General features: G+C 39.2%; 1 protein-coding gene across 6 annotated transcripts; it reads left to right on the plus strand.

Annotated features, from left to right (window-relative positions):
* Positions 1 to 103,389: 103,389 nt before the first annotated feature.
* FGFR2 (fibroblast growth factor receptor 2) lies at positions 103,390 to 223,740 on the plus strand. 6 transcript variants are annotated; one of them, XM_043982642.1, is made up of 18 exons: positions 103,390 to 104,234; positions 109,648 to 109,908; positions 138,533 to 138,799; positions 140,370 to 140,444; positions 151,121 to 151,290; positions 162,565 to 162,688; positions 179,817 to 180,007; positions 183,035 to 183,179; positions 185,497 to 185,693; positions 200,359 to 200,510; positions 203,842 to 203,963; positions 207,377 to 207,487; positions 208,119 to 208,309; positions 213,437 to 213,559; positions 215,617 to 215,687; positions 217,342 to 217,479; positions 219,283 to 219,388; positions 222,037 to 223,740. In XM_043982642.1, exons 2-18 carry the CDS (start codon positions 109,743 to 109,745, stop codon positions 222,199 to 222,201), a joined length of 2,514 nt encoding a protein of 837 aa, XP_043838577.1. In that variant the 5' UTR covers positions 103,390 to 104,234; positions 109,648 to 109,742; the 3' UTR covers positions 222,202 to 223,740. The 6 variants fall into 6 exon arrangements, with proteins under 6 accessions (XP_043838577.1, XP_043838574.1, XP_043838579.1 ...); XM_043982639.1 differs by having other exon boundaries at positions 103,392 to 104,234; positions 185,497 to 185,699; XM_043982641.1 differs by lacking the exon at positions 103,390 to 104,234 and adding an exon at positions 105,903 to 106,000 and having other exon boundaries at positions 185,497 to 185,699.
* Positions 223,741 to 288,358: the final 64,618 nt, after the last annotated feature.

Genomic DNA, 288,358 nt, shown 5'->3' on the forward strand with positions numbered 1-288,358 from the left:
TTTCATTAGATTTTTAATTCTTTGGACAAATATATTCTTCATGACCTTTGTTAGATGCACTCTGTCCATAGCCAATATCCTTACATTCCTATATGGCATGGTTGATCAATCAAAACCTTCCTTTCAAAGACCAGCTCCTTACCTGGCTCTTCACTCCCCAAATATGCCTTCCTTTTTTGAAATCTTTACCTTCATTTGGCACAGCGATGCAAACATTACTTGTGTTCCTAATGATTTTTTTTTACCAGAGTAGAGAAGACCATCATTGTCTATCATTAGTGAAACATGGAAGAATCCTTGTTGAAGGTAGAGGAAAGAGAGCAATAATGAATTTCTAGACATATATTATTCCTTTCTGCATCTTTGGATGAGCACAGAGATACCAAGGCAATTTGATTGGGCTTCTTAAAAAATATTTATGGTTTATAGTGGGTTTGCCCTCCCAAGCTCTCTCTACCTTCCCTCCTTTCCAGACTGAATCTGCAGTAGCTATTATAGTTTTATTGGTCTGAAAGAACCCCTAAAGCAGGGCATCTTTACCATTTTTGTGTTATGGACCTCTTTGGCAATCTGGTGAAGCCTATGAATACCTCAGAATAATGTTATTTGCCTGTATTCATAATGAAAGAAAATGTTTAATATCAGAGATGAGAAAACATAATGATGTAATTCCCTCCCCCTCATTCAAGTTAATTGATCCCCCTCAAATCTATCTACAAGTACTAGACCCCATTGGGGTAGGTGGACACAGGATAAGAACCTCTCATCTAAAGTGATATGCTAAGATCAGATATTATATATCCTAAAAACCCTTTAAACTGTAAAAATCCTTCAGGCTACAGTTTGCCACAGTGGAATCTAGACCACCCATGTAATAAATAAGGCCAATTTAAGTTGGTGAAGTGCAAACATTAGAAGGTGAATTGGTTTAAAGAGACAGACAAGTCTTGAGTTTTCCTTAAAATGATAAGTGATAGCTATCAAAATCATTAACAAATATTATCTATAATAAGGATAAGTTTGAAGCCTTCCTAATAAGATCAGAGGTGAAATAAAGAGGCATATCACCACTATTATTCAATAGTAACTAGAGATACTAGCTATACCAATAAGAGAAGAAAAGAAACTGAAGGAATTAGAAAGGAAATGAGAAAACAAAACTTTCACTCTTTGCAAATGATATGACAGTATACTTAAAGAGTCAACTAAAAATGTTGAAATGACAATTTCAGTAAAGTGGTAGAATATAAAATAAGCCCACATAAATCATCAGCATTCCTATATTACCAACAAAGTCCAGCAGCAAGAGATAAAGAGAGAAATTCCACTTAAAATAATGGTAGACAATATAAAAGACTTGGGAGTATATCTGCCAAGACAAACCCAGGAACTATATAAACACAATTATAAAACACTTTTCGCACAAATCAAGTCATATCTAAATAAGTGGAGAAATTTTAATTGCTCATGGGTAAGCCAAGCCAATATGATAAAAATGACAATTCTATCTAAATTAATTTACTTATTCAGTGCCATACCAATCAAACTATCAAAAATTATTTTATAGAATCCAAAACAAAAGGAAAAGATATAAAGGGAATCAATGAAAAAAATTTGAAGGAAAGTGGCCTAGCAATACCAGATTTCAAGCTATATTACAAAGCAGTTATCATTGGGGGCAGTTGGGTGGCACAGTGGATAAAGTACCAGCCCTGGATTCAGGAGGATGTGAGATCAAATCTGGCCTCAGACACTTGACACTTACTAGCTGTGTGACCCTGGGCAAGTCACTCAACCTTCATTTCCCTGCAAAAAAAATCCCAAAAAACAAAATAAATCAGTTATAATAAAAATATCTAGTACTGGCTAAGAAATAAAGTAGTAGATCAGTGAACTAGATGAAGAGGTATATAACATATAATAATAACATATAGACCAGAGTAACCAGAGACCATAGTAATCTAGTGTTTGATAAACACAAAGATCCAAGCTTTCGAGACAAGAACTTACTTTGACAAAAATTGCTGGGAAAAAATGGAAAGCAGTTTGGCAGAAACTAGGTATAGACCAATATCTCACATCATATGACAAGATAAGGTCAGAATGGGTACATGATTTAAACAGAAAGAGTAATAGCATAAGCAAATTTAGGTAGTATGTAATGTTTTACCTGTCAGATCTATGGATAAGGGAAGAATTTATAACCAAACCAAAAGATAGAGAGCACTGTGGGAAATAAAATGGGTAATTTTGATTGCATTAAACTAGAAAGGTTTTGCACAAACAAAAGAAATGCAGCCAAGATTAGAAAGAAAGCAGAAAACTGGGGTTTTTTTTTTACAGTAAGTAGGACTGAGTCAAATTTATAAGAATATGAATTATTCCTCAATTGATAAATAGTCAAAGAATATGAACAGGTAGTTTTCAAAAGAAGAGATCAAAGGTCTCCATAGTCATATGAAAAAATGTTCTATATCACTATTGATTAGAGAAATGCAAATTAAAGCAACTCTGAGGTACAACCTCACACCTATCAGATTGGATAATATGATAGAAAAGGAAAATGAAAATTGTTGCAGGGGATGCGGAAAAATTGGTACAATAATGCATTGTTGGCGGAGTTGCAAACTGATCCAACCATTCTAGAGAGTAATTTAATACTATACCCAAAGGGCTATAAAACGTGCATATCCTTTGACCTACCAATACCACTACTAGGTCTGTATCCCTAAAGAAAAAAAAAAAGAAAAGAACCTATACGTACAAAAATATTTATAGCAACTCTTTTTGTGGTGGCAAAGAATTGGAAATTGATTGCCCATTGACTGGGGAATGGTTGAACAGGTTGTTGTATATGATTGTGATGGAATACTATTGTGTTATAAGCAATGACAAGCAGGATACTTTCAGAAAAACCTGAAAAGACACATGAACTGATGCAAAGTAAAGTGAGCAAAACCTGGAGAATATTGTACAGTTACAGTAGTATTATAGGATGATCAACTATGAATAACTTAGCTATTCCCAGCAATACAATGATCCAAGACAATTTCAAAGGATTTATGATGAAAAATGCTATTAGCCTCTAGAGAAAGAACTGATGGAGCCTGAATGTGGATCAAAGCATAATTATTTTTGCTTTCTTTGTTTTTCTTGTGTGTTTATTTTTGGTCTGTGTTTTCTTTCACAACAAGGCTAGTATGGAAATAGGTTTTGCATGACTGCACATGTGTGATCTATATCAAATAGCTTGCTGTCTCAGGGAGAGGGAGGAATGAGCAGTAGGGAGAAAATTTGGAACTAAATTTTTTTGAAAAATGAATGTTAAAATTTACTTTTACATATAATTGGAAAAAAATATAATTTTTTTAAAAAAGAGAAAAAGTCTTCACTTCCTTTTTGCTACTGTGTTTTCTTGTTTGGCCAGTACCAGTATGCTCACAGGAAGTGGAAGCTTTATTATTATCAGGTCTAAGGTGCTGGCTCCTCTGTGCCTTTTTACTTAATCTTAGGGTTTCACTATTTCAACAATACTGGATTGATACTGTGTAACTAAATGTAACTTTGGTTACATTAGGGAAAATGCAAGTTGTATTTTTAGTGACACCATTCCTATCCCATGCCCTCATCTAGAGCATAACTCCTTCCCCAGTGTTCACCCCCTAAAATAGGACAAAAAGAACAGAAATATTCGAAAAAGAAAAGCAACCTTGGCTTCACCTCACTTCTAAATGGAGTGATCTCTTACCAGGAGACCCAGCGATTGAGGAGGTAGGGGAGGTGCTGACTTTTGGGTTCAATTCAGGGCCCTTGACCTTCCCTCTGGGATGTGATGTTAATGATTTTAAAATGACATATAAATGCAAAGTGTTATTAATCCAGCTAAAGACTCTCAGAGAAGACTCTGAATAGCTGAGTACTATTTATGCTGTCATTTTCCCTCCCAAAGATGCCCCCTTTGGCATGGTATAATAGAAAGAGCACAGGATTTCTAATTAGAGGACAAGATTCCAATCCCATTTCTCTCAAAACTACCTGTGTAACCTTAGACAAGTTACTTCAACCATCTAAGTCTTTCTTTATTTGTAAAATGAAGGGGGTGTATGCTTTGACCCTCAGTGTAACTTTCAGTTCAACCCTTTCCAAGTGTTAAAAAAAAGTTCAAATTAAGAGCCTAAATCAGGTGTGAGTAACCTGTGATTTTTTTTTCAGGCTCTTCAGAGAGCCTCAGTATGCCCTTTCTAACATTCTCATTTCAACAAACACAAATTGGGATGTGGGTTTGTTATCTCTATCCATGTAGGTTTATGATTAAGTTATGAAATTATTCTGGTTATTGTGGGGTGTTATGTAATAACTTTTTATTCTCTTTTATTTTAATACCAAAGTGATGGTTGTATTATAGTTACAAAACTCAATAAACTGCCCTATTTTCTCGAGTATATCTCATGCAGTGGAAGAGTGCTATAAATCAGCATTTTCACAAATGACTTGAATCAAAAAAGAGTTTAAGTCATAGTTGACATATGCTTACTTGGAAGATGAACCAAAGTCAGAGGGGTCAATGGTGAAATCAAACATCAGGTGTTTTTGTTTAAAATAATTGGATGAAAGTCTTTACATATTTTTTGCTTCTACATAACATTTGAGCAAATATGCAGAAATGCAGTTTGTATGTTTGTGTATGCATGTGTGTCCCCTTTATAAAAATAGTTTATAAAGAGAATGCATTTTTTTTGTTCATAAATCATTTACATTATACATAAAAGCCCTTAGTTCCACTGTATTTAAAACCTTTAGCCTGAAGGGGATTCCAAAAGTCACTGTGAGGCCTTTTGTTAAAGAAAATATTCCTTTTATCTGGGCCAGACCGTGTTATTCTTACCTTTATTACTCTATAAATAAAATCATTAAACCTAAAGAATTTTCAGAATAAGTTCTGTATGGATCCCACTACTGAGCTGGAGGAGGCCAGTGACAGAAATAAAGGTGCCATACATAACATAATATTCATAGCTATACTCTCTGGTAGCAAAAACAAATTAAAAACAAACAAACTGGAAAAAGACAAAACAAGGTAGTTACCTATCAGTTGGGAAATGGTAGAAAAAAATGGACCTTTATGAATATAATGGAATATAATTGTACTTGAAGACAATGAATATGAAGAATTCAGAGAAACCCAGGAAGACTTTATGAACTGATACATTAAATACAATGATCATACTGACCTAAAACAAAACTGCAGAACTCAATGAATGTGTTTACTAACTTCCACTCTATTGTTGTTTGTCCTTTATTCTTTTTTTTTTTTTTTTGTGAGGCAATTGGGGTTAAGTGACTTGCCTAGGGTCACACAGCTAGTAAGTGTTAAGTGTCTGAGGCCGGATTTGAACTCAGGTACTCCTGACTCCAGGGCCGGTGCTCTATCCACTGTGCCATCTAGCTGCCCCTTGTCCTTTATTCTTGAAGGGGACCATGACATGGGGTGATGTCATGACTTGCAGTGAATTGGATTTAAGTGAGGAAGGGCTGTGCAAAGTCACCAGTCTCACTCTCTCCTCTGTAATCATCTGGGTCAGGCGGCAAGATATATATATATATATATATATATATATATATATATATATATATATATATATATATATATATATATATATATATCCAGGATGATTGGAGATGGCCTTGGATGTTTAAGGAAATTGGGGTTAAGTGACTTGTTTAAGGTCACACAGCTAGTAAGTATCTGAGATTAGATTTGAACTCAAATCCTCCCAACTTCAGGGGCAGTGCTCTATCCATTATACCACCCAGCGGCCCCAACCTCCACTCTAAGGGACTGAAGAAGAAACTTATCTTTCTCTTCTTTAAAGAGGGGAGAGACTCTGGGGTACAAAATGAGGTGTATACTGTCTGACATGACTCATGTGCCTGTTGGTTTTGTCCAATTGTCCTTTGTCATGAGGAAGAATTCTGTGGTAGGGTTGGCATGGAAAATGATGGCAATATTATGACAAAAGTATCAATAAAACCTTCTGAGAATAAGCTCTGCACGTGGACAGGGAATCTTTGATCCTAGGAACACCAAGAAATATATTTGTTCCCATTGCAGAAAGAGAAAACCTCTCTTCTTTCCCCAATGCTGTGAAATCAGGCAGTTCCTTATAATCTTCTATGCCTCAGTTTTACCATCTGGAAATAGGTCACTGTCCTGTTTAACAGCCACAGGATATTTAAAAGATTAGTTAGAAATGTTGAGAAAGCCTCTGTTCTCATGAAGGGATCACTTTATTTTTTTTTGAAGGGATCACTTTAAATGAGATGTCCATAAGGATTTATATAGCTCCATAGTGAAGAACATAATAAAACTCAAGATATGTAACTGCCAAGCACCTGTCTCCCATATACATTTTTTTAAAAAAATGTATTCACAAGCATTTACTGAGTGTCTCTTATGATCGACCCTACTATATTCAAGCACCTGGATAGACCATATCTCTATATCTTTCTGAATTGATGTGCCTTTTATCTTATATTATTAACTCCTTTTCTTCTTTTGCCAGTAGACAAGAACTTTAACTGGGTTGGGGAGAGGTGTGGTAGGGATATGAAGGGTTATGGAGGCAAAGTTGAGAGAGAGAGAGAGAGAGAGAGAGAGAGAGAGAGAGAGAGAGAGAGAGAGAGAGAAATGAGGATTAAGTTTAAGTGTCTCCTATTGTCCAAATCCTCATAACTGAAGCCCTCAGTGAGGTATTTAAACATTTACTTGCAATGAGTTTTGAGCTAGATGGACACACACACACACACACACACACACACAGACTGATTACAAGAGAGACAAGGAATGGGGAGGAGAAGGCAAGAGAAGGGAAGAGAGCAATGGAGAGACAGAGACAAAGACAATCAAGAGTTAAGTGACTTGCCCAGGGTCACACACTGAGTAAGCCGAGGCCATATTTGAACTCAGGTCTTTCTGATTCCAGGCAGGTCCAGAATTTAATCCTGGTATACCCCACTTCTGTTTATAAAATGAGGAGTTGGTATTATTGGCAGCACTTAGCAGAATAATTAGGGGGGAAATAAAAACTTTCTCAGTAACTACAATGTCAAAAATTGATGCTATAAAAACAAATATAGAATAGTTTGAAAGCCATTGTATGCTTCAGACTTAGAACCTCATTCATTCTATAATTGTCCACATTGAATTCTCATTAACCAAGTACTAAAACTTTTAATACTTTATCATAATTTCAGCACAGAAGTCACATCTAACCAGTGATTAATGAACTACACTGCTACTGCTCCAGTTTAAGGGGGACACCAACACTTTCTCTTCTCTCTCTCTCTCTCTCTCTCTCTCTCTCTCTCTCTCTCTCTCTCTCTCTCTCTCTCTCTCTCTCCCTCCCTCCCTCCCTTCTTCTGGTTTAAGTAACTATGATGACCAAGCTTGGCTTGAAAAGATGAGAAAATGTACCTCCCCCCTTTTTATTGAGTATGTTAGAGTGAAGCTTCCTTTCCCATATGGGATGTCTAGTGAGGTCTCTTCCAATTCTTACATTCTGTGTTTCTGTGATTATTTGGAGGATGATGGGTGCAAAACACCACATCTATTGTCAGCTTTGATTAGTGGGTTTATTTATTTATTTGTTCTGAATTGCTTCTTCCACTTTTCTTTCCTCTTTATTTTTTGTATGGGGGTTGACTTTCTGGGTAGGGGAGGGTCATGTTTGGAAATGAAGGGGATGAAAAAAGACACCAATAACTGTTATATTTCTTTTCTTTTTTTTCCGGCGCAATGAGGGTTAAGTGACTTGCCTATGGTCACAGCTAGTGACCACAGCTAGTAAGTGTCAAGTATTTGAGGTCTGATTTGAACTCAGGTACGGTGCTTTAATCCACTGTGCTACCCAGCTGCCCCCAATAACTGTTGTTGTTGTTGTTGTTTTTAAATAGGGTTTTGGCTATGTTGCTTTAAATAAAAGGGGTTGTCCTGTCCCTAAGAGAAATGTTAGTTTCCAAACTGTACCAGAGTTTGACCATCTACAGGACAGTCCCATGTAACACGCATTCACCCCTTGGCACCAATCCCTTTTTCCTCATACTTTTGGCACATCTCTCCTCCCTACCACACCAAATTCCTGTTCCTTTGCTTCCCAGCCCTGGAGCTATGGACTAAATTCTCAGGGATCAGAGGAGAGCTCTGCTCGTATTTTCACACACATTTTCAATACTCCCAACTCAGGGACTAACCACTCCTTTCTTCCCATAGTTAGTTTACTGCTCAGAGTGTTAGTCGCCAAGTCTAAGGCCCTCATATTCCCCCATTTTAGTCTAATAGCTAGAGTAATACTTTGGAAGCTGGCAGTCCTAATGTTGTCTGGCTTTCCCCACAACTGAGATGGCGTTCCTAAGCGAAGCTGGAAAAGGAAAAAACCTGAAGTCCTTGTCTGGGCTTCTTGAAGATGGATGCCTTCCTTCCTTTCCCTATCTTCCCTTTCTCCTCTCACCTGTCCCCACCCCACCATCCCCACCCCACCACACACAAACACTCCAATTTCTGCAGTGTTTTTGACCCTCATGGTTAAACCTTCTGGAAACAACAACAAGCTTGTGCCCAGTGCCCAGGCTCTGGGATGGTTGGTGGCTGTTCCTGCTTATTTCTGTTACCAGTGCCACCTGATTCATCCCTGTGCCATTTTGCTAATCAGCTTGGCTATATTATTGTGAGGTATGAAATGAGAGAGCTTTGGGACCCAGAGAGGAAAGGTCCCCATAGCTGGGCAAAATGCTCTGGCAGGAGTTCCTTTGTGGGGTGGGGGAAAACAGTCTGTCATCTTGCTTTTGTCTCCCAAGACTGCTAGAGAAAGAAGCCTGTCTTCTGCCAGGCTCTGGGGAATGCATTTAAGCTTGTAAATATATATTTTCTCTCTCTCCAGGCCGACTTTGGGAGCAGTATTTGCTATCTTAGACCAATATTCCTATGTACCACAAGAATCTGTATCTTAATCTATTTCTCTTCTCAAACACAACCAGTTGGATATTGTCCTCTTCAGAACCAGCTAAGCATGATTTAAAAAAAAAAATAATTAAATCCTTAAGCTTCTCTCCTGTGAGGCAGCTAGATGGGGGAAGCCCTGCATAGATTAGATTGGTCTAGAATGCCAGCAGCTTTCAGATTTTTGAACTGATTTGTCACAGTGGTTTCTGGGTTAAGCCCTGAAGATGCAAAGAAGGTAATTTCCTAGGAATTCCAAAGTTTGCTGTGGCCTGGGATTAGGGAGAGGCTTTTCCCACCCACTGGGCTATTCTTTCTTTCTATGTGACTGTGATGCCTCATCCACATCCTGGATTTTTTGCCACTCTGGGCCACAGACGTGACAGCTTGTTATTTCTCCAGTACAAACTAAAACATCTTCATTGGAACCATTTCTGAGAGGTGGCATTACGGTAACCCGCTGCTGAAGTTTTAGTAGGATTCTTCCCTTCCCCCCCCCCTTTATTTTTCTGCAAGCCACATCTTCTTAAGTCTTTTGTCTTTGGTTACATTCCTTTGATCAGTTGGTAATGAGAATTTTTCCCCCTTCCGCTTTTCATCATCTCCTTTGTGATTCCTTCCCACAGATGGTCAGAGTCAAGACAACTCCACATCAGGCTGTTTCTCTGAATTTGGGACTCATAACAGATATTAGAATACGCTTTTGATTTCCATATTGGGAAAGTGGGTTGGGATAATTGTTTCAGTCTTTTATCATCCTCTACCTAAGGTCTCATATTATAAACTCCCAGAGGACAGATACTTGATTGGTACAGACTCTGTTAGGTACTACATGAAACTTTGGGATTAACATTGACTGCTTAGAGACAAGATGTCATTCCGAATGTTTCGACTTGTGCTCTGTATGACACACTATCCTTGGACCAGTGGACAAAACCAGAGAGTTTCTGGGTTCTAAAAGGTTGTCAAGTGTCAGAAGCGCACAGGCGGCCAAGGAAAACACTTTCTGAATTAGTTGAAGTGCCGCCTAATTTTGGCTCTTGCAAGGTAGGAGAAAGCAGGACTTTTGACCAACAAATCATTTTCATCATCTCACCAACTTTCAGTTTTGTTGTCCCGAGATGGAAGGGAAACTGCCTGAGGCAATGCATGAATTTTGCTTCTATTTTAAGGTACCACAGGAAAAGGTGTCAGAGAAAGGAAGGTAGGGGGTGGGAACTTGATGGGTAATGACGCCTGCTGAGGGTCTGTAACTGTATGACTTCACCTGTTTCCCCTCAACGGATCATTGTTGTAGAGGTAGCATGGAGTGGAGTGATGAACGTTGGAGGCGTTGGGGGGAATTCATTTATTTGGAAGTAGACTGGTGAGAGCTGTGAACAAAAAAAAATCTGGGGTAGAGCAAACTACTTGACCAAAAGGCAGTTTGAATCAGCATTCTTCCAAATATGCCAGAGCTTTACCAATTTACAAGCTGGGTCAAGATGACAACAAACAGCAGAGGTAGGGTGGTGTTCTTGCTGCAGAATATGAATGAGATCATCTTTAGGTATACCTCTGTGTGGGACTTTGGGCAAATCATTTAACGACTCAAGGTCTCGGTTTCTTCATTTGCAAAGTGGCAGTGACAATAATCCCTGTCCTCTTCAAAGGGTTGTTGGGAAGATCAAATGAGATAATGTTTTTGAAAAGCACATCCAAGAAAATAAAGTGATCTATGCATGCCAAGTATGATTACCACTCCCCCTCTAACCTCCACCACCACAGCTGACCTCACCATGGGCTTCCCATTCTCTCCCCAGGCTTAATTAACATTTAAAAGAGAGTTCCTTGGCTAATCAACTCAGAATAGCTCAGTCTCTGGTTTTCCACTATCATTCTTAAAAATTACAGCTGATTCCACTTTAGAAAATCAAACCTCAGTTATTGACACAGGCCATCTGCCTAAGTCGGGGGCACTGACAAAATGGAGGCAGAATTCTCACAGAACGTATGCACTTATCAAGCCCTATTTATGTTTGTTTGTTTTTGCATGTGTCTCAGCTCTTCCACTAGGGCTTTGGCTCTTTGAGGACAGGAGGGGTATCATACTTATTTTTCTATCTCCCCCAACAGCTAACATAGGTCTTTGCAATTTATAAAGAGCTGTCCATTCATTGAATGAATGAACATAAAGAAGCAGTCACATGCTTTAATGTTTAGTAATTGTTAGTAGATGGTTAGGTTTATCATGGCCTTAAATGATTTGAAATGAGAAATTCTTGTTCCTTAAAAAAAAATGCCCTCGAAAGCCTTTCCTGAAGTGTACTCTCCTGAGCCAGACTATCTTTGCACACTTTAGTCATTGCTTGGGGACTAAAAGAACTATGGAATTGAGGAAATTTTCAGTTTACTTGGACCGCATGAAGTGAAGTATTCTCTGGGTATTACTATCTTGATGATTTTTTCTGTGTCTGATTTTTTGGGGGGGTGGGACAATGAGGGTTAAGTGACTTGCCCAGGGTCACACAGCTAGTAAGTGTCAAGTGTCTGAGGCTGGATTTGAACTCAGGTCCTCCTGAATCCAGCGCTGGTGCTTTATCCGCTGCACCACCTAGCTGCCCCTGTTTCTGAATTCTTATTGGACTTAGAGTCACTTTAGTTTTCTCTCCTTGATTGGACTGTACGCTTCTTGAGAGCAAGAAATCTGCCATATATTTCTTTATTTCTCCCACATCCCCATCAAAATGCCATCTACGTAGCAGTTGCTCAGCCCTCCCTTCTTCCTAATTTTTTCTGTTACTATGAAGGGCACTCTCATCTTCCTTGCAACCTAGGTATCACCCTCAACTGCTCACTTGTTCTCACCTGTTTCCCCCACACACACCTGTCATATTCAATCTATTGCCATGGTCTATAGATTTCACCTTTGCAACATCCCTTGAATATTCCCCCTTCTCTGATACCACCCTAGTAAGGCCCCAGTGCCCTCACACTTGGACTATTGCAATTATCTCCTTGTTGGTCTTTCTAACACAAGTCTGTCCCCACTCCAGTTTATTCTTCACTTAGTTGCCAAATCGATCTTTCTAAAGCATAGATCTGACCATGTCACATGTCTCCCGCTCTCCCTTCCAATCTTCACTCAATAGACTCCAGTGGTTTCCTATTACCCGAAGTCTTCTGTTTGGTGTTCCAAGTCCCTACCCTTCCCTCCCTTTGCAGTTTTCTAACACCTTACTCTGTGACCCAGTGACACAAGTTTCCTTGCTGTTCCTCCCACAAGACCCTCCATCTTTGGACTCCAGGCATTTTCACTGGCTGTGCCCCATGCCTGCAATGCTATCTTTCCTCATCTCTACCTCCTGGCCTCCTTCAAGTCCCAGCTAAAATCCTACTTTCTACAAGAAGCCTTTCCTAACAATAGTTCTTTCCCTCTGTTAATTAGCTCCAATTTGTCTTGTATATATCTTGTTTGTGCATAATTATTTGCATTGTTTCCCCATTAGCTCCTTGGTACCAGGGGCTTTATTTTGCATTTCTTTGTATTTCCATTGCTTAGTTCAGTGCCTGGTACATAGTAGATGCTTAATAAATGTTTGACTGACAGTGGTTCAGTTGGGCAGCTAGGTGGTACAGTGGTTAGAGCATAGGCCCTGGAGTTAGGAGGACTTGAATTCAAATCCTGCTTCAGACAATTACTAGCTGTGTGACCCTGAGCAAATCACTTAACTGTTTGCCTCAGATTCTTCATCTGTAAAATGAGCTGGAGAAGGAAATGACAAGCCACTCCAGTATCTTTGAAGAGATACCCCAAGTGAGGGCATGAAGAGTCAGACATGACTGAACAAATGATTCAATAACTGCCCATGGATTGATTCTGTTAGCATTGCACTGCCTAAGGTGGCATCTTATGAGCTCACCTTCCAAAGAGCAAAATCAAAACTTAAAAACTGAATGTGATCTGAATGTGGCCTATCTTTTGTATCACCCCTAATCCTATTGGATTTTATGAGGTTAGATTTCACTGCATAGAAATTATTCCCATAGGGCAGCTAGGTGGCCCACTGGATAGAGCACCGGCCTTGGAGTCAGGAGTACCTGAGTTCAAATCTGGCCTCAGACACTTAACATGTACTAGCTGTATGACCCTGGGCAAGTCACTTAACCCTAATTGCCTCACCAAAAAAAAAAAAAAGAAGAAGAAGAAGGAAAAAAGAAATGATTCCCAGAATTAATCCCAGAAAGGCAGTTATGGTGAAAATCCCATTGTGATGAGGTGACCTAGGAAGGCAGTGTAGAGAGATTATCCTTATATTCAAACCTTTCACTATAGATCAAGCCAGCTCCTACCCCAACAGATATTCCACAAAAAGCCTGTAGTTTCATCTAATCCAGGATTTTTAGCCTTTTTATATCATGGACCTGTTTGGCCATCTGGGAAAGCCTTGGATGCTTTAGAATTTAGAGCGTTGTCGTCGTTGTTGTTTGTTGTTGTTATTGTTGAAATTATAATTGAAGGAAATGCTAAATTTCAGTTAGAGGTTAGGAAAAATAAAGATGTTATTTTTTCCCCATCCAAATTCATGGACTGCCTAATATCTACCCACAGATCTCTTGAGGGTCTATGGACCCCCAATCAGTTAAAATGACCATAAACACATACTTGAATCATGCTTATGTGGCGGTGTGGTTCTGAGCTTTCTATCCTCAACTCTTAAAGGTTCAGTGTAATTCAACATTTTTTGGCCTAGCAGAAGTGGATTAAACCCATTTTTGAGTTGTCAGGCCTTCAGAAGGGAGAGGAGGAAGAGGGTATTAGTGGTCCTGCCCACCTCAAAAAAATTGTCATTTTGATGACATTTGGTGCATCGTGTTGGCTTTCTGGGGTGTGCGCTCCATGTGCAGCTGTGGTAGGCTTTAGGGGAATGGTTTCTGCAGACAGTAAGTTGTCCTGGGGGAAGGGGCTTGAAGATATGGAGGTGGGGGGGATTTAAGAAAGATGTGTGTGGGAGGAGGAGGAAGAAGAAGAGTGAGGAGCAGTTGGGTGGGTGCAGTAACAAAATGTGGCTTTCATTCTCGACTTGGGGCAGCAGCTGGAGATATGCAGATTTGCCCAGTGACACTTTGTTGTTATGACAACTGTTTTTCACAAGACAAAGTAACTCCAAACAGGGGTCCAAAGTGTGAGTGACAGATCAGAGCAGATCCTAAATAGGAGAAAGTCTCATGCTGTTGATGTTAAGCTTTGGTCTGCCTCCACTTTGACAGAGTTATAGCTCTTTCATCTCTAAATCCTGCCTATTTCAAGGGTCCTTCAGATTTTTAGAAACACTTGTGGGTTTTTCCCCCCTTTTGTTTTGTTTGTCAAATTGTGGCTGAAAGTCAGAGTTACACTGTTAATGTTGTGATGAAAATAAAGCAAGAAATCTGTGTACTGAAAAGGGGAGATACTGTTTTATGCACTGAAATGAACATAATGCAAAGAGTTACTAAGGAAGGTCAATTGTTTGTATTGTGATTAATACTCTTTCTAATAAAACAATGAATAAAGAATGCACTAATAACCATCTGCAGTATTTCCCTTCAGACTGAGCTTGACTTTCTTAAGCAAGCAGTATTACCGATCATGCTTTATTTTGATGTTTGTTAATAGGATTATGCCCAATTTATATACAGTCCAGAAAGCAGTATCTCATGTTTGGTAGTAAGCTCTCCTATCATTCCACTATCTAACCATTTGCATTCTGAATTTTCTCTTAAATAGCCTTAATTAAACCACTCACATTTGACTGGGTGAAAAAATTGATCCCAAAATGTATTGTCATCTTTTGTTTCTCCTTTTGGTATTTTGAAGTCACTCTTCTTCAGTTTTAACCTGTCTTGTCTTACTGTCTTCTGAGGGTCTTTCTCCCTCTCCCTCTACTACATTTTCCTTCTTTGCTGCCCTTTCTTTCCTTCACTTTTCTTTCCCCTTTCTGTTGTTTTCATTACCCTAATTCTCTACCATCTCAGTTCTTCCATTCCCTTAACTCTTCCCAGGAGGTAGTTTGTGTTTCTGTCTTTTAGAATAATACCAATCCAAACTTCGTTGCTGGGGACAGAATAGAAAGTGGGCACAGTACCCGGTATATAACCTCAAAGGAGTGTTGGTGGGCTCACAGGGGCTGGGGTATTGTGTCTACTATATCAAATCATCAAGCATGGGCCAGGATTCATTCTGAGGAGCCTGGCCTTATGGGACGTGTGTGAAGGGGTAGAGGTTTGGAGGGGGGATAATTTCTCTGTTCTCACATTCTTTAGCTCATTAAATACTCAACCATGTTATCCTGGGGGGGGGGGAATTGCTAAAGTCTAGACCTAGGGTTTCCCTAAAAGGGAGAGTAGAAAGGTAGTCATTGTGTGATATGACTCAAGTATGGAACAGGTAATTTATTCCTACACTCAAATGCTGAACAAAGGCCTCTCACCAAGTGTACATTTGACAAAAAAACAAAACAAAAACAAACTTAACATGGGATTTAGTAATTTAACTTATAAATGCTGTTACACTTTACTGGGAGGTTGACATAAATGTCATTGGAGTATAAATTAATATGTAGGAACAATAGATAATTTATATTTCATCTAAGGGGCAGCTAGGTGGCACAGTGGAGAGAGTGGAAGAATCATCTTCCTGAGTTCAAATTTGACCTCAAACACTTAGTAGCTGTGTGACCCTGGGCAAGTCACTTAACCCTGTTTGCCTCAATTTCCTCATCTGTCAAATGAGCTGGAGAAGGAAATCACAACCTACTTACTCCTGTATCTTTGCCAAGAAAACCCCAAACAAGGTCAAGAAGAGTCAGACATGACTGAAAACAACTGAACAACAACAAAATATTTCATCTGGATTTTGTGCTGTCTAAACAGGACTTGTCTGCTGGTAAAATCACTAGGTTTGAGCTGAAGATCTCGTTAGTGGGGGTCCTCTCTGACGATGAAACTTCTTCTGCCACCAGATGGGCCTGACCTGATGGAACCTAAGGTGTCTTGATTCAAAGTCCACCCTGAGAATGATGTCCAATCACCTATTGAAGAAAGGAAAAAAAAAAAAAGCAGAAGAGGCAGCCAGTGACGGGGGCACAAGCTCATTTCATTGAGTCCGTGCTCCATGTACCAACCCAATTCATCCTTTCTAGTATCTACATGGGGAATCGAGAAACAGAGCAAACTACCTGTCACACAGGAGAGTCAAAGCTATATTCATTTAACTAAAACAAAACCTAACTAATCCCCGGCCCCTGGTCATGGGATAGGGAGAGGACCAAAGAACCACTCAGGATTTGCCGCGTCATACTCCAAGTCCTCCCAGCACTGGGTCACCACATGGCTGAGAGTTGGCCCTAACGCACCCACACAGTTGGCTAGAACCAGGAAAAGCAATTCAAGTATGCTGGGGTTGGGGGGGGGAGGGTAAGAGGTGAAGGGCTGCAACATCTTCACTCCTCTAACTCTGGTGACCAGTGTTTCCATCTTTTTGACTAGAATACATCATCTAGTCTTTCTCATTCTGGTGCCTCACACTGACTTATGCCCAAGAACTCAACAACTATCTTTCTGGTTTCCCTTAAGAGGCAACAAGGTATAAAAGACAGAAAGAACGCTGGCTTGGGAGGCAAAAAACCTGAACTGAAATCCCAGCTCTGCCATGTGCTGAGATGTGAAGAAAAAGAAAGCTTTAAATGGGCAGAGATAGGAGGGAGTCCGATCTAGGGCTAGGAGCTGGCAGCTCAGAGATGATAAACAACAGGAATGGCCAATGTTTCTTGGCTGGAACAGAGAGTGCATGGAGGGGAGTAATGTGAAATGAGGATGAAAAGGTCACTTGGGACCAACTGTAGAGGACCTTACACATCAGACAAGCAGGGTTTTGTTTGTTTTTTTTTAATATGATGGGTAATATGGAGCCACTAAAGGTTTGTGGGCAGAGGCACAACATGGTCACACTTGAGTGTTAGGGATATGATATTGGCAGCTATGTGAGGGACAGACTAGAGAGTAGAAAGGAGATACACAGGCAGCCCAATTAGGAGGCTCTGCTAATGGTCCCAGTGAAAGGTGATGAGGGTCTGAATTAGAGAGGTAGCTGTTTGAATGGAGAGGAGACAGATGTGAGAGATGAGTAGAGGTAGCATCTACAAGATTGATTGGCTATCCAACAATCAATAAGCATTTAGTAAGCTGCTCCTGTATATTAACTAGGAACCGTGTTAGGTACTGAGGATACAAATTTTAAAAATGAAACAATCTCTACTTTCAAGAAGTTTACATTTTAAGGGTTGAGGAACAACAAGTAAATTGGGGGAGGAGTGAGGAAAGGGAGAGGGAAGCATCAAAGATAACTCTGAGAGGGTGGTGGTAGCCTCAGTAGGAAAAGGGTAATCTGGGAGAGACACAGATTTGTAGGAGAAGGTGAGAAATTTGGATTTGGATGTGTTGAATTTGAGAGCTAAAGGGACATCCATGTGGAGGTGGCCAACAGGCAGTTGGAGATAAGAGAATATACCTTCAGGGAGACCGGGGTTGGATATATAGCTATGGGAGTCATCTACATGGAGGTAACAATTGAACCAATGGGATAAGCTCTGAGAGAGATGGAGAAAGAAAGAGACAGAGACAGGGAGACAGAGACAGACAAATACAGAAACAGAAAGACAGAGAAAGATAATGACCAAGGAAGAAAAAACAAGGCCATAGGAGAAGACCTTAGGCAAAACCCACCCTTATGGGGTAGGAGTAAGATGAAAAAGCAGCAAAGATGACTGAGAAGGAGCAGGCAGACAGGTGGCAGAAGAACGAGAAGAGAATTGTTATGGGAACCAAGATAAAAAAGAGTAGCCAAGAGGAGGTTGTCAATTGTGTCAAATACTCCACAGAGGTCAGTGATGGCAAGGTCATAGAAAACACCACCAGATTTGGAAGTTAAGAAATCATTGGTGACCTTGGAGAAAGCAGTTGAAATAGAATGGTGGGGTAAGAAGGAAAATTACAAAGTGTTTGAGGAGTTAATTGAGTGCAGAGTATAAAAAGGCAGCTGGTGTAATCTTTCTAGGGGTTTATCAGCAAAGGGGATTATAATATAGGACAAGAGTGTGAGGGGGTGTCAGGGTCGGATGAAGATTTTCAAAGTATATATTTTTGCTTTATTTATTTTATACATTTTTTAACCCGAGTGTGTTTGAAGGCACTAGGGAAGGAGCCAATAGATAAGGAAACACTGAAGATAAGAGAGGGAGAAGGAATGACTGATGGAGTTTCTGGAGGTGATGGAAAGATAATAGGGTTAAGGATACAAATGAAAGGGTTAGTCTCCTCTTTGAAAAGGGCTGCCTACTAATGCTCAGATGTTCAAATAAATGAGGAGAGGACGAGTGAGGATGTAGAGGTGGTGATGTAAGGAGGAGAGGCGGGAATGCTTATCATAGAATAATCTCGATCTCTAAAAGGTAGGAAGTGAAGGCATTTGCTGAGAGAGAGGAGGGGTTAGGGAGGAAATTAGGAACGGAAGGAAAGAGATGATTTGTAATGGCTACTGTGGGGAGTGTGATAGAGAGTCAATCAGAGATAAATAAAAGAATTTCCATGCAGTAGATGCCACTTAATGTTAAATGACATCAATTTGTATTCAACTTGGTCAATATACTCTTATTTATTTATTTTTTTTGGTGAGGCAATCAGGGTTAAGTGACTTGCCTAGGGTCACACAGCTAGTAATTGTTAAGTGTCTGAGTTTGGATTTGAACTCAGGTCCTCCTGAATCCAGGGCTGGTGCTCTATCTACTGCGCCACCTAGCTGCCCTGGTCAATATACTCTTGTCTTTCCTTCTTCTAGTATCCAGCAACTGAAGACTGGGAATAGAAAAGGCAGAAGGGGGTGATCAGAATATGAGAAGGTCATAAAGAGTGAAAAAACAAGGAGGTGAAGGTTTTAAGGGAGGAAGATGCCTCGTTGAGCTGGCTAAGTCTAGGGTTCATACTGAACACCAGAATAGGGAGGGGAGGGGATCCAGGGACAGGGGATTGCAAGTTTAGCAGTGATGGAGAAGAACTGGCAAATTCCAGTGGGACAATGGGACATATAGAAGGGCAGGGGATTATGATCAGAGTTAGCCATTTCCAAGTCTGAGCCTTAAAGCAGAGCAATGGTGAGGACAGAGGCTTAAACATCCCTGGGGGGTCTGAGGTAGAGTGGACATGGAAGTCGGGGAGTGGATTTATGACCCGGGGGGCTTAGGCCATTAGAGGGACCTTTGAGGTAAATATTCCTCTCTTTGTAATTGCTAGTTTTCTGTAGATTGTGACAAGCATAACACTGCTGGATTCGAGGCATTTTGTTTCTTTTCCAAAGTCCAAAGAAGTATCAGGAATCTGTTTCAAGAAGCCTAATAAGAATGGGTGTTTCCTACCTCCAATCCAGGGCTCTCATTGCTTAGCCACCAAACAACAACAACAGTCTACAATTCCTTGTGCAGACTGCTAACATTAAACATTTGTTTGGGTTTCTAAAGTTCCATCTTCCTTCTGGGAGATCTTAAAGGCCCAGAGAAAGAGAGAACAAATAAGGGAAGGTCCAAGATGCAAAAGATTCTGGGTCATCTCTTTGATAAAGTCACCATTTTTGTTGCTGATGTCATCGAATTCCTTGTTGAGAGGGTGGGAGTGTATGTGTATATGTATGCATGTGTGTGTGTGTGTGTGTGTGTCTGTGTCTGTGTCTGTGTGTGGGGGTGGGGGTGGGGCTCTAACTGTCATTTCTAAGAACTTCTCTGAGACTACCCCCTAGTCTTTAACATGATCCAACTTGCTATTCTTTAATCATGAATGTGTTTTTGATAAATTAGATTTGGACTCAGATTAATCAGATATCTTTTTTTTTAGGTCTGTGTTCAGCCATATCACTCTTTCTATCAGAAGGGGGAGCAGAATCAGAGGATCATAGGTTAGGAAATAGAAACCATGGGGGTCAGCAAATTCGTGATGCAACTTGGAGAATTTTGCTTGCTTTTCAGAAAACTTATCCAGAAATTTTGCTTGCGTATTATCCAGAAAGGATAGCATAGTAGATTGGATCTTCTGATTTTCTGAAAACTACACTGAAATAGGGACTCAATAGAACACTTGGATCACAGGTGGAGTATGGTGGAAAGAGAACTGGATCAGGAATCAGAGGACCTGAATTCAAATTCTGACCCTGAGGTTTAGCACCTGTGTAAGCTTGGGTGAATCATTTACCTCCCTAGGCCTCAGTTTCCACATCTCTAAAATGAAGGGGTTGGGACAGATGGCCTGTGAGATCCCTTCAAGCTCTAGGTTTGTGATTCTATAAATATACTCTCTGAACCCTCTGCTAGGAGCCCGCCTGCGTAGCTATCCTTGGCAGTATCATAATTATCAACAGACAATGAGTTGGCTTCCAGCTATTTGGAATGGAGAAGTGTAATGATTTACTCCTTTCCCACTCAGCTTTAGCCAGAACAAGACTTCTAAAGAAAGGAGGCACAGCGGCATTTTCTTGATGATAGGGCAGGCTTTCCTAGATGTAAAACTAACTTGTACATTGGAAAGGGAGGGGGAAAGCACCTCTGCTGACCCACGGGTCTGGCACAGATCTTGGAATGAAGGTAACATGAGATTGTGCTTTATTCTCAGGAGGTGAGGAGCAGGCATAGAATCAAACAATACAGAATCTATCCAGGAACCAGCTGTGTGACCCAACTCAATGTAGCATGTGGGGCTCCCAGACCCAGAGGTCTCACAGAGCTCACATAGATGTAGAGTTGAAAGGGATCCCCAACAGCACAGGATTCAAATCCCCTCATTTTACAGATGAAGAAACAGGATCAGAAAGGTTAAGTAATTTGTCTAGGGTCCCTGCTGAGTATCTAAAATAGAATTTGAATTTAGGGCTTTCTGACAAGTCCGATGCTCAGCAGACTCTGTCACTTAGCTGCCTATCCTGAGATCCAGGATCTTCTCTTCTTCATTTTCTCCTCTTTTTTTTTTTTTTTAGGTGAGGCAATTGGGGTTAAGTGACTTGCCCAGGGTCACACAGCTAGTAAGTGTTAAGTGTCTGAGGCCGGATTTGAACTCAGGTCCTCCTGACTCCAGGGCCGGTGCTCTATCCACTGCGCCACCTAGCTGCCCCCCTCTCTTTTTTTTCTCCACCTCTTTATCTCCTTCTTTACCTCTCCCTCTCCCCTCCTTTCCCCTTTCCCTTCTTCTTACCTTATTCATTCATTCATTCATTCATTCATTCATTCATTCATTCATTTATCCATTTATTCATTCATTCATTCATTTTCATTTATTTATTTATTTATTTATTCATTCATTCATTTATTTATTTATTAATCGATTGATTGATTTTTGCAGGGCAATGAGGGTTAAATGACTTACCCTGGTCACACAGCTAGTAAGTGTCAAGTGTCGGGCCAGACTTAAACTCGGATCCTCCTGAATCCAGGGCTGGTGCTTTTATCCACTGTGCCACCTAGCTGCTCCCCTTCTTACCTTCTTTTTATCTTCCCTTGCCTTCCCTTGCCTTGCCATCCCTTTCCCCTTTCCTCTCTCCCTTCCTTTTTTTCCTCCCTCTCTTCCTCATCCCTCTTTCCTTTTCTTCCTCCTCCCTCCCTCCCTCCCTTCCTCCCTCTCTTCTTTCCTTCTTCCCTTCCCTTCTCTTCCCCTTCCCTCTCTGTCCCTTTCACCCCCTTTTTCTCTTTCTCCCCTTCTTTTCTTGGTGAGCTGCAATGCTTCTCCTGCCTCTGTTTCTTGGCTCCCTTCCTGGTGAGAAATAGCAATTGGCAGCAGATGTGACTTATACACAAATAACTATAAAGCACAATCAAATCAGATATGATGAGATCAAAGAGCCCTGCCAGGTCTGAGAGAGAATCGTTTCTGATTGATGGGGCCAAGCAAGGGTTTATGGGAGAGTTATCATTTGAGCTAGGATTTGCAAGAGGGAACATTCAATGGGAGGAGAAGAGAGGGGAAGAGAGCATTCTAGGAGAGTGCCTGGGGGCTTCACTGCGTATAAGGTGTTCAGAGGACAATATGGTGGCCAGTCTAGTTGGATGATAGTGTGTATATGTATGTATTGACGCGGGGGGCGGGCAGGGTAAGCAGTGTATTCAGGTTGTCTGCTTAGGGCCATCAGATACCTGCTCCTGGGTGACATAGAGTCAGAAAGGCCTAAGTTCAAATCCAGCCCCTAACACTTACTAGTTGTACATCCTTGGACAAACAATTTAACTTCTGCCTGCCTCAGTTTTCTTAACTGTTGAATGAGGATAATAATAGCACTTATATGCCAGGGTTGTTGTGAGGATGAAACGAGATCATATTTATAAAACTCTTAGTACAATGGCTGGCAATTATGAGGTGGTTACTAAAAGCGTGATCCCTTCCTTCCTGTTTCCCATCCCCTCCTCCTCTATTTCCATCTCTCGGCTCTTCCCCAACCCCAAAGTCAGGACTCTGGTGGAACAGAAGATGCCAGGTGAAGGGAAGTGGGTTCAAAAGGACACTGCTGTGTCATCAGCTGTGAGAGAATCTGAAGAGGCCTGTCCCTCATGGGAAAGGAGAAAGCAGGCTGGTTCAGCCAAGATGCTTCCAAGGATCCCTTGGGAAGAAGTCTAAGATAGAGCACAGTGATGGGGATGGGGGCAGCAGTGGAGAGAGTCAAGGAGGAGGCAGGAAGTCTGATTTAGGGTGTGCCAGAGGAAGCCCAGGGGACAGTTGGCATCCTGCTTCAGCAAAGGTGAGTCTGACTCTTCTTTCCTTTGAAGCGGCGGCAGTATCCTGCTGTTGGTCAAAGGTGGCTGGGGTTTAAGGACCTTTTAACAAGGGATCTATATGGAGTCAATGCCCTCCATTGGGGCTCCCTACCACACAACCAGAACCCCAGATGTTTTCTAGGTTCCTTCTCACCCTCCGTTTCTTCAGATCTCTGCTCTCTAAACTAGGTTTAAACTATTGCCTATACATTATAGGACATTTTGGGACTCAAAAATATGGATAGATCCCAGAAATGCATGTAAGGGATAGGAGAGGGAATCTAGGAGGAGAGGTGAGCCCTTGGGATAAACGGTCATTGAGGAAATTTTAGAGCAAAATGGGAGAAAATGTGAGTGCTTTTCATACAGAAAATTCACTGTACAGATTAAGTAATTTGATATGCAATTTTATATTTAATATTTTTGAAGGTGAATATCACTAGCATTGGAATTTTTCATGGAATGTTATTTAATTGTGTTGTTTTTTTGGGGGTGGGGCAATGAAGGTTAAGCTACTTGCCCAGGGTCATACAGCTAGTGTCAAGTGTTTGAGGCTGGATTTGAACTCAGGTTCTCCTGAATCCAAGGCCAGTGCTTTATCCACTGTGCCACCTAGCTGCCCCCTATTTGTTTTTGCAAGGAACACTAGATTCATGGAACAAAATATAGAAACCCTAAAATTTTCCCAGAAAACGATCCCTTCACACATGTATAATGCACATATCTCCCTAAATCAATCGAGAAATGACTTCAATAATAAGAAGAGTTCCAGGGGCAGCTAGGTGGTACAGTGAATAAAGCACTGGCCCTGGAGGTCAGGAGGACCTCAGTTCAAATCCAGCCTCAGATACTTGACACTTACTAGCTGTGTGACCCTGGGTAAGTCACTCAATCCTCATTGCCCTGCAAATAAACAAATACCCAAACAAAACAGAATAAGAAGAGTTCCAAGCACTATGGAGGTGGTTAGGAAGGAGAGAGAGAGTGAAAAAGATGTTGGGGAGAGGGGATTATGGGTGCTTGAAAGGGTGCTGATTGTGGTCATCCAGGTCTTTTGTGAACAGCTGCCTTATTGGCTGAGAACACACAGACCCTTTTCTCATCTATACCTGAGACACATGACTTTTGTTGGAGAGGGAACTCACTCCACTAAGTAGATTGTGACTCATTTGTAATTTAAAATCTCAGAGTGTTGCCTGAGGCTTGGAGGAGTTATGCGAATGGCCCCTGGTCACCCAGCAAGTAAGACTTAAAGACAGAATTTGAACCTGGGTCTTATTTCCTCCACAACAAGCACCCTATCCTGTCTCTCTCCTCCATAGTCTTCGTCACATCCCACCTCTCCCCACAATAAATGTTCTTGGAATGGAGCAATTTTTGTTTGTTTCGGGTGAGACTATGCTAGCCACAGATATTGAGGAAGCCAAGAAATACCTTCACTTATAGGTTTGGAGTTACCTCTGTAGCCTGGACTCAGTATATGGGCAAAAATCTTGGGCAGCTGGGAGTTGAGCTGCTCATAAAAGTTAAGGGTAATTATAACTTAAATACCCATAAAGGAGGCGGGTTTTTTTTTAAGCCTTTCAGGTGCGTTGGTGTTCATTCCAGAGCAGTGTATGAATTCATAACTTTTCAATGCGGGCATTCTTCTGAATAAAAGCTTACCTTTACTCCTCTTGGGAAGAATCCAACTTGCAGACAGCTCCAAGAGAAGGGGAAGGAAAAAAAACACACCTGATTTTGCCACCTGCTTTTGCATCCTCGATAAAGTAATTAGCCATGGCTTGGGAGACTTCAGCTCCACCCAAATTGCACTATTGTTCAGGATCCTCACAATCAGACTCATTTTGAGAAACTCCTTTGAGTAAGTGGCTGTTTCAGCTATGGACTGCTAGAAAACAGAGCATTTAGAAAGCCAGACTGTGGTGACAGGGGCTTGAAACTTGCTTCCTTGAAATCAGGCCTTCGACAAACTCTGTCTCCTTTTTTCCTCTTCTAAATCTATTTGCTCACCCACGATATCATTTCACAGAACCACCAGATGATAACATTGGAGGGGACCTCAGTGGTCATCCAACCCAATCCACACATGGGAAAAATCCCGCCTAAAAAGCCCCCCAAAAGCCCCAAACCCTTGTGAGCCTGCAACGAGAGACAATCCGTTACATCTCTGAGGCAGCATAGTCTAGTTTTGGACAACTTTAATTGCGTGAAAGTCTTTCTTTCCTAGATCAAACCTAAATTTGCTTCTTTGTGATTTCCATCTGTTGTTGCTGGTTCTGCCCCCAGGGACTGAACCTTAGAAGCTAATGCCTCCTTTACATGATGCTTAGTTCTCTTCTTCAGGCTAACATCTCCAGTTCCTTCAACCAAGCCTCATGTGGTATGAACTCTTTAACCATACTGGTTTCAGCTGTTGTTCTGTCATTTTAGTCATGTCAGACTCTCTATGACCCCATTTGGGATTTTCTTGGCAAAGATACTGTAATGGTTTGCCATTTCCTTCTCCAGCTCATTTTACAGATGAGGAAACTGAGGGAAATGGGGTTAAGTGACTTGCCCAGGGTCACACAGCTAGTAAGTGTCTGAGGCTGGATTTGAACTCAGGTCTTCTGACTCTGGGTCTGGCACTCTATTGAACCACCTAACTGCCCTTCCTGGCACATAGTAAGTACTTGATAAATGCTCTATCTGTCTGTCTGTCAATCTATCTATCATCTATCCATCCATCTGTCTGTCTGTCATTGATTTTAATTCATGCCCTCATTACATTTCATTCAGATTGTTGCAATAGCCCCCTACTTGAGTTTCCTGCTTCTAGTCTCTCCTCTTTCCATCCCTTAAGGCTGAAAAAAACCAAATCTTCCTAAAGCACAGCTCTGCCCATGCCATTCTGTTACTCAAAGTGCTTCCATGATTCCCTATTGCTGCAAGAACTACAAATATCTCAGCTTGACATTGATGGGCTATCAAAGGCTGGCTCCAGCCCCCCTTCCAAGGCTTCTTTCACAATACTCTATTCTAGATCATTTGGCTGACTTGCCCTTTCCCTAATACAGCATCCACTCTTCTGCTTTCATGCTTTTGCCTGTGTCCTTTATCCTGGGAATTCACTCCTTCCCCACCTCTGTCTCCCAGGAACCTTAGCTTCCTTCAGTGCTCCGTTTATTAGCCACCGTTGGAGGGATGCCCATCTTGATTCTTTTATATCATATGTAAATGTTGTATCCACTCAATGGAATGTAAGCTCTCTGAGGGGTGGGTGCTGTTGTTTTATCTCCAGCACCTACCACACAGTGCCTCAAATGGAGTAGGCATTTAATAAATTATTGTTGAATAGAATTACATTGAATTTGCAGCGGAAAGAGTGTCTATTTGAACCACTATCTTAGAAATTCTGGGGCTCTTGTAACCAGAGCCTTTGTTTCCTGCTGGATAAAAATAGAGGACCCTTGCCCAGGCTTTGTGACCCTGACTATTCTGTATGTAGGTATGTCCTACATTACCATAATTTCAGAGGCGTTTACTGCAGAGAGCATTAGCTCTCCCCGATGCATTAGCTGTGTTCCAATATATCTGTCACAGGCAAGCAATCAGTCTGCAGACCATAAAATTCAAAGCTGGCAAAATGTACCTCTGGTCTCAAAGTTGTCAGAAAATCTCTTTTTCCACCCTCTCCCTCCCCATGCACATGCACACATACGCATATGCGCACACACACACACACACACACACATATTTATTTTAATGGCAAGAAATCAGGTCCTGTAGAATATTCTCTTCTATTTCTCTCAAATATTCACTTCTGGGTAGATTTTATAGCTGATGAAATGAGTGGAATTTCCGTTCAGTGGCTAGATGAGGCATGATTAAGAGAGTGATCTTGTTGCTAAGACTGAGCAGAAAGCAGGGATTCAGGCTAAGCATAGTGTGGCAGGGGAGACAGAATGCTGGGCTTGGGGTTAGGAAGACCTGAGTTCAAAACGCACATGCAAGGGATGGTCTCTCCTAACCTCAGTTTCCTTTATCTTTAAAATAGCAATAATACCACGAACTTAAACCTATGTAACTTATACCTAGTATACCTCAGGTAGAGTTCTTACTCTACCTGAGAGGCAGAATGATGCAGTGCAGAGAGAGCCAACCTTGTGGTCAAGAAGACCTGGATTCAAATCCAGTCTTTGACATATACTGGCTGCATGACCCTGGGTGAGTTATTTTAATGTTTCAGTGTTCTAGATAACTCCCTGAGACTCAAAAGCTAGAGAAGTTGTGAGTTAGTTCCATATACCATGAAATCACAGGTTTGGTCGTTATCCCTATGCATGAGGCCCCAATTAAGAGATGGGGTTTGTGGGCTTTAAATTGCTACATACCATTGGCTATTGTTGTTTAGTTGCAAAATAATTATTCTGGAACCTACAAAGCTACAGCCCAATTCATTTTGCTTTGTTTGCAAAGCTTCAGGCTCAACACTCAACAATGTAAATGAAAGACTTAAGTTTTCTGCCAGTCAGCAGAAAGGCTTTTATCCACTAGCTGACCAGCCTGGTCTCTCATCTATAGGAGCTGCCAGCTTGGCTTTGGATTAAGTTGGTTTTTTGCTTTGGGCCTGTGTTTAGTGTTGGGAGGAAACCCCTCCTACCAATGCTGATGAGCCGGTGTTCTGAAAGGGAGCTTCCTTGAGGTGCCAAGAGTTAATGTTGTTGTTCAGTCATTTTTCAGTTACTTCTGACTCTTGAAGACCCCAAGTGGTGTCTTCTTCTTCTTTTTTTTTTTTTTAGTGAGGCAATTGGGGTTAAGTGACTTGCCCAGGGTCACACAGCTAGTAAGTGTCAAGTGTCTGAGGCCGGATTTGAACTCAGGGAGTCCTGACTCCAGGGCCGGTGCTCTATCCACTGCGCCACCTAGCTGCCCCAGTGGTGTCTTCTTAATAAAGATACTGGTCTATCCATTATGTTTGGAAATTTGTTATGGAGGGAATGGTGCTCCAGTCTCTGAACGATCAAAGCTCCTATTTGGGTGCTTCTGGGTTGTAAAAGATCTACAGTTAAGATTCATTTCATATACTATGAATGTTAACAAACATTGGCATTTCCTAAACTTGTCGACAATGGTGCTAGGTGCCACTTAAACAAATGTTTATGAAATACATTGAATGTTGCATCAGAAGGGCAATGGCCTAGTGGCTAGAGATCTGGAAGAGCCAAATTCAAATTCTGCCTCGGACACTCACTAGCTGTGTGACTCTAGACAAGTTATTTAATCTTGCGATTATCAAATTAGAAAACATATCAAATGCTTCGCAAACCTTTAAGTGCTACATAAATGCAGCAGCAGCAGTAGTGGCAGTAGTAGTAGTGGTAGTGGTGGTAGTGGTGGTGTTGGTGGTAGAGGTAAAGGTCGAGGTGGGGGTGGTAGTAGTGGTAATAGTAATAGTAGAAGAGTAGTGGTAATAGTAGTAATAGTGGTGGTGATAGTTGTAATAGTATCGTTAGTAGTAGCAGTAGTGGTGGTGGTGGTGGTGGTGGCAGTAACAGCAGCAGCGGTGTGGTGGTGCTGCTGGTGGTGGTAGTAGTAGCAGCTTGATAAATATTTATTGAATGAATGAATGAATGAATGAATGAATGAATGAATGAATGAATGAATAGAATCGGAAATTTCTTCTGACATCAAGTCAGGTTTCCCTGCCACCTCCTAAATATATTCCTTCCTCTCTAGCCATCATCCTTATCTTCCTTTCACTTGGGCCTTGGATACTTGGGTACTTAATTCTGATAATGAACTTTCACTTTATTTTATTAAGGCTTTCCATTCCCAGTCTTCTCACAAAGCTATCTAGTGCCTACCTTCAATCTCCTCCCCCATTCCAATTCTTCTTCTTTTTTAAAATATTTATTATTTTATTTTTAACATTCTTTTATTTTTAAATTTTGAGTTCTAACGTCTTTCCCTCCCTCACACCTCCTCCTTCCATTTCCTCTTTAAAAGTTTCTGCCCCCCTCATTAGAATGAAAGCCCCTTAAGGGTAGGGATTATGTTGTTACCCTTCCCCCCTCCACCCCCCCCCCAGTGCCTAGCACTCAGTGAGTGCTTAATAATTGGCAAAAATAATTGTTCTATTTGACCATAATTTCAGTCAAATCACCTCTCTTCCCAGGGTTTATGTTCAATTTGTAAAGGGAGAATAGGAATCCAACAACATTTACAAAATGTTTTGCAGAGACCAAAAAAAAAAAAAAAAGCATAGCATTTGCTCTGTTCTCCCAGACTCCAAGTCCTTTTCTTGAGGCTAGTGTGAGACAAATAAGGTCCTATCATCAAGAGTTGATTGGGGAATCCTTCAAGCTTGGGGAGAATCTAGCACCTTTTATTCAACTGTAGGCTATCACTAGAGTAAATCACATATAATTGAAATCCAGGGATAATCCCCAAACCTTCTTTCAGCTAATAGTTTCAATCTTTTGCCCCTAAGAAGTAGCTTAATGAGTGTATTAGAACCTAATTCCTTCAGTGTTCTGCTAACCATTCTGTGACAGAGGTGCTAAAGCATATGAAAGGCTGAAGCAAAAGGCAAGGGGGTAAACCCTAAGTGGGACAATCAACCCTTGGATTAATCAAGAGATGCTTCTCCTATTTAAGTACATGACATGATTAGCATTCCTCAGGGCTTAATTCTGCTCCACAGTGAAGCTGACTGCAAGCCGATTAAGGTCTCAATGGTAGAGTGAGTTAACATCTGAAGGAAGCTTTTGGCTTCCATCTGAGAAAAAACCAGGTGTTCCGAAAAGAATTCTGCCATTCTTTCTCCTTATGATGAATTCCTGTTTGGCAGAAAGCCAGCAGACCTGAAGCTACAGAAAGGAGTGACAATGACTGCCCATGATTCAAAATTAATAGAGAATTCTTCAAGTCTACTCAGTGGATACTAGCAGAAGGTTTTTGCTTTTGTCTTAGTTTTGTAAGTGGCGATCACAATATCTCCTGCTATTCAGGAGTGAGTTATTCTAACCAGTCTCAGGCTGGCTTCATTGAGATTCAGGTGGCACAGTTCACCCTGCCTCCTATACCCTTTTCCTTCGGCACAAAGGTGCAGCCACTGTTTACAGACCTATTTCTACCTTTTTTTTTTTTTTCAGAAGACATGTTACCAAATTGTTCCCAACAAGTTGAAACGTAGACCTTCTTGCCATTTCATGTCTTGGATTCTGTAAAAGTCACAGACGCGTCAAAGGTTTCAGGTGGTTATTTCATGTTTGTGATGAGATGTTGCTACATGTTAAAAATTAAGGATGCCCCAAGTGCAATCTGGGGTGGACAAATTGTTCACGTATAAAAATTGTAGCTTGAGAAGTGCTAAGAAGTCAAAGATGTGGGGCCGCTGGGGGCACACCAAGAAGGCTATTCTCAACCTGTCTTCTGGGACCCTGAAACTTCATCTAAAAGTACCAGGACCCACCTGCAAATACTATTTAATCTATCATGTTTTTTGGGGGGAGGGATGGGTGGGAGGGTGGGAATATTAAAGGGCTCCAAGAAAGTTGAGGCCAAGGCTTAAAAGAATTCTTTGGGGGGGGGGGGGCAATGAGGGTTAAATGACTTGCCCAGGGTCACACAGCTAGTAACTGTCAAGTGTCTGAGGCCGGATTTGAACTCAGGTTCTCTCAAATACAGGGCTGGTGCTTTTTCCACTGGGTCATCTAGTTACCCCCAATTCTTTTTTTTTTTCTTAATCTCTTCTCATGTATGTATCCTGAAGGAAGGTAATACAAAGGTATAGGAGTCACTGAATAACAGAGCTGGAGCTGAAAGGGATCTCTAGGGCCATCTAGTCCAACCTTCTCATTTTGTAGTTGAGGAATCAGGCAGGGAAATCACTTGCCCAAGGTCACACTATTAATAAGCATTAAAGGCAGAACGTGAACCCAGGTCTTCTGATTCCGATCCAGAACTAGGTTCAAGTGAAATCCTGCCTGAAATGGAACCTGTTTACACTGAATGATCTCAATATTCTTATCACCTTAACCAAATTTTATGAAAAAATCTGAGGACCAAAAAGGTTTATAATTGATACAAGTAGAAATCTATATTTATTGCATGAAGTACCATGATGGGCACTGAGTCCCCAAAGATGTAGAAGCACTGATTCCTGCCCCCAAGGGGCTTATAGTTTACTTGGGGAAACAAGATATACCTATAAAAAGACAGTTAAAGAGGGGGCAGCTAAGTGGCGCAGTGGATAAAGCACCGGTCTTGGATTCAGGAAGACCTGAGTTCAAATCTGACATCAAGCACTTGACACTTACTATCTAGCTGTGTGACACTGGGGAAGTCACTTAACCCTCATTGCCCCAGTCAAAAAAAGAAAAAAAAAATAAGGATACAAAGTAACATAAAGTAAGTGCCTTTTAAGCTATAAGAGAAGGATGGGGAAGGAAGGAGATTAGAAGACAAGTGGGGAGGAGAGGATGACAAGATTTCTAGCCTGGGAGAAGGATGTTACCATTGACAGAAATGTGAGCCAAGAAGAGAAGCAAGATGGGAAGGAGGGGAAATATGAGTTGTGTTTTAGACATGTTGAACTTTAAGTCATGACTGGACATCAGGATGGAGCTCATCACAGACATGGAAATGAAGCTCTCCATCTCGTGAGCTCCTCCCATGCAGGGCTCCTTGGTTTTCTCCCTTCTTTGGCATACCTGTGACTTTTTTTTACTTTCATGACCTAAGACTTGGAAATATTAGTAATGCCTAAACTAAGAGGATGTGTTTCATCCCGTATATTTGTCAAAAACTCTAAGTATAAAAAAGGTTATGAGGAATAGGTTTTTCAGGGAAGTCCCTCCTCCTCTACTGATCTCCCTGAGGTGCTTCTACCAGAAGGCAGGGCAAATTTGTGCTTTCTGACCACCTCAGTCTAGCTCACTCAAGAAGGTCTCTCAACTAGTGAAATGGAAGCCATTCATAGCTGCCTTCTGGGTGGTATCTACCCCTCTCCCAACTGTTTAGGCTGGAGGGAAAAGAGAGAGAGAGAGAGAGACAGACAGACAGATAGACACACAGAGAGACAGAGAGAGAAAGAGAAAGAGAGGCAGGGACAGAGAGAGAGAGGCAGGGACAGAGACAGTCACAAACAGAGAAAGAGATAGACAGACAGATTGATAAAGACATAGATGTATAGACAGAGTCAGAGACTCTCTTTGTTAAAGAGATTAGAATGTAGCACAACCTTTTCTGAACCCAGACAAACTTTGCTAAAAATTCTGTTGCAAGATAATTTTTTAACAGAGATATTTTGTAAAATTAATTCAGAATTGTCTGCATTAATGTGTAAGTTCCCAGGCATGAAATCCCATGAGGAATCTGATAAAACATCAGATCAAGATCATTTTGTTTTGAGGGGAAAGGAAAATAGCTGATACTGAGTGCTATTAGTTGACATTGACATGGAGGACACTTGAAAGTTTGTTGCTATGTCTTCCCATGCTTCTGTGAATTCTTCATGTTCACAATTTCTTTATAGTGTAGTCATATTACATTACATTCACACACCAGAATTTGTTAAGTGATCCTCTCTAATCGGTGGGTATCAACTTGGTTTCTAGTTCTATGCTTCCACAAAAAATTGTTGCTATGAATATTTTGGTGTAAATGGAACCTTTTTTTTCTGTCTCACCTTCTTGAGGTATATGCCTAATGGTGCTATTACTGGGACAGAGGCTATGGGCATCTCACTCACCTTTACAAACTGATTTCTAGAATAGTTGGTCTAATTCATAGTTCCACCAATTATGTACTAGTCCTTCCAAAGCCCTTCCAACATTCATTATTTCCATTTTTAAATGCCAATTTTACAATTTGCTATGTATGAAGTTAAACTTTCTGGGATCATAGGACCTTAGATTTGTTTTGATTTGCTTTTTTCTTACTATTAGTGATTTGGAATAATCTTGTATATGGTTTGAGAACTATCTGTTCCTATTTTTTGATCACTTAGCCATTGGGTAAATGGCTCTTACTGTTAGTTGCCTATTTATCTTGCATATAAGGACCCTGAGAGATACCATAGTGCAGTGGATAGATAGCTGACCCTTGGAAGTAGGAAAACTTGAAATCAAGGGTCACATCTTATATACACTACTTGTATGACATTAGTTACTTAACATATTGGTGCCACAGACCAGGGCTTCTTAAACTTTTTCCACTTGTGACCCCTTTTCACATGACCCTGAGTATACTAGTATAGATAGATAGGTATATGTAACCTTTTATCTTGCCAAATTTTTCATGACCCCCCACATTCAGTAACATGACCCCATATGCAGTGGCAATCCACAGTTTAAGAAGCTTTGCTGTAGACAACTTAAAAACTATATGTTAAGCTCATTGCAGAGAGACTTTCCTTATCTGGGGATCCTTATACCAATTAAATCATAGATATTAGACCTGTATCAGTGATGTATTTGATTCAATATTATTCAATTAAACAGCTTTGCTCATTATCCTAGTTACATTTTTTATTTGTGCAAATGTTTTCAACTTAATATAATTAAAATGACCTATTTTATCTTTTGTGGTTGCCTCCCTTCCTTGTTTGGCTAAAAACTTTCTCCCAACCATACCTGTAACTAATCTCATTCTCTTTTCATTTTTTTATGATGCAACTTTTATAACAATGCTATACTTCCATTTTGAGCTTGTTGTGAAATATGATTTTAACTGTGGCATTGACCTAATTTCTACCAACCTGCTTTCCAGTTTTCCCAGTAGTTCTTGTCACATCAGGCATTCTTCTCTTAGTAATTTATCTTCTCAGGTTTATTGAACACAAAGTACTTCAGTTTGATTGTTCCAATTCTTCCTTATCTAATCTTTTCTACTAATTTCTTAAACATTTTAAGATCACACCCAAATGGTTCTGATGATGAAGAGGATAGGGATAGGGGCTAGAGCTGTGATTTCACTGGCAGAGGGAATTACAGGATAAGGAAACTTCCTTTTCCAGGGAAGACCGCCATCTTGTCTGCAGCATAAAATCTTAGAGGATTGACTGAACCAATGGTGTCAAACTCAAATAGGAATGGGGTGGGACAAGGGGGCATTAATCCATAATAAGGATCCTTGCAGGACTTAGTTTTTAAATGTAATGTTATCTATGTTTTATTATATTTTTATGTATTTGGTTAAACATTTCCCAATTACATTTTAATCTGGTTCCAGCAGAATTCAGGAGTGTTGTAGCCACATGTGACCCAGGGCCACATATTTGACACCTCTGACCTAGAGCAAGGTTGAATGAATTGCTTAGGTCTACACTGCCAGTATGCTTCAGAGGCAGGATTTGAATTCAAGTCTTCCAGGTTTTACTGTAGCTCCCTATCCACTATATTGTGCTTCCTCTCAAGTTGTCTTTTACCATAACTTTTTTATAATAAAATTTGGTGCTTTGGCAGTATGATCATACTGTTTTAATGAAAAAAATTTAATTTAATATATGTAAGGAATTCAGAAGACCGACCAACCACACAGTTCTGAGGTTCTTCTCTTTACCTAATTGGGGAAGGTGCTCATGAGTTCTGGTCATCATCTCTCCCACTCCTCAGGTTAACTGAGATACTTGGCGGGTCAGATTGTGTACCGTCTGCATCATCTTTTTATTTCCTTTTTTTGGAGGGGGTGGAATTAAGATTATTGGATGAGGCATATAGAGTTGGAAGGGACCTTAAAGGTCAAACAGCCCATCCCCTTCATTAGTGCTAAAAAGATACAGCAAGAACAGAAACCCTTCCAGTGATAAGTCTAGATTCAGACACTCCTAGAATGATGCTGACAAGAATTATTTCTGGAGCACTCGCTAGTCCAGCAGTATGTATATCCCTCTGGAATTTATAAGAATTATAAGAAACTCCTGTCCTCATTAGGTTCAGAGGAGTGTAAATTAAAAACGAGAAGGTATCATAGAATTCATCTAGTCCAACTGCCTCATTATAAAGATCAATCAATCAATCAAGGAGAATTTATTAAGCACTTACTAAGTACTGTGGGGCAAGTAGATGGTGCAGTGGATAGAGCACTGGCCCTGGAGTCAGGAGGACCTGAGTTCAAATCTAACCTTAGACATTTACTAACTGTGTAACCCTGGGCAAATCATTTAAACCCACTTGTCTTAAACATCCTGGGCCATCTCCAGTCCTCCCAGATGACTCTAGATGAGTGAGGTTAGTGACTTTGCACAGTGCCCCCTCACTTAAATCCAATTCACTGCAAGTCATGGCATCACCCTGATGTTACGGTCTTCTTCTAAGAATGAAGAACAACAGTAACAACAAAGTATTGTATTAAAGGCTGATTGGTATGAGGAAACTGAGGCTCAGATGGGTTAAGCGGCTTGTCCAGTGTTACAAGTAGTAAGTGATAGAGATAGGATTTAAATGTAGTCTCTGACTCAGTCAGTGGGTGCTTCTTCAACTGCACTGTTTTTGTTTATTGTTGATCAGTCATTGTCTATTCTAAATGACTTCATTTGGGGTTTTCTTGGTAAAGATACTGGACTGGTTTGCCATTTCCTTCTCCAGCTCATTTTACAGATGAAGAAACTGAGGCAAACAGGATTAAGTGACTTGCCCAAGGTCATACAGCTGGTGTCTGAGGCCAGATTTGAAGTCAGGTCCTCCCGATTTCACTCCTTATATTCTATCTACTGAAACACTTAGCTGCCTCTCTATTGCATTATATAGCTTCTGAAATAGAGGTAGTTTATAATCACATGCTGCATTTGGGTAGTATGATTTAGAAATGTGACCAAAAAAGAGAAGCAAAGGTGATTTCTGCAAGGCATAATACAAAGATTGCCTTTCAGACTATCTCCCTATTTCCAGTCTTCTGACAAACACCCCATCTGGATCCCACATCCAAGACAAATTTCCTGCTCATCGTCAGCCTCCTGCCACCCAGATTTCCTGTTCCCAGCTGTGGACCTGCTTCAGCTTCCTGTCCCATTTGCTGCTTAGAGAACTGGCAGGCTGGTCTGAGATCGGCGAACAGGAGATCATTGTAGGATGGAGATTCATTCTCATTCTCTCTCTCTCTCTCTCTCTCTCTCTCTCTCTCTCTCTCTCTCTCTCTTTCTCTCTTTCTCTCCCTTTCCCTTCTCTCTTTCATTTCTCTCTTTCCCTTTCTCCCTCTTTTCTCTCTCCCCCACATCTCTCTTCTCTCCTCTTTCTCTCCTTTCCCTTCTCTCTCTTTCCCTCTTCTCTCTCTCTCTCTTTCTCTCTTTCTCTCCCTTTCCCTTCTCTCTTTCATTTCTCTCTTTCCCTTTCTCCCTCTTTTCTCTCTCCCCCACATCTCTCTTCTCTCCTCTTTCTCTCCTTTCCCTTCTCTCTCTTTCCCTCTTCTCTCTCTCTCTCTCTCTCTCTCTCTCTCTCTCTCTCTCTCTCTCTCTCTCTCTCTCTTTCTCTCTCTCTGTTGTTGTATGTGTCTCTCTCTGCCTCTATCTCTTTGTCTCTGTCTAACACTTTCTCTATCTCTTCATGTCCCTCTTCTCACTCCCTTTTGCTCAGCACACTAAGCTCACTCACTTGAACACTCCCTGACCTCTTGCCCTGGTGTCCCCTCCTTGGCCTTTAGGGAATCCCAGGAAACGGTCTCCAGGTGACAGGCGCCTGGCCATTAGCCAGCTTCCCCAGGGTCAGCCTCTGGTTGGGATATTTTGATGTTAATATGTGTGAAGCAGCCGTAGATGTGGCTGTTGTTAGGCTATCTCCCACTGGTCTGTCTGCTACCAGCCACATGACCCAGCTCTTTGATGCCCCAGCAGGATCCTCCATGTTTTTTTTTTCCCTCATTGGACTAATATGACATTTCTAAAAGTGCTTTGATGCAAGCACGTACTCTCTTTGCTCTTGGGATTATCACTTTTATTTCCAAAATAATTTATATTTTTAAAATGATGCATATGACCACTCCTCAGTATTTTCTGATATTTAGAATCTATGAAATGTGTTTGAAGATGTAGCAAACTGGCTTTTTTCTTGCACTCTCTTTTGCTGAAAGTGAGAAGGGTGGGACTCTAATAATAGGGCTGAATTTGGAAGGATTGCCCATCCTCCCTTAACTGTCCTCCTTAGCTGCTCCTAATTGATCCCTAATTTGAGGACATTTTTAGACTCCCTCCAAAGAGACTGTGGAGGCTGTCCTAGTCCAACCCCCTCCATTTAAAAGAAAACTGATGTTCAGAGAAGTTCTCGGGCTAGAATTTGGCAGAACTGAAACAGAAGAGGTCTGGGATCATAGGTTTACTGATGGAAAGGAGGGATTTGGAGGTCAAGCCTGACCCTTCCTTCACTTTTACAGATGAAGAAACTGAGACCCAGAGAGGTGAAGACTTGTCCAAGGTCACATGAGATTATAGATCAAGAGCAGAAAGATATCCCAGGCATCATGTAGTCCAACACCCCCCCCCTTATTTTATGGAAGAAGAAATGGAGGCCTGGTGGAGCCATACAACTTCTCCAGGTCATAGAGGTGGGAAGTACCAGAGCCAAAATTTAAGCCCAGATCTGCTACCTGAAAACCTACTGCTTTTCTCCCAACACCAAACCACCTCTCTTTGATGTCAATACCATTTTCCACTACATCTTCTGCTTCCTTAATTCAACTGATCAGCAAGTATTTGTTGAGAAGCTACTCTGGGAAAAGCACTGTATATGCGGGGAATTATGAGGTAATGCCAAGAAGAAGGAGGCAGAGTTCCTGCCCTCAAGGAGCTGACAGGCTAATTGGACATCTAAGATAAACAACTATTAAAAGAGAGTGAACAGGGTCAGCTAGGCAGCACAGTGGATAAAGCATCGGCCCTGGATTCAGGAGGACCCAAGTTCAAATCCGGCCTCAGACACTTGACACTTACTAGCTGTGTGACTCTGGTCAAGTCACTTAACCCTCATTGCCCCACCAAAAACAAAAAACAAATGAGAGTGAACAATACATTCAACATTCCTTGTTTCTATATGTACAACATCTCCCCAACTAGACTATCAGCTTCATGAGGGCAGGAATCATATCTATCTTCCTTTGTATCTTGCCAAGTATCCACTGTACAGAACCTTATATTTAATAGGTATTTAATAGATGTTTATTGAGTTGCATTTACCAAGATAATGTATACATCATCCAAGGGTGTGTTGGAACCAGCTCAAACCAGTTCATGAGAGCCAATTGTTAAATTTCTAGTGTGAGCATTCATACCTCAGCAATTGGCAAATTAGGGCTTCATATATTGTTTTGTTGATTGTCTAGACTTAGGAAAGTGAGGGAGAAAATGTTAATGATACAGTTTAAACTTAAAAGTGTGTTCTGTGCATATCTTTCCCCACCCCCATCCCCTGACTGAGAGCTGGTTGTTAAACACTTACTAGCACCAGCCTAACCTGATCTATAAAATGAGGGAGTTGAAATATGTCTCCTCAAGGCCGCTTCTAGCTCTAAATATTCCATGATTCTCCTCTTCCCAACTTCACTATTACACAACCATTTTTCTAATTAATTATTCAAGCTTGCAACTTCAGTGTCATCCTCAATACTTCTTTGCACATCTAGTCAGTTGCCAAGTCCTGTCATTTCTACCTCCATCTCTTCTGTTTTTCCTCTTCTCACCATGAACACAGCTGCTACCCTGATTCAGGGTCTCATCGCCTCATGCCTGGACTGCTACAACAGCCTTCTACTTGTTCTCCCTGCCCTACAGTCTCTCCCCTCTCCATCTGGCCTCTACTCAGTTAACAAAGTGATTTTCCTAAAACATAGGTCTTACCATGTCACTTCCCTACTCAATAACTCCCAGTGGCTTCCTATTACCTCCGAGAGCATTTATATAGTGCCCTGTTTGGCATTTAAAGGTCTTCCCAACTGGTCTGCTTTCAGCCTCTTCATATGTTGCCCTCCTCCCACATACTCTCAGCAATAATGACCTTTTGGCTTTGTCTCACACCATCTTTGTGCCTATCGATGACTGTTCACCATGCCTGGGATTCATTCCCTCCTTACCTCCTGGATTCTCTGGCTTTTCAAATTTTTCAATTTTTCAAAATTGAGCTCAAATCCCACATTCTACCATAGGAGGCTTTTGTCAGGTTTCTTCTCCATTCCCTTCCCCCCACTCTCCTTCATTTCCTTCCTTCAAGATCACTTCCCCATCTACACTGTGTGTATCTTTGTATGTAGTTGGTTATATGTTGTCTCCCTCATTAGAATGTGAGTTCCTTGAAAGCAGGGACCATGTTTTTTGCCTTTCATTCCTTATTAACTTCCAGAGTCATTCTTTTCTTTTCTTTTCTTTTTCTTTCTTTCTTTCTTTTTTTTTTTTTTGCAGGGCAATGAGGGTTAAGTGACTTGCCCGGGGTCACACAGCTAGTAAATGTTAAATGTCTGAGGCTGGACTTGAACTCAGGCACTCCTGAATCCAGGGCTGGTGCTTTATCCACTGTGCCACCTAGCTGCCCCAGAGTCATTCTTGATGCCTGTGAGCAGCAGAGACAAATGGACCCTACTGGAGTTTAGAGGAGGAATATCCCCCTGTAATCAGGAGGTAGTCAGTGAAGGTTTCATAGAGAAGGTGGAACTTGAAGGATGGAAGGTAGGTAGATAATAACTGACATTTGCATGGTTCTCTTAGGTTGTCAACATGTTCTCTCTAGATTCTCTTATGATCTGCACCCTCCTGGAAGTTAAGTACTGAAGGCATTATTTTCTCCATTTTAGAGTCCCAGAAAGGTTGTGACATGCTCAGTCACACAGCTAGTAAATATAAGAAGTAAGATTTGAATCCAAGTCTTTCCAACTCTAGATAAGCATCATTCTCTCTTCTCTACCATACCATTCTGCCTTGTAAGGGAGAGGCTATACCAAGGACTCAAATAGGAATTTTATTTTGTTATTTTATTTTATTTTTTGTGGGGCAATGAGGGTTAAGTGACTTGCCCAGGGTCACACAGCTAGTAAGTGTCAAGTCAGGTCCTCCTGACTACAGAGCTGATGCTTTATTCACTGTGCCACCTACCTGCCCTCTCAAATAGGAATTTAATGCAATGTGTATCAGTCTATATGATTTCTTTAGGTTTGAAGAAGCTAAAATCTTCTGAAGAAAGTTCATTTCTGAGGAGGTATCTAGGTTGTGCAGTGGATAAAGCACTGGCTCTGGATTCAGGAGGACTTGAGTTCAAATCTGGCCTCAGACACGTGACGCTTACTAGCTATGTGACTTTGGGCAAGTCACTTAACCCTCATTGCCCAACCAAAACCAAAAACAAACAAAAACTTCTTTTCTTTTATGAATCAGGAAAAGTAGGCTCTTTCCACCAAATGTGTTCCTCCTTCATTAAATTGTTGTGTGACCTATTTCTCATTTTCTTTCACCATAAAATGGGCTGAGAGCATACTCGTCTCTGGGTTTAGAAAATAATAACCAGGGTCTTCTCCTTCTACCACACAAGAAAGTTTGAAGGAGGTGAGATCCCCAGAAAGCTTCTTAAATCTCAAGTTTTATTGCCAAAATCTTGGTTTATAAGGACATTATACAGTTTAGTTTTGCAAGATTTCATGGGATGAAGATGCTATAAACAGCGACAAATCACCACTTCCTTCAAATGCATGGTGCCTTTGATCTCTACATCCTTATTATATATTTGAACTCACATTTGCACATCTGTAGCTCTGGGGAAACCTAGTTTTTGATGGTAAGAGACCCCAAGACAGACCTCAGTTCCAAGGAGGATGAGAGTCAGGGTAGATACCTTAGACCTTAGGACACAAAGTCTTTGGTGGAAGTGGGGGCACAAAGCAGTAGGAGACTGAACCCCTAGAACACTGGTCCTCCTGGGCAGTGACCACAATATACCAAGAGGCCACTGCTGGGGGGTGGCTTTCGACCAAGGAAAGAAGAGGGTGGGGATATTAGGGAACTTTTCTGATGTCTGACTACTGGTAGAGGTGTGGGAAGGAGTGGGGGGGGGAGCAATCGAGTTTCCTATTTTAACTAATTATTCTTACTAAGCGCTAAACTTAGTACTTTCTATCTGCTAGAATATCAGAGCGCGATCAGCACCCTCTAAATCTTGGCATCTTCTGACAAAGCTCTAGCTGCTTCACTCTAGTTGTGGCTTCATTCACTTACTCTTCAGATTAGACAATTGAGATGATGATGATTGTGAATTTACTGGTTGAATCTGATAAACAGTGATAGGACTTTTTACAATCCAGAGAAGTTCCCCACTTTTTCTTCCTTCCAGTAGAACAGACTAACAAGATTTTTATTGGTTTTCTCCGATAAATAGCCATGACTCTTCACACAGGATAAATATGGTATTATTCTAGAATCTAGACTCTAAGGAAACATGGTGTTGTCCCCTTTAAAAATGTTATTAGTTTGTTTCTGTTGATATGTGAATTTTTAAGTACTCTTTAATCCATTTCCCCTGGAGAATTCCCAAGACCCTTCCCATCAATTTCAGTGCTGATCTTTAGTCAGGAGCATTAGCTGAGCCGGGGGGAAGAGTGCTGGTTCCAATCATCCCGAGGTCACTTTGGAAGTGTTACACCTGGCACCATGATCCCTGGAGGACAGCAATTCTGTGGTTCTCCACAAGATGAGGAGAGAGGTTTTAGTGTCGCTCATACGCTTGGCTCTCTCCATGGAAATTCTGAGTCACTTGATACCACCAGGCAGCCAGGCCAGCCTCCCACCATCTTTCTCCCCACAGCCTCCTTACCTTATGCCAACTACTATTTTTGCATTACTTTCTCACCATTTCATGTGGATCTGAGCTGGTTGAGGCTGTCCGAAGGGAGGAGAGCTTGGTACTGTGGTTGGAATCTGACGGAATGTGCGTTCAGCCTTTTCTCGGGCGAGTCTCAAAAGTCATTCTTGAAAAGAGGAACCTCTGTCCAAATAAGTCCAAAAGTCCCTAAAGAATACCCCCCTCAAAAGTCCAAACTCCAAAGATCCTAAAAATACCTGTCTCATCCAGCCCTGCAGAAGCTTATTCTAAAAGAGCTGAAAAGTGGTTGCACGGACTTTGGATGTAGCCTTGGTGGGTTGTTTTTAACCTTTGCTGTCTGAGCCTGGCCCCAAGTCCAGGCTTCCCACTAGCCCCTCTCAAGAGCTTAATACTGCAGGCAGACTCCAGAAAGTCTGGTATGATCCCACTCTCCTCTAGAAACTTCAGTTCCTCTGTCCTCTTCTTGGCCTAGTTGAATCCTGCCTATGGTGAGAAGTCCAAGCACAAGCCCACCTTCACAAAGCCTTCCTTGAGCTTTTGAGTCCACAGTCACCAGACGCCTGTAGTACTGACTGTCCTTGTCACTCTTTCTGCTCTTATCTTGTACCATCTTGTATTGATGAACTTTAATGTGTCTTAATCTTTAAGACCAGGGATGCATCTTTATGTCCCCATTAGGATTATACAATTTATTGGTTGTTCAATAGTCACATTTGTCAATTGATCATTTGATTATGTGTGCAGTTTCCTCCTTGGCTCATGACCACAATTCTGGGCTCAAACATGTAGGGTTTAGTCTTAGGGACTTCCGAAGCATACTTTTCCTCAGGGCCGTACTCAGGGTTTCCCTTAGGGACATCTGAATTTGGCTTCTTTTGTCCCGACTCAGGATTGTCCTTGGGAATATCAGATTTTGGCTTGCCTGAAAAGGCATTTAGCTCCCATGGAAATACAAAGTTACCAAGACATAATATCAATCAACAAACATTTATTAAATACCTTTTATGTGCCAGACACATAGCACAAATTTATTGGCTATAACAAAGATACAGAAAAGGCTCATATCTGAGCCCACATAAAGTCAAGAATAGACAACACTCCTCTCTGTTGAAATCCACCTTCCCTGGGGACCTACATATTCATTCCATTTTCTAGATCAACACCCTCATCCCTCCCCGGCCCCCCTTCTATCACCATGAATGTTGGAAAAGACACCAGAGTCAAGTAATCCTTCTGGGGGTTGTTTTCTTAAGGAACCTATATACTCAATCACTCCAAATTTAGGGTACCATTCTGATAATGAGGTCCAAGTAGGAGAAGAACTCTGGGTATCCGGAGAGCCAAGCTCTCTTCCCTGGAGACCTGAACAACTCCCGTGACTGACTCATACATAGTGCCCACAAAAGGCAGGGTCTGGGTTTGCATCACCACATGTGGTTCATTGATTCTTGGGCTGGTCCAGAATCTCTATTATTTTAGAAATTCTACTATTGCTCTGCTATCGGTTTCTGTTCCTTCCTGGTTCTTTCTTAGAGTTCCCTACTAATGACCCAGAGAGACATTGTCTCTAGCTTCCAGGTTGTCCAGGACCCTCTTAATAGCCACCCTCCTCCAACTGTAGCTGCCTGTGTTAGTTACCATAGCAAACTGTTACAACTTGAGTGAGGCCACTGGACCAACAGGGCTGGGGGCTAGTCAACACATTTCCACCTCTGGTTGTTAGGCCTACAGCTCTCCTCTAGTTCCACTCTGGTCGTCACCCAAAAGGGTTCTTTAGGCAACTGTCAATGCCTCCTCTCTCATCCTCAGAAAAGAGGCCCATTTCTCTCACTCCTAGCTAAGCTGGTTCTATTGATCTCTTTCTCCTTTCATCCACAGGTACTGTGTCCTGTGCCCCCAACATGGTCAACACCTCCCAGTGAATCACTAAGAGGATGATGAAAAGCACCTACGCCCCCTTTCCATTTGCCTTTCAGACTCTTATCATCTCACCCCTACTTTTGAGTTTCCTCAGGATATGCAAATTCTACTGCCTCAAGACAACCTGGGGGAAGGGGCAGAGCTGGGGGGCATCTCCTGCAGGTACTAAAAGCAACAGTAAAGATCCCCATTCCTACCACACAAAGTGTTTTCAGGACTATCGATTCCCTCCTGGAGGGAACTGGAGGAAAGCAGAAATATTTACTTACTTTATTTAGCTCTATTGTAACTGTTCAGTCAAGAGAAGCATCAAATTAAAGGAGGAGGAACAGGATTAGGAGTCAGAGAACCTGTTGATTCTGATATTTACCAGCTGTGGGACCATGGATAGGTCACCTTTTTTTTTTGGTCTTCTTTTTGGGCCTTAGTTTCTTCAACACAGAAAATGAATCCTAAATCTAGGGCCCTTAACTTGGGGTCCATGAACTTAGTTTTTTTTAAAACATACATACAAACACATGTATACAAATGTGTGTGTGTGTGTGTATATATATATATATATATGTGTGTGTGTGTGTGTGTGTGTGTGTGTGTGTGTGTGTGTGTATGTATAGATAGATAGCAGCGAGGTAGTGCAGTGGATAAGAGTTCCAGAATGCTGGGCCTGGAGTCAGGAAGAAGTGGGTAAAAATCCAGCCTCAGACACTTACTAGCTGTCTGACCCTGGCCAAGTCACTTAACCCATGGCAAACTACTCCAGTATCTTTGCCAAGAAAACCCCAAATGGGCTTACAGAGAGTCAAATATGAATTAACAAACATGTATGTACATGTGTCTAAATATGTGTATGTATGTATGCATATGTGTATGCATGTATATATGTATAAATCAAATGGTATTTCAGTATACCATGGACAGCTAGGTGGCACAGTGGATAGAGAGAGCAATGAGATTGGAATCAGGAAAACCCATCTTTATGAGTTCAAATCTGGCCTCAGGCACTTACTAGTTGTAGGACCCTGGGCTAGTCAATTAATCCCGTTTGCCTCAGTTCCTCAGCTGCAAAACGAGCTGGAGAAAGACATGGCAAAGACCACTGCAGCATCTTTGCCAAGAAAACCCCAAATGGGGTCAAGAAGAGTCTAACACAACTAAAAAGACTGAACAACAACAAAGTTTCAATATAACGGGTTTGTGTTATAATCCTATGTATTATATTTTTAAATCTTATTTTGTGAAAAGGTACCTGTGCTTCACCACACTGGTAAAGGGATCCATGACTCAAGGAAATTAAGAAACCCAGAATAGACCATCCCTAGTACCATTACTTCTGGAAAGGGTTGGTCGATTGATTATATATCATCTCCCTCATGATTCCCTACATACCCTGGCCAACACTCTCCTAGATGCTTTGGTTCCTTTTATTAGAATGTGAATTCCTTGAGGGCAGAGACTGTCTCACTTTTTGTATTTGTGCTTTGTGGTAAAAAATATGAAAGGTTTTTAACAGTTGGTTAGGATAACTGAAAGACGCCAGTTTTTGAAGGACCACCCTTTTGGGGAGGAGACCAACAGTCCGCCTGCTGCGCACGTCAGACGGCCTGCGACGCACTCAACTTCTGGGTGGAGAGAACGGAAGTGGGGCTTTGGCTTTGGCCGGCTCGGCGGGGCTCCTGACTGCGCTGCACGGACGGTCTCGCTCTCTCCAAAGGTGGCCTTTAGGTTTGGGTGAGTTTTTATAAGGAATATAGACTAAGCTTAGACTTAAGACGATTTGTATTGTGTTTCTACTTTCCTATCCTTCTAATCAACATCACCTTGTGACTACCATAACAATAAAAGGTCTATCTAGAAAACCAAAAGCTTCTTCCATTTACTAGTCTGGGAGATAAATTAAGGGAAAGGTTAAGTAGGGGAGATTTATGATCTAATATCCAATTTTAAATCTCACAGCTTCTAGTGCTTAGTAGCAACTGGGACACAAAAAGCACTTAATAATTGCTTTTTCATTCATTCTACCTCTATATCTTGTGATCCTGATCATTCTCCCTCCATCTTGACAATACAGAGTATGGTCGTGTTGTTTCTCCTTGAGTCTGAGGAAGTTGGTTTTATGGTTCCTTTCCTTAGTGTGGAAAATCCTATAATCACTAGGTTATAGTAAAGATGAGGGGGGAAGAAGCAACATCTGGTAGTTCTCTTATTTAGTTAATTATTCCTGATAACTAGGCACTAGCCTCAGTTGTTTCTATGATGTTGAAGGACTACAAATGTCTTCTAAATGTCAACACCTTAGGACAAAGGACTCGGCATCTCATCCTAGTTGTGGCTCTTAAAGAGACAATTCATCTAGCTTTTTCTCCCTTGTAAAGGAGGTAGACAGAAATATCAGTGGTCATTTTATAGATGAAGGATAGGGTTGAGGAATGACGAATGGGGAGGGGGGTGATATAAGCCTAAGTGACCTGTCTAAAGGCAGAGAAATAGTACAAAGCAGAGAATGGAACCTGTGTCTATTCTGTGTTGAGTTTGAGCTGTCTCCTCCGTACACATTAATTCAAGGGCACAGAGCTGGAGCAGATAAGAAACGAGGCCAGGACTCAGAAGAAGTACCAATGTGAATTAAATTTCAATATGAATTTGAGTACAAAGTAAGTAGGCGTGGGTTTTTTTTTTCATGCTGCTACTGTTTGAATTATTAGAAAATGGGGGGAAAGGGATATGACAGCTCATTTGAGTGATCTAAAAGAGGTTCTTAATACCTAAACAAGGCAAAGCCAGCTATTTCCTAAAAATGGGGCCTGCCTGGTTAAGAAAAGTGCATTTTTATGCAAAGGGAAGAAATACAGGTAAGAATAATTAAATTAATTAAAGTTACAATAGCTACGATTTGGACTCAGCTGTTTTTCATTGTTCTTGTGTTTCTGTTCCATGTTTTCCTAACACAATTGGGGAATTATCCACACCTGTTTAATCTCTCCAACCACCACTGGGCTAAGGGTGGAGAAGCAGACTTGCTATGGATATGGAAAAGAGTTGGCAGCTGTAGGTGGTCCCTGGGCCACAGAAGGAATTAAAAAGTCTTCTGTTTTGTTTTTCTAGGCATGGCATTGAAGACCGGGCTTCTCGAGAAGACCTCATACCAGCTTGGTATAAATTGGTTTCCAAAATCAATAGGCTACGAAAATTCTATCCGGCCTGCAAAATTTGCTTCAGGTCCCCTCACATTCATCAATGCCATTCCTTCTTAGGGTCTCTCTCTCTCTCTCTCTCTCTCTCTCTCTCTCTCTCTGGCTTCCATAGCACTTGGCAAAGAGTCTGTGGGCATTTGATCCCAGCAGGCTGAATCAGAGATCCCCTGAAAATATAGGGGTCCCTCAGAGCCCCAAGAAAAGCGAATCATAAGGAAAGGCTGAGTCAATTGTTTCCTTTTGCATCTGGTCTTGTTTTCTTGAGGCCATGGCATGTAGGCCATGCTTATTTTCATGGTTTTGTTAAATGACTAAGACTCTCCCTATCACTCCTGTCAACTGTTCTGTGACTTAAAAGTCTTAGAGAACTTCTTTGGGAGTACTTAGAGGTTAAATAATGTGCCTAGGCTCACACAATCAATATGTGTCAGAGGCAAACTTTGAATTCAGGATTCCCTGACACCCAGAATAACCTCTTACTCATTATATTTACCACACCAAGTCAGTTTTCTTATCAGTAGACAAGTAGGTCACATGCACCATACTTAAAGCTTTACTAAGAGAGAAAGATTGCATCTGTTATTTCCCCAGGATCTGTAGGGTCTAAACAACTTCGTAGAAGAACAGTAGCCCTGTAAGAACCCCAGGAGTTGGAATCACTGGCTTCCTACCCAGCCATCATCTCCTACAGGACTGTAGCTAAAGAATGTTGCATGTATTTTCAGTCTCAGTTGATGACTTGATCAAATTTACTGGATTGTTCTTTTCCCCTTCTCTCTCCATTTTTAAAATTCTTTGTTACAAGGGAAGGATCTAGGGAGGAAAGAAGGGATACATATTTGTTCATCATGTGCAGCTCTTGTTCATGCCCTCCTAGAGTTCACTATGGGGGGGGCACCCAACATGATGGAGACTAGGCTTTTCTTGCTTTCTACCAAATTGTTAGTATACCACTGGAATATGCTGGATGTCTGCCTGTCATCTCTTGATCTTGCCTGTAGCCAGCTCATTTTCTCTTCCTATTCTTCAATTTCTTGACATCCTTTTCTCCAATTTTTCTTATTGGTTTATATGTTACAACCTGGTGATACCTAATCATATGCCTTGATGCAAGATGACAAGTTTAAAAAATTAAAGATGGAAACAATGAAGCAAAACAAACAACCTCCAAATCATCCCTCAACCTACAGTTGCTGGTCAGTCTGATGCTACATGGACGCTTCCATCTCCTACCAGCATTACTCAAACCTGTAGGTCCTTAGTGTCTCTGCTTGGCTACTGCTGACCCCATGTCTCCCTGGTACCATTCTTCAAGGTCCAGCAAGTTACCTTTTCCAAGAAAGCTCATCCTCTGCTTCCTGCCAGTGGAAATTACTTTTTTCTCCTCTGAATTCCTAGAGAATTTATGATCTATATCACTTTTATTATGTAATAAAAGAAATAATATTTATATTTTATTTATTTGTTCATATTTAATTTTTATTTATTTGATAATACTAAATATTGATAATGCACATTAAACTTAAAAACATGTTCTGTGTACATTCCCCCCACACACACCCCAGAGCTGATTGTTAAACATATGCAAACTTACCACCACTTTTCCTCTCCTTCTACAACTGGATTATAAAGTCCTGGAAAGCAAGAACTGTCCCATGTTTCTTGAGGATTCTCCCCTAGTGCTAGTACCATGCCTTTGTCTTACAGAGGTTCAAGAGCTTATTTGATGAATGGACAGAGAAGGGGGCAGGGAAGAGGAAGGGAGGGAGGGAGAGAGACAGAGAAAGAGACAGATAGAGACAGACACACAGAGACAGAGACACAGAGAGAGAGAGTCTACAAGTCTACTAAATTATAGCAATAATGATCTAGGACGGGGCAGCTAGGTGGCACAGTGGATAAAGCACTGGCTCTGGATTCAGGAAGACCTGAGTTCAAATCTGGCCTCAGACACTTGACATTTACTAGCTGTGTGACCTTGGGCAAGTCACTTAGCCCTCAATGCCCCACAAAAAAAGAAACAAACAAACAAGAATTATCTAGGTGGGGGACCTCTAAAGGTTTAGTAGTTATTGAGTGATGATGGCTTGGGGAGGGGCTGAAAGTGACATTGGGGATCAAGGGGTGTGCTAGCTCCTCCTCCTGGCTCTGTATACCAGGGCATGTGAGAGAAGGAACAGTCAGCCTTGGAGAAGGTGTCAAGAGATGAGGTGTCATCAGGAGAAAGCTAGTGTCTATGGAGTACGGGAGATGGAGGAGATGTGCAAGGAAGAGCTCGAGGATGAAGGGAAGGGGGTAGTTGAAAAATAGAGGAGTTTGGGGGGCATATTGGGACTTTTTTCACTGTGAGGAGGCTGAGAGAATAGGAATTAGGAAGGGCCGATTTGGAGCTTCTCAGGGACAAGAGCTGGGTCAGAGTAGCTTGGGAAAGGGCTTTTCATCTAAGCAATTCTGAATCATAAGGATCAATAAAGGAGAAAGAGGTGAGATTTTGCTAGCCATCATGCAGGGAGAGTGCCGAGTAGAGCCTCTTCAATTGATTACAGGACATGGGGATGTTGTTTGGCTCTTATCTTTATCCATAAACATTCGCTGAGGACTGACATTTGTATGACACCTTGTTCTGTGCTCAGGAACCCAAGAAAGAGGTGCAAGACAGAACCCCTGCCTTCCAAGACTTTACAGCAGGGGTGGGGAGGGGGCAGAAGTATTCGGCCCCTGTACTCCTCCTTTGCCTCTGATCCTCCTGTTGCTTTCACTCTGTTGCAGGACATCCTGGGTGGCATACTTTCCCTGGGCCAGGCAGTGGGAAGGGGGGCCTCTGACCTTGTGGGAAGACAGCCCTGTGAAAGAGATTTGAAAGTCCCAGGACTCTAAGGGAGTAGTAGCCCAGGGCTGGATCCATTGGGCTGCCCACCAGGGGAAAGGAAACACTCCGCTCCCCAATTCTTCTCCTTCCTGATGTCAGCAACTGTGGCAAAGGCCAATCTGAGAAGTTCTTCTTTGTGATGTGTTCACTCCAGTCATCTTCCTCATCTTCACCCCCCACTGCAACCTTGGACTCTGCACCTAGGTCCCCAGGCTTGCCCCTTTATCTTGCCTGAAGCCAGGCCTCCATGCCACTTCCTGGTCATGTCTCCAGAGCCCCTTAATGCGTCATTTTCCATTAGATTGGGTGACAGAGTTTGGGAAGAGAAGATGGGAAGGAAGTTGGGGGCCAGGTTGGTAAAGATAGGATTGAATCATCAGGTTCCAAGTCCAGTGATTTTGGTATAAGACGATGTTCCTTCTCTTGCCACATTTAACTTTTCCAGTATGGTCCATTGATTATTTAGGAAATTCTAATGGACTTATCAGTTCATCAATTTGTGTCATGAATAGAATGAAATGCAAAGCCTTCATAATTTAAAAAATCATTTTATTTATATCAGTTTCTGAACATACTCTTGAGAATATCAAGATCTCACAAATATGTTTAGACATCATAAAATACAGTTGATTAGTGTATTTTAGCTGCTTTTCATAATCAAAAGCAATTAAGGAAGGGCTTTCAAATCCAATTAATCTGATGTTAGATGAAGTTAAGCATAATCATAATTTAATTAACTACATCATCTGAAACCAGTCAATCACCAGACTAGTAGCTACTTGTGTTCAGGGCACTGTGGGATATATACCAAATTATAATATATGCCTGCCTTCAGACATATAATGCAGTTCCACTGTTGAAATGGGAAAATGAAAGGTTTTGATAGTTATTGATACATATCAAAGAAATGGCATCATTAATGGTTGACACAGGCTTTTAGAGGAAGGGGGAATCATTTCTATTTGGCACAGTTGGCAAAGACTTCATGAAGACGGTAGCTTTTGAGCCAAGCAGAGGGTAGAGGGTCATAGCAGAAGAGTGAGAAATGATAAAGAACCAGCGAAGCCCCAAAGAGGTTAAGAAATAATGAAGAGGGTTTTCTAGAGCGACAGAAGTCACTTCAGATTTCATTCAGTGCCCATTGTGGAAAGTGCTATGGGAGGTTCTGGGAATACAAAGGTGAAAGATGATATGATTCTGTCTCTCAATGAGCTTACATTCTATACTTACTTTAACCCAAAGACAGAGAAGCAACCAAAGCTGCAGTCACTCAGCTGAGATAATGTTTTAAAGTGCTTATTAGCACATAAAGTGTTATAACAAGGATCAGCTATCATCATCATTTTAGGCTCTGTGACATGTCCATGGATAAGTATAATACAAAGGTAAGGGGTGGAAGGGGCAATGGAAAGATGTAAAGAATGTGCTCTAAAAAAATGGGAACAGAAAGGAAATGCTTTCAGCTATGGTCAGGGCAAAAAATAGGGGTGTGGTAGAGTCAGTGAAGGTTTCATGGACGAAGCAACTCGTGAACTGGTGCTGTGGTGGTAGAATTAATTAGATGTGGGAAAGAAGGACAATAAGAGAGATAAGATGTGAGGGAAAAGGGGGAAAAATCTGATTCTTTGACCTTGGGTGATTTAGAGAATGGTGATGCCACCCATGGAAGAAATAGGGAGGTTGGGAAGAGAAGTAGGTTTAGAATGGAAGGTGAAGTCAGTTCTTTACATGTTGAGTCTGAGTTGTTGGTTGGGACAGTCAAATGGAGCTGTCCCAGAAGAAGGTGTAGGGGATTAGGAGCATTTCACTGGTAGAGCCAGGGAGGTAGATTTTGGCCAAATGATCAAACTCCTTAAATAAGTTCATAAATTTATCAAATGGGGAATAGGGAGCCATCAGGTTGCTTGATTAAGCCAAGTGCACATTTTTTGAAAGACTCCTAGCTTTATTTCCATGGGCTTTACTCTCAATGACTTGTAATTTGTTTGGGGTGCCTTTAATCTTGTCTTAAATTCAAAGCCATTTGAATGGAACTAAGTATTCTTTCATACCCAGAATTTCCATGAAAACTAGGAAATGTGGTGGTGGTGGAGAGACAGGACATTGCTTCTAAGACTTCCTCTCCCTGGTCATTCCTATGGTTTGGGGCACTGATTGTTCCTATACAAAGAGGCAGTGATAAGCTGTTTGTTTCTAGCCTTCTCTGTGAATGGCAGCCTCCTCAATGATGCTCCATGGGGTGAGGTACCAGATGACGTGATGTTGCTGGAGTAAACAAACCCTGACAATAGGAACTTAAGGCCAGGGCAGTACATTTGTACCAGGGCTGGATGTACCTGAAAAAACAAAAGGATAATTGATGGCATATTGTGGCATAGTCTAAGAATGATGGTTGGCAAAGATAAGCTGGACTTGGCTAGTGCCAGCCGGTACTCAGGAAGGGGGGGGAAGAACTGAGCAAGTTGGTAACTATAAAAACAAGTCTACTTTGCAATCATTTTTCTTTCTTTCATTATTTCTTTTCCCTTCCTCTTTAGCTCTCTTTCTTTCTCCCTCTCTCCCTCCCTCCTTTTTTCTTTTCTTGCTTCTTTCTTTCCTTCCTTTTTCTATCCTTCCTTTCTTCTTTCTTTCCATCTTTTCTTCCTTCTTTCCATTCTTCCTTTTCTCCCACTTTTCTTCCTTTCCCTTCCTCCTCCCCTCCCTTTTTCCTTTTCCTATGCTATGATTCTACAATTCGTTCTTCCTCCTCCTCCTAATTGCACATAACTCTTTGTAGTTATTAAGCACTTTCTCATACATTATAGTAGAATATTATCATTCAACCTTGCAGCTGAAGCTTGGAAAGGTTTAAGTGATTGCTCAAGGTCACAGAGCTACAGTAAGGGCCAGCGCTAAGAATTAAACTGAGGACTCAGGACCTTATGATTCCAGATGCTGAGCTTTCCCCACCACCCACTCCTCCTGTCCAGTTTGGTGCAATCTCCCTGAAACGTGGAATATGAGACTCAATGACTTCTTGAGGGGTTTTCCAGCTCTGTCATTCTCTAGTGCATTAGTGTTATCATTTGCAAGGTGACACAATGAATAAAGTACTGGACTTGAAATCAGGAAGACCTGAATTCAAATCCAGCCTGAGATTTACTAGCTGACCCTGGGCAAATCATTTAACCTCTATCTGCCTCAGTTTCCTCATTTGTAAAATGGGCATAATAATAACACCTACCTCCTAGGGTTATTTTAAGAACCAAATGAGATAATAATTATAAAGTGCTTAGCACAGTGCCTGGCACATGTTGTTGAGTTGTTTTAGACTCCTTGTGACCCTATTTGGGGTTTTCTTGACAAAGATACTGAAGTGGTTTACCATTTCCTTCTCCAGCTCATTTTATAGATGAGGAAACCAAGGCAAATAAGGTTGAGTGACTTACCCAGGGACACACAGCTAAGTGTCTGAGGTCTGATTTGAAGTCAAGTCTTCCTGACTCCAGGCCCAGTGCTCTATCCTAGCTGCCCCAAGTGTCTCACACATAATAAGTGCTATATAAATGGTAGCTGTTATTATTGTTAGCTACATCATTAGCCATTATTAACTATTTTAGCTATATTATTGTTAGTTATTATTATTTGTCCTACTGTGTGCTTTTTATTGTGGCTTTATGAGGACATATACCATGTCCCTACAACTCCCCTTTCAATTGCCCGTTCTTTTCCTAACTTGGGATCCAAATTCTTAATCCCGTCTTGTTTTTTTTTTTACCTGAAATTAATTGATGCATTGAAAATGTGCCTTTTCTACAAACAGAAGACTAGGATTCTTTGGTGACAGGTTGAGAGTCAATAATGTCTTTTATATTGTCACATATGCAGGAGTGGGCACAAAATCAATGTCCAATCATATTCATTGATTTTGTGTTTAGCCTGATAGGAAATACAAATAACTTCCTTTTCTACTTATAATTTTCCCATCTGTAAAATGAGGGTTTGGCTAGGCTGGCCTCTAAGTTGCTTGCATCTCTAACATTCTGTGATCTTATCAGCATGTTTTCCTAAAAGGTAAGTGGATTCTTTTATTTAATGACATTGTGGACACCTTCACATTATCTTCATAGTCATACTTCGGGGCTGAAAACAGGCAAAATGAAAAGTGTTACTTTCATTTCAACCTGTCGATCCCATCTGGCATTTTAAAGACCAGATGTCCCCCTACCATTAACTACAACCTAACTGGTGCAACACTCACTCATGTAAGAATGACAGAGGGAGACTTCTGTCTAACACCACCCTTGGGATTCAGTCTTGGTTTAGTTCTGGGAAAGGAAGCCACATATATCAGTGCAACCTAGACAATCGATTCTTATCCACATAAGAGGCAAGCCGGGATTGGATGGAGGCAGTTAAGGAATGTGTGGTTTTATACTGTGGTCAATGAAAGGGGCAGGACACTAAAGAAAATCTTGAGAAGTTCCTTTAAAACCTCACTGAGAAAGGAACTCAGAATGTTCACACAGGAAGGGATTTAAGAGTTCATCCCCTTCATTTTATAGATGAGAGAAATGAGATCTCGAAAGAACAAGTAATTTCCCCAAGGCCTCACAGCAAGAGGTCAAGTCACATCTTGAACTCCAGTGCTAAACCGACCATTACCCCCAAGAAATGAAGTGGACATTTTTTATTTGGAGAAGAGGAAATATCCTTGTTTGATTTAAGTTGACAGCATTTTATGACCATTTTGTGTCTCATTGAACATACGGAATAAAACAATGGGTACTATATTAGGGAAAAGACTTTACATGAGGTTACGTGGATACATTTTTACCCTTTAATGGACTTGGAAGATTATATTTGCGGAATATTCTTTTGAAACAGCTGCACTGGGAAGCAAGGGACAAAGATCCAAGGGTGTTTAGAATATGGGCCTGAATTTCTGTCCCTTTATCCTGCTTTTGAAAATCAGTAGCCACCTCAGTAAAGACTGAAGGATCCTGGAGGAGGAAATATAGGAATTAGATGGGGGGAAATGCATTCAAAATGAACTTACTATTAGAAATGAAAACCAAATATAATCTGCTCTTGGTTATTCAGTGATTTATTATACATTTTGGTATCTTCCACATTCCTCTCTTTACTATTTTTCATTTGTCTATCTGCTATATTTAGTATACATTTTAGAAAGCACAGTCATTTAAATACATATGCATATATATGGATATATACATATATATACACATACACATACATATACATTCCATAACCCTAGATCGAATCCTCCCTTGCAATAAGATCTATTAAGCAGAACAATCCAACAAAGTAATAAAAGTGATTGTACATACAACATTCTGCCCCGGTTGTTCCCCACCTCTCTACCAAAAGAAGGTAATGTATGTTTCTTTGCTCTCCAGAACTAAGACTAAATTTTGCAATCAGACTTCAGTGGCTTTTTAGTATTGTTTTCATTTACATGATTGTAGTCATTGTGTATTATATTCTCTTGGTTCTGTTTTCTTCTTTCTATATTATTTTATGAATCCTTCCATGTTTTTCTGAATTCCTCATATTCACTTCTTATGATACAATACTATTCTGTTACATTCATATCTTTTCCTTTGTTCAGTTCCTCTCTGATTGAGGGGCACCTACTAAGTTCCCAGTCTTTTGCTACCACCAAGAGTGCTGATGTGGGTATCTTGGTATATATTGGACCTTTATCTCTGCCACTGACCTCCTTGTGGTATATGCCCATTAGTGTGATGACTAGATCAAAGGGAATGGAGTGTTTGTTGACTTTTCTCATATAGTTCCAAATTAGGAATATTTTCATGACCCAATGTGGAGATATACCCCTTTAGTTACTGCTATTGAGACTGGGGGAGTGGGGGGTTGGGGAATTTCTTGAGCTCAAGAATTCTGAGGTGCAGAAGAGTTAAAGCTGATCAGGTGTCCACATTAAGAAGTGTGGCACCAACATGGTGAGTTCTTACAATGGGGAGGTGGGAAGCACCAGACCACCCAAGTAGAGGCAAACAAGTCTAGGTTGGAAACAGAGCTGGTCAAAGCTCCCTGTGGATCAGCAGTGGGAGAGGTCTAGGAGTGGCCACTGCAATTCTGGCCTGAGTGATATATATATATATATACACACACACACACACACACACACACACACACAGAAATAAAGGAAGGAAGGGCAAATAAAGGAAAGGAAGAAAGAAAGAGAAAGGAAAATAAAGGAAAGAAAGAAGAAAGGAAGAAGGGGATGAAAGAAAGAAAAAAAATAATTTTTTAAAGAGAAAAAGAGCTTTTTCATGGTGCTTTATGGGTTAGTAAAGGGAATTTGATCATATTCAAATGACTCAATGCTGGCACTTATTAGTAGCTATGTTGGCTTCTTAATAGAGTTCAGTTGGGGTGGAAGGTTAAAATGAGATTTGGGGATTTACTAGTGATTTCACAGTGATCTTCATAAGCAAAATGGGGATAATAATAGCACCTACCTATCTACCAGAGTTGTTGTGAGGATCAACTGAGATAACAATTGTAAATGTGCTTAGCACAGTGCCTGACCGTAGTAAGTGATATATAAACATTAACTATTATTGTTGTTGTTCTCAGCTATGTTGCTGCTGTTCCTCATTATACATCTGGCTGTGTAAAACAAACAAACAAACAACCAGTGTCCTCAACAATGATTTCTCTTATAGAAATTTTCTCCAGGTACCATATGGTACAAGATATGGGGACAGGAGAGTGGGCTGTGCCAGGCTGAATTTCCCTTCAGGTTTGATGGCATTTTTGCTTTAGGATCTTTATATATTATTGACTGTTGTTTTCCCTTTGTCATCCCTATCAATGACCAGCAGCTGGCATAAAGCACTGAACTTGGAATAAAGAAACTCCGGTTCTGGCCCTGGTCCTCCAGGCTTTGTGTGGCTTTGGCCAAGTCTCTTCATCTCTTGGGGTCTCATTTTACCCATCTACAAAGTGAAGAAGTTGGACTAATTATCTTTAAAATTCCTTCTAGTTTTAGCACTCTATGATTTCATTGCCAGCTAAATTCCACGTAAGTTTTTTACATGATGCATTGGAAAAACCAGCCAAGGTTTTACTCAAATGTTATTGTTTAGAGGTTAAACTTTTACTTGTTTCTTTCTTTGCCTTGATTGAATTTGAGATAAGAATTATGCTCACGTAATTGAAAAACCAATAATGGTCCAAGAGAATAGATAATGAAATATACCTCCTTCCTTTCAGAAATGGGAGCTTATGTAGGCAGGATGTTGCCTACTTTGCCAGGCAATGTCACTAGGTCAGTTGATTTTACTTACCTGTTTTGCCATCCTAACAAGAAGGTAGGGATAATATGAAAATGGCTGTGATTCAAAAACAAAATGCATTGATTGATGAGACTTCTCCCTCCCCCCAATAGTTATACTCATGCCGTATATGTAGTACACTACTAATTTCCATGAACCCAATCTTTTGTTCCTATCTTTAATTTCCTGGAAGGGATCATGATTGGCTCCTACGGATCTTCAAAAACCACCAAAGTATCAATAAGCAATCTTGCCCCACACCAGCTTGCAATCAGCATTTTATAGTGCTCATTTCAGAAATATTGTTTCCACTACTAAATTATACTTATTCCCTTATGATGCTGTTAATAACTGACTTTTTAAAAAAAGAGTTCAATGATCAATGAAAATGTCTTATTGATGTGGAAGGAAACCTGGAATCAGAGTTGGAAGAACTAGGTTTGAGTCCAAGCTCTATTACTCTCTGTGTGACCTTAGGCAAGTCATTTAGCCTTCTGGGTTTTACTTTCCTCATCTGTAAAAAGGGTATAAAGGTACTGTGAGGATTAAGATAAGATATATCTTTGTAACAATAAAAACATATAAATATCAAGGTTTTGTCTATTTATTTGGTTTTGGTCCAGATTTCATCAGGTTGGAGACTTCCCAGAGTGGAAGCTTCTTCTGCACCACAACTTATATTGAACTTAGAGCTTTAGAGAGTTGACTGGGAAAGTGAAAGATAATGAGACTTGCCTAGGGTCAGTATGTGTCAGAAGTCATACTTGAATCCCTGTCTTCCTGACTCCAATGCCAACCCTCTATTCACTATATCATACTACCTCTAGGTACAGTGGATAGAATACCAAGCCTGGAGTCAGGAAAACCTGAGCTCAAATCTGGCCTCAGACACTTACTATCTGTGTGACCCTGGGCAAGTCACTTAATCCTGTTTGCCTCAGTTTCCTCATCTATAAAATGAGCTGGAGAAGGAAATAGCAAATCAATCTAGTACCTTTGCCAAGAAAACCTCAAATAGGAACTGGGGAAGGAAATGGCAACCCAGTCCAGTATCTTTACCAAGAAAACCCCAAATGGAGTCACAGAGAGTCAGACACAATTGAACAACAACAACAAATCTACCTCTAGTCAGTAACTTTGGACAAGACAATCTATTCCCTCAGCTTGTTAGCAGCCAGCAAAACATTCCTCAACTCTGCCCAGGTTGAGTACATCTCATAGATGCCTCATTAGTAAATGCTGTGCTAATGGATTGGAATGGACTGATTTTTCCTCGGGGAGCTATTTAAGAACAAAACAACAGCTTCTCAGATACCTGTTTCAATGTAAAAGCAGTGCTTGGGGACTTTAGCAAGTAGAATGAAATCTATCTGGCTGTGATTATGATGTGATGGCAGGTAGAGGAGCATATACTTTGATATTTCCATGTTAATATCTAATTCTTTGGGAAGAGGCAGAGGGAAGAGGAAGATGCCTTCTAGAAAAAGCACGGTCCTCTGTGGCTCTTAAGTGCACAGAATCAAGAGGTGTGTCCTTGTTACTGAGGTAGTACAGCTGTGTCTGAAAAATGGAACTGAGCATCTTTCAGTGGAGAATGGGGAGAGCACACCGGTGCCCTTATTGTTAATAGGCTGTAAGAGTTTGTTTTGGAGACTCATAATGGCTTTGCATGTACTCTATTCCCCGTGTCTCAGAAATATGTAAACTATCATTGAGACCTCCTGTATTGGATTACCACAACACAAAGTCTTTGTGATTGGGGGAGGGGTGTGGGTCTGGGAAGGTGGTTCCTAATGGCCCGTCAATTTGGGAATGGGGCTGGGGTAGGGGAAGCTTTGGTTTGTTCTGTGCTGTCTACTGATGGGCTGGATCACATCGCAACAGACTGTGGAATGTGCTAAGGCATTTAGAATATTCTAAAAACAGAAGAGTATGCATACAATAATCCTAGCAGAATGCAGAGAATGAGAGAGAGAAGCTGCTTCCCCATTGGTTCATTGAAGAACTGTGGTTGCCCCAGTGACTGTCCTATGATATTGCCCCACACAGCACAGGGAGAGAGTTCAACTCGTCTCCTTTTCATGCCAAAAGATAGACGCTGAATTCTAAACTAAACATTTCCACATTTTACAAGGGCAACAGCTTCTCAATTAATAGCAGGTTGTGTGGAAGGTGTAACGAGATATATTTTGAAAAGAAAAATAGAATCCATTTCCTCACTGGGCTTCATAAATTCTGGTAGAATCACCTGGAATATATCTTGTTAATACTAACAGAGAATGTGATGAAGGCTCACTTTTTCTCAATTTACCATTTTGCGGGGAGGGGTTAGGGAAGTGGAACTTGATTGACATCTTTCAGTAGTTGGAGAAAATGATGAAGGATGCTGCTATTCTGGTTCTGACCAATAAGGAAGAACTGGTAATGGAAATAAGAAATATTGGAGGTAACCTTGGGAAACATTGACCATGTCATCTCAGAGTTTATGATAAATAAGGAGGAAAACATACAGTATATTCTGACAAAGACCTTAGATTTTAGGAAGTCAGATTTCAGAGTCCAGAGATAGCATGAGTAAGATCCCATGCTTGAAGTCTCCAAGGAGGAAATCAGCTTAAGACATCTGGGAAACTCTCAAGAACAAATTCCAGCAATTCAGTATCACAATTAATTTTACTTAGGAACAAAAAGGGAAATATTGAAAGAACTTGAGGAAATCACTAATTTGTGCTGACTGGGTTCATTACAGATTTATGCTATCTGATCTCCACTCTGTTCTCTTGGCAGCAAAACAAACATTCTATTGCTCCCTAATCGACTTGCCACCCCACTCTCCTGAGCTATTATGAACCTTCTGGTCTCCTCAAGCCTTCCATGGTACTGTCTCCCAACATCTGCCTAAATAACAACCTTTCCTCATAAACTTTACTTTAAAAAAATAGTCTTTTTTTTTTTTTGCTGAGAATTCTTCCTTTTCTCCTCTTCTTTATTGCACTTCACTTAGACATCTCTTTACATGATTTCCTCCTTTGTTTCATAGATGAAGAGGTAGCCCTTCTCCTTGCCAAGATAAACCCTTCTAAATGGGTTCTTTATCCTATCCCCTCCCTACTTCCCCAGCAAATTGCCTCTACTATCATCAACATTTCCCTCTTGTCCTTAAGCCTACACTACTGGCTCCTTCCTGGCTACTTAAAAACATATTTTTTCTTTCCCTGAAAAACATCCCCACTGTCTATGATCCCATATCTCTCTTTTCTTTTATGGTTATATTTCTTGAAGAAACAATCTACACAAGTCACTTACAGGTCCTCTCCTCTTACTCTCTTCTGAATTGCCTGCAATCTGTCTTCTGATCTCACCTTTCAATTGAAACTGTTCTCTCTAAAGTTATCAATGAATCTCTTAATCACAAAATCCAGTGGTCTTTTTTCAATCCTGATCCTCTTTGACCTCTCTGCAATGTTTGAGACTGTCTTTCTGGATGTTCCTTAGGTTTTTGTGACATTGTTCAATCCTCAATCTCTTCCTGACCAACTCCTCAGTTTCCTTGGCTGTTTCTTCATCTATTTCATACACATGAATTATGTGTGTGCACTACAATTTTGTCCTAGGTACCTTTCTCCTTTCACTCTATTCTATCTTACTTGATAGTCTCATCAGCTCCCATGGATTAATTTATCATCTCTATATAGAAATTCCTAGATTAATATATCTAGCCATGCTCTCTCTACCAAGCTACTATCTTTTATCTCTAAATATCTCTGGGACATTTTGAATTGAATGTACTGTAGGTATCTCAAACTCAATGTGTTCAGAATGGAACTTATCTTTCCTCCAAAATTTTACCCCCTTATGAACTTTCCTGTTATTTGCAAAGGTACTATCATCTTCCCAGTCCCCTAGGATCTTAGCCTTGGTGTCATCTCCAATTCAATTTCACTCTCTCTTTTTATCTTTTACTGTCCTTTCCATTACCTTCATGACATCTTTCACATGATCCTCCTCTTTGTACTCACACAGACATTTCCCTAGTTCAGGCCATTATCACCTCATCACATGATCACCTACAATCTCAAGTCTCTTTCCACTCCAATCCATCCTTCACTCAGCTACCAAGGTAATTTTCCTAAAGCACAGATCTGTTCACATAACCCCCTTACTCAGTAAGTTCCAACAGCACCCCCTGTCATCTTCAGGATCCAGTATAAACTCCTTTCTATGTTTGGTATTTAAAGCTCTTTTGTAGTCTGGCCCCTTCCTAACTTTTTTTTTTCCTTTCCTAACTTTTGAACCTTCTTATTTATACCTTCCTTTCCTCCCAGCATTCTTTGCTTCAGCTAAACTTAACTGCCTACTTTTCTTACACACTGACAGTCTATCTGCTGACTCTGTACCCTGATACTGTCTGTCCCCTGTGCTTAGCATCCTCTGCCTCCTCACCTCTGTCTCAGCTTCTCTGGCTTTCTTTAAGAGTGAACCCAAAGTCTACCTTCTTTTTTTTAATTTTAGTTTTTTAAATTTTTTGCTTTATGGAATAAAACAAACATTTTCATAACATAGTATAACATGTAATATAGCAGTAGGGCATATGCTTGGAATATGCCTTAAAGCCCCAGAGAATTGGGAGTTATTGTTGTTGTGGGGTTAGAATGAATAGAAAGGTGATTAATTCATGGCAGAGGGAAGAATGCTGGACCAAGAAAACAATGCACATAATGACAACAGCAATGTAAGCAGAAAGAACAAATACAGAGAAATTGAATGCTTTGGAGTTGGAATGATTGGCCCCGGGTGAAAAGATAAGGAAAGGAACCTTTATTCCTTCTTTGTGGAGGTTGGGGACTACCAGTGCGGAACATTGCTCATATGTTCAGATTCAGTGGATTTGTTCCTCAATCTTGCTAAGCTACACCACTGCTTCCTTTTTAAAAATGTATTAATTGTTGTAAAAGGTGACTTACTGGTTAGAGGAAAGGGAAAGCATATATTTGGAAATAAAGGTGATTTTGTTCAGTCATTTTTGCGATCTCATTTGGGGTTTTCTTGGCAAAGATCCTGGAATGGTTTTGGAATTTCCTTCTCCAGTTCTTTTTACAGATGAGGAACCGAGGCAAAGAGGGTTAAGTGACTTGCCCAAGGTCACACATCTAGTAAGTAACTGAGGCCAGATATAACTCAGAAAAATGAGTCTATCTGCTGGGCCACCTAGCTACCCCATAAAGATGATATAAAAAAATACAAACACACACACATCCACATGTACACACATATACACATATTAAAGTAACAAAGCCAATTAAAAAAACAACAACAACAAAAGAAAGATGACAATGACTAACCAGAGAAGGTAGAATAACTCAATTCCTATTTTACTTGTGTTTCTATCTCTCTTTTTTTTGGAGGGGGGGGGGTGAGGCAACTGGGGCTAAGTGACTTGCCCAGGGTCACATAGCTAGTAAATGTCAAGTGTCTGAGGTCGGATTTGAACTCAGGTCCTCCTGACTCCAGGGCCGGTGCTTTATCCACTGCGCCACCTAGCTGCCCCTCTTGTGTTTCTCTTTTAATGAGAATGATCTCAGACCAGAAAAAGAGAAAAGGAACTTTTTACAGGGGATCGGAACCCACAATAAGTTAAGGAGATAATAAGAAAGAACATAACTACTCTCAGTGGGTTCAATTCAACTGACCTGGATGAACTTCATCCTAGGTCACTCAAAGAGCTTGTGAATATGATTGCAGTAACACTGCTACTGATTTATTTATTTTTGTTTGTTTTTTTGGTGAGGCAATTGGGGATAAGTGACTTTCCCAGGGTCACATAGCTAGTAAGTGTCATGGGTCTGAGGCTGGATTTGAACTCAGATCCTCCTGAATCCAGGGCCAGTGCTCTATCCACTGCGCCACCTAGCTGCCCCTACTGCTACTGGTTTTTGAAGGAGTAGTACTAATGTGAACTAAAGAATGGGCAAATATCTATGCTTTTTTTCTTTTAAGGGAAAGAATGCAGATACTTCAAACTGTATGCTAACATACTTGATGTCCATTCCGGGCACATTTCATTTCACAACTCTAGAATAGATTATCAGAAGGGACAGTCTGTGGACGTTTAGAAAAGGGAGAGGTGATCAAATTGAGCCAACATTTGTTAGTGACAAGTCATGTCAGACTAAACTCATTTCCTTTTTTGACAGTTCCTGTCTCAGGGGAATATCATGGACATAATATGTCTGAATTTCAGCAAAGTGTTTGACAAAGTCCCTTTCAGTATCCTTGTGGATAAGATGAAGAGTTGTGTGCTGGTTGATAATACAGCTAAGTGGTTTCAGAGCTGATTGACTAAACCCAAAGAGTGTTGGTCACCATCTATTTCTTTCCTTTCTACTCCTACAACTCCTCAAGTTCAGGCCTCCATCTCTTCTTGCCCTGTTTTATATAACTTCCTAACTGGTCTTCCTGTTCCCACTAGATTCCTTCTCTAATCTATTCTTTTCACTGCTACCTTAGCAATTTTCCTATCTGATTACCTCACTCTTTAAAAAAAAAAATCTTCATATTTCCCCACTGCTCCCTGAATGAAAAATGAACTCTTCCTGCCATAAAAGGCTCTTTGTAATCTTAGTGCAGACTTCTTTTCTGCCTTATCTTATGTCAGTTACATCCAAGTATTCTATATTTCAGTAAAACAAGACAAATTCCTACTCCTTCATTCTTATCCTGTGCTCTTCCATTTCTATGCTCATGTCACCTTCCATATCAGTCACCTCCCCCAACCCCCATCTATTGAAGTCCCTTCTTTCCTTATACTCAGTTGCCACCTCTTCCATGAAGCCGACTCTGACTGACTCCTGCAGGGAAAGTTACCATTCCTTCCTTACATTTTTTCACAGGACTTTGGCTGAGTGTCTTTTTCATGGGATATCAATTCATGGGAAAATGACCCAGGGACTTCAGTAAACTGTGAAGTCTATATGAATCACCAGTGTGATAGTAACACCAACAGGGGGCAGCTAGATGGCACAGTGGATAAAGCACTGGCCCTGGATTCAGGAGTACCTGAGTTCAAATCTGACCTCAGACACTTGGCACTTACTAGCTGTGTGACCCTGGACAAGTCACTTAACCCCCATTGCCCTACAAAAAACCAAACCAAACAAAAAAACCAAATAGTAACACAAACAAATCTAAGGTGATTCTAGGTTCATAACTAGAAGCAGAGTGTCCAGAATGCAAGAGGTATTTGTTGTATTATATCTTGCCTTTTCCAGTCCACAATCTGCAGTCTTATGTCCAGTTGGTTAGAGTTTAGAAGGGACATAAATTAGCTGGAGTCAATCCACATGAAGACCACTAGAATGATGAGGGGACATGAAACCATAGCACTTGAGTATAGCAAGAAGGAACCAGGAATCCTTTGCCCAGAGAAGACTTAGGGTAGACATGATGGCATTCATCAAATGCTTAGGTTTTGTCATGTCAAAGAGGGATTATGAATCATGGGATCAAAGAGTTAGGATGAATTTTAGAGAGAATTTAGGCTAATCTCTCACTTTTTAAATGAGGGAAATGAAGCCTACAGGGATGAAATTACTGGTACAAGGTCTTCACAGGTTGTATGTTAACATGCATTAAGCCCCTACTATGTGCTAGCCCTGTGGATACAAGGAAAAGAAAAAAAAACCCTCCAATCTCTTCTCTCAAGGAGCTCACAATCTAATGGGAAAAACAACATGGAAACATCTATGTACAAACAAGATATCAACAACATAAATTAGAGATTTAGGAAGGCACTAAAATATATGACAAAACTAAAACCAATTAATAGATGCTATAGGAAGTCATATTTGGGCTCATCACAAGGAAAATCTTTATTATAACAATTTGAACTGTCTAAAAATTAAATAGGTTGCTTCTGAGGGAGGAGAAATGAGTGAGTTGTCACTGTGGGTCTTCAAACAGAGACTTGATCACTTGTCATTGATGGTGTAGAAAGGACTAATGATTTGGGTAGGAGCTGACCTAGATGACCTAGAAAGTTCCTTCCAATTCTTCAGTTCCTGATTCTTTGAAAATCTGCCATGGCTCAGGACCATGAATATTGCTGAGTCCTTTGCCCACTATAATGGGCCTTGCAGAAGAGATGGGAGCGGTCTTAAGGGTACCGCTAGTCCTTTTTCATCCAGCACTTTTTGGGGGCATAAATAGCTCTCGGCTGAAGAGCAGGGAGGGCAGTTTGGTTTTGAGACAATGCTTTACTTGTTACCTCACACTTTTGATTAGTGGGGTACATAGTACGCTGCAAAGAACAGGAAGCTGGGACAAGGGGCTGGCTGTGTGCCAAATGGGGCTGCCACTTCAGGGCTGTCAAGAAGGAGCCTCATGCTGCTGACTTCCACCTGATCTTGGGAATCTTTCATTAAACACCTGCAATCTTGTAAACCTCAAGTGTGTGCAGGCTACTTCCTGTACCTTGTAATTCACACTGAAGCATGAATCTGCTGGTCTGTCTGGCTAATAATACCAGTGATGAGATCTTGGGTGGAGAGACCAGGTATGAAAATGTTTTGTTAGTTCAGAAGAGAAGTCAAGAGGGCCTCAATGAGATCACGGTGGTGAGAAAGGGAAAGGAAGGGGGTAGATTGAGAGTGGAAGTGTTGTTAGAATAGATAAAACTGGAAAATTGACTGGATGTCCAGCTGACTGGGTCAAAGAGATGCTAAAACTACTGCTCATTAACAGAAATAGAAAAGTCAGGAAAAAAAAGAAGCATACTTCAGGGGGAAACAGTGAATTATTTCGTATTTATTGAGTTTAGTTACATAATCTCTAACATGCTTTCTTACTCTCCAATATTCTGTGACACAATATTGATTAACATGTGATATACAAACACGTGAACTTAAAAAAACAAATAAACCATAAATTAGAAATGTTTGTAAGCATGCTGCTGGGGAATACCAAGATGAAAAAGGAAATAATCCCTACTCTTGAGGTGTCAATATCTATCAAAAGAGACAAATGTCTATATCTATACCATATATTACATGTAGACAGAATACATACATACATACACATATGCATGCACATATACATATACACACATATACATATATTAGAATATGAATAAAAATAGTTAATCTGGGAGAGTCCTAACAGTTGGGAGGTGTTGTGGATAATTATAACTAACTGAGGAAACAATCTTAGCTATACAATTTATTAGCAAAACAGGCATAATAAATGACTTGATGGACTTCCTAGTCAGTCCAAGGATGCTGAATACAGAGTAAGACAGATTTTAATATATTAAATACAATTAATCAAATAAAAGCAATTAATTAAAAGAAAGCAATTAACCAGGATAGGTAATCGGATTTCTAATTGAAGGAAAGATTAGGGACTTTCTAAACTGGGAGGAGGAGAATGAACAGACGCAATTACCTGAAATCAGAAAAAGTATCCCACTCCTTCCAAGTATCTGTATTCAATCAAAGGAACATGGAAGCAATAACTGATTGACTAGTACAGGGCCTGCTTTCAGATAAGATAATGGAATGCTTGAGGTGTATCATTGTGAGAAAATTCTTTGCATCAATCTTTGGATTTGACTGGGTCTCTGGTCAGTATAATGTAGGTCCTTAGTTAAGGGTTTCTAAGCAACAGGTAGAAGTGGTGCAGCTTCCTAGCCACACAGGACTAGGTTCAAAGAGCTTAATAAAGGTTTCTCACCAAGACAGAAATGAGACTAGACTCATAACTGAACAGAAAGGGAACTGAGCTAGCTCCAGAATGGAGTCACAAGATGGAGTCAGTGTGGTTCACTCAATTCCCACAGGGGATCAGGAATGGTATGGAATAGATTAGGTGGTACCTGAAGGATGTGAGGAATTCTGTGACTGGGAGGCAAGGAGGAACCATTGTTAGGACTACAGCTTAAAGAAAAAAAGGACCTATTTATAAAACAAACAAAAATGATTCATGTGATAGAAATGATTATTAAATAATAAATTATTGGGTAAATCTTTGACCTCTCCCCAAAATTTACCCCACCCAACTAGAAAACATTACAAAGAATTTAATCTAAGGTGAATTCTTGCCCATTGTATTCCACTCAGGCAGGTTTGGGTAAGGGGTAGATCCTTTGTCTAGATTGCCCAAATCTGGGGGGTAATTTGGAAATAAATACATAATCAAAGTCACATTCCCTTCCCCCAGCCCTCCCAGCCCTGACTTTCCCAACATTCATTAGAATAGGCCCACCTCTCATTATAATATTCATTCTTCTCGTTAATTGTTAACCAGGAGCAGCTAGGTGGCAAAGTGGATAAAGCACTGGATTCAGGAAGACCTGACCCTTGATACTTACTAGCTATGTGACCCTGGGGAAGTCACTTAGCCCTTCTTGCCCTGAAAAAAAATTGTTAACCAATCAGAATTGATTGTCACCCTAAGGAACACCCACTCTTCCAAGGGCATATAAGCCATGAGTGGGTTCCATGAGGGGATTTTGGCATTCGAAAGTATCATTTACCCCTTTTATTAATTATTGCCATATCTCTTGAACTTTTTTTTTTTTTTTAGTGAGGCAATGGAGGTTAAGTGACTTTCCCAGGGTCATACAGCTAGTAAGTGTTAAGTGTCTGAGGCCGGATTTGAACTCAGGGCTGGTGCTCTATCCACTGCGCCACCTAGCTGCTCCTCTTGAACTTTTTTTTTTTTTTTTTTTTTAGTGAGGCAATTGGGGTTAAGTGACTTGCCCAGGGTCACACAGCTAGTAAGTGTTAAGTGTCTGAGGCCGGATTTGAACTCAGGTACTCCTGACTCCAGGGCCGGTGCTCCATCCTTTGCGCCACCTCGCTGACCCCTCTTGAACTTTTTATATGTCACACATAACTCTTTTTTCATTTTAATAAACATTTTTTACTTAAAGTTTTGAGTTCCGAATTCTATCCCTTCCTCCCTCTCTCCCTCCTCTCCTCCCTCCCTGAGGCAGTAAGCAATCCGATATAGTTACACATGTGCAATTAACATATAACTCCTTGGTGTATAATAATAGAAGCCTGGAAAACCTCTGTGTTTGATGATTGAAGAATGGTTGAAGAAATCCTGGCAATCAATCAGTAAATTAATTAATTAATTGGTGTAACAGAATGGTATTGAAATACAGCTGTGGAGTCATGTAGATCTGGGTTCAAGTTCTTCCTCCAACACATACTGGTTATGTGATCCTGAGCAGGTTGTTCAGCCTCTCAGTGTTAAAGATTAGTTAGTAAACTGTATTGGGAGGGGGAGTTTTCCCATGGGGAGTTCCTCATAGATCCAGACTGTTCCACTCCAAATCCCCCCATCAATAACAATAATGGAATGGAGTATAGTCATGCCTGAAAGAATAATGAATATCAAATATACAAGGAAATAGGTACAGACCTAAAGTGAGCACCAGCAGACAGGTAGGAAACTAACTGGGAGAAATGTGGCTAAACAGTCTCTCTGTTGGTCGTTATTGCTTAACTATTTTCCTTTTGTCCTAGGTAGAGTTCAGTTCTGGTGGGGATTGGATGGGAGATATGGGAAGAATGATATATCCACAAATGCCTGTGATAAAAGCAAAATGTACCCACAAAACTTATTTTAAAAAATAGTGAGTGACCTTAAGCTCATTTAAAAATTGGATTTGAGTTATTAAGATTTAATTTGCTTGCCTTGTTCAATAGTACATCTACTACATAAAACAAGGTGTGCAGTTTTATACTCACTTATTCAGAGCTACAAATGAAACAAAAGTTATATGGTTGTACCCTTTCATTTTAAAGATGAAGATTGCTTGCATTGATGCTTTTTCTAATCAATTTCCAGTTGGTAATTTCAGGTCATGGTATCAGGAGAGATGCTTGATTATCTTTCCCATGGTAGAAGAGTTTGGATTTTTACATTTTGAGGTTAAGAATCTTGGACTTGGATAATGACGCAGGGGGAAAAATTGAGGGGTTTGTAATGGGGAGGACTGGCTAGTTAGGCCTTAGTCCTAAAATGTGCTCAAATTTCCTTTCTGGGGGGGATTATACAGAGCATGCTCAATATTCACTACCAGGTTTCAATCCAGTACTTGTTGAGGCAGAGGGAGCCTACCTCTGGCCACAAATGACAGAGAATTGTAAGGTGATAAAGAGTCTTCTGGTTGTCTGAGGAATTGGAATGATTGATGATTCAGGTGGTGCTGAACTGGAACTGAGTTGGGATACAAAAAGAATGGCATGTCACTCCCTGAAACAAGAACTGCTATGAACTGCTGGGTAGGGCAGGGGCAGAGGCTCCTTATTTCCTATCTGGTTGCTGTGTGACTATGAGTATATGACACCTGTTTCTTTTGTATTTACTCTTTTCTAGATCTTAGGTGAACAAGTAAGTATTCAAAAATTAAGTACGACTAGGTTATGACCTTTGGCTCTTCAAAAGGTTGGAAGAGCCTTCAGAGGTCCGCCCCCTAACTCAAGACACTTTAGCAGAGTCCACCAAAGGTGACAACAGTGGCCATTGATGGACTGCAGGATGGAGGTAGCTTCAGGAATATGGTGGAGTGAAGGGTTGACAATGAATTCTAGAAAGTTGCCATTTCTCTGAACCCAACAACAAGCTACACCTAAGAAGAACTTCATAAGACTTAAAAAAAGAGAGAAATGGACTCTCTAGGCCAACAATTTAGAGGTACCTCTTGGCTACATGTGTTTTCTACACATATGCCCAACTACTTTTATACTATAAATATTGCTATTTTCTTGGTAAATGTCCTTTTGTAAAGGCTAATTGATATTGACTGGTTGATTGATACTGGGGACCACACTGGATGGGGTGAAACTTGTGAATGATAGTGTCAGAAGCTATAACCCTCAAGTTCTATCTCTAGAACCCTGTAGGGAGCAGTAGTATTCTCCTCTATGGGATCCAGTGCAATACCAGTTAGGTGAGTGGGCATGGTGGGGTAAGAAAGGGGCTATATCTGCTTCTTGTCTATATATTGATTTCTTTCTACATTGTCAAATGGTAAACATTTTAACTTGTGATATCATTCATATATATATATATGTATATTTGGTTATTTGATAATGACCTGCTTATGCATGACTGTGTAGAAAAAATGCTGCCATTCCTGTATCTGATTGTTCTTTAACTGTAAGATTTTTTTCTATGGATTGTATTTTGTATGTGATAAGGAAGCCTACCTCAAAATGTGGAGATCAACTCAGAAAGCATAACTTTTGTTCAGAAGAAATTCCAAATCCCTAAGGTAGACTAAGATTAGGAAAAAAAGCAGTGGTGACCACCAAGAAGATACTTATACCTCTACTCTGACCCTAGGGCTTTTGGGTGTCCTTTGAAACTTCGAAGGTGGCTGTTAAAAATTAAACCTGAAATATTTATCTTTCTGTTTTCATTGGCACTCACCTCTAAACACAAGATGCCACAATACATTCATAAACTAATCCAAAACAATGAGAATGGCTTGAATTGACTCATGGACTTAGATGACACTGGGATCTATGTTTCAAATGAGCCTCCTCCGATTCCCCAGTACCAAGGTCCTCCAACAGGGCTGCCTTGAAGAATAGACTGGTTGTGTAACTTTTGATTTATAGGGAAGAGGAAAACCAGGATTTGGATGCTTATATGCTGAAAGCCCAATGTGGTAAAGTGGGAAATTGATTGGCCATTAGACTGGAACAGCATGGTGGTTGTTGTTTTAAAAAATTTGTCTTTTCAGCATTTTGGCAAGTTACCATCTCCAAAAGTAATTTGTGTTTCAATGAAAAGCCGGATTTGAGTGAATCAAGCTTATTATTCAGTGTCTAGCCCAGTTTGTTTGATTTGAACAGCAGTCAGAGGGACGAGTGCGTACTTGACATTTCTTCTGAAGAAGTGTCTAAAGTTCTGCCAATCCAGGCCCCATTAGGGGAGTTAGTTTAAAAAATAAATCTGTTCTTTCTGTTCACCAGCAGCAATCACTAGTCACTTTGAACAAACTCACCAGGCAGGGGCACCCCTGTAGGTAACTAAAATTCTAGGTTCTGCTCTTTACTCTTTTGTTCCCCATGTTTTAGAAAGAGAAACTTGTATGAAATGTTACCCTTCATGATGTTTATAAGAAGAGCCCAGCAAAATCTGGATTTCCCACAAAATCTCCAAGTTTCCATTTATAAAGTCTCCTAAAGTACTGTACCTATTGGGTGGGCCAACTTAATTTCAAAGTACTTATCAAGGATTGTAGAGTCCTCATCTATTTCCAGGTCACTACTTAGTACGATGGTTTTCCAGATATGGTTCATAGAGGCAATGTGGTATAGTAGAAACACAACTCTGCCACTAACTCTGTGTGACTTCATCTCTTAGTCTCTCTGGGTTAGTTTTCTTACTTGTAAAATGAGGCAATTGAACTAGATGATCCCAAAGGTCCTTTCTAGCTTAATTATACCTATGATTCTGGGATCTTGGATAATCCATGTGTCTTCCCTCTTGTCAATAGGCTGGATTATTATAACAATGTTTATACTTTCTCTTTAGAGTTCTAGTGTCCTTTGACTCTCAAGGTCTTAGTTAACTCCCTTGTAAAATAAGGGGGTTGGACTAGGTGACCTCTCAGGTCTGTTCTATTCTATGTCTATGACGAAGAGTTGACTTCCTGAGTTCATATTAAATTAAATGACTTATCCAAGACCCCTGGGCCTTCCTTCCCTGCTTAAGTGGTCCATAGAATAAAGTTAAGAAGCACTCATAATGAGGGTTCCTGCGCACTGATCTATTTCCTTCTTCCAAACAAATCTTAATTTTGGAGTTGCTTGTTGGAGCAGTGGTTGGTTTAATCCTAATTTATGTCATGCTTTATTGCTAAACTACTTTTCTCACAGTGTTTTTACATGGGAGTCAATAAGTTCAGGAATTCAATTCAGTTCAGCAAGCATTTGTTAGACATGTGCCAGTCATTGTGGTAGGTACCAGGGATACAAGGACAAAAGCAAAAACTGGCCTTACCCTCAAGAAACCTATATTCCAGTAGAGGGAAGGTTAAATAACTTGTCCATATTCCCACAACTGGTAAATATCAGATTTGGGACTTCAACCCCAGTCTTCTGAGGCCATAATCAGTGATCTTGTCACTAAAATTCTGGGTCCCTTTGAAAGCAACTCTAAAAACCTAAAAAAAATCATAAAACTCAGAACAGACCTCAGCGCTCATTCTAAAGCATCATTATTTGATAGGTCAATCTCTTAAAGTGCTATGAGCAAACAGTTGCCTTTTATAGATGATTAAAAACACTGCTGCTAGATCATTAATTAAGTCTTGAAACCAACTATTCCACTGCAGTAATTGACTATTTTTAGCAATATTTTCCACAGGCTCTGTGTTTTGTTACCAAAGAAATGAGTTATGGATACATCAACTCCTAGTGGTCATTTTTATTGCTTTATGGGACTTCCATCTTCTCATGGAAATTCATGCAGGACCAAAACAAGCCATTTCTAAAGCACCAGAGTCATACAAGGCTTCTTAAGAGGTAAAATGTGATGGGTGGCTCTGATTTTTAAATCTTAAGTAAGGAAATGGGGATAGTAAAAGTATGGAAGAACCCCCAGAAATCCCAAACAGCCCTGCAAAGAAAATAGCCGGCGACATGGAAACAGACATAAATAAGATATGCTGTGAAGAAAATGAGCTTCCAAATCAGAGCAAGCTCTCTGAAAGTTACAATGTGGGCTGCAAAAATAGAGCTCATATTTCAGCCTCAGAGGTTTGACATGCCCTGTGACCGTCACTGCACACAGCCAGGCAGGCAGGCAGGCAGGCAGCCAGGCAAGCTGTAACTTCACTCTCTGTTAAGTCAGTCTCTCAAAAGGAGAGAGAGCTCTGTTCTCCAGCGAGGTAGCATTTGGTGCTGCTTTTTCTTGGCTGCCTCTCTTGGAAGTGGTGGGAGGCCTTTCCCTATCAGAGGTATCAGCAAAGACAGGATGGAGAGCAGCTGAAACTTTAGGTTGGTCTCCATGTACACCCTGAGCCAGATCCAAGTCATAGGCTATAAATGTACAGACTTGAAACTGTAATTTGGGACAATTTTTCACATGTAAAAGTAAATAATGGAAATATCTTAAATCAGGGGTTCTTAGGTAGGGTCCATGGGGCACAAAGATAGATTTCATGGGTCCCTGAACTTGGATGGGGAATAGAACAAGTACTTTAAAATTACTTTTATTTTTACTTCATTCAATCGGTTTCCTTTTAAATCCCTTGTATTTTATTTTAGGCATTTGGAAACATCATTCTGAGGAATCTATAGCTTTTTCAGACTACCAAACAGTTCCATGGCACAAAAAACCCAAACCCCTGAAGTATAGAGGTCCTCTAGCTCACCCTTCATTTTGCAGAGAGGAAAGTGCATGAAGTCACGGAAATAATATTGCAGAGTCTCACTTCAGAAGACATGGGTTCAAATCTTAGTTATGCCAGTCATTAGCCCTATGACCTTGGTCAAAGCATTTGACCTCTCTGAATTTCAGAGGGAATGTTGGCCTGTTAATTTAATAAAAAAATAAGAACCTCTTAGATAAAACACCTATAATTTCATTGTATTTTTATGTCCTAAAAATGTTAGCACTTGAGATACTTCCACAAAAAAAGGGAAAAAATAACAGAACTATGGAGGAAGGAGATGAAATAATCATTCTAAAGAAACCGTGGTCTCAACTGTGAGTAAAGTGAAACTAGCACAAGGAAGCAAACCCAGAGAATAGGGATAGTCTTGAATTGAATTACCAAAGAAACTACAATCTTGGATTGATGGAGAAACTGAAGCTAGCCTTAGGACATTTGCTTCACTTGGGGAATGTATTTGAAAAAGGCTCATCAATTTCTCTGAGAGGTTGATTAAGATCTAGTGAAATATAAAAACATAGAATGGTAGAGCTAGAAGAGATTTTAGAAATAATCTAGTATAGTCCAACAGTTTAAAAAGTAATAATAATAGATAACATTTATATAGTACCTACTATGGGCTAGGCACTGTGCTAAGCACTTTACAATGATCTCATTTGATCCTCAGAATGACTCTTCCAGGTAGGTGCTATTATTTTCTCATTTTACAAATGAGGAAACTGAGGCAAACAGATTAAGGAATTTGCCTAGGGTCACACAGCTAGTAAGTGTCTGAGGCTGAATTTGAACTCAAGTCTTCCTTGACCAAACCCAGGGTTCTAGCCCTTGTACCACATAGCTATATAGGTGATAAAACTAAAGGCTAGAGGGGGAAAGTAACTTATCCAAGGTCAATTCAATTTAATGTTTTTACAGATGGGGGCATGGAGGCAAACAGATGTTAAGTGACTTAACCATGATCATCTGAGGATAGATTTTGACTCAGGTCTTCCTGATGCTAGGACTAGCTTCCCTATTCACTTTACCAACTAGCTTCCTTTGATTTGAATACTGAGTAACCAGTAGAGTAGATTTCAGAAGCTGGGTAAACAAGGATTTCTTCTTTGCTTGGCCATTTGAGACTGTCATGGGGCGCAGAGCACCCCAGAAGTTCTCTGGGGCACACCAAGGAATCTTCTCCTTGAGAAACTAAACCAGAGGACAGATAACGCCTAAAGAGATAAGCTGAACCAAATTGGACTGAGCTAGCTTGGGATTCCTACCCTTCATTCTGGTCTCCCTTACCCTGGGGAGATAAGTTTGGGTGTGGCTTCGGCCTTTGTGTTCTGAAGAGGGATCTGTAGCCACCCCTCACCCAATTCCTTTAGTCACTACCAGTGGGGGATGGTCCTCCACTGCTCACCCAATTTCCCCAGCTACCACCAGTGGGGGGATGGTCCTCTCACTAAAGGAACTTTTCACCGGCAGATGGTCCACCCCCATCAGTCCTCTATAAAAGTACCTTCCGGTCTCCTGTTCGAGGAGATTTGGTACCTCTGAGCCATGTGCTTTATGCCAAATCTCCCCATGAAAAGTCTAAGGATTTCTTTCATGGTTTCCCTCCCCCCACCCTTCCCTTCCCTTGCTCCTAAATAAACTATCACCTTGTTCTAACTAAGTTTTGTGTGCAAGAGGGTGTAATTCTTTAAAGAGGAATTCCTAAGAACCCCAACCCGTACCCGATTTCCCCCATATCAAGACCATGTGACTTGATCAGGGTTGGGAGCTTGGACATACATCTTGAAGGGGATCTCCTGCAGATGTGACAGAGAGAATTTGATCATTCCAAAGGGCTGGTGGCTTAAGGAAAGAGCTGTCTAATGGGCAGATTATAAACAACATTCCCCTGTAGGTTGCTTGTTGTGATATTTTATAGCTTCTGAAGTGTGGTCTTAAGGAAGACAGACCACAAACCAGTGTGGGCTGTTATTGCTACTGCAACACCTCATGGGTTAGCTATGATACCCAATAAGTGCACAAGCATAATGGTCACATTAAAACAAACAAACCCAAACTATTAAGTGCCCAAATGTACAGATCATTGTGCTAAATGGTGAGGGAGATAGAAAGTTTAGGCAAGCCATGAACCCTACCCTCTTGAAGTTTACACTCTAGTAAGGGAATAGGACACAGATAAATACAAATTACAAAGTAATTTGGAATAATTACATTAAACAGATGCAAAATACTTTGTGAGGTATAGGGATGGATGGATGGCAAAGATGTTACCAACTGAAACAATCAGAAAAAAGACACCATAGAGGGGGTGACATTTGATTTGACCTTTACAGAACATATAAGTAGGAATTCAGTAAGGAAAGAAAGAGTAGGATGACTTCACAAGTATAACATGAGAAAAGGCGTGGAGATGGAAACACATAGAGAATGAGGGCTTCTCAAGGCTGAAACCCCTTCTCCACTCCCTTCCACTAAGAAAGACACACTGAAGCTGATTTTTATAAAGCACCTTAAGACTCACAAAGGGCTTTACATACAATATCTCATTTGTTTCTCGAAATGACCCTTTGAGGTAGGTAATATTTTACAGATCAGGAAATTGAGTCTCAGAGAGGTTAAGCGATTGCCTCCAGTAGCTGAGTTGGTAATTGTCAAAGATGAGATTTGATCCTAAGTCTTCCAGGTGCCCAGTCCAGGACACTTTGCAGCAAGCCCCACTGCCTACTCTTTATTTAAACCAATGAAGAATGAAATGAGCAGAACCAGAAGAACAGTTTATATGATGACAACACTGTACAAACAAACAACTTTGAAAGCTGTAAGAGCTTTGATCATGATTCCAAAGGACTGTGATGAAACATGCTACCCATTACAGATGTGACAGATTTAAGGTGCAGAATGACACACATATATTTTTGGGTGCAGCCATTAAGGGAATTTATGGTTGCTTGACTTTGTAAATTTTTTAACAAGAAATTTGTTTTCCCCCCAATGGATTGTGGGAGGTGGGGGAAGGGAGAGAATATAGCTTTCTGTTAATTTTCAAAAATAGAGAAGGGGAAGGTGCTACAGATGTAGAAAGTTGCCTATACTTTCAGATGAGGTGATTGTATTATTAGTTTTATTTAGCTATTTTAATTCATTAAGAGAACTCCCAAGAAGTGGGAATAATCTGTAAATTAATGTAAAAACAAAGCACATCAACAAAAATTTACAAAAAAGAAACGAAAGAAAAAAGGAAGGAAGGAAGGAAGGAAGGAAGGAAGGAAGGAAGGAAGGAAGGAAGGAAGGAAGGAAGGAAGGAAGGAAGGAAGAGAAACTGGGTTCAGGCCTTCTCACAAGAGGCACTTTGGTACCAAATAAGAACACTTTCTGAGAAAGGTACTTAAATGAGGGTCATTATTGGTAACATTACTAATCTATATTGAATAATAGCAAAGTAGTCAGTACCAAAAATAATGGAGAGAAACTGTTCTGAGAAACAAAACACAATCATCTGTATCACAGACATCAGAAACAAACAATTGGGGAGCACCTAGGTGGTGGAGTAGATAAAGCACTGGCCCTGGATTCAGGAAGACCTGAGTTCAGATCCAGCCTCAGACACTTGACACTTACTAGCTGTGTGACCCTGGGCAAGTCACTTAACCCTCATTGCTCCGCAAATGAAAAAAAGAAAAAGAAAAAGAAACAGATAACTGTTGAATTCTCAGACGACATAGATTCAAATATATCTTCTGATGCTTAGTACCTATCCTACTTTGGGTAAATGACAACATCCTTGGGTGTCAGTTCCCTCATCCGTAAGATGATAAAGTCAGACTAGTTAGTCTCTGGGGTCCATTCTAGCTCTAGATCTATGATCTATGACTCTATATCTATGTATGACTTTGGGGAATTTCTAAACAAAATTAATTATGCCAAAAGCATAATTAATTAGGCATATACCCATGCTACACATTAGAATATTCCATTGCCTATGAGTTGTAGGTGACATATGTGAGACTAGCTATCAAGAGATCCTCAGTTTATCCTCAGCCTGGAAACCATGCCCCTTCATCTCTGCTTTGGGAAGGATGAAATAAACAATTTAATTCCTGAAACTTTAACTTAGGATAATCACCCATTAAATAGGTGTGTTACAAGCAAAGGACATGTTTCAGCCTGATGAGTATTTTTCATCTTGTAGCTTGTAATTTCCCTGAGATGCTCAATGCTGGATAAGAAATAAAACTAAATGAACCGGGGCAGCTAGGTGGCGCAGTGGATAGAGCACCGGCCCTGGAGTCAGGAGTACCTGAGTTCAAATCCGGCCTCAGACACATAACACTTACTAGCTGTGTGACCCTGGGCAAGTCACTTAACCCCAATTGCCTCACTAAAAAAAAAACAAAAAACCCTAAATGAACCTTCTAAGCAGCTTAAAGCACAAAACCAGGAGATTTATCTGCCTAGGCTTTGATTTTGAGAAAGAGCACTGGATTTTGGGACCATGGAATTGATTCTAGGCCAGGTCATTAAATGGACATTAGTAGCTCTGCCACTAATAGGATGGGCAAGCTTGTATGGTCTGACACATACTAGGTACTTGTTTGGTTAAATTAAAGTCAGCTAGCTTCTCTAGGTATCTGTTACTTCATTTCTTCCAAATTTCCTTATTTCTGTATAGTTTGCCACTCTCCTTTCTGACACCTTGGAATGGATTCATAATTAAGGACTTAACTCTTTATTTTTGTTTCTCCCTCTTCCCATATATCTATTCAGTTACCAAATCTTTTTGCTTCTACTTATACATTTTCATCTGACTCTTACTATTTAGTCACCATTCCAAATCAAACTGTCATCATCTCTCACCTGGAAGATAGCAAGACATTCCTACATGAAATTTCCTGTCATTTCTCTTCCCTCTCCAAATCACCCATTACACAGTTTCCAAAGTGATTTTCCTGAAGTGTAGATCTGATCATGTCACCACCCCCCATGCAATAAACTCATTTATTACTCCCCCTTCCACACTCTACAATCCTACCAAATTGACCTTCTTTCTTACATATATATGGCTGTCCATCTCCTTAACAAATGAGTGCTCATTCATTTCCACTCCTTCCACTGATTCCATTCCATTCCATTTCCTTCTTTCCTTCCTTCCTTCCTTCCTGATTCAACTGAAGTACCTACATGAAACCTATCCTCCCTTCATCTACTAGTGCCCTCCCTGCTCAAACAACTTTGTATTTATTCTATATATTTCCTGTGTAGTGAAATATATACATGTTGTTTCTCTGTCTGGAATGTGAGCTCCCTGAGAGCAGGATTGCTTTCATTTTTTCATCCCCAGTACTTAACATTGTATATGATCCATGTAAACACTTTTTTTTTGACAGGGCAATGAGGGTTAAGTGACTTGCCTGGGGTCACATAGCTAGTGTCAAGTGTCAGAGGCCAGATTTGAACTCAGGTCCTCCTGAATTCAAGGACAGTGCTTTATCCACTGCACCACCTAGCTGCACCTAAGTAGACACTTAATAAGTGGTTATTGATGTATTTGTAAAAAATGATGAAAACCATTGAAAGATCAATGAGGAAATACAGTAAATGCCCATCAGTAGAAAGAATGGTTAAACAAATTGTCGTGCACGAGTGTAATAGAATATTACTGAGGGATAATTTAAAATGAATATGAAGAAGGAAAGACATAGACTAATGCAGAATGAAGTAAGTAGAACCAGGAAAACAACGTGTACATTGACCTCAATGACTTAAATGGAAAAAAAGAAACTGAATGCTTTATAATTACAATGAGTCAGTGTATCCCTGAAGAGAGGAGGAAATGTACCCCTACCCCTTCTTTGCAGAGGTGGAGGACTATAGGTATGCAGTATTGCATATATAATCAGAGTCAGTTGATGCATTGATTAGTTTTGTGGAACTATCTTTTTTTTCTTCACTCTTTCTTAGCTTTTTAAAAAAAATAAATGACAGCTCTGTGACTAGGGAATTGGAAAAGTATATTTAGGAAAAGAAGGTGATGGAAAACCAAAATATAGTAATAATTTTTTTTTATAAAAGCAAGTTCAGTGAGCAAAATTGAAATGTGTCTGGAGCTTTCCTTCTTGATGCCAAATTTTTAAGGCACTGGAAGCATTTCAAAATGTTAGGCAGTGTAGAAGAGAACTTAGCACCTACATAGCAAGAATAATTAATTAAAATGTTGTTGTTTGACTCTCGTTCTCAAAGAAGACCATGACATCTGGGTGATGTCATGACTTGCAGTGAATTGAATTTAAGTGAGGCAGGGCTGTGCAAAGTCACCAGCCTCATTCTCTCCTCCAGAACCGTCTTGGTCCAGGGTCAAGATATAAATCAGGATGACTGGAGATGGCCCCAGATGTTTGAGACAATTGGGGTTAAGTGACTTGCCCAGAGTCACACAGCTACCCCAATTAGTTAAAATAGGAAGCTTTTGGAAGGTAAGCTCTCTTCTTCTCCTTTCTTTGGTCCCTCCCCATTCTCTCATTCTTCCCTTTATAGCAGCCTCCTCTTCAGCATCCTTGTGTCAATGACTTGGGGCTTCTGTCTCCTTCCGCCCAATTGAAGCACACTTCATACCAATTGTACCGGGTGCCAGCTCATGGTACTTTGTCCCAAGTGCAAAAATTCTGACTTACTGTGTTATTAATGCTTTTTTCCTGCTTTTCACTGTTATGAATTTCTTCATGTCCCTTCCCCATTCAAGGGCTCATTGCTTCTTCCATTCTGGAATACCTACAACTACTTTTCCCTGCTCAACCCCAAAGTGATTTCTTTTCAAACTCCTCATGACATGCCTGTTATCATATCTTTAAGGCTTAAACTATTTTTACTTTATTCAAGTTTATACAGTAGTACGTACCATCTCCCTCCTCCCTGTTAAAATAGGATCTCCTTGAGAGCAAAGGCTGTTTTGCTTTTCAATTTGTGCTCATAGCACTTGTTCTTTTAAAATAGTAAGTGCTTAATAAATGCTTCATTCATTCATGGAGTACAGGAAGCAAAAGCTGACACATTACAAGATAAAATATAGTACAAGAAAAAGGGAGTCACAAAATATTCTTGAGGTGATCAGAGAAGGGAAGTGAGATCTCACTGTGACTCTGAACCACAAAGCACCCAGCCAAGTCAGTCAAAGATTCGATCATTTATCATACATGTTTTGTTGACCCTGTAATTAATGACAGGTTCTGACTGAGTTTTTCATTAGAATAACGTATTTGATTGACTAAGTTGACTCTTGCTTGGGATCATAGGATATTAGATTTGGGACTGGAATGCATCTCAGCAATCATGTTGTCTAATGCTTTCATTTTGTAGGTGATCAATCTAAGTTCTGAGAGGTCATGTGACTGCACAAGGTCATGCAGCTAGTAGTTAGCAATTTTGGTATCATTGTAGACATAGCCTCAGTGTTTATTTGTAGGGGTTGGGGTGTAGGGGATGGTGTTTTGAAGGTTCCTGGCTGATGGGGAGATGTAGTCCAGATACAGTGGTATGGGGAAATTCAGCCATGCCCAGGATTTCTAGCTAGCTGTTCAGGAAGAAAATTTCCTCCTGCTCTTCTCTGTAGGCTCTGGTTTATGGAAACTAAAACTTCTGCTTTCTTGCTGCCTTCCTTTCCCACCCCTTTTTCGGTACCAGATACACTCAGGTGTTTCTTTTAAATGTGTTTAGTTCATGAGATTCTTAGGAATAATTTTCTGGCCTTAGATGCTGTCTTATATATTGTGCCAAATCAGGTAGACAAGACAAACCAAGCATGTCTATAGGGCTTTGGTGTCAGCTGGCATATGTAGAGTAAATACTCTTTGGGGGGGGGCAGAAGACACCCAACCAAGTGGTCATTGGGCCTTTGCTTAGAGACTTCCAGTAAGGTGAAACCCATTCTTCCTCTTTGCAACAGCTCAAATTATTAGGAAGTTTTTCCTTACATCGAGTCTAAACCTGCCTCTTTACAATTTCTACTCACTGATCCTAGTTCTGCCCTCTGGGGACAAGCAGAGCATAGTTAAATTCTCTTCTATCCTTTCATATGAGATTATCATTTTTCTACCCTTTCTTTTCTATGCAAAATATCCTCACCAATTTCAGCCAATGCTCATGGGCATGAATTCAAGGTGCTTCAACATCCTGGTGAATCTCAAAAGCTTATCATTGCCATTTTGGAAATATGGTGCCCCAAATGGAATAGAATGTTCCAGATTTTGCTTGATTTTGCAGGATAGAATACAGTGGAACCATCACTTTTTTGCTTCTGGAAATTATACCTTTCTTAAAGCAGCCTAAGAATGCATTAGTTTTTTTGGGTACCATGTTATATTCATAAGCTTGGAATCCACTAAAATGCCCAGCTTTTTGTTTAAAAATTGAATTTCTGTCTTGTTACTCTCCCTCCATCTTGTAAGTGTGAAATTCATTTTTGAACCCAAATAAAAGACTCAATATTTGCCCCTATTAAGAATCTATTTCATTAGATCTACCCTAGTATTCTAGTTTAGGGCAGCTAGGTGGCTCAGTGGATAGAGTGCCAGGCCTGGAGTCAGGAAGACTCATTTCCCTGAGTTCAAATCTGACCTCAGACACTTACTACGTGACCCTGGGGAAGTCACTTAACCCTGTTTGCCTCAGTGACCTCACCTGTAAAATGAGCTGGAGGAGATGGAAAGCTATTCTAGTATCTTTGCCAAGAAAACCCCAAATGGGGTCATAAAGAGGTAGACATGAATGAAAAAAATAACTGACAACAAAAGTATTCTAGCTTAAATAATCTTTTTGAATCCCAGTTCTCCACTATTCATCCTTACTCTTTGTCACCTACAAATTATAGAAATACAGTATCTATGCCTTTACAAGTCATTGATATTAAGCCAAGCACAGATTCTTGGTGTACTCCATTGGAGACCTTCTCCAAGTTAATATCAAACTATTAGTTACTATTTTGGGGGTCCAGTTTTTTAACCAGTTCTGAATCATCTCATTATCCTATTGTCTTATGCACTTCTTTAGTTTTTCCGCAATGACAGGACAAGAGATTTTGTCAAATGTTTTGCTAAAGTCTAGGTAAACTCTCTCTATATCCTTCCCCTAATCTACTATTTTAGAACCACTGGTAGTATTAATTCTTTAAAAGAACTGATATTATCATGTCATGATGAAGTTATTCTGTCTCTTTCTATTCAGTGTTTCCTTTTCCAGCTGCTCACTAGCAGTCTCTTTAATAATACATTCTAGAATTTTGCCTGGAATTGAAGTCAAACTCATGGACTTTTAGTTGACAAACTCTTTTCTCCCTTTTTTGAAAATTCTCCAATCTTCCCTTTGCTATTTGTTCATCATGACTATTCAAACATCTGTGACTGTAGCTCAGTAATCACAGCTGTCAATTTTTTTCTTGCCCCATGATGCGTTCATCTGGACCAAGCAATTTGGAAGGAAGTAAAGAAGGGGCTCTCTTACAATTTATTAATTTTGGATATCAATGCCTAGTAGCCATTTTCCCTGTCCTTTTTAGTATGAAGATCATCATCCTTGTCAGGAAAAAGATGGAAGTCAAATAAGAATTAAGCAGCACTATTCTTTTTTTATCAGTTATCATCATCCCATCTTCCTGGAACATCAGTTCTATCCCTTTGGTACCTCTCCTTTAAGCACCGTAGCTTTGTGAAACCCATCTTTATTGTCTATGTCTTTCCTCATTAGCCTCAACTTCCTTGGAGCTTTTGTGCTTCTGTCACTGTTCTCAGAGAGCAGTGATGGTCTTTTGAATTTGTTCTTCATTACCTGTTCCTGCTACTATCTTCTATACTTGTCTCTTTAAAAAAAAAAAAACCCTCACCGTTTCCTGTGCATTCTACATTGGTCTCTTTAGATAAGTCCCCACTTTTCTTCCTCATCAGAATAATTTCTCTAATATGCTCAGAATTTCTTTCTTTCTTTCTCTCTCTCTTTCCTTCCTTCCTTCCTTCCTTCCTTCCTTCCTTCCTTCCTTCCTTCCTTCCTTCCTTCCTTCCTTCCTTCCTTCCTTCCTTCCTTCCTTCCTTTCTTTTGAGCCTCCCAACCCTCTGAGAGAGCACCGGCCCTGGATTCATGAAGACCTGAGTTTACATCCAGCTTCAGACATTTGATACTAGCTGTGTGATCCTGGGCAAGTCACTTAACCCTCATTGCCCTGAAGAAGAAGAAGAAGAAGAAGAAGAGGAGGAGGAGGAAGAAGAAATGGAGATATAATAGAACCTACTTCAGAGTTGTTTTGGGGACTGAATGATATAGAATTTAAAGCATTTTGCAAACCTTACATCATTACATAGCTACTATAATGATTTATTAACTTTTCAGATTAAAATGTTGTCTTTCAAGGTTTAAAAATCACTGACTTAAAGATAACCAAGCACCTCTGATTCTTTTATAAATTTTCACAGATTACATGCACCATTTTGATAACTGTAGAGGAAATTGTCTGGAGGAATTCATTTTTATGTTTCCATTACCTTACATACATCCCTTGCTGTATATTTCAGGTTTTTTTAAAATATAGTATGATTTGGTAATACTTAAAAAAAACTTAATTTGGAAAATATATTTTGAGTGAGAGATTCTCCTTATGCTATTACTCACAGTTGGGGTTACAATGGAAGAGATCTGTGCTGTGTCAAACATAACTGGGTTCCATGTGAATGACAGCTTTTGCTTTTGGGTGGTCTGGACTAGCCTGGTGGGTAAGAAATTGCTCTCTGGAAATTTGTCATGGTTTCTACATTTCCTAGATAGGAGAAGGATGAACAACAACAAAGTTGGAGAAGGGCAGGCAGAACATGGAAAGGCCTTGAGTGTGTGCCATATGAGAAATGATTGAAGGACCTGGGAGAGAAGATTGGGTAGGCGATGGCATGGAGCATGAAAGCTGTCTTTAAGTATTTGAAAGGATGTATGGGGGATGGATTAGATTTATTCTGTTTGGTTCCAGTGGGGTGAACCTGGTAACAAAAATGAGTAGAAATTCACAATGGGCCAATTTAGGCTGGATGTCAGGAAACAAGGAAACACTTCTTAACAACTAGACATGTTCCAAAGTAGAATGTGCTGCCCAACTAGGAGGGCTCTGAGCAGAAGCTGGACAGCCACTTGTCTGGTGTCTTCTAGTGGGGATTCCTTTCTTAGATGGCTGCTGAGGTCCTTTCCCACTCACCAATCCTACAGTTCTGTTAAATCGCACTCTCTCTGTCATTCTCTCCCTCTCCCTCTCCTTCTCCCTCTCCCTCTCCTTCTCCCTCCCTCTCTCCCTCTCCCTCTCCCTCTCCCTCCCTCCCTCCCTCCCCCCCCTCTGTTTCTCTCACACACACACTTTTGCCTTTTTCCCTTTCCCCTTTTCCTCCCTCCTCCCTGCTCCCCCTTCCCGACTGGTTGCTTGAACCGACCTCCGAAGCATAGAAACATAGAATATTTGGGCTAGAAGTCATCTGAGAGATCATAACATTTTCGAATTGGAAAATAACACTCAGTACTCTTGATTCAACTACCTCCTTTTACAGACAAGGAAACTGAGAACCAGAGGCTTGACCAAGGTCATATAAGTAGTAGGTGGCAGGAGCAGGATTTGAAATCAGGTCTTCTGCTTCTAAATCCTGTTCTTTTTATTCTGTAACATCTTATGATTTTCAGGTGCTCAACTTAGGAATATCCAGCCTGCAGAGACAAACACATAGACTCTCGGAGTGGCAGAGCTGGAAGGGAGTCTAAAAGACCATGTAGCCCCATCATTATAAAGTCTATACTGTATGAATTACATATTAAAAAAGGGCTATCACATGGAATGAAGGGAACAAGAAAACATAATATTTATCGACTGCCTTTTGTTGTTGTTCCATCATCTCAGTCATGTCTTACTTTTCATGATCCCATATGGGTTTTTTTTTGGCAAAGATACTGGAGTGGTTTGCCATTTCCTTCTCCAGTTAATAAGAAAACTGAGGCAAAGAGGGTATAGAGACTTGCTGAGGGTCACACACCTAGTAAGTGTCTAAGGCTGGATTTAAACAATGAGCAGAGCAATCTCTCAACTGAGTCACTTACCTGCCCCATATTAAGTGCCTACTATGTGCCAAGTTCTTTACAAATACCATCTCATTTGCTTCTACAACATCCTTGACAGATAGGTGCTATTATTATCCTCATTTTACAGATGAGGAAACTGAGACAAAGGGTAAGCAACTTGTTCAGGGTCATGCAGCTATTAAGTGTCTGAGGCAGGATTTAAACTCAGGTCTTCTTGACTCCAAGTACAGTACTCCATCCACTATACTGCCTAGGTATTTCTGCAAAACAAGGTGAGATTTACTATCTTCTGCTCTATAGGGCAGAGCTAGAATCAATTTGTAAAACTTATGGGGGTCGGGGCAGCTAGGTGGTGCAGTGGATAAAGCACTGGAGTTGGATTCAGGAGAACCTGAGTTCAAATCTAGCCTTGGACACTTGACACTTGCTAGCTGTGTGACCCTGGGCAAGTCACTTGACCTTCATTGCCCTACCAAAAAAAACTTATGGGGGTCAAATTTTGGTTAAATATAAGAAAGAGCCTTCTATAAGTTGGAGCTGAGCATAAATGAAATGAGCTGCTTTATGAAGTGGTGATTCTCTCTTCCCCTCTTCCCCCCTTCCCCTTAGGAAGTATCCAAGTGGAGTCTGATCTTCTTTTTTTGGTGGGGCAGTGAGAGTTAAGTGATTTGCCCAGGGTCACACAGCTAGTAAGTGCCAAGTGTCTGAGGTTATATTTGAACTCAGGTCCTCCTGAATGCAGGGCCGGTGCTTTATCTACTGAGCCACCTAGCTGCCCCCAAAGTGGAGTCTGATCAAGGATAATATAGACGGGATTCTGGCTTGGGGTAGGATGTTGTGTCACATGACCACTAAGGTCCTTTTAACTCTTGAGAGTCTATGATTCTATCATGAATGCTCCATTCAACCCATAAAAAAGAACATTGGCACTGGAGTCAGCGGACCTGGGTTCAAATATGACACTATCTGTGTGACCTTGGGCAAATCACTTAATCTTCCCAAGTCCAAGTTTCCTTATCTGTAAAGTGAGAGGATTGGGCTAGATTATCTCTAAGGTTCCTTCCAGCTCTAGATTTATTATCTTATGATGATAGCTCTTTTTTCCATTCTTTCTGATTCCTGGGGTCACACAGAGTGGTCCACAAGAGAGAAAAACAATTTCTAGAATGTTTGGGAGAGAGAGAGAGAGAGCACTATACATATTTGTGAGAAATTTATAGAAGGATGTATAAGGAAATCCATTAAATTCTTTAATATTGTCAAGGCATACAATAGGGGAGGAGAGAAGAGAGGAGAGGGGAGGGGACAGGAGGGTAAGGGAAGAGAGGATAGCAGAGGAGATGAGATTAAAGAAGAGGAGAAGAGATTAAAGGAGAGAGAAAGATAGAGAAGATTGGAGTAGAAGTGAGGAGAGGAGAGGAGAGGAGAGGAGAGGAGAGGGAACCTTTATCTATGAGATGGGGAGGAAGATGAATCAGTGAAGGGAAGCAAGAGAGAGTAATCAAAGAGTTCTGTCTTAAACTAGATCTTATTATTGTCTTCCTTATTTTTTGTCAATAGCATTGCCATCTTCTCCATCACCTCAAAATGATCTGTAACATGTGGCTCAAAGCCTTACCTCATTAGTGGAGACTGATTACTGAATGCTCCCTGCCTGAGTGAGGGGCTTAGTTGGCAAGAGCTTGGAAGAAGAGAGTTTCTGGTATTCTAATATCCAGAATCAAGAGAGAAAACATATGATTCCAGATTCTTTTCAGAGAGAGGAGTCTGCACTTTGATCATGCCCATATTCCCAGCTTGATACAATAGAGATATTGGGAAATTTTCCACTTGAGTGAGATCTGGGACTCTGTCTCTGTCTCTGTCTCTGTCTCTGTCTCTCTGTCTCTTGGTTGAGCTGAGATATTTTGCTCTCAGTAGGAGAGGTCATTTACTCTGTGTATTATCTGTTATATTCACATCTGTCTATCTTTTCTGATTTTTGTTTGTTATTGGCTTGGATAAATGGGCATGTTTGCTATTCTCTATGTGTGTTCTTTGTAGAAATGATATTTGATGGGAAGGGAGTAAATTCTTAGATATATAGCTTGGGACACCTCTTCTCCATTAAGGGATAGTATTCAGGAGTTCAACTTGAATCTAAAAATTACCTCCCTTAAACTAACATTATTTAAGGGAGCAGATAGATATACTTCTAGCTCAATACCTCTTCTCTCTATGGAAAGCAAAGTGGTCAGCCTTTGACCCTAACCTCCTACCTTCCCTCCTGGCAGGAATCAAAGTCTTCATTAGAGAGGGTAAATGGAGGAGACTAGATCATGCCTCCCTACAAGTCATGCCTCCTTAATGAAACATTTTTCTGATGTACATGTCCTCCTGAAAACTGCATGTGAATTTACCTTCTTCTCAATCTTAGTAGCACTTTGTACTTTTGGACACATCTCATATTCTCTGTGTTATATTATAGTTATTTATTTACTTCATTCCCTTACTAGATTATAAAATCTATAAGGGCAGAGAATATTTATTAGGCATTTTATTCTGCCCCAGTGCCTAGTAGAGTTCCTTGTGTTGAATTGAATGATGGTTTTAAATTATCCATTATACCTGTAAATATGATTTTAGAGTTACTATGAAATTAAAAACAGAAATCTGAGCCCATGTTTTCAATCCTGAGCTGGAACCAGCACTATAGTTATGATTTTCTTGGATTATTTAAGACTTCATTGCACTTTCCTGGTTTTTAATGTAGGCTAGTCATGAGTCAAGGTTGGAATTTATCTGTCTGTCTGTCTGTCTACACATCTATTGAAAAATTAATCTACTTGTTCCCTACTAGGTCCACAAATGGAGCAATTCATCATCCCAGGATTTTTGCATCAAGGCATGCTTGAAAGGAACAAAAAAAACCCCAAAACACCCTAGATTTATTAATTATTTGAAAGGTTAGAATCTTATGACCACAGTTTTATGTTATAGGAAAATTCAGTCGAACGCCCCCTGTGTTTATTTTTCAAAGTTTCTGAGTGAATGTATGTTTCTAGATGTTTGGAGATTGGCAGCACTGGAAAATTAAGTTTATTTATCCACAAGATATGTATCGGACAAACAGCTGCAAACTGCTTCCTCTCAGAGCAGAGCTGGTTCATTCAACTCTGACCTAGAAGGACCACCCTCCCTGAAACTGAAGGTAATTTAGTTTTCTGGCAAATTCTTTCCCAGGCTGGTTTTGAGAAGGCTCTGCTTGTGAGAAGTGCTGGGCAAATGGCCACTTACCAAGAACCATGTCATGGGTTGTGTGTGTATCCTTCATCATTCAAGGTAATAATGGGATCATTAGTAAAGGGAGAGCTTCCCTTGAGATGGACTCTCCTATGGCCTGGATCTATACAAAGATGGACCAGCAACCTTTCTGTCGGTAATGGGACCATCCATTCTTCTTCATTTAGAGGGAGCAGCTGGCTCCTCTCTCCTTGCTGTTCTGCTCCCATCTGCTAGGGCAGGCTACTTGATTACATTTCCGGAGATGGTTCCCCTTCATCCACTGATGCTAAAGAGAGGTCATCATGCTAAGTTGTTTGGAAATCATCCTAGAGGAATTATCTCTGAGGCTTTCACTCTTTCCACTGATAATTTACCGGGGCTGGGGGATTGCCTCTTGTTTCACACGTGTTGTTCTTTCTTGTTTGTAGAGGTACTTAAAACCCTAATGAAGAGCACTGGACCACTTAGTAGATTTATCAACCCCTTTATCCTTTGTGTTTTAAGGCTAGCCGAAAAGAATGCTAATAAATGCAAGATGATGTTAATCAGCTGATACCCGGAGCATTAGACAAAATGACTGAGAAATAAAACACAACAACTGAAAGCTAAACTTGGCGCAAGGCTTTGGCTATTATTATTTTTGTTTCTGGGGATAGGCCATCTTTATGAAGATGGATTATTATTAGACCAGGAGAGGCAGAATGTGTGCAGTTTTTCGTACATGAATTATTTCTCCTTTGAACCTTCTAAATGCTGCTGTAGCACCACATTTTATCTTCATTTCCTTCTGGCATAGTTCAGAGTTCTCTAAGTGAATTTCCTAACAGGAAAGTTCGTGTTCCAGAGTGTCAAGCAGTATTTGTCTTGTGTATTTTGGATAGAATGGCCACTCTGTTCACCAAATTTTAATTGACAGAGCCTGGCCTTGCATACTAAAAGAGTAGAAGCAGATGCAACTCAAGTTGTCAGAGAAGCTGAGCTTTAAGGATTGGTAGGATTTGGGCGACAGTATGTCAGGTTGGAAAGGACATTGGAGATGCTTTAGGCTGATACCTTCACTTGATAGCCAAGGAAACAGGCTCAGAGAGTAGAAAAGACTTGCTCAAGTCAAGTATGCTTATATGAGTCTACTAAAGAGAGAGGATTAGGGGTGTGGCATTGTGGACAGAGGGGTGAAATAACCTAAGCACTAAATAACCTAAGGACATAGGACAAAGGGAACAATAAATTGGCTGGACTAGAAGAAGGATATATGGGAGCAGTGAGGAAAACATTTGGATAAGTAAAATAAAGCCAGGTTAGGTGAAGACTTGAACACAGAATGGATACAACGAAGAGGTGATTTAATAAGGATATTTCATACTTGTTTTCATTGTCCACAAAAAGCTGAATAAAAGTCAACTAGAAGAGGGGGTGGTGGTGCTGGAGCATAGCACATCGAGAACCATCAGGGGCAGAAAGACCTGGGTTCAAATCCTAGTTCTGACCTATGTGACCCTGGACAAGTCACTTAACCCCTCTTGGGGTGTCCAAAGCTATTCTTTATTATGGACATGTATTATACATTATGAACAAACTGCTAATCTGTGGATTGAATTTTTGACTCACTGGATTGGAGTTCCTTATAACATTAAAATGAGAGGTTTATATACATGCACATACAAATACACACACAGATAATACTAATGGCATAAAACTAGTAGGAAAAATTTCAGTTACCCCTAAGGATGAGTACATTCTTTCCCATCAGAATGACCAATTGGGTTTTCAGGGTATGTTGGAAAGCCTCTATCCCTGAAGATTGTTCAGAAGAAAACAGAGATAGGAGTCTATCCATCAGTTTAAAAAAAAAAATCAGGGGCAGCTAGGTGACGCAGTGGATAGAGCACCGGCCCTGGAGTCAGGAGTACCTGAGTTCAAATCTGGCCTCAGACACTTAACACTTACTAGCTGTGTGACCCTGGCAAGTCACTTAACCCCAATTGCCTCACTAAAAAAAAAAAAATCATAAAATCACAGAATTTTAGAGGTAGAAGGAACTTTAGCAGTCACTTCATGAAATGCCCTGATTGTTATCTATCTATCTATCTATCTATCTATCTATCTATCTATCTATCTATCTATCTATCTATCTATCTATATTTTTTTGTGAGGCAATTGGGGTTAAGTGACTTGCCCAGGGTCACATAGCTAGTAAGTGTCAAGTGTCTCAGGCCGGATTTGAACTCAGGTCCTCCTGAATCCAGGGCTGGTACTCTATCCACTGTGCCACCTAGCTGCCCCTGATTTTATTTATTTATTTATTTTTTGGTGGCCCTGATCGTTTTAGACTCAATTTAAATATAAGGAACATAAAGTCCTTTCACCAAGGCTGGTATGGTAACTGATTTTTGAGAATTACCTGGGAACTGGCTTCTACTTTTTGGTAATAAAATGAATTATAGGTAGAAAGATATTTGCTGTTTTGAGCTGGTGAGACTCTCACCTAGAGAATACCACTATTATCAAACCAGAAATAGTCTCATTGTGGGGAATATAGTATGGCACATGGATTATATTCTTTCAATATGACTGCATTTGGGTAGAGTTTTATAATATCTCCAGGATTAGTGTGCCCGTTTATGGCTCTCAGTAAAAATAAAATTAAAGAGAATTTCCTGGGAAACTGAGAATTTAAGCAATTTGCCCAGAGACACAAAACTAGTTTGTATCAGAGGTGAAACTCGAACCCCCATCTATCTGACCCCAGGACTGTTTCTTTATCCACTATAACATTGTCTTTCTACTGTGATTTTATGGAAATTAGTGCCTAGAACAACCGTGTTTAGTGGACTTTATAGTGTCTCCCACCCAGTGCTGAAATTCTGTGATTCCATGATATCATACAAGCATAGATGTTAGAGCCAGGAGAGATTTTAGAGATCGTCTTGCACTTAGCACAGTTTCCTAGTACACAGTAAGTGCTTGTTGACATTGACTTTGTTGATGCTTGGTCCAAAGGAGAAGAGAGACACAGATCATAAGATCACTGATCTAGACCTAGAAGGGACTTCAGAGGCCATGTAGTCCATTTTACAGATGAAGAAACTGAGGCCCAGAGAAATGAAATAAATTTTTACAGGCCCTATAGGAAGCAGATGTGGAAAGTGGGATTTGAACCCAGGTCCCCTGACTTGAGAGCCCAAGCTCTTTTTTTCCCCCCCCCTTTACTTCCATTCCAATGTACTTTGCACAGGCTGCCTCTGTGTTCCCTGCTAAACCCTTGGCAAACTTCTTTGGACATAAGTACACATTCTACTTCTGACTGTGTCCTAATTCTAAAAGATAATCAAGTCTTAACTTTGGGAGGTGTGTAGAGGGCTTCCGAGTAGGTCATGTTTGATTGTAGGCATTACGAAATGAAAGGAAGTTTGGAAATAGGCTGACCTTCTTCTGTGGTAGACATGGAGAGGGCAATTCATTCAGCAAATATTTCCTAGATTCTCAGAATGTCAAAGCTAAGAGATCCTCAGGATGTAAGAAGTTAGAGCTGCAAAGGACAACCCTTTCATTTTGCAAACGGGTAAACTGAGGCCCAGTGAAAAGAAGTGACTTACCCAAGATTCCTTGACTAGTTAGTGGTAGAGACAAGAACAGAATTCACATTTTAGAATTATAGATCTGGAGCAGGAAGGAATATCTAGTTCAGGGCTTCTTAAACTTTTTCCACTCATGACCCCTTTTTCCCCAAGAAATTTTTATGCAACTCTGGCATAGGCATATAAAATAGGTATACATAACCTTCTACCATTGCCAAATTTTTCGTGACCCCCCCACATGAAGTATGTGACCCCTTATGGGGATGCGAACAACAGTTAGAGAAGCTTTGGTTCAATACCTTCACTTTTGCAGATGGAGAAACCGAGGCCCAGGGAGGTTAAGTGATTTGCCCAATGTCATGTGGGTGGTAAGTATCAGAAATGGGACTTTAACCCAGGACATATGATGCCAGAGCCAGTGCTCTTTCCACCATATTTCACTTTCAGGCCATATATCTGTGTGGATATATAAGACATAAGGTACATATATATGTGGGGCTGCTAGCATCGGGTTTGAAATCAGGAAGACTCACCTTCCTGAACTCCAATCTGGCCTCAGAGACTTACTGGCTGCATGAATCTGGACAAGTCACTTCACCCTGTTTACCTCAGTATTATCATCTGTAAAATAAGCTGGAGGGGGCAGCTAGGTGGTGCAGTGGATAAAGCACCAGCCCTGGATTCAGGAGGACCTGAGTTCAAATCCAGCCTAAGACACTTGACACTTACTAGCTATGTGGCCCTGGGCAAGTCACTTAACACTCATTGCCCCGCAAAATAATAATAAAATGGCAAACCACTCTACTACCTTTGTCAAGAAAACTCCAAATGGGGTCATGAAGAGTGGGAGACAACTGAAACAATATGACAAATGACAAATATATACATATATGTGTGTGTATTTTTATATGCATTTATAAAATATGTAAATATGCATCTAGAATTATACACACATGCACATGTCTCTATGTGTACATGCATATATGTGCATACACATATACAACCAATCTAAACATGTGCATACACGCATCTACATGCATTTGTTGATTCATCTATCCATTTGTTTATTTGTTCATCTATTTATTTATTTATTTGTTCACTTATTCATTCATTCATTTATTTATTCATTTGTTTGTTTATATAATACAGAAACACAAAAATCAGTACCAGGTTGTTTAGGGAGGGAAGTCACTAGTCATTAATTGGGAGAATATCTAGGAAATCTTCACAGAAAAGGTGGTGCAGGAGCTGAGAAGGGAAGGTATCCTAGAAGAAACAGCTGTTTGAAGGATAGCCAGGGGCTTTGGCAGGGTGTGTTTGTGGTGGTCAAGGGGAGAGGGATGGAAGCTCTCTGGGTGATGGAAATAGTATCAGCAAAATTATGGAGAAGGACAAAATGATAAGCTAAGTGGTTCAGTTTGGAAGGAAGATAGGTTATGTCTAGTAACAATCACTCTCATTGATATGACATTGTAAGGTTTGCAAAGCACTTGGCATAAATGATCTCACTTGATTTTACAACAGGTCTGTGAAATAGGTACTATCATTAGCCCGATTTTACAGATGAAACTGCAGTTCACAGAGGTGCTCCAACAGCTAATAAATGTTAGAAGCAGAAGTTTGATCATGTTCTTTCTGACTCCAAGGCTTGTGTGCTATCCACTATGACACAATGCTTCTCTAATGTAAAGAGAAATCCTACAGGAATAAGGTGGGAAGATAAATTGGAGCTGTAAAGTTAGGACAAGGTTTTTGTACTTTATTTGAAAGGAGGGAAGGGGAGGAAGACTGAATTTTTTAAACGAGGAAGTGATAAGATTAATAATAATTAATAATAATAGTAACGACTCACATTTATATAGTTCTTTAAGGTATACACAGCCCACCCCCAACAGCAGTCCTGAGGTAGCCTGGTCAGATTTGGATCCTTGGAAGGGATTGACAGTAGGTGGGTAGGAGGGTGGAGACTTTAGTTGACAGAAGCAGGCAGAATGATTGGTGAATCCAAAATATGTAACAATTTAGTTCCTTCCCCTGCCTCCCCACCAGGAAATCACATTCTAATCTGCCATAACTTTGGCCTATTGTATTCATATGGTCATGAAGTATAATCTTAGTCTGTACTGGTATACCCAGGACCCATTTGAGTAACTTGATTACTCTCAAGTACAAAAGAGTATCTCCTCTAGGACTAGGCTGTTAGTTTGCAATCCTGACTGAGTTGGCCAGCGCTCCTGGTTAGACTCATATGGCAAAGGTATCCTAGGAGCCAGGACCAAACGCTTATGTCACTGTTGTTTCAACAGTGGTAATTATAACTAGGTAAATTCTCCAAGCATAAGATGTGTCTCTTTCTTATGTTAAAAATGAATGGTTATAAGGCCTGTGATTTAAGTAGGATATTGTTATATTGTTATTAGCTATTAAGTATCCGGCTTGGGATCAGTCTCCAGGTCTCCTGATTCCAAGGCTAATGGATTTTCCCACCAGACTGCATCGCCTCTAAAATAGAGGTTCTTAAAAGAAGTTTCTCCTGTGAGAAGCAAAACCAAAGACGACCAGATACTAGGATAGACTTATCGAGGAATCAAGGGACTATCAAAGTTTAGATTGACCAACTAGATATTAGGACAGACATACCTAAGGAGTAAAGGGAGGGAGATAAAATTCTATGGCAGGAAAGTCAATTAGGCGTGGCTACTACCTGACCAGAGCTGGGGGATAGAAATAACCCCAAAGGTCAGGACCATCATTTCAAAAAAAAAAATCCCCCTCAACTCACAGGAATATGACAAACATTCAAGTTTTCCTCACTCCGCCCCAAAAGGGAACTTTCCAATTTTCAAGTGGATACCTATCTATCCTCTATAAAAGCTTTTGCCTCCCCTCTGTTGGAGGAGAATGTTTCTAAGCCCTCTTTCCTGAGGGGTGAAGTCTTTGACTTTCCACTCAGTTACTTTCCTAGTGCCAAATAAAAGACCACTTTAATTCTAATTGGACTGTGTGTGAGAGTGTAATTCTTTATCAAGGAATTCCTAAGGACCACCACAAATCCCCCATGACATTAACCTAGGGTCCACAGACTCCCAAAGGGATCTGAGGATAGATTTCAGGCATTCTGTAATCTTGGATGGGAAAATGAAAATTGCATCTTTATTTTCACACAACCTTAATTGTAGAATTTCCTTTCATTATAATCATAGGTAAGAAAGATTATTCTGAGAAGGGCACCATACTCTTTACCAGATTGCCAAAGGGGTCTTCGACACACAAAAAAGATTGAGAACTCTTGATCTAAAAGCTTTAGGAAAATTAATTGGCATGGGGGAGGAACTTAAGGCAGAGAGACCAATGAAAAAACTTAGAGGAGTCCAGAAATAAGTAATAACCATTTGTGTTAGGAAGGTAGCAATGGGAATAGAAAGGAATGGTCAGACGCAGGAAATATTTCAAAATCAGGCTTGGGACTGATTAGCTGGGAAGGGAAGGTGAATGGAAAAGCCATGGATAACTAGCACCGTTCATAGGAATAAGGAAATCCTGAAAAGAGTCTGGTTGTGGGGGAGAGAGTCGAGAAGATAAAGAAATCCGGATGGACACATTGGCAGGATATCCAGGTGCAGTGGTCCAGCGTGGAGCCAGAAATGGGAGTCTGAGTCTTTGAGAAGATCCAAAGCATGGACCCCTCAAAGCAAAACCAACAACCAAAGTCAGATCAGGTATCTTGCTGCAACTGGCCTTTTTCTACCTCTCTGCAGAATTTCTAATCTTCCTTGTGATCCTCTTTAGATTCAATATTCAAGACTGAAGCCCTTTCAAAAGCATTCCATTCGAGGTGTGCTTTTGAAAGCATCTTATTTCCTGTCAAAGACAAGCCCCAACATCGTTAGCTAATTGCCTCCGTGGCACTGGGGAGGACTCCTAACCTTTGACTAGAGAAACCTAGATTCACACCCAGGCAAGCCAGTTGTGGTACGGCCGCTCATGGGCTGGGTTCCTAGGGAAAAGAAGCACCCTCTTTGTGTGGGTCCACGAACGCTCCTGGTGTGTGCCAACCACTAGAGGGCATTGATAAACACGAGCACAGCCCCAAATACACTTCCTAACGAGCCTGAAGCAGAAGGAACAAAAGGGAACTCTTGGGAATGTAGTTTGCCTCCCTTACCTGTAGAAACATGTTTCTCCCTCTATGTTGTCCTCAGAGCACTCTGATATAGCATGTTCACTTTGGGGCAAGTTTGTTTTGCACAATTAGACATTGCTCTCAGCAACTGGTGCAAAAATAACTGATTTGGGGGTGGGGGGTGGGGCGGGGGAGAACCCACTGAAAACCACTGGGATCTGCCTATGTAATGTATCTTCAGCCAATGTGAAAGAAACAATCTCTATTTATTAAATCCAACTTTGTCATTTTTAGATGAAGTCATCTCATTTTCTGGACATTATGCTAGAATTCAAACAGCACCAGATTTGCGGTCAGAAAATCATAGGTCTTAATGTCAGAGAGGACCTCAAAGGCCTTCCAATCTAAATGGCTCCTTTTGCTGACAATAATAATGTTCATATATTCAATCATGTTTGAGGATTGTGACCTCATTTGGGGTTTTCTTGGCAAAGAAACTGGAGTGGTTTGCCATTTCCTTCTCCAGCTCATTTTACAGATGAGGAAACTGAGGCAAACAGGGTTAAGTGACTTGCCCAGGGTCACACAGCTAGTAAGTGTCTGAGGCCAGATTTGAACTCAGAAAGATGAGCCTTCCTGACTCCAGGCCCAACACTCTATCCACTAAGCCACCTAACTGCCCATATTGGGGACAACAACAATAATAGCTAGAGTTTATAGTGTTTTAATGTTTACAAAGTGTTTTACATAGATTATTTTCTTTGATTCTCCCAATAATGCTGTGAAATAGGTTCTATTATCTGTCCTCATTTTATAGACGAGGAAACTGAGGCATAGAGAAATGAAGTGACTTCCCGAGGATCATAGTACTGTTAGATTTTTGAGGCAGGATTAAAACCCAGTGCCTTCCTGACTTCAAGTCTCACACCCTGAATTCAGATAAGGCCCCTAGTCTAGCCTAAAGACGTTGTGACTTGCCCAGGACACATAAGTCATATTCAATCCCACACATCCTCTGAGTACAAACCTAGTACCATGCTTCCTTCCCTGGAAGTGAGTCCTGCCTCCCACCTCTACTCAGGCACCTTAACTCCCCTGAGTCTTGTATGGCAAATGGAGATGATGATATTCGTCCTACCATTCCCATGGGGTTGTTATGATTGAAAGTATATCTTTAGATATAGTGTGCTATATAAACCCGTGCTGGCATTATTAAAATATATGACCCCCCCCCATAGATTGGTGCACTTGCATAGATCCTGACTGTTAATTAGAAAATGGCTAAAGCAAGTTAAATTAAAAGCTATTATATACACACATATACATATATACATACACACACACTGGGCATTTAGCATAGTTACAGAATATTTTTATTCCATCATTTCAGCTGTGTCCATCTCTTTGTGACCCCATTGGGGTTTTCTTGGCAAAGACCCTGGAGCGGTTTGCCATTTCCTTCTCTAGCTCATTTTTTAGACGAGGAAACTGAGGCAAATGGTGTTAAGTTGCCCAGGGTCACACAAGCTAGTAAGTGTCTGAGGCCAGATTGGAACTCAGAAAGATGAGTCTTCCTTACTCCAGGGCCAGCATCTATCCACTACACCACCTGTACTCAAGCATTATGCTGGACATGTATACGAAGGGTGGAGAAGAGTGGGGTTGGAGAAGTATAAGACCCTGAGTTCACAGAGCTTGCAAACTATTTGGGAAGTAATAACATCCATATGAACAACTACAAATAGCACGTAGAATATACTCAGGGTATCCCAAAAGTCTTAGTGAAGTTTTAAGATTTAAGCTTAACAAGTAAGTTTTTTTTTGGTGAGGCAATTGGGGTTAAGTGACTTGCCCAAGGTCACACAGCTAGTAAGTATTAAGTGTCTGAGGCCAGATTTGAACTCAGGTCCTCCTGACTCCAGGGCTGGTGCTCTATCCACTGCACCATCTAGCTGCCCCCACAAGTAATTTTTAATAGCTTAAGACTACACCAAGACTTTTGGGATATACCGTATCATAAGTGTGTTATCATATACTTATATATTATATATAAGTAACATTCATGTGAACAATTTAAACAATAAGAATTATAGATGTTCAGGGGATAAAGAAACCACTTCCAGCTGGCTGGAGGGGTGGGGGAGGGCGGGTGATCAGGGAAGGCTTCATATGGAGATTGGTCCTGCTTTAGGCCTTAAAGGACATATAGATAACATTTAGGTAGGCAGCAAGGGGGAGCAAGGAGAGCATTCTCAGCTGGGGAAACAGCACATCATTAATCTCTTTTCAATTGTGTGCATGGTATTGGCTAAAATAACAGGAATTTTTTTTTCTCTGCAGTGTGCTGTGATAGCTACTGGTGCTACTGTAAATTGTACTTTGGATAGAAGTGGGCCAAGGGATAGAAAATCTTGCAAATAGCAAGAGCTATCAGGAGATAAGGAGTAACCAGTAGTAGAGTAATCTTCAGTCCCTTTAATTGGATGTTCTAAGAATACATTAAAATGAATAGCTAGGGGAAGAAATGATTTTTATACATATGAGACTTTATGGTGGAGGAAGCCAAAACATTTATAACCTGCTTATGTGGTGTTACGGAGAGTTATTAATTGTCCTGTAAATTTGGGCATTTTAGATATATCTATCTCATTTGGATAATTGGCAGCTAAAAATTGGATTTTTTTCTTGAAAACATTCAAACTTGTTGACTACCCTGCTTAATCCTAATGAAAAATGACCACTGAGTAGAATGTACAATATGTGGGACGCAGCATTTCCACAGAAGGCAGGAGACCTGGGTTCTAGTCTCAGTTGGATTGTTAACTAGTTTTGTGACCTTAGGCCTCTCACTCTAATGTTTTCAAACCTTAACAGGCCCCATGAATCATTATTCTCTTTTGAAGTTCAAGGTCATTAGTCTATCAGCTAAGACAACCTCTTTCATCTGCCTCTCCCCACCAATCATGCTTATTGGAATAATGCCATCTGTGGCTTTTATTCTCTCATTTTCTAGGAAAGTTACTCTTTGCCGTGGAGGTCACCATCACTAAAAGTGATCTAAGGCTTCCAGAAGGCCGCCAGTGTCTTGTAGGCCCACGCTGGGGCGGAGCTGGTGTGTAAGGCATCTGATAGTATCTACATCAGGGAACAACACCATTTAGAGGCGCTCAGTGTTTTCATTCAGCTGGGGAGGTAGATGGAAGGAGGATGCTTTTACCTCTGGCTAAAATGCCAACTGATCCCATATTAGTGTAGGGAGAAAGCTAGGTTTGGACTCAGAGAAGAAAGTTTGAATTCTGGCTCAGCCAATTAACTTCTGTGGAATCTTAGGGTGTTATTTAACCTTTGGAGGGCCCCATTTTCCTCCTCATGAAAATAAGGGGGTTCATCAAAAAACACTGGCTCCAGAGTCAGCTGATCTATATCCAAATTCTTTCTCTGCCTCTTGCTAGCTGTATGGCCTTAGGCAAGTCACAAAACTTACCTGGGGCTCAGTTTCTTCCTTTGTAAAAAGAGAAGATTGGACTAGATAGCTTCTAAGATACTGTCCAGTTCTTTCAGGGCAGCTAGATGGTGTAGCAGATAATGAGCTGATCCTGGAGTCAGGAAGACTCATTATTCTGAGTTCAAATCTAGCCTCAGATACTTAATGGATGTGGGACCCTGGGCAAGTCACTTAAAAACTGAAAAAAAATATCATCCCACTGTGACTCTACTTCAGTGGCTTCAGGGTCTTCATCTTTGAGCCTAAATGAAGATTTTATTTTTACACCCTAAAGAAGGAAATCTGAAAATCATCACACAACAATCAGTAAACATTTATTAAGTACCTACTATGTGCCAGGCACATAACCCCAAATTACAGAAAGTGGTAAAAGACAGTGTGCCTGCCCTCTGGGAGCTTACAATTAAATGGGCGAGACAATATGGAAACAAATATATACAAAACAAGCTATATAAAGTTTAAATAAGAAATGCAGTAAAAGATGGGATTTTAGTTGGGACTTAAAGGAATACAGGGAAATTAGTAGGCCAAATTGAGGAGAGAAAACTTCCAGGCATGGGGGATAGTGAGAGAAAATGCCTAGAGCTGGAAGATGATGAAACAGCCAAAAGGCCAGTGTCACTGCATCCCAGAGTAAAGGATCTTAACTTTTTTGTGTCAGGGACTTCTTTGGCAATCTGATGAAGCCTACCAACCCCTTCTCAGAACGTTTTTAAATATATAAAACAAAATAGTTAGGTTTACAAGGATGCCAATTACATTGAAGTACAAGTTATGCCATTAAAAAAAAAATCATGGTTACCAGGTTAAGAAAACTTGCTCTAGAAAACAGTTTTTGGGGTAAAAAAAATTGATCCAAAAATTCCATCTTTAATTCAATATTCATAAACATTAACAATGTTGGGTTATATTTATTAATAGCTTCACTTCAATGAAATATCATGCCCTTGTTTAAAACCCATTTAGCTTTTTATAAATATCTATCTTATGATTTTACACTTAGGTAACCAAACCTAGAGATTAAATATCACAATATTTCTTGACTTTTTATTTTGGTAGAGCTTTTACTTGAAGTTATAAAATATATCAATGGCATTAAATTTTATTTAGTGAACTTATTGAAAGGACAGTATTCAACATTCAAATGTCAGTAGTTTATAAGTATAAATAACATCAAATGGTATGAAGAACCCTATCTCCATTGAAAAGGGCTACAAAAAAAAAATTGAAAACATTTTTTTTAAAGTCTGACAGTTAAGGTCCCTCTTGATCTGCCTTTCCCTTATTTCTTTCTGTCTCCAGTACAGTAAAAGACAGAAGAATTTATTTCTTAAAACTTAGAGTACATTGAAATATTGGTGTCCTCATTTTCCTTCCCTTCTATTGAGGTATCATTACTAGAGTAAAAAAAAAAAAGCCGTCTCAAGAGCTTTTGAAAAAAAAATGGGTGACTACTCAAGACACTTTGTAAAAGGGTAAAAACTGCAAAGAAAAAAGGGCTCTGTAGGGGGTAGAAGGATTCTGAATGTGGGCCTTGTCTGTCTTTTCTTTCAGCTGAAACCTGGAGCTGTTGTTCCTATTTCAGCACAAACTGTCACCTTTAGTTCTTGATGGCTTCACTGCCCTTGCTCCTGAACCTCAACAGATTGGGACTGATTTACCTATTCACACTCCTCTGTAGAACCTCATTAATAGGCTTATTAGCAGCACCATTCACAGGAGGCAGATTGAAAAAAAAAAGTTCCAGCCACTTTAAGGAGAGGAAGGAAAAAAACCTGTGAAGAGATTATTCTCTCATTCAACAGCCTAACTGGTGTGAAAGGTTCTCTGGACCCTCTAAGGTCACTTGAAGCCTAAATATGATGACAGAATTGATTTTTTTCCCTTAAATTCCAAACATGCTTCTTCTCTTCCCTTTCCTCCCCCACCCCAACCTTCTTAAAAGCCGAAGAGTAGATATTGTGGGCTTGCCTGTTAGTTTAGAACACACACACACACACACACACACACACACACGCACAACTGGTCACTTTAAAATGAATGAGATGCTATTGATAGATGGGTGTCTTTTCTTCTGTAGAAAGAACAAATTCTGAGAATTGCTTTGAAATGTTAAAATAGGTGCCCTTATTTGTCATTTTTAGTGAGATGCTTCCTTTCCATTCAGAGCATATAAAGCTATTGATGAATGGGGAATAGGTACTGCAGTTTCCGGTGCCATTAATTTATGTGAGAATGTATTAAAAGTATTTTCAAAGGTTAGTAGCTATGCCTATGGATGGAAAAATATGTAAATAGAAATATAACCCAGAGACACTTGCAAGGCACCCCTATTAAACTGTGGAGAATATAAAGGTATAAGTGCCAAGCATTGTAGAATACAAATACAGCCACATTTCTTTAGAAATAAAAGTATGAGAATCTAGAAATCCATTGATAAAAAAAATGCCAGGCAGAAATACTAAGGTATCTTTTTGGAAGGAGGGGGAAGAAAAGAAGGAAAGGGAAAAAGGGGGAAAGAAGAGGAGGAGAAGCTTAAAGATTTCATAGGTGAAAGTACTTCAATTATTGTATTGTCCCATTCCCAAAGTGAGTATATAGACAAAAACACAATTTTATATTAGCATTTAAAATTACATGTAAGTAATGGCTATTTACAGAAGCAGTATATGATGCATCATGAAGAAAAGTAATTTTCTCCATGTATAATGTTTGCAGTCCTATAATGAATGATGTAGAATGTATAATATTTTTAAACTGATAAAATATTTTAAGCATTTCTGATGTGATGTTAATGGATAAAAATAACTACCAATTATTTGTTTTCTCTTCTTCACATATTCCATTGACCTCAAAAACATTCCTTTAAAAAAAAAGAGAGATTTTGAAGCAAAACACAGTAAATTAATTGGATGGGAATTAGTGAAGAAACAGAATCTTCCTCCACCCTTCAAAATTAGCAAAAGTACCACATTTGCACAGTCTGTTGATGAGCCACAGAAGAATAAAATGAACGAATCATAGAAAGTTAGAGCTGAGAGGGTGATTAGAGACCATTGTGGTCCAACCTTTTGGTCCAAGTCATTTGACTTGCCTAAGTTCACATAGCCAGTTAGTGACACGGGCTGAACAGGTAACTTAAGTAAAATTTTACTTTCTTAACTAATCTTGGGGATCAGAATGAGAGGAGGTGGAGGTGTTTGTGGGGGATACTTGTATTGTTAAAGGTTCTTTCTTTCTTTTAGTAAAGGCTATTTCTTTTAACCGATTCCAAGAGATTTCTTATTTCCTACAGGATTAAAAATGCAGTTCCCAGAGAAAAATTCTCCCTCTTTATAGCTTCTCACTTTTTCAATTGCATTGATCCCCTCCCACCCCCAATAATAACAAAGCAAACTAGTAAGGGCATTAAAAAAATCCATGTAGTGTTCCCGTCGGAATCACCATCATGTGCTGACTTTAAAAGCAAAACAAACTACTAAAGCTAACTGACAATCACTAGAATTCATTTGAGGAGCTACGGGTGGGGTATGGGAAGAGAAGGGACAGTAGCCAGTCATTAGGAATACAAGACATTGTTTTATTTTCTGTCCAGATTTTTATCAGGGCTCCTTTCTCTTGCCTGTGAGTGAATTCGTGCCACTTGGAGGCGTTGTCAAAGAGAATGCAGAGTCCAACCACGGCGCTCCGGCGTTCTTCGAGCATCCCCTCGGAGAACATACAGTTAAACATTTGCAGGCGAGGATTCTGATTGGAAGAGCGGGGTAGAGCTGTCCAGGAAATGGCTCAGGTTTCACCAGAGGGGGGGAGTGACCTGATGAGGAGAAGGGAGGAGAGGAGAGAGTGAGAGAAAGAGAGCGAGCGAGTGAGAGAAGGGAGTGTGTGTATGTGTGTGCGTGTGTATATGCAGCAGAAAAAGCGATCTTCGACTTGACAAAGCTTTCAAAATTCCAACGGGGAATTCTGCATGAAGTCTACCTGGATCAGAGACGTCTCCTTTTAGAGAGCGATGTTTTCGGCTAGAAGCTACTCTTTGCTTTTCCAAGGCTGGAAGTGTTGGACAAGCTTTAACTGTTCAGAAGTGGAAAAAAAGTTCTGTTGATGAAACTTAAGGGCTGATTTCTTTCTTTTTCTTTCTTTCTTTCTTTTTTTTTTTTCCCCTTCAATCTGAAGCCTGCCCGCGGATCACAGAAGTCATGTTTGCACTCTTCCCTAACCTGGGTTTTGCATCCAAGTTTTGAGTACCTCGAACCGGGAATAACCGAGGGACAATTGTTTTCTTCTGGTTGTTTTTTCTCCCTTGAGTTTTCCCCCAAAGGCACCGGGGGTTCGTCACTTTGATTCATCCTGTACATACGCGCCTGCTGTTGGGGTAAAAAGGCAGATCGCATTTTCTCCGAGCTTTGCCATTCAAGGTAATTGTACTAGGGCTGCACAAATCAGACCCGGACTGATAGACAAATAGGAAATGTAGAAGCCGGAGTGAGAGACGCCGCGGCGGCCGGGAGAAGAACTCTGGTTGTGGGGCTGGGGGTGGGGAGCCCTACGGGAGGCTGATTCCCTGCCCCCCCTTTTTTTTCTTCTGTGCTTTCTTACAAGGAGACGGGGCAGGCTGAGACGGTTCTGGCTCGGGGTTGGGTGACCAGATGTAGTTGTCCGGAGCTGAGTCGCTCATCGTCCGGCTCGCTCCTTTTTCAAGCTCCCCTTTTTCCCTCCTCCCCAAGCCTCCCCTGTCAAAGCTGCAGCCAGGCTTCTTCCCCAGTTCCCCCTTCCCGCTGGCGCCGCGCTTTAGACTCCAGACTTAGCGAGCGGCGCTGTACGAAAAGCAGCGAGGATGCACCCAGACACCTCTTCCTCCCCACTCCTCCCCCCCCGCCCCCCAAGGGTTTGCTGGCGGGAGCTCTGGTCCAGGGGAGAGGCGGCGCTTTCGCAACGCTGGATCCTTTTAGTTCAGTGGCTCCGGCACGTGAGATCTCCATCCAGGATCAATCCAGATGAACATCCCCCCCACCCCCCAGTGTTTGTGCCCCGGCCCAAGGGATCGCTTACTCCCTCCGCCCCTTCCTCGCCCCACATCCCCAGTTATTATGCAGCTAATTCTTTTCATCTGCATTAGTTCAGATGCCCGAGAATGTGTCTCTTGCTCGGGGTGGAGGGGATTCGTAGACTTTCCCATAGGGCCGCCCGGATTTCCCGGGAAACCTCAGCACCACTCCCTTGGACGACGTCTGCCCAGAGGGCGATGTGGAGGACCCGACGGGAGCTAGGCTTATTGGGATGGACTCTTCCCCTCCTCAGAGATGGGAAGGGACTGGACTGGAGGGCTCAACTCATTTATTCTTGCTTTCCCTCGCTTGCACAGCGCAAAGGAGAGGAGGAGTGTGTGTTGAAATGGCAAACATGTGAAAACTTGTGTGCTAATCCTCTTGCCCGTGAGGGACACGCTCACCCCGCACATGAAGCCTGAGCACACTCAAAAAGCCAGGGGTGCCAATGGGGAGCAGCAGCAGCAGCAGCAGCAGGTTTAAGAGGAGCTCTGGGAAAATTAGATACAAAAGTAACTTAGAGCCCCAGAACCCAAGGTGGGCGGGAGCCTTCCTCTATCCTCTCCTTGTTTTCCTACAAACTTTTCTTTTGGGGGGGGGACCCATAAATTTCCCTTTCTCAAATGAATAAAATGTATATTTAAAGCAAAAGCTATCTTTTCACACAGTGACCCATTATGTGTTTGGTGTGAAAAGCTATCAACATTTAAAACCCTATTGTCTGCTTTGTACCAAATCCCTGTAAATCTTCTACTAGCCTTTACTCATTTTCATCTGAAAAGCCTGTTTAGTTTGAATAGAAAGCAATCAGTAGCCCCTCCAGCTCTCCCTGGAATGTCAATTAAAATGCAGATTTTCCCCCCACCTCTTTAGTGGTGAAAGATTTGGAGAAAAACAGGATATTCCAGGCAAGCAAATGAAAGAAATCCAACAATGAAATTGGAAGAAAAAAAAAGACGGGGGCTGCCTACAAATTCTCATTACGCTTTCAAGAATTAACATGTAGGGATCGTTGTACCAAGTCTGGGACTTTTTTGTTTTGAGATTTAAATGTGTGGAGGAATTTTATTTTTACATTAGCTGCTGCACTTTGTTAGCGCCCGACTCCCTGGTAATCGCTTAGGAGAAGCTGATAGGTTTGTATCTTAAGGTTTTTCCTTAGGAGGTGAAGGAAGTTTTTTCTCGCTTTGGGTCTCCCGACTGGGTACATCACTACGTTAGTTTCTATTGACTTTCTTGACGTAGGATGTACAAAGGAGAAATCTCTCCCAGGAGAATGGAACATAATTAAATCAACAATTGCATGGGGGTGGGGGTAAAGAGCATTTAAAGCTAAACTTAATGAACACCAGTCCTTCACTAGTACTTGTTTATGTGTAGGGTAGGGTTTTGTTTTTGTTTTTGTTTTATTTTTTGTTTTTTTAGTTGTTTGTTTTTTAAAGTTCCTTTGTGGTTTGGATGAATTAGGGCCAGCTCTCCTGCATCCCAAGCTGCTTTCTCCTGCCTGTCTGTTTGGCAAAGTAATTTGGGCAGGTATGTGACGAGGTGAAAATTGACTTGATGAGGGGTGGCCAGGAGAACGATCAATCATTGGAAGCTGACAGCTCCTCCCCAAGTACAGGCTGAGTAGAGAGACAGAGTTCCCTTTCAAGGGGAAAAATAAACACTACGTGCGGCTTTCACTGGGTCTGAGACTCCAGGAGGGATTATGGTATTGTAGTCAGGAAGCTGGGATTGTGGAGGCCAGAAGCATGCTGGGGCTGTGTTCCAAACATTGAAATAGAGGTACATAATTATCCAGTCTAGGAGGTCTTTGCTATACATTGGAAACTGTCGGGGAACACTAGGAAAGAACTTGATTTCATTGAATGTTGTCATAGGCCCTGGCCACCCTAAAATGAGGGAATGCCTCTTTGGTGGGTGTTTAATCTGGATTTGTCTAGTATAAGATTGGTCACTGGTAGAGAAGCTGATAACATTCATAGACCTGAGCTTCAGGATTCTGTTTCTAGGATGCTCTTGGAAGGTTTTCTGTGGAGATGATTGCATGAAAGAAATCAGCTTTTGATTGGAGCTCTGAAGGAGTTTTGCCAGACTTCTGTTGTTTGTAGTGAAAGATGGTTAGAATGCTGGAAACAGCATATTCCTGAAGGATCAGGAAGTTGTTTGTTTTTTTTAAATCCATTTTGGGACTATTTGTGGTCATCAGTAAACAGGTTCATTTATCTTCCACTTTAGATGTCTGTGGATGTTTCAGAGTAGGTGCAGTTTGAGGGCTCTGAAAATCATACCACAGAAAACAGCAGGTCTGAATTGGAAAGTGTTTTGTATTCATATATCTGTACAGCTCTACATGTATATATCTGTTTATCTCAATATAAAACATCAATATATGCATGCATCAATACATGTATTTTATTTGTGTAAATGTATATATGGGCTTTTTGGGAGGGGAGTGGAGGTTATAATTAACATAGAAAGTATCATTCCCCCCCCCCCCCAGCCCGCCTTAGACCTGTGGTTCTTTTGATTTCCCTTCCTGAAAATAGTGTTGCATCTTTAAACTTGTTTCTGGCAATTATCTTTACAGTGGCAATGTTTTTAGATAAGGTCAAGAGGAGCAATTTGGGATATCATGTGAAAGCTCATGCAGTGTTGAAATATAATTTCATAACTGGACTATCAACTTGATGAGAAATTTGGGGAAAAGCTCTGGAGTTTTGAAACCTTATTTTGAGGATCATCATCCATAGAATGCAAGAAAAAGTGCATAGTGTATGTTTCAAGAGATTCAGAGTCTTTGAAGTCTGAAGTTGCGATTAGTTCTACCCACTCTCCTTTTGAAAATCAGATTCTCTAAGGCAGTAAACTTCTCCCTTTGTATAACAACAATAATGTTCCCTTATGTTTACATGACACTTTATAGTTTACAAAGCACTTTCTTGTACATTTGCTCTTTATGACAACCCTGAGAGGTAGGTAGGGCAGGCATAATTCTTCACATTTTACTCATGAGGAAAACTGAGGCTCACTGACCTTAATGACTTGCTGTAGCTCTTACAATGAACAAGAGATGGGGGAGTGGGGTAGAGGTTTATTGGAAATCAGCTCTCTTACTCATTACCCACCCTGTAAGGTCAATGCTGTTTTATCTTAGAATCATAGATTTAGAGGTGGAAGAGATTGTAGAGTCCACCGTGTACAACTGCTTAATTTTACAGATGAAGAAACTGAGGCACATATAGGCTAAGCAAGTTCAGTGCTATGTTCTGTCTCCTGTGTGAAATAGTTTGTCTCTCTGTTGAATATTTGAGAATATTGCTAAAATGAAAAGTAATTTGTTAATATTTTACTCTTCCATAAACATCCTACAGGAAAAGGGTTAATAGAGGACTGAGGAAATAACAAGTTGAGTTTGTCTTTACAACTGCCACTTTTGGAGTTTCAGTAAATGGTTGCTAAATTTAGGTTATTGGCCAAATCCTAGATTAGCATCAGTGTCTCATAGATATAGAAATGATTTAAGGTTTTCTGTTTGTTTACTCCCCTGGCTTGACTTCTCTGTTACTTATGTATTTAGATTATGTCAGCCTGTTAATCTCTTTCATCCAGGTCAAAGGTGGTTTCTCCTGGGTTAGGCTGTTCCCAGTGGGAAGCGGTTAGTGAATAGGGAACTAGTTTGGTCATCAGGAGACCTGAGCAAAGATTATCTCTGAGACACTATCTGAGTGACTTTGAACAACTTTATCTGATTGACCTTGGTCAAGTTGCTTAACCTCTATGTGCCTCAGTTTCTTCATCTGTAAGACAAAGCAGTTGGACTCAAAGTCCTCTTCCAGGTCTATGATTCTGTGATAATAATAGTACCTACCTCACAGGTTGGGTGATGAGGATCAAATGAAATAAAAAATGGAAGTACTTTGCAAACCTCAAAACATTAAATAAATGTGAGCTAATGGTATTTGTGGTGGTGGGCATTGATTGACTTGTGGTGGAAGAGTCAGGCTGGCTGGTTCCCTCATTCTTTTAACTGAGTGGCCAGTTTGAAGAAAGAGTAAATTAAGCATCTGCATTTCAAACTGATTTGTGACTAGTGGGAAACTGGTAGAAATTGTTTTCTCTGAGGCTTCCAAACATTTGTTTTTATTCTGACGTGTTACCTTTCCCTTTTCCTTGGTACAAAGTGAAGGGCATTCTGTTCTTCGAGGCTGGTTGCTTGCCCAGCAGAAATGTGTATCTGTAACCAGTGTTCTTCACATTTCCATTGTTACCAAGCACAAAGTTGAAGGAAGAGTAGTTAACAAGTCCCATTATGCCAACTGGAGTATTTTTAACTTTCTTTTGTAGCTGCTGCTTGAACTGCCCTTGAAACTAAGGTCATGATTGTTTCTCTTGCTCTAGGGAAGAGAGGTGTGATGGAGAGGGATCAAAATTTCCAAGTGATAAAAAGAATATACACTGAATAACTGAAATACCTCAGTAGTTGTTAATGCTAATCTAGGATACCCATGGATGCCCTTTTATTTCAGATGGGTTGGGGTTTTTTTTTGAGAAATAATCTAACCTTTTAATGATTGGCATAAATCCTAATATCTTTTTTGGAACTGGGTTCTAAAAATACTGTGGGACCTGAGGTAATGATGAAAATCATTCATACATAGTGAATGGTAACTCAGGTTTTTCATATTGGAGAAACCCTCCCACTCTAGGTTTAAGGTAAGATTCTCAGTTGGCATTCAGGATGATTTCACTGACACACCAAATCTCTTTCCTTCTGCAGCAGCAGCAGCAGCAGCAGTCACAATAGCAGCCACATTTCTGAGCCCTTTGCAGGCTGAAGGCATTGCTTGTGGTCCATGCTTGTTTAGAGGTGTTCAGATGGGATTAATGTCCACATGGAACTATGGAAGAGGACCCGGGATTGGCACAGTGAAGATGGTCAGCTGGGGTCGATTCATGTGCCTGGTCTTAGTCACCATGGCAACATTTTCCCTGGCCAGACCATCATTCAATTTAGTTGAGGACACCACCTTAGAACCTGAAGGTAAGTTATTTCCTTATACTTCTTGGATCCCAAGTTTGTTTCAATTTTCTCTCTGTGAAAATGTCATGGATCTTTGAAATTTTATTTTTGCAATAAACTACTGCCTGTATATCATAACTGAAAATCCATTGGAAATGTTGGAATGGTCTTCAGGTTTATCATCAGAGGGAGAAGCAGCTTTAGAGGAGGAGAGAGATTTACTGGGGAGACACAAGCAGGAAGATACATCTTCATGATTTCTGCTATTCTGCAGCTCTTTATTCTTAATGGGGGAAGCCAGCAAACAGTTTACCCTTAGTTATATCCTTCTCCCAGTTCCTTAGGAAAGCTGTGAAGAGTGGATGCTGTATTTATATATACATACACTGCTGCAGCAGTCCAGCTTGGGAGATATACCTGAATAAAGTACAAAGAACTGCTTCCTAACAAAGGGAACTGTCCAAGGAAATCGCCAAACCCCTGCATTATTGGCATTTAAAAAAATGATCTTTGGAGTAGCTTATCCTTCTGAAGTTCAGAATGGAGAAGTTAGGTAACTATCAGTCTTTCTGAATTTTAAGTCAATGTGATTTTCCTTAGTCTAGATCACAAAAGCTTGGCATTGTTGTTGTTTTTACTAGTTCTGAAGTAAAACTTAACCTATTCTCACACATGCATTTACTAGAAGTGTCTTGACTTTTAAAATTGCATTTTAAAACGTAGAATAATAAGCTTTAGTACTGAAGTTGAATATATTTAGATATGCTGAATCAAGTCTTATGGTAGTCTCTTTGGAAATAACATTAGCCAAGTCTTTAGTCAGAGTAAGACTGAAATCTGTCATCACGAAAGAATATCGGTAGCTGAGTTATTTTTCAAGTGGTAATCTGAGAATAAAAAAGGAAAAGCCAGACTCTCATCACCACTTAATGAACCTGTTTGTTGATTGCCCACCTGGTGCCCCATTGCCTTTTAGGAGCCCATTTCCATCATGAGTGATCCCCAGCTTCAGGTCAGCTGTTAAGGAGAAGCGTCAGTTATAGGGTTAAGTGATCAGGAATGTGATTACATGGAGGATAGACTGTAGAAATGGAGGCAGCACAAACGTTTTCAGCTTTTAGTTGGGGAAACAAATGGTGGTGGTTTGTGATGGGGATGGAGAGGAGGGGAAGGATTCGAATTCTTACATCAGACGATACAAGGATTTCCAAAGGAGTACCAGAAATGTGTGACAGTTATTGGAGGACAAGGTCAAATCTTTTCCTGCACTGAGACACACTGTTAACCTGAAGGGATTGTGTAAGTCAGAATGCTGAACTTTTGTTAAGGAAAGGGAATGAGGACTTTATAATGAATAGGTCTGCTGGCATTATAAAGGCTTTCAGAACTCTTCGAAGGGAGATTGGTGTGGGTTTGCGACTAAGATTGGAAAAGTTACGCATTTGCTTCTCAGTATTCTTGATACGTATGTAATACAATCTAAACTTCATGTTATAAAATGGAGCGTATCTTTAAAATATTTATTTGAAGCAATTTCCAGAAAGGTACCTGATTTCTGACAGATATACCTGTACTTTTAAAAGTTCATCTTACCATGAGTTAAAATGGATGTTTTATTAATTGCTCATTTTACTTTGAGTATATGTCACAGCACAATTTGGGAAAGTGGTACTGATATGAAAAAAACAACAACACCATAACCTCAGTAAATTGTGTAATTTTTTAAAAAAGAAAATGACCTTTTTCATTTAAATTTATGTTGCTTTTGTTGTAGAATGGTAGTGAATTTATTTCAACATTAAGGTGGTTATAGAGGATTTATTTTTAAATCCTTTTCATTATATGAGAAAGGTCATAGGATCTTAGGGTCATAGATTTAGAGTTGGAGGGGACCTTAGAGGTTATCTTGGTCATTTTACAGCTGAGGAAACTGAGGCCCAGAGAAGTTATTGTCATGCTTAGAGTTATCCAGGCAGTAAATGGTAGTGCTGGAATTTGAACCCAGGTCTTTGAACTCATAAAGAGAGGAAAAGTAGAGCAAGTTGCATGTGTATGGAGAGAAACAGTTTTTCAGGATGATTCTTTGGCTAAAATACCTAGTTATTCAATGTCTGGGAGATCAGGAGAGAGTTGAGTCTTCTTTCTGTTTTTTTTTTGGGGGGGGGAGTTAATGAGGGTTAAGTAACTTGCCCAGGGTCACACAGCTAGTAAGTGTCAAGTGTTTGAGATCGAATTTGAACTCAGGTCCTCCTGAATCCAGGACTGGTGCTTTATCTACCAGGCCACCTAGCTGCCCCTTCTTTCTGGTTTTACTACTAAGTATTTGCCTGTCGTTGGACAAATATCAGCCTCTCTGGGACTCCATTTCTTTATCTGCCAATAAGGTTGGGCTAAATGATCTATTAAAGTCCTACCCAGTTTTAAAAATTATGTGATGCTAGGTATTTCAGTCAAATATCTGTTCTTAATAAGTACATGATTTCCATTTCCAGTTTTGTAGGCTCTTGGTAGATGTATTGGAAGTACAGGCCAATGGTACCCTTTTGAAGAGTTTTGGATACTAGCCAAGCAGTGCTGTATTTTCCATTTAACCATGCTTTCTTGCTGCCCATAGTATCAACACGGACACTTCTATACTATCATATTCTACCAAGGTTTGATTTTCTCTTAAAAGAATGTTTTGGTCAGAGATTGTTTCTTAAAGAATCTAATTATATACAAGAAAATAGTTTAAAAAATGAATACTCCACAGTCTTAACTGGATTTACTACCTGGTTGGTTGCTTTTTTGTTATCTACTTTTAACATCCCTGCTGTATAAAATTGAGAAAAAGTGCTTGTTTTGGTGAACCATGTTTAGTTTTAGTAAATAGCAAGTTAAACCTGGACCTATCATAGCATTTATAGCTGGAAAGGACTTCACAGGCCCAATGTTATCATTTTGCAAGAGAGGAATACAAAGGCCCTGATAAGTTAATTACTCTGTACAAGGAAGCAGTGCCAGGATTTGAACCCAAGTCTTCTGACTACATTCAGTAGGCCTGCCAACACACTCTCTTGCTTCTTTCTCATAGGAAATTTTATCTTTGGGGAGTCTTGGTGGTTAATTAACTAGGAAGTTCAGTTTAATAATGTTTTATGGGATTAGATTGGAGGGAAAAAGTGTCCAGATGGAAAAATTTCTACAAGGGTTCTCCTATTTGTGAGAGGTCATTTTAATCCTACAGAAAGATGAATGACCCTTTACTCTATCATTTTGCTCTATAGTGTAATTCTACTCCAATGCCTTGACATTACCCCTACCACCACCACCCCTTTTTTTAAAAAATACAAAAACAAGCAGTATTTATGCCCAGATCTCTTAAAAATACTTTGTTAATGACAGGCCTCCAGAAGGCTTTAATTTTGTAAAAAAAAAAAATACAACTTACTTCTGAAATGGGAATTTATTGTCTTCAGGAACCAAGTGCAAAGTTACTGGCTCCAGTAGGTTTTTGATTAATACTCTGATTATTTAAAGTATAGGCAACTCTTGATATTACCCCTGGGAGGAGGCAAATCTTGCTTTCAAGTTGTTATTGACATTGTCACCTACTTTGCTTAATTAAGTCATTGTTGACATTAACAGGATCTTTGTTTATTCTAGCCCAGCTGGAGCTGGAATAAAATTCCCTTTTTAAACCAAAACACTTAATTACTTTCCCACCCAGGAGAAAGTATGAACCTGAAAAAAGACACCCCCTCAAGAGGGTAACTGCTTAACTTCAGTTGGGTTTGTACAATGGTGAGGCCTTCACCAGGCTGGAGTTTCAGCCAAATCAGGTCTCCAAAGTATGGCTTCCTTGTGTTATCTCAAATATTGTAGCAATAATAACTCACATTTCTGTCCCATCCCAAGAACTTTCCTTATAACAACCTAAAAGAGCAGTTAATGCAAACATTATTGTCCCCATGTTACAGATTTTAGGATGATAAGGTCATAGATTTAGAGACAAAAGGGATATTAGAGGTCATAATGTAACCTACCCCCTCCTACCCCATTTACAGAAGAGGAAATTGAGGCTCAGTCAGAGTAAATGATTTAGGGCTGGTCACACAGAGCAAGAGTCTGATGCAGCAATCAAAGGCAGAATTTTGCCTCTAGATCTCTCACTCCTTTGTCCTGTGCCAGGAGGCCTTGTAAAATCCTGAAGTATCAGATGCACTCATATTTTAATGTAGGTTTAAAAAATAACAATACACATACTCCAGATAGAAATCACTTTAAAATTATTTATTGTTTTATATGATCTGTATCTTTACCGTTCTCCATTAGTGTTGGTATGTAAGATTGACTGTAACTTGAGAGTCTACTAACAAAGACTTATTCTTGCCCAGTTAAACTAAATACAGGCTTATGTAGCTGAATACACAAAGAAGTACACATTCTTTATTAGTATGTAAAATATTTCACAATTCATAGACAGACCTATGTTTAATACTGCATCTTGAAAATAAGCCTGTCAGATCAGAATAATTTAATTTCTCTGGTTTTGGTAGAATTACCATTAGTTGCCACCACCCATGATTTTAGCCTAGCTCCTAGGTCCTCACTTTACAGGTGAGGAATCTGAGACTCAAGGAAATGAAGTGACTTGTCCAAGGTCATATCACTGACTAGTAAGGAATATTTGAGTCCAGATTTGAGCCCAAACCCAGAGACCTTTCACTACTCCATACTGATCACTTCTCAATCCTATTTTAACTTTAAAATCTTATAGCCCCATTACCCTAATCCCCTCAGACAATTAGAGGGAGTCCTTAATTTCTGTGTATCTGTAAAATGGAAGGGGTTGGATGGGATAATTTCTAGGCTGTCACCCCCTTGAACTTTCTGTGACTGATTCTGTCTTTATAACCTTGCTGGAAGTCAGAATGTAAGTGCCTTTGCAGCCTAGGGTAAAGAGATGCCAATGTCAGACTTAATGAGTAATTAAAAGGACATGAGAAAACTGGCAGTCCTCTTTCACCGGGAAAGATTTTGTTTGCAGTTCACGTTTCCAAAGAAAATGCAGGAAGTAGTTATTCAACTCAGAGATGATTTGTTTTCATGCTTACTTTGTAAAGATCATGGTGAAGAAGCCACTAGCCATCTTTAATACTTGGTAGGACATCACTGTAAGGTTCTCTCCAAGCTGTTTTATTAATCTTTACTTGAGGACTTGGGAAATTTACTTTGGGATGCCAGTTTGTTAACCTGTATATAAAATTAAGTCTGTGGTCTGTTTTCCTTGAGTTAGCTATTGCATGCAATAATTGTTTGCATCTGCATAGATGACTGCCTTTAGTAGGGTGTTCAAGAATGACTTCTCTCCCCACTCCCCTTTTTCAGATTTGTGTCTCTCCTCATCCAAGTGCTACTGACTCTGTAAGTTTCATGCTGTGATGTACAAGTATGCTGGGTCTTTGTTTCAAAGGATGAATTTTTGCCCTACATTTGGTGTTCTTTTTAGCCTCTTGAGATTTAGAGGGGGCCTTCCCCCCTCCTTATTTTTCATTGTCCCCCGATTTAAACTCATGACTTTGCCAAACACAGAGCCATAGGTTTTGTCTTCTGCAACCCTAACACCCTACTGCGCCTCTGATGTTTTGCTGAGCAAGAAGAGAGTGAGGTGCTGAATGATCTGTTTGAAAGGTGGAAGTGTTTTGTTTTGTTTTGTTTTGTTTTGTTTTGTTTTGTTTTGTTTTGTTTTGTTGTTCTTCAGAGTTATCATGAGGCATCTTTGCAAGGAGTGTGTACAAGACCTGGAAGCAAAATTCCCTATTTAAGGAATAGGACTTTTGGCACAGGATTACCTTGAGTTCCATTTTGGTTAGCAGAGTGATAATCACTATGGTATCTGGTAGCCTCCCTCTGACCTTTCTGTAGTGGTGATTTCCTCCTGTTGTTTGCTAGCAGATACTTTTGAAACAACTGGGTAGCGAGCCCACCTTTCTATAAGACCTGCCATGGCCTTGTTGCTCTTGATTTCAAGTCTTTTATGGAATCGGAGGCCAGTTTCTTCATTTTGCAGACGTGAAAGATAGGATCAGGATATGATAGCATCCTTTGATAGCAGGTGAGGAATGAAGAGAGGTGGTCCTATAGCCAGGCATTTCTAGGCCTTTAGCAAATAGCAGGATTCAGCAAGAGGCATCAAGTTACCGGTTTGATGGTATTATGGTGTTTGGGGGTGGGGTGGCCATTTCGATCTCTTATTCCAGGGACTATAGTGAGAATGCCTACATCTGAGTTTTATGAAAGTGCAAGTTTCAAAATATTGTCCCTTCCCACTCTTCTCAACTATAATTGTGTAAGGACTAAAATTCTAGCTATACTGTCTAAAATATCTAATGAGCAGTCTCCAATAAATTATAAGCTTTAGGAAGAGTTAGACTTTTAAGCATTTATTAAGGAGAATAAGAATTTGGTAAAGAGAGAGAGAAAGGCCTAGATTCATCTAGCTATTAAAGGGAGAGTGCATTTCTAGCTGCCTTCCCTACCAGAGTCCTCAGGAAAGAGCCTGCATCAGAGCGCCAACCCCCCCTTCTTCCTCCCAGCCAACATCACTTCCTGATGCCAAAGAAACCCACATGGACCTGCCCTCAGAGGTCCTCTCCTCATGTTGGAGCTTTCCTACAGTAAGTCTCCAGCAGGTGGCCTCATTCCAATCGTTACAGTTGTCGGTGCTTAGAAGAACATAGTTGATAATTATAGATTTTCATCTAAAAGGGACCTTGGAGCCCATCTAATCCATCTCCCTTCCCACTGCATTTTCTAGATAAGGAAACTGGGTCTCAGAAAAGTAACTTGCCCAACGTGAGAGAAATATTAAGTATTTTAATTGTTCTCATTTTTTCCCCCAAAGATTGTCCCACCACATAGAAAATGCAAAATGGCAGCCACCAACAAGAGTAGACTTAGAAACTGAATGGAGCAGCACATTATTATCCTCATGTGAGGTCCCAGTTCTTAAATTATTTTTTTATTAACTCATCAGGGTTTTGAGAAAGTAGATTAGTGCTGTCATTTTAGCCTCTGTGATCAAACTAAGTATTTTTGTTTAAAATGGAGAAAAAAAATGTATTTTGGGGTAGAGGGAAAAGCTTGTATCTTAGCAGATTTTAAAACTTAGTCATCAACAGTTGCCATTTATTCCACTTTGGAAAATGGTAAGCAATTGTTCCACAATCGAGATTAATTGACCCATCCTGTCCATATTAAAATAGCCTTTTCTTTTCTTTTCATTCTTTCTGAATCAGTGTCAGATTGTTGTAGCTCTATTTACCTCTTGCACAACTAGAGAGTAAATCCCAAGTTATTTCTGAACAGAGATCATATATATATATATATATATATATATATATATATATATATATATATATAATTTTAGCTTATGGTGACACTTTTGATGAGGAGATTGAAAAATAGCTTACAAAGAAAATGCTGATAGGTTTGGGAATGAAGTTATAGGGTATATTTATTTGTATGATTTATGTAGCACCTTTCCTTAAAAGAACTTATCTCAGACCCACAATATAACTGCAAAAACAAATACTGCATAAATATTCTTGAATATTTTCTGGACCTCACTCTCCATCTATATTACATGTAGATTAATTTTTTACATATAATAGTATACTATTGATTTTTTCCATACACAACCAATTGTTTTTAGAAATATCTGGAGATCCCAAGGGGAAAAAAAAAAACAAAACCAACTCTGTGTGTGTGTGTGTGTGTGTGTGTGTGTGTGTGTGTGTGTGTGTGTGTGTGTGTGTGAGAGAGAGAGAGAGAGAGAGAGAGAGAGAGAGAGAGAGAGAGAGAGAGAGAAAGAGAGGTGGGGGGGAGGGCGAGTGTTACAGAATGATTATACAGATCCTTAGAATTGGCCAGTTAAGAATTTAGATCCTTTGAAAGCTCTTCTGCTTTAAATTGGAAGCTGACAGTGGGATAGTCCCAAGGGAGTATTTCTGTCTTAGTAGTGGCATTCTTTCCATCCTTCTAAATCTTCCAGATTTTCAACAAAATGGATATTACATTCTTGGTTGACACATGGTAGTCGCACAATTGAATCTATACTAGATGTTATAAATATTTCAAGTTTCAAATCAGTAAAATCTGAAAAAGACATATAGCTCACAATCTTTACCTAGACTTCTACATCAATAACCCTTTCTCTTGGGTATAAGTAAAAACAAGTATGATCTTAAGTGACACTTGATCATCTTATGAATTTATATCCCCAAATAAGTCACAATTCTAAAAGAACCTTTTCTAGAATAACCTATTGCCCAACACGGCATAAAAGAAAATATCCCCTAATAGAACATATTCACATTTAGTTTTGAATACCAGAATTGTTTCAAAGCTTGGTTCCTTTCAATAAGTGGTTATTAAGTGTCTGCTATGTATAGGGTACTGTGTCTACAGGCTTTGACCTATACTTTCTGCCATCTTGGGTCCCTTTGCAAAGTTGGTGAGGGTTAGAAATGTGCACATCTTGCTGTTTTCAGTCTAAATGTTTCAATGTTTTTTCTGTTAAAAAAAAAAAAAGCCAGATTTTGCAGCCATGCAATAACAAACCAGGACACACACGTCATTAAGAAAAATATATTTTGGCAAGAAAAGGCTTTTCAGTTTCAGGCTTCCAAGGGACTGTCATTAGGGCCTGTGGAAAATTATGGGGGAAAAAGTTACAAAATTTGTGGGAAGTGTAACATGCTTTACTTGCTTTTGCCCTGAAGTTGGGTTTTGAACTTTTGGTAACATGTTGTGGTAATCAATCACATATTTGCTCACGGTTACTTCTGGGCAGCGACTGCCCTACACATTGCTGCAATTGTTCTAGCCAATGGAAGCAATGGGCTTGGGTGTTGCTGGATTATGGAGTTGGTGCTGATGGTGAATATTAGATATGGACAGCTTGTACATGGCAGCCTGAAAGAGTTAAATGGGCTGTCCACCTCCTTGGTTGGATAAACCAGTGAAAGACAGGGTTGATGATGTAATGCTTTTCTTTGCTCTAAGTGTGATGCTCTGTCCTGTCAAAAATAGTTTGTGCTGGAAAGATTTTCTGGAAAATTCTTGGTTTGGATCTGGAGCATCTCTTTTGAATTCTCAGGTCCTTGCCTAAATCATATCTAATATCTGTCATTTAGTCCTTGAACTAAAAAGATAAGGGCCTTCTCTGGGCTCATTCTATGAGGCACACACACTAATTTTATTCAGGAACAATTTCTGTTTAGACAAAATATATGTGTATTGTTTAGACAAAATATATTTGTGGGTTGTACAGCTCTCTTAGTTCAGAGCATTATATGTTTAGAGCAGTAAGAGACTTTTGAGGTCATTTAATTTAATCTTATTTTAAAGATGAGGCAACTGTGACCCTAAGATTTAAGTATCTCTCCCAGGGTCACTCAGAAGATAGTAAGTAGAGGGAAGGATTTGCATCCGAGTCTTCTGACTTCCAGTATAGAATCATTTCTGCTGTGCTATTCTGTCTTATGATAAATTTAGCATCATGCACAATTTCACATATATTTTTCTTTACTGTAGTATATTCCTTGTATTTATTAGTCTTTATATTGTAGTTTTACCACAAAATCTATTTAGCTGTTTCATAGCTGTAAGGTCTGTCTAGGTTTAAAGCCACTCAATTGTTATTTTTAAGTAAATGTTTTGTGGATTTTTTTGTTCATTTCTCAATGACTCCTCTCCCAACCCTGTCATTAAACCATCCTTTGTAACAAAGAAATAAACTTAAAGAAAACAAACCAGCATATTGGCCTTTCTGACCAGGCAGGTATCTTTCTGTACCCATAGCTCCTCATCTCTCTACCATAGCAAAGAGTTCAAGATTGGTCTCTGTGTTGATCAAGGCTCCGTTATCTTTCAATATTGTTTTTCTTTTTGCTACTTTTGGTGATTGGATATATTATTCTTTTGGTTCTGCTTATTTTGCTTAACATCAGTTCATACAAGTCTTCCCGTGTTTCTCTGAATTTGTTATATTCATTATTTCTTATGGTTCTATAATATGCCATTGCATGCACATACCGTAACTTATTCAGCCCTTTCCCAATTGATGAGCACCCATTTTCTTTTCAGTTTTTTTGTTACCACAAAAAGCACAGAGCCACTTAATTGCAATTAAAGTAGGGGTTTTCTCTTACATTTTCTTCAGAAGTATTTCTGATTTTTAAGGTTATAATGAATAGAACCTCCCATACCAAGGAGGCATAATGTAGGGAGGAGTAAGGAAGTACTTGCCTATTTATCACATCTTATAGACAACCAAATAACAATGAAACACATGGACACAAACAAATACATACTGATTCTAATTGTCAGTGAGAGAAGCAGGGAGCTAGAAAGAGAATGGGAAAAAAAAAATCTAAGAATGAGGGATAGAAAAATCGTCCAGACTAGGTCTTTGGTAAGTGAGTTAGAAAGTATGCTGTGAGGAAAAGGGAAAAGAGTAGGGAAGACAGAACCAATTCTAAGATGAAGTAATGGTAAATTTGTTATTTTTCAAATGTGATCAGTGGTTTTTTTTCCAGCTAGGTTTTGAGGTGAATTGAGTCCTTTTGGTTTGCTCAGCATATGCTGTGAATTTAAAATAACTATCATGCCTTTAGAGATGAGTGCTCGGGGTTTGAAGAAAATCCAAAAATTATAGGAGAGAAATGCTGATGTTCCAACTTTCCTGTATAGCCCTAGAATAAAACAAAGCCCAACATTTTTTACTAACATCTTTGAGAAAGGGAGTGTAGTGTAAATGAACCTAGGGCTGGCCTTGGGAAGAAGTGGATTCAAATCCTTCCTCTGAGTGACTGACATTCTGTATGAGCACTGAACCATAACCTCTCAGTGCCCCAGAAAACTCCCCAACACTGTAAGTCGCAGATAAGTTTCATGGGTGGTGAGTGTTTCCAAATCAAAAGTTTCATACACCAATGAAACCAAAAGTCTAGACCAAAAATCTTTTAAAAGAAGGTTCGAAAAGGGACTTTTTACATATAGCTACATACATGCTATAGAGTCACATATTAGTCACATATATGTATAAGTCCATATAAACATATGGGAGAAGGCAAGGTCATGACTTCTGCTTTTATCTCATAGGTAGTAAGCAATCTTTGGGAAAAAGGAGGACCGTGACAATATCTCTTAAAAGGATTCTTAGAGGCAAGGAACTTTTGAAGTGAAGTGACCACAACTGTTCCTTTCCTTTCAGTAAATTAGTTGCTCAGTGAGAACCATTCCTAGCCAGTTTGGAGATCTCTGAGTCTTTGCTGAAGAGGAGCATTTTCATTTTGTAGCGGATAGTTGTTTATTTTTTCTCTAGAAGGAAATAAGCATGTAAGTACTTTTAAAGCAGAAATATCGGTCTTGCTTCCTCCTCTATAAAAAACATATATGTTTTCTAAAACCAAAAGTATCCTACATGTACCTATATATTATCATTCCCAAGTAGGGCCAGAAACAGATTAAAATGTAATTGGGAAATGTTTGACAAAGTAAATACAAACACAATACTATATATATATATATATATATATATATATGTATGTATGTATATATATATGTATATATGTATATATGTATATGTATATGTATATGTATATGTTTATATATATGTGTGTGTATGTGTATATATGTGTGTGTGTGTATATATATGTGTGTGTGTATATATATATATATATATATATATACACATATATATGTGTTGATTTTCTAAGTCAATATGCAGCCCACAGTGATCCTTATGTACAGTTTAGTGGTTCCATTTCTATTTGAGTTTGACACCACTGTTCTAAACTATGAAATTAAAGGTAATTAGAAAGTCATATTAACTTTTTGGAGTACTATTGGGTTTGATGGTTGGTGGTAGAGAAGAGGCCAGAATGCCTAGTAAATAGTAGGATGATTGATTTGTTGGTTGAAAGGTGGTAGATACTTAAGAAAGAAACTTCTTCCTGTGAGAAGGAATTTGAATACTTAATAATCTGTGAAAGTAAGGGACAGGATAGTATGGAGGAATAAAATGTGTAGGTAATCTCAGTTTCCCATTGTAGTTTATAGTTAATTTCAGTTTTTCCCCTCACAAAATTCTTTCTTGTCACTGCCTATATTTGACAGATTTATGGAGGGTGTTAACTGTCAAAGAAATGGAAAACATAAGGATAAATCCGCGATTGAGGCAATAAGCTCCTGAATATTGAATTTATAACCCACATTTAGGTAGCCCCTTAAAATTCACAAAATGGGGGCAGCTAGGTGGTGCAGTGGATAGAGCACTGGCCCTGGAGTCGGGAGTACCTGCCACTTAACACTTACTAGCTGTGTGACCCTGGGCAAGTCACTTAACCCCAATTGCCTCACTAAAAAAAAATAAATAAAATAAAATTCACAAAATGACTTCCTTACAATAATTCAATGGAGTGGATAGTGTAAGGATTTTTTTTTCTCATTTTACCAAAGGGGAAATTGAGGCTCATAGAGGATGAGTGACTCAACCATGTTCCCCCAATTAGTGACAAAGACAACACGAACTCAGTGTTCTAACTCTGAAGTTTGTGCTTTGATTGTACCCCAGTACTGCAAAAGCAAAAACAAAAATTAACCCACCAAAACGTCAGATGTATGGGTAAGCCCAGTAATGGGAAGCAAAAGTAGAGGTAGGAGGTGATATTATGATACTAAGTTGCCTCTTCCCAGAAGTTGGTGAGGGTTTTGGGAAAAGGGACTCTAAATATAGTCATAGACTCATCAAAGGCCTTGTTTATTTGGTATTATCTTTCATCACCTCTGTAGTATTCAGAGAAGTGTCAGAGAAGAAAGGTTAAATGTCATAGTGGGTATCTTAATTTGGAATTTTCTGAATTGATTTGGGTTTAAATCCCCTACCAGAGGATTCCTATGTGGGGGGTGGGGAGAGAGGGGGAGTTTCCTTTTCTTTTTGTAAAAGATGGCACCAAACTACCTCTGTTACTCACCTACTAAAGTAGAAAAGTCAGCCTATCATCTCTCCCCCTTAAGTGACAGCTCCCCTTCTTCCCCATGACAATGGAAGGCTGCTTTAAGAAAGCATCAAATATAGGTCATTTAAACCCAACTGCTTACTGCGGAATCATGCAGTTTAGCGATCTGTGTCCTAGAGAAGCACCAGGCCTCAAACAAACCATTCAAGTGCTAACCAAGCCCAAACTTGCTTAGCTTTGAACACTAGACAAGATCAAACCTATTCAAATGAGTAAGGCCATCTGTTTTCAGGCATCCAGCTGCTCACCCTCCATTTGCAAATTGCTGAGATGTTGCTCCTAGGGACCCGTCCCAGGACACAAGGATGCATCTGTAACATCAAAATGAGTGTTGGAGCTGAGGTCATGCTGAGAGAAAGGCCCAAGCCCTTTATATAAACTTGCTGAATAAGACCCCCAAAAGATGTCTAGTGAGAGAAGCTTTTCATAGCTGTGGGATTCCTGTTCATCTTCAATACAGGAACATAGAGGTTATACTCATAAGTCACAAGTTACCTATGGACAAGTTTTCATAGGGTTTTTGTTTTTGGCCTAGATGTGGTTTCCTTGTTCTGAGGGGATTGGAATGGGGACATTTCCTCCACCCTTGCAGAGCAGCAATTGGTCATGTAGCTCCCAGGGACACTGGGAAGTTGAGAGACTTGCCAACGATCTTAAAGCTAGTATGCACCTTTCTGTAGTCCCAGCCAGTGATTTTAGTGGCCAAGGAATGCTCTGTGAGGAAACAAGTCTTAACATTCCCAATCTTCAGTCCTCTTAGCAAGTGGCCTGGGGGCACTGAGAGGATAAGTGACTGGTCTAGAGTCACCTCCAGTCCAGACTCGAACCCAAGTGGTCCTCACTCAGAGGCTGAGCTCTCTATCCAAGATGCTATGCTGCCTTTGGGAAACATAAGTTTAAGTCTGGCCCCTCATGCAGGATCCTGGGCAAATCACTTATCCTCTCGCTAGCCCCGGGCAACTATGCTAAGACAATTAAAGACCTCTTTTGGTTTTTTTCCTTCAGGGCATTTTTCTATACCAGTGAAATCACTAGGTCTGAACTAAAGAAAGACCCATGCAAAGAGCTTTATTACCATTGGCAAATCATTAACCTCTCAGTGCCCCAGGCATCCATCCATCCATCCACTTATCCATCTATCCATCTATCATCCATCTACTTATTGATTATCTATCTGTCCATACACATATATACACAAACCTAAATGTATATAGATAAATATGTATACACATATATGACACATATTGAAAAGCAAGTCATTTAACATGTCAGGGTTCCAGGCAACTCTAAGACCCTTAAATTTTTGTTAAATTGCTAATTTGTATCAGTAAAGGAAGTTCTTCCTTAAGAGAGGATGCTGATAAAATCATCGGTCTATTTAACGGTTTGTCTGCCTGTCTGTCTGTCTATGATATGTCTATATCCTCAGAGTTTTTATCTGTAAAAAAAAACACTTGCCAATTTACAAAATTCTATTCCTGTCGAGGATGATGAGGTAACCAGCAGTGCCATCAACATCCCCTGTGAAACATATCTAACAATAACTGTCAAAAGACTAGTCGAGTCATTCCAAAAGAAGTCTGTGATGCAGCTAGAGTCCCAGTGTCTAGGATTTTCTTTCTTTGATGGTTTTTCTTGCGGTGAATGTAGAGAGCCAGACTTAAGAGTCTGAAAGACCTCTGTTTGCTTTGTGCCTCGGATGCTAGTTGTGTGACTTCGGACCTCTCTCAACTTTAGTTTCCTCATCTGAACAATGGGGATAATAACAGTAGCTACTTCACAGGGTTGTTGTGAGGATTGGTTGAGATTCCTCAATATAGAAAGCACTTTGCACATCTTGTTTTGTTTTTTAGGGCAATGAGGGTTAAGTGACTTGCCCAAGGTCACACAGCTAGTATCAAGTGTTTAAGGCTGGATTTGAACTCAGGTCCTCCTGAATCCAGGGCCAGTGCTTTAACCACTGCACCACCTAGCTGCTCCCACACTTTGCGCATCTTAAAGCACAATATAAATGCTATCTCTTATCCAATGTTCAATATAGTGTCTGGAACCTAGTGAGAGTTTAATAATTGCTCGGTGACTGACTAATGTAACACTTTATGTCCTTCAGCTAAATTCAGAATGAGGCAGATCTACCTTAGACTCCATCCAACGGTATGTTTTCCAGATAGATCCGTGGTATAGTTGGATATAGACAGACACTGACAAGTGTCATTATAGTGAGGTCCTGGTGTAAATGAAGAGGGTAGATGGTGAAAAGAACGATGTGCCAGAAGTGTCTTCTCTGCTTCCCTGTTGTGATTTGGAAAAAGGTGACTACATTATTCTCAGCACAGTAGGGAAAAATTCTCTTTGGATGCATTGAAACATAGTCAAAGTGAAAGAACTGTACATTTCAGAAGGAGGTCACCAGAGAGTGTACTGTAATGGACAATAGTTTAACAAACAGGCTCTCTTTCTCAGCCATCCTTGTTCTCATGCAAGACAGAATGGCTATCCATGGTGTTACAGTTGAACAATAGGAATCCAAAGGTGGTAGAGTTGATGGGATTACTTGAGAATGCGGACAGGTGAGAAAAGATAGGTGAGAGAGACACCTTAATAGTTATGGACAGTAGAGAAGGAGGGAGGAAGCTTCAGTGAGTGGTGAGTTCCTTGAGATACTGAATTTAACTATTTATAGGGGTTCTTAACATTTTTTAGTCTTGGACCCATTTGGTAGGTTGGTGTACCCTATACCAAGACCCAGAGAGGAGAAGTCATTTTCCCAATATTACATGCACATTAAGTGACAGAGTTGAGATTTGAACTTAGTTTCTTTGTCTCCAAACTCAATATTCTCTCTGAGGTACCATGCTCAGGAAAGTACAAATCATAGTTCTCATTCCTGAGGAATTTGAAATCTAGTTGGGGACCTAGGACTTAACACCTATGAAACTATAGCAAACAATGTAAGACAGCCTATAATGAAGTTCTCAACTGTGTAAGAGTTTAGAGAAATATAAAGAAGATTCCCCTTAACTTTGTTATATACTCATGTCTCCTAACCTCAGGTACACACAGGAAATGGGTCTTTAATGGTTTTTTTTTTTAATAAAGAGTATATAATCTTCCCAGTAAGAGAAAGCGTTAGGAATTTCACCTTGAAAACCTTTTTTGTCCCTCTCCCCTTTCTGCCCATACCCATCTCCCTCCTCCTTTTTTATTTTTAAAATTATTCATAAGAAGAATGACAGCTTGGTTTGGTAGATAGAGCACTAGTTTTGTAGTCAGAAAGACCTGGATTCAAGTAACACCTCTGACACTTACTGATGTCTGGACCCTGGGAAAGACACATGCCCTCAGTGCCCAGGTAACTCTAAGACCCCAAGTAGCTGGGAAGATTCCAATCTACATTGTAGGAATTTTTTCACCTGCAGTTTCCATTGAACTCATAGGTCTGCTCCAAATTCTTCCTTCACCCCTAACAAACAATTAAACAAACGAACTAACAACAACAACAACAACAACAAAAAAAAAACACAAGCAAGGGAGACTGAGGAAATGAGGCTGTAGTCTTAACCATAAGGCTGCCATGGTGACCTGAAAATACACTTAAAAGGAGTTGAGGAGGGGCAGCTAGGTGGAGCAGTGTATAAAACACTGGCCCTGGATTCAGGAGGACCTGAGTTCAAATCCACCCTCAGACACTTAGCTGTGTGACCCTGGGCAAATCATTTAATCCTCATAGCCCTGCCCCCCCTCCCAAATTTATGGAACGAAGAAGGAAGGGGCCATGCTTTTGATTTCTCTTGTATTCCTCTCAAATATAGTAAGTTGTTTTTACTAGATGACATAAATTTTGGCAAATTATTAAAGAAAAAAGGACATAATATTGGGTCAGAAGATACATTTTAGTGTTTCTTTGATTACTATTATTATGATGCATCTGTTAGGAGAAAGAATTTGTGTAGCCCCATAAAACTAGCCTACATTTCTATAAAGCTATAAAGCATACAAAGCAGCTTCCTCATGACCATGTGAGCTAGGTAATGTATCATTACTCCCATCTAACAGATGAGAAAATCGAGGCTCATAGAGGATTATGAATTGCCCTTGGTCACAGAGCTAGTAAGTGTTCCAGGCAGGTTCTGAAACAGGTCTTCTAAGTTTTAAGTTTAGGACACTGTAGAAATAATGATGATAATTGCTTATAATTATATGCTTCTTTACAGTACTTAAGCACTTTACATATATTTTGCTATGTGATTCTTGCAACAACTCTGCAAGTTAGGCAGTATCAGTATTTCTCTCTCTGTGTTACAGATGAAATTCAGTTTTGGACTTGTTCATGAAGTTGGTAAGTTGTCAACAAGTACTTAATAAACGCTTACCATGTGCTAGGCACTGTGCTAAATGCTGGGAATACAAATATAAGCAGTAGGTAAGGCAGTTGCTGCTCTCAAGGAGCTTACTTTCTAAAGAGGGAAAAACAAATAAAAGGAGATTGAAAGGGGATGGGGTTAATCGAAGTAAATGATGAAACTAGGATTTACACCTAGATTGTCTCACTCTTCCATATGGCAAAAGGGCTCTTCTTTAAGACTGGTAGAGTGGGGGCAGCTAGGTGGCGCAGTGGATAAAGCACCGGCCCTGGATTCAGGAGGACCTGTGTTCAAATCCGGCCTCAGACGCTTGACACTTACTAGCTGTGTGACCCTGGGCAAGTCACTTAACCCCAATTGCCTCACAAAAAAAAAAAAAAAAAAAGACTGGTAGAGTGGATAAAGAGCTAACCTTGTAGTCTAGAAGACCCAGATTCAAGTGTCACTTGCAACTTGTTTTTTCATGTGACCGTAGCCAATTGGCTTAGCCCCCTCTCCAAACTCTCTCAGGTGTAGAATAGGTCTGGATCTGCATTAACAGATGGAGTTCTCTATGCCAATGAAATCACAGGTCTGATCCAAAAAAAGGGAAAAAAAATTTCTATTTATTCTTGCCGACACAGAATTTTGATGGATTGCTGAAGTCTGCAAAAAACTCCATGTCTAATTTGGATACTTGTCAAAATGTGTGGCCGTTGAGGATTTTCCTGATAGCTGCAGGAATATGGTTTTTTGTGATTTTGATACCATTGGAAAACCCTGGTGAATTTCTTTGTCCTGGTGAATTTCTATGTCCAGGTATTGTGATTAGGGCCATTCATTCAGAGACCCAACACCTCAATTCCAATTCAGGCTCTTCCACCTTTATAACCACAGGCAATGCCCTTGACCTTTCTGCCTCAACCTCAGTTTCTTCATTTGTAAAATAGAGATGTTAGTACCTCTCTTAGCTACTTCACAAAGTTGTTAGGATCAAAGGAGGCAGTTTATGTGGAAATGCTCTGTGCATTCTGTAAAGAGACATACAGAGGGCAAGTGTTTAATATGGCAACACCTTTACAAAGCAACCACTAGACGTACAGATTGTGTCGATAGAAGATTGGTACAAATTGTGTGAATTCATCCAATGAACATTTTATTATTGATTCCTGTCGTGTAATACACAGCCCCTGTCTTGGGTACTAAAGGTCATAGGATCATGGACTTGGAGCTAGAAGGAATCTCAGGGCTCATTCAACCTTATTTTATAGATGAAGAAACTGAGGCCCAGAAAGGTGTGTATATTTATCTATATATGTATGTGTGTGTATATGCATATATGTATATATATATGCAAATACACACATATATACACATATGAGGCCCAGAAAGATATATATACATACATGCATGCATATACAGAAACATACACATATGCATACACATGCATATAAATCCCCATGGTGAGTAGCAAAGGCAGGATGCAAACCCAGGCCTCTGAGACTTCAGAATGAGGCCTCTTTTCTCCTATAACAATATCAGGCAATTGGCATACCATTTCCCCTAAAAATGACCTCCCTTAAGGGCCCTGAAGTTTAGGAAAATGTCACCATGTCTTTAGTTGGTAAGAAATACTGACTTCCTCTGATATTACTGGCAAGTCTGTTTTCCTGAAGGAGGCTCTAGATGACTAGGTTTACAGTGTGACACACGGATCACATCGTGCTGTGTACACAAAACTCCTCATTGTACACTGGAGGAAGGTGAATAACTGCCTGATTTGACATAACTTGTTGTGCGAGTTTCTACTTCCTGCCTACTATAATCTAATGGTCTGTCTCTTGGGTTAATGTTTTTTGAACTGAATTCAATTTTGAACTTCTTACTCAAGCGAAGCTGCCAATACCTAGGGGTTTTGTATGAATATTGGCGTAACAATGCCTGCATCATATTGGTTGAGTGGAAATTTTGCTTGTGAGTACAGGCTAGACATGGACTTAAAATGCTGACATTTTAGGATTAATGTCCTGGTCTGTTGCAGTAGTCTTGGAACGTAGGGAGGTTTTCACAAGAGTGAGGCAGGTCAGTAAATATTGAAAGCAACAAGCTGCTATTAGGCGTGTGTTAACATAAGGGAGGAGGTTCTAGACTTGACATGAGGCACTCAGGGGTAGGGGCATAGAGCAACAGGGGAAAAGGAGGAGGAGTTTAGGGCAAAGGATATGTCTAGGTTTCAGCTGAGGGGAGCCCCAAGTCTCAAAGGTATTGGCTTTTATGCCATAGGAGAAATGAGGGAAGGGATCCTGAGAAAGACCAGGACCATTGATGGTTCTGACAGAGACACTTGGCACCCTCAGGTTCTCACAGGCTTTGATCCCTTCTTTTAGGTGAAGTGATGAGTGAGATACTTAGATCATTGGCTACCTCAGTTATGTGAGAACTGTGGATTTTATAGGGAAGGGGAATAGGGTTCACTCTTTTGTATGTGACTTGCTCCCTATTTCTGGTGTCACAGGCAGAGATGTCAAGTATTGGCCAGAGTGTTGGCATGGGACTTGGAACTTTCTGGTATAGAATATTCCAGAAAAGGGCAGAGGGGAGGTATGAATGTCTTTATATGTTTGCAGAGGGAGCCTGGTGCAAATCAACTGAAGCACATATAATCCAAGAGTTTTTCTGGACCACCACAACTTTGGATAAATCTTTTCCTATTTGCTATGTCCCCTTTAATGAATATCACTAGTGAATTATTCCAGTTTTCCAGATTAAAAGATGAAAAGGAAGTTGAGGCCAAAGTGTGAGGGACAGCTTCTGAGACCATTTTAATTATTTAATCCATTTTTTAGGCATAAGGACATCTTTATAAATTATAATTTCCAATAAATGAATTTTGCATTTCTCTTGGGCAACAGAATATTTCTATCCATTCATCTATTCATGCATATATGCATACATGCATTAATAATACAAATACAAACATACACATAATGGTTCCACATATATATATATATATATATAGATATAGATATAGATATAGATATAGATATAGATATCATCAGCTAGGGAATGTTGTTTACTCTTGTGTTATTCACAATAAAAATAACATTTACAAAGCACTTTGAATTTTGTGAAGTACTTCAACATATTTTAACTCATTTGATCCTCAAAACCCTGTGAGGTAGTTGCTATTGTTATTCCCATTAAACAGATGCGGAAACTGAGGTAGACAATTGGCAAATGACCTGCCCAGAGTTGGCTCTAGAGAATGTCTGAGGCAGGATATGAACTCAGATCTTCCTGACCCAAATTTCCTATGCTCTATCCACTGTGCCAACCAGGTGCTGTCAGTAGACAGTAATGCAAATGACATGATGAATATGTCTAAAATGGCCTTTAAAAAAAAGTCATGTTGCTTTGCTAAAATAAAAGATGCCATCACCCCATGAACATGGCTTGGCAAATATAATTATTGGCGATTATTGCTGCCACTTGAATTCTGCCTTAATAATTTCAACTTGATGTGAAGAAAAACTTCACAAAGGATGGAGCTGTCCCAAAGTGAAACAGGCTGCCTTATGAGGAAGAGAGCTCCCTATGACTAGAGGCCTTCAAGCAAAGGCTGAAAGACCACTTTTCAGAGATGCAATAGGGATTCCTATTTGGAAGCATTTTGGACTGTGTGGCCTCTAAAATTCTTTCCAACACAGATATTATGATACTGGGGTCCTTTAAAGTCTCAGATTGTGTTTATAAGATGCCACAAACAGCAAACTAAAAAGGAACCTCTCTGCCTGTTAGATTTCTTACCTCTTTCGACTGATTTGATTTCTCTTTGGAACATCGATCAGTTGACTGTAACTGTTGAGTTGAACATTTTTTCACCCCCATGTTTTTGTGTATCTGTGTCAGTGTTGTTTGAACACAGTGTGTAGTTATAATAACAGCTCATGTTTATGAGAACCCTGGTAAGGTAATTAGTACAAATATTTTTATACCTTTAAAAAAAAAAAAACAACATAAGGAGACAGAGGCTTAGAAATGTGGTGACCTGCCAAAAGTAACACAGCTGGGAAAAATAGTGGAGCTGGGATTTGAACCTAGGTCCAAGCCTAGTAGTTATACTATAATAGGTTGCTTCTTGAAAGGATTTTGGATTTTTCTGTTGGATTCTAAAGCAACCAGGAGCAATTAATGGACATTACAGAGACAAATTTAAGATTGATGGGGAAAAAATAAATAAAAAATTTCTGAAATTTAGAGCTGGCCTAAAGTATCATGGATGGCTGAAAGTGGTTGTGGGTCACCTTTTCCTCTCCGCCTTAAAGATCTTCATGTAGTTTGGACAGTCATTTTTCATCAGATACATTATATTGGGGTTAGACCTGATGGTCCCTGAGGGCCCTTCGGAGTTTCCAATTCTGAGACTGATGTTTGTATTTCTATTGGATGACAAGTCACATATTGTCAAGGGGGAACATTTATAGGCTTTTGAGGATTTTTGAGTAGAAATTGTACAAATGCAAATGGAATAGCTTTTCATCCTTTTCTACTTTGTATGGTGTAAGGCAGCAGGATGTTTCCTTTTAATGCTATTCGTTAGGAATGATATATCCATCAGTCAATCAACCATTTGTTAAATGCCTACTGTGGGTCAGACACTGGGTGCTGGGGAGACAGATAAAAAGTGGCTCTTTGAATTGCCATGTTCTTATTCCAAGACCAAGAGTCTGTTGTACCAGTTGGAGGCTGTCAGTGTGCTTTGCATTTCTAAATGACCCAATACTGCCAAAAACCTGCTTTGTTCCACTCCAGGTGACTATCTCTATTTATGGCGTATCAGTAGAAGTGTGGAAATTATTTCAGGAATTTTGGCATAGGAAACATTGTGAAAATGCATCATCCTCTATGGTTTCCGTTTATACTAAAAACTAAAAATTGGTCAGTGAAAAATTCTCCTCTGCCACCCAACTATTGAAATGAGCCAGAGGATATCATACTAGGGATACAATGGGGAAGATTAAGATTGTAGTCAGACAGAAATAAGCAAAGTGAGCTACCCCTTGCTATATTTTTGAAGGTCATACATTTAGCTTGACATCTAACATATAAAATCCCTGGTTCTTTCATTAAGACACTGGGCATTTCCAGATATTCATTCCCCTTGCCCAAAGTGTGCATGTTTTATGTAACTCATCCATCCAAGGAGCCAGGAATACATGGAGAAAAGTCCCAGGAACTTGTGCTGATCTTGTCCAGAATGCTTAAAAGCTACCGTGGGAACCTGAAAACTGTTGTCAGAAGGTAGACATCTCATCTCATAGCCAACCCAGGGTTTTATAGTGGCAGAACACACAGGGCCTGCCTTGTTGGGGGGGGGGGCAGTGGCATTTTCTCTTCTTATCTGAACAGGGTATTCCTGCTTTTTTTTTTTTTTTTGATGGGAGAGCAGGCGGATTGCAGAGGGTCAAGTTTGGTGCATGACTACACGGTTATGTAATGGATTCCAGTGGGACATACCTACCTCCACCTGAAGAGGTGATGCATTTTTTACTGTAACTTTTAGGAGTTTAAAACATGCCTTCTTGGGGGAAATACTGGAATGGACTTCATTTTGGAATGCAATGTAGTTTTCACGTTGGCAGAAACTTTTTTTTTTAAACAGTTTAAATCTGTAGTCCGTTCTCCGTGAAACGATTGGACAGGACAATACTTTGGTTTCCCATCTGTTCTCTGTTTGATTTTGGGCACTATTTCAAAAACCACATTGGAAAAGTTTATGGGCAAACATTATAAAAAGTGACAGTCTGAAGTGCTGTTATAGTCTAGTCTGGCAACACAGTGTTACCTGAAATAGCTTACTGTTTCCAAATGCTCTTTAGCTGTTTCAATTGTCTCAAGACGTTCTTCTGATAATATTAGTGAAGAATTCCCTGGCTATGTATGCAAACCATAGCTTTTCTCTCCCAGACTTAGAAGTGAGACTACTATCATATTGGAAGGTGATATGTCAGCTTGTTTGCTTATTCAGGGTTTTAGGGCAAATATATTATTCTTATTAGTGGCGTGAAAGCACAGTGGGGTGGAAATGGGGTAAGGAAAAGGGCCCCCCGTTGGAATCATGACACCTGCATCTTGACTTTATCACTGTGTGACCTTAGTGAACTTATGGATCATTAATTGAGACTTACTTCCCTCATCTGTTAAAAGAGATAACTGGACTCAGTGCTTTCTAACTTTTCTTCCATTGCTGGATGTTGTTACTTGCCTCAAAAGTCAGAATCTTGCCTCTCTTTTTATTGGTCAGCAAATATGATCTTAACAGAAATGTTAACCCACATTACTAACACTTTGATTTTATTAAAAAAAGATATCTGGAGGTTTTAGCTGAGTCAATGCTGTTATAAATCCACATAATAAAATTTTACTGCGTTAAGACAGAATTATTGAATCTCTTAGAAAATAATCTGTCACCTGTCCCCATAAAGTCAAATTTGTCACTTTATTTATTCAGCAATTTCAGGTAACATTGAAAAAGAATGTCAAATACTGAAATGTTTGTTCTAGCTCTCTTGGTTTTTGAATTTTTATTTCTATTTTGTGTAGACATATTTTCCATCTGTGGGAGGCTTCTGAAATAACATTTGGTACATAATATAACACCTGTCTCATGTATCAATCCACCCATTATGTGTTGGCATGAATAAATGAGGGAAGCATTGTTAGACTGTAGACTCCTTGTAGACTTTTTTCTACTTTTGAAAGGTTAAAAGTATACTATAGCAGCAGAAAAAATAAATCCAGGAAATGTTAATATTACTATAAAAGGGCTTGTTTAAGTTTCACAGGGAACACTTTGCCCCATGTAAGCTGTCATATTTTACAAAGGGAGGCCTGGTGGACTTAGAAGCAATAGTCTGGTCTAGTTTATGTTAGAGAAATGTGTTCTGAGGCAGGGAAGAAACTTCCAGGTATCACAGAGGTCATGTTAATATTCTCAGGGATGTAGGAACTATGTTGGTCTCTAAAGGAAATGATGAAAGGTAGCCATAGCGATGATAAAAGACAAGACTCAAGGGTCCAAATTGTTGCAGGGAATATGGACTGAGATCCCTGAAGACATTTAAATGTTTAAGAGAAATAGAGGAATGATGAACCCCAGGACATAAAACGACTGTCTCAAGGGTAGGAATGGTGCTAAGAAAGCCTCATCCAAAAAGCCAGATGATTAGATTCCATCTCAGTCTCTCCTGGTGCAGCCTTGGCAGCCTTACCACAGAGGTTCTTTGATGTGCTTTCTCTGTGGGGAAGCAGCTTGTGGTGATGAGCCACTGAGTGGCATCTGGGACAGTTGTCATTGGCACTCTGACCGGTCCCTAAAATAAGCATCTCTTTTCCCTTTTTCTTCTCTTTATATCTCATTTCCATTTTTCTTTCCTTTCATCCTTGTCTACCCTACTCCCCCTGACCCCTACCACCATCCACTTCCCTTTCTTTTTTATTTCCTTCTCCACCTGTGCTATAAACCGTGATGTTGACTCTGAATGTCATTGATAGCATTATTAGGGATACCAAGGGCCACAGAGGTTGCTGACCTGAAGTGAACACATTTCTTAGAATTCTTCGTATGCGGTGGTAACAGGCTTTAAATATTTATATAATAGAGTTTTCATTTCATAGACTTAGAAGTCATGAGGTATTGATTTTGGGGTAGTTGTTTTATTATCTTGGAGATACTTTATAGTTTAATATTATGTACAGAAGGAGAATTATAGCTTTGACCTTTGGATTGTATCAATTTTACTTATATATTATATTAAGTAAACATTAATTTCAAGGATAAGGTAATCTTAATCATCTGTCCATTATAGGCTTATATACAAACTAAACTTTTCTGACCGAAAAATCAGAAAGTCACCCAGGTAGTTCTAATCAATAAGCATTTATTAAGCACCTACTTAATATTTACACAATCAGGCTATTGACTCAGGTAGTTCTAATCAATCAATAAGCATTTATTAAACATCTACTTTACACTGTCTATTCTTTATAGAATATTGAGGGCAGACACACTTTCAGTTTTGTCTTTGTATTACCTGTACCCAGCCAACCCAGTGCTTGGTACTTAGTAATTGCTTGTTGATTGATTGATTGATGATTCTAATTGTCCTGTAAAAGAAACAGAGCTCAATTTCAGGGATGAGGATTTTGATTCCTGTACCCTCCAGAAGGGACAGTTTTTTCTATAAGTGATTTTATTTATTTATTTTTTTTTGCATTTGTTGTTACTCAGATGCCTCTGATTTGACTGTTGTTGCTCCCTCCAGCAAAGATATCTCAACTCCTCTAGGGCTTACTAGAAAGTCTTCAAGAATTTCTGTGACTTTAAATGGCACTGTGCTCTCTGAACTTGACTCAACTCTGTGGGTCCTCAGATGACAGACATACAGATCATTGTTGGTACCTAATTCACGGCCTTTCTGGTTTAGCAGGACCTGTCAGAACTTGTACGCGTTTGCCCCATATCACAGTGAAGCATCGGAGCAGGGCTTGAGTGGAGGTGTCTCTATACTCATTATATTATCTGGAATGATTTCTGCTTTCATTGCAATGAGTTTCGCAGTGCTCATTGATGGTCCTGGGGCTCTGTGGTTGTCACAGTCTACAGTTGTGTCCATTAAAACGTGGCTTCCAAAAAAACAAAAACAAAACCAAAACGTGGCTTCCAAAGCCATGGGACCAAACTTCATTGTTTACCGTTGTGTTGGTCCTCAGACTTTATTTCCTAACACTTGGCAAATTGCTTTTCTTCTAGTAGAACTTTTCTGAGTCTGCCTTGCTTTACTGGTTTTCATTGTAGCATGGCCTGTTTTTAGGCCTACTTTAAGATTCCCTCCCTACCTAGAGGAAAGAAATAGAAATTTCTAGTGTTTCTGAGCTCTAATCTAGTCAAGGGCCTTGGAAAATGCTTTCATTTCCATCACAGCTTGCTAAGACTTGTCTGCTGAACATGCCCATTGAACCTCATAGTCATAAGTCCCATATTGTAGATTCTACTTTTTTCCAACTTCTAGGTCAGTAGGAGAAAGATTAGGGAATTGACAGTGTACAGCATAGAAACTGGATCTGGGAAGGTTTGAAATGTATTAGGAAGGCAACAGATAACAAAGAAACTGTGGCTTAGGTGGTGGAGAAATAAGTATAAAGAAACCTTTAAAAGTCAGGACTACTAATGTTTAGCACATACTAAGCTCTTCATAAGTGTTCGTGGAATTGAATCTAATTAAAATAAGGGAATTAATATCCTGTACAATCTGATCTTAAGGGATGCTGGGGTGAGAAGTTCTAGTAGGGCAGGAGGAGGCCAAAGAAAGACTTCAGTTATTTCAGGGCCCAGAAAAGGGGAAAGACACGATTCTTTTTTTCTCATAGCTGTACCCTCGAGTACCATGCTCTCAGGAAGCACTTAGAGTTAGGCTGCTACTATTACCATTCCACTTCAGATTTATCATGGGTTAAATGAATTTCTTTGAGTGAGCCCTGAGAAAAAATAACCCCAATATTTTATTTATAAACAACCTTCTGTGGTACACTTTCCCCTCCCCAAGTTTAAGACAGTCTAGATGAATGGATAATCCCAAAACTCAAGTTTCATTTGACATAAGGGATGGAATCCTATATTGCTTTTTTAACCTATATTTTCTGTCTTCCCAGTTTGGTTGTAAACCCTTTTGAAGACATAGGCACTCATAGGATCAAGAGTTCGAAGGGAATCTTCAGTGCCATCTGGTCCAACCATTTTATTTAACAGATGAGGAAACTATGATCCTGAGAGTTCACTATGTGCCCAATGTGCCCCCCCCCCTGCCAGGAAGTAACCTAGCCAAGAGCAAACTGAGCCAGACTTGGCCAAGGGCTAGACTTGAGTTCCTCTGACTTCAAGTCTAGAGGTCTCCTCACTCAACCTCGTATACATTATGCATCTCCATAACCTAACACAGTGTACACACATGTGGCAAGAGTTCAGTTAGTAGATGGTGATGGTGGTGATTTATAAAGAGAAACGCATGAGCCAGCTGTGTTCCTTTAGGGATGAAACTGACTCCATGATGAGACTGTATTTGAATCTTTTGAAATAGTGTTGTGCTTTCCTTGAGGATCTGGAGACAGCAATCGCCTTGTGATGCCTGCACAAATTTGCATCCATTCTCCAAGCTGTGATTGTTTGTTTGCTTGTGTTTTTTCTTCCTGTCATGGGATTTGTGGCACAATTCACAGTATTCATACTGGGCACTTATCAAAGCTCATTGCATAAAATCTGCTTTCCCATTGCTTTTTCCCAGGTTAGGCTCATCTCTGATGATAAGTTAATGTATTGAAAGCTAGAAGGGAGATGTGTTTGTCCAACCCCTTAAATTTACAAATGAGAAAACTGAGGTCCAGGGAAATGAAATGACTTTCTCAGGGTTGCACAGGGTAGTCGTGGTAATAATAGCTGGCATTATCGTGCTTTACCGTTTGCAAAGCTCTACGTAGATATCTTCTCATTTTATCATCACAGCATCCCTGGGAGCTAGTATTATGCCTGTTTTACAAATGAGAAAACCAATACAAACAGAAGTTTAGTGGTTTGCTCAGAGTCCTGATGCTCATAAGTGTCTGAGGCCACTTTTGAACTCAAATCTTCTTGAGTCTGGGTTCAGCATTCTAGCCGCTTGTCACCTATCTGTCAGAGTCACAATCCGAATCCAGATTTTCTGATTTCAAATCCAACCCTCCCATGGCTATCCTCTTCTCAGTGAACATGTGCAAGAATTTCAGTTTGTGGAATGGAAAGTTCTTAGTAATAATTTCCAATAACCTTTTTCCCAGGTACCACATTATGTATGAGTGACCTTTGAATTACATACCAACTGCAGTGTTCATCCAGTGTCTCCTTATTAACTTTATTTTTTTAGAAGGCTATCACCATGCCATGAGAGAACTTTAGCCAGAGCTGCTTCTGCTGGGTTCTTGCTTTGGGTTCATACTTTAAATTTTAAATCTACTATGTGATGGACTTTTTTCTAACTCTGACTCCTTTGGGATGCTGGGAGATGCAGGCTGATTGACAGCTGGCGGGAATTTGCAAGACAATAATCACAACTCTTGGGATGAAATGGGCCTCCACTGACCTTTGTTGGAAATTCTCTCCTTTCCCTCCTTCTTCTTTCTATCTCCTCTCTCCCACTTTTGCAGAGCCACCAACCAAATACCAAATCTCTCAGCCAGATGTATATGCTGTTCTGCCAGGAGAGCCCCTTGAATTGCGCTGCCCGTTGAAAGACGCCATCATGATCAGTTGGAATAAGGATGGGGTACAATTGGGGCCCAACAATAGGACAGTTCTTTTTGGGGAATACTTGCAAATTAAAGGCGCCATTCCTAGAGATTCCGGCCTCTATGCTTGCACTGCTGCTAGGACTGTAGACAGTGAAACCTTGTACTTCATGGTCAATGTTACAGGTGAGTGAGTTGACCCTAGATGATGCTTAAAACACACACACACATACACACACACACACACACACACACACACACAAGCAACTTTGCTGTCAAATTTCATTGTAGAAGGAACAAAGTCAGATCTCAGTGAGATCTTTGGTAATTGGAAGCCATGTACACAGCTTGACAGATTTTTGTTAATCCTGCTTTGTAGTACTTTAGTATGATAAGCATAGTGTCTTCAACATAGTAGGCACCCGATCAGTGTTGAGTGAATTGAATAGAATTGGAGGGGTCAACATTAAAAAAAAATTAATTAAGAATTTTTATTATGAAAATCACTAGCAGCACAAACATTTCCATACACAAAGAAGGTTATTAGATAATGGGGATTATGTATGAAACTGCTAAGCCTTTTTTGTGCAGCTTTTTCCAAAGAGGAAATTCTTTAAAAACTATAAGATTTACACACACTAAATCATTTCCTCAAGACCATCCATTTTCACATGAATGACATTATGTGTATATGTATATAGTATATATATGTCTATGCATATAGTCATATGTATACTACATACACATATACCTATATATACTTATATATGACTACATATATATTTATATGTGTCTATATAAATATATACCTATATACACATCTATGCACGCACACATATGATGGCATGGTCTTAAGGAAATATGTGTGTATCTATATCTAGATATACACATATGTTTATATCTATATTTATAGCCACACATATGGGTTTTTAATTATTGCTATTCCTGGTTTTTAAGGTATAGTTTAGAAACATGATCTGGTTTCTAGCTGATTTTCTTTCTGCAAAATATAGTTCAATTCAACTCAACAAACATTCAAAAGCATCTACTATGGATAAAGAATTTTGCTGGACTATGAGAGAAATAGAAAGATGAAAAAGACCCTGTCCTCAAAGATTGTATAATTTAGTATGGGAGATTAGATGTTATAAACAACAATACAGAATAGAATAGAAATACACAAGAGAAGCACAAAAGTCTCTGAACACTGAAAGTTTGAATTTTCAAATAAACTCACCATAAATTTTGTGTTCTTATTGTTAAGTGGTTTGAGGGTTACACGTGGGACATTATTTTATTATGGTCTATTCCCTTAATACTTTCCTAAGAAGGCAACCCTCTAAAAGTTGTGTTAGAAAAAATGTTTCAAGTTTATATTTTTCATAAATTCGCCAACATATTTTAATAGTATTTGATCCTTAAAACTCTGTTTTATTAATCCATTAAGATAATAATTCACACATATAGAATTTTAATGTCTGCAAAGTTCTTTCCTCCAAACAAACCTGTAAGATAGTGTAAATATTAATATCTTCATTTTATAGACAAGGAAAGTTTTTTAACTGAATGAAATTAGAAGAAAATGAAGGTCATAATATGGACTAAATGATATTACAAAAAAATTTAAACCCCTCATCACCACTCATTAGATTTTGGGGGGTTATATTTCTTTTGATCCTCAAGGATCTAAAATGTAGAGAATCATGACATATTACTCTATAAAAATGTATAGGTAAACATGTTCTTTTGACTACAGATGCTATTGCCTCAGGAGATGATGAAGATGACAATGAAGGCCCTGAGGATTTTGTCAATGATAACAATAATATGAGTAAGTAACAACAGACCTCTGGAGGAGGCTGCAGAGTCACGTTGGAAAAGCATGAGTCTAAACTTTCTTGATGCCAACTGTTAACATCCACAGTGTCCTTTCCCTCCTGTATGTCTGTTTTCTTGATTTTCAAACTTGAAAATAAACTAAATGTACTGTCTACCTTTCTCTTTCATTTGTCCTTTCTTTCGGTGTGAGTAGCTGCTTTCCTTCTAATGGAAACCCCTCATCTTCCTGCTATTTGATTCCTTCTTTTCTATGACTTTGTGAATTTGAAACCTCACTAAGAAAGAAAGAAAGCAAAAGAAGACACAAAAATACTGAGCTGTAATTGACTTTTGTTGTTATTGGGTTTGCTTTTTTCCTTTTCTTTGACTTGTACATCCTTGGTATAGGGAACGAATGGTGAGTCTACTCCCTCTCCCTCTCCCAATGAGTGTATCAGCTCCTGCTTTATAACTTTAAAGTTTCAGACAGTCGCCTGGGGCACTGAAGCTTAAATTATTCACCCAGGGTACATAGCTAGTACATTTCAGAGGTAGTAGTACTTAAGCCTAGGTCTAGTACACCACCCTCTTTAATTGGTCTTATTGGAATTCAGAACTATGGTCATGTATGGAACGGCGTTATAGGCAAGTTTTTTTGAAAACTAAAAAAAACCCCACTAAAATGAATAGATAGGATTACTAGAAGGTTTCTGTTAAGAAGAAACTGTTTGGGGCAGTTAGGTGGCGCAGTGGATAAAGCACTGGCCCTGGATTCAGGAGGACCTGAGTTCAAATCCGGCCTCAGACACTTGACACTTCCTAGCTGTGTGACTCTGGGCAAGTCACTTAACCCTCATTGCCCCGGAAAAAAAAAAAAAAAAGAAAAGAAAAAAAAAGAAGAAGAAGAAACTGTTTAAAAGTGGTTATAAATAGATCAACTTCTGGGGGGGATAAATAGGTAAAATTTGACTTTTTTATGGCAATATGAAAATATTTAAGAAACTTGGCTGATTGCTAGGCTTTTCTTTGCTTATTTTAGACATAACATTTTAGAAATATTAGTAGTATAATAAAATTTGGGGTTTATTTTTTAGTAGTTTTACTCCATTTTCTTACAAGGTAGTTTAAAGTTAAACACAATACAAAAGGAGATGGTCAAGGATAAAAACAGAACAGAGATTGAGACCATCTAAAGAAATCAGAGAGAGTAGATATTACCAGGCATTCAAGATAAGCTGATTTTCAAAATTAGACCAAGTTTGGATCTAAGCTTTTGTATAATTAAGACAAAAATGAATGTGTGTGTGTTTTTTTTTTAATTTGGCAAAACAAAGCTTTATTTTTCTGCAAATACAAACTTTTCTCTAGAATTGATCTCAAACAGGAGTTTTTCATGTGGCTCCTTATGTAAGAGACATGGAATAATATAACTTATGGTATATTAAAGAGTACCTTCGACTATAGTTTTACAAAAGATACAGAAAATCACAAAAAATAATTGTTCTCTCTGCTTTTTTATAAAGGCAAAAAGCATAACATTAAATCAAAACTCTGAAGCCTCTGCACTTGTTAACATGCTAGATTCTTAAATCAAAATCAAAGACAATAAACTCTTTGTTATTTAGGGGATAGGGAGTTCTGATTAATCCTATTTAGTGTGATAGGACATTTTCACATATACTACTCAGGACCACAAGTTTTTTTTTTTTTAAGCAATAAGAATATAACTAAGGGCAATTAACATTAATACTATGCCTTTGATCAATTTATGAAACATGTCAGTATTTTTTAGTTCCTTGAGGTCATCATATGACCATCAATTATCATTATATACTTGATGCTAAAAGACGTAGTTAAAGAGAATTCTGTTAAATAGAATAGCCTACATCACACTATTTATTGAACTGGTTTTTTCCCCCCCTGTAAACAGGATGTTATTGAAAGTCACTATTGGACTTGTATGTGAAATGGACTTTCTTGGTGTTACATAGTTGTAAGTTAGATGTTGTTGTATGTAACTGCTCATGTTTTGTGCCTGAAGTGCTATTTAAGATGATATAAGTTTTTAGCTGACTATTTGGCCCCTGCCATCTGCTAGTGTGATTAACTCAGCCTGATTCACAGGTGCAGCCTGAAGTGTTTGAGATTGAGCAGCTGTAGGCTACGCTGACAAAGGAATGTGATAGCAAGGATAATTGACAAGACTGGGAAAAGGATGTTGCTATTAAAACAGACTTTCAGCACCTTAAGTGGCTATTGCATCGCCTGACGAATCATGAAAACCACAGAAAAGGCATAATTCCTTGTCCTTTGGGTCACCAGGATACACCCATGCATCCAAATTGACTTCTTGAAAATTTTTGGATTGTTTGAAAATACACCCGGTTTTGTTTTCACCTCTTTCCTGTATAGTTGAAATGAACAAGTGAAACTGTTGTTCCTGGTGAAGATTTGGGATTGATTTAGGAGTCATATGCCTTTCTTTTTGGTTAATGAATTGAAACTCAGAGTGGTTTACCTTTAGGCTTGACTACTGTGTAGTATTTTCCCCTCTCATTATTATATTAGAGCTATTTAAAGTCATTTTAATTTTTAATTATTAGAGAAGGCCATCTAGTATCATCTAGTTTAATTATTAGAGAAGGAAATTGAATATAAGGAATGCCTGCCTAATAGAATTATTTCAAAGTCTGAGTTTCTCTTAGAGAGAATAATATATCTTTTAAAAGCACCCATGCTACATCAAGGATAATGATGTCAGAGTCCAAATGTGTTGATAGCAATGTAATTATTGAAGAAAAGATTTTGTTATTAAAAGAACCTTTATAGATATCTTCAACAATTAAAAAAGCACACCAGATATTAATCAGCATTTATTAAGCACTTAACTGGTCACTGGAGAGACAAAGGAAAAAAATGAAATAGTTCCTGATGTAAAGAAGTTTTTGACTTGTGAAGATTGATTTCAATGTGTGGGTGCTCTCTCCACAAGTGCAAATCTTTACTAAGTTGTAGGGGGGTTAGTAGGCTGTCTATGACCTTTCTGAGGTCCGGTGGTCAAAAAATTCCTCTCTCCCTAAAGAACTTGGTGATGAGCTTTGTAACTAGCCTGATTCTTGGATGATAGTCCATTTTCAGGCTTATACTTTTGAGGTTTACTGCTTTCATAGGATCTTCCAGAGCTTGAGTTAAGCCAATATAGCCTTTAAGGATCCTAGTTATTTCCATCCCATGATGAGACGTTTGCACAATCAGTTTCACAACTAATTATTTTTATTACAATTATGTTTGCTGATTAAGACAATTCCTTGATAAAGTGTCTTGGTCATTGAATTAGACTCCATTGTCATGTTCATCTCTTCAAGGATCTTTGATTTTGTTGATGTGGATTTAGAGAATTAGGGAACTTCTCTGAGAACTATCATGGCCAAAAAATCCATCACTAAGCCAAGGTGGTGAGAGACCTCTATGTAAATTTAGTCTGAACCTACCATCTACTACTGGCCCTACATGTGATGCCCTCTTGTTTCAGAGGACTTGTTAGAACTTGTATTCCTTTGGCAAAGTCCTCAAGAACCACAGCATCTGGGTGCCATGATGAAACACTGGAGACGTGCTTTAATGGAAACTCCTCTGTCACATAACAAAGGTCAAATTCTTGAAGGGGTTTTGATTATGTATATAAGTTCAATAATCTTGAATGATTTAAAGAAATCTTACTGAAAATTATAATGGAACAGAGGAGATATTTATGATTGATGGCACACAGATAGCAAGTCTGTCCTCTTTGCATTAATAACAATGTTCAGATGTGTGTTCATGATATGGAGCAGGTTGTATTGATTGCCCAATTTATTTTTAAATCAGTGTTGTAGCTGCAAATAGTAAGGGCATTCTTGGTTTTTTTTTTTTTCCTAGCTGCTCAATAGTTTATGACTTCATATCTTTTATTTATTTATTTATTTTGGTGAGGCAATTGGGGTCAAGTGACTTGCCCAGGGTCACACAGCTAGTAAGTGTCAAGTGTCTGAGGACAGATTTGAACTCTGGTCCTCCTGAATCCAGGGCTGGTGCTCCATCCACTGTGCCACTTAGCTGCCCCATGACTTCATATCTTAACTAGTTCTCTCTCCCATACTGAATAATCCTGTGATGTCATTAGCATCTTTCCTGCCAGAAAATCATGGTCACTGTATATGCTTTTCATTGGGACAGATTCTTTTGGACTCAAACTTGCAATTTCGTTTATTGAATTTCATTTCTGAAATATATATAGTTAAAGAGATTGGAAAGTTCAGTGTTCATTTTGTAGTTTTTAAAAAGGATGACTCCTAAAAAAACCATGTTCCACTTTTATCATGATGTAGGTGTCTTAATAGGTTACCCATCAGTAAACAAGGAAACATTCTTCCTCGTTTGTTTCACATGATTATCTGAAAGTGATTTTTTTATTACTTCAGATTTTTGTTTAAGTGATTAGTATTTCCAAAGGGTTCCATACTTAGTTTTTAAGGAAGGACACAATGATAGAAACTAAAGTTGGCTGCCTAACCACCAAGGAGTGATACAACAAGTATTGAAATGCCAATCCTTTGAGCTTTTTTAGAGTACCACTGAGGGCAAGACAACACATCAGTTTTTCATTTTTAGTTTATTGCTAGGTCACTGTAGCTACCACCAGTCAACAAAGACCAGGGAAATGGTTTGTTTTTGTTTTTGTGCATGATTAAGATAGATCCAAAATCTATACTGAGATCCCAGTTGTATTTCATTGGTTAATCAATTGATTATTCAGACAATTTTGCCAATTAGGATATTAATTTGGTAGGAAATTATACCCAGATTTATATCTGTGAATTTCTTGGTGATGTCTACAGGACTTCTTCTTTTAAAAATATTTCAAATTTGTTGTGTAATTAAAATTTTGCTTTTCTATTTCATGAGAAAGCCCACTGATGTAGTTAAAGTAAACAAATAGGGGTTGATTTCCTTTTTGTTGTCTTTCCTACTAATCACACAGCAGAGATAATTTGTATATTTTCCCCCATGGAGACAGACATTGATAAGTCCCTTGGGGCAATTTCTGGGCAAGTTGGTTTATTATACTTCACAGGGACAAAACTTGGCTGATTAGTTTTAATGTATCTTTGGTGACATGCCTCCCTGCCAGCAAGATATTTTAAAACTAGTATTCTAAAACAAGCTGTAGGTCACTATTGCATGTATTATGTGCTTGCTTCTTCCTGCTCTTATTTTGTGGTGACCTGTAACTATATGAAGATAACTGGTATATCTTGAAAGTGCATGACTAACTCATGGAGAATGAGTTTTCCTTAAGTACCAAAGGGTTCATGTACTGATTGGTGTAATTTTAAAATGGCTTAATTATGGACTTAGCCAAACACAGAAGCAGTGGGGATGTTGCTGGGAGTTTGAGAACTGGATCAAGTTCTCAAGTTTTGTTTTTGTTTTTTTGCATCAATTTAAGAAAAGGAGTTGGCAGGCACCGACGTATAGAAGGCATAAATCTGTAAGTTTTGACTTAATTACCCTGGGAGAGTTCAAGGGGGCAGTGTAGATTGGTGGAAAAGCATTGGGCAGAGTCAGAAGAGCATAGAATTTCAAGCTGGAAGAGACATTAAGCATCATTTATTCTGACCTCCTCGTTTTATAGTAGAAACCAATCAATCAACAGGGTTTTAGTAAGCCACTTTGTGCGAGAACTTTTGAGGTTCAACGACCTGTGCAAGGACCCCGAGTTAGTAGAGGTGGGGTACATGCCCACATCCAATGGACTGTCCATTCCATCCTGCTGCCTCTATTAGTTATTTTCCTAGTCCCAATTCTATAACTAACAAGTCCTGTGGGATCTCACTTTAGCCCTTCTAGAGTTCATCTCTACAATGTGGGTGTTGGAATTGAAATCCCCTTTGGCTCTTCCCAGTCTTAACATTCTCTGATACTGCATTTTGGCTATAAACTACTAGGCCTCCCCCCTCCCTGCCACTCCCCTTTCTGTTGAGTCTAGTAGACAAGCTGAATGTCCTTAGGGTAGTATATAAATACTAAAATGCAGGATTGCTCAAGAAGGAGTAAGGGTATACTGTAGAGGTAATCACAACGGCCTATACACTTATTATGTGTAAGTGCATGTTTTACTTTATAGGTCAGGAAAAAAAAAAATATATATATATAATACTGGCACTGGATGACTGAACCAGCACTTGCATCATAGGCCAACCATGTAATGTCAGGTTTTTATTATATATAATTGTTACATTTCAAGGGCTGTTTTGGCCTGTGGTATATCCAAAAATGTGTATTTAAGAAGCTGAATTTTAGGAGGATTTTTACTATGGAATCTAAAAACAAATACTTAATGTCACACATTGTTGTTGATGCAAAAGGTATCAATGAAGTGACTTACCATTATGGCATTAATTACTTTTACATGTACTATTTCTTTAACCTGTTCATTATTATTTTAATGGTTAACAGGACATGATTTTATCTATGATGCCTTATTATCATTCATTTTTACTTTTATATTATATGAGAGGCAGCATGGCTTAATGGACAAGAAAATGGCCTTGTCTTTAGGACGACCTGAACTCAAAAGTTTCACCTCTGACAACATTGGCTGTGTGACCTTGGGCAAGTCCATTGCTATCTCAATGTTTTGGGCCACTCTCTCAGGCAATGTCACAGAGGATATTCCTACCTGCCTTGTCTTTGATTTCCCTATATTAATGAAATCACAAGTCCAGATTATATTCCTGTTTTGTTTTGTTTTGTTTTTGTGGGGCAATGAGGGTTAAGTGACTTGCCCAGGGTCACACAGCTAGTAAGTGTAAAGTGTCTGAGGTCGGATTTGAACTCAAGTCCTCCTGAATCCAGGGCCGGTGCTTTATCCACTGCGCCATCTAGCTGCCCCTATATTCCTGTTAAATGTATGGGGAGGTGATGTGTTATAGTGGAGAGAATGTCAGACTTGGAGTCAGTTCTTTGATAATGGGCAAGATGTTTAACCTCTTGGAAGAACCTTAAAAAATGACTTAATAAGTTACCTTATAGACTGTTTGTAATCTGTGCTGGTGGAGGGGATTTCTACACTGATGAAATCATAGATCGTTGATGTAAATTTTGACTACGTTTTTTTTTTTTTCATTAGATGAATTCAGAATACCTTTTCCTCACTAAAGTACTGCTAACCTGGGGAAAGAAATGTAAAAGATGCTTGTAAGATTCATTCCAAACCAACTGCCATTTTCTTGGTCTAATTCCATTTTAAACAGGGTTATCCATCAATGAGTATCTGGAGCCTTCTATGTGTAAGGGTTTTTTGTTTGTTTGTTTGTTTGTTTTACCTACCATTGGAAATACAGGATCAGGCTTTTATATTTCATTGACTTTTAAACCAAGTTGCTTTTTCATAAAGCAAAAAAGTCACTTAAATACCCCATGCCCATGACTTAGCAGTGAACCATTTTCTATAGTTAGAAGAAGGAGCTAGTTAACGGATCTGTTCTGTTTCTTCCCAGCTGTACTTTAATTCGATGGGGGCCCCCAGGATTTTTGTGTGCACTGACTACAAGAATTGCTATAAATATTTGAAGAATGAAAGAGTTTATAGTGGAGCATTAGGCTGCTAATGAAGGAAAGGAAACCAGGGCTAAGCTTAAAGTACAATTATTTTTCTGGACGCTTTGAGTACTAAAAATTCCACATTAATCTGATTTATTTCAGGAAGAAGGCATTGCAAAGTAATCAAATGCTTCCTCTCTCATGATATCTTACTTCTAAAAAGCCAGTGAGCTTTGACATCTGAGGGAAAACCTCATCAGAAAAACATACAGTTTCTGTAGATTTGCATGTTCCTTGTGGGAGGATCACGTGTAGGGTAATCTCTGTGCAGTGGGTCAGAATCTCACTGCGGTGGGCCTATATCTGTGTGAATGAATGAACACAGGTCCTGTGGTTCTGCCACTGTGAATTGGTGAGGCACTTGCATCACCAAAAATTCAGAGTTTAAGTTTCCCTGTTTCCATGGTACCTTGGAGTCATGTGTGGAAGGAAATATGTAGGGCTTGGATTTGGCAAGCAAAAGGAGGAGTTTGTAGTTATGTCCTTCATGTTGTGGTCCTGGGCTATAGGGTTCTGCTCTTTTGACTAAAAAGTATTTCCTGGGCCTGCTTTTTAACCTGTGTGAGTTTGGCAGAAGTCTTTTGACCTCCATGAGCCTCAGTTTTACTCTGTAAAATAAGGGTTTTGGACAAGCTTATCCTGAAAGGTCCCTTCCTATGCTAAATCTATCATCCTAGGGAAACTTGAGAGGTTTGGCTTGCTATCACTTTAAATTGAGTCATCAATTTCAAGTTGTGGGGAAAGTTAACATTTTGATGACTGTTTCCACTTCCTTGATCATATTTTGTTTTGTTCTCCCCCCTCCATCCTGAGAAATATTATTGTCTCTAAGGTTGTAAGTGGAGTATGTTACACGTATGCAATGGATATATACATACATATATATATATATGTATATATATATAAATGTCTGTTTTGCATGAACAGATTTTATGGGTACATTTTAGATGGTATTTGAAATTTTACTCTAGGGTAATGGCTTCCTGCCAGAAGTTCCAAAGGAATTCTTTCAACCTGGTCCTTAAATCATCCCTTGGGTGCCAACACAAAGGTATGCATTGCTAGCGTCTATATAGCCATCACCTAACTGTATGGTATGGGCACAATTTATGTTGATCATGCCCAACTGATTTACACAAGAAGGTACTTCGCATAATGAGGAGGAAATAAATTATCACTCTTGGTCCCATTGGCTAAATTCTACCTTTAGCCGTTTTTACTGAAGATTTCAGGACATTTTGTGCTGGATACTACTTAAGCATGTGCTTAAATAAACCTTCTGGAGAGGCAGCTCCATAGTAACTGAAGTCAGGTGAGAGAACTACCATGTAGATTTCACTGATTCATGAGAATGGGATTCTGTACATACTGAAACAAATGACAGCACTGAGAATGTTCATTCTTCTACTCTGGCGGATTTGTAAAAATTATTCATGTCATACTTGCGATGGCTTCTCCTCCAAATATTGGTACCTTTATTGACTAGAGATGAAGAAGGGTTTGTAACTAGAAAATAAATGAGGTTCCTAAAACGATGCATCAATGGAATTGCTTCATTGTACTCTTGAGGCCCCTGGGCCCTTGTGATAAATAGTAATTAAGTACCCTTTGATCAGCCCTAGAGATATGCAGTACCAAGATGACGATTGAAGACCCAGTCAGAGAGTTCTCAATGACAGTTCAATTGTCCTTTGCTTTTGTGTATATAAAGCCATACAAACAACTGTTGAGACACATAGAATGTTCACAAATGTATATGTATCTATGGATAAGAAGAAAATATAGAATTAAGCTATATAAAAACTTTAGGTTTATACCATGTTTCGAGAGCAGTGGTGAAGTAGGGGCATTTTGGATGTGGAAGATTGCAGTTTCCTAATCTTGAAGCAGAGAAATAGCCTGAATGTTCAGGTAATCATTGCATAACCTTCAATATAGAACAAGACATAATTTAGAGAGGAGCTCTTTCCCTGCCTCCATCATTGCTCTTGTGCAAAAGCCCTGTGTATTTAACATCGGACTTTAGCTGACTACTATCTACTAATTGGGGTTATATGCATTGTGTATCATTCTCAGTAGCAATAACAAATATTTATTGATTCTCTAATATGAATGTGGGAGGAAGGGTACAAAGGAAAATAGCAATAAGGAAAGGGTCTGTGGGGTACACTTCTTAGCCCCTACCTTCAAGGAAGGTCTACATCTGTGAGACAAGATATCCACACATGAAAAGTTAAGTAATGGGGCAGCTAGGTGGCACAGTGGATAGAGCACCGGCCCTGGATTCAGGAGGACCTGAGTTCAAATCCGGCCTCAGACACTTGACACTAGCTGTGTGACCCTGGGCAAGTCATTTAACCCCAATTGCCTCACCAAAAAAAAAAAAAAAGTTAAGTAACAATACAAAAGTTAAAGAACAGGACAAGATAATATATGCTCATGCCTCTTAGAATCCCTGGCTTCCTCCAAATCTTTGCTCCAATGCTATTTTCTGCAAGAAACCTTTCCTAGCTCCCCTAGCTACTGTTGCCTTCTCCCATGAAGTATCTCTTTCCTTGTTCCTACCTATTTACTAGGACCTTTTCCCCTTGTTTCTATTCTCTGTATATCTTAGAAATAGTTACTTATGTACATGTTATCTTCTCCATTAGAATAGAAGTTCCTTGAGAGCAGGGACTATTTTTGTTTTTCCTTTGTGGCCACTGTACTTCACACAGTATCTGGCACATAATGCTTGTTTGATTGATTCTTGAACTCAAAATGTCTTTTTGGCAATAAAAGCAAAAATAAAGCTTGGAAAGAAGTTTTTTTTTTTAATAAGCTTAAACCAATAAATATTATACCTAGAAATGATTCTCTTTCTTTGTGTATGTGTGTGTTGAGTAGACTTGAAAATCCTTTCCTAAGGTAAATACCATGCAATTGTTTTTCATTATAAAAAGTTTCATGAATATTAAGCAAGGTATAGGTGAGTTACATTTTTTTCCTTAGAGTTTTCAGTATAGTTCATGAAGGATTTTTTTTTATGATTATTTTTGGAATCAGGAGCACCATATTGGACCCATACAGAGAAGATGGAAAAACGGTTACATGCTGTTCCAGCAGCTAATACAGTGAAATTTCGTTGTCCTGCCGGAGGAAATCCAGTACCAACTATGAGATGGTTAAAGAATGGAAAAGAATTCAAGCAAGAGCATCGCATCGGTGGATATAAGGTAACCTTTATTTGAACTTGAGCTTTTGCACAGGTCACAAGTAAAGTATATATCTATGAGTATGACCCCTAACATTTTTTTTTGGCTTTTTTTTCCCCAGGGCAATGATGGTTAAGTGACTTGCCCAGGGTCACACAGCTAGTAAGTGTCTCAGGTCAGATTTGAACTCAGGTCCTCCTGAATCCTGGGCCAGTACTATATTCACTGTGCCATCTAGCTGCCCCTAACATTTTTCATTATTATTGAAATGATGGTTGTGGTTTTATTGTTTTGATTCAAATATCAGACAAAGTTCAGGAACCTTTTGGGGTACATAAGCATTGAAGTGAATTACAACAGGGAGGTTCAGTGATTCAAGAAAGGTGTTAGATTATTATCCTTCATGAGGATAATGGCAATCAATAACATATGTTGCTGTAAAGTTGCAAAGTTTACTGTGTATCTCATTTGCTGTACACAGCAGTCAGATGATGAAGGAACTGCAAATATTGTTATCTACATTTTGCAAATGGGGAAAATAAGTAGTTAAGTGACTTGACCAAGGTCATACTCTTATTAATTATTAAGATCACAGGTAGGATTTGAATGGAGCTCTTTCTGGCTCCAAGTCCAGCATGCTTTCTTCTTTACCACATTGCCTTCACAAAGTAGTAGCTCTGACTTTAAAAGAAATAATAACAAAAAGCACCAGTTCTTACAAGAGCTCTCTAGATGTTAAACCCTAGTTAGAATGTCAAAAATTTTAAATTATTTATTCAGCTTTCAGAAATGAGCTAGAAGTAGGTGATTTTAAAAATGGAGATTTTAGTTGTTTATAGCCTGAACTACACAGTCACCATTTACATTGTTCCTTATGAGGTGTTTAGTAAAAGAAAGGTCAAAAGTTGAGAGCCTGTTTTCTATGCAGTTTATGGTCTATAAAACCTGAAACATGGAGCGGAATTTGAGAACTATAAGAACAGTCCCTGTACTATGAATAGTAGATGAGCTAGGAGAAAAGATTTGAGTTTGAAATATTTCTAATTTATTAGGAAGTATCAGAGAAGCCAGTCTTAATACACTTGTCTTCCATCTTCAGAAATTCTTATGAAATCTAAGAGTGAGCTGAAGTTTGATCTCCTGACTGTGCTGGGGCAATTAAAATTTGGCGATCCTCTCATTTGAGGTGTTTTGAGATGGTTGTGGTGGGCAAATTGGAAATGTTAATGGTGTATTTGAACAATAATTGTGTTAATTAGGGTCTATTGTGCCTAGCTGCCAGTTAGTAGTGGTTGATTTGGTCCAAAAGGCCTTGCAGAAAAGAAGTTTGTTTAGATATTGACACTGATAGGATGGAGAAGGATGTCACAGATATGGTTCCAACAAAGTGTTTTTGATTTCAGGATCACAATGGTGATTTCAGCTGCCTGCAGGTTTCTTTTTAACTCTTTCTGTAATGGTTTTGTTTGAGAGTTTCTTTTGCTTAAAGGCAGTGGGTAAGCTAAATTTGAGGGCATAGAGGCAAGAGTGGACATCCATGTATCTAGCTGCTGTTATTAGAGGGCCAATATATTTGTTCTAGGAGAGTCAAAAGGGAATTAAGCAGCATTGGGGAATTTTGATTCAGTGGTTATTTTCTTTTTCTAATTTATGGAATAAAACCAGTATTTCCAAGCATTTCCATAACATAGAACCAGATCCTATTATGGATATTTATTGAAAGTCCACCATAAGCCAGCATAGTATAGTAGAAAGAGAGCCGGTCTTGAAATCAGGAAGGCTTGAGTTCAAGTCTCTCTTCTAACACAAAGGGTTGTGTGACCCTTTAAGACTAAAAGTTGCAAAGAAGATGCCAATCTGTATTAGGCAAATGAGTTTCCTCACTTAGGAGTTCCCTATACCAAAGAGATCACAGATCCAGTCCCTATCCCTGCTATGTGCAAAATTTTGTGCCAGGTCCAAGGGGGATCCCAAAAAGAATAAAAACATGGTTCCTGTTTCTGAAGAGGGAATAAAAGAGTCACAAAATAGAGTGTAGAGGGGTAAGAGAAATGGAGATCACTTCTAATTAGAGGGAACCAGAGGACATTTTGTACAGGGGGTGGTATTTGTCTAGGTCTTGTAGACTGAGTGGAATTATGCTGGGATGTCTGACATTAGAAGCTTCTGGACTATAGGTAAAGTGACAGGGAAAGAATGTTCCTCCTTCTGAGAAAACTGTATTATTTAAAGTATAATCCTTCCTAATAGTTTATTTAACTAAGTAACAAACCTAGTTGAAGCAACAGAGGCAGCTGTAGAGTTAATACTTGAGTTGCTTGATGGGCAATGGCGGTTGGGATGGTTCTTTCTCATTCGCCGAGAACTTTATAGAAAACATCTACGTTATACACATTCTTCTTGCTTCTATTCCCTCAGCTGTCCTTTTCCTGGTGGAGCTCCCAGTGGCTGGTGTTATCACCACCCAGGGCCAGGACAAGGCATTGATAGAGCCCAGGCAAAGTTTGTTTACTATCCATAGGGAGCCTTGGACCTTCACTGTATCACATGTGATTTGACTTACCTAGAGCAAAATACTTATGCACCATGGAGAGCAGAATTCAAAATAGATTTTTTGACAAAAGGTTAAAATGAAAAGAAACTTGTTCTGACTTTTTGTGAATTGTGCCCTGGGTAACTGCCTACCTCTAGACCTAGCTCTGTTCTTGCTTGGCAATTGGTGTCTTTTTGTTATTCTTTTTCCCCATAATCCAAATGGATAGAGCACTGGCCCTTGACTCAGGAGGACCTGAGTTCAAATCCAGTCTCAGACACTTGACACTTACTAGCTGTGTGACCCTGGGCAAGTCACTTAACCCCAATGGCCTCACCAAAAAACAAACAAAAAACAAAAACAAAAACAAAAATAAATAAATGTTCTTCCAAAAATGTCACCTGTGGGAGAATGTATTAGAATCTGAACTGAACAAGGTCTTACAGGGCATTAGGACAATCTCTTCATTTTACAGACAGGGAAACTGAGGTTTATAGAGGTTAAATGACTTACCCAAGGTCACACTCATAAAAACCTTCGTATTTTTCAATCTTAAAGGCTCTTTCAAATCAGCAGGCTGAGTGTAAGCACAGAACATTAAAAAAAATAATAAATCACATCATATATAAACTGCTCAATTCCAAGTCTCCTCACACAATTGCTCTTTCTTTTCCATTTTCTCTTCATGGGGAAGGAAAGTGTCAAGTTTTCCAAAATGTAAATTTGCAGAAAGCAACTTCTAGAAAGTTTCCATGAGAAACGTTGGTTGTTCCTGTGAGTGTTTCTTTATAAATTTGCTTACTTCATAAACTGTGGTTGAGCTGTGGAACAGCACAGCTGCCTAGCACCTTCCACCTTTTTATGAGTGGGGTAACTTGGCCACCGGCCATCGATTTACAACTTCTTTTGAGATGTTAGAAAAATGAGGCCAACCAAGGGAAAAAAACACCAAAAACCCAAACAAAACCTAGTTCAGAAATATGGTAGGAACCTCATTTTACTGAAAATATCTGGTGGGTACATATATAGGTACTTTTTCATTTAAGTTGTGTTGACTAAGGAAATAGACCTACCCATGATTAAGAGACAAATTGTTTAAATCTTTATGTTCTGCCAACAAAGATGTGACTGTAGATGCAACTAGGGCGTGGTTTGCAATGGTGTGGTTGATTTGAGGAATTGCCATCCCTAGATATTTTAGTCAATCCTAGATAACACTGTGTAACAGGAAATTTCACCTCTCAGGGTCTCAGTGTCCTGACTAGATCAGGTGTTTTAGACTGGTAGGTCCTTGAATTTGTATATGAAAAAATTCCATCCTTATTCACTAACCTTTCATTGAAACTTAGCATTTTCTTGAATTATGAATTTTTTAAAAAAAATCATTATTCTGAGGAATCCATTGCTTTTGCCAGATAAAAGGGTCCATGAGATAAAAATGGTTAAGAAGTCCTGGACTTCTCTCCACTCTCTAACTTTCTCAGTTCTAACACAACAATTCAATCACATAAATAATTGCATTCAAAGCTCGGCAAATAGAAAGCCTTATTTTTGGAGATAATTCTAGTGCTTAGATGAGCAGAGGCTGAATGACCACTTTTCTGAGCTATTTTAGGGTAGATTCTTATTCAGGTATAGTTTGGACTAGACAACCTCTGATGTCTCTTTCAGCTCTTACATTCTTTGATTCTAGGTTTCTGAAAAAAAAGAAAAAAGAATGAATGATTTATTTTAATGTAACAGCAGAAAAATCAAGAAATTGACAGTTGGGAAATCTCCTTATTTCCTAGTATCTTGCTAGGTAATGCCTAAAACATTAAAGGATTCTCATGAACACCCAAGCATACCACTTTTCATTATGTTTAAACACACACACACACACACACACACACACACACACAGAGTTACAACCTATGAGGCTTATAATACAGATAACCTAAAAAGCTTATATATGAGGCATATCTATCTATCCATCCATCCACCTATCCAGTTATTCATCTATCCATCCATTCATCCATCCAAAAATCAGGGTTGAAAAATGCTTTGTTAAAATACTTGAAGTGTTCCTTAATAACATAAAACAGCCGGAAACAATTTTCCTGATCCAGTCATTATACCATCTTTTCCTATTAATCACAGTTAAGCACTATTTATTGCCTTGTGGGCAGATTAATCTGAACTGCATTTTTGAGGTTATTGAAATGCTATTCTAAAACCTTTCTAATGCAAATTTCATTCTGAATTCAAAAGTACATAATAAATCTAGTTATAAGGGAAAAAACTACTAGGACTCATATTAACATGCTACACTCTCTTTAGCTTTTTCTGTCTTTCAGTTATCAACAAACATCTAACTGTTTGTGATCATGGAACAAGAGGTCTATTAGCAAGATGTCTTTGCTTTTCTCTTTCTGATTTTGCCCTTTCAGACAATAACATCATTAACACTAGTGATAGGCCTTGACAAACTTTGTGCTTTCCCCTGCTAGTGATTTCAGATCCTAATTAATCCTAGGATTAACTGAAAATTAAAATTTTTGAAAATTTTAGGGTAGTTTCTCAACCTTAAATAAAAATCAAGGTGTGAACCAATTAATAGAAAAATAAATTCCATTCATTTGTTTAACATGGCGTGGTTCTATATAGGTGTAAGGTTATGCCTATTTTCAGAAGTTAATGCCCCATATTCTTTCTGCAGACAGAGTGGCCTTTGAGAAAGGAAGGCGTTCGAGCCTAAGAAAGGTAGCTCTCCATAGAAAGGGCCAGTGTATCGTATGATTTTGTGACCCCTAGTTCCTTACCTAGCCCCTCCTGAAACAACATGAGGGTTGTTTTCCAAATGGAATTAGGAGTTGTGATCAGTCATGAGCATCTGGGATTCCCAGAGCCAAGCTCTCTGCCTCCTTCAAAGCCAGTCTTGCTGTTTAAGCATTAACCCACATTTGTTTCCACATCTACATTTTGATAAGCTGCCTTGTCCCAGCCCTCTTTACACACCATAAGTTCAGGTCCTTTAAACACATTGAAAATGGGAGTAATTTCTATTCTATAGGATTTGTAAGGGTTTTAACTTTAACCTTCCACAAAATGGATTATTTATGAATGAAGTATTATGGATCAGCATCAGTTCAATAATGCTCTATTTGTTTTCGTGCTGATGGGGATTGGATTATATCTTGCTTTCTGCCATTCTGACAGTTAAATAGAAAAGTGAAAGTTATAGAATCCTTGAGTTTTATGCTAAGAGCACATTAGCCTCTGACTCAAAACAGAATGAGAGGGGCAAGTATGCAGCACTAAGACACAGTAAGTTACTACTAACATAATAAGAAAACTTTCAGATCAAAAGTGATTGTCATATGAATATTTCTGTCCATATATTGCCAAACATCTGGTTATTTGGAAGCATGAAAATATTTCACATTGTGTAGACCAAGTAAGACTGACTAAATCATGGGCTTTTTATCCATGTGTTTTTATGTCACAGGACTATTATATGGAGGAAATTCAACCTGAGATACCATCCAGCCCAACAACCCCCTCATGGGATCATATGTAGAATCAGAGATTTAAAGTTGAAAGGGACTTTGAATCCAAACTCCTCATTTTAAAGATGAAAAATCTGAGGCCCAGGGAGGTGAACTGATTTATCAGAGAGTTTTAACTCTCTTAACAGAGCTAGTTAAGTGACTGTTAGGATTTGAAGTCGGGTCCTTTCATACCAACTCAGCTCAAGCTTATACCTTAATTTTTCTCACCTGTGACCCATTGGTGTGACCAAGAGAAGCAGACCTAGGAAAGTAAGCAGAGGAATTTAGAAAAACCTACTTCCACCTCACGTTTTGTGTTTTAGTTGAAAGGGTGTTGTTTGTTTGTTGAATTTTGTATTTGTGTTTGGTTAAGAAGACCCAAATCATTTTTTTCTTTCAATTTCAGTATGAAGCTGTTGCAGACATGCTTCTTGAGAGCACTATTTAAATTCCTGTGCTTCTCAGTCCAGTTCCTTTGGCTGATGAAGAATAAAGATAACATGCCCTAAGGCTTGGAGGGGGGGGTAGGGAGGACCAAATGGGGACTTCTGTAGATTCTGGGCCTGCAAGAGTCTGCCTGCCTGCAGTGAAGGCCTGTAGCAAAGAAGTTACTGCCAGGAGCCTTCCCCAAAGGCAGCCCCTCCCTGTAGAATGCTTTAAAATGCAGAGGTGTTTTAAAATGTATCTTACTTATCTTTCATAAGGAATTTAGACCTAAAAAAGGAAGAAGAAGAATTTAGAAAAACCTGCTCAGGCCACATATTTTGTCAAGTTGAAAGAGTTCACACAACTGGGGCAGCGCAGTTTTAGTTCTTGTTGTTTTTAATGCCTTTCCCCCCTATTTTCAGGACTTAATAAGAGCTCCTATTCTCTAGGGGCCCTTAAGGAACCACCAGTTAATATAGTGTTATACTTGCTTAACAGAAATAATAATCATTGTTTGGGATTTACAAGGGGATCTATTTGGTAAATACCTCAGCTTACTAAAATCTATACTGGTGATAAGTCAAGGAATCACAAACTGGGTCACTGAAAGGAGAAAATTAGTGTAACTCTATGGGGGTAGTATTGATTACCTATAACATAGAGAAATATCCAGTTTTTGTAAATGTGCCCATCATCTTAAAAGGCATTCATGAATGTTAACTTATTAATTGTCACAGTGCTGTTCTAGGAAATAAACTGTGCGTGTGTGTTCTAGGAGGGAGGGACTCATGTGGAATGTAATCACACCCAAGGAGAGCTTGATGTAATAATGGATAGCAGGCTACATGCAAGCTTACCATATGCTCTGATGTTAAAAAAAGGCAATGATCTACTAAGCTGTATATGCCAAGGTTCAGTGTCTTGGGCTGAGGAAAATAATATTCCCTCCCTTAGCAGTTTGGGTTCAACTGCATTTGGAATATACTATGCCAAATTTGGATCTAAGCAAAAGAAAGACATTGACAGTTTGGATGGAGTCCAGGGAAGGGCACTAGGGATGATTAAAGGCTTAGGGGAGTGACATTTGAGTGAGGGCTCAAAGAACTGAATATTTACAGCATGGCTCAATGATGGATTACATGACTTGGTGACGTAGCACCTGTGGCTTCATCACTGAACTATGTCCTGTGCAATTGACTCTGGAGGCTACGGGGAACCCCGTTTCAGGGAGGAGAATTCTGACTCTAGTCTCTGAAACCCTTTAGAGCTATATTTCTCCTGCTCCCCTTTCCCAGAGAGCTATCTTTTATAGCAAATAATTGTTTAAAAAAGAAGAAATTTTTTTTTAAAAAAGCAAAATCTGTTAATATGTCAGTAAAATTTGACTTTATATGCAGTATTCAACAGCTCCCTTGACCCCTCCCTCAACCTCTGTAGTGGAAAGAGATAGCTTCTTTTATCTCTTTTCTGAGGCCAAGCTTGTTCTTTCTCTTTTAAGATTCATTTTTGATCATTTTTATAGTGGTTGTTCTTTCTATTTATGTTGTTGCAGTCATTCTTGGCTTTGCATATTTTACTTTGCATCAGTTCATAGAAGTTTTTCCATACTTCTCAGTGTTTTGTTGTTATTGTTGAGTTATTTTAGTTGTGTCTGACTCTTTGTGACCCCATTTGAGGTTTTCTTTGCAAAGATACTGGATTGGTTTGCTGTTTCCTTCTCTAGTTCATTTTACAGATGAGGGCCTGAGGCAAACTTAAACAAGTTAAGTGACTTGTCCAGGGTCACACAGATAGTGAATGTGTGAGGCCATATTTGAACTCAGGAAAATGAGTCTTCTTGACTCCAGGCCCAGCATTCCACCATTGTACCACCTAGAAGCTCACTCAGTGTTCATTAGTTCTTTTAGCACAGCAATATTCCATTATGTTTGCTTAGCACAATTTGTTTAGACATTTCCCATTCAATAGATATCTACTTTGTTTCCAGGTCTTGGCTACCACAAAAAAGTGCTGACATTAGTACTTTAGTCTTTATGGAGCTTTTCATTTTATAAGTCACCTCCTGGGGGTGTATATGCTTAGCATTGTGGGTCAAAGGTTATGAATGGTTTCACCACTTAATTTGCACAATTCCAAATTGATTTCTAGAATTGTACTAATTCACAATTCTACCAACAATGCATTAGTGTGCCTATATTTCCAATTTGCTAGCAAATTGGACTCAAGGTGAAAACTCAGCTGTTTTGATTTATATTTCTCTTATTATTAATGACTTGAAGCATTCTTATGGTTGTTGGCAATATGAAATTCATTTCTTGAGAACTGTTTGTTCATTACTTTTGACCTCTTGTCTATTGAGGAATAGCTTTTTTATCATAATTTCTGTTCCTTGTACACATATCTTGAATACTGTACTTTTTTTTTTTTTTGGTGAGACAATTGGGGTTAAGTGACTTGCCCAGGGTCAAGCCAGTCAGTGTCAAGTATCTGAGGCCGGATTTGAACTCAGGTCCTCCTGACTCCAGGGCCGGTGTTTTATCCACTGCAACATCTAGCTGCCCCTGTACTATATTCTTACTAAAGATATTTGCTACAAATATTTTTTCTAGTTAACTACTTACCTTTTTATCCTAGATGCATTTTTTTGTGCAAAAGCTTTAAATTTTATTTAATGAAAATTATCTATTTTTATCTTTAAATATGAACTATGCTTTGTTTGGTTAAGAATTTATCTTTTAAGGCTGTAAAAGGAATAATACTCTTTAAATGTTTTTATGGTATAATCTTTGATATTCAGGTAAAGTCTATAATTTAAATTTTTATTTCCCAGTTCTTATCAATAGGGAGTTTTTACCTAAGTAATATATATTTTCAATTTTTTGAATTCTATTGTTTCTGATTCTCCTTTGTCTTCTCTGTTCCATTGATTCACTTTCCCATTTTTTAAACCAGTACCAAATGCCTTTGATGACTGCTGCTTTGTAAGGTAGTTTGAGGTCTGGACATGTTATCCCCACTTCATTCCTACCTTTCTTCAAAATTTTCTTTGATATTCTAAGGTTTTTGTTATTCCAATGCATTTTATTATTATTTTACCTAGCTTTATGAAGCATACCTTTACTAATTGATTGGTATAAAATTAAATTCACAAATTAACTTTGAGAAAATTGTTATTATATTGGCATAGCCCAGCTATGGACACTGAATATTCCTCCAGGCGTTTCACCTTAAATTTTGAATAGAAATGCTCATAACTTACTTTAACTTAAACTTCTTGTCTGTTTAATGTCTTACAGAGCATATAAGCAGATGTTTTCTAACCTTAAAGTGCCTGAGGACTTAGTTTTCCCATATTTGGAGTTCTCTTGCACATAATAGACATCTAATAAATATCTGGTGAATTTAATTCAATATATTCTGTTAGCAGGCAGGGTAAAACTCACTCCCCAAATCTTTTTTTTTTTTTTTTTAGTGAGGCAATTGGGGTTAAGTAACTTGCCTGGAGTCACACAGCTAGTAAGTGTTAAGTGTCTGAGGCCGGATTTGAACTCAGGTACTCCTGACTCCAGGGCCGGTGCTCTATCCACTGCACCATCTAGCTGCTCCACTCCCCAACTCTTAAAGAAACTAGTTAGAAGTTAGAGATGGTTAGTAGGAAGGTCAACAATGATTTGTTAAAGTTTAATTGTTGGTAATCTGGTTGAGTCACCTCAGGGCCTATAAAGACAATTCCCTGAAAAGATCCTGTAGTAAAACTAAGAACGATTTAGCATAATCTGGGTCCTAAATCCAAGGTATCTAGACCAGAAGGGAGCAGTCATTTAGATCCCAATGACATAATAAGGGTAATAGAGCCAGAGTGTTTAGTTATTATTATTTATATATATTTTATGTAGGATAATTTATTATAGTTATTATTATTATTTTATTCAGCAAATATTTATTAAGTACCTACTATGCGCAAAGCTCCATGCTAGGTTCTTTCCTTCTCTCTGGATCTTGCAGTCCCAAACCTCATGGCATTTACAGGTATTCACACAGATAAATATAATGTGAGAACTGTGATGGGAAAGTCCAATAAGAAGGGACCTGAGCGCTAAAGGAAATTTAGAAAAGAAGCAGATTCCTTTAGGCTTAGGAGATACAGAGAAATCATCATGGAAAAAATGGCATTTGAGCTGGGGCTGGAAAGAAATGCAAAAGTCTAGAGATGAGCATTCTTAACAGAGGGAATGCATGAGCAAAAACCTCTCCCAGGATAGAAAGTGCAAATGAATAAAAATTGGGTGTGAAATACATGAAAGGGACTGATAATGATAACAACAGTAGTAGCCCATATTTATTGATCATGTTAATGAGAGATTAGGCTAGAGAATTTGGTCCATGTCTGTTACGGTCAGGCTCTATCAAACCATAGTACTATTTATCTGGTATATAACCTATGAGTCCATTTTACCATTCTGCATTGTAAATCTGCCAAGTATCTGTTCTTGGCACCCTAGACACATGCCCTTTGGCTCAATCATGAAGCATTTACATGAGTTAAAATGCCTACCCCTTTTGTGCCTCTGAGTCATTGAAGGATAGAATGATTCTAAAGTCATGTCAGTTTCCAGTGAACACTTGTTAATCATGCTAATGATTATCCTTAGCTGCCACATTTCTGCACACTTGATTCCTAAGTAAACATAGCATTTAAGTCCTCCATATCTCCCTTCCTCTTTTCCTTCCTTCCTTCCTTCCTTCCTTCCTTCCTTCCTTCTATACAATGTGCAATACTAAGAATTATTATTGTCATTGTTTTAGGTACGAAACCAACACTGGAGTCTTATCATGGAGAGTGTGGTTCCATCTGACAAAGGGAATTATACGTGTGTAGTTGAAAATGAATATGGATCCATCAATCACACATACCATCTTGATGTTGTTGGTAAGTACAATACTTGAATGGATAACTCTACACTATTCTTTGATCTCTTCTTTGAGACCAAGCTCTTTATTATCTTCTGAGATTCATTTTCGATTGTTTTTATGATTGTTGTCCTTTTCCATTTACATAGTTGTAGTCTTTCTTGGCTCTGAATATTTTACTTTGTGTCCATTCATAGAAGTCTTTCCATGCTTCTCATTGTTAATCAAGTTCATTATTTCTTTCAGCACAGCAATATTCCATTGCATTCACTTAGCACAATTTGTTTAGATATCTCCCAATCAATAGACATCTACTTTGTTTCCAGGTCTTGGCTACCACACAAAAATAAGTGCTGATCTAGGTTGAGTAACTTAAAAGTATAAAGGATGCCTTGTGTTATATATGGCTTAAAGAAAGATGGTTAATTTTTACTATTTCCAAATACAGCCTCTTTTTTGAGAAGAATACTTTGATTTTTTTTAGACAATTCCCTAATCCCTGATTAGTCAGGTTTTTATGGGCCACATGGACTATTCTTAGTTCCCATATGTCATCTGGTGCAAGGTGAGTGTAGAGTAAAAGGTACTGACAGTTTAGAAACTGATATTAGCTAGATAAATGTTACTGGATGTCAGGAATAATACAGAAATAAAGGGTATACAGTACACTGTAATAGAATAAAAATACAACAGAAGGAAATATCACCTGTGTTTGAGTAAAGGGAAGATACTGTGGTAACAGGTGATGGATGAGGTTGCCACTGAAATTCCCTTCACTAGTTCAAGGACTAAAGTTATTTTAAACATGGCTGGTAATCTTACCTACCATCAGAAGAAAGCAGCCAGGAATTACTCATTCAGAACTACAAGGAACCTAAGACAGAATCCTGTTCAACTTCTTCTTTCTACTGATGAATGACTCTTCATTCTACTATTGCCCCAGAAGGTGAGTGACTTGGCCAAGAAGTGTCAGAGCTGCAACTTACCCATAGATCTCTTGATTTCCGGTATGCTGCCCATGTCACTGTATAGGCTATTCTGATGATTAACATTGTTTTCTATGATTGGAAGTGATTGCCTCATCTTGTAGGAAGACTCCAAACTTGTTAGAAATAGCCTGGAAGACAGAGGAATGGAATTCTAGACCATGTTAGTATGCAGATGATCTGAGACTTTGTAAAGGATTCAATGCTATTCAATCCTTCAGTTGCTTTACTAAATATTCACATTCTTCTTCCCCAGCTACTTACACTAGTAATTGACTTGAAGTGAAGAATGACATTTTATATGTTGGTACCACAGCCCATAGTATGGTCCACAAAAACTTTGATAATAATAATAATAACTGATGTTTATATTACATTTTAAAGTTTGCAAAGCCCTTCATCTACATCATCCCCAGTGAACTTGACAACCACTCTGTGAAGTAGGGACTATGGGCATTCTTATTCCCAGGTTATGCATAAGAAAACTGAGACTTAGAGAGTTTGAATAACTTTTCTATAGTTAGTTGCATAGCTATTAAGTGTCAGAGGTGAGGTACAAATGTAGAAACTTGTGACTTCCAATCCTTCTACCTCTCATTAACTAAAATCCTTGTGGAATAATTCAGATGAAGAGACTTTGTAGGTTAAATGATGATTAAGCAGAAATTACTTTGTTTTGGGGGGCAGCTAGGTGGTGCAGTGGATAAAGCATTGGACCTGGATTCAGGAGGACCTGAGTTCAAATCTGGCATCAAACATTTGACACAAGCTGTGTGACCCTGGGCAAGTCACTTAAACTTCATTGCTTTGCAAAAACCAAAAAAGAAGAAGAAGGAAGAAGGAAGAAGAAGGAAGAAGAAGGAAGAAGAAGAAGAAGAAGAAGAAGAAGAAGAAGAAGAAGAAGAAGAAGAAGAAGAAGAAGAAGAAGAAGAAGAAGAAGAAGAAGAAGAAGAAGAAGAAATTACTTTGTTTTGGGATAGCTAGGTGGTGCAGTGGATAAACCACCAGCCCTGGATTCAGGAGAACCTGAGTTCAATTGTGACCTCAGACACTTGATGCTTGCTAGCTGTGTGACCATGGGCAAGTCACTTAACCCTCATTGCTCTGCAAAAAAAAAATAGGTTTTGTTAAAAATAGTGAAAATCAAATTGACTCTAAAATGTGACTATGAGTTTCTATCTTGAGAAGTACAGTCTAATGATTGGTTTCATCTTGAGTAACCCAGAACAGTCCTTCTAATTATCAGAAGATATGTTAGCATGAAGATAGAAGGTATAGGAAATTGTGCTTCCATCAATAACAAGGAAACTCTTTAGGATTTGGTGGTTGTTTTACAATTAAAATCAAGATAGTAGCTTGTCTTCTGTTTGCTCCAGAGAAAGAAAAAAGTCTGGCTATTTTTGGGTTCTGGCTAGTTGGTTACACTTGACTGAGGATTTTTTTAAACCATGCTCAGCAGTACGCAAGTGATAAATATTTGCTAAACTTAACTATCCATGGGGTGATCCCATAGTAAATAATCCAAAGTGCACCCCCTGCTATTTGGAAAGCCCACCTCATAGAACACTCGGACCTTTTGATCAGAGACTAATTGGAGTACTAAACTAAAAGAATGGTTAGGCCTCACTGGCATGGCTTTGGCCACATCAGAAAATCCCTTCCAATGGCCAAGGTCTAGGAGCCGACTGTTACGATTTGCTTGGTGAATTGACGTAAACTTTTAGGGCACAGTATTGGTTTCTGTGGTCAGACAGATGTAGCCCATGTTTACAGAGTGGGTAACTCATCAATACAAAATGTTCTCCATGTGTATTCTGACCTCTGACCCCTACTCCAACATATACCAACACATACACATACTTGAGTTTCATCATTTGGAAGTCTTACCTGTGGTTTGTATCAGCTTAAAAAAGGGTGTGGGGTGGGGACTTAGCCCTGGTTAATTACAATTAGTTCAAAAGTTTTTTTTTTTCTTTTTGGCTACTCTGAGACTTAATGTGAAATGTCACCTTTTTTTCACATGATTTTGAAAATTTAGGTGTTGATAAGGAAGCAAGTTTTTGAAACACAGTCCCCCCCCCCCCATCTGTGTAGCACTTGACTTAGTGATGTTTAATTTTGACTAACTGAAAGAGGAGCAACCGGCTTTTAATTGGGCTACCCGAGGGCAAATGACTTAGAGCTTATTTTGGCATGAAGAATGAAGGAAAATAAATAAATAAATAGAAAATTGGGGAATTATGTTACTTTGTATTCTAATAATATACTCTAGATGGGAAAATCAAGTGTTTATTTCTCATGTAAATTAAGTTCATAGGTGGTATGTGATAAGCAACCATTTAAAAAAAATGAACTCTATCACAGGAGCCAAATTCTCATAGGACACCAACTCTTCAAAATCGTACTTTCTCATGAACCTGCTGGTCCTTCATTAATTGAAATCAGGGCTATTCATGGGAGTTACCAGTTAACACTATCCTGTGCGCTTTGGCCATTGTGTGAACTTCATAGCCAATTTTGAGGTCGAGTTACTTTGTAAAATGTTAAAAAGGGTCCCCCCACTTTCTTTATAAAATTCTGGCAGCTTGTTTCATGAGATACTGAGAAATTTCTTCTTGTTTTAGGATTTGTATTTGATTTGGGCTGCTGAAAAATGGGGTTGTTCATTTCAGAGTTAATCTGCAGCAATCTGTCTTGTTGAAAAAAGCATGTGATTCTGTGGCATAATTCTGTGGTGTAATGTAGAGGGAGTTGTGAGTCTATGGAGTAAAGTCAAGAAAGGTCTGATGATGTCACAAACTTGGGAGACGTCCCAGCTAAATATGGGCCAATAATGACACAATGCTGGTTGGGAATATCCATTAAAGCTCAACTCAAATAATTTTCCAAACCTTGAACCTTCTTTACATGTAGAAGCCAAATGTCACTGGAGTATAAGACGTTTTCAGTAAAGATGGAGGTGTGAAATACTCTCATCTTTGCTCAAAATCCTAGTAATTGCTTTGAGAGGCACTAATAAAATAAGGATTGAGTCAGCTAAATATTCTCATCTAGACTTTCAAAATTGGCAGGCAGTCATCTGAGTATCTCAGCAAGCGGGGGCAAAAAGGATTCAAGTTCAAATGGCTAATTACCAGTGGTCCCCTCTGCCCATGTGGACAGAGCCCAAATTTAATACATCCCCATGTTGGGATGGCTTTTTCAGCTACCTCCCTGTTTCATGGAGGGTCAAGGCCCTTCCCCAGTGAAAATGACAGCCCATTTTCAGCCATGGTCCTTAAGTTTTGTTTTTGTTGCTATGATACTCCAATTTGCTGTTCAGTTATCATGCGCCATCAGAATGGGTGAGATCTTTTTATTGAAATTCTTCCTTGGAAAAGCATTTACATCAGCACTATACTGTAAAAGCTGTGTAATTTAAGTGACATTCTCCTATCCTGGAATTCAACAGCCTGCTTGCTGTTGTTAAGAACAGAACAAGGGTTCAGTCTGTAGGAATCATTTTTTAAGAGACTCACTTGAGCCTAATTAAAATGGACACCATCACTATATGCAGCCACTTACTTTTAAGAGGAAATTATCATGAGACTCCAGGTTTCAGAAATTATGATAATTTAGAAGTTCTAAGAAATAATTATATCAAAAAAAGAAAAGAAATAATTATATCCCAATGTGGCAGTCCATTCATTTAACCAAATACCCAATGTATTATACAGTCTAGTAAAATGCTGTACTGAGAGTCAGGAAGCCTGGGTTCTAGGTTGCTGGGTGTTGCCACTAACTTAGAGGTATAATAATAATAATAATTATTATTATTAATAAATATTCTAGCTAACATACAGTCCTTTACTATGTGCCACTCTCTTTACAATTATTATCTCATTTGATACTCACAAAACCCCTGGGAGCTAGGTGCTGCTGTTATTCCTATTTTACAAATGAGGAAACAGAGGCAAACAGGGCTTTGTTGGTGGCTGGCCCTGAACTCAGGTCTTCCTGAGTCCAGAGCCAGCACTCTCTCCATTGTACCACACTTTGACCAAATCATTTAATTTTTTTTCTTTTAAAAATCTCATTCCTTTCTTTTTTAAAATATCATTTTCCTCATCTTAAAAAAAATGATTGAGATGGACTAGGTGATGATGGGATCCCTTTGCACTCTAAAATTCTGCGCTCGTGAGCTTTGCAAGACATTTTATAGCAATTGTTAGATTCAATCAAAGGAGCCACCATAAAATGGACCAGATTTCATATTCATGGATTGTATAATAGTTATTTATGAACATCTTTATTTCCTCCCTTACTGGACTATAATCTTTTTGAGGCTATAGACCAAGACTTTTGTCACTCTGTATCCCTAGTGCATAAATTGCAGTTGGTTCTCAGTGAATTCAGTGCAGATTCTTTATTGCTCTTAGGCTTTGTCCTATCACATCACCTAGATAGCTGAATTTTCTTAGTGAAAAATGTGTGCTCATCCTTGAAAGTCCATGCTGCTGCTGGTGATTTCCAACTTCAATTTATATTATATTATTATTACTAATTCAAGATGGATTTGACTTCTTAAGACAGACAGTGGTATCATTTTGGGGAATTCAGGGATTTAGAAGATCCAATCCAACTTTCTTATGCTATAGCTAAGGAAACAAATCACACAAACTACCTAATAGCAGAGCAGGATCAGCACACAGGATTCTAGAGTCTTGATCCAATGTGCTTTCTACTCTACCACAATGTTTTATTTTATTCCATTGCATTTTGATTTTTGTGTTAAGCCAGATGAGGTTGCTTCACAAGCATGAGAAAAAGGTGCTCCTGTCTACTTTGATATCAACATAGATTATTGCAAGAAGCACTTGGTGAATTGTTCCAAAGACTTGTTGCAACTAGCAGGTTCTTTTGACTTGGAGTTGAGGGGTTCTCCTTCCCTTCCTTTCCCTTGTCTTCTTTTCCCTTCCCTTCCCTTCCCTTCCATTCCCTTCCCTTCCCTTGTCTTCTTTTGTTTTCCCTTGCCTTCCCTTACCACACTTTGCTAAAGGTAATCTGACTTTTCAAGGAATCTTTGAGATCCATATAAGCCTGGGAAGAAAAAGGAGGGAAGCCCAAACTTCCTTTGTCCAATCAGTGGATTTGTCAAGGCCAGTCATTTTTTGTGACCTGTATTGGTTTAATTTTCTAGAAATTAATTTTCATCTGGGGAGAGATTTATTAAGTGACAGACATTGTCTTAATAGATACCTTAGGCTGTGCCTCATTTATGGCTGGGTGGAGGTTCACTGAGGCGTTACTGCCAGCCTCAACTTGCAGGCTGGCAGACCAGTATGTGGCTGTTGACTAGCCCCTGACATAAATATGCTAGAACTTGACATATTTACCTGAGTGCTGAGGGCCCTGGACATGATAGGACAAAGCCTGAGAGCATGAAGGAATCTGCACTGATGCTTGCCCTCAGGTATTTGTTAGGTTAAGAATGAAGAGCTTTTTATTCTGAGCACTGATAAGCCTGACTGTGGATTTTACATCTGGCACTGGACTTTTGGCAACACCCTCAGAGGGAGAAGAAATTACGCAAATTGTTTAGTGCTTGGGGCATTGTGCTGGTGCCGCCTCATCTAGGAAAACAAAGACACTAGTGTGGTCCTTCTGCAGGGGGGAAGTGGAGGGGAGTTACTAAAGTCAGGATATCCCCAAATCATAACTTTTGAATGGGAACTTTGGATGTCTTTTTGGACTGGGGTCAAAATTATGTTTGTTTCAATAAGTGAAGGAATCCCGGCACTATTAGCTAATCAATGGGTTGGGTGAATATAGAATTTGTCAGAAGTAGGATCCTTCCTGCTTGATCACTTGGGTTGAAGGAGTGGGTTCTTGTCCTGCTATCCATCACGGCACTGCCCTTGGGCATAGCTTTTTGTTTTCTTTTGACTAATGAAGAACATGATAATGTGGTTTTAGCTGTTGGACAGAATAACTTTGTAATTATGCATTTCAAATACATTTGGAAAAAAAAAAGAAAACTAAGTAGAAAGCCATAGCTTACAGACTGGTAAAAAAAAAAGGAATTGATTTGTTGGGGACACCTGTCTCACAGTGTAGAAAATTTACCATAAAGAAAAGAGGGATAGTCAGAACTAGGAAATCTGGAATAAGTTCTTCATCAAGACGCTAAAATCATGGCAGCAATGGTTAATAGTAAGAGCTAGCTTTTATATAATGCTTTATGTTTTGCAAAGTGCTTTACAAATAGCATCTTATTTGATCCTCAGGACAAGCCTGGGAGGTAGATGATATTATTAAGACCATTTTATGGATGGAGAAACTGAGGCTGATAAAAGTTAAGTGAAATTACTTAGGGTTACACAGCTAATTAAGTATCTGAGAATGGATATGAACTCGGGTCTTCCTGGCTCCTGGTCCATTGCTTTATCTACCGTGGGACATAGATGCCTCATAGATTGGCTCGTGTATTTATTTTGTATATGGCCCTAGAGTTTTCAAGTAAAAGAGGGTGGTGGTGGACTTCATCAATGCTTGTCAGATTTGTTGAACAGCTAGATATTTCTATTCCAGGCTTCTAGTTAAAAAAATTTTTTTTTAAGTCTCTTTCCGGTGTAAGATCTATAGTCTGCCATGAGTTCTATAGACATCTGTACTCCATGTTTTACTTTTTTAATCAAAAGAATCTATGAACTCTCCTATTGAACTGACCAACTCCCTTTAGGTCACAGGGAACATTAGAAACATCTTTCGGTTTACAGTTTCTTTTGATATTAATTGTTGTTTTTCTTTTTAGGACCATTGTAAAATATGAAGTAGATATTTCACAGAGAAGTCAATTTAACTTTTGTCATGACAAAATGTCATCTAATTCATTAGATGATGACACAGAAGAGATGGTAGGGGTACAGGATGGAGTTTTGTAGTAGCTTCAGCAATCAAGATCTTATATGGAGGCTGAGGGAAACAATGAATTGAGGTAGAGACTGAAAAATAAATGGGCTCCAATTTGCCATTTTGATGCTCCTTATATGTAACACTTTCAAAATGCTTTCCTTTCAATATTCCCATGAAATAAGAATCGCAAATATTATCCCCCCCCCATTTTATAAGTCAAGCAAGTGAGAATCAAAAATATCCTTTAACTTGTTCATGGTCATACAGTTAGGAAGTGCTACAGCTATGCCTTGACTCCAGGTTCTTCTCCCATGAGAAGCTCAAGGCCCTGCCCACTGTGTTTCTCAGTGCAGAGAGAATGGTGAAGATTTTGGTGAATCATGGTTCACTCTTGGACTCGTAATTTTCTTCCTTCTGCAGACACTTACCTATGAAATTACCATTGAAGTCTACAGGAATTCTTTGTATCCAAGAGATGTGCCTGAATCAATAAATCAGACTTTGCCCCCACCACCATGGCCCCCAAACTCCCACCAAAGCCCAGAGCCTCCTGAAGGAATGTATTGATCTTTGGAGGATGATAATTGATAGCTTTTATTCAGGCACACATGTTCTCTCAGAATTGGTTTCCCACCACCTCCTTTAAAAAAAATTTTTTTTAAAGTTCAGTACCATCTTATATGATTTGAGGAGACTCATTCAGATTTTACATGGTGAGGATAATTGTTTTATTTTCTGAAAAAAGAACAAAAATGAACAACGTTAACAATAACAACATCAGTAAAACTCCAGCTATGGGTATCATTAAATACAGTGGATAGAAGAGTGATGACTAATTGGTCCAGTACAATCCAGTCAGGTCCAGAAAGTTCAGCAAAGAAGGTCCAACCTAGTCATTCCCTTTAGGTTTCCTCATGAATATTTTGAAGCTTGAATTTCATTTCAGTTACCTAAACATCTGTTAAGGATGGAAGTTGTAGAAAGCTGAGGTGTTGAGGGCTAGAGAAGATTGAAAATTCTGATCAAATGTGATGCTGTTGCTCATGGAGTTTATCATTGAGCAAGGGAGGGATTGTGAGTGGAAATAGGAAAACTTATAACTTATAGGCTACTACAATATTACAAGTGAGTAGTAAAGAGGGGCTGTATCTTTTAGGCTGAGAATTTTGGAGGTAAAATGAGCAGACTGGAATTTCCCCAGTCTGATTTGATCTCCTAACAATTCCTGAAGATGGAAGGCAGGATTATTAACTCTGGTGTCCCTGAAGCTTTTTATTTAATAAGTTAGAAATAGTTCAGGCTCAGAATTCTCCTCCTAATCCTAGAGAGGACTGAGTTACTGACTGAATATTAGAAATGAAGAAGAGAAAGACACAAAGAGAGCACCAAGGTTTCAAACTCTAAATTCTTACTTGGAGATTTCATAGGGAGTAAGGTGACTAAAACAAAAAGCCGGGTTTATTTGCAGGGTTCAAGTTTTGTCTTCAGGAAAAAAAAAAAAAAAGATGGAGATGGGGAGGGGCTTGTGGGTTCTTACCCTCCTTTTTATTTCAATCATTTTCTTAAAAAAGCTTTCCATTGTTCATTCTACTTCCTCCTCCCCCCAAAGGGAGGCATTTCTTGTTTGCTCAGATGTGCTTAAAGCTTTTACCTATGCATATGCCATATCAGGGATAAAACAAGTTATCTGAGAGATTAGTGTGACAGACATTCCAGTCTTCCTTAAGCAAAGTAGCTTTTACAGTGGGGAAAGTGATGAAATGCACAAGGTGGCAGTTAATAATAGGCTGTGCTGAGAATATTAGTCATTCCCCTGTATTGAAAGCAGAGAATTGAATACAAAAAAACATTCATGTTGTATGATGCTGGGCATGATTGGTGGCGCCTCTTTGGTTTGGTTTTAAGCCTCTTCTTTACAAATTGTTTTAAAGGAAAAAAAACCATACTTTTCATCTTGTAACTTGGGGTGTGTTTAGTTTCAAGTAAATGTTGGTTTTTCAATCCTCTCCCTCCCTTGAATGGAATAACTTTGCAAACCCCAGTCCATAATCCCACCTTCCTCAAAAATGTTTCATTTCAGAAGCAGGTGGCATGGTGAATTGTACTTTCGTGAAGTTAACAGGACGTCATTGCTCTCAGCTGTGTTTACCAGTGTCTCCCTCCTGACCAGCAAGGATGGTCAGAATGACATCTGGCTTGTACATCAGAGTCAAACCTGAAGGATGTCACAGGAGGAAAATGTGTGCAAAGTCTTTGCATCAGAGAGGAGGAAAGTCCTTGTTTAGTAAACGAAGCTGGAGGGAAGCATTTGGCTGTGGGGAAGGCTGGTTTTTGAAGGTTCAAGGTATTCTTTGTTTCCTGTTTTTGATGAATGAAGCTTCAAGTGGTCTTTGCATTGATTTTTTTTTAATGAAAAAAAGAAAAGAGAGGTGACTTTCAACATAAACCAGGCAATACTCTGTGGTCATCAAGATTTCTACAAGCACTCATTACATCTAATTTTTAAAATATATATATATATATATATATATCAAAACAAAATATGGGAAAAGATGATAGCTTTGGGGCATCTTCACCCTTTGTGGTATAAATAACATGTACTTTTTCTATGGTTCACACAAGAAAAACCAAAATGACATACAACTGGTAGAAGCTACTTAATCCCCCGCCAAAGAGTATTGTCTATGACGATAATTTGGAGAGGCACTTTGCCTACACCTGTTTAGTTCTTTCCAGTCTCCTGGAGACACCATCACCACGTCACTTTGCTTTTGCACATCACTGAACAAGCACAAAAGGATTAGTGGTGTTTTCCTTCTAGCATTTCATGTGGTGCGGCCCCTCGAAGTCATTTGGTTACTTTGGGGCTGGAGGCTTTAGTTTTCACGAAAAAAAAAAATTCATGTCCATGTCCCTTCTGCTCCCCCTACCCCAAACTTGCATCTTTAACTTGGGCCCCTTAGACTTTGCTGTCTCTGTTAAGAATGTCTGTTTTGGAGTATGTAGGAAAGCATCAAGCTTTTAGGAATGAGGTGGCAATATTTGAGCAAAGGATTAGAAAAAAGGGGGGAGCCAAGAAATTAAAACCCGTAACTGTTGGGTCCCAAGGTTCTCCACAAAAACAGTTTTCTTCTAGTTGTATCTGGGTGGCCTACTCTTTTGGGCAGAAATTCACAGTTCAGATGGAGAACCAAAAGGCAGTGGATAGAGTCAGGAGGACCTGAGTTCAAATCCAGCCTCAGACACGTATTAGCTTTGTGACCGCCCACAAATCACTTAACCCTGATTGCCCCCCGCAATGTAGATCTAGTCCAAAATAAATGTATAGCTGATGGCTGCTTAGTAGCCCATCGCCCTTCCATTGAAAAAAAAAATTACTATTTTTTTTTTTTTGCATTATGAATATCTCTCTTCTTCCTTAACTCATTGAGGCATTCCTTGAAAAAGAGAATTAAAGAGAAGGTTGGGGGTGGGGGAGCAGTTCAGCAAAAATAACTTGGACATCTATTTACTCTGATGGTATGTGCAATGTTTTACACCCATGGTCCCTCACCTCTGCAAGGAAGGAAAGGGAAACAGGTACATTTTCTCATTATTATAATGACATAGTATACCTTGAACCTTTTGGAAACTTTGGTATTCCTTTCCTTTCTGTTCCTATTTCATCTTCTTCCTCCCCCTGCCCCCCTCCACCCCACATGCTCCTAAAACTCTTGTCCAGAATCCACTATATCACATAGGTAGAAAGCCTAGAAAGACTGAACTGACTGTATTGAGCTTGTCCATTTTAAGCACATGAGGCGGGACCTTGAAAAGGCAATGAACTCATTCTACTAATTGTAATTAGCGTGAAGTATTTAGCAGGTTATTGGCCTCCTTAAAACTTCAAAGTGCTTTGTTAGCCCTTCTCTTAATGGCCATGCTTAATTCTAACTGGGTTAGTGCCCTTTTCTCTGCAACAAAAACAAGCACCACCTACTCTTTAGAGAAAACTAGGTGGAGTCTTAAAAAAAAAAAAGAATCCAGGTTGTTTTCACTCATCCTCTGATCTAGAAATATTCTTTTCTCTCCATCATCTTTTAGTTGCTAAGAAACTGTTTTTTCGAGAGAACTGTAATTAAATTTTGATTTTAATTTCAGGATTAAGCAGGAAATGTAACACATGCTCACTGAAATGAATGGATGATTGATAGCATTAAGCTTGTCTGTTTCCAAATCAATGTAGGGAACTCAATGTGATTAGTGGCCCTAAGTATTTCTCAGTCACAGGGACTCAGCTTTAGAAATGTTCTTTTCCAACAAACGCAGCTTAACTTTTTAGAAATACTAAGGCGCCCTGTGTATTCTGGGAAGCTAGTTACCCTGAGCTGGATTAATTTATAGGTGTAATTTAAGAACCCCTTTATTCTTCTGGTCCCAGGGATGCAGGGTAGTGTTTACTGACCTTGAAGACATTAAGTAACTTTGCTGTGGTGTACGTTGGGTGACCTTTTATCATGTTATGCCAAAAGTCGGGGGGACTGTTATAAGCAAACGTGTTATTATGTACAGAGTAGGAATGGAATGTTAGACAATTCCAGTGGTCAGTTTGTAAAGATGTCTTCTTTGTCACTCAGGTATTTTCTCAATAATTACTCCTTGGCATGAAACAGACAATGTTGGTTTTCCCTCTCTACACTGTTTAAGTTTGAATATGGCATTCAACACTTAACTTTTCTCTTCAAACACTCTCCGCTCACTTAAATGAAATTTTCTGACAGCTAAAACAAAATATCCAGAGAACCCCATTCTCAGTAATGAGCCTTTAACATCTTCAATCTGTATCTATTACAGATTGATTTGAGTTTCATTCTAGTAGTGAAGCCAACCTTCCAATTAGTGATAGATGCCTATTACTTTTGGACTTCTTGACTTCACTTGGAATTCCTACCAGTGATTCAGGAGACATTTTTTTTAAAGGTATACACACTCACTGTTTTCATGCTAAGTTGCAGTTCATTTGCAACTGATCTTTGAACATAATTTTTTTTTAAATTGCAAGTCATAGGTGAGCCAATTGTTAGCACTTCTGATTTTTAAAAATGTTTCTTCCAGGCCTCTCTTTAAAAAAATTACGGTTTAATAATAAATTATTTTTGTAGCTAGTTGGAACTAAATTTTTTTTAAATGTAGAAAAGCAATTTTGTTATTAAGTAGAAACATAGTGTTGAAGTAGCAATCACCCTTGACAATCTTTTGTCAGGGAACAATTAAGGGTAGGCAGTGTTTCACTTTTTTTCTTTATATCTTCAGTTCCTGGAACTCAATAAATGTTGAGTGATTTATTCATTTGAATCTCTCTCTCTCTTGCACTTTCTCTCTTGCTCTCTCTCTCTTTTTCTCTCTCTCTCCCCCCCACTATTATAGTACCTTTCATCCAAGATGTTATTAACACAAGTGATGACATCATCATTATTACATATATTAGGTACCATGAATTCAAAGAACTGTGCTAGGTGCTGGAATTAGCCATGGAAATTCTCATTAAGGTCTCTTCCCGTGGCTCATGTAAACAAGCAACCCAACTTAATTGCTCAGTAGAATTATTAAGCAGTAGGAGAGTAAAGAAAATTTCCATTTGTCTTCCCAACTCTTCAAAATCTAGAACAGGGAATTAAAAAAAAAAACCATGGTTATCTAAATCATGAACCTGTTTCTTAGAGGGGGAAGAGTTTGACAGACATTACTGGAAGGTAGATTGAGAGAAACGAAACGCATTTCTTTGCTGAAGTTGGCATACTAGGCCCAATTCCAAGATGTTTCAGACCTCATTCTCTGACTTGTTTAAGGGCAGAGAATAAGGTTGCAAAGGAAATCAAAGCCTGATGTGGAGAAATGAAACATGAGGCCTACTGACTTTTAAAAAACATTTTAAATAACATTCTCTAAGGTTTCATTTTATACTGAAGGCAGCTGTAATAAGTTTTGGGAGATGGTGTAAGGTTTCTATTAAAGAGAGATCATGCTTGCAGTTTTTGTACCCAAAGTGAGAAAGGGTGTGTGTGTTGTGCTGGGGTGGGGGGGGGGGAGGTGGAGAGAAGTTGGAGGGGAGGATTAGATATTATTTTGTATAAGGTGAGAATGTTTGAAAAGTGAATTAAAGCCTTTAAGGGATAATATATTTGGTATGCTGTAATTCACATATGAAATAATATTGAACCATTCCTAAGTTTTTAAAAATAGCCTGTGTAGCAGTGGAATAACTTAATAGCTACAACCCAAGCACGTTTACGCTAAGTAAAATAATACTGTTGCTTTGTAGTGACCTGTCGGTGCTGCTTTAGTGACTAAATTCCCAGTAGATGTTTGGAGCATGCCAGATATATTGGACTGCATGAAAGATCCCATTGTTCATTTAGCATCATTATTTGCTCTTACACTCACAATGTTTGCTTGTGAAATAATTTATTGGAAACAAGCATGTTGAAGAAAGGGCACTTGATTTGAAATTCAGTTGATTTGGCTCAGAATATTTGAGCTTTTCTAGCGCCTTTGCTCCCAAGAATAAATATTTAGGTTCACTGTACTTAAAACACTTAGCTTAAAAAAGAGAGAGAAAAATGAAACAAACCATCCCACCTGTCCCAAGACTTTCCAGAGCATGGAGTAAATGGCCTGATAGGCAGGTATCCCTCATCTCTGGATCACTGGTTCACATGTGAATGGAGCCAATAGGGACAGAAATGATTTAATGTTTGATAGGCATGAAAGAGCGTACTCTGTGAAAGAAGGAGTATGGGTATCCAGTCAGGGGGCATTTTTTTTGTCTTGCAGAGGACATCTTCATAATTCATGTCAACTGAAACTCTTGGTCATGGGGACAGGTGGGGGAACCTCAGAAGGAGCAATGAACAGGGAAGATTAACTCTATCATTACCACCTAGGCAGGATGGCTGGCCAAGGATTCTACAAGACTTCACATCTGAGTGATGAAAGGGCTTAATTCTCCACAGATGCCCAGGTTTTAAGATGCACAAATCATTGTCCTACTTGCCAGGCATTTACTGAATGATTATTTGCATGTGACTATGCTGAGTGCTGTGTGGGACAAGTAATATCAGGATGGTTTCTTTGAGAGCTTACAATCTAAGACAAGTGCATTTTTGATGAATTTTCAAAGGGATTAAAAACTTTGCTGTGTACATTTTCTGAAATACTCCAAATTTGAGAATCAGAACTTTCAACCTCTTTACTCACCTGCCATGTGTGATATTGGGCAAACTCAATACCTTTTTGGTGCTTCGAGATCTCTATAATTACATTTCACATCAGCAAAGTGGTTTGAGATCCTTAAATAAAAAGTGGCTAAATGTAATCACCAGTTCCTGATTTTTAGTTCTTAGAGGTCAACAGCAGACATGTAATAAAACTCATTTGCACATGGTTTGGCTCTTTTACAAAAAAAGTCCTGTTCAGTGATGACTTATTATTAATGTCCCTACCATGAAAAACTCAGCAGATTAAGGATTTAACTAACTAATTCTAAAGTAGTGCATAGGGATAGTCTTGGTATATTGTAACATCTTTGGTTTCCTCATTTTCCATTGCCAATTTTTTATCAGGCAGGTGGAAAGTAGAGGTATTGGTACCTATGGTGGAGAGAAAAATAGAGTGTGATGTTCTGTGTTTCCGTGACTATAATTTTACATATAAATAATATGGTTGGTGGCACAATGATTAGAATGCCAGGCCTGGTGTCAGGAAGACTCATCTTCCCTAGTTCAAATCTGGCTTCAGATACTTACTAACTGTGTGACCTTGGCAAGTCACTTCACCCTGTTTGCCTCAATACCCTCATCTGTAAAGTGAGTTGAAAAAGGAAATTGCAAACCACTCCAATATCTTTGCCAAGAAAACCCCAAATGGGGTCACAAAGAGTCGGGCGTGACTGAAACAACTGAACAACAAAATTTGCTTGGGATAGGGGATGTAAATGGATAGATCTCCAGGCCAGTCAATGGCAGGACATGGGGATGTGAGACATTTGTAGTGGTGGTTTCCAGTACTTTTCCTATTAAATATAGAATAGTATAGTGTGAACATCTCTATGTTCAATTTTTTAGTACCTTGGGCTAAGCAGCTGAAGAAAAATATTTTGGGGGCAGCTAGATGGCGCAGTGGTTAAAGCACCGGCCCTGGATTCAGGAGTACCTGAGTTCAAATCCGGCCTCAGACACTTAACACTTACTAGCTGTGTGACCCTGGGCAAGTCACTTAACCCCCATTGCCCCGCAAAAAAAAAAAAAGAAAAAAAAAAGAAAAATATTTTGGACCATTGAGGTCTATGGAGGAAATTCTCAAATTTGAGGGAATTTTCCCAAACTGGGCTTCTGGGAGATCCTTTTCCTTGGAACAAGAGGCAAGAGTGAGGAATGTAAGGTCAGTGATATGCCCCATCACTCAGGCAGGCATCCTTCAAGAAAAACAAGATGCTGGCAGTACTTTTGGCTCCAGTGTCACTTAGAAGACACTGGAGGATTTCTCCCTGTCTTTTGAATTATAACCTTGCCAGGATAACCTTGAAGTCAGAAGTAAATTCCATGGTGAGTAGGGATTGTAGTGAATTTAGCAAGGAAGGGAATATGTTGGATGGACTTGGGAGGATTTGGGATTTTGACTAATGTGGTTGTCATACTTCTCAGAAATTTATTTTCTACTTTATAAATATATAATGTAACACTGTCTTTGGAAGTACCATTCGTGGTATTCATTTTGTCTCAACTGATTTCCAGGGTGTTAGGTTTAAATTCAGGGTGTGTTATTTGATGAGCTGCCCCCATGCATATTCATGGCTTCTGGCCCTGGACTAAACAGACCGAAAGAAAAGAAATCACATTTTCTCTGTCAAAATGTCAAAAGAAAACCCTTTCCCAGGCTCATTAGGTGGCGTGTACCTCATCCTATGATCTTGCAAACTCAAGTTTTAACAGAGGTTTTTTTTTTTTCCACCCATTTTCTGAATGAGTGTTCTTTACACAAGTGCAGGGCTCCAGTGGGCCCCTTTGAAGTGTCGTTTTGTGTGTGTGTTTTTTTGTTATACGTTTGTAGTGTTATTTCTGAGGAGTCAGCTGACAGGCTTAGAGGCCTCTGGCACAAGTTCACTAATAGTTTTTTTGGCAATGTACCTTATTTATGCATCTTTTCTCCCTCTCTTTTTTTTTCTTCTCTTTCCTTCCCCTAAACCTACTTCCCACAACCTACCCCCTCCTTTTTCTCTTCTTCCTTTAGAACGATCTCCCCATCGGCCCATCCTCCAAGCGGGGCTGCCCGCAAATGCTTCCACAGTGGTTGGGGGTGACGTGGAGTTTGTCTGCAAAGTCTACAGTGATGCCCAGCCCCACATTCAATGGATCAAACATGTAGAAAAGAACGGCAGTAAATATGGGCCAGATGGATTACCCTACCTTAAGGTTCTGAAGGTGAGAACGTTCTGAATCTGCCAATCTCTACCACACTTACCTGAAAATGTTATAGCCCTAGGAGTCTTGCAGATAGATACTTAGTCTAATTTACTGTTCATCCTAAGAGACAGTTAGATCTTTGACCAGTTGGAATTAAACGAAATTGAGACATTGATGACTGCTCATGTTTATGGATAGATTTTTAAATATAGAATTAAATTCCTGTTAATTATATATCATATTTTAGGAAACCATTCTAGGTTTTTTCTTATTCTTTAATCTTCTTTCTTTTAACCCCTGAAATTCATTCCCAGGGTATTCCTAATTTTGGTCTAGAAATGCTATTCATATTAATGTGCTGGTGAAGTATTAGATAAGATCTTTGTGAATAATCTATTTCTTATGTATAATCACTACAAAGACCCCATTTTAGAAGCCACATCATCATATATAGATAGCATAAGGAGGAAACATGGCTGACACTATAGGTCATTTGGATAAATGTAGGTCATTTAATCATCTCATAAAGGGCATCTCCCATATCCAGTACCTATCATAGGATCTTGCACATAGTAGGCTTTTTGTAAACGTTTGTTGACTTGTCGAATAACAGGTTGTACCTCATGACCATTATTCTAAAGGATAATCTTTTAAGAGAACTTTAAGCAGATTATTTAAAAAAAAATTTAATGACAGCTTTTGTTTGACCGCACATTTGCTTTCCAAATATATCCCTTCACCCTTTCCTGCCCACTGAGGCATCATGTTTGAAAAAGAATGGGGAAAAAAAGGTAATTCAGTAAAACTAACCAATATAGCAAAGGAGTCTGTCAGTATATGTCATGTTCAACACCCATATGCCCCCATCTCTGCGAAGAAGGGAATGAACTGCTTTTAAAAAAAAATCTCTTCTTTGGACAGGCAGATTCTTTTAAGTAAAAGTTTCTAGAGAATTTCAGAGAGTTGTTCAGCCAGCAGCACCAAGAGTGAGAGCAAAACTGGCAGAATATTACACAGCCACTAGGATCTGAAAGCCATTCAGTTAGAGAACATGGTTAGATATTTCTCTCTCCTTGCCCTTTCCCTTTTTAACAATGATCTTATTATGTTCTTTCTTAAAACCACAGCCTTTTGGACATCGGTGTTTAGGCTTAATGGACGAAGTTTGATAATGGACTGTTGGTGGTGGGACCATAGAGAGAGTTAAGTCCTTTCTGGACTGTAGTTACAATGTTCTCCTATGTTATTGGTCTATTCTAGCATTCGGGGATTAATAGTTCCAATGCAGAAGTGCTGACTCTGTACAATGTGACTGAGGCGGACGCTGGAGAATATATTTGTAAGGTCTCCAATTATATAGGGGAGGCCAACCAGTCTGCCTGGCTCACTGTTCTGCCAAATAAACAAGGTAACACTGTTTTTTAAAGAAAGCTGGATGTAGAAGAGAATTGGTGCTTTGGGAGACTGCAGGCAGCTTATAGGATAACTCTTGTGGCCTTGGTACATTTATAATAATCCTCCTTTGGTGATGCAACTGGGACCATGCCAGCAGCCATGGAAAAATACCCACAATGTTCAGTTTGTTCGAAGTAATTTATTCAAAAGATAATGCTCTCCACTCTCACTCCCCAGTTGGAAGATGTTCTTTCTGGTCTATGAGATTGATGCTGCATTTCCCCCCCATCATGGATACCATATACATATTGAGATTTAAAAATACATCCAAGTAGCTCTTGATTCCAAGGATGACTTCTCTTCCATCTCAACCCTAGAGAGACATTTTTATAATCACATGACATAGTTTGTCAAATACATACAGAATTCTTGCTGAGATGCTTGATATTCATGATTTACTCCTTTGGGATTTGTTTTTGTATGTCTAATTAATCTCAGGACATTTTCAAGTGTTGAAGTAAGTCACTATCTGTTGCTATCAGTCACAGAGCATTGAGTTTTTTTCCACCTTTGATCAATCACTCTAAATTTTCCAGTGTGTGCTTTGTTGCATTGAGGAAGATGATAGCAGAAGTTTATCCAGACCTTAAAGGTTCTTGGAAGACTTCACGTCCATTGTATTATTTTTTCCATGACTATGACAACTTTTCTTTGCACTCATAGGATCACAGATGGAAAGCTGTAAGGTACTTAAGAAACGTTCTAGTTCACCCCCTCATTTTATAGCTGAGCAAACTGAAGCCCGGACAAGTGATGAAAGGGTTTGTCCCAAGTCTCACACAGGTAGTAGGTGTCAGAGATGGGATCTAAACACAGGTCTAGGCTTTGACACTTAATCCTGTATGTGACCTTGGGCAAGTCACTTCACCTTTGTGGGTCTTTGTCTCATTTCACTCCATAGCCATGTTATTTTTATTATTAATAATAATAATAACTGGCATTTATAGAGATTAAAAGGTTGGCAAAGCACTTCACATACATCATATCATTTGATCCTCATAATTGCCATGTGAGTTAAGTGACATATATAGTGTTATTCCTTATTTTACAGATGAGGAAAGAGGAACTGAGAAAGTTAAGTGACTTGCATAGGGTCACATAGCTCATAAATACCTGAGGCAGAATTCGAACTCAGGTCTTCCTGACTCCAAAACCATTCCTTTATCCCACTTCTCTTTTCACAATGGGGAACTGCAGTCAAGAGGACCACAAGTAAACCTGGCTTTGGGGACTTATATTGCTCTAAAACTACCCTAGTCCAAAATGAGAAAAAGAAAAAAAAAAGCGAGAAAAAAAAAGAACGTTTGTGGGTTGATTTTTCCATGTCATTTGATTGCATGCATGTTTAGGTGGTGAGGTTAGGTTTGGTGATGGTTGTTTGGTGATTACTCTTGGAGGTGAGCTGGGATCTCTTGGTAAACATCTTCACCTTTTGGTTGTGGGCTTTGTGGATGGGGTCGAGTCGGAATCTCCTGGTGACCGAGCACCCGCTGAAGACAGAGGGCCAGCCAGTGCCTTGTGGTTCCATAACCCCTTCTACAATCATTCCTATATTGTCTAGCCTTTTTTCTTGCTTCCCTTGTTTTCTAGGCCGCCGGTGTTAACACCACGGACAAAGAGATTGAGGTTCTCTATATTCGGAATGTAACTTTTGAGGATGCTGGGGAGTATACGTGCTTGGCGGGTAATTCTATTGGGATATCCTTTCACTCTGCATGGTTGACAGTTCTGCCAGGTATATACTGCTCTCTCTCTCTTTCAGTGGTTTTTCCTCTTTTCTTGGTTGATTGCTATGAAATTAACACAGCTTCTGTCTCAGAAATGGCCCTTTTAATTCCTTCACAGTGATGAATACCTTAGGAAAAAATATGTGTATATGCATGTGTGTGTGTGTGTGTGTGTGTGTGTGTGTGTATATATATATGTATATATATATATACACACACACATGCACACATATATATGTACATATATTTTTTGATTGGAGAGAAGAAAGTTGTCTCAATAATTCTCTTGCAAACATACCATCACAGTTATGATCAAGTAAATTTCACTCCTGAAATCTAAAGGAAATTATTTTCTGTGCATCTAGTGAACTATCAAATCAGTGTTTAAATTCACACACACACTCACACACACACACACACACACACACACACACACACCTCTTTCCCTTAAGGAGGAATTAGAAATGACTTTGAAAAATTTTAAATCATTTTTCTCATTTTCAGGGAAATTTCCCCACAACCTCTAATCTCTTTAAGTTGCTTTGAATTGGATTTTTTACCTCTTCAAACCAGATCTGTGTATTCTGAGGTGCCCTGTGGAAAAGGGCCTCTTTGTGGAGGGCGTACAGAAGCAGTGTGTTACCTACCTTTGGGAATCGGCTCAGTGCATGTTTTAATAAAATGAATCCTTAATTTGCTTTTACTGCAAAGCATGCTCTTGCCATCTTGGGATTGATGTTATTTCTACCCTGCAGAGAAATCAACATCAATTATGCTTTATTGCCTAAAAATTGTTGCCTGTCTGAATATTTAATCTGAGTACCTCTCTATCCTAGTCAAACTTTCTTGATAATCACTGTTTGCTCAAATGCACCTGCCTTGGTATTTCTTTCTTTTTTTTTTTATACTGAACAGTCTATGGTTTGCTAGCTCTTGACATACTACTCTAGTTATTAATTTCTTATTATTAGATAAAGGTTACCTAGCTGCATGTTTACTTTACATACAGCAAATGAATTGATGGTTAAGTTATGTGCTGGCTGTTGAGAGTTCTGTCTTATCTTGTAGGCTTTTATTTTTTCCTGATTAAAATTTATTAAATAATTCCATTGCATCTTATTTTCTCTTTTATTTTATCGTGAATCTACAATGTAAACATTTGCCTCTAAACAGTGAGACACTGCTAATTTGGGCTTGCTTTTTCATGCAGTGCTTGTGTTCTGCAATGCATTAAATGTCCTTTCTTAACTGATCTGCTTGACTATATGATGTAATATTAACTAAGAAGGAGGTAGGGGACAAACACTACTTGGGAATACTCTGCTTGCAGTTTGATGAGTGACTTCCCTGGAATGCCCAATTTTGAAGGGAGGGAGGAAATATCATATCAGACTTATTGGGAAAAGCACCCTACTTAGTAAAAAAAAAACATATGCCTATGCATATAAAAATCAACTTTGAATGTCCTGTCTTTAAAGAGGAAGGCTGTGTTGATGCTATCTTCCCTCATTCTACCCCCATCAAATGGAATTTATCCAAGCCAGCCACTGATAAAATATTTCAAAATTTTATGTTTTCATGGATTTTTACAGAAAGTGTGTTGCAGAAGATTCAGTCTTTATATTGACTCTATTTGTTTATTCAGTTAGGTAATACTCTGAATTATATTTAGGAATTCAGAACTTTTTAGGCCAGTTTAACTAGATGAATATTTATTCACTTCTTCATACATACTTGTATTCATCTGGAATAAATTATCTGTCAGTTTTTCCTTTTGAGAGAGCCTATCCAAATACATACAAGACCAAAGCCTTCTTTCTACCTCCTAAACAAAAAAATGAGCATAGTTCAAATTTTAGAATTTCTATTTTTAACAGTTCATTAGACACTCTCATGCCAGAAGAATCTTTGTGTATGTGTGTGCAGTGTGGTGCTTTGATACTGCTGTAAATGTAAGAAGCAGTAATTTCTCAGAAAATATGGCCCAGTAACCCCTCCTGGGTAACTCAGAGGCAGTTGTACATTGAATTTAAGAAGAGCTGCTGACTGTAGTTACATGGGAAGATGACCTGGGTCTCCCTTGATGAAATGGGATACTCATGAGGGTTCATCTTCATCATGAATAAACAATAGAAGGGGGAAACATTTCAAGAGTTCTCAGATGGCCTGGGATGTTTGTAAATTGGAATAAAGTTTTGCTAAGTCTGTGTCTTTTAGGGAGCACAGACCTTTTTTGGGTATGATTCCTTTAACTAAATTTTTCATGTCAGTACCATGTTCTAACTGTGTGGCCTGCTTATTCCTCCTCTGTAATTTGCAATCTAGCACCTGTAAGAGAAAAGGAGATTACAGCTTCCCCAGAGTACCTGGAGATAGCCATTTACTGCATAGGGGTCTTCTTAATTGCCTGTATGGTGGTGACGGTGGTGTTATGCCGCATGAAGACGACCACCAAGAAGCCGGACTTCAGTAGCCAACCAGCTGTGCACAAGTTGACCAAGCGCATCCCTTTGAGGAGACAGGTAACAGAAAGTAGATAAAGAGTTTAAAGAAATTTACTCATTCCCAAACTACTCAGCCAGCATTTGCGTTTTTTCTTCTCTTTTTCTCTGGTCTATGCTTCTGAGATTCAGAGAGAGAGAGTGGGAGGGAAGTGCCCAGAAATAATGCCTGGAGCAGATGAAGTTATGTTATGGGGCTTAAAGCCATGCTTTCTCCCTTGATAAAGGCTATTCTAGGTCTTTTCTAAGGCAGCTAGGTGGCTTAGTGTCTGGAGCACCTGGTCTAGAGTCAGCAAGACAAGAGCTCAAATCTAGACTTAGAATACATACTAGCTGTGTTATCCTGAGCAAATCACTTAACCCTCTTTGCCTCAGTTTCCTCGTCTCTTAAATGAGCTGGAGTAAGAAACAGCAAACCACTGTAGTATCTTTACCAAGAAAACCCCAAATGGGGTCACAAATAGTGGTACACAACTGAATGACAGGTCTTTTCTTCAAAGACCAAAAGCTTATGGGAGAGGGATTTTAATAGAGAATTTAAAAGCTGGACTAGATATGATGGGAAAAAAATGATATTGGGAAGAAATTCCTGAAGTGTGTGTGTGTGTGTGTGTGTGAATAAGGGGATGCAGCTTAAATAAAATCCCTTTAGCATCTCAGAACATATATTCCATTTTATTCTTAAAGTAAAACTCTGCAATGGCTAGGCATAGGGATTAGGCTAGGAAATGTTCCTTTAGGTGGCATATAGGGGAGGGGAATGTGGACCCAATTGAGATATTTGTTTCCAACTAGAAAGATCCAAGAACTGTATCCAGACTGTTCCTTAATTTCTGTCAACCCATAGCTAATATTTCTTCTTTTGTTTCTTTTTCTTTTTTCTCTTTCTTTTAATTTTTAAACATAATTCTTTACTTATTTTAAAAGTTAATTACAGGGGGGCAGCTAGATGGCACAGTGGATAAAGTACCAGCCCTGGATTCAGGAGGACCTGAGTTCAAATCCAGCCTCAGACACTTAACCTAGCTATGTGACCCTGGGCAAGTCACATAACCCTCATTGTCCCCCCCCCAAAAAAAAAGTTAATTAAAAAAAATTTGAGTACCTAATTCCTTCCCTCCCCCACCCACTGAGAAACACATTAATTCACTTTTATTTTGTTAACTGTATATGCCTGGATAGGTTGTGATCTTTGTGTTGGAGGGAATACTTAACCCATCTGGATTGATGAGATTATAGATTCCTTTGAGAATTTGGGGGTTCTGACATGAAAGTTCCTCATTTAAATGTGTCTATGGATTGAGTGCTATGATGTGGCAACTCACAACTAATTTGGGAATTTTGTCTATAAGGTAGCATGGTAGAGAGAACCAACTACTGGACTTGGGGTCAGGAAGACTTGGATTCAAATCCTACCCAACTGACTGTGGCCAAGTCACTTAACCTCAGTTAGTCTCAAGTTCCTCAACTGTGAAATGAGGATAATAATGGCTCTAATATCTACCCCCCATGGTTGTATCAAGGCTGAAATGAGATAATGAATGTAAAGTGTTTTTTCAGTTTCAGGGAACCACATAAATGCTCGGTTGTTGTCTTTCTTCTGGCTCTTCAATTCCTGCTTATGGTTGATCCAAACATGAGAATATTTCTATTCATATTTTAAATCATTAAAGTCCTTCACAGGTAGATGGAAGTAAGGACTTATTTAATGCTTATTTCTTATCCATAAAGAACTTTTTTAGACTCTGTAATAGAGTTTAAATAAATTCTGAGAAATAATTTGACCAAATTACACAACTATTTAGAATTTTACAAGGAATGGAATATATTTTTTCCAAATAGTTACAGAGATAGTTAAATATATAGTGATCTTTGACTTCTCCTAAGCCTTTGTTGGTGATGATGAAGCTGGGGATATAGGATTTGGATCAGTCAGGACATTTTTTTTTCTTTTATGCTATCTTATTCATTTTATTCTTGAATTTCTCCTTGTATATATGTGTATTTATAGGTTGGTGAGGTATTAATGTTAGGCCTAGAGAAACCATCCTACTTGGTCCCATTCTCCCTCCCCCCCTCTTTTTTTTCCTGTGGCTGCCTTTTCATTTCTCTGTGGCACACCCCACTCAGATTTTGGCTATTTTGCTTATTTGGGGCTATTCTCTTCCTTCACAATGCTCCTACTTGTTTTATTTGGAATGTAATTGCCCTGTCTTTAAATATGGTTGAATAGTTTATGCAGGCCAAAGGACACTCTGGTGTGAGGATCCTAGCAATACCAATCCCCCCTCTGCAAATTAAAACCTCTGGGAGATTGTTAATTTATTAGAGGCAATGGTGACACATCTCTGCTCACCATATATATTAAAATATAATACATCAATTGTTCTTCACAAAGAGGGCTTTTCAGGCAAAGCCACTTAGCCTGAGAAGGAGATGTGTATCAGGTACCCAGATAAAAGAAGTTTATTGGACTGTGGCCTGAATGAAAAAACCTGGAATGGCCTGCAGATATGCCGATGACAGAGAAAATACCATAGGCATGCCTAGCATGCCTTGCTCCCGTCTCCAGGTTAGTTCTTAATCAGGTGACATTAAGCTTTACTCTCTCCAAGGGATAGGTCACTTGTAAGGTGTTTCCTTTTAATGTGTCTAACCATAGCAGCCATTCCCCTAAAGTGGCTTTATGGGATCCTTAATTCAGTATGACATAGATGAAAGCTTAATGCGGGATGATCATTCTGTGTTTCATCATTAAGAACCTCTTCTCCCATCCTTCCCTCCTGAAGCATAGTACGTGGATTTTCTGTGTTAAGAACAACGGAATGGATTATCTTCTCTTCAATTTTGGTCTCTTATAATTTATTTACATGCATTGGATTTATTGAACTAAGGCAACCATTTCAGTTTCTGGCATTTTTGAAAGGGTGAGAGAGAGAGAGAGTGTGTGTGTGTGTGTGTGTGTGTGTGTGTGTGTGAGAGAGAGAGAGAGAGAGAGACAGAGACAGAGACAGAGAGAGAGACAGAGACAGAGACAGAGACAGAGACAGGTGAAAAGGTGGAGACGAGAGAGAGCTCCTCATTTTGGGGTATCAAGTGCTGCTTCTCCTTTCATCTTACCCTCTTCTGGTATTTTTGGCACATATTGTGTTAAATGAGAATAACAAGATGGTGGTCAGTCCGGTAATTTTAATAAGCTCAGTTGCTGGTTCTCTTAGATGCAGGACCGAGGGAGCCAAGTCGCCTGGTTGCTCCTGTCACTGACAGCAGCCAGTAGTCATTGTTGGGTAGTCTCTGTACATCTATGTGTTAAAGAAAAAAAAGGCTTGGGTTTCTAAGCACTTTCCACAAATCATTTGGAAGAAGAAAACAGAGGATGTTTGTTAGGAGGCATGTGGTGCTGGTGGATTAGTTGAACAGGCTTTTTTCAGTAAGGACATCAGGTTCACTTTTGGCTGCCAAGACCTTTTATGGAAATGTGATGGAGCTTTTAAACACCTCACTCTTTGCATCTCTACATTATAAATTTCCTTTATGACACATACGCAATGCTCTCAAAGGAGTCTAGATTATTTTTCTGTTTCTCTGTTTGTCTCTGTCTCTGTCTCTCTGTCTGTCTGTCTGTCTGTCTGTCTCTCTCTGTGTCTCTCGGTTTTTCCAACCAAAAAGGTGCTATATGTATGAATAGGTTAAAATGTGGAGGGGGGGGTCAAGTTATCAGAGAATTTCAAGCTGAGGTGCTCTCTGAAGCATGGGACAAAGTTTTCCTGAAATACACATGAAGGATCCAAGTGAGGGGAGGTCATGAAGTATGAGGGAAATTTTAAGTGATAGGGGTATGGGGCCCAGGGATTGTTTCATTCATTATATTTATGTCTTCAGTTCCCAACACAGTGCCTGGCACATAAGTGCTTTTAATAAATGCTTGTTGGTTAATTGATTGATGGTTGATTAATAATCAAATGTGCTACGTTAAAAATGAAACTTCTTTAAGAAAATTAATTTCTGAAACATGCTGGGCACCACATGATCTTGAGGCTTTCTTTTATTTGGGCGAGCCAAACAGTTTTAAAAAAATCTAACTTGAGCTGAGAAGAATCTCATTGGTTCTAGAAAATATTTTGGTAGTTAAGAGTTTTCATGGGTCATTTAACTGGAATCTGTCCTTCAGTGTGAGTCCCTTGCCTACTCCCCATCCCCCAGCCTCCATGAACTTTCCCCTCCCCAACCCTGCAAAAAGCCCTTGATGACTTGGCCTTCCAGCTTGATTTTGGACTGGTTAGAAATTACAAGTCAGCACAGCAAGGACTGGGTAGCTATTTCCGCAGATTAGCAGTTTTCCCAACAAAAAAGGATCAGGGGAAGGAAGCCCTGGTGATGAGAACCTGTTGGTTTGCTAGGTTTTTGTTGCTTAAGTTTTGTTTTGGAACCAAAAGAAACCCCTGAACTTTTATCTCTGACCTTTATCTTAGCCACCTGCCCAGAGGGAGTAAAAACATTCGTTTGGGGGGTTTGGTGCCAGATCAAAAGAAGCTCTACTGTTTTGTTTGCTGTTTAGGAATGGGGGGAAAGCTCCCATTTCATGTAAGTTGGGGGGATGTTTTTAGGCAAGCCTTCGGAAAAAAAATTCTTGAACAAATGGTGAAAATTTTATTCTCTTCTCCCTTTGCTTCCATCATCTTATCTTGACTAATCTCTCTCTCTCTCTCTCTCTCTCTCTCTCTCTCTCTCTCTCTCTCTCTCTCTCTCTCTCTCTCTCAGTGTTCTTCATCTGGTTGTCAAATAATTAATACTATCACTTGCTCTGACCCCTTAAAACAAAAACACAAAACCTTGCTTAATCTCACACAAATATTGTCAAGAAGTATACAAGAGAATAGGATTCTGTGAAGAACTTGATTTATGACACGTGGTAAAGAGATTCAGGAAAGTGAGGAAACTGTATTTGAAACAATAAAAATAAATACTAAAATATGCCTAACCAAACTGGGGAATAGGAAAACAATTTATAAGACCTATATCTTTGGTTGTTTATAAATTGCTTAATTAACACTATCACAGAAATATTCTATGGTAGAATATGTTCAGATTGAAAACAAATTGCAGATAAAGTTAAGAGGAAAATCTAATATGGCATGATCATGATCTTTCTGGAAAAATAGAGGAAATCTCATTGGGTAAGAGAAATTACAGGATTTACTAAAATAGAGTAGCAGAATAACTCCCTAGGAATTAGGAAACTGGGATGGAAGTTGAAATTCCATGGTATCAACTGTAAATGAAAATAATTTCTGAAGCCCTGTAAACCTCAAAGTAAAAATGGGTGAATAGAAAGGTACTCATTTCTCTGCATGTATGAAGAAAAAGAAGTTAAAATCAGAGCACATTATATGGGAAATTAGAAACCACCTAGTATAGTCCTTTCATTAGGTGCTTCACAAACCTTAGAGCACTATATAAATGTGAGGTATTATTATTGTTATTATTTTACAAGTAAGTAAACTGAGGCCTGGAGAGGAGAGGTAGCTTGACAATAACCCAGCAAGTTAGTGAGAGAGCAGGAGTCTAGATTCCTGGTGTCCTCATTCCTTGTTCAGTGTTTTGAATCAGCATGGTTCAGAAACAAGTAGGAGGGATTCAAAATATACTTTTGTGGGATGACTGCTAGAACTCAGCATCTTTTCCAACCTAGAATCAAATAAAAGCAACACAAAATATTAAGCACCTACTGTGTGTCGAATACCTACTATGTGTCGAACTACTGTGCTTAGCATTGAGACTACAAAGGCAAACCAAACAACCAAACCAAAAAACCCCCCAATCTCTGCTGTCAGGGAATTAACAGCTTAATAAGAGAAACAGCACACAAAGGATTATGTTCAAAGATAAACAGAGGATAAATTGGAAGCACCTGGATTCAAATCCCTCCTTTGAAACTTACTGGCTGTGTGACCTTGGTTGGGCAGCTCTCTTAAGATGTAAGTTTCAGAGAAGATACCAAATTGTATTAGAAGAGGGTATTTTCCTCATCTAGGACTTGTATCTACCAGTGAAATCATAATTCTAGTCCCTATCTCCCTCTATATCATATTTTGTTTTGTTGTTGGATGGTTGATTAGTTGTATCTGACTCTTTGTGACCCCATTTGGAGTTTTCTTGGCAGAGATACTGGAGTGGTTTGCCATTGCCTACTCCAGCTCATTTTATAGATGAGAAAACTGAGATAAATGGGGCTGTGACTTGCCCAAGGTAACAGAGTTAGTAAGTGTTTGAGGATGGATTTGAACTTTGGTTCTCCTGATTTCCTGCCTTATGTTCTATCCACTGAGCCACTTAGCAACCCACATTTTGTTTTAGTCCTGTGATTGAATTGGTGTGAAGAATGTCCAATCTGGAAGCTACCTATACTGGCACAGATCAACATCTATCTGTAACTTCTACTCTTGGAGATTCATCTGATGTCACTGAGTGGTTCAGTTATTGTTTATGGGTACTTTGTGTCAGAGAGAGGAACTAAAAATAGGTCTTCCTGATTTCAATGATGGTATTCTGTCTGCTTTCATATAGCCACTACATAATGCCTTTTACATATGTGTATATATGTAAGATAATGAGATGAATAGAAGTTTTAATACACGGTGAAGTCCATTTAAGTTAATAGTCTGATATAACAGCCCCCCAAAAGGTATTATGATCTTGGGTTAGATGGAGGCAGAATGTCCAGACTGAGAAATGTTTTAATGGGAAAAACAATAATACCTGATGTTTACATAGAGCTTTTAAAAATTTGGGGGGCAGGACAATGAGGGTTAAGTGACTTGCCCAGGGTCACACAGCTACTAAGTGTCAAGTGTCTGAGGCTGGATTCAGGTACTCCTGAATCCAGGGCCGGTGCTTTATCCACTGTGCCACCCATCTAGCCCGCCCCCCAAAGAGCTTTAAGAAGGCTCTCAGTTTTACTGTACTTGACCTTTAGTCAAAGTCCATAAGTAATACTGTGTTCAATTTTGGGTTACACATTTAGGAAGAGCATGAATAAGTGGAAGTATGTCCAAAGGAGGGCTGGCAAGAAGGTGAAGGCTCTCTGAACTATGACGCATAAAGACTGGTTGAAGAAACAGGGGGTGTTTGTCCTGGAGAAGAGAAAACATGGCCTGGACATGATAGATGTCATGTGGAGGACTGATCTGCCTTTTTTTGACTGTAGAGAAGCAGATTCCATTGATATATAAGGAAAAATTCTTTAACAGAATAGGCTGCCTCAGGGGGAATGAGTTTCCTAGCCCAGGAAGATTTCTAGTGCAGATTGAGGTACCATGTTTTGGGTGGTAAAGAGGGGATTCGCTTCTAAGGGAAGGGTTGGTCTAGATGACCATAAATATCCCTTTTTACCTTACCCTTCTATTTTTGTCTTGTGTGACTTGTGGGAGTAGTGGCAATTAACTAATGATATTGTTAACCGTGTGCAAAGATACATGCTTACTTTAACATTGGAAAAATCTGTAATTTCTTTAGTGTGGGTACTTCCTGCAACAATGTAGGCCATATAAACTGAAACTTCCTTTGTATGTGGTATTCATGAGTTATGGCCAAGAAAATATAACATCTGATGGTCAACTTTCTTTTGGTAATAATAATGATGTTCCTAATAATAATTATAACATTAACAGTAAGTATACTAATAACAATAATCATACCAGCCAACCTGTATATAGTGCCTTAACTTTTACATATACATACATGCATATAGAATACTTTATATGCATTATTGTAATTTGACTAGTTTCTCCAATGGTAGCTAGTTTGGTCCTTAGAAAAAATCATTACTAGGACAATTATCCAAAATTTAAAAAATATATATTAGAGCATGACTTTTGTGGGTGATATTATATAAACATAGGTATATGCATATATTTATGTATACATACATATATAATACATACATATTTGTGTTGTACACATGCATATCTTTAATCATGTATAGATAAAGACATGTATATAGGTATAGCTAGATAACTAAATATAGGTATATATATAGATATATAGATATAGCTATATATTATTCAACATATATATGTGCCCAAAATATGAACATATATTTATATAGTTGTGCACACATTTCAGTTTATATGTATATATAACAGGTATTTATCACTATAGGGAATATGTAATATCTTAGTAAATAAATAATCAATTTAAAATGAAATTTGTATACTGAAAATGTAGAGAAATCATAAACAGTGCACATCAGTTAAATCAGAGAGAATGATTTTTGTTATGACTCTATGCTGGAATTTTCTGGCATATAAAGGAGACCAACTATATGACTGTTTTTTAGAATTTTTTTTTTTTAGGGGCAATGTGGGTTAAGTGACTTGCCCCAGGGTGATACAGCTAGTAAGTGTCAAGTGTCTGAGGTTGGATTTGAACTCAGGTCCTCCTGAATCCAGGGCCAGTGCTTTATCCACTGCACTACCTAGCTGCCCCCTATATGACTGTTTTAATCCAAGTTCTGGATCATGGGGCCAAATTAATTCAGTCTTTAGGAAAAACCCAATGTTTCCAATGAATTGTTGCTCTCAAGATGCAATTTGCCCTAGTAAGATAATAACAGGAAGAATGATGGCCAAAACATTCAGATCAATAAATGGATAGAAAGTAGAAGGATGAGGAAGAGAAGTGGAAAGGAAAGAAGTAATTTTTTAAAAAATGAATGTTATACTATCATTAATCTGGTAACATTAGTGTCTGAATTCATAAATTGGAACTAGGAAAATTGAACATATCACCCCAAAGTAAATCATTATGTAATAATACTATTTAATGAACACACTTCAGTGTTTATTGAATTGAAGAATGGACTTTTCTGATTCCCCCTCCCTCAAATCCCTTGTATTATTCTGCATAACCTTTCTATCTTAGTCCAATTTTTCTTACTTGTGCGTGTATCTCCCACACCCATTATTTATGGCAAGGGGTTGTCTTTTTTTTTCTTTCATCTTTGTCCATAGTGCTTAGCATATTGCCTTGCCTTTAACAGGATTTTTAATAAATATTTGTTGTTTGTTGACTTGCATTCTTGTTAATAAATTCTAGCAGACTGCACAATCCTTTTTTAGCCAAATCTCCCAACTGCAGGATATCAAAATATAATTACTGCAAAAATTCTTAATGGGAAATCCTAACAGACTACATGATGTATATGTTTTGTTTTGTTTTGTTTTGAATAACCACAACACAATATCAAATAGGAATAGCCAGTAAAAGATAAAAAACAATGCAAAAAGGCTTAAAGATTGAGGTATTCCATAGCAAAGCTAAAGATTTCAATCTCTAGTATTTGGAAATAGGGACCTAGGTCTCATTATTTGGAAGGACTTGGGGGAGGATCATAATGTTGATATTCTACAGTCTTGAACAAAAGAATTACAACATGACTCAGGTAGCAGTATATGACATGGAAGCAACAAACATGATCTTGGAAAGACCTTGAGAGATAGTGGAGGGGAGAAAGGCCTGTCGTGCTATGTTACATGGGGTCATGAAGAATCAGACATGATTCAGTGACTGAACAACAACAACAACAAAGTGGTAGATGAATTTCTTAGTCTCTTTGGCTGCTTAAATACCCAAAGCTCTTCCCCATGAAGTGAGTGCCAGGTAGGGTAGTACTTCTTAGGAAATTCCTTCTTGATCTACGCTCCTGTGTCTGTGTCTATTATACTTCCCAAGGACTGGAAAAGCACAATACCCTCTCTCATCTTTTCTCCATTCACACAATCACCACCCTCAAATAGGTCCCCATCACCTCTCATGGGAACTATTAGAATAGTCTTTCCACTGTTCTCCCTACCTCAAGTCTCTCTCCTCTCTAATCTATCTTCCTTTCAGCTGCCTAAGTGGTTTTTCATAAAGCGCATGTCTGCTATATTACCCCCGCTCAATGAACTCCAAAGGCCTCCCTATTAAAGCCTTGTACCTTCTTTCCTTTTTAGTCTTATACTTCACTCTTTCCCTGTAATCTATGAGCCAGGTACACTGATACTCCTATTCCCCAATTCAGTGTGGTATCTCTGCTCCCTCCTTACTTCTTCTTATCTTCCATTTCTTCCTTTGAGACTCAGCTCCAATCCCACCTTCTACAAGAGGCCTGGTTTTTTGGTTTTCCTCTTTGCTTATGCCTCCCTTGGGACGTCTTTCCTTATGTCTTTTAGGTAAATATCTTGTGGGTACCTACTTACTTATGTGTTATGTCCTCCATTAGAATGTGGGTCACTTGAAGACAGGGACAGTGTTTTCTTCTTCTTCTCTTCTTGTTGTTTTGCATTTCTTTGTATCCCCCTAGTCCTACTGCATCTCATCCCCTCTGATGTGCCCTCATTTTTTTGTTACGGTCTCATTATGGTCACACATCGCTATCTTTGGTTGGAGGTGCTGATGGCAATGAGTCCTGGTGGGTGTGGCAGAATCGTGGCTCAGACACTCTTCAGACAATGAAGACTGTCCTGCATTTCATTGTGTTTATTCAACCAACAACTCTGCAGCCTGTCTCCTGGAAGAGAAATTAGCTTACCCCTTTGCCATGGCCCTACCTCTTACCATCTCTTCAGCCTGAGCTAGACAGGGCTTCTTAAACTTTTTCCACTCATGACCCCTTTTTGCCTGAGAATTTTTTTTTTACATGACTGTGGGTGTATAGGTATATAAAATGGTTATACATAACCTTTTATTGTTGCCAAATTTTTCACAACCCCCACATTCAGTTATGTGATTCTCCCCATAGGGTCATGACCCACAGTAAAAGAACTTTGATCTAAGAGAGTGATTGGCTTAAATTTGTTGGTTTCATGCTACCATGTGAAAATAATACTATTAATTATTAATGGATAATATGACTTGAAACGGGCTTGAGGAATGATGCTTATTTTGCCCCACATATTCTTGACTGGCATTTTTGGATTTCTGTGGACAGACAGACCATGAAAAGAGTCATATTGAGTGGGAATAACCCAGGTCATTATAATCCCATATAACACATGCATTTTCTGGCTGAACAAGTCAGAATACGATTGAAATAAAGGCTATTTCACTGAATCTAAGCAAATAGGATATGATCATATAATTTTAATTTCTTTGATTTAAGAATTATTTTTTGTATTTTGTATTTTGTATTTTGAGTTTTGTAGATAAGTAATTTGAGTTTTATAAATACAGCTAATACAGAAGGCCACGAATACAGGGAGGACAAGGCTTTAAAGGGAGCCATGAGAAATGAAAATGGCAGCATGGTCTAATGGAAAGAGCATTGGCCTTGGGTGTCTTTGAAGCCCTGTCTGGATTCTGATCTTGGCTTTTCCATTTTCTAGCTATTTGACTGTGAGATAAGGATAATAATAATTGCATTACCTGTCTTAGGGTAGTTTTGAGGAGAGGGCCTTTCCAATAGCAAAGTACCAAGTTTGTTGAATAAACAAATAAACATAAATATAAGCAAGCTATCTTGATAAATGTTTCTTATTGAATGCTACAATAATCTTCTAATCTATTGCCTCATGATGACACAGAGGTGGTACTAGTTTCTCATGCTGGTGGAGAACATATTCTTGACAGATTATACCAACATGAAAGGGCAGGTCACCCAAAGACAGACTTGTATATTTATTGTATAAGGTCTAGTTTAGCTAAATTAGTAGAAGCTGGCTCCTCACTAGGTTGTCCGAGGGCTTATGAATATTTCCCCATGGCAGCTTTCCTCTTCCAAACTGGGGATAAAATCTGTGTCAGTGGAGGGAGTACACATACCAATAAAATCACAGATCCTTAAAGTATTATTTTTGTGAGTCTCACAGCCATGCTATAATTATACTTGAGACACTTGAGTTTGGAGTAAATGTTTTGAGCAGTTTGTCAAAAAGGATCTGTTTGTCTACATGATAAAGCAAATCAGTTGCCTACTTTCAGTTGTTATTTCCCCAAACATTTTAACTAGGATGCTAAAATTTATCTTTAAAATGGGAAGCCCCTTTGAATAAGCCATGCAGAGCAAAGAACACGAATTTAACTGCCTTTGTGATTTGGGCAAGTCTCAACTTTTCTGAGCCTCGATTTCCCCATCTGTAAAATGACAGGCTTGGATGAGATGGGCTATGTGTTTCTTTCACATCTATATCTATGATGCTAGTAACTTGAAAACCTCAACTAATCTCCCTAAAGAGAAGTGAGGTAGCCTGTTTAGAATTAAAAAATTTTGTAGCATTTTAGCTCTTCTTTGCAAAACCATTTTTTCTCTCATGTTTCAATAATTTTTTTGTTATTGTTGAATCATTTAAGCTGTGTCTGACTCTTTGCGACCCCATTTAAGGTGTTCTTGGCAAAGATACTAGAGGGGTTTGCCATTTCCTTTTCCAGCTCATTTTTACAGATGAGAAAACTGAGGCAAACAGAGTTAAGTAACTTGCCCAGGGTCACACAGGTAGTAAATGTTTCAGGCCAGATTTGACCTCAGGAAGATGAGTCTTCCTGACTCCAGGCCCACAATTCTCTATCCACTGTGTCACCTAGCTGCTCTCTTTCAATAATACTTTATGTGTATTAGCAATCTCAAAGCAATTAAGAAAATCATTGAAGAAGCATCATTGATTGCCCCCTTCCAAAAAAAGATGCAACAAAGAAAAATTCCCAACATTGACCTAAAAGCTAGGAAATCAAAGTTTTGGCCCTACTCTGTCATCAATCAGTATCCTTGACCTCACTACTTCAAATCTCAGTTTCTCCATCTATAAATTAAAGAGGTTGGACTCCAAGGTCCCTTCTAGCTCTAAAATTCTGTGTTCTAAGGCAAGGACTCTTCTAATTTCAAAAGTAAACATGGAAAGTGATTCATAACTAAAAATGTCCTTTATAAATATAATCTAGTTATTCTCATAATCTACAATAATCTAATAATCTATAATCTAATTATTCTAGTTTTTTTTACAATTTTCTTTCTTTCAACTATGCATCTAGAAGTGAAAGTATATTGCTTGTGTATGTTTGTATTGAAACATACTACTTGTATGTTTTTTCTATTATAAAACCTAAAAAGTTATGGATGATTCTCCCTGCTAAATATTAAAGTAGAAATGTATGAGGTTTACCATTTTACATTTGAAACAACAGAAAACCACCACTGTTTAAAAAATGTCCATCATTTGAATTGAATGTTTTAACTGCTGTCTTTTCCTTCAAACTAGGTTCTTTTCTGATCTCATACTAATATCTCAAGTTCTTATGAGCAACTAAGGATCATTTAATTTTACCAAGAGTCGAGTCAAAGTTTAGCGAGTAGGAAGTGGTAGGGGATAGATAAAAACATTCAATCCTCTTGTGGGAACAGTACATGTTCCAGATTTGAAAAATGTCTCCTAGCCAAATCTGGATAGGTAGGTTAGTCTTTGATGTATTTTTTCTCTTGTAAGCATAGCCCTAAATAATTAAAAAGCTGGAAAATGCTAATGTGAGATATACCTGAGATGAATTTGTGTGAAGCTCTGTTGTAAATGTTTAATCTCTTCTTCTAGCCCTTGAGTATCTGTTATATAGCTGGTGGCTTACAGTCATCCAACATCCCATAAGCTGGCTGAAGTCATGCACTGTCCTAAGCAGAACATTTGTGTTTACAAGTGACCACCCAGCAAGTCCTTGACACTATATTCCTAGCAACCAAATGAAGGGAAAACATTAATTATATTGCATGAAAAACCAACAACACTCATTTGACAGGCATCTAGAAAGTGGCATGATAAATATAAAATTCACCCTATCAGGATCAGGATTAGTTTCTCCTGTGTGACTGAAATAAAGCTGAATTTCTGTGGCCATACCTTCCCCGTGTAAAGTCTGCTGGTTTCTGAAACAGAAGTTGACAAGTGGCAACCCATTTCATTGAATGGCACCTATGTCATCAAGTTCCAAGGAGGAATGGTAGGATGAAGCAAGAAAGGTTGCATTTCATGGTTGGAAGCATTTGGTATGATTAATCTGAGAATATCTCACAACACGTGGTTCTCAGATTACCTTGAATAAAAGGAGTTAGAGAAAACTGATCAGCCATCTATCTTTCACATTTCAAATCCTAAGGCTGTGTCCCTGAGATGTTTTGGTTTGTGCTTCAAAAAAAAAAAAACCAAAAACCAAAAAACCAAACAGAAAGAGCTCTAAGATAAATGGGCTTTTTCCAAGAGTTTGAATCTAATTTCTCACACAAATGCATTGATTAATGATTTGACTATATCAAAAGCAGTCCATGGAAATTATAAAGTGCCCATTTTGTGGTCAGGTTAAGAATGCTTTAATGATGACGGTAAGGGAGGGATTGCAAATACACCTAGGAACATTAGTAGATGGAAGGCAAATCTTTTTAGTAAAGCGTGAATAGGTTTTCTATAAAAATGTTTGCTTGAAGATCCATCCCATATGTATTACTAATATGATTTTAGTGAAACACAATTTTCACTTAGGAGGGAAACAAAAGGCCTGTATTCTTAAAAAAAAATCATGACTGCCTTAAATTTAGGGCTTTGACTATCTTTCAGTTTCTTTATAACAATTTAGAATCTGGCTGGGCTAGTGTATCCTGTAGTACCATATTTCAACGATTGGGCCAGAATTACATCTGTTTCTTTTGCATCTTGTATTCCAATAACAGGTGTCTGCTGACTCCAGCTCTTCCATGAACTCCAATACACCCTTAGTGAGAATAACAACTCGGCTGTCCTCCACAGCTGATGCCCCAATGTTGGCAGGGGTCTCTGAATACGAATTGCCCGAGGACCCAAAATGGGAATTTCCAAGAGACAAGTTAGTATTTCTACTGAGAAGATACAAATGAAACAAACTTGTTCTTTCTACAACTGTCTTTTAGCACAAAGATTTTCTATTATACACACACACACAGATGCACACATATGTGGGCCTATACATATAACACATTCATTAAGTACCTAGTTGTGAAGACTTTGTGCTAGTTATACCCAACAGCATAAACAAATTCAGGTTTCCAGATACCATAGTTTGACACTCTTCAGAATGGATCATGGGCCTGCTATTTTAGGGTCTTGCAGACATACTATAGCCAAGATTATAAATCAAGTACAGACCGAGATAGTTTAACAAATCTCCCTTTTGAGTCTTTCATGGGTGTTAGAGATTGACTGATGTTAGAAATATAAGAAGCTAAGATACTGACTCTGTTTCTGGGCTGAATAAACTATTTCCTTTAATGAAATTCCTGGTTTTGGGAGGTGAACAAATTCTTCCAAAACAACATGTCGTATGCACGTACTGACTCTTACCTAGAAATTCTTGAAGAATTATCTCCCAGGGGCAGCTAGATGGCACAGTGGGTAAAGCACCAGCCCTGGATTCAGGAGTACCTGAGTTCAAATCCGACCTCAGACACTTAACAGGTACTAGCTGTGTGACCCTGGGCAAGTCACTTAACCCCAATTGCCTCACCAAAAAAAAAAAAAAAGAATTATCTCCCAGCAGTAATATGGTTATACATATACAGTCAATCTTCAACATTCACAGTTTAACTGTCACCATGTGATTTGATTAGTAACCTCATTTCCACTTTTGTGATGGTAGCTGCACACATTCTTGGCTATACGTAGCAGAGAGAAAAATGAGAGGCACAATGGGCAGGTTTATATTCACAAAAAGGAGGGAAATATTTATAAAAGTGTTCACGAATGTGCTCCAAAAAATGCTAAAGTAACCTCTCAAGTGGACCATGAGGGAATTGAAAAAAAAATGGAAAAGAGGCTAAGTTTGTGGGTAGATGGGACGATGGTCATCCCTGGCCTCTGACTGGTTGAGAATCCCACCCCCCTACAGCCCATGCTGCTGAGCTCCCAGAACCCAAGCAGCTGGATGTAAGTTCTGAGCTGGGAGACCTGACCTGAGGCATGTGTTTTTCATGGGGAACTGCTCAACCATAGAGTTAAATGGGAGATGGCAGGTGTCACCCCTTTCCCTTTTTTCTTTTTTTTTTACCTTAAGGGTTCTTCTGACATCACTGCCCCTGAACCTCCTCCCGTCCCGGGTTGCTTCTCCTCTCCCCTGTATTTTCTGGGTTATTTCATGGCTACTATGTTAGGAAAAGTGCATATTATCAGAGTCAGAGTTTTATTATAAAGAATAACATGCAGAAAAGTTTATTTTCAGCAATCTTTTGCAAAAGATTATAGTTTTTGATGGGTGTGAGAACCTCACCCTCTGTTTCCCATAGGTTCAATATATCAACATTTGCACTATTGACTTTCTCATCATTTTATAGGAATGTTACCCAGACAAAAGGTTTGACTATACACATACATATGCATATACAACCATATATGTGTACATATGCATATAATGTTATTTTTATTGAGAGAAACCTTGAGATACCATTTGTCATTTAGCAATTATAACATTAGAAATATAGTTTAAGGGGGCAGCTAGGTGGCGCAGTGGATAAAGCACTGGCCCTGGATTCAGGAGGACCTGAGTTCAAATCCGACCTCAGACACTTGACACTTACTAGCTGTGTGACCCTGTGCAAGTCACTTAACCCCCATTACCCTGCAAAAAAAAAAAAAAAGAAATATAGTTTAAAATAGGCAGTTATGTTATTCATTCAAAAAATGAAGGAAATCATTGTTAGTTTTCTATCATGGACTATAATTCCTTTAAATATGCCTAGGTCTTGTGATATAATGAAGAGAGTTCTGTAGGACTCAGACAAATCTTGATCCTAGTCCTAAGCATGGTGCTTACTGCCTGTGTGACCTTGATGCAGGCATTAAACCTCTCTTTGTCTGTTTCTCTTCAGTCTCTGAGGTCCCTCCCATCTTAAAAGTTCCATGTATGATATGATATACCCGACTCAGTTAAACACTGGTTCACCAGACTGTCATTGAAACTGTCACCTATAGTAGAGTCAATAGTAGCAGTTCAAACCCATGACTTGGTTGGCCCTGATGAAAGGGTTACACCAAATGTGGAAAATCTGAGAGCTGGAGGTTTAAGAACAGAATTCAGTGAAAATGTAGGTGGAGCTGATTTCTAATGAAAGATGGCTACTTAGAGACCGTTTATTAGATTGGGGGCCCACACTTGCACAATGAGGGGATTGTTTTGCTTACAGCCGGAGTGCAATAGGGCATAAATTAGCCATTTTTCCAATGCAAATGTTTATTTTCTGCCAAGATGTTAAATTCAATTTTAATTCTGGAGAGAAAGCAGAATGACCTCAACATAGCATACACTGCTCACCCTTTTCAAACCAGTGTACACTTAAATACTATTTACTGTTGGTAGCTAGATTCTTTTCTACGCTATGCCAGCTTCCAGAACCATATTCCTAGGTATTCTGAAGGCTTCTCCATGAGGGAATATCTATTTCTGTTGTTTTTTTCCAATCTGGTAAGGCCTAAAAACAATATAAAACTATCTGCATGGAGTGCAGAAAACTTCCAGACCTGGAAACTTAAGATGTTTGTTGGTCCCAATTTGGAGTATCTTATATTATTCCATAGTCTAGGACTTTTCTGAATTGTTGTGTCAAAACAAAATTACCTCCCCCACCCTTGTTTTTATTTTTCTCCACAGCTGGAGAGTTACAGACAGACACAGTAGAAATTTGTTTAAGATCTGCATTTTAAACAAGCTGAAAAGTGGAATTTGAGACGCACATACCCACGAAGCTTCTAGTCTCTCTGCATTTGAATCATCATAATTTAAAGCAATCTTGATTTGCTGGGGGTGGGAGGGAAGGGAAGGGGGTCAAAACTGAAAAACGTCTCTAGTTTTTTTTTTTCCTAGGACATTCTCAAAATGCTAAAACTGAGCTGGATCAGGATGTGAGACTCCTTAATCAGACCTGACCAGCTCACTAACAAGGATACCCTCTGTAATAGAGAGCTTGAATCCTGAATTTAATAGCCTTGCTCACAGTAATTGACATTTACTTAAAACGTCACTAAGAAAATACTAAACCTAGTGTGTACCCTATGTCTCATTAGTTCCATATGATAAATGCTCCATGCTCTAGCAAGCTGTTGAAAGATTTTTATATTTAGTTCTGGAATTTCACTAGCTCCATCCCTTCACCAGATGCTGTGTGCTAATCCTTTATTTACACATTTAGGCTGACTCTGGGCAAGCCCCTTGGGGAAGGTTGCTTTGGGCAAGTTGTGATGGCAGAAGCAGTGGGAATTGACAAAGACAAGCCTAAGGAAGCAGTTACCGTGGCAGTGAAGATGTTGAAAGGTAAGTTGAGGGAAGGGGTTAGCCTTGGAAAAGGGGTGGAGTGGAGAGGAGAGAGGGGCAAGGCTAGTTCTATCAAGAATGTTTCTTTTGTAGCATCTGAACTCTATCATAGTAGGAGGTCAGAGAGCACATAGCTGACCCAGAGGTTGAGAAGTTTTCAGTATAAATCAGTGTCTCTGACAGCCTATTTATCTTGAGAAGCATAAATTTACAAGTAAGGCACAGCTTTGTTAGAATTTGGTGGCTCTTTACCTCAGCCGTTGCAGAATATCCGGGCGATAGTAATTCTTTATTTCCCTTCATCTATTTTATGAACTTAGTACTAAATTGAAAGATTGTCTGAGGGGGTTCATAAATTTAGGATATTCAAAAGACTTTTAAGCCTCACCTTAAATAGGACTTTAGGATGCAGAACTGGGAAAGGTACACATTGAACCAACTAGCTATAGGTTTTGTTTTGCTTTAGAAACAAATAGAAATGAAACTGGCTGGGGAAATCACTTAAAAAGGGAGAAATGAACTTAAATGAACACCAGTGTTAGTAGTGTATATCCTTCTGGGACATTTAAACAATTACCCAAAAATGTAAACGCTGAGCTGCTTAATGGGAGTTTGAACATTTATGCATTAACCTTCCAACCCTACTTTATGCTTTCATCTGCGGCACTCCACTGTCACCCATTAAGTTAACTCCTGGCTCCCCTTGTACTTTGTTGGCACAGAAATTAGAGGAAAGTGCCCTGGATTATTCTAACCATCCACCTCCTTTGCATCTACTCATATGCTGCTGAGTAGAGCAGGAGGAAATTAGGAAACCATGCTGAATGAGCCCACTCCTCATTTGTGTAATCCAATCTCAACTGGGCCTTGCTGCAGCAAGGCCATCCTTCTAGACCAGGGCTTCTTAAAACTTTTCCCACTTGTGACCCCTTTTCATCTGAAAAATTTTTACATGACCCTGGCATATGGGTATATAAAATAGGTATACATAACTTTTTAATGTTGCCAATTTTTTTGTGACCCCATATGAGATTGTAACCCACTGTTTAAGAAGTTAGGTTCTAGACCTCTCTAATATATTCTCTATCCTGTTCCCCACCATGGTTGTCCCAAACCTTCTCTTCTCTTCTCTTCTCAAGCCTGCTGTGGCACCCTCTCCTTTGTCCTCTAAGTGGGGGCCTTTCTGGCCTCATATTTCCCTTTTTTAAAAAATGGAGGCCCGGGGGCAGCTAGGTGGTACAGTGGATAGAGCACCGGCCCTGGAGTCAGGAGTACCTGAGTTCAAATCCGGACTCAGACACTTAACACTTACTAGCTGTGTGACCCTGGGCAAGTCACTTAACCCCCATTGCCTCACTAAAAAAAAAAAAAATGGAGGCCATTCTCAGAGAACTCCTTCTTCCCATCTCACATGCTTCTGACATTCTCCCCTATTCTGTCCTCCTACATATTGCCCCTAGAAACACCCACATTCTTTTCCTAATCATTTTCTTCTTATCTACTACCTTCCCTGTTGCCTACAACACATCCATGTCTCCTCCAGCATGGAAAAAAAAATCCCAAATTCCTTTTGCTATCCACAGTAGCTGTTTCCTTATATCTCTCTTCCCCTTCACAACTAAACTCCTTGAAAAAAATTATCTGTACTATATACATCTACTTCCTTTCATCTTTCTCTTCTAAACCTTCTTCATTCTGGCTTCTAATCTCATCATATAACTGAAACTATGTTTTCTATAGTTACTAATGATGTCTTAATTTCTTTTCTTATCTTTATCTTTCATAGCTTCTCAGCAGTATTTGACACCTTTGATCACCTCTTCTTAGATACTCTCTTCGTCTCTGCATTTTCATGAAGCTCTTCTTTCTTGGTTTTCTTCCCACCTCTTTATCTCTTTCTCCAGCAGCTCCTTTGTTGGATCTTCATTCATGTCAAGTCCACTAACCATAGGTGTTTCCCAAGGCTTCTGGGTCCTCTTCTCTTTTCTTTATAGTCTCATTTGGTCATCTCACCAGCTCCCATGGATTCAATTAACATCTCTATATAGACAACTCCCAGTGTTCTTATCTCTCCTTTGAGCTCCAGTTACCAAATCCCTATTTGACATTTCAAAGTGGACTGCCAAAGAAAGACTACAGCACTGTAAGGCTGTGACTCTGGTTGAAATAAGGAATGATCAGTTTCCTGTCTATAAATGTGCCTTACTTTACATGTAAGAAAGTAAAAAGTGAAAATTAGCCCCCTCTCTGAAGCTTGTAGTCTTAGAAAGTTTCCTGGAAGATTGAAAAGTTATGTTGCAGAGTCACTGAACCTGGTCTTGCTGCACTCTATTCATTATGTAATGCTGTTTCTCATTACACATATGTGTGTATTTGTGTACATATGTATAGCTATGTGTGCATTTCTGTCTACATACACACACATATGTTTATATTTGTATATATAAAATTAGACTGATGGATGACCAACCTGTGAGTTACTAAAGGATATGTTTTTGTGGTATATTTATCTTTGAAATTGATGCAAGGGAGAAAAAAAAAATCTCCCTCTCCTAAATGTTCTTTGGTTCCACTAGAATGCTCAGTTGGTTAGATGAAGGGCAATATCAGTATGATGCTTCTCCCAAGCACATGCATAGTCTTTTAAATAGTGGTGTTGTGTCCCACTCATTCCTAAACTACCCAGCCCAAAAAGCAGGATTACTAGGGATCGACCTGACTGCTATCACCTGACAACAATCTTTGGCAGTGTTGCAGTCCAGTAGCCATTTGTGCTAATGCATCTGCAGAGACCAAATGTTATGCCTGGTTTTTGCTTTACTTTTCATCCCTCTGTGACTGCTATGGAAGAGATTGGAAGGAACCAGGCCCTTTTCTCCCCCTCTCAGGAGCTGGAAAGATACCAGTCCAAGAGCCCACTTGGCTTGCCTTGCCCTAGACACTGATTGAAGAAAGGAATCCTCAGTTTCCTGTCAATAGACCAGACATACTTCACTTTACATGATAGAAAGTAAAAAGTTTTATGTAAATTAAGTTATATTTCAAGCATATTAGGAAATCTCACTATTTAAAGGAATCCTTTACATGAAGTCTTTCATGAAGTTAGTTACTATCTTTGCAAAACCCAGGTTTTATACATTGGATTGGCTTAAAAACAATGTTTGCCTGTAATGCTTTCATCACTTAATAATGTCTTATACTTGCTAGGAACTGACTATGAAGCCTTTTATTATTTAAGACAAACCTTTCCAATTTAGAGTTCTAAGAAGGTTTATTTTGTTTTGAAAATAGTCTGGTCCTACTTAGATTCTTTCTATCCTGGATATAAAGTATTTTAAAAATAGATTTTTTATTAATACTTTTTTGTTTTTAAATCACCTTTTTCCCTGTATCCTTTCCCTTGTCCCTTCCAGATGATGCTACAGAGAAAGATCTTTCTGACCTAGTATCAGAGATGGAGATGATGAAGATGATTGGAAAACATAAAAATATCATTAATCTTCTTGGAGCCTGTACCCAGGATGGTGAGTTATTAAAAAAAAAAAAACTTTGACTAAGCCATGTTTTAGTTTTGACACTTTTGTGCTTCTCATCAGATTTGTTTTTTAAACAAATGGTTATGCTATATTATGATTTTAAATGAACTCAATATTTGTAATATGGTTCTTAAGATTGATTTAATATCATAAGAAAATTGTTTCACAGCCTTAATAGAACTCTGTAACATTTGAAATTCTTTGACACCCTATAAAAAGAATGGGTTGTGATATAGTTTTATTTTAGTCAGTAAGATTACATGATTATATATATTATATATTATATATGATACTGCTGTTATGCAGGAGTCTACATTTTAAAGACAGTTTCCATATTTGAATGTGTAATTTCCAAATAATAAGAGATAGACTTCAACGTATGGTTACTATATTTTGGTTAAGAAACTTTTTGCTGACCATGTGGAAATTGGAATTGATGTCTTTGCTAATCATATAGTTCCCTGAATTAGATCAGGGAGGGAAAAGAACTATAAAAGAATACATAATGTCCTTTCCTGAGTGAAATTTGGAACTCTCTTCTCCATTGGAAAGCCTTTTGGGATACCATGACTAAAAACTATTTGCTTAACATTAGCCATGGATTTCTCTTGTATTACAGGTCCACTGTATGTGATCGTTGAATATGCTTCTAAAGGAAATCTACGAGAATACCTCCGTGCCCGGAGACCCCCTGGGATGGAATATTCATTTGACATTAACCGGGTACCAGAAGAACAGATGACTTTCAAAGACTTGGTATCCTGCACGTACCAACTAGCAAGAGGCATGGAATACTTAGCATCACAAAAAGTAGGTTATTTGCCTTTAGAGTACTTGTTGAAACCAAGCTAAAATGTCTTTGAAGAAAACAGACTAATTGAAACACCATATTTTCTGTATCAAATTCTTCTTTGTCTTTTACTACTTGGAAGATTTTTCAATGCATTACTCATATTAGGGTATACTAATGAAAGTGTTAAGAACAAAATCTGCCTTGCAAATGTAAAGCCCCACTATAGTATCATCATCTGGAATAACTAAAGCTTGTTGGAAATAAATTTAACTTTATTAAAGAGACAGAATTCTGATCGAACCTTCACTGTGCTATTTTATAAAAGTTGGGAAGATTGATATTGCTCGGAATGTATTTTCCTTCCTGATGATTATTTTGCTTCTGTGTATCTTGTTGTTAGAGGTAATCTGGCATGATGGATAGCTCACCCAAAGAAAAGATGTAGGTTCAGATACTGCCTTTGACACAAGTAGCTGTGTGGGCCTGGCCAGATCATTTAACCTCCCTGTTTCAGACAACTCCCTAGGACTTATCTCCAAAGTCTGCAATCTGTTTTTTTTTTCTTTTTTTTTTTCTTTTTCTTTTTCTTGCAGGGCAATGAGGGTTAAGTGACTTGCCTAGGGTCACACAGCTAGTAAGTGAGGCTGGATTTGAACTCAGGTCTTCCTGAATTCAGGCTTGGTGCTTTATCCACTCTGCCACCTAGCTGCCCCCAAAAATCTGTGGGATACAAAGTCTGCAATCTGATCTTTGGTGGAGGGAGTCCTTTCTTTTGAAGAAACCTCAGCTGCTTTGAGTATTTAAGAAATGTTTTGTTAAATATTTTTTTCAAAACAGACTTTGAGTGTTAGGTTCAGGGTTTTAGGGACCTTGGGGGACAGCTGAGAATTTTAGGTGTATTCAATATTCTAGAAAACTCACTTCTGTCTCTGAGTGTAACTCCAATTCAAGAAAAAAAAATTGAATCTTAAGTATCATTGTTAGTAATACCTTTCATGATACTGAACTGATGGTGCCAGAGTCTTACCTATGCTAATTATAATCATGCCTGGTGCTGTGGAATTATGAACATTTTAAGTCATTCCCAATTCAGTTGGAGAAGCAGTTTTGCAGATATTCTATCGGGCTTGGCACAGTTGTCTATAAAAACCTATGTACCTTTCTGGGTCACTTTAGTTTCCCCAGTGCAGGGGGAGGGAAAGTGGTGAATTAGCTGCTTGTGCATTGTGAACAACATTCTCTAGCAGTGTTTGGGCTTTGTAGAACTTTGTAAAAAATTCTCCATTTTCCTTGACTGGCTCATTCAAAGGTACAGTTGTAAGATGGATATCTCTGTTCACTGACTAGCATTCTAGGTTTGCATATAGCAAGTACTTGTCAGATGCTTGTTTAAATGTGCTGCTCAAAATCATGGCTGGATGACATGTTTCCTTGGTGCTCAGCAGAGGGAAGAAATGGGGGAGTTGGGCCATGCTGGAGACTTTGTCGTGAGTTGTCATCAGCATCTCTCTTGCATCAGAGTGAGAGAAGAGAAACTTGCATTTACTTTGGGGCTAATTATGCTTCAAGCATGAGATCCCTGGCTCCAGCCAAGTTCGTGCTTTGCATATGACTCCCTAGCTTCCAAATGCTTCCTTGTTTTTCTCTCCATCTTGTAAAGTATGTATATTCTTGGGGATGAGCACAATTATCCCAGTTTTACAAATGAAGAGACTGAAAAAGAAGGTACAAATGAATGTTTTACTAGAACATAGCTTAAAATCATTTAGGGACTGTGGCTCTAAAGATAAGATATCCAGGGACAGGATTGGAAATAAGTGACAGACAGAGATTGCAATGATTACTTCAGGTGATAACTATCATGTTGGAATGGAGAGGAAGAATTCTAGGTTCGTTGGAGAGAGGGGTGTGCAGGTAGTTCAAGGGGATGATGATTTCAGGGAACTGTTATGGAGCAAATTGGGCCTCTGCTTCTCTCCTGACCAAAGATTAAACTGAGAATGAACTGGGATTTTTGTCAGCAACAGTATGGATCATTTTAAAGTTCTAGAAAGGAAATAAAAGTATACAAAAGAGTTGTGCTGTGTGATTGTTGGCCGATTTTTAACAAAAAATAAATATCTGAGCCTTAGATCTATTTGCCAAAGCCATGCTGTTTTTAGGACGGTTTCACAAAGTGGTTGGGTTTCTTTTTGATGAAACCCTAAGCATCCTTAGTATATAGCTTCCCAGTTGACCCTTGAAGGTTTATAGCATGCTCTTTGCCCTTTGCACCCCATCAGTACAGAAGGGAAAATAAAAACCACCGAACACCCCCAGTTAACTATTTGTGGTTGACAACTTTGACTTCCATAAGGGAATAACAGAAATCTCCAGGAAGGGAAGGGGTTTGGGTTTAGATTCTTAGTATCAAGATTATATTCTGTTAGCCTAAGGAGATGTTACTCCACGTGTATATTGGAGAAAACTGGTATATCAAATGGGCAAAGCCTGGAAAGACGTCTGCAGAACTCCAGTCTGTTGTGTTAAGTAAGTAACCAGGATCTTCTGCATCATCTTCTTTCCAGATGCAAACAAATGTCCCATCTGTAGGGAGAAATACAGTAGGGAAAAGTCTGGCCCAAGGGATAGAAATTCAATTTACAGAAGCATCAAAAGCCAGTAATACTTATCTAATTTCTAATCCATGTCTACAGCATAATAATTGAGTTCTCAAGAGTGTCTCAGAATTTTTAAAAAAAGAAAGAAAGAAAGAAAGAAAAGAAAAGGGGAAGCTAGGTGGCACAGTGGATAAAGCACTGGCCCTGGATTCAGGGGGTCCTGAGTTCAAATCCAGCCTCAGACACTTGACACTTACTAGCTGTGTGACCTTGGGCAAGTTACTTAACCCTCATTGCCCCACAAGAAAAAAGAAAAAGAAAGAAAAGAGTGTCTCAGAATTCTTGCTCCCAGTCTAGGCAGAAATGGATTCCATTAGGTTTTTTTTTCTGTTTTCCTACTTTATGGTCTAAGCCTACATCAAGAATGATAGAGGTATGTAAAGATGAAGAATAATTAGGAAAGCAGAAATAATAAAATTGGATGGTTTAGTGGAATGGTCCATGGAAAAGTAGCCTTATTTAACTTGCATAGAGTGAATTAGGGTTTCTTTGAGATGGCTATCCTATATCCTATGGCATGTAATAGCTTTATTTAATTAGTTAATCAATCAGCCAACAAGCATTTATTAAGTGCCTACTATGTTTCAGGCACTCTGCTAGGAGCTTAGAAGGAATCAATTACTCATCTCAAGAAGATTATTTTCTAAAGGGGAAGACAAGTATACACACACACACACACACACACACACATATATTTGCATATGTACACATATACGTATGTGTAGATATTTATACACATAATATAATATTATATGTGTGTATATAAGTAAACACAGAATAAAAATAAAGATAATATATTTATATAAATTCAAAGCAGTTAAAAGATAGTTTGGTGAGGGCATTGGCAGTTGTGGCAATCAGAAAAGACTTCATAGAAACGGTGGTACCCATTTGTAATAGTGTTTTAACATTACTAGGTTATATTTTTATGTAACAATCTTTATTTCTAGTTATTAATAGTATAATGTGTTGGTTTGGGGTATCAATAATGCACCAAGACATTTATAAAACCATGAATGGCTATTATGCCCACTTTGAAGAAGAAAAAATAATAACAACTTTGATAAAACTATAAAATCATTCCCCTGAATGGTGAAAGGGAGAGGGATTTATTGGAAAATGAAAGTGCTATAAAAACCAAAGATATTAATAATTTTTAAAAAGGAAAAAAAAGCCACCACATCAGTCTTAGAAAACTAAGAAGATAAGATAATGAGAGAAATTCAAAATAACCATAGAATACATAAAATAGCTGGGAATTGATCTTTTAAGAAACATAAAATGTATATATGAAACTACAAGCTACTCTTCATAGAAATAAAGGAAGACTTCAATAATTGGAAAGATATTCACTACCCATGGTTAGGCTGTGCCAAAGTAATGAAAATGGCAATAACATGTAAATTAATTTGTAGATTTAGTATTATTAGCTCAACTTTTTAAGGGAATGATTTTTAGAATTAGACAAAATGATAGATATATATTTGGAAAAATACTTTAGAATCTCAAGGGAAATAATGACAAAAAACATGAATGAAGGGGCAGGGAGAGCATCACCAGATTTCAAACTATCATATAAAATGATAGAAATCAAAGATATTTTGTACCGGTTGCAAAATAGTAAAGTAGACCAGGAAAGCAAGTTTGATAAGTAATAGAAGCAATTGAAAATAGCAGTTTAATACTAAATAAATATAGAAATGTATTTTATTATAGGAAGAACTTTTTGATAAGAACTGCTGAGAAAACTGGAAAGTAGGTTGACATAAATTAGGTAATAATATTAATAGTAGCTAGCATTTATATAGCACTTTAAGGTTTGCAAATAATTTTACACGTTAGCTCGTTTGATCGTTATGACAGTGAGGTAAGTGCTATTATTACCCCCATTTTACAGATGAGGAGATGGAAGCCAAGAGAGGTTAAGTAACTTCTCAAGATCATGCAGCTAGTAACTATCTGAGTGAGAATTTGAACTCAGGTCATCCTGATTTCCAGTTCAATACTCTATCCACTACACCAGCTAGCTTCCTATTTAGACAAACATCTAATATAATATACTTCAATAAGATCAAAATGGATACATTATTTTTTAAATTGAGACTAAGGGGAGGGACCTTTCACAACTATTGCTAAGGAGAAAGATTCTTAACCAAATAAAGGATAAAGAATATTCAGAAAAGACAAATTGATTTTTTAAAAAAGAAGTTGAGACAACCATGGCATAATTGTTCACTGTATCTGATATATGTGCTTAAGTGTATTTCTTTTTGGTTAGAGAGTTTCTCTCTATTCTTCCTCCTACCCCTACAATTGTGATAGAATGAAAGAAAGCATCAATAAAACATTAAAAAATCAGGTAGTGATAACTTACCTTTGACTGGAAGAAAAGTATCTTCTCATTCTCTGTGATATAATACGTGACTTACTTTTTCACTGGTATGAAGTAGATTGCTTTAAATGATTTCTTTCTATATTTTTCAGTGCATTCACCGAGACTTAGCAGCCAGAAATGTTTTGGTAACAGAAAACAATGTGATGAAAATAGCAGATTTTGGCCTGGCCAGAGATATCAACAACATAGATTACTACAAAAAGACCACAAATGTAAGTAGATGGCAACTATGTTCCAAGGGATACTATTTTTTAGATAATAGATTATAGAATTTCAAAACTGGAACGGACCTCGGTGATCTCTTTCCTCAAGGGGTGTACATTGACTGTAAAGTCACAGGACCTCCATCCTACTGCCTGTGCTATTTTAGGCAAGTCCCTGGGCCTCAGGGTCCTCATGCACAAAACAACAAAGTTAGACCAAAATTTTGGACCCTTCCAACTCTAGTGCTGTGTTAATTTTCTTATCATGGTTCCACTTTCTTCAGATCTGTCCCATTGCTGGACACCCTTCACCAGGGACAGGAAATCAAGAAGAAATTCAGCTGTTGTATGTGTTTTGAAGATAAATTCAGCATCCTCTTGTTACTTAATTCTTCCATTCCAGAGCCCATTGTTGGTAGATACTGGAGCGGAAGTAGTTATAACACCCGACCAACACAGATACCCATGAATACCACACATCATGATGACAATGGGAAGGAAAAGATTTAGAGTCCAAGAACCACTTTTTTTTTATCCTCAACCAATCTCCCGGGTGCTCATCTCACTGACTCTTACCATATGTCTTCTCATCACCAACTATAGACTTATTTGATCAAAGCTACCCATCATTCCCATTACTCAGTTGCCTTAAATTCCCCAAGGCAAATGGTGGTAGTCAGCTGCTACTTGGGCCAATGGTTTCCCATGGCACTAGTACTTTCCAAAGGGACTCTCCAGCTGGGTACTCTCTCCTGTTCTTCCTTTCATCTTTACTTATCCCCCCTCCACATTGTCTCTTATTTTCCTTCCTACATTTTTTTTAAAAAAAGGAAGACTGGTTGAAGATTGAGATTGGTGATACTTCATATTAGATCCCTGCTGAAGAGGCACCCATGGAATCAGAGATATCACACCATGGTCCCCCAAACTCCACAGTGCTGCTCAACCAGATTAAATGTAATTGGGGAATGTTGAACAATGTTTATTTGTGGTTTCCAAAGTCAATATGTGGCCAAAGAGATCTGTTTCTGTTTGGGTTTGACACCACTGACATAATGAAGAGGAAACTGGTCTTGAAACCAGGAAGACCTGGGTTCAAATCCTACTTCTGACACATATTAGTGACCTTGGGCAAGTTGCTTAGTAGCTATGTAATATTGGTTGGGGAGACAGTGCTGCCTTATATTGGTAGAAGGAGCTTCCTCGTCTGGAATTTTAATATTTTAATGAAATATCAGAACCAGTCCCAATACCTAAATAAATGACAAGCATTTTATTCTAGTACATATTTCTATATGAGCTCTTTTATAGAGTATGGTACATTGGGGGCAGCTAGGGGATGCAGTGGATAGGTTCTGGAGTCAGGAAGACTTGAGTTCAAATCCAGCCTCAGACACTTATAAGCTATGTGACCTTGAGCAAATAACTTCACCCTGTTTGACTCAGTTTCTTCATGTCTAAAAATGAGCTGGAGATGGAAATGGCAAACAATTCTAGTGTCTTTGCCAAGAAAACCCCAAATGGAGTCAAAAAGGAGTCAGACACAATTGAATTGATTCAACAACAACAACAACAACAATGATACATTGGAAAGAAGGAGCTGGGTTAAAATCTAGCCTCTGATGCTTACAACTTGTGTGATGTTGGGCAAGTCACTTAACCCCCCTCTTAAAAAAGAGGATTGTTGGAGGTGGCCTCTGAGGCATTTCTAGCTCCAGATCTACCATCTTGATTCCTCATCCCTTAAGAGGGAGGCAGGTTAGAGGAAAGGTTAAGGACATGAAATTTTCTGTGTTCATTTTTGCTTCTCAGTTATGATAATAAAAGAAAGTGAGCTTTGAACACAATCACTCCCTTTGTTTGAGCTGAGAGGTCTTTTTAGGAGGGTTACCTCTCTGTGACTCTACAAAGTGCTTCAACATTTAAGGAGGCTAGGTCCGTCTCGTAACCCTAACTGGTGGTGATTTTTTAAAAATCCAATAGGCTGTGTCTAGATCGAAACGGCTTAAGGTAAACTCCCTCTTATTATGTGACTAAGTATTTTTGTTTCCCTCCAATATCTGTAGGGACGACTCCCTGTCAAATGGATGGCTCCCGAGGCCCTTTTTGATCGGGTGTACACTCATCAAAGTGACGTGTAAGTAAGGCTGTTTCTTCTTCGGGTTGAGGTTTGAGGATATTGACCATTCTTCAGCTTTCCTCCTCTTTAAGTGTTTGCTGCATTTCACACATCAATAGAAGGTGCAGGAGGAGTCAGCCTTAGAAAGTAAGGATTTTATGGTAGACTGGTAACCAATGCTCTGTTACTAATCTGCCTGGCTTCAAAGCACATGAAAAGTGGAAAATGCTAACCTCCTTCTGTCAGTACGGAAGTTTTCCCCCCTTGAACTTATTTACGGATGTGCAGCGACAAAGCACCTATCTAATTTGCTAGACTCTTGGCATATCCTTAACTTCCTTAAAAAAAAAATAATCCTGAAACTTTTCCCATTCCACTTCAGTTTTCTTTAATTAATCTTTTTCTGCCTTGTTAAAAACAAGGCAGATTTATGTGAAATGGAGTTAGCTTATATGGTTTCCAAAAGCCCTGCCTGCTATATTTATTCAGTGAAAGGTTTCCTGGTATATAATCTTAGCGTCTCTGGTAAAATGCCATGGAAGACGGCGGTATAGATTCTATGGCAAAGCATTCTGCTAAGAGGAGTGTGTGTGTGTGTGTGTGTGTGTGTGTGTGTGTGTGTGTGTGTGTGTGTGTGTGTGTGGTGTGTTTAAAGAGTCGGCGTTCACATAATTTACAGAATTCTGATTTGGAAATTTGGAAAATATTCCTGGCTTTCTGTGAAAATCAACTCTGCCACTTCTTCTTCTGAAATGTAATCAGCCAGGTTTATTTCTCCATACTAAAAGGCCAGCATAAATGACCAGGATTTCACAGCTGTAATTAGTTGGGTCATTTCAATCACAAATCTTGTTTTGTTTTGTTTTTTCCTCTGAATCATCTTGGAAATTTAGGTCTTTCTGCTTGATTTCCCCTAGTAGTGCTGGCTGTGCCGATCTAGGCCTAAAAAGCCTGAATGGTAACCATAGAAACTCCCAATATGAATATGAGCACTTTCCCTTATGATAACTTTAAAACTTTATTTTTCTTTTGTGAAACTCCCCTGACACATGGAGTAGGCCTCTGAGTAAGCGGACTGGAGGCACTGAATTCTTAACTTCTAATCCAGGCTCTATGCTAACTCCCTCTGTGACCTTTGCAAGTCACGTAACCTCTGTGCCTCAGATTCTTCACCTGTCAAATGGGGATAATATTAACTCACAGGGCTCTCTGCAAGAATTAGTTAGCTGGCTCCATTCTGTCATCTGCCTATACTGGTACAGAACTACCCTTGCAGTTAGTCATGTGGGGAGATTGAAGAATTAGGCTGAACATCGAAAAGGGGCTTTGAAGATAAAGAGGGTTTAACCCCTCAAACTGGTAACTCTATCCATAAAAAAAGAAATGGTGTTTCATTTGTTTAAATTGTTCTGACTACTCAGAGGAAAATTCTATCAGAAAACCCGTGTGTCATCAATTTGTATTTGTACAAATATTGGGCCATGCCCATGGTAAAAGTAAAAGAGTGTGTGAAGATTAATTGCCAGGACAGTCTATTCACTTGTTTTTCAAAAGCAAGAAAGAGCTCGGTGTTTATTTGTTATTGTTGTTGTTGCTTTTTAAATGGGCCGTGTTTAAGTTTCTTTGGCTTTATACCAATCTGTTTAGACTTTACTTTCTCCTTTTTCTGCAGCTGGTCCTTTGGGGTGTTAATGTGGGAGATCTTCACTTTAGGGGGATCACCCTATCCAGGAATCCCAGTGGAGGAACTCTTTAAGCTGCTTAAGGAAGGCCACAGGATGGACAAACCAGCTAATTGCACCAATGAGCTGTAAGGACCCTTGTATACTCTGTGTGTGTGTGTGTGGGGGGGTGCTGCAATTTCACCACACTCAAACTGCACCTCCTGATTTATTTAAGTTCTGTAAGCCACTTGATTATCTAAACATGCTATAAGAAAGAGTAATCGCTGAAGCTTTCTGGGCTCAGTCCCAGAACGAAGATTGATGGTTATACTGACAACCATTACTTGCTCACAAAAGAAAGAGACATCATCCTTAGGTATATGGAGTAAGACTTGGACCTGTGTCTTTAAATCATGCTACAAGCTTTGTTAGGACTCCCTTTTTCTAGTATTCTATCTTCTCACTGAGTTGCCCCCAATACATTTTTTCTGTCATGTTCATCTTTCATCAGAGATGGAATCAGAATAATATTTCTAAAACTCCCTTGTGTGTTAAACAGAAAGTCATGGTTCCTGCCCCCTTGTATCCCCAAGGTGGACCCCATCGCTCCAGGGTTGTGTATGGGCTTGCCCAACTAATGGAGGATAGATCCTTCATAAGCCCATCGAAGACATGTAGATGTTGATATCACTACATATATCCTTTCCTAAAAGCAGAATGAATCAATATCTGATTAATAATAGCTTGACTCAGAGATAAAAATGAGTTACAGATTCCATCTTTAAAGTACCAAACATAATTACAAGGCCATTAGAGCTGGTTTCAATGTATACTTAAATATAAACTAAGTGAATCATTAGTGCTATGCATGCCTTCTGTACAATGTGATCACTCATTGGAAAGAATGAGTCTCCTAAACATAGAGGCATAAAATAACCAAGGCATAGGATTAACTAAGAATAAGCATGATGTTATAATACCTGAGTGACTGCACAAGAGACTATAGTCTCTGTTGTATGCTGTTTCATCAGGATTTCATACAATTACTCTTATGAGTCCTTTTCAGTATATGGCAGACTTTTAATGAATGACTATATTATATAAAGACATTTATTGTCTTCTTGTCATTCTTACTATTTCTTTTAGTATAATAGATCTGACCAAAGCCATAATCAAGATAAGGTCCAAGAGCCTAGGCCTCAAAGAGTTAATTAATAGGTAAATGATAAGATTAATAGAAATGACTCTAATTAACAGGAGTTTTATACAAGGTGGATTCTTAGATGTCAATGTAGAATGTAGACTATCTTCACAACATGTTGAGGTTAAATCAATTATTCTTAACAGCAGTGCTCCTATGGAAGCATCTATCTCTTGTGACATTATTTCACCTAAAATTTGACTATGAAGGAAGAGGTTAATAATTTCTACTTGTGGGGGCAGCTAGGTGTTGCAGTGGATAAAGCACTGGCCCTAGAGTCAGGAGGACCTGAGTTCAAATGTGGCCTCAGACACTTGACACTTACTAGCTGTGTGACCCTGGTCAAGTCACTTAACCCTCATTGCTCCTCCCCCCCCAAATAAATTTCTACTTGTATCCTTAGTGGTTTGCACAGGGCTTGCAGTCAGATAAGGAGCATTTTTTTAAGTGCTTACTTAATTTATCAAGCACTGGCACATAGTAAATGCTTGACAAATGCATTTTCATTTACTCAAATAAATAATGTTTTAAAACATAGGTATACATTCTTTGATGCAATAAATGGTCTTCTAAAAAATTGTATAAAAAATATATATTTTTAAGATCACTTTTCAGAATAACCCAAGAGCAAGTTATTTTGTTAAACAGGCAGCTATGAATTTAGCTGTCTGGAAAATACTGATTGAGTTTTCTATGTCGTACATGCTAGCAAGAAGTTAATTTACTAAGGAAATTGAATATTTTTCAGTTATATGATGATGCGGGATTGTTGGCATGCAGTACCTTCTCAAAGACCAACATTTAAGCAGTTGGTAGAGGACTTGGACCGAATTCTCACTCTCACAACTAATGAGGTAAGTTGCCTCTAAACAGAAGGTCGTCATTTAGGAATCAAGGATGAATATCATTCTTTAAAATACAAAACTCTACTGTCTGGTTTTGTGGTAGAGTTTATCATTTTTCCTGCTGGGGTCAGACAGAGTTAAACTATGTGTTCTAATCAAATCATGATTTTTCTTGGAACTGCCTTACTTGGGTTGTGATTTATTAAACCCAAAAGAAATTCACACAATAAGGGTGGACTTCATTATGCTTTTAGTCTCACGATATTCACAAATTATGTTTGTTTGTGTATATTTTTGTGCTCTTCTCTGTGGGAGATGGGGAGGGGAACTGGTGTATGATTTTTTGCACTAATTTCACATGTGGAAGGAGCTGGAGTTAATGTACAAATTGGATTCTGCTTTATAAAGGAAGTGCATACAACAAATTTCAAGCTAACTTGAATGTTTTTGATGAAGTAATTATTGTTTTCTGCTGATTGTCATCATTAGAGTAAAAGACGCATAAATTCATTCCTCTTTGGGGATAGGAATGAGTAGCTTCTGTAAAAACAAAACAAAACAATAAATAATGCCATTTACTAAAATAAAGATTTTTTTAGACCAATAAAATAAGCATTTTAATATCCCTCCATGCCTAAATTCACCCCCAGCAAATCCCAGCAGTTGTAGCCACAGCATGGTAGTCATGAAAATGGGGAATGGGAAAGATGACATAGGTGGTGGTGGTTATCTAAAGTGTGAAACCTCATGGACAAAGAAAAACCATGGCCCAGTCAAAAAAGTTTATAAAACTCTCAACCTCATCCTTGTCCCGTAGAGAACACTGTGAGTTGAGTTTGAGATGTTTAATAAGAGAATCGTCCATAAACTCTTCCAGATCTAAAGTGCTTAATTTAATTAAGGATACAGTTATAAAACTCCTAAATAGAGCGACTCAAACCCAGCCATTTAAAAATCATTTTTAAAGTTGGATACCTGATCATTTAAGAAGGAAAAGGAGCTTTTCTAATGTCTGAATTAGGAAACCGTTTGAGAATGGTTTAAAAAAATAATTAAATGTGGCAGTATTAAATCTCAGAGCAGCTGGTTTATCTTGTGGGCCCGATCATGCCTTGTGGTTGGATAAAGGGAGCAACTACATTTAAATAAGTACAGCTGACCATCACAAGTTGAAAGGGAAGAAATATCTCAAGAAAAAAAAAAGAACTTTATTCTGCTGCCAAGATTCTTGATTCTAGTATAAGTTCCTTATCCCTAGACTTGGGATCTACAGATAGACTTCCCTTTAATATCAGATCTAAAAAGTTATGGCTGTTTTAGGAAAACAAGTGCTAAAGAGATGCTTGAATGAACCAACCACTCTTCTTACTCTCAGGTTATTTATTTATTTGCATTATGAGTAGTTCCATTCATTTAAAAAGTAAAATTTAATATTCCAAAATAAAAAGCAGATAGTCATATTGACCAAAGGAATATTAAAAAAATGAAGTATCTTTCCTTCTGGAAATCATTACCATATGCTAGAGAAAAATGGTTCCATTTAGGACGAAATTTCATTTTTATCATTGTAAGCGAAAAGTTTCCTTTTGATGTGGTGGGTGTGTTTGTTTCCAGTTGTGCGGTTAATGCTGATGTTGTTGGAACTGACACATCCACCATCTCAGATGGGGATTTTTCTTCTTGCCATCCGTTCTGATGAATTATTGTTAGTTTTTTTTTTTAAATGCATAGTCGCTAACCCTCTGTGCCTAGTTTCCTAATAAAACTGAAGTCCTTTGTACCCAGGTTATTTGCACAATGCTTCTCCTCCAGCAGAGTCAAATGGTACACAAACGTGCATGAGAAAACCCCCATGACTTACATGGGTGTGGGTCATGCCACCGAAGGCATAGTTTGTGGGCATAACAACTCAGGTTTTGGCTCATTGGGAACACTGGTGGTTGTTTTTCACTGAACCAGAGAAGCTACTTGCTCTGTTTTTTGTTTGTTTGTTTGTTTGTTTGGTTTTTTTACTTTTTGGTGAGGCAGTTGGGGTTAAGTGACTTGCCCAGGGTCACACATCTAGTAAGTGTCAAGGGTCTGAGGCTGGATTTGAACTCAGGTACTCCTGAATCCAGGGCCGTTGCTCCATCTACTGCGCCACCTAGCTGCCCCTACTTGCTCTGTTTTAACAAAAGAATTGCCACACAGGCCCAAACCAATGGTCTCTTTCCTCTCCTTACTCTTGTATTCTTTCTAATAGTGACACAAAGGAATATTTTGTGAGCGAACACTGATCCCTCAAAGTTTAGGAATATAACCTATACAATACCATATTCTCTTTAAGAATTCATTATGCATCCATCATCTGTGAATTTATCTTGATACTTATTTTTATTTTCTTTAAGTGCCATGACTGAATGTAATGAATTTCATCTTGTCTCTACTATAGAATAAGTAAATTCTTAAATATATACTAAATATCCTAGCAATATACTATATAGCAATATATTATTTTAATGTAAATATAATATTTATTTATCATGTAATATAATAGTTTATACTAAAAATATCTCCATGTTTCATGGTGGTATCCCTTGATTTTGGCCCAGATGTCATTCTCCATCAGAACTTGAACTCACTAGTCCAACATTAAATGGTTCCTTGCTCTTTTTTAGGAATACTTGGACCTGAGTGGACCTCTGGAACAGTATTCACCCAGTTATCCTGACACTAGAAGCTCATGTTCTTCAGGAGATGACTCTGTGTTTTCTCCAGATCCAATGCCTTATGAACCATGCCTTCCCAAGTATCAGCACATAAATGGTACTGTTAAAACATGAAAAAAAAAAGTGAGTTCTCACTTCTTCAAAGAGAAGGACACCTGGGAACTTAGAACACCAACCTACCTACAATGAGCAGGGAGATGTTTTCTCCAAGAATGTGTTGTATCGGCTTGTATATATGAATAATAAGGAATAAATAACACTTGGAGAAAAAAAATGGTCGGGACACGTGTAAGGATTTATACATTTTTGAAGCTCTTAACCTTCACCAGGAAAAGATGAATGTTTATGGGGAGTGGACAGCACCGCCTAGCACACCACATCAACTTTCTGGCCTGCTGGAAGCAGCAACTGGAAATTTACTGGCAATGGACTATTTGGACTTAAGGCAAACATAAGTTCTGCCTTCCTTGTTTATTTTGTAATATTTGGAGAAAATATATGTCAGCACACACTTACAGAGCACAAATGCAGTATATAGTGCTGGATGTATGTAAATATATTCAAAGTATGTATAAATATATATATATTATATATTTACAATGAATTATTTTTTGTATTGATTTAAAAATGGATGTCCCAATGCACCTAGAAAATTAGTCTCTTTTTTTAACAGCTATTTGATAAATGCTGTTCTACACAGAATTTCTTAATTTTCACCCAGTAGAGGTGGAAAAAAGACTTTGCTTTCAGGGAAAATGGTATAACATTAATTTATTAACTAATTGGTAATGTACAAAACAATTAATCTTTTATTTTTTTGTAATTTAAATGGCATTTCTATACAGGCAGCACAGAGAACTAGTTGGCATATTGTTCAGACTTTACTAGCTATCAGATCCTTTGAAAAAAAGAAATATTTACATTATATAACTAATTTGGGGGAATTAAGCTTTGATTTATTTGTGTTTAAACTATAGTGTCAGATGATTATTCTTATCCAACCCAAAATGTCCATATTAAGAGAACCCTTTAATAAGAAGGTATTATATTTTTTTGTATCCTTGGTATCTATCATTGATTGGAACCTATGTAACATTTAATTGTCCTTCCCAGGATAAAGAGTACCATCACCCTCTTAAGAAGATGCCTTAACCTATTCCTAGAGGCTCCTAGAGGATGGAGCTGACTTGTAATGATAGCAGAATGTACTTCTCTCCCGGCAGCTGGGCTTCTGCCCTCAAGTTGCACATTAATCAGATTAGCTAGTATTCTCTTCAGTGAGTTCTGATAATAGGTTCCAGATTCTTTGGCCTTAAAAGAAGCCTTTTAGGATCTTCAAATATTACAAATGAAAATCAAAATGCAAAGTTATTCTGCTGATGATTGAAGAATACTACCATCTTTTTAAGGGATTGCTTCAGCCTATCTCCAACAGGACCTCACCCAAAGATCAGGCCTAGTACTGATATCAGAGGAAAGATCACTGTATTAATCATTTTGTATTAAAGTATTGTGTTTTGCTTTCAAAACACCCACTCACTTTGTTATAGCCATGCGGTATGAATGCAGATTACACTGATTTTACGTATTAAGAAATTGGAGAAAGTATTAAAAAAAATGGTTAACTTTTGTACTGACAATAAAATGTTTCTACAGATATTAATGTTAACATGACAAAATAAATGTCACGCAGCATATTTTTTTAATTCTTGTGTCTTACCAAATGGTTTACTCTCTTTGGCGCTATTGGCTCCAGTGTTGATGATAATGGCTCTCCTGGGAGAGGCAGAAGGGTAGAGGAGGCTACTAGGAGGTAATCTGTTACTATAAGAAAATCACTGTTAGAGGTACCCTCCTGGGGAACCAGAGGTCATAGAAGATGAAGATATCCACTTCACAGTCTGTGAGCTACCAGGCTACTCAGAGTAAAGTTTGATGAATATCTCCTAGACTGGATTTTAAATTGTAATTCACGGGTAAAAATTTAAAAGATGCCCAGAGGATGCTACAATTTCCATCAAAAGCTACTTCATAAAATGAAAAGATGTGGGTATGGGCTTTTTTTTTTTTTTTGGTCCATCAACAATCATGTGACTCTTAAAACCTTTTCTTATATTCCTGTTCAAGTCTTCCCAGCACCAGAGAGTAAGAAACAAAAGTATCTTTTGGTTTTTCTTAACTTCTGTCTCTGATTTTTTTATACAATACAACCTTGCAATCAATCAAATATTCATTAAATGTCTACTAAATGCCAAACACTGTCCTGGATCCTGGAAATAAAAGTTCAAAGAAGATGACCCCCTACTCTCAAAATGAGCTTATGTAATAGTAACAATAATGATAATAGTTAGTATTTATTTAGTGTTTTAAGGTTTGCAAAGCACTTTGCAACAAACATCCCATTTCATTCTTGCAACAACCATGGAAGGAAGGTTATAATCATTCCTATTTTACAGATGAGGAAATTGAAGCAAACAGAGGTTAAGTGACTTCATGAGGATCATACAGCTTTTAAGTGTGTCTGAGATCAAATTTGAGCTCAGGTCTTCCTGACTTCAGATCTAACTACCCTGTCTAACTAACTCTATGGGTCTACTAACATTGCCCCCAGGTCTAGAATTTTCATAATTTTTTTTAGCAAATTTATTTTCAGAAATACAGTGATCCAAGACAACTCTGAAGGACTTATGAAAAATGCAATCCATCTACAGAGACAGAACTGATGGTATCTGAATACAGATTGAAGCATAATTTCTTTGTTAGTTCCTTTTTCTGAAATTTTTTGTCTGTTTTCTTTCACAACCTGACTAATGTGGAAATGTTTTGCATGACTACACATGTATAACTTATATTGAATTGCTTGGATTCTTAAGGGGGGGTGGGGAGGGAGGAAGGAAGAGAATTTGGAACGCAAAGTTTTAAAAAATGAAGAATTTTCAAAGGAACTAGAAACTTCTGTGATCCAATTTTTTATCTGAAGGAGGGAGGAGGCAACAAAGAAAGTGAGAGTTTATTATTTTCTATTTTCTCTTTTATAACTTGCTTTGTTTCAGAATTTCTTGAAAAAGACTTATGACCATGGGAAAGAAGGGAACAGGGTGTGCCAAAATGTAGTTTATGAAACTATGTCTGAGTAATCTTCCCTTTAGAAATGCTGAATTGTGGTTTAGTAGGAAGAGGACTAGATTCAAGGGTCAGGATATGGTTTCTCTAGTAGTAAGGACTCCCCTCTGCCCCTTGCGTCCTCAGCTCTATAATAAGGGGTTTGTACAAGATGGTCTCTGAGGTCCTATTCAGTTCTCAAACTATGAACACTATGATGAATTGTACAGTTTTTCTTAGTAGGCCCAAGAAAAATAAGTTGAATTAGTCTAACCATGATGTCATAACTGTCATAGGACATAGAGTCTCATAGGTCTTCCCCATTAGAATCCAAGTTCTTTGAAGCCAGGGACTGTTTTTAGGACTTACAACCTTGTTTGGCATATAGAAAGTGTTTATATGCATGTTGGTTGATTGAGATGAAGACTTCTTTGGGGTCTAATAGAAGGTACAAGATCACACAACCAATCAGTGGTGAAGTAAGGAGGACTAATGACTGTCCTGAAATCAGCTGATTGAAGAAGTTGATTTTAACTTTCCTATAGATAGTGCCATGTTTAAATGTGCAGACCCAAAATCTGAAGCCTGATTAGTGACTACCTGAGCTAATAGAACATAGTATAGCAGCTGACCTGGTTCTTTTCATTGAACATTTTTCTTAGGGAAAAGAGAGCATCCATGGGAAAATAGCAAAATGGAAGCTAGAACTGGGTTCTGTAGTTGCCATGCCTTCAAAATGCACCATATGAGCACTGATTCCATTAAAGGTCTGATCCCATTGAGTTCTGCACAGCAACTGTTGCAGTCTTTAGTACTGCTCTTTATCCCCCATGTTTGAAGATATGCTACTGGTTGTCCCATTTTGTACTTCCTGCCCCCATTGCTAAAACTATTGTTTATTGTGTAGTTGCTCTAAGACTTTTTGTTGACATTTAACAACTGTGGATGTGGGACCCTCAAACTGGGTCGTCAACAAAAATTATTTGGAGAATATGATTTAGAATTTTCCTCAAAACACTGATAGATATGGAAATTATTGGTTATAGCAGGGCAATAGTAACACTTTTATGGGGATAGAACACTGGGCCCAGAGTCAGGTACATGAGTTCAGACCCGGCCTCAGACACTTACTAGTTGTGTGACCCTGTGCAAGTCACTTAACTTCCATTTACCTCAGTTTCTAGCTTGTAAGATGGGAACACAGTGGAGAAGGAAATGGCAAACCCCTCCAGAATCTTTGCCAAGAAAAACCCATAGAGAAGTCCATGGGGTCATGAAGAGTCAGACATGACTGAACAACTGAACAACAAAGACACTTATAAGCAGGGCTGTCAGAAAATGCCAGGAGATTGTCAAGGTAGCAGGACCTCAAGGATTGGGGTAAATAGCTGCTGAGGGTCATTGTTTGATTAATGGCCAAGTAGCATCAACTGAGTCTTAGAGAAGCGGGGTAGGGTAAGCTTATAGTTGCTTAATTGTCTGCTATTGAAGAAAGCCCAGAACATCAAAATAGAGAAGAAAAAAAAGCCCCAAGCCAGGGTCAAATCCGGGGGTCATGGAGAAGAGGCCTAGAACATTCTGTCAGAAGAACATGAAAAAAAAATTATTCCACAAATTAAAAAAAATATATATATATATATAATGGGAAATATTTAACAAAATAAGTATAATAAAACATAGATTTTAAAAAGAGAGACACTTAGAAACTAACTGACTTTTGGGGAAGAATTCTATGTATGACTTCCTCCAGCAGCATTCAGTAGGTTCTGATGCCTGCTCCCCCAAATTTTGCCAAGCCACCAATCCTAATGTTCATTTAGAGTGACTGACCTTGACATTTTTGGTGTCACAGACCCCATGGACTTTCTGCTGAAGTCTATGGACCCTTTCTCAAAATGTTTTAAATACCTAAAATAAAATATTTGGGATAACAAAGGAAACAAATTATCTATCCATGAAACAAAATATGTATTACAGTAATAAAAAAAATTTTTTTTTAAGTTTTTATTCCCCAACTCCCCAGGGGAAGAACTCCTGGTTTACGGAATGTTTAACTCTGTTTCTCTGAGACATTTGCTTCCAAATACTAGGAATTTAAGTTTTCTAAATGGTACAAATGTGGATTGTTTTACTGTGGATCTTCATAATTAGAAGGAGAGTTATTCTTTATTCTTTTTCTTTCCAGAAGAGAGGAAGCAAGAGTTAGAAAACAGGCAAGAACAAAGGTACTTAGGTTTCTTACCCATAAAGTGGATAAAACACTGAAGAGACCTCAGTGGAATACCTGCCAAGTAAAAAATAGTAAGAGTTTCTTTAGCCCAACTGCCTTATTTTACCAGTGACCCAAATTGAGGGCCAGAGAAGTAATTACTTGCACAAAGTCCCACAGCTAGTGAGTGTCAGAACCTAAAGGTCTTTTGATACACCCTATTTTTACTCACTAGACATAGCTGCCTTCTGGGAAGATTTCAGAAACTGATAAATCAAGTTCCACCCATCCTGATGTATGTGAGCTAAATTGTACATAATGTAAACAGAGCACCAGAAGAGGGATTTTCTGGTTATAATCCTTGAGTAAATCTCTGTCTCTCTTCCCAGTTTTAACTCAATAAAATCAGAATGTATAAGCAATTCTTTCCAACTGTTGGATGTATTATTATTTCTGTATGTATATTGGAGTCCTCATTATACAGACTGTGTTTTGATGTTATTTGGTTTTTGATGTGAATAGAGATGAAAGAGAAGTTTATCTTCTCACATTTCATTCCCAAGAAGCCTTGAAATGACTTGACTGTCCACTACAGGCAGGAACAGTGGATGCTTTCCATGTCTTAAGAGGCACTTGGGGAATGAGTCCCTATTACCTATTTTTTCCCTCTGGGTTTCCTGGTGGTATTGATGAGCTTCTTAAAAGTCACCTCTTAGTTCTGTTCCAGCTACCCAATTCAGTTCCTATAGAGCAACTTAGAGTAAGAGAACTCAGCATGCTTCCCTTTTAATGTCTCAGGATTTCAGAAATTTTGAGATTTAAACAAACAAAAACCAAATAGGTCTTGGAAATATTACAGAAAGTAGGTTTCTTCCAATTTGCAAAGATTCCTCTTTGATGTATTGATGTTAACAAAATGAACTTTAATGTCTTCTAACAGTTTGAGATTATTGAAAGAATATTATATTATCTAATTTTATCCTTACAACAATCTTGAGAGGTAGGCTCTATTATTATTTTTATTTTTCAGATGAGGAAACTGAGGTAGAGAGCAGTTAAAAGTGATTTGCCCAGGGTCACATAGGTAGAAAGTGTCTGAGATTGGATTTGAATTTAGGTTTTCCTGACCCCAAGTCCACTGCTCTAACCATTGTGCTACCTTGCAGCTTAACAATCGTTTACAAAGAATTAAAAAGAAATATCAATCAGAGGATGTTGGAAAGGCACATGGTATGTGTGTAAACAGACTGAAGCATATGACCCATGAAGAATTTCTAAGAATAGGAGGAAAGGATTTCATTAAGGAAATGTATTCTAGGAAAAGAAAATGGGCTGGTCATATGGTGAAGGTGAGGATTGACAGGTGGATGACCAGAATGCTCCACTGGTACCCTTGAAATGTTAAGAGAAAACAAGGAAGGACTCTAGCAGTTTTAGGGTGCCCCTTTCCCTTCAGGGAACTTAGAGGAGGACACGGAGAAGAGATGTATAGGATGAGGAGACCTAGATGGATTGTTGATCATGGCTATGGGGAGCCAGCTAAGGCTTATTTGGCAGTTGTTAAATTTTCAGTAGGAGCATTTACACTTTGGAAATCTTCAGATGCTATCAATTAAGGCTTGATTTATTGTTTTGCTGATTGTATGGACTGAAGAAAGTGATGGAAAAAATTACTGTTTAATCCGTGTTAAATTTAAAAGTGTTTTGTGTGCATATTTTCCCTCAGAGAACTAATTGTTAAACACTTAACAGCACATCCCTGATTGTGATATGCATTGTTTTTTATTAGAGTTTTTAGAAATTTATTTTTTATATTGTATTTTATTTACTTTCTTCTCAAATTTTGAGTTTCAAATTCTCTTCCTCCCTCTTACACCTCTACTAATAGGCAAACAATATGTCAATAATATACATGAAATCATGCAAAACATATTTCCATATTGGCCATATCACCAAAAACTATAGTTTCCTTGATTATCTCTTTCAATTAGTTCTAATTTTGCCACTCCTATCCTCTTTACTTCAGCCAAAGCATAATAGATTTTGTTCCAATCCGTCTCGATGTCTCTTGTATACAACACATTTTTGGATTCTGCTTTCCCACCCATTCTGCTATCAGCTTCTGTTCTATGGATTAGCTCATCCCATTCATACTCATGCTTCTTTGCCTTTTTATTGTGTTTCCCCTCAAAAGTCTTTCTTGCTGCCACTCATGTCTCCCCAAACTGCCCTCCCCCTTATCATTCCCCACTCCTTATTTCTTTTCCTCCTATGTCTCTGTTGGGTAAGATTGATTTCTATATCCAACTGAGTGTGTGTGTGTGTGTATACATATACATACTCATACATATACACACACACACACACACACACACACACATATGCATATATACACACACACACACACACACACATTCTTACCTCTCTGAACCAATTCAAATGAGAGGTTCAAGTATTGCTCACTCCCTTATATTTCCCTTTTGCTATAAAAGCTTTTCCATGTATGGTGGGTTTTTTGTTTGTTTTGTTTTGTTTTTGGTGAGGCAATTGGGGTTAAGTGACTTGCCTAAGGTCACACAGCTAGTAAGTGTCAAGTGTCTGAAGTCAGATTTGAACTCAGGTCCTCTTGACTCCAGAGCCGGTGCTCTATCCACTGCGCCACCTAGCAGTCCTGTTGTATGCTTCTTTTATATGAGAAAATTTGACCCATTCTACCTCTCCTTTCCCCCTTCTCCCAGTGCAATCCTCTTTCTCATCTTCATGATATTTTGGGGGAGACCATCCAAATATAATCAACTCACACCCATGCCCTTTGTCTATGTAGGCTTCTTTTAATTGCATTAATAATGATAAAGTTCTTAGAAGTTACATATAGGAATATAAACAATTTAACCTTATTAAGTCCCTTATGATTTTTCTTTCACGTTTACCTTTTTATGCTTCTCTTGAGTATGGTATTTGAATGTCACATTTTCTATTCAGCTCTAGTTTACTTATCAGGAATACTTGGAAGTCCTCTATTTCATTAAATGTCAATCCACACCCCCCAACCTTACCCCCAAAAGGATTGTACTCAATTTTTCTGGGTAGATTATTCTTGGTTGTAATCCTAGCTCCTTTGCTCCTTGAAATATCATGTTCCAAGCCCTCCACTCCTGTAACATGGAAGCTGCTATATCTTGTGTGATCCTGACTGTGGCTCCATGATATTTGAGTTATTTCTATATGACTGCCTGCAATATTTTGTCCTTGATGTGGGAACTCTGTAATTTGGCTATACTATTCCTTAGGAGTTTTCATTTGGGGATCTCTTTCAGTAGGTAATCAGGGGATTTTTTCAATATCTATTTTACTCTCTGCATCTAAAATACTGGGGCAATTTCCCTTTATAATTTCTTGAACTATGATGTCTAGGCTCTTTTTAAAAAAATTATGGCTTTCAGATAGCCCAATAATTCTTAAATTATTTCTCCTTGATATATTTTCCAGGTCAGTGATTTTTCTGATAAGATATTTCACATTTTCTTCTATTTTTCTTCATTCTTTTGACATTGTTTTATTTTTTCTTAATATTTTGTGGAGTCATTAGTTTCTACTTTCCCAATTCTAATTTATAAGGAATTATTTTCTTCAGCAAGCTTTTGTACCTATTTCTTTTACATTTGGCCAATTCCACTTTTTAAGGAGTTCTTTTCTTTAGTGAATTTTTGTGTCTCTTTTACCATTAGACCAATTCTGTTTTTCAAGATGATATTTTTTTCAGTATTGTTTTGTGTGTATTTTCCCAAGTCATTATTTTCTTTTCATAATTTTCTTGCATCATTATCATTTCTTTTCCCCAGTTTTTTCTCTACTACTTTTATCTCTTTCTTTAACTCTTCTGGGAATTCTTGCTGGCCTTGGATTTGTATAGCATTTTTCTGTGAGGCTTTGCTTATATCTGTATTCGCATTGTTGTTGTCTTCTAATTTTATGTCTTGGTCTTCCCTGCCCCTGTTTTAGCTTTTTAGGGCTAAGTTCTTTGTCGTTGTTGTTATTTGCTCATTTTTCTAGCCTATTTCTTAACTTTGAAATTGGGCTCTGTACCAAGCTTTAGGCTTTTGTTGTGCTGCTGTTTTCAGAGCTAGTTCTGGGTATCTGCAAGTTTTCAGTGATTCCAAAATGTTTTACCCTGGGGGAGATATGCTCACTGCTCTTCTGGTCTTTACCAAGGAAGAGCCCTTGCTTCCCTACTGCTGCAAGTATTAGAGCTCTTTTTGTCCCTGGAACTGTGACCTAGAACTGCTTATGAGCAACATCAACACCAGCTTCATCTAGTGCCAGCAAAGTAACCCCTATGATCTTCTCCTGACCAGTTGTCCAATTCCCTTACTGTGTCTGAGATGAGAGCCTTTCTGGTCCTCTTGCCATGCCCTCTGGCCTATGCCCACCCAGTGTTATAGACCTATCCTGCAGCCCTCCAACCTTTTGTTGACTCTACAACTCCAAAATTTGATTGGAAGTGTTATTTTAAAGTTGTTTGGAGGGGAATATTGGGAGAGTTCAGCTGGGTCCTGCCCTGTACTCTACCATCTTGGCTCCAGCCCCATTTATTTGTATGATCATCATTATTAGAGGAAAATTTTATATCAAAGAAATCCCAGATCCAGTATATGTATATATGTATATATTGTTTTCCCAAAGAAAATATAAACTCAAGAATAAGGGACTCTTTCATTTTGTCTTTGTATCCCCTGGGGCTAGAAATGTGCCTTTCTCCTTCTACACACCTAATAAATGTCAGTTGATTCAGTAAGCAGTAGAGTAGGGATTCAAATCCAGGTCTTTGAACCACAGAAACACTGCTTTTTTCAATGCACTAAGCTTAGTCAGTCAGTCAACAAATATTTATTAAAGCCCCAGGCACTGTGCTAAGAGCTAAGGATACAAATTAAGGCAAAAAACTCCCCACAACCCCCCCCCCCACACACACACACAATTCTTACACTTAGGAGCTCTCCATTTAAAGGGAGAGAACATACAAACAATTTGTAAAAGATAAAGTCAGCATAAATTGAAGATAAGTTGGGTGAGAAAGTCAGCAATAGAAGGAAGGCACTAACATTAAGAGGGCTTGGGAAAGACTTCCTATAGAAGGCAGGATTTTAGTGGAATTTGGATAAAAACAGGGAAGCCAAAAGGCAGAGATAAGAAGGGAGAGCATTTCTAGCATGGGAACTGCCTCCTAATGTGAATCAAGCTAATTTCCTTCTCCCTCTCCTCCTACATACTTCTGGGCTTAGCTCACTGTTTATAAATACAGTCTGTCTGATAGATGTGTATGTGTATATATATATATATATATAAATACATATTATATATACACACATACAAATGTATACATACATGTATGTACATGTGCATACCTGTCCGGGTATATCTCCTAACCTGTAGCCAGGCTACAATGCTTATCACAGTGTGTGTGTGTGTGTGTGTGTGTGTATACATATACATATATATAATATATATACACATATCATATTATACCATATCATATAATTTCATATATCATGTCATCATATCATATATCATATATCACATCACATCATATTTGTGAAATGACATAAAAAGCAGCAGAGGCAGAGTTTAAACTCCTGTCCTCTAACTCCCAGTCCAACGCTCTACCACGCCATGCTGCCAACTCAACTTAACAGGCTTCTTATTAGACATCTCCTATGTGCCAAACATTATGCTTTACAGATCCTTGGACACCTGTTGACATGACTAATGCAAGAAACATAAAAGTTTTCATATGAAAGGTCACTGAGAAGGTTTGTAAAGCGTTTGGACGACCCCTTTAAATTATTCACTGCCTTGACACACTATGCTTTTTTTGTTTTTGTTTTCCCACAGAGTGGCTCTTCGTTTACTTCCATCTAATTATCACAGCAGGAAGAAAAATTAGAAAGAGCTAGTTTCTTTTCTGGAACTCATCTTTAGATTGTTTCTCGTGGGGGTTGTGTTACAGTTGTTTCAGATTAAGCTTTGGATTAAATAAACCTACGCACGGTCCTAATTAGTCACTGGCTATTACCCAGTGGCAGCTAGAGGCATAAGGTAAAGGAGAAGTCAACAGGCATTAGGCTGTGCAATTGGCTGGGGGAGATTGTTAGGGCTGGGATGGGTGGGTGGGTGTGGGATTGAGTAAAGGAGCTCAGCTTGACATGCCATTGAGAGGATGCGGTGCCCTGAAGTTGTCAGGGTGACACAGTTGGTTTTCTCTGAGAGGTCCTGATATTTTGTGATTCCTCCAGTAATGTTGTTGACCTGAAAGAGTGGGATGGGGACGGTTGGGTGGAGGTACTGGGTAAAAGCCAAGAGTTGTGTCTTCAGGCTTCTGGGGAAGGTAGGCAAGGTAATCTGTCTAGACATGTGTCTTCCTTGGCACAACTGCCCTTTTGGAACTCTCTGCTGTCACATGCTAGAAATTCTTTTCCAAAACAACTTCTTGCCACAAAGATCCATAAACTCAAAGCTACATAATATTCTTCCTTCAGAACAAGAGCAAGTGAGAAATTAATTGTTCAATGTTTATGGTTTAATAATGTGAAAATTCAGTTGATTCCAACCTATGTAATGCTTGGAGAATTGAATGTTGCATTAAAAAAAAATGACTGCAGGAAGTGGTAGTGGTGGTTGATGTTCTTGACATTGCCTGGGGTCCTAGACAAATACAACATACAAACTGTGATCTTCACGAAGGCAGAGGAAATGAGAAGACTTCAGTTCTTACATTTGCAGTGTTCATTTTCCAATTTTCTAGAGCTTTGTTCTCTATTTGAACTGTAACTGGATTTTCAAAAGCTAAATGGTGCTTAAAAGAATCAGAAAGATAATGCAAAACCACCTTGTGTGAGTATTCCTGGGATGTTCCAATGCAGTCACCAGAGAGATTAGTGTTGGTTCAGACCTTTTTGGCTTGAAGAGTTTAGCTATAGAGTCAAGACTCCTAAAATCGTAGAAATGGTCTTGGAAGTCATCTAACCTATAATAATCCTCACTAAAACACATTTGCCTTTGCCCGAACACTGACAGTGATGGAGAGCGCCCTGTCTCATCAGGCAGCTCTCTCAGTTTTGGGAATGCTCTAATTACTGGAAAGGTCTTCCTTATATTGAAAATTAGATATAATATGATACATGATATATGACATGCTAATATTATGACACGACATGACACAATATAACATATAATAGAATAGGATATATATGATACAATGCAATGCAATACAGTATAGTACATATAGTATAGTATAGTATAATATAATATTCCTGTAACTTTTAAACATGTCTCCTGGTTCTGCCCTTTGGAGCCAAACATAAAAAGCCTAATCCCCAGGATCACAGTTCTGGAAGAGACATCTGAAGTGCTCTAGTCTAACTCTCACCTTACAGTTAAGGAAACTGAGGCATAAAGTGACCCACTCAAGGTCACACAGATAGTAGGAAACCCAGTCGAAGCTTTTTCTATTGTATTATACTGCAAATAGTGATCAAGTCCTTCATATATTTTCTTCTCTATTCTAAATATTGCTAAAAACTATTCCTCACATTACATAAACACAAAATCACAGAATATTTTACCTAGAAGAAATTTCAGATTTTTTTTTATCCCAGCCTACTTATTTTGCAGACGAAGAAACAGAAGCCGTGAAAGATGTTATGGTTTAGGCTCTAGGTTATGGCAGAGCCAGGACCAGAATCCAAGTCCTTATCTACAAGACCTTCCATCAGCATATTAGTTACCCTGATTTGGACATGCTCCCATTTTTCAATATCTCTCTTAATATGTATGTTAATTAATAATTAATTAAGAAATGTGAATAGCTCTGAAAACAATACTCAAGATGTGGTCTAACCAGCACAAAGCACAGTGGGACTATTTCGCCCAGGATCTCATTAGATTTTTGGGAAGCCATATCACACCACTGACTCACATCATCTTTACAGCTTGCTTTCCCAAGTCTTTTTTTCCAACTACTTTCCAACTACTACAGTTCTCCCCCTATGACTCCCCCCATTCATTTTCTTGTGCAATAGATTTTTTTATTTTTATTTTTATTTTTTTTAGTGAGGCAATTGGGGTTAAGTGACTTGCCCAGGGTCACACAGCTAGTAAGTGTTAAGTGTCTGAGGTCAGATTTGAACTCAGGTCAGGTACTCCTGACTCCAGGGCCGGTGCTCTATCCAGTGCGCCACCTAGCTGCCCCTTGTGCAATAGATTTTAAAAACCTAGTTTGTCTAGAATTATCCCTATTGTTTTTTGTTGGTTTGAAAAGAATGCTTTGAATGTCTTTTATTTTTGCTTTACCTTTCCAAATATAATCCTCCATCCCCCCTTACTTAGTGAGCCATCCTTTGTACAAAGAATGAAAAGATAGAGAAGTAAAGCAGTTTGGCAAAACTAAACCAACACATCAGCTGGATTTGGTAGTATAAGTAATGTTCTACACTCACAGTCCACCACTTCTGCTAAAAAACAGAGTGAGGTGTATTTTTTCATATAAAAATAAGTAAAGCGAGTATAATTGTACAGCATTCAATTTCACTTTTTTTGTTCTTTCCATTTTTATTATGGTATATATTGCTTTCCTGGTCCTGCTTATTTCACTCTTTATCAGTTCACATAGGTTTTCCCATGTTTTTCTGAATTCTTCATTTTCATCATTTCTTAGGGTACAGTAATACTCCATTCCTCAGCTAAGGGGCACACACTTTCCTCTCAGGTTTTGCTACTATAAAAATGTTGCTTTGAATGTGTTGGATTTGTGGGGGTTTTTTTTAAGTGAGGCAATTGGGGTTAAGTGACTTGCCCAGGGTCACACAGCTAGTAAGTGTTAAGTGTCTGAGGCCGGATTTGAACTCAGGTCCTCCTGAATCCAGGGCCGGTGCTTTATCCACTGTGCCACCTAGCCGCCCCCCACCCCCCTTTTTTTTTTTTGGTGAGGCAATTGGGGTTAAGTGACTTGCCCAGGGTCACACAGCTAGTAAGTGTTAAATGTCTGAGGCCAGATTTGAACTCAGGTCCTCCTGAATCCAGGGCCAGTGCCCTATCCACTGCGCCACCTAGCTGCCCATGGGGTTTTTTATTAAGTTAATGTTGGCCCATTGTTTCAGTCTGTTGAAGGCCTTTCTAATGTTGTCCAGTGTACTGGTTATCCCAACTCTCATATACAGAAATTTGATAGCTATTTTGATAGCCAAATTTTTATACATAAATTTGATAGCTATTCCTCTATATCTTCACCCAAATCATTGCCTAAAGTGTTAAATAGGGCAGAGGCAAGGATGGAGTTCTGCAGCATGCCTGAAAATTGATCATTAATAAATATCCATTATATATTTTATTGTTGTTTAATTGTATCTTACTCTTCATGACCACATTTGAATTTTCTTGGCAAAGATACTGGAGTAGTTTGCCATTTTCTTGTCCAGGTCATTTTACAGATGATGAAACTGAGGTAAAGGGGTTAAGTGACTTGCCCACAGTTACACAGCTAGTGTCTGAGACTGGATTTGAACTCAAGTCTTCCTGACTCTAGTTGCTCTATCCAAGGTTCCACCTAGCTGCCTTTTTATTTAATATAGAACATATTATACTATGTTAATATATTATATATGTTATATCTATAATATATGTATTCAGCAACACCCTTTGATTTTGTTCATTCAAAGAACTATAAATATACCTGACTGTATTAAGATCCATATTTTTCCATCTTACAAAAAATCATGACTTTATTAAATTCTTTGTTGAAATCCAATTATATACATGCCTATGCCAGTTCCCTGATATACCAATCTGGTTATCTAACTGAAAACGAAAACAAGATTGGTATGGCAAGCCTTGTTATTAGTGAACTCATACAGGCTCCCGTATGATTTCTTCTTTCCTTTTAAAAATTATTTGTTTATAAATGGATTAGATAATCTTTCTGGAGATTGATACCATTCTCATTGCTTCTTTAGTATTTAGAATCCATCATTTTCCTTCTGGAATCTGGGATGACATCTGCACACCTCCCATCTCCTAGATTCTCTCCCATTCTCTGTTGTTCCCCCAAGTTGACTGGCATTGGCTCTATGATCATACCTGCACATTTTTTCAGAACCTGGTGGTGAAATTTGGTTTAGGCCTAGTGGGCTTTGAATATTTAATAATATTCTTTGAATAGAATTTATTCTTCTTTTCAAAAGCAAGATCTAAAACACAAAACAACCCTTAACTCCACACTAGAGCCTTTCAAGTAGCACTGCTGATTTGAAACTGCAGAAAAAACCCTCTAATCCAGGAATCAATAGCCCTCCACGCTATGGGATATGGTAGACTCTACAAGAATTAATAGCATGAATGGGAGATGGTTGGAAACAGGATATAAAACATGGTTGAATATTTCCGTCCAATTCGTTATTTCTCAGGGATGAAAGCAAATGAGTTTAGGTAAGGGGAGGAGGAATGAGATAATGGAGGAAACTGACAAAACAGCCACTAACTGGAGCCTAGCTACTTATAGGAAGCTGAGAAGTTGGCCACTACCCAGGCTGGGTGGGGGCAGAGAGAGGAACAGTAAGGTGGTTGGGAGTGGGGATTGAGGAGGCTATAGCAAATCTAGATTTTCTTTTACACCAGGCTACATGAGATGAGGGAAGTCCTGACATAGGTGGTGCCCCACTGAAAACTACACCTTAGAAGACCGATCTGATTTACATGGCACCTGCAGCCCTAAAAGGAACATGAAAAGAGATTCCTAATTCCTATTCTAGTACACGTGTGCTGGGTTTGGGTGGGGGTGTGTGTGTGCTATCTGAGACAAGGCTTTCACAACCTTTAAGGACAATGAAGACATTCTCTAGAGAAGCTGCCAAATGGTCCCTATCGTGTGAGTCCTAGCTGATTAGGCTCTTTGGCCTTACCACAGTGGATTTGGGGAGCAGAGGGAAATTTAGGACTCTGGTGACACAGCCTGCCTAAATTGACCGGATCGTCCAGGGGAAATTTCAGAGCTTCCTGACAACATTTGGGAAAGAAGAAACAAAAGAATTTGCGTGATAAAACAGTTTGATTTTGTTCAAAGCACCCTTCTCATTCAACCCACCATCTTCTGAGAGTCCTTTTAAAGACAGGAAATCAAATGATATATCAAGATACTTCTCCCTTCCCTTTAATTCAGCATCTCTTATTTATTAGGTTGTTTGATATAGCTTCTGGTAATAAACAGTGAACACCATCTGTTTTGCATGGTCTATAACTATTTAACAATTTATTTAATGGGCTATATTCCTAGAAAACTCATTTAAGATGAGTTTTAATTTAATACAAGGAGGCAGATGGGCCAGAGTTTTGGCAAATCAAGGGTCAGATCTCATTCTGACAATTTGGAGAGGACACACTTTGTTTCTGGAATTCGACATTGACCATTTAATTCACCCAATGCTGAATTTAGTAAGATGGGCGATTGGAGTCAGGTTCAGTATTAGGAGAGGATGAAAGAAAAAAGTCCCCCCCCCCCCAGGACTTTTTATACTGTCATTTGCAAGGCAGTGAGTTTGAGAAATGTCTATCAGGGAAGGCAACTGAGAGAAGTGTAACATAGACTTCTCACCAATATATCATCCAAATAATTGATCTGTCACATGTATTTATTGACTACCTACTATGTGTTCAACATTATAAACAGGTGCCATAAGGGTTAATAACCACTAGGTGTCTATCCCCAGACAAAAGTCCAAGACATCTTTTTTATTCTTAAGGATTGTTACAGTCTAGTTAGTGAGATAAGATTAATGTGAAAAAACCTACAAGAAAATGATGAGATGCAAAGTACAGTGGAAAAAACAGCAAACTTTGTGTCAGGAGAGACCTGAGTTCAAATTCAAACTCTGATAATTGTGAGCTGTACAACCAGGACCAAACCTTTAACTATCATTTCATCAGATACAAAATGGCAATAAGAATACTTTCTCTCCCTGTGTCATAAGGTTGTTATGAAGAAAGCACTTCATAAACTTTTTTTTTTTTGGCGGGGCCATGAGGGTTAAGTGACTTGCCCAGGGTCACACAGCTAGTAAGTGTTAAGTGTCTGAGGCCGGATTTGAACTCAGGTCCTCCTGAATCCAAGGGCCAGTGCTTTATCCACTGCGCCACCCACTTCATAGACTTTTGAGAACTACAGAAGTGTTAACTTTTATCACTAATAATAATTACTTTAGGAGTTTGGAGAAGAAAGCAGAGTCAGGTGAAAGGAAGGAAGACTTCTTGGTGGCAACATTGAGCCTTGAAGTATGGGTAAGATGTGGGTAGGAAGGGGGAGACACAGCTATGGGCAGCTAGTTGGCACAATGGATAGTGTACTAGGCCTGGAATCAGGAAGACTTGGGTTCTAATCCAGTCTTAGACACTTGCTAGCTGTGTGACCCTAGGCAAGTCAATTAACCTCTGTTTGCTCATTTTCTTTATCTGTTAAATGAGAGCAATAAACCACTCCAGTATCAAATAAGATAATTGAAAATGCTTCACATAATGTCCAATACATAGTAAGCGTATATAAATATAAGTTACTTTTCTTCTTATTATAGGCTGAGGAACATTTCAGGCTGGGAGGAGAATGGGAGCCAAGACACAGGTGCAAGAGTAAGTATGTCTCTTGCAGGAGGCATTGAGGAGATCTATCTACTTGGAGCCAAGAAAGTAGATTGGAAAGAAAAAGTAGATGGGAACAAATTATGGAGGACCCTGAAAACAAGGCTTGGGAATTAGGACTTGATAGAGTATGGTAAACAATAGGGAGTCTCACAATAGGTTATGAGGAAAGGATTAGATTGTGAGCTCCTTGAGGGCAGGTACTGTGCTTTGTTTCTTTTTGCATCCTTAGTACCTCAGTACCTGGCATATAGTAGACACTTAATAAATGCTCATTGACTGATTGATTAACAGACAGGGATTAACAAATGAAAGTGGAATGGGTGTGGTAGTGGTATACAGAATGGATTGAAAGGAGTCAGAGCCTAAGAAAAGCAAACCCAGCTAGGAGAGCATCCAGTAAGTCAATTCAATTAAAAAAAAATATTATTCGGTGCCAAATATTTAGTAATACCTATTATGTGGCTACTAAGATGAAAAAAAAAAACATGTTGCCCAACCAATATGTTTCAACCAATCATAAAAATCCCACAAAATTTCAGGGAAGGGAACTTAGTGGCCATTCAGAAAAGGGCAAACAAAGCCTGGAAAAAAAAAAAAACACCATACGTGACAACATTGTGACCCTAGACAACATATGTGACAAATTGTCATCCAATCTCTGCTTAAAGATTTCTAATGAAGGATCCTCCCTCTCTACCTAGGAAGGCCATTTCACTTTTGGATAGTTCTAATTGTTAGAAAGATTTTCCTTACAAAGAACCTACCTCTTTGTATCTACCTATTGCCTAAATAGAACAAATCTAATACCTCTTGAACATGGATGCACAAATAAAGATTTTATGAAGTGCTTACTATGGGCAAAACTATGTGTTCCCTCCAGCCTTGATCCAGTGGAAAAGGAAATGGCAAATGCTCCAGTATCTTTGCCAAGAAAACTCCATGGACAATATTGGTGTGCAATGGTCCACAGGGTCATGAAGAGTTGGACATGATTAAACACTGTTCTTTGTAGACAGGCCCTGCCCCCAAGGATCTTACTTTCTAATGGGGGAGACAATACATATGGAAGGTTTCAGCTGCAAGTCAGATGGAAAGAGTCCATGGTTCTTAGGGTATAGTTGCAAAGGAGATGGTGACACCCCTTCTTTCATGTCATTTGTATTGATAAAATCATATCTGTTTCTGATGTTGAACCAAGGAGTAAGTGGTAAGAACTTTCTTTCTTTCTTTTTTTCTTTTTTTTGGTGAGGCAATTGGGGTTAAGTGCCTTGCCCAGGGTCACACAGCTGGTAAGTGTTAAGTGTCTGAGGTCAGATTTGAACTCAGGTCCTCCTGAATCCAGGGCTGGTGCTCTATCTACTCCTTCCCTCCTTTGCCGCCCCCCCCCCCAATTTTGTTTGATTGTTTGTTTGCTTCAGTGGTGGAAGGAGGATAGTGGGAAGGCTTAGTTGAAGGACAAAGTGGGAAAAAGAGCAATAATAAAAGGCTGGAAAAGTAGGTTAGAACAGATTGCAGAGGACCTTAAATTAAGGAGTTTACATTTTATAATAACACATTTTAGATTTAAAGCATTTTATAGTCTACAAAGTACTTTCCTCACAAATAGCCCTAGGAGGGGGCAGCTAGGTGGTGCAGTGGATAAAGCACAGGCCCTGGATTCAGGAGGATCTGAGTTCAAATTTGGCCTCAGACCCTTGACACTTACTAGATGTGTGACCCTGGGCAAGTCACTTAACCCTCATTGCCTGGCAAAACAAACAAACAAAAAACAATAACAAATAGCCCTAGGAGATGGATAGTTGTCACTCCCATTTTACAGATGAAGAAATTTAGAAATTTAGGTAAATGATTTCCTTGAGCCCAGGTCTTCTGACTTCAAGAACAGTATTGATTGTGTCTTTGTGGAGATAATAGGGAGGCACTGAGCATTCAGCAGCTGTGAGGCCAGGGATGGAAAGGAAAGACAGAAGTTGGAGAGATTAGAAAGTAGGAAATGAAGGCTTGATCAAGAGTGTTAGCTGTGAGTGGGAAAGAAGGGATAAAAGAGATAGTTACAGATTAGACTTTATAGCTCTTGCCACCTTATTGGAATGGAAAGGTGATGGGCAGGGCCAAAACCAAAGATGACTCAATAGTGGTATTATCAGTACAACCTGGAATGTTGGAAGAGCAGGCCTTTGGTGAAAGATATTGAGTTAAATCTCGGAGATGTTAAGGTTGAGGTGCCTATAGGAAATTGAGGTAGAAATGTCAAGCAGACAATTAGAAAATTTAAAAAGTAGGACTGTAGTGCAGGGCAGGAATTCTAGGTCATAGATTTGGGAGCCATCATCATCATAATTCACACATATTGCAGGTCAAAGCTTTCCTATGGATTAGTTTAAAACTTACAGCTACACTAGGAAGTAGGTAGTACAAATATTATCTATATTGTATAGATGATCAAACTGAAGTTTAGAGAGGTTCCGTGAATTATTCAGGCTTCAGGCTTGTCAGAGGTGCCCAATTGTACTTCCACTGATGGTGCACCAGGGTTAAATATATTGCTCACCTGGCCTCTCTGTACTCCCTAGTGGGAAATTATAGAAAGAATGAACAGCATATGAAGCAAATGTTCTACATTCAGGCTAATATCTGGGGCTTCAAATCCAATGGTCAATGCCTTAGCAATTTTCTCCTTACATAGATACAGGAACATGACCATTTGGGCTTTGACTGCTGAAAAGGGGCCTTTGAGGTCACCTAGTTCAACCTCATCATTTTAGAGATGAGGAAACTGAAGACTAGAGAAGTAAAATTACTGGCTCAAAGTTACACAGAAAATTAATAGGAAAAATGAGACTGTGTCCTAGGTCTCTTGAGTATTCTTACCACTGGACTAAACTTATAAGATGGAAAGACTTAGAACTGATGGTAGCATAGAGAACATGAACTTCAACCAAAGGACTTCAGAAGTCATCCCACCCAACCTATTCATTTTTCAGATAAGGAAACTGAGGCCCAGAGAGGTAAATGGCTTTCTCAAGATTGCCCACGTAGTCAGTAAGCATCAGAGTTGGGATTTAAACCTAGACTCTCTGATTTTAGTAAGTGTACTCTGTCTATATACCACTATGCCCACTAATTTTACAGAAAAGGAAACCGAGGCCCAATGAAACATGTGCAGGGCCATGGAGCAAGTTAGTGTTAGAACTGGGACTTGACCCAGGTTTTCTTACTCCCAGGGCAGGCCTCTTTCAATGTCTAATTTTCCTTCCCCATTCCCAACTTTCCTACCATCATTTTGTCTTCTTTCCCTTTTGTCAACATATGAGTCTATAAAAGTAAAGTATTATTTAAAAGGTGGTGCTTGATCTTATAGTATTCTGCTTTCTCACCTGTTAGTCAGAGTTTATATTAAATATCTAATAACATGGAAGTGTCTGGTTAATTATTACTGTTTCCCTTGTATTCCCATACACTCAGTGAGAACTCATAATTCACAACTAAGTTATTTTCTTTTGTGCCAATTTCCTTTGTGTCCAGAGCCTTCAATATAAGGCACGCTCTCTCTCTCTCTCTCTCTCTCTCTCTCTCTCTCTCTCTCTCTCTCTTTTTCCCAAACCATGTAGACCTCGACTCCAAAGACAACCTTGTTTTCTCAAGGAGTCACTTTATTATTGAAATCAGGAAGTATTCTAGAGGATAATCAGCAGTTTCCTTAAGAACACTTTCCTTGGGTTTATAAGCCAGCCAGAAAGATTGGCTCTCAATGAAAATTGGTCTTCCAAGCACTAATTCTGGGAAATTTCCTTCTCCCAAGTGGCTCTCCTAAACCACCATTTCATTCTTGAAGTGCAAAATATGTGTGGTTTGTGGAGGGCTGGCATTTGTTTGAAGTTTGGGAGTTTTCTTACTAACCTTTTTCTAGCCTTTAGCTTCAAAGCTGCCATCAACTACATCTCTCTCTCTCTCTCTCTCTCTCTCTCTCTCTCTCTCTCTCTCTCTCTCTCTTTCTCTCTCTCTCTCTCTCTCTCTCTATATATATATATTTTTGTTCATATTCAAAATAGTTTTTCTGCTAAAGTCCTACAGTAGTGTCCCATTCTGGGGGTGATGAGGAGATGATCTTGGATTCTTAAAGGCTACAGCCATGGAGCATGAGTTCTGGTGGATCCGATCCAAACTTCAGAGACTTCAAAGAGAAGTCTGTGGACAAACCATGGCCATTAGCCAAGGGCCAGTTTAGTCTGTTGTCCATTGGCTGGCCACCAGGTAATATATTTTTTTTTCAGCTGCAGAAACTAAAGAAGACAATCTATGAAGACACAGGATAGTGAGGGTCTCTGATGGTAGAGGAAATGCCCATACTGTGAAAATCGTAGGTACTTGAGATATTGAAATAGAAATTAAAATAGGTTTATTCTTATCCTTTACTTAAGCAGGAATTCACAAAGTCCATTAATGGCTATATTGCAGAATAGCTTGTCATCTGACACTTCACTAAATGGGATTTCTCTTAACTCTCTCAATAGGTAGAAAACTATTTTGGTTTCTGAATTGAGTAGGTCTTTTACTTTATGGTTAACATTTGAATGGTGTTTCATTTGTTATCTTGGCTTGACCCTTTCCCTGGCTTTATTCTAGTAGCTTTTTCTAATGGGCTTAGTTATCAGGAAGCAGAGATGATAGAGGATGACAAGTGAAAGATTTTCAAAAATCACCTTGAATGACTTATTCACATTCCGTTTTTAGAATGACACTTATTTCCACTGCAAATAGGATAATACTTACCAGACTAAGTGTCAATTACAGGCAGCAAGAAACAGAAAGAAGCCTAGAACCTCCAGTTCCTATTGGACAATATGTGGCTTTTGACACAGGCAAGAAATGGAATTTTTGCTTCCAAGTCTCCCACCTATGAAATTGGGATGATAAGCTCTTCTTAACATGTGTAAGCATGGAGCTAACATGAATTAGTGGATAGAGACTTAAAGCTTCGCTCAAATGCTCCCTCCTACAGGAAGCCTCATGATCTCCTTAGCAAAGAATGAGCTTTCTCTTTCCTCCTCTGATCATCATGCATATGCCTAACCCTCTACATGTAGGACCTTCAAATTGACTATGAAATCCTTGAACATGGGGTTTGTCTTGTTTTATCTTTCTGTCTTTTGTAACCTCAGTGTCTTGCAATGGAGGAGGTGCTCAATAAATTTGTGTCAAATTGGGTTGGATTAGATTAGTCTCCTCCCCTGGTCAGTCACTTAACATCTGCTCCATTTCTTCATCTTTAATCAATCAACTAACATGTATTAAGCACCTACTGTTTACCAGGCACCATGCTAGGTGCTAGGGATAAAACAACAAAGCAGAAAAAATCTCTCCCCTTCTGAAGCTTACAATCTAGCCAGGAGAGATAACAGGTGTATATATAGATACATACAGAACAGATACCAATAACGTGGGTGTGGTGAGAAGGCACTGGTAGTTAGGCCTAATGCAGAAGGCTGGCCTAAACCAACAAACTAGGGATTCTAAGATAAGAAGGGAGGGCATCATTGGCAAAGAGGGAGGAGATGGAGTGCCCTGTATGTAAAATGCCAAGAACACATGCTTATATTCTTCAGAGCCTAGATCTCCTAATTCACAGTATTAAGATTGAGGGAAGCAGGATATAGTGGCAAGAACACTGGCTCTAGAATGAAAGGAGCTGGGTTCAAATTCTGCCTTGGATGCTTACTACCTGTGTGACTTCAGGAAGTCATTTAACATGTTGGTCCTCAGTTTCCTTGTCTGGAAAATGAGGTGGGGTCCAAGGTCCTTTTGGTCTATGATCTTATGATTTCTCATCCCACTACCTCTCATTTTGACTCACAGAAACTCACTTCTACAGTTTAAGAGAAATTTTAATTTGTTTTCATTGAGTTACCGGATAACATTAGCAACAGAAGGCTTCCCACCTTTTGAAGTTCTTCTTTCCCCACCCTTACTCTACTCTTGGGTTGAAAACAAATTTAATATTCTAGGAGGTTACACAGGGTGAAACTTCTGTCTGACTCACATGTTTATTTTCATGTTTGGGTGCCATTTCACAAGCTTAAAGTCCACTGCTTGTAAAAGACTTTGGAGAAACCAAGGACCATCTAGGGTTTGGGGAACAAGGGTGGAGTTCTGCCCAACCTGTTGGGATAGAAGTTAGATTGGGTTGACCCATGTGGGTCTGCCATCTGACTGCAAGTTGCCTTTTGTTCAAGTTCTTCTTGCTTTCTACCATGCCCCCCAACTTTGGCTGATCTACCCAAGGCTCTGCTTGACATGGGGGCCACATTTTCTCCTTGGCCAGAGATACTGCTTCCCACTGTAGTCGGAAGCCCAGCATACCTTAGACTTCTTTTGTGGCCACACAATGCCATATTAGGTTGGCCCCTTTTTGGAGGGTGGAATCTCTGACTCATCCCTCCCTTTCCACTACCCTCCTCCCCACATCCCCAACTTTTGCCAGTTTTGGTCAAGTTTAGAATTCATTCAAGTTTGTGGGTTCTAAGGTCGTTGTGCTATTTCAGGTTGGCAGAGTGCAGTATCCTGGTTCACATCAGAAAAGAAACCCCTTCTCAAAAAGGCTTTGGAAGATTTTCACTGGCTCTTTACAATGGAAAAGAAAGGTGATGATTTCTGTTCAGCTGAATCAGAAACCAGTGAATGAGCTCCCTTAAAGAGGATGGTGGGCTTGGCTCCCCAGCAGAGGCTGGAATGTCTAGTTCTGCTTACATAGAGAGGTTACTGGGTCTATCTGGCTCCAATCACCCCCCTGCATTTCCCCCAGCACATTAGCATTTTGATTTGGGGGCAGTGGTGATTGGTTGGAAATTTGAACTGGGATATAATTCTCAAGCAGTGGTGCAAAAGCTTTCCTCCTAAACTTTCAGGCCAGGGGAGAATTTTAGAGAGCATCAGACCTGAAAACATGAGTCTTTTCCTGGCTGATCAGTTATTCTGAAAGGTAGCTTAGGAAGAAGGGGCCTCTTGGGATAATGAGTCTGATAGAGTACAACAGCCCCACTCCCTGTTTTCCTTTTCAAAACTGTTTGCTCTTGCGGTATGGTACGCCTGGGCTGCTGTACACACCAGGGGAAGTCTCTTGGTTTTGTTATTCACACCACTTATCTCCCTCAACAAATCTTCAAGCTCTGCTGGGAAAACAAGGCAAACCTGGGTCCCCGAGGCAAGAGGAAGGGTAGATGATTGCAATAGTTAGCATTCATAGGAAATCAGAGAGTTCTGCAAAGTACTTTCCTTCCTTTACAACTGCTCTAAGAGGTAGGTAGTTTGGGAATTATTACCACACCCTCCTCTCTCCTTCCCCCTTTCTACAGAGGTGGGAGTTGGGGTTTAGAAATATTAAATGATTTGCCCATTGTCACATAGCCATTGGGACTCAACCCCTGCATGAGCTTATGATAATTGAATTTTCAGCCTGCAGAAACTGCCTGTGATAGGAGGCTGGAGACAGACTGACACGAGGGACGGGGGGGAGGGGGGGGGGGATGGATTTTGGGGAAGCCCCAGTACCCACCAGGCAGTGGCTTATAGAGTCAGTCCAGAGGAGAAGGGAGTTAGAAGGTCAGCCCCATGATCCACACTCTGCATTCCCCTCTCATAGCACCAAGGCAAAGAGAAGAAACTGGTTTCTCCACTCCTTCTTCTTTACACAAACTCCTCTGGGTAGCCTTTCGTAGCTCACCCTTTTGTACTCTTACTTGACTTCATCTGTATAAAAAAATTTTAGCTGAAAGGATGACTTTTCTGAGTCTTAGGATGATAGCAAGCCTGGGAGTGAGGAAGAGCTGAATTCAAGGCCAGTCACCATAAACAAGTCTTACTGCCTCCATTTCCTAAACCAATAAAATTATAGGTCGAAGTTCCCTAGCTGAAATGAGAGGCTGGGGATGGCAGTTTTCATGCCTTACAAACCCTTCAGGTAGTCACACCTGAAGACACCCACAAACTCTTGGGTGTTGTCAAAGTTGCTAAGTCATGTCCAACTCTTTGTGACCCCATTTGGGGTTTTCTAGGCAGAGACCCTGGAGTAGTTTGCCATCTCCTTGTCCAGCTCATTTTACAGACGAGGAAACTGAGGCAAACAGGGTTAAGTGACTTGCTCAGGGTCCCATAGCTAGTGTCCGAGGCCAGGTTTGAAATTAGAAAGATGAGTCTTCCTGACTCCAGGCCGAGCACTCTATCCACTGCACCACCTAGCTGCCCCAAATTCCTCAGGAGCCACACTCCTTTGTACACCCTCTTATTGCCTACTAATTCACGTCCAAACAAACCCAAGCACTGACTCAGGGTTCCTCAAACACAACACTCTCCAGTCACTCTTGTCTCCTCCTTTTCACACTTGTCTTCTATTCTCATGCCCAAGGGTTGGCTTCTTAATATTCCTACTTCCCTAAATACCTGCATCAGGTGAATATCCTGACCATTCTTTTACGATCCAGGGGCTAATGATAAAAAAATTATGAATAGCTGTGATCCTCTTTTGGATCAAGAATATGGCTGCTTCAAGTTCAGAGAGTCTTATTAAAGCACATTGTCAGAAGGTATGTTGTACTGGGAAATCGGATGACCTAGATGCCAGTCCTGGCCATATCATTAACTTACTGTATTACCCTGATTACTCTGATTGATTCCAGTTTCCTCATCTATAAAATGAGGACATTGAACTAGAACTCTAAATTCCCTTTCAGTGCTAACATTCTGGGATGCTATGAAATATTCTTTAATCAACTAACCGATTCCCCTATCTTTATTCTGTGTGTGAGCAGCCCAGTATGTTTTCAAATGTCTTTTTCCTTTGATTGCCAAAGGTCAAACATCACATCTGTTAGGTTTAGAACCTTGATTATCTCTTAGAATTGGGGCATATTTCCTGGCAAAATTTATGCTGATTTTTGCAGAAGTTTGTAAGGTATGTAGCATATAAAACAGAAGTAGTCTCTCTCTCTCTCTCTCTCTCTCTCTCTCTCTCTCTCTCTCTCTCTCTCTCTCTCTCTCTGTGTATAAACAGTAACAAAATGCAAAATCTGAAGTTGAGAGATTTGGGTTTCAGATGCAGCTTGGCTACTAACTTACTATGGTTTGGCCAAATCTCTTAATTTCTGTGCCTCATCATTCATAAAATGAAGACTTTGACTTTTGGAGGAATCCCTGAACTAGAAATAAACTGGGTATCCCTTGATTGGGGAGTGACTGAAGAAAGGGAAGCAAGAAATGACAACTATAAGAAATGCAGAGAAGTTTTGGGTCTTCATACAGAATGAAGTAAGTAGAATGAGAACAATATATAGGTGACTACAACACATGTGTTCATGAACACATTAAAGGGCAGCCATATTCAAATGAATGGATCTGGAGAAGAAATGGCAAAGCACACTCCCTTTCTCTTGGTGGGAATGGGGAAAGGCAGAGATGCAGAATGTCACATACTTACTGAGGTGTAGTCATTTTGTCGAAATTTGCCTATCTGTTCTCCTTTATTCCAAAGTAGGGTTTGGTGGGAGGTGGAGGGTTCATTAGGAAATTAGTGGTATAAGTAACAAAAGGTATCAATAAAAGTTAATAAAATAAAGACTTTGGACTAAGTCATGTCTAAGGCACTGTCCAGGTTTGACATTGAATATATGATATGTCACATTAGAAAATGTAATGGAAAGATGATTAAAATGCTCTAACTCCACAGTAGAAAGAAAACAAAATCCAACATCCTGAGAGCCCTTTAGAATTCCCCTCTTAAAACCAAAATTTAAATCAATCTCAATGGAATGGTAATTGGAGTAATTAGATAACAGTGTGTGTGTGTGTGTGTGGGGGGGGGGGGGGTGTCTCAGAAGTGAAGGCATTATCCTTTAGAGGAGAGTGGGTGGGGGCTTATCTCTGAGTGGCTGCAAACAGAAGCAAAGAGCCTGACCATTCTAAGTATTTGCTACCCCCCCCCCCACCCCAAGCAGTGACTTCCCCTGCTGATACTATCTCCAGGCTATGCCTGGTGCAAGATGAAATAAAGACAAGATGCACCTAGAAGGCAGAGAGAAGGAACAGTCAGATTTAGACAGAGCTGGGGAACTAGCTGACAACATTGCCCTCCAGAACTGTTTGTCTAAACTGAGTATTTTGCGATTTAAGTCTCCAGTATGATGTCTCTGTCAGAGAATTTGTTCTAAAGCATCTGATAAAAACATACGGCCGTCCACTTTGTTTAAAGTATCCTTTGACAATTGTTTTAGTTTTAAGGATCTATAAGCTCTTGTGTAATAGACTCCAATGGTATAGAGGACTTCATTTCCTTAGAGGGTTTTATCATTCTGCATTCATAACCCCAACTCAGGAACCCTGGGAAAAAGTATTCAAGGCCCTCCACTGTATAATGAGATCGACTCCCTACTTGCAAACACACAGTTCAAAATATTAGAGGAGAAAACTTTATTTTTTCAAAAAGGAGGAAAACAAAACAATGACCTTTTCCAGAATAGTTCTGTAAACAGAAAACTGGATTTGAAGTCAGGATCTGTTTAAATCCTGTCTTTTCTGCTTGCTAACTTTTGACTTTTGCTGAGCCTGACCTAATTTGCCTGTAAATCAAAAGAGGTTGGGCTCGACCTTTAAGGTCCTCCGAGCCCATAACCTATAACCTTTTGAATGAACAGCCACTAGTCCCAAAGATGGATGTAAATATCTAGGATCACTTATAATTCTGAAAGTGAGTGTTCTGCTAATAGAAGCTAAGGCTCCCCCCAAATCCTATCTTGGCTCACTCCTTTCCCCCAGTCAGAGCTGGGAGGGGATCATATGGCACCTCACCCTGCCCGCTTTTCTCCTATTACATCCTGTTCCTCATGGTCCTTCCACCTCTGTATTAAAACCACCCGGTAAACCAGTTTCTTAAGTAGTATGAGAACAAGTTTATAATATACTCCAATATTTTGGGACCAAAAGGGGCACAGGATCCTGGGGCTCTTTTTCAGCCTTTCCCCACCCCACTCCTAATCAGACAATAAACATTTGTTAAGCTCCTACTATGTGTCAGATACTGGGCTTAGCACCAAGTGCTAATCACCCTTTCTCAGCCTCTCCTGTTTCCATGCATTCTTTCAGGTGAGAACCATCTTCTCCCTTCTTCAAAAAGAGAGAGGGGACTATCTCTGCATGTAACTGGAAAATAATAAAATACTTTTCTCAAGAGAGAGAGAGAGAGAGAGAGAGAGAAGAAAGGAAAAAGATCATAGGGTATCAGATTGAGAGCTGGGAGGAACCTTGGAGACCAATTTAGTCAAACCCCCTCATTTTCTATGTAAAGAAACTGAGGCACAGAGAAGATATGACTTGCCCAAGGTCACACAGTTGGCAAATGACAGAACCAGGTTTTGAACCACTTCTCTGAGTCAAGGTTCAGTGCTTTGCAAAGAATGACTGGGTTTGGTTCCAGGCTCCTGATGTTTTCCACTAGGAAAAAAAAAAGTATAGGCCCTGAAAATGTTACAGGTTACCACATAGAATATTCATAGAACCTAATTAAGGTACAGATATGTGTATGTGGTACAGGGGAAAAGAACACTGGATTTAGAACTAGAAGACCTGAGTTCAAATCTCTTCTCTGTAACTTATTATTAGTAGTATGATCTCAGGTAAATCATGTAAGTTCTCTGAGCCTGGGATTTCTCATCTATACAATGAGGACTTGATGGTATATAAGGTCCCTTCTAGCTCAGTTCATGATCCTGTGATGTCCATGCTACACTGCATGCATAGTTCTTAACAAGTCACCCTTACAGGCCCTTACTGAATCATTTTTGTTTGCCTCTTCCCTGGGAGGTGCCATGCTAGTAGGTGGCTACGTGCTGTGTCTATAGCATCCTTGCCACCCTTGGGGCATCTACAGGAACCCAACTTCTTCTATGATGACTTACTGACATTTCTGGGTGCTCTGCCTACATAGTACCCCTGGGTGGGACCTCTTTTGGGGGAAATTGGCAGATAGGCTAAATGCATCTGGAGGCTCCTTGGGCTTGTTTGCTAAGAGTTCAGGATGTTGGAGGTAGCACAGTTAAGTAAGGCATCACCATCCCTGTAGCTTACTGAAGTGTCCAGGCAGTACAAATTGTGGGAATTAAGGAGGTTGATGAAATGGGAATCTGGGATGTTTGAGGAAACTTTGATGTTTATAAGTAAGGTCAGGTGTTCAATGGAAAGAAGGAAAAATTAGCCAGGAAGAAGGAGAAGGAATGACCGGGAGTCTAATGGATTATAACAACATGCACTTGGAAGAGGTGATATAAATGAGTGAAGGCACTTACAAAGGAAAAGAGTGATATAACAGCCTAGAGAGGGTCTTCAGATGGGATTGTTGTGTAAGGAATATGTTGATTCCCCTTTCTGGCCTAGGGTATGTACATGAGGGAAGGAACAACCAGCAGCACTAAATGGTTTGTGATGAGATCTATTCTAGTGAACACTTAAGGATGGAAAGAGTAAATAAGAGATGGAAAACATAGGGAAGTTTAAGGATGGGGATGTGTGGTTCTTCAGGGTACCATTAGACAAGATGGTAGAGCAGACTAGAGATGGGTTTGGAGTAGAGCTGAGCCATTTAGGAAAGTCGATACATTGAATGTAGCTGGAAGAATGACTTTTCTATTTGGTAGGCTCTTTATGAAATCATCCTGATTGTCATTTCTTATAGCACAATAATATTCCATCACAATCATGTACCACCACGCCATTCCCCAATAGATGGGTATTCCTTCCATTTCCAATCCTTAGCCACCACAAAAAGAGCTGCTATCAATATTTTTGTATAAATAGGTATTTTTCTCTTTTGGGAGATGTCTTTGGGATATAAACCTAGCAATGGTATTGCTGGATCAAAGGGTATATATAATTTTCTAGCCCTTTGGGCATAGTTCCAAATTGCTCTCTCCAAAATGGTTGGATCAGTTCACAGCTCCACCAACAGTGGACTAGTGTCCTAGTTTTCCCACATGCCCTCCAACATCCAGCATTTTCCTTTTTTCTCAAATTAGCCACTCTAATAGGTGTGAGGTGATACCCAGAGTTGTTTTAATTTGCATTTCTCTGATCAAGAGTGATTTAGAGCATTTTTTTATATGACTATAGATAGCTCAACTATATTCTTGACACTGAGTTGTGCTTTAGGCCCAGGGGAATGATGTCTCTGATTCTATTAGCTCTAATGTCAAATACTTACTCCTCAGCTTGTTGTTTCAGGGCATTCACATCTTAATCCAATCTTACATCACATAACTTCCCTGCATGGACTCTCCTTTCTGGCTAAACTAGAAAACTAGCTGTTCCCCAACTGTATATTTTATCTCCTGCCTCCAGGCGTTGGGGAAAAAAATGTGTCCTATGTTTGGAATGTATTCTTTCCTCTTTTCTACCTCTCATAATCCATATGGTCCTTTAAGGCTCAGTTTAGATATCACTTTCTTTGGGAAACCTCCTGAGATTTATCTTCTGTAATATAAAGTCTTCAGGTGGAGACTGGACTGTATCCTTTTTGTTTTTTTTTGTTTTTTTGTCTTTGAATCCTTAATGCCTGCCATAGTGCTTTGCAAATAGTAGGTGTCTAATAAATGCTTTGTGAATGGAATTAAATTGCATTGGAAATAATGAGGTAACTCTATGAGAGAGCCTTAAATTCAGCTGTAAAGGCTTTATCTTTTAGAGAATGGTAGCCACAGGCTTATCTCTGGGTGGTTGCAAATAAATACAAGGAGTTGATCTTTCTAAGTATTTAATCTTGCTCCCTGGCCTCCTAGCCTCCCCACTAAACACATACTTCCATTTATGAAAACAGCCAAGCAATTGCCAGCTGATACCATCTTCAGGGTGGGTCTGGTGCAAGATGGAATGAAGATATAACTAGCAACTAGGATATAAGTAGATTAAACATTTATGAAAAAAAGTCTTGTTTAGACAGATCAAGGGATCTTTTTTTCTTTTTGAAAACAGTTCTGAACTTTAAAAACACTAAATAAAAATTGACATTTCTATATACAAAGTAGAGTAGAATAAAGGATTGTACAAAAAACTGTAAATCTTTATGACATTACAGCTTGCAATTCCTTTTAAGTATATAATCAATTCAACATTTAACTTTTAAAGCTGTCCTGTTTATTTTCTTCTGGCCTTTTTGTTCTTTTGTTGTGAATTTAAAAAATGCTTCCATAACCATCTTTTCTTTTTAAAAATTGTTTTCTATTTTTGTCATTTTTTTATAACTAGTTTCCCTCTTTCTCTCACCTTACAACCCCCCCCCCCCCAAAAGCAAAATCCTTTTAACAAATATAGTCAAACAAAACAAATTCATGTTGTTGGCTGCTTTTGAAAGTAAATGTCTTATTCTGCATTACCTCTCTATCAGGAGATAGGTAGTATGTTTATGCCAGTCTTTTGGAAATGTGACTGGTCATTCACTGCCTTGCTATTCCTTCTTGAATCCTTGTAAGTTGTTTTTCTTCATGGTGGTGTTATTATAAAAAAGTGGTCTGGTTCTGTTCATTTCACCCTGCATCAGTTCATACAAGCCTCCCCAGGTTTCTCTGAAACAATTTTTCTCTTTTCTCCTCTTCTCTTCCCCTTCCCCTTCCCTCCTTGTCCAAGGGGAAGGATTGAGCATTTTCTAACCTCCAGTTTTAATCTGATGATGGTTCTTGAGGGAAATGGTTTTAATAGCATCTGATAATGGCAGGTACTTATATACTTAATTAAAAACATTATTTGATGATGGCTTGCTTTGAGTTTTAAGGCAGGGGTTTTGGTGTAGTGAAAATAGCAGTGGTCTTGAAATCAGAAGAATCCAGGGTCGGTTGATGCTTACTAGCTATGTGCTCATGGACAAATCATTTAACGTCTCTAAGCCTCAGTTTCCTCATTTGTGAAATGGGGCTAGTAATCTCTGCAGTACCTACCTCATCAGCTTTTTCTGTGAGTACTTTTTAAGTCTAACAATTATTACTAAGTTACTAAGAATACCTGATATAAAAGGAATCCTGAAATAAAATTATCTCAAATTATCCCTTATCCAGAAATCAAATTCCACATCATCTTTGAAGTCTCTTCTGATGTCCTGGAAGAACTGAGATCTTGTGAGTCCCTTAACCTTTATCATCCATATCACTCATTTGACATTTGTCACATACCACTTTAGGATAATGAATATAATTATTTTTAGATGGAATTGTCTTTTCTTCCCATCTTTATTGTAAACTGCCTGAGAGCAAGAATATTGTGTTATACTTATTTGTGACTCTTTTCCCCACATATCTCCCATGTCTAGATCATAGATTTCAGGATAGATGCAGCTACAGAGATAACTTTGTTCAGTGACATGACCCAAAGGGTCATGGAAATATATATGGTAGATAAAAGCAGGCTCTGCAGCTAACATACTCTTCTAGTAACACTTTGGGGAAGTCATTGACTACTTTGGGTCTTTTTATCTGGAAAATGAGGACTCTGGGTTATATAACATCTCCAAGCTTTCACATTCTAGCATGCTTTGACATATTAAGTTTTAAAATGATGAAAGGATGATTTTTAAAAGCCTCTCTGGTGCTTTACCTGGACCTAATCTTTATATCACGAAAAATACAAAATGAAACTCAACAGCCCTCAGATATTCCTTCTTAGAGCCAAATTCAACAAATTCTTTAGAGCCAAGTCAACAAGCATTTGTTAAGCATTTACCATCTGCTGGGTGGTGTTTTGAATGCTAGAGATACAAAACAACCAAAAAATCAGCCTCTTCCCTCAAGGAGCTTACATTTTAGTGGGGGAAATGACACTTAAAAAGGGGAGCTAAGAGGGTAGCTGGGTGGAGCAGTGGATAAAGCACTGGCCCTGGATTCAGGAGGACCTGAGTTCAAATCTGGCCTCAGACACTTAACACTTACTAGCTGTGTGACCCTGGGCAAGGCACTTAATCCTCATTGCCCTGGAAAAAGAACCCCAAAACCTAAAAAAAACCCCAACAACCAAACCCAAAACCAAACCAAAACAAAAAGGGGAGCTAAAAAAGATTGTGGGTGAGGGGAGATACCTGCATGGTAGCAAATGTGAAGAGTCAGAAGCAGAGCAGGGGGAGGAAAGAAGGATGGTTGGCCTGGGCCTTTCTCAAATGGAGGTTCTGGGAGGAACTCACCAATGGGAGAAAGGGGCCACAGGGACAGAGATATGTTCCAAAATGATGAGGCCAAAGATGCTAAAGGAATTTCCATGTTGAGAAGGGAGGAGAAGTACTGTGGGGAAGTCTGGAGAATAAGAGGCAGGGCCAGAAGAGGAAAGAAGGAAAGAAGAATGAAGTCCTTGGTCCTTAAAAATGTCAGTACCAGGAGGAAATTACCAAAGGTAGAAGCCCAAACTTTGGGGTAATTGAAGAAATTGGATAATGCTACCAAGGAGTCTCAAATGTGAAGGCATTATGGAGGAAGGTAAAGCTCATCTCTGAGTACTTGCAAACAAAAACAATGGGTTGATCTTTTAAATATCTAAATATCCACCATTGAGAAAACATAGCTGGGGCAGCTAGGTGGCGCAGTGGATAGAGCACCGGCCCTGGAGTCAGGAGTACCTGAGTTCAAATCCGGCGTCAGACACTTAACACTTACTAACTGTGTGACCCTGGGCAAGTCACTTAACCCCTATTGCCTCACTAAAAAAAAAAAAAAAGAAAAAGAAAAAGAGAAAACATAGCTGGCTGACGTTCTCTCCAGGGTGTGCTGGTGCAGCAGGGCATGAAGATATAACCAGCACCCACAAGTTAGAGAGAAGGAATATTTATGCAGAAAGTCTTGTTTAGGCAAAACAGTGGAATTTTCTGAGAACTTTGCATTCCTTCAGAACTTCATATCCAAGAGGCAGGCCTGGAAATTTACCAACTCACAGCTCCATTTAGATCCTTCACCAGAATATTAATTCTCATCATGTCTGCTAAAAACATATGCTTATCTCCATGATTAAAAATATTATTCATTGATGCCCTTAGTTTTTAGGGACTAAAATTCGATCTGATACAGGAGGACACTTCTTATGCTAAAAATCAAATCTCACCTCCAAGAACGAATGATCTCCCATGTCTCCTTGAGTTCTAATTTCTATCTCTTGGTTGATACAGCACATGATGCCTAAGTTTTTGTAATTATGTGTTTTTTGTGGTTTTTTTTTTACAGGAATTTATAGGTATTTAACTTCTTTCTATACTGTAAGTTCTCTGAGGCTAGACCCTGCTGTATTTTTTTTTCTTCCTTAAAGCCTCCGTTGTGGACAATGGAAGAATGTGGGCTAGAGGAAAATATAGTTTGGTTGGTTAGGAACTGGTTGAATTTCCAGATTCCAAGACTAGCCATTAGTGGATCTATGTCAGTTTGCAGCAAGGTCATTAGTAGAGACCCTCCAGAGATCTCCATCTCTGTTTGACCCTGTACTCTAACACTTTTTTTTCTCAATTGCTTAAATGAAGGTATGGGCAGCAGGATTATCTAAGCGGCAGAAGATGCAAAGTTGGGAGTGAAAGTGAATGGATGACAAATTTGGATCCCAAAAGATTTTGACTAGTTAGAACAATGAGTCAGATCTAACACAGGGAGAATTAATAGGGATGATTGTAAAGTTTACATTTGGATTTTTAAAACTAATCTTCAAAAGGATAAGATAGGAGAAGTGAAGTTAGGCAATGGTTCTTCTTTAAGTGTCATTCCAATTCTAAACCTAAACCATTTGACCAACCTGAGTTAGGCCTGGCCTAGAATGACACCCAAGGGCTCACCACTTTGAAATAGAATATGGATTTTAGGATACTTTTCGTGCTATCTGCATCAAGGACAAGAATTGCTTATTGTAGGTCGATGAGTAACCCACATTGATGGGATTGTTCACCATTTTCCAAGGGAGCTTGAAGTATTAGGGAATTGTTCACCACACCCTGGATTCTGACTCAACCTGACATGATGGGAATTTGCCTGTTCTGCTTTGCATAGAGACTAGAATAAGATTTACCATCATTAAAAAAAAAAGAAAGAAAAGAAAATGCTTTTATTTCTGAGTGGTCCAATGTAAAGAGTACTGGAAAGGGAGTCAGAAGACCTGGGATTGAAACTTTGCTACTTACTGGAGAAATCTCAACCTCAGTGGGCTTCAGTTTCCTCATTTGTAAAATGCAGGGGTTCAGCTAAGTGCCTCCTAATGTGCTTTCCAGCTCTACACCTATGACCCTAAGGTAAAGATAAATTTGCATTTCATGTGGTTGCACCTACAGCAACCTTTCCAAAACACATATAGCATGGCTGGTTTGTTTATCCAAAGGACAGCATGGTATCCTTATTCTGTCTGTCTATGCTAACACTCACTCCCTCATTACTGTTGAAGAGAAATTATTATTTTCAGCTTCTCCTTCTTCCTGACTGCCCTTAGCTCCCAGAAGAATACTGTAGCATAAATTAGGACTTAGGGGGTGTAATTCAGGTTTATATACTAGTAATTAGAGGATTGCTTAAAAGACTCCTGCCACTGTTTAATTATTCAAGTACAATAAGTGGATTATCAGAGGATAATGGACTCTTTCCAGCATAAGCAACAAGAAGACTTTACATTCCACCTTCTGCTTCTCCTGATTTAGGCCTCATAGATTATTAGACCAGTCAAGTCACATCTTTAGAGGGCTTGATTGAACCCAACCTTCTCTTTTTTTGTGGGGAGGGTAGTGTGAGGAAGTGAATTTATCTATTCTAGAGGCAGCATAGGGTATTAAATAAACTTAAGTCCTGCCAGTGGAGACAAAGGATGTGGCTTTCAGTCTCAATTGTCAAAATTATTGCCTGGGAGACTTATGGCAAATCACCTGACTTTTTTGAGTGTCGGTTCTTCTGTAAAAATGAGGAGTTGGGACCAGATGACTGCTGGGGTTCCTTCTGGCTCTAAATGAATGGTCCTTCCCTTGGATTTGACTTACTTGACTTTCTTGGTGATCTGAAGGGAAGGCTTTTGGTCTCAGTAAAGACTCAGTGCGAGGGCCATCATCTACATTAATCAGGGGACCATAAATATTTTGCGTGTGTCATGGACCCCATGGACAGTTAGTCTGATGAAGCCTTTGGATCACTTGGACAGTCATTCCGGTGAAGCCAATGGACCCCTTGGGCAATCTTTCTAGTGAAGTCTGTAGAACCCTTTTCAGAATATTGTTTTTAAATGCTTAAAATAAAATACATAGGTTTACAAAAGAAACCTATTATGTGGAAGTATAATTATCAGAGTATTTTTTTTTTAAAACCTCACAGACCCAAGTTAAGAACACTTTGATCTACGGGAATCCTGTCCTGTTTCCCTCTCTACCCGCTCTCTTCCTTCCAAATGACCTCATCTGTAGTGTATATGTACCTATAGATATGCACATAAGCTCCTCATGGAGAGTTTGTAAGCTCCTCCAGTGCTTTTGACCTGTTTTGCTTTCCACTTTGAAGCAAGAGCTTATACAGTGTCTAGCCCCTGGTAGGTTACTAATAAATGCCTGTTGATTGATTGCTGGGTCAGAGCCGAAGGGGCCTGTTATATCATACACATGCCTGTGAATTATTAGCTGCCCAGCTCTTCAGGCAAGCAAGATGCTGTATCCCCAGGCACACTTAACACTCCCTTGTGGGGCAGGATTTTAAATGCAGCCAACCTCTGTCTAAAAACCTTATATGATTTACAGAGAGCTGTGCACAATGCACTTTACCCTGACAGATGGGTTTAACCTTCAATGATGTGAATTCTTTTCACCACACCCAAACTATATACCCTATAAATAATTCTTTATGTAGTTTGCTGAATTCCCCTTCCCCACCCTACACACACACACACACACACACACACACACCCCTTCTCTCATCATACTCACACTAACATACTCAGTCTCACACTCATATACTCTCATATTCATACACAAAGTCACACTCACTTCACACACAATACACTCACGTACTCTCACATACCGCTCTTATACATACACATACTCACACTCAGTAATGCTCACACACATATACACTCATGCACTCTTATACACTCACTCATACACACACACACACACACACACACACACACACACACAAACACACATATATGCCTTCTAGATGGCTTCAGGGATGGCAGACTCCATCTTGGAAATGTGTTTCACTCACAAGCATTTATTCCACAAGCCAGTAAGTATACAGACTCACTGATAAAATGTGCTTTGAAGACAATAAGCAGTTGTCTTGAGATTGAAAGCTGAGAACACAGTGATAGGCTGAGCAGCGATTTCCCCAATTACACTCTTAAGTCCCCCCTGTTTTGTGTTTTCAGAGAAGGTGGCCACTGCAGTGACCCTCTCAAAGAATTCAAAGCATGTTCCCCCTCCTCTCTGGGCTTAGGCTGGCCTGGTAATATTGTAACTTTCAATTTAATCACTGACCTAAACTAGGCCACATTTTTATCTCTGCGGGAGCCCTGCTAGGTTGAAAGATCCAGCTGTGGCAAGCTGAGTGAGAGGGAAAGCTCGCACTAGAGTATTTGGACTGACAAGTGACACCACTTCAGCTCTGAGATAAGATGAAAACTTTTTCAAGCTGTTTGAAAATTATTAAAAGAACCCCACCCCCCAGCACACCCTAGTCAGTCCCAGGCTACAGATAAGACAGATGCTAGGCTAGAGCATTTGGGGGCTGTAAATGAGGAGGATTACCCAAGCATTACTGATATTACTGTGGAAACCTAGATTATCAGTAATTAAGGTTTTGAAAGTTTTCCCCAGCCGCACAATAGACCCCTCAGTACCTTGGATTCCTGAGCAGGAGTCGGGTTAACTATTAAAAGAAGACAAAAAGCATTTCAGTCCAAACCTGAAAGTTCTTTAAAGAGTTTACCATTGCATCCACTTTGGGGTCTTTCTCTTTGGTTCTCTCTTCTCCCCAGATCTGATGTGGATACCCTTGTGTTTCTGAAAGATAGCTCCTTTCCTTTCATTGTGGTTTTAAATTAGTTTGATCAGTAGGTCTTGGATTTTGGATTAAAGATGTTAAAAGTCACTTTTCTCTTTGGGATAGTGAATAAATTATCAAGAAAAATGTCAGAGGAGAAAATGATTAAAAAATGTAAAACCACATGATAATTAAAAAGAAAAAAAACTTCTTTCCAAAAGTAAACTATTCAATTATTTCATAGCTCTGCTATTTATTCACTGTCTTAAACACACATACACACACACACACACACACACACACACACACTCTCTTTTTTGACCTGCTTGACCAAAATGACTTAACAGATGCCCAGAAAGAAATCCCCAAAGTTCTTAAGTTTAGTGAGTTGAAGGAGGATGTTGAGCAAGTTAGTGATGGCTGGTACTAGAGAACCTAGCTCCCTTGATTCTTATTATCTCTTTTTTTTTTTTTTGGGGGGGGGGAGGCAATTGAGGTTAAGTGACTTGCCCAGGGTCACACAGCTAGTAAGTGTTAAGTGTCTGAGGCCGGATTTGAACTCAGGTACTCCTGACTCCAGGGCCGGTGTTCTATCCACTGCACCATCTAGCTGCCCCCTTATTATCTCTTAATGAGATAACAACAGTCAGTCAACATGCATTTATTGAGTGCTTACAACAGGCACTGTGTTAAGCACCAAGGATATGAAGAAAGGAAAAAAACAAAACAAAACAAAACCACTACCAACAACCCATGGTCCTTGCCCTTAAGAGCTCACTTTTTAATGAGGGTGACAACATGCAAATAACCGTATAAATGGGTGTAAACAGTGTAGAGGGAAGGGAGCATTTTGAAAACCTTAGAACTCTCTATAAGTATCAACTATAACAATAATAATTATTATCATTATTATCCTAGCCTTGTATATTCCCCACTGTACCATGAATTATCACCTGTATTTAATGAAAGGGTATTAGATAGTTTCTTGGTTTCCTGAAGGGGTTTATATGCTCCCCTGAGAGCTAAACAGAAAGCAGAAATTGATTCACATGGGAATATCTAGTTCTATATAAAAATTGTAAGGTATAGGAATCCTTCTAACTAAAAGCCTTAGTTAACCAGAAGTTCTGCCTATCCTGTAAATCCAACTTAAATACTACGTCTCTTCTGATTGCCCAAGTTGGTAATGATCTTCTTACTCTTGGGCCTCTTTAAGCAGTTTGCTTGTTCCCTCTTTTTTTGTGCCATATTTTGATATATTTTAGTTATCTGTATATAGACCATGTATAGATTGTCAGTTCCATAGAGTCAGGGATCTTGTTTTAACCAATTTCTCTCCCCTAGTGACCAACACTAAGTGCTTTACACACAGCTGGCACTAAATACAAGTTTGTAAAATTAGCTTGATTGAAAATTAGCAAGTCTAAAGACCAAAAAAAGAAGAGAAAGCCAGCCTAAATCATTGCCCACTTCTACTCTTCTTTCAAGTAGAGTTGATAAGCATCTATTAAGTGCCTGCTGTGAGCCAGCTCTGTACAAATAAATATTATATAGAGGATAAATCAAAGGTAATTTCAGAGGGAAAGCATTATATTGAGGGGGATCAGGAAAGACTTGTGGAAGGTGGGATTTAAGGTGAGGCTTGAGGATCAGAAATGAGAAGAATATTCTAGGCATGGGGGACTACCAGAGAAAAAACTCAGAGTGGAGAGATTACTGTCTTATTGGATCATAGTGGAGGGAAGGAAAGAGTAAGAAGGCCTGGAAAGGTAGGAAGGAACCATGTCATAAAGGGCTTTAAAGTACACACAGAAAATTTTTGTATTTGATTCCCAAACCCTGGAATTTTTTGCTTGGGGTTTTGAGGGGAAAAGTGACCTAGTTGTATCCATGCTTTAGGAAGATTACTTTTAGGAGGTGACTGAGGATGGATTGTCTTGGAGAGAAACGAGGTAGGGAGACCATCTAGAAGGCTGTGGCAATAGTTCAAACATAAAGTCCTGCAACAGAGTGGTGGTTGTCCTTTGTGCTTAAAGAGGACATCACTATGTTGGGGTCAAGGTACAGTGTGTCAAACTGCTGCTGATCAGACCAATATGAGCCGGGAAGGTCCTACCACAGGTTGGGCACCAATAGTCCATATGAACATTTGGAGTGGAGATGGCTCTAAATTTACACATCTCACATTTCTTTTGAGCTACTGAAATCCTGCTTTGCTCATAGAGCACAGTGTGTTCTTTGATGTGGGGATACCATGTTGGGTGGTTCTGTGCCAGTGTCTCCCATGTCACTCCTGGACCAGGGGATACTAGTGTTAAAGCAGAGAAGGGGCATGTCTGAGAGGCATTGTGGAGGTAGAATTGACTGGTCTTGGCAACTTATTGGGTATGGGGGGGTGGAGTTAGAGTGAAGAATTGAGGATGATACCTTGGTTGTGAGCCTGGGTAACTGGGAGAATGGTGGTACTTTTGTTAATAACAGGGAGGTTAGAGAGAGGGAAAGGTTCTCGGGACAGAGAGCCATAAAAGTGGAGAAGGAAAATTTATGTTCAGAGACCCTGTGGTGATATGGCGAAAAGAGAGCTGGATTGGAGGACTTAGGTTCTACTTCCTTACTGCATTTGTGACTTTGGGTGTAGCTAACCAACTTGAGCTTTACCTTCCTCATCTGTTGTTGTTCTTTGTCTTCCTTCTCAAAGAGAACCATGACATTGCAGTGATGTCATAATTTGCAGTGCATTGGATTTAAGTGAGGGAGGGCTGTGCAAAGTCATCAACCTCACTCTCTCCTTCAGAGCCATCTGGCTCCAGTGGCAAGATAGACATCAGGATGACTGGAGATGGCTCTGGATGTTTGAGGCAATCTGGGTTAAGTGACTTGCCCAAGGTCACACAACTAGTAAGTGTCTGAGGGGAAATTTGAACTCATATCCTCCCAACTTTGGGCCAGTGCTCCATCCACTGTACCATCTAGCTTTCCTTCCTCCTCTGTAAAGTGAAGGGGTTGAATTAGATGTTCTCTAAGGTCCCTACCAAATATAAATCTATGATTCTGACCTGGGTAATTCTGAGCAAGGCACTTAACCCTTCTAGGCTTCCATTTCCCCACCTCCAAACTGAGAGTATTGGCTTAGATGCCTTCCTATTCAGCTCTAATTCTATGATCATATGATCCTGTGACCCTGAGCCATTGAAAGCCATCAAGCAAAACTCCCCTTTTTTAACAGTAAGCATCTAGCATAGCATAGAGCAGACACAATAAATGTTTGAGTTACAACAAAAGGGGCATTAGTTAACCTTCATTTACCTTGAAATCTTCTGTGGTGAATTGCTTTATTACTGTACATAGCATTTGTGATTCGGGCTTTCAGACCATACATTTTCATTCTGCATTTCATGATGCTTTTATGTGCATTCTCATTTCATTTCTTCAATCTGTTATGAAAACCAGCTAATGAAAGCAGGAAAGTAGCATATTTATTAAATGGAAAAGAAAAAAAAATAAGAGAGAAAATAACATAAACCTGAGACCCAAGTACCACAGACTATTCATAAAGAACTAATGAATTATATCAAGCAAACAAGATTAATGCTCTTTTCTTTGTTCCTTTCAAATTATAAAAGGAGTGGACAGAGGGAATTTTGGAGATATAATTTGTTCCAGGCCTGAGCAGAGCATATTTGCGTCTCATGAAATTTTACTAGAAAAATGTAATTCAAATTGGCTTGGAGATGAGACCTATCAAATAGATTGAAAGCTGGATTAGAAACCAAGACTGATGAAAAATTGCAATGTGTACCAAGTGAGAGGAACAGTGTCCAAAAGATTGCTGTAAAGCCTCATAGAGAAGGTAAACAGCCTATTAATTAGAGTAGCAGATGGTATTAAATTGAAAGATGTTTCAGATTCCAAGGAAAAAAAAATAAAAGCAATCTACTATATCAGTTAGAAACTCTAGCAGAAAATCAATGATAGGAAAAAAGAAGATCTGCTGGTGGTCCTAGGAAGGAGCAATATTTGGAAAGATTTAGGTCAGAACAGAAACTTGGAATGATGGTGGAACAATTAGGGACTTGCTTTAAAAGACAACATGGTATAGTGTGGATGGTTCACTAGACTTGGTACTGGACAGATCTGGGTTCAAATTCTAGTTCTAATAGTTACTAGTTTTGTGAACACAAGCATGTTGTTAAACCTCTCTGAGCTTCAGTGTCTTTTCAGTCAAATGAAGATAATATCTATAATCTTAACCTCATAGGATTATTATGAAGCTTAAGTGTGTTAATATAGGCCAAATGATTTGTAAATGTTAAAGTATTACATAAATACCAACCATTATTATACAAATGATTAATTCACTGATTAATATCCCTTTATATATTGCCCTAATATTATTTTAATTAAACATGGGTACTGATGCTCAATTTTATTTTTTCATTATATTTTATTTTTTAAAATTCCAAATCAAGTATTTTATCCTTGCATCAGTTCTTCCAAAAGTTAATGCTACAAACTTTTCTAGTTTGTTCTTGTTTCCTGTGATTGTATTTCAAAGCTTACAACCAGTTCTAGTCTTCATCATCTCCTCCTTCCCCTTTTAGGATTCTACTTAGGTTTTCAGAGAAAGTTATTTTTGTTTGTAAGCTTTTATCTTTTGCTTTTGGATTACCTTATTCCAAGACTGATTCTCCTTTAAAGTGATGCTTGTCAAGTCTTGCATAATCCTGACACTTGATTTCTTTTATTGTGGCTGCTTATGATCTCTTTTTTCCCCTTTGACCCAGAAGCAATGAATTTTGACTGTGGCATTTTAGGTGTTTTTATTTTGTGATTTCTTACAGGAGATGATATGGGGATTCTTTCTATTTTCATGTTGCCTTCTGGTTCTGATAGATTTAGATAGTTTTTGTTTTTGATTTCTTAAAAGACCTTTTTTTGGGGAAGGGGTCACAATTTTTAGGTAATACCTTGATTCCCAGATTATCTCCTTAACTTGTTTTTCAAGCTAATAGTTAAGAGTACATACCTTGCACTGCCCCCCCCCCAACATTTGATTTTGTTCTAATATTTCTTGGTGTCTTATGGAGTTATTGCTTTTTGTTTTTCCCATTTAATTTTTAGGGAGTCCAATTCTTGGGTAGGTTTTTTTCACCTTGTGACCATGTAACTCCTCTATTTAATAAATTTAAGTGGCTCCCTATCACTGACAGGATCAAATATAAAATTCCCCATTTGGCATTCAAAGCCCTTTTATAACCTGTTGTTCCCCACTCTCATCTTTTCAGTCTTCTTCCACCTTGCATTTCCTCACCACAACCTCCATGTTGTCAAACAAGACACTCTATCTCTCCACTCCAGGCACTTTTCTTTTTAATAACAAACATTTTCATTTATAGTTTTGAGTTCCAAATTTTATCCTGCCTTCCCTTCCCCCCCTCCTCCCTCCCTGAGGTGGTAAGCAATCAGATATGGATTATACATGTGCAATTATGTAAAGCATTACCATATTTGTCATTTTGTATAAGAAAACTTGAATAAAAGAAAAAAATGAAAGAAAGTCAAAAATAGCATGCCTCAGTCTATGTTCAATCAATATCAGTTCTTTCTTTAGAGGTGGATAATATGCTTCATCATTCGTCCTTTGGGATTGTCTTGGATCACTGTATTGCTAATAGTTAAGTCATTCACAGTTCTTCATCAAACAATATTGTTGTCTCTGTGCACAATGTTCTCTTGGTTCTCTTTCTGGTTCTTTCTGAAGTCATCTTCCTTGTCATTTCTTATAGTGCAATACTATTCCATGACCATCATATACCACAACTTGTTTAGTCATTTCCCAATGGATGGGCATTCCTTCAATTTCCAATTCTTAGCCACCACAAAAAGACCTGCTATAAATATTTGTGTACAGGTAGGTCTTTTTCTCTTTTGGGGGATGCCTTTGGGATATAAACCTAGCAGTGGTGTTGCTGGATCAAAGGGTCTGCACAGTCCCATAGCCCTTTGGGCTTAGTTCCAAATTGCTCTCCAGAATGGTCACTCCAGGCACTTTCGTTTGCTGCCCCCATTCATGGAAAGTTCTGCTTTTTCATCTCTACCTCCTGGCTTCCCCGAATTCTTTTAAGTCCCATTTAAAATCCCACCTTCTATAGGAATCCTTTCCTGATCCCTTTTAATTCTAGTACCTTGCCTTTATTGATTGCTTTCTATTTATTCTGTGTACAGCTTGGTTGTACATAGTTTTTTGCATGTTGTTTGCCCCATTAGATTTTGAGATGTTCTAGAGCAATGCCTGTCTATTGTTTTCTTTATACACCCAGAGTTTAGCACAATACTAGGAGACACTTAGCAAATGTTAATTGACTGACTACTGAATGACCAGTTGGACTTCCCATTCCTTCTCATTCTCATTCTTTCCTTCCTTCCTCTCATTTTTAAAAAGTCTTTTTTCATTTCTTTCAGGCATTCTTGCTGTCCTTTTCTCTGAGGTTCTACTTTCGCTCATGGAGTTCTTTCTTCTTCTGGCTTTCCCTCTTGGGCTTCTCTTAATCCATAGTATTTCTTCACTGTTTTTAGCATTTTCTTCTGTTACTCCTAACTCTGCATTGGGACTTTGTGCCTGAGTCAGACTCTGCTCCTTCCCATGACCCTGAATGATGTGGGCAGGATGCATATGGTGCTGGGGATGGGAGCTGTGACTAGCCACTACCATTTGCAAAAATTATTGGGTTTCAGTTCTATATCCTGGTTACTCAAGCTAGGTTTTAGCCTCAGCCCGTGCTCCATCTCCATCTACTTGAACAGTCTCAAACTCCAAGGTGACTCCATCTCTTGTTGTGACCTTGATGGACCCCAATCAGATGTTGTCAATTGTTCTGGTAGATGGATGCCTGACATACCCCATGTTCTTTGCTTTCCCTTATGCTGCCTGGGTCCTTTGTCGGGGGAGGACTCTTGCTGTGGTATGGACTTAGGCTGCCAGAGCACTGGGTTACAGAGGTGTTGGCTTGGTCCTGTCCCTTTTGTAATCTGGGCTGACTGTATGCTGTTCTGGACTCACCGCCTGCTATGACTTTAGCATAGACTGCCTGGTCCCTGGGCTGGATGCTGATCTGGCTTTGTTTCCTGGTATGGCTTGGGTGGGGCTAATTGGGCACTGATCTGGCTCTTTCTCCTGCTGTGAGTTTGGGCTTCATTGTGCCTTCTCTCTGCACCTGGCTTGTCTCCACACAGAGGTTCCAAAGGTTTCTGGCAGTTTTCTGCAATAGTCCTGGACTTGATAGAGGAATTTAGAGCCATGTCTCTTTCCTTGTGTGGCATTTTTAGCACTTTACTGGGGTGTTTGTGAGGAAGCTGGGCTCTTGTAGGCCTTAACAAGCTACCATCTTAGCCATAAGCCCCACCCCCTGCCCTTATGGGCATCTTGATAGGAAGAAGCAGCTTATTAAAATAAATTCAACAAACATTAATTAAGGCCCTACTCTGTGTAAAACATTATGCCCTCTAGACATTGGAGATACAAAGACAAATGTGAAATAGTCCCTTACCTCATGAAGTTTACATTCTTTTGGAGTGTATAAAGGGGAAGGGACTGAATTGGATATATAACAAGAGCTACATATTGGAGGTGAATATGCTAGCAAAATAATACAGGCAACTGAGGCAATTTAGCTTGAAAATTCACGCTGACATTGCCTGAATTATTTGCTTAACAAGGTTTCTCACATGGGATTGATTTCTGCTAGGAGAGAATGATATGGGAAATTTGGGGTTTTACTCAGTTATTATCACAATTTCTCTGTCTCTCTCTGTCTCTCTGTCTCTCTCTCAATTATAGGAAGACAGAGGTGACATCTCCCTGGGTTGATTCATTGACTCCAATCTGTCATATTGACTGACTGTTTCTTAGAGCTGGCTGTTAAGATGATGGAAATCACCAGGACGTTCATGGTTAACTTGCTTGGGGGTCGATTAGCTCAGTTACTTAGAAAGTGGTGACAAGGAGGTCAAGTTCACTGATTGGATCCTTTGCACAGGCTGGGGAGAAAACACATCCTGCAGTCACCTTGGAGAATTCTATCCCATAATTGCATGGTGTTCGACCAATGGTGGTGGGGGGAGGACTAGGATTTAACAACTTTCACCAACCTAATTTACTCTACTGGAAAAAAAAATGACTCAAGGTGGATGTCATATTTCATTTTTTTCATATGAAGGTTCGTCAAAGAGTACAGTTGAAGAATACCTGACAAACCATGTCTCTTTAAGATCATGGAGCTCAGAGGTAGAAGGGATCTATGAGATCATCTAACTCTGAACCTTCTGTTGTCTATCCTGTATAGTTTTCCTTTTTATTTGAAGTATGTTCTTTAGTGATCAGTATGTTAGAGTACTTATTGTTTGATAGGCTCTTTAGTAGGAGATATAATAGCCAAGGCAAATGGTATAACAGACAGAGTGCAAAGAACCCTGAAATTGAAATTGGAAAACCTGCATTCAAATCCCGACTTTGTAATTTTTTAGTGTGCAGACTTAGGGAAGTGATTTTATCTCTTTGGGCCTCAAACTCTCTTAATTCCAGTGCTTTTCCTCTTTTAATTACTTCTTATTTATCCTGTATATAGCTTGCTTTGTATATATTTGCTTTCATGTTGTCTACTTCTTTAGATTATAAGCTCCTCGAGGGCAGGAACTGTCTTTTGCCTCTTTTTTGTGTCTTCTGTAATTAGCACAGTGCCTGGCATGTAGTAGGAATTTGATAAATATTTACTGAATGAATGAATAAATTCATCTGGCCCATATACTCATACTCCTCGGAGAATGAGACTGTTGGTCTAGACTCTAGAGGATTCCTTTCAATACTGAATCCTGGAACTTAAATCATATCTAGTCTACTTAGGGAGAAAATACAATTGAATGAATAATTATGATACAAAATGGAAATAGTAAAAGTGGTATAAACCTAGTGTGCTATATTAACTAAATATAATAGCTAGCATTTTTATAGTGCTTTAAGATTTGCAAAGGGCTTTTCAACAGATATTATTCCATTTGATCCTCACAATTAATCTGGGAGGTGAATGCTAATTATCATCTCCATCTCACAGATAAGCCAAACAGAGGTTAAATGACTTGCTTGGGGTTACAGAGGTGGTAAGTATCTGGGACAGTGGGGTCAATCTTCTGACTCCTGGTCCAGCTTTCTATCTACTGAACTATCTAGCTGATAGCTAAGGAAGGTAAGAGACAATCTGACTATCACGAAACTCACTAACCCATTAGTTACGAGCAAGCAGCAGGCCAAAGAGCAAAAGGAAGGATAATAGACTGAGGTGATCACATGTAGCAGACACAGCCCAGCATGGAGGATTCTGCAATCTATTACTAGGCTCCTATTGATTTAACCTCCTCAGCATCTCTCCCCTGTTCTCAACTCAGACAACAACCACCCTGATTCAGACATTCCTGACCTCTTGCCTAGACCAGTCATCTCTAACCTTCTTTAATCACAAATCATTGTTGGTAAAAAGCATTAACCACTTATTCCAAATATGTTTATATTAACTAAATAAATGCTTATAAATTATAGTAATGTACTACTATAATAATTATGAATGTTAAAAAAAACTTTCACAGGAATAAAATTTTTAAAAAGAATAAGATAAAGATGGAATAATATTTTATCCTAGAGTTGATAGGAAGTGACTGGAGTTTATTGAGTAGGAGAACAACATGGCCAAATTTAAAATTTACAAAAATCACTTTGACAGCTATGTGGAAGATAGATTTTGAAGTTTACTATAGGCCCCTTGGACAGAAAGAAGAAACAGATGAGAAATTCTGGAAATATCACAGGCCTGGCTCAAAGCCATGATAAAATAGTAATGAGTGACTTCAATTATCAAGGGATTGGTTGGTACTTTCTCTGTGCCAAAAGCAGAATAGTTAATAACTTCATGCCTAGCCTTAATGGTAATTTCATCCTTCCCAAGGTAGAGGAATCAACAAAGGAAAATTCTATTTTGTATCTGATTCTTATAAAGGGGAGGGAAATGGTTGTTGGGGTATAAAAGATGGGGAACCTTGGGGGGGAACTGACCACTCTCTCTCTCTTTTTTTTTTTTTTTTTTAGTGAGGCAATTGGGGTTAAGTGACTTGCCCAGGGTCACACAGCTAGTAAGTGTTAAGTGTCTGAGGCCGGATTTGAACTCAGGTACTCCTGACTCCAGGGCTGGTGCTCTATCCACTGCGCCACCTAGCTGCCCCTGACCACTCTCTCTTAAAGTTTGGAATTGAGAGAATTAAATCTGGGTATAGTCTGACATGCACCCTAGAATCTGGGATAGATGGAATTCCCATGGACTAAAATTCTGTAGGGAAGTCAGCTCAGAGGGTAGGGTAAACTATCAAAAATTAAATTCTAAAGGAGAAAAGGGAAACAGTCCCATTGAGGAAGAGAGATGAGTGTTATCTCTAGAGATTGATAGAAATGCACAGGAAACTTAATAAACAAATTATTTTTTAAAAAGATAAGTAGGGGCAGCTAGGTGGCTCAGTGGAAAGAGAACCGGGCCTGGAGTCAGGAGTACCTGAGTTCAAATCCTGCCTCAGACACTTAACACTTACTAGCTGTGTGACCCTGGGCAAGTCACTTAACCCCAATTGCCTCACTTAAAAAAAAAAAAGATAAGTAAAGGACAGGACATGATTCATAGTGGATTCAGAGCTGATTTCCAAGTCAGGAAGTTTTGGCTTTTAGTACTGACTCTTATGCACAGTGGCTTGTGTGAGCCTGGACAGGCCGCTCTCAGTGACCCAGCCAATTCTCAAAGACTAGTAGTTGCACAACAGGGGCCAATTTGCATTAGTAGAAGGAGTTTCACAATGAGAGTTCCCTATTCTGATGAAATCAGAGATCCAATAAAAATAAACAAAAAACTGTAGAGATGATGGAAGGAAGGCAAGGAAACAGAGGACCAATGTAAGATTGAGGCACAGACCTGTAAACGTGTCCAACAAATAAGCTGAGGCTAGCAAGTAGAGCTAAGAACAACAAAAGGGGTTTGTTTTGTTTAGCCACATTGAACAAAAGGGCAGGATCAGAGAAGGGAGAGAAATGCTGCTTGGGGTAGATGGGCGATGGTAATTGATAAAGAAAGATGGCAAAGATACCCAATAAATTTGCTTCCATTTTCTCTGCAAAAAAAATATGACTTTTGGACTGGAAGTGACAGAACTAAAAGGGCTAACAGGGAGTTGATTCCCAAAGTCACCTGACTTGGTTCCTGAAGTTCTAAAAGAATTGGCAGGTGTGATTTCTGGGTCACTGTCAGGGATATTTGTCAGGGATGTTCTTCTCCATTCTCCTCCTCCCCTTCTCCTTTTTAAAACTGGACTTTATCTATGATGGAAAATACTATTTTTGGAGTTTCACCAACAAGGAAGAATTAGTTGCAGAATAGAAATGGTGGGAATTTTGAAAAGAAGTGACTGCTGCCTTTTTGGAACTTGTGGTTGAGAGGAAAGAAAAGATGGGCAGAGGCTGATGACCAGGCTCCATTTTTAGAGGGTATGTATCAAAGTATTTGGAGAAATGATGGGAATGTCGATAATGAAGGACAAAAGGAAAAAGCACCAAACTCTGTTTTTCTTTGCTAAAGAGAATAATGTTTGATTGGGAAAGAATGGAACAGTCATAGCTAATAGAGAGTTGAAACTCAAGCTAAGTGGAGAGATAGGGAGAGAGTACCTGGATGCCCTTGATGACTTCAAGTTATCAGATCTGGACAAATGAAATGCTGGAGTCTTGAAAGAACTGGCAGATATGGCTGTTGAACCAATGCCCTGGCTCTCTGAAAAATCATGGACAATGGGAGAGCTTCTGCCAAAGTGAAAACGGGCAAATGTCCTAATTTTTAGGAAAGAGAAGAAAATGAAATATATGAACTATAAATGAGCAAACTTGATTTGGATTCCTAGTGAAATTCTAGACCTTAAAGGCACGGCCAGAGGACTTATAGAAAAAGGGAACCAGAATGGCTTTATGGAAACAGGTTATACTAGATGAAGCTCATTTGCCTTTTTTTTTTCTTTTTTTCTTTTTGACAAGTATTAGGGGAATGTTGTAGATAGAGTTTGCTTAGATTTTAACAAAGAATTTGGCAAAATCTCTCATGCTATTCTTTTTTTTTAATTTAATTTTTTTTGTTTTGTTAAGGCAATAGGGGTTAAGTGACTTGCCCAGGGTCACACAGCTAGTAATTGTTAAGTGTCTGAGGTTGGATTTGAACTCAGGTCCTCCTGAATCCAGGGTCGGTTCTCTATCCACTGCGCCACCTAGTTGCCTTTCTCATGCTATTCTTGTGGAAATGATGGAGAGATATGGGATAGGTAACAGTAGACTTAGATGAGTTTGGACCTGTTTGGGTCCAATACAAACTGACATCAACTTGGAAGGAGATCTTTGATGGATTTTTTGTCTCAGCAAGTTTGTCTCTTTATTTGACCCTTTCCTACTGTTCGAAACTAAAATTTGACTATCTACAATTATAAGATTTCTTTCTCTTCCCCAAAACTGTTTCATTTCGGTTGGGATAGGGTGAGTCTTAAAGAGTGAGCAGGCCTGGGTATAACCTGCACCCCAAGTCTCATTATGTTAGCTTCTGTCAGCCTCAAATCCATTCTTCCAAGTTTCCCTATTGTTTTGTTTTTTAAATTTTTTGCGGGAGCAATGAGGGTTAAGTGACTTGCCCAGGGTCACACAGCTAGTAAGTGTCAAGTGTCTGAGGCCAGATTTGAACTCAGGTCCTCCTGAATCCAGAGCCAGTTCTTTATCCACTATACCACCTAGCTGCCCCCTTCCCTATTGGTGTTACCAGTCACCCAGTTTCACAGTGTCAGTGTCATCTTCAAATGCACTCATGATACCTATCCACTTAGCTGCCAAATTTATATCTGCCTCTACAATAACTTTTGCCTCTGTCTTCTCTCTACTCATATAACTGTTATGCCAGTTCAGGCTCTCATCTCTTTTTTTGTGGACTACTGTAATAGTATGCTAATTGGTCTTCCTGTCTCAGGTCTTTCTCTACTCTAATCTATCATTCACTTGGCTGCCTTAAGTGATTTTCTTAAAGTGCCAGTCTGACTGCATCATTCCTCTACTCTGTGGCCAAAAAAAAAAGGTTTATTACCTAGTTTCTACCCTTTGATGACAAGTTTTTCTGATTTTAGTGAGATTGGTCTTCAGATGACATATAGGATATCACCAGGTCTATACCAGAAGCCTTTTCTCCTTGGATAGTTCTATCACAGGACCAGAGCTAGAGAACTCAGGAGCACCTCCATACCTCAATGAAACTTTTTTTTGAGGCAATTGGGGTTGAGTGACTTGCCCAGGGTCACACAGCTAGTAAGTGTCAAGTGTCTGAGCCTAGATTTGAACTCAGGTCCTCCTGACTCCAGGGCCGGTGCTCTATCCACTGTGTCACTTAGCTGCCCCCCTCAATGAAACTTTAGTGGAAGTTACTTAACCTAGAAACTGTAATTTGGGCAGTGAAGTAACATAAGAATAAGCCTGCTCACTTGCCACCATTTTGACAGTAACCATTTTGTTAGTCTTCATTAGAATTATAGATTATCAGAGCTGGAAAATACCTTTAAACTTTATCTAGTTCCACCCTCTCATTTTATAGATGAAGAAATTAAAGTTCAGTAACTTTCTCTGTCACATAACTTGTTAATAGAACTGTCTTTTATTCTATTCCCTCCACCCCTCCATACTATTCTGTGTTCCTAGGGCTGTTGTTGGGTCTGCAACTGTTGTTTAAGCACTAATTATAGTAAAGAGGTGATCTTTGCAACAAATTCCTTGAAAAAATTTTTTTTTATGCTTTGGGGACACTGTGTGACAGAGTGGGACAAATATTGGATCTAGAGCCAGGAACCGTGGGTTCTAATTGTGGATCTGCACACTAATTCATTCTGTGACTTCCCTGGACCTTTGTATCTTTCTCTATAAAATAACGGGGTTGGACTAGATTAGGGGCTTTTAATCTCAGGTCCATAGATAGATGGAGAATTCATATATTTCAGTAATCTCTAAATGAAATTTGTAATTCCTTTTATTATTGATTTGAGAAGGGATCTATAGAGTCTGCCAGATTGCCCTCTTGGGGGCTATGATACCCTTAGGTTAAGAACCCCTAGATTAGATGATTTCTGAGGTCCCTTCTTTCTCTAATAGGTGCCCCAATCAGTGTCCTAAAGCCTGGGTCAGGCAATAGCTCATAGAGCCTGACGCCATACTGTGCTCTAGTAGCTACTGACAAAGAATATTCTTCTTTTCCCAGTAACTGACAGACTAATGGGGGAAGCCCAGAGATAGAGGTGTTGTTGCCAATTACCATGGAGACTAGATACCCTCCCCCCACCTCCCTTTATTCCCTCCTGCTGTTTGAGTCAACTCAGTCCAAAGGTTTCAGCACAGAAGATTTCAATCACTTCTTGGGTCAGGGCAACCCTAGGCTCTGGACTGTTCTTTTTAATTGCCTTGGTAACTCTCAAAGAGATAGCCTGGGGAATTGGGAACAGTAGCAAATTAGGAGGCAAAGTCTGGATGCCTTTGAGTTCTAGCTTTGCTAAGTAGGTAATCTTGGGTAAATAACTTAACCTGCTCTGTACTCTTCAGCAGAATGAGGATACAGAGAAGAACTTAAACTGCCCAGTTTTTAAGGTTGACAAAGCACTTTCATCTTAATGGCCTGTGAGGTAAGTACTTTGTGCTATTGCTCCCACTTCATATTCCAGGTGAGAAAACTGAAGGCCCAGCCAAAGAACTGTCTTTTCCAAAAATCCATACACAATCAGAGTGGAAACTAGAATACCTCAGGTTTCCCAAGTCAAAGCCCAAGTTCTTTCTAGTAAACTACCCTGGTTTCTATTTTGCCTTTTTGACCTTATGAGTTGGTCTGGGTGATTCTGACCCTTTATACTCTCTGAAGTTGTTGAGGACTCCCCAGAGAGCTTTTTTATCTGTTGACATTTATCAAGCCATTATAATATCTTAGTATTATTATGAAAATAGTTTTGAGCTCAGAACACCCCCCTAAAATGTCTCAGGGACTGCTGTAGGTAGCCAGACCCCATTTTGAAAAGCACTAATATAGATCAAATCTTCCTTCCTCTCTCTCTCTTTCTCTTCCTTCCTTCCTTCCTTCCTTCCTTCCTTCCTTCCTTCCTTCCTTCCTTCCTTCCTTCCTTTCTTTCTTTCTTTCTTTCTTTCTTTCTTTCTTTCATCCATCCATCCTTCCTTCCTTCCTTCCTTCCTTTCTTTTTTTTTCTTCTTGGAGTCCTTTATTTAAAAAAAAATTAACTAAGGGCTTACTATGTGCTAAGCACTATGCTAAATATTGAGGGATTCTAAGAAAAAAAGTCCCTGCTTTTAAGGAGCTACCATTTTAATAGGGGATACCATATGTAAATAACAAGGTACATATATCACAAACACAAAGAGTCACTAGAGGTTATCTCAGAAAGTCAGGCACTAGCAGCTAGGGGGACTGGGAAAAATCTTCTGCAGAAGGTGGGGTTTGAACTGAATTTTGAAGAAAGTAAGAGTAATTAAGCTTCAGAGGTGAAGAGCACTCTAGGAATGGGGGTGGCAGAGATGGAGTATCTTGTATAAGAAATCATAAGTAGGGTAATGTAATTGGATTGTGGAGGGCATTGAGGTGGAAAACTAAAGTGTAAAATGTTTAGAAAGACAGGAAGGGGCCAGGTTGTGAAGGACTTTAAATGTCAAACAGATGCATCATAGAGAGAGTAGAGAGCTGGAGTTGATTAAGGGGCGACATGACATTCCTAAATTTTAGGAAAAACACTTCGGCAGCTGAGTGGAGAATTGATTGGAATAGGGTGAGATTTGAGGCAATTAGATCATGTAGAAGGTTCTTGCAATAGTTTAGGCTAGAGGTTATGACAATATGAACTAGGATGATAGGCTATGTGAGTGGTAAGAAGCGAACAAAGAAGAAATGCTGTGAAGACAGAAATAACAAAATTTTGCAACCAATTGGATATGTGAAAGATAGTAACACAATAAATGAATACAAAATGATATGGAGGTTGGGAGTTTTGGTGACTGGAAGGATGGCAGTGCCCTCAACTATAATAGTAAAGTTGGGAAGTGTTGAGGAAAGATGAGTTCTGTTTTGGACATGTTGAGTTTGAGATGCTTAAGGGCAGACAATTCAAGATGTTCAAAAGTCACTCATGATGCAGGACTATGGTGGGAAGAGAGATAAGGCCCAGATATATATAGATATGGGAATCATCTGTATAGAGGTAATCATTGAACACAAAATGGAGATGGGTGAGATAGTATAGATGGAAAAGAGAAGATATAGAATAAATCCTTGAGGGGTACTTTCACAGTTGATGTTGACATGGACAAAGGACAAGCAAAGGAGATGTAGAGGGAGTGACCAGCTGGATAGCATGAGAACTATGAAAGATGAAAGTCAGGAAAGCTTAGAGAGGAATTTCCAGGCAGAGAAGTTGATCACCAGTGTCTAATACTATAAGAATGGATGATCTGGTCAAGAAGGATGGTGTGGAAAAGACTCTTAGACCTGGTGATTAAGAGATCATTGGTTATTTTTGAAAGAGCATTTTTAGTTGAATGATGAGATTGGGAGCCAGTTTGCAGAGGGTTTAGTAAAGAATTTAGGATATTTAGTTTCCTAACTGCAGGAACTCAGTGTGCCTACTTATTGTAGATGGCTTTCTCATGAAGTTAACTAAGAATAGAGATATAGGATAATAGATACTGGGGATGTTAGGATAAAGGATTGGGAAGCATTTGTAAGCACCAGGGAAGGAACTAGTAGATAGGGCAAAACTCAAGATAAGGGAGAGAATAGAGATGATAAAGTGAGAAATCTGCTGGAGAAGACTGAGGGGGTGAAATCAAGAGCATGTGGAGTCAAAGCAGGAATTTGTTTGGCTTGACTATAAATATTTGTTACAAGAATTTCATTTTTCCTCTTTTCAAATAATGCAGTGGGAGGAAAAAATTTTGCTAGTCAAAAAAATATTGGAAAATAAAGATTAAAAGGGTACATGCAAGGGGCAGCTAGGTGGCTCAGTGGAAAGAGAACCAGGCCTGGAGTCAGGAGTACCTGAGTTCAAATCCTGCCTCAGACACTTAACACTTACTAGCTGTGTAACCCTGGGCAAGTCACTTAACCCCAATTGCCTCACTAAAAAAAAAGAAAAAAAGAGAAATTAATAATTTGAAGAAATTATTGAAAGAAATTATTTGAAAGAAATAATTTGTGGACCCAATCTGTGGTTTTGCAATTGCCTTCTGTTTTGTTGAGCCATATATAAATAGAAGAGAAAGAAGTGGAATAATCCATGACTGGGGTTTGGCAAGTCATAGTCAGCAATTGGACAAGAGGGCAAAGGATTCACAAGTAGATCATAGTGTGCAATTGAATTGGTTCATCTAGAGCTGGAGATAGGGAAATGAAGAGAGTATAGCTTGAGCAATGGCCTGAGAAAGAACTGAGGAGTAAAGCAAATGGAAGTCATGGTAAAGATAGAGAATCATGCTGGGGGTTATAAAGCAAAGGGGAAAATGGAATGAGAAAAAATTATGATCAGAAAAAATATTTCAAAATTTAGCACTGTGAGTATCTGTATAGCTGACGTAGGATGGAGGAATAATAGGTCGTGGGAACTGAAGAGATTGAGGAACAAGTAAGTTGGGATATTTAAGGGAGCATGAATGCATATGTTAAAGTCCTTGAATATAAGGCCAGCAGTTGGCATGAACAGAAAAAAAACTATAAATTAGGCACTGACTTCATTGAGGAAGGATAGATAATATCCTTGGGGTTGATAGATAATAGCCATCAGGATCTGGATTGGGTGATGAACTTTTACAGCTGTCATTATTACTTATATAGCTAATATTATCTCCATTTTACAGAGAAGGGAACCGAGGCAGATAAATGTTAAATGATTTACTCAAGGTGACATAGTAGTATATATCTGAAACCAGATTTGAACTTGGATCTTCCTGACTCCAGGTCCAGGGTGGGCAAATTTGGAGTGGGAAACTGGAATGGGGTTGAGGTGGATTGAAGTGAGGGGATGGATATGGTTTGCATATTGTGGGGCCAGGGATGCAGTTCAGAATCACTGGGATAGTGAGACTGTAAAGGATCAGAGCAATTAACCATTAAGGAATGAGTCCTGGCTGACTATCTTTTTTGGAGAGAGGAAGCTGAGTAGTTAGACTTTTTAAGATCCTCCCTTGAGGTTCACCGTTGTGGCAGGTGATATTATATCCTAAGACCCCAGGACATTTGCTTCCTAGCAGGCAGGAGTAGGGGGTGGTATGGAAGCCTGAAGAGGAGAAGAGGTGCCAGACTTGCCTGGAGAGAGACTTGGGCTGAGAGTTACAGGGAGTTGTGTCCCTGAGTGGGCTGGAGAAGGCCCTGGGTGCCACAGAAGTGGGAGGTGGTGATGGGGTCTTATCCAAGGCATCGGCATGGGCCTGGTGCTAGAGAAGACCCTGTGACAGCGCAGAGGAGCTGGGCTGGGGAAGGAAATATCTTGCTCTGTGGTGCCAAGCCTGCCTGGGCTCCCTCCTCACCTGCCCAGTGAGAGGGAAAACAACTAACGCTGTTTTCACATGGGTAGTAAATATAGAGTAGAGATTAGACTTCAAATCTACAGCTCTTTCTGTTATTCTTCTTGAGGACCAGCAATATTCTGGTCTTTAGGCATTTTTCTCCTCCTCAGATCCTTGTTTGCTGTTGTTTTTCCCTTATTTTCTACTCTGCACTCAGAGCATTAGTTGTGGCTCTGAAGTCTGAAAAACACAGGCCCTAAACATTTCTCGACAACAAAGAAAAAATGCTAAACAAGAACAACGACAACAAAAATACAAACCCGAGAAGCTGCCCATAGAAGACTTTCAAACACTTAGCTTTGGCAGCAGCTTAAAACAAACCCTAAGCCATAATTCCTTGGGAAAGACTTATTCAGGAGGTCTGCCCACTTTGATCCTTACCTCCCTTCTCCTCCCCCTTTTCCTTTTAACCAAAGGTAATAGTGAGCACTCCAGCATATAGTCTTCCATTGTGTTGGTCAAACAGAGACACATTGGGTGTATGAGTAATGATAACATTTGTGTTTATGCAAGTGGAGATAAGGGAAATCAGATCTCCTGCTTTAGGGCGGGAACTGAATGGCTGAAGGGTATTAGCATAAAGCAGTTTTCATGAATGGTTAGAAGAATTAGGTCCAGAGGTGTGGGTTTATGTGTGCATGTGTTTCCCCAGCATACTCTTTCCTACCAAAGAGAACCTATGAACAGACCTGGGACTACACTGGAACATTTGAGGACAATGTTCTACTGCATCATCCTCAATTAATCAGCATGCATTAATAAGTGCCCACTATTGGCAATATTAAGTCCCTACTGTGTGAATGGAAAAAAAAAAACAAGATTGGGGGGAGATGTGGGGATAGAAATAAGAGTTGGTAATTAATTGCATATAGGTGCGTGTATATATGTGTATGTATATGGATATGCATATTATTTTTTAATACATATATATCCCATATAGATATATATATTTTGTGGATGTGTATATACACATACATGTATGTATATATAGTGACAGACATCATATGTGTATGTATGTGTGTATACACATACATACAACACGTATAGCACAGGAGGCTAAGGAATTGAGGTGGCTCCTAATTTCATGCACCAAATGCTTGAAAGCAAAGCACATATTGCCTTTCATGGAATGGACAGGATTAGGTGTGACTTTTGATTTAATATTTGATTTCATGTAATCAATTCAATGTCGATTGCTCAAGTTTCTGAGCTAGCTATTTTGTATGATTTCAGCCTTCACTTTCTTGGGGGGAAGCGGCAAGAAGGTATCTTGTATTATCTGGATGCACAAAATACTAATATAATTTAAGCACACCTTTGCTGATTAGGAAGGGAATAAGCATTTAACCCGGGCCTACTATGTTCTAGGCACTGTGCTAAGCATTTTACAAATATTATCTCCTTTGATCCCCACAACAATCATGGAAGTAGGTGCTATTGTTATCCCCATTTACAGTTGAGGAAACTGAGACTGACTTGCCCAGGGTCATACAGCTGCTAAGTGTCTGAGGCTGGATTTGAACTCAGGTCTTCCTGATTCCAGGCCCAGTGATCTATCCATTGTACTACATATTTCCCCAGATTGGGTTAGATGATCTCTAAGGACCCTTCCAATCCTATATCCTATCATGGTCCTATGTTATTTCTTAAGAGAGTTAAATTTTGTTCTTGATTCTTAACAGGATTCCAGGGACAATGGGGCCCACAAGAATAATAGCTGATTGCTGTTAGTTCATATTTATACAGGACTTTAAGGCTTGGAAAGTGCTTTATATAATGTTATCTCATTTGTTTCTCACGATGACTCTCTAAGGTAGGCAGCACAAGTATAATTACCAACCCATTTTATAGATAAGAAAACTAAGTCTGAGAGAGATGGAATAACTTTAGCTGAGGTTACACAGATAATAAGTGATAAAGAGCTATGACTCAACTCCACTGAGTCCTCTCTCCTTTTGTTTTCTATCCTTATCTAATTTTTCATCCTCTTCATCACTTCCACCCTCTTCACCTCTTAGTACTTTCTTGGGCCATCACCCCTGCACTGGTTATGCTCCCTGTCCTTTGGTGAATGAGTTAGCTTCTCTGCTCTCCTTTTTCCTCTGTCTCATTGCCAAGGCCAAACCCCGATTCTAGATTTCTCCCACTATCGGCCTCTTTCATTTCTACTCATCTGCTGCTGAACAGAGCTGGAAACACTCATGAGATGGTGCTGACTGGGTTCACCACAAGTTTAGGCTACATAATTTCCACCGGTCCCTCACCAAAGCGAGGCAAGCCTTCTACTCCTCCCTAAACCCCTATCTTAATCACCAGAACATCAGTTCCCAAACTTCTCTTCTCAAGCCTCTCATGGTGCTCCTCCCTCATCCTTTCCACTGAAAACATCACTTCATACTTTAATGAAAAAAACTGAAGCCGTTTGATATAAGCATCATCTTTTTCTTACTCTTCCCATCTTGAATCCCCTTAACATCCTCCCTGCACTATGATCTTTCATGAATAGGTAGCTCTTCCCTTTGCCAAGGCCAACCCCTCTATAGGTACCCTTGATTTCATCTCATCTTTTTCTTTTGCCAGAAAATTCTCCTTCTATCTCTTTCTCTTTCAATTTCTTCTTATCTATTGTTTCCTTTCAACTTAGTCTCCTCATCCTTTTCTTGATCTCTCCCCCTTTCTTCACTAAAGTCTTTGAAAACAAAATCATCTATAATTGGTGCTTTCCTTTTCTTCTCTGTCCCTCTGTCTCTCTCTTTCTCCCTCTACCCCCTTTCCTGCCCTCATCTCCCTCTTTCTCCCTCTCCTCTGTTCTTTCTCCCCTTCTACTATCTCTCTCTGTCCCTCCCCCTCATCCTCTCTCATCCTCCCTCTCCTCTCTCCATCCCTTCCCCTCATCTTCTCTCTCTCATCCTCCCTCCTCTCTCTCTCTCTCTCTTTCTCTCTCTCTCTCTCTCTCTCTCTCTCTCTCTCTCTCTCTCTCTCTCTCTCTCTCTCTCTCTCTCTCTCTCTCATCCTCTCCCTCTCTCCCCCCACCTCCCTGCCAATCTCTCCTTCCTTATCTCTACTTTTTAGAATCCTTGGCTTCCCTCAAGACTCAAGTCAAAGTCAAAACCATCACCTTCTATAGGGGGCCTTTCCCAGCTCCCCAGCTCCCAGTGCCTTCACCACTAAGTTTACCTTTCCTCTACTCTGCATATGTATTCTGCATGTATACCAATTTTTATCCATGTTGTTTCCCTTGTTAGAATTCAGTCACCTTGAGGGTAGGAAATTTGTTTGCTTTTCTTTGTTTCCCTAGTACTTAGCACAGTGCCTGGCACATAGTAAGCATTTAATACATGCTTGTTGATTGATTCTAAAGTGCCTTTTTCATCACATTCATTATCACATTTATTGAACAGCTAGCATTTATAGAATGCTTTAGGGTTTGCAAAGTAATATACGTCATCTTATTTGTTCCCCACAGCAAAACTGTGAGGGAGATGGAAAATGAGACTGAGTGCAATTAATTGTTTTGTTCAGAATCACACAGGTATTAAGTATTTTGAGTAGGATCTGAACTCACATCCAGCACTCTATCATTGTTTTCCTCTCCTTTTCCCTCCTCTCCCCCCTCTTCTCCTCTTCTCTCCTCTGTGGGGTGGGGTAGGAGAGAAGATAGATTTTTGTTCATTTAAAAGTAGAAAGATGGGGGCAGCTAAGTGGTGCAGTGGATAAAGCACTGGCCTTGGATTCAGGAGGACCTGAGTTCAAATCCAGCCTCAGACACTCGACACTAGCTGTGTGACCCTGGGCAAGTCACTTAACCCTCATTGGCCTGCTAAAAAAAAAAAAGTAGAGAGATGGGGGTGGGGGATGCTACAGTTGTGAAATGTTGCCAGTACTTTCAGATGAGGTCACAGTATTATTGCTCTTAACTATCATACTTGTTACATGAGACCTCTCATGAAGTGAGAATAATCAGTAAATTTTTCTAATGGGGAAAAAAAACCCCACAACAACCCACACATCAATAAAACAAATTTTTAAAAAAGAAGAAAGAGTGTTGGCACTGGAGCAGAGGACGTGGGTTTAATTCTCACCAAAATATGAGTTTGACTAGATAGAATCTGAGGTCTCGTTCATTTCTAAATCTATGAGCCTGGGTATCATCGCAGCCACCGAGGCTTTTGAAAAACAAAATGAAGATTATAAGTAGTAATTGCTCTTTACTCAGGTTTTCATATTAACTGAAATATGCATCTACTCCCCTCTCCTTGACTAGCTGAGGAAATGCTTTCAGACCCTTATCCTTGGGGCCATCCAAATGAAGGTATCAGAGCTGGAATTTGTGTGAATATACAGGATGTTGTGAAGTTTGTAAACAGCTTAGATCTTGTGAAAACAGCGCTTGGAAATGTCATAAAAACCTTGAATCTAAAGTGTACACATATGTGTGTGTGTGTATATATATATATATATATATATATATATATATATATACACAGCACTCTAAGTATATATGTGGGTGTGTCATAAACACACATATACACATATGTGTGTGGCATTTTCTGTATGCATATGTGCTTAGACATATAAAATGTGTCTATACAACTGTTCCCTGAACATAAGTGAATGAATAAAAAAACTATAACTCAAACGATGTGCAGGTGTTGGCATTTGAGAACCAAATAATATCGGCATGTTGGTTGCTAAGCAACCTGTGTAATTCTCTATCAACTCGACTCTTAAAAGCGAAACTTTTCCGGGATAGGAGAAAATGGAAGCATCAATCAAGGGAGACGTATCTGCTCCAGTGAGGTTGGAAAAGGCTGGCTTTTCCAGAGCATGTGTTTGCTCTGGTTCTAAACTTTGCTGTTTCTGGCTCCCCTTGTCTTAACATGCATTTTAATTTCCCTGTGTCGATCCTCATTATCTGTCTACATGGAATTCCCTTTTGGGTTTTCAGGAGTGCTTAAGTCAAGCTCCTGTACATCCGGCTCTCTTGGCATTAATAAAGAGACTAGCAGCTATCCGGAAACACTGGCTCCTGTAGTGGGGTTCTTTTGAAGAGACGACTTAAAGAAATTCTCTGACAAACATAAACGATTGGCATCCAAGGCTGCAGCTGTTTTAATCTCCCCTCCAAAGAAATTAGCTCTAATGTTAATAAACTGGGTTGTGGGCCGATCCAGAATATTAACCTTAGTGTATTGAGTCTATTGGATTGGAATCACTGTCCTGGCTTGCCAAGAGAAGATGGATGTGTGAGCTCCAGGCTTTGTTATGGTTCCTGTCTGAGCAGTTTGAACAATTTTCCAAACTACTATTTAAATACAAAATTCCAAGTAGAACAGTACAGGTTTATGAAAATGTTGGCTTTAAAAGAAAGAATAAGAAAAAAAGATGAGGGGGAAAAGAAGTAGAAACACATTTCTCTTTTCTTCTCAAATGGGAATCTAAATAAATAAAGATAATAGGGCCCTGCTTCTATTGCCACATTGCTAAGTCTCCCAAACATCTTTTCTATTTGCCGTTGAAATCTACAGCTGAGTTGTTGATTCCTTATTGATTCTCAGAACGTGGGGGAGGCTGTCCAATGGTTCATAAAAGTGTGGATAGACTAATTACCAGGATCAGAGGGTGTCCTTGGGATTTCTTGACTCCTCATAGGTGAAAAGGTGGTGAGACTCCTTTCTCTGCTGGGAACACAGCCCTCAATTTGGCATCACTTTGTCTAAGTAGATCTTTCTGAACATTGGCTCTCTCTCTTGTTCTCCATCTTGGCAAATGGAAATGATACTCTTAATCAATAAAATCCCTCTTCTGGCTGAAAGAAGAGAATATTTATAGTTTTCTACTTTTTTCTGCCAAGAAAACCGTTTGACAACAATTAGTAAAATGGTAAGACTTTTTTTTTTTATGGGGAGCTCAATATAGGACAAGGCAGCTAGGTGGTACAGAGGATAGAGTGGTATGCTTAGAGTCAGGAAGACTTGAGTTCAAATACAGTTTCAGACATTTACTAGCTATGTGACCCTGGGCAAGTCACTTCACCCTGTTTGCCTCAATTTCTTCATCTGTAAAATGAGCTGGAGAAGGAAATGGCAAACCACTACAGTATCTCTGCCAAGAAAACCCCAAATGCAGTCATGGAGAGTCAGACAGGACTGAAAAACAACTGAACAACAATAAAGGACAATAGTCAGGGAGTGTCACATTGGGATTAGAGCCAATGGGATGAGTCATTGACACAGTGAGATGGGCCAGCATATCAAGAAACTTGTGCCAGGACATCTATGAGCCCAGTCAGTCCATAAGCATGTGACTAGTAATACTTACTGAGCCCCATTGACTCATGGGTCAGAATGTCTGTGAAGGGATGCCAGAGAATTCTAGATCTGAAAGGATCTGAGAGACATTTTAGTCCAATCTCCTTAATTTATAGATGAGGAAACTGAACCCTAGAGAGGTAAAAGGTGTAAGATCACTTTGTGACTTTGTAGCAAAGTTGGGACTTGAACCCTTTTCTTTTTTTTTTTTAGGTCAGGCAATGGGGGTTAAGTGACTTGCCCAGGGTCACACAGCTAGTAAGTGTTAAGTGTCTGAGGCCGGATTTGAACTCAGGTACTCCTGACTCCAGGGCCGGTGCTTATCCACTGTGCCACCTAGCTGCCCCTTGAACCCTTTTCTAATATTGTTATTTCAGGTCTAAAGAGCTCAGGGTTTTGAAATCTTTTCATAGTTTGAAGCTATGACTGAGAGTTGAATTCTGGGCTTTTTCCCAGTGTGACTCCCTTCTTTTCTCTACTTGCCTTCATGTAAGTTACTGTGCTTTTAGTGCTGACCCTGATTTACCCAAAGACATATAATTTATTATTAGTATTAGAATTAGAGCACAAGTCTCCTAACACCCAGTCCAGAGCTTTTTGACTAATTATCTGGTGGTCCGCATACCCTGTGTTTGCTTAGGAGGGGAATTAGAAAATTGAGTCAATTCAATAAATATTCATTCAGGGGCAGCTAGGTGGCACAGTAGATAGAGCATGGGCCCTGGATTTGGGAGGACCTGAGTTCAAATCTGACCTCAGACACTTGACACTTACTAGCTGTGTGACCCTGGTCAAGTCACTTAACCCTCATTGCCCCACCAAAAAAACAAAACAAACAAACAAACAAAAAAACCCCACAAACAAAAAAACAAATAAGTATTCATTCATTAAGCACCTTCTATGTTCCAGACATGGTACTAAGTGAGTGGGATATGGCAAAACAACAATCACCACAACCACCACCAAAAAACCCAATCCTTGCTTTCTAGGATTTCACTGTCTAGAACAAGAAACCAGCACATGAATCCCACCTTTTCCTGAATACTATTCATATCTCCTAGGGCCATTTTATGGGATATGATCATGTTATCCCTGGGAATTTTTAGTCACTCAGATACGAGTATAAGACTTTCAATTCACAGTAATGTGCATTGTATGTACAGTTTGTGCATACAAACATTCTTGTATAGGTTCAGGTTCAGTTGTTTTTTAGTTGTGTCTGACTTCATGACCCCATTTGGGGTTTCCTTGGCAAATATACTGGAATGGTCTGTCATTTCCTTCTCCAGCTCATTTTACAGATGAGGAAATGAAGGCAAACAAGGTTAAGTGACTTGCTCAGGGTCACACAACTAGCAAGTGTCTGAGGCCAGGTTTAAACTCTTGACTCCAGGCCCAACACTCTATCCACTGTGCCACCTAGCTGCCTAATGGCAAATTACTCCACTTTGTAAAATAGGTGTGTCTGTTGTAGAAAGGACAACTTTCAGGATATATAGTTTGAGAGTACAAGCATTCATTGGAAGAAGTCTCCATTTCTCAGGAAGCTAGGTGCCTATGGCAAAACAGTTGAGTAGAAAGAAATAAAGATTTCTCTGTTTTTTTTGTTTTTGCGGGGCAATGAGGGTTAAGTGACTTGCCTGGAGTCATACAGCTAGTAAGTGTCAAGTGTCTGAATCCAGATTTGAACTCAGGTCCTCCTGAATCCAGGGCTGGTGCTTTATCCACTGTACCACCTAGCTAGCTGCCCCATAACGATTTCTCTGAAGGGGAAGGCAGCCAAGGATGATGGGAATGGAGGTACCCATTATCTGGGAATAGTTATTTGCAAAAATATTAGCTGTTGGGCCATTCATGGAGCAATTCTCACGTAAATGGAGCAAGGAGAGATGGAAGTATAGACTCCATTAGGACATGATCCCAAGCAGAGATGATGGAGGAGATGCCTTCATGGAAATGAAGAAAAATAAACCAAACAAAAGACTTCTGGCTTCAAAGAGATAGGGTTCAAATATGTTCAAATGACGCTGAGTGTTTAGTGAATTTTTGATTCAAAATACTTTGGGGGATACGAGTAAGAATGTAACCCACTGCTGTTGTGGCAAGGGATCATTGTATGTCATTTCAGTATTTGTTCCTGTCCTGAATAAATGTTTTATTGTTTTAACACTATTCTTAGCCTGGATTTGTCAGCATTCTCGGAAACTCAACAGCCTAAGCCTAAGTTAAGTTCATATTTCTCCTGATTTATGAATATGGGAATAAAAATAAATCG

Source organism: Dromiciops gliroides, chromosome 2 (assembly GCF_019393635.1).
Source record: "Dromiciops gliroides isolate mDroGli1 chromosome 2, mDroGli1.pri, whole genome shotgun sequence".
Lineage (NCBI taxonomy): Eukaryota > Metazoa > Chordata > Mammalia > Microbiotheria > Microbiotheriidae > Dromiciops > Dromiciops gliroides.

What these genes read in the sequence shown, in the direction of transcription:
- FGFR2 (XM_043982639.1), top strand. Translation starts at nt 109,743, where the DNA reads ATGGGATTAATGTCCACATGGAACTATGGAAGAGGACCCGGGATTGGC. An exon ending in GGCAGTGAAGATGTTGAAAG is followed by an intron (nt 203,964 to 207,376) that starts GTAAGTTGAGGG and finishes TGTCCCTTCCAG; the next exon opens with ATGATGCTACAGAGAAAGAT. An exon ending in GCTAATTGCACCAATGAGCT is followed by an intron (nt 217,480 to 219,282) that starts GTAAGGACCCTT and finishes AATATTTTTCAG; the next exon opens with TTATATGATGATGCGGGATT.